At 37.6% G+C, this 288358-nt stretch overlaps 1 protein-coding gene and 2 long non-coding RNA genes across 4 annotated transcripts in view; 1 reads left to right on the plus strand and 2 right to left on the minus strand.

The window, feature by feature from the left end:
- LOC133096248 (uncharacterized) overlaps positions 1-7762 on the minus strand; it is a 13814-nt gene extending 6052 nt beyond the window's left edge. Inside the window, exon 1 of the long non-coding RNA XR_009701759.1 lies at positions 7718-7762. This is a non-coding gene — a long non-coding RNA (uncharacterized LOC133096248). The remainder of the gene's footprint in view (positions 1-7717) is intronic.
- A 3671-nt stretch (positions 7763-11433) lies between these two features.
- LOC133096317 (uncharacterized) lies at positions 11434-210453 on the minus strand. Its single transcript, XR_009701765.1, has 3 exons — positions 210378-210453; positions 140877-140968; positions 11434-11489 (listed from the first exon to the last, which is right to left on the minus strand). It is a non-coding gene; the product is annotated as an uncharacterized LOC133096317 (long non-coding RNA).
- A 5214-nt stretch (positions 210454-215667) lies between these two features.
- On the plus strand, positions 215668-238952 carry SEM1 (SEM1 26S proteasome subunit). 2 transcript variants are annotated; one of them, XM_061197765.1, is made up of 3 exons: positions 215668-215865; positions 232876-232969; positions 237550-237634. In XM_061197765.1, the coding sequence occupies exons 1-3, from the start codon at positions 215790-215792 to the stop codon at positions 237587-237589; spliced, it is 210 nt and encodes a 69-aa protein (XP_061053748.1). In that variant the 5' UTR covers positions 215668-215789; the 3' UTR covers positions 237590-237634. The 2 variants fall into 2 exon arrangements, with proteins under 2 accessions (XP_061053748.1, XP_061053747.1); XM_061197764.1 differs by lacking the exon at positions 237550-237634 and adding an exon at positions 238758-238952 and having other exon boundaries at positions 215669-215865.
- The last annotated feature ends 49406 nt before the right edge of the window (positions 238953-288358 follow it).

Consider the following 288358-nt stretch of genomic DNA (forward strand, 5'->3'; position numbering starts at 1 on the left):
AGCTCTCTAGAGGGCTTTATGGGGGAAGGACCACTCTGGGGGAAAGGACTGTTCTCCCCAGAGCTAACATTTCTGTTACATAGGCTTCAAGACAAGTGAATCTAGATCTATGCCAGTGGTGGGGGGGGGGGTTTGGGAAAAAAGAAGAGTAGAAAATCTGATCCTTAATTCCAATAGCATATAAATGAGGTAAGATGACATGACCGATGTACCATCAAGACCCTATAATGAAGTACTGCACGATGTGGATGCATTTCAAGATCTTTACTTCCCAGCAAAGGGAAAGACCACTGTGGACTGAAATGGAAAAGGTGAGACTTCAGCTAAGTCTTTTCATTCCTTCAGTAAATATTTATTGAATATTTTCTACATGCCAGTCACTGAGTTGAGTGGAGGATGGCGATAAAGAAGAAATGGGCCCTCGTATAAAAGTGCTTATGTTCAAAGGGGGAGAGAGGCATTAAACATCTAAAAAAGAATTTCAGGTTAGAAAAAGGGCAATGAGGGAAATAAACAAGGTATTTACAGAATAAAAAAGTAATTTTTAGACAGTGTGGTCAGGGAGGTTCTCTCTTAGAAGGTGACATTTTAGCTCCTATTGGATGATAGGAAAGATCCAGCCATAAGAACATTCAGGGGGAGAGCACCGCTGAATTGGAAACCACCAATGTGAAGGGAAAAGGTGATGAAGCTGGGGTTGACTGAGCCTGACAGAGTTGTGGGAGAGGACCCAGAATTACTGATGCTGGGTGTGGGGAGAGGGAGTAATTTTAAGGAAGAAAATTGACTAACTTAGAATTGTACTTCATCCTTCCACCTTGGCCCTTTGCTGATATACCTTCCCTGCAGAGGTATGCTAAGTAACATGCTCAGAGCTCCTTGAAGCACAACAAATACAGTGAAACCAAAAGCTGATTGTGTCCATCAACCAGTCATTCACAGAGCACCTTCAGACCTGGGAGTTCAGGTCTCTACCTCCTTTGTTCCTTTTAAAGAGCTTACATCTTTTCCATCTCTATGAGAAGAGGAGACAATTTACTGTTATGATATTTGCTTATCAGTAAAATGTGAACTGTGCCTTCCTAAAGACAGTTAATGGTGTGTGTGTGTGTGTGTGTGTGTGTGTGTGTATATATATGTAATGGCCTTGCATCGCTGAAGTCTGACTTGGGGTAGGCCCCAGTTTCCTTCCCTTGCCTCCTGCCATTCACTCATGTGTCAGTTGAGATCTGCCAGAGCCCCTCTCTAATGGTTCCCAGGGCTGTGCTTAGTTAGGGCCATGGAGCCAGGGCAGCCTTTTTCCATGGAGGCTCATTGCTAGTACTCCCTTCTCTTATAGCTCTGTGAAAGTATGACTTTAGTGTTTCTGGTTCCCATTCTTTGGAAACCATTGTGAAGGGCTTTCATCATAGTACTCAGTACTGGGCCACACAACTTGGCATTGCATTCTGTCCCTGAATCAAGTGTATGTGTGGTGGTGCATTTTTTCAAATAGGTCATTAACCAAAAGACTCTGTAGCTCCCATCATAGTGCTATCTTGGGCAGAATATCACCTTGGTCTGTGTTTATTTGTAAACAGCCTCAGGCCCTGAAGTAAAAGAAAGATTTGTACCCATTAGATGTGCAGGATAAGACCCACATATCTCCCTAATTTATCCTGGAAAGAGATCTTGGTACAATTTTCTGTACAGACGACAATCTCTGCTCTTGAACAAATTGCTTCTTAGACTGCCTTCCTACAAATCAATGTGTATCTCTGAAAATAATCCATTGCTGTTTTCCTAATGAAAGGGGAGCAAAAAAAAAAAAAAAAAAGAAAGAAAGAAAGAAAAAAAAGATGCCAAATCTTTATAAAAGGTAACTCCTTTACGATAAAATCTTTAGAAAAGCCCTAAAGGTGGGAAGAGGTGAATCAGCTGGTCTCTAATTCATACAAGGTGGGGCAGGGGGAGACAGGCTAATGTTATTAGGATACTAGACAGAAATATAAACGATCTCATTAATACTCAAAGGGACAAATATAAACATCAAATTCCAGTTGTGGATAACCTAAAATTATAACTAAATTGTACATAGCCAATATTTTCAGGAAGGGGATCTTTCCTGTCTCTGTGATTAGAAACAAAAGAAAAAATTTTTGATGAAAATAAAATTGATCATATTATGACTACATTGTTAAGGATGCAGTAGATCTACAAATATTTACTTCTCCCAGTGCCTTTTTAAATTCTGAATTTGAGACTCACAATATTAACTTTGACTCTACACACGTCCTTCCTATGAGGAGCTTCACACATTTGGGGGGTATTAGCCCATCGTGGGAGTGAAAAATAGAGAGGGAATTCTGTGTAAATTTTCAGGTGAGATGCAGTGGGGTGTTTATAACTCACCTCAGCAATCATCTGGGTTAGGAACAGAATTACACTTAGGAACGTCCAGTCCAGGGCATTAGTCACTGGTCAAAGAAGAGGTGAGCAGTAAATCAGTGCAGCAAGTTCCATGAGGAAGACGGACAAGAAAGGTGACCAGCCTGTGACCATGCTGCCCCACTCAGATCTGTATTGTCAATTATGGCTTCCTGCTGGGCACGTGAGGCTGAGGCAGCGGCGTCTAATTGCACCCAGTATTAATGGAGTGTACATGCTCTGCTCATTACTGGGAGATTACCGGATTACCCGGGATTAAAAAAAGGGAAGGTTGTCGGATCAGCTGACACCAGGTCCAATTTAGGCTTTAAAACTGTAACAACTTCTCGGATTTTAAACAAGCCTATCAGCAACTTCTCTTTTTCAAGGCTAAAGCCACCTTTCAAGGGCTTCTCAGAATTGGAAGGCAATGAATTTACAAGTGTTCCTGAGTCCATAATGGGTAGGTATCCAAGTTTCAGTTTCCTCATCTAAAAATCAGGATAATAAAATCTATTACTTCTTAAGGCTGCTGAAAGATTAAATCAGACAAACTAAGTAAAACTCATAGTACTGCCAAGAATATAGTGAACCCTCAATAAAAATAATTATCATACACCAACAATCTTTGGTGCTTTTTACACATTATTTCCTTTTTCTGGAAATATAAGTGTTTTCTAAGAAATAGAACTTGGTCTCATTTAACTTGTTTCAGACCATGCTATAAACAGATAAATGTATTCATCTATCCATCCACCCATGCATGCAGCAAATATTTATTGAGTCTCACTTACTTTTATTTGTGCCAGGCAAAGAAGAGAGACAAGGTCCCTGCTCCCATAGAATGTAAACTCTTGTGGAAGAGATAAGACTAAACAACAACCAAAGATATATACTGTGTAAAATATTAGGTAATAATAAATAGTAGGAGGAAAAAAGGTGAGAGGATGGAGAATGATCAGCAGAGATGGAAGCTGTCTTTGACGCAGTGGTCAGTGAAAGCCTCTGTGGAGGTGACATCTAAGTTAAGGCAGGAATAAATGGAGAGAAATGAGGTATTTGACGATCTGGGAAACAGTATTCAAGTCCAAGGGTACAGGAAGAGCAAAGGGGTAGGAAGGAGATTGGCGTTTTCAAGGCAAAACAAGAGAGCCTCAAGGTCTTACTTCACTTCTTCTGCTATAGCAGCCTCCTGGCTGGTGTCCCTGCTTTGGCTCCTACTGCAGTCAATTCCCCAAGCAGCAACCAGAGAGCTTTTTAAAAGAAACTTAAATCGAATCACGTTATTTCCCAGATCACAACTCCACAGTTTCCAGTTTTCTGAGTGGTTTCCCATGTCACTCAGAAAAAAATCCAAACTCCTCATGTGGCTTTCAAGGGCCATCCAAAACCAGCTGGTCCTGCCAATCTTCTCTAGCACCATGCTCATCTAGTTTCCTCCTCTCCAGGAGGGAGGGAATGAGGTCAGCATGGTAAGATACCACTTAGGAGCTGTTGTAGTCAAGGTGAGGATTGAAGGACTGAGTGGCAGTGTTGCGGGGGGTGGGGGCAAAGCATTTAGATTGGATATATTTGAGAGAAATGCTGATGGGACTTGCTGAAGGATTGACTGTGGGCTCTGGCTTTATAGCTCCTTGGTTTCTTCAAGTTGTCAAGTGTTTTTAACGGCTGCTCCTAGTTTGGGCTTCCTGTTTCTCTGGAGGGATTATTCTTCTGTAGCAAACTAAAAGGCTACACATGGAAAACTTGATTTTTTAAATGATCAAACTTTCCCCCCATGAAATTTCATCTCTGCATGACCCCAGAATTGAAGCCAATTCTTCAGAATTGTAGTGAAACCTCAGCAGTGTGGGTGGATGTTCTATGGGTGGATTATTCAGGGCCTTGAAGAAGGGGTGGAAAGGGAAAAGAGATGAAAATCTAATCATACCTATCAGCATTATTTATATGCTGATACAATTTTCATGGAAACATATATTGACAGTGTTGGCTAAAAATGAGTTTTGAATTATCTGTAAGTCTCTATTATTTTTACTATGGAACTTATTTTACAAGGTTGAAAATATTAAATGTATGAGAATGTATTTTGTAAAAAACAATATCCTAGGCCTGTCAATGGCCTCCAAGACCCTGTGTAATCTGGTTGCCATTGCCTCTTTCACTTTGTTCCATTCATATTCTTCTCTCACCTGGTTCCAGTCTTGCTCAACTGTCACTCCCTCAGTGAGCTGTACCCTGACCATTCTATTTAAATTGCGCCCAGCTCCCCAGCCCCATCCTATTCTCTCGCTCCTGATCCCCCTTACCCAGTTCTATGAATTCTACAGTGTGCATTCTTACCTACTATATAATTTACTTTTGCATTTTGTTTGTTTATTGTTTGTCTCACTAGGATGAAGCTCCTAGAGGGCAAAGTTTTTTAACCTATTTTGCTCACTGAATAGATCAAGCACCTAGAACAGTGCCTGGCACATACGAGCTTCTCAGTGAATGTTTGTTGAATGGATGAATGAATGAATGAATGTTTAGTTTTGTATTAACACGTTGGGGTAAGGAGCAGAATGAAAGAAATTGTAGGATGAGGACCTAAGCTATACATGCCTACCACAAATTCAGACATAACCTCCCATGAGTAGTATTCCTAACATCCAAAAAAAAAAAAAAAAAAAGCCTAGTGAGGAGTGAGGAGGAGAAATGACTGGACAGAGCTACCCAGCTGATCCTCAGCTTCCTGGCCTTAAAGCCCTAGGGGCTAAGTATCACCCTCAAGCCCTGCTCCAGTAGGAAGCAGTTACTAAATGAGGAAATAACTCATCTTGAGGAGGAATTTCTAAAATAAGGGCATCAAAAGAAGTTGGCACCCTCATTGCATCTGATCCTTCCCCCTTTGGACCAGGGCCAGAGTTCTCAGGAGATGGGGCTGGAAAAATAGCGGGGCTAATAAAAAGGTAAGTCACAAGGCAGCACTGTTTTATGGCCTAGTAGCAGGGTGTGATGGCTGTGGGGGGAGCATATTTCCCTACACACCCACTTCAGTTTGGAAACTATTGGCATGTCATGGGAAAATGGCCTCATAGGACAGGAGTAGAGAAGTTGCTCCAAGAATTTCATGCATGGTCTACTGGTAGCTGGGTCTTGATTGCAGGAGATTTGTGAAATTGCACAATGATTTCCCCCTGGGACCACAGATCACAGTGTGGGGTCAGGAGGATTGCTAGGAGTGGAGGGATTTAGAAGAAAGCATTCTCCAGCCACCTAACTAGGGTGGGGGAAGGCCCAAGAACGGGTATATAATTTCTGTTGCTGGGGTCTTGCTATACCAAGACTGGTGTGCTTGAGGAATTTCCCATTTGGTCATGCTTATTGCTGGTGTCACTGTCAGAATGGGGCAATAGAGGGATTTTCAAGTCAAGGAGAGTCTTTCTAGCATCTACACCATGTAGTCCTGGTTTGGTATTAATATGCAGCAGTGGAGGAAATGAGCCCCTGCACTGAGAGGTATGACTAGTATTCCTGGTCACTCTGCCAGAAAAATCATCCAAAATCCCCATGGACTTGGGAATTTTGGGAAGGAGGCAAGGACAGGATCCAGGATCCTGTCAGTCCTGGTCAGTGTCATAGGCTCTGGGCTCAGGGTGGCATGGTGAAGACCTTCCTACTGGATTGTGGAAATCACATTTGCAAAATGAAGTTGGCAGCATCAAAGTGAAGAAGTAAGAACTAAGAAGCCCATTTCTCTGCCATAGACATACGAACTGACAGCACAAGAAACTGCTGAGTTTCCTTGGAGGCATCATGGTCCCAGAGTTGTACAACTTCGTGAAGAATGATGTCAGGAAAGAAAGATGTGATATTGCAGAAGGATCTTGTTCAAAGTCACAGGAAGCAAATTCTTTACATTAGAAAGTACTGGCCATTTGATGGATATAAACTTTGTGAGGTTCCATAATTTCCTATTTTTTTTATTGTCCCAGGGCACCCTAAATTGTTTTGGAACAACACAAGGTATAAATAAGCACATGAGTAAAAATACACATTTCCTTTTTGTTTCCTCTCTTGGCAGCAGCAGGCATGCCTGACTTACTGCCAAGTGGCACCAGGGGAAGGAGACACACACTGAGTGGGGTTTCCTTTTAGAGTTTGAAACCATTAGTTTGACCTGTGGGCAGTAGTTCCTAACTTTGGCAGATCTTCTGGATTACTCTGGGGAGAGCTTTGAAAATTATAATCACTGTGATCCACCCCAGACTTGCCTGGAGGGTGGGGCACAGGCGTCTGTATTTTCACAAGCTTCCCAAGTGACTCTTGGGGAATTCCAAGGGTCCAGTGTCTAGAGGTTCCATGGAAGGGAAAGTCAGTTTAAGGGACCTCTCTGAGATGCTAAGAGATGCCTCTGTGGGATGTGGTGTGTGTGTGTGTGTGTGTGTGTGTGTGTGTGTGTGTGTTTAGAGAGATGGGAAGGAGAGGGGTGAAAAGTAGATAGTTATGTCTTGAGATGAATAAAAGGAGGACAAAACTTCACAGTAGTTCCTGCAGAACAGTCACCATTTCAGAAATCCTTTGATTCTGGACCTTATTCGAGAAAAAGGAAAGGAAAGCAGACCCACTGAATGCTTGCTATGCATTTGACCCTGTGCTAAGTGTATGAGTTCATTCATTTATTCATTCACAACCACAAAGTGCATCTCACATGCCAAGCACTGTGCTAGGTGTCGGGATTACAAAGACAAAAAAGACTCCCCAGAGAAATATGTGCTATAATTGAGGGGAGCATGGGGTGCTTTGGGAGACTTTGGGAAGGGCTTTCAACCCATACTGGATGGGGTAGGGGATGAGTCAGGGAAGGTTTTCAAGAAGAAGTGGCACTTAAACAAAATCTTAGATAATTCTAATTCTAATATTAACTACTGTAAATAGTCCAGTATGGTTGGAGCAGAGAGAGTTATGGGAGGGATAAGAAGGGAGAGGGATAGGGGATGATAGAGCCAGAGGTGAGACTGGAGAGGTAGATGTACTGGAGCCAGGTGATGAGTTGCTTGACTTTATCCTGAGTACAGTGGGCGATACTGAAGGAGTCAGTGTGGGCGACAACAGGATCACATTTGTGGTTGAGAAAGAACAATATGGTGGCAGCACAGAGAATGCATTAGGAAGGGGGTGAGACTTGAGATGGGAGCCTAATGGCCTGGGATGAAGCAATGGGAGTGACAGTGGAGAGGAAGGGATTGACAGGACTGGAGAGAGAGGGACGAGTCAAGGATGGTGCCCAAGTTTCTTTTTTAGCAACTGATTGGCTCATGGTGCCACTTACCATTCACTATTTGCTTTAACATAGTTCTTCGGTTTGCCTTCATAATTATCTTATGTCATTTTTAACAGATCAAGATAGAAAAGCTCTGAAAAAACAAACAGAAAAACGGAGGAAAGGTCAAGGTCTCCAGCGTGTAAGCTGGGAGCTGGGATCCAATTTCAGGTCGGCCTCGGTTCTGAGACCATGCTTCCAATGCCCCAGGCACGTGAAAAACTTAATAAGGCTAAAAAAAGAATATGGCGGGCTTCCCTGGTGGCGCAGTGGTTGAGAATCTGCCTGCTAATGCAGGGGACATGGGTTCGAGCCCTGGTCTGGGAAGATCCCACATGCCGCGGAGCAACTAGGCCCGTGAGCCACAACTACTGAGCCTGCGCGTCTGGAGCCTGTGTTCCATAACAAGAGAGGCCGCGATAGTGAGAGGCCCGCGCACCACGATGAAGAGTGGCCCCCGCTTGCCACAACTAGAGAAAGCCCTCCCACAGAAACGAAGACCCAACACAGCCAAAAATAAATAAATTAATTAATTTAAAAAAAAAAGAGTATTTTCTCATAAAAAAAAAAAAAGAATATGGCTTTGAGTAGGCTACATTCACAATAGAGACAACATGGGCTAAGATCTGAAAAGCAGAATCCCAGCACCTGAAATTTATTCTTTACTGCAGTTAGCATGGTGAGATATGACCTCCTTTTTGACAAGGTCGTCAATGTTCTCTCTCCAATGCTATGCAGCCTCTTTATACCTCACTGATGGCAAATAGGACTGAATCAAGATTTTAAAGAGGGAAAAAAATTGCTGTTAAAAATGTCCTTACAAAAAAAAAGTGACATGGCACATCTCAACCTTTGTCTCACAGATTTGCTTACACCACCTCTGAAAGTAATTTGTTTAAAAACAGTTATCTTGCTGGAGGAGTTTAATAAAAATTTAAAAGTTTTTGGGTGGAAAATACATCTTTACCCAGAATCTTGTATGGTGGTAATGTGACACAATGCTTTAAAGAGAGTACATTTTGGGGACTTCCCTGGTGGTGCAGTGGTTAAGAATCCGCCTGCCAATGCAGGGCACATGGGTTCGAGCCCTGGTCCGGGAAGATCCCACATGCCGCGGAGCAACTAAGCCCATGCGCCACAACTACTGAGCCTGTGCTCTAGAGCCCACGAGCCACAACTACTGAAGCCTGCGTGCCTAGAGCCCGGGCTCCGCAACAAGAGAAGCCACCACAATGAGAAGCCTGTGCACCCCAACGAAGAGTAGCACCCGCCAGCGGCAACTAGAGAAAACCCGTGCGCAGCAACGAAGACCCCATGCAGCCAAAAATAAATAAGTAAATAAATAAATAAATAAATTTTTAAAAAAAAGAGAGAGAGTACATTTTGTATTTAGGCTCTCTGGGCCAAAGGGTTATACAGAAGTCCTCTGATATCAGGCCACTAACAGAAATGCAACATTCAAACCCACCTGGGCAATATATGGGTCATCCCTGCAGCCATTAGGTACATATCAGTCTGACTTTGAACTTCTGCTGTTTCTTTGGCTGGAACTGAATTTAGCCTGCATGTCTAATATCTTTGGAATTATCTTTTCCTCTCAGTTTGGATGGAAGCAGCTTCCTCATTAGTGGAATAGGAAACTATTTATAGGAACAGAAAATATATAGGAATATTTGTAATATTTCTAGAATTAGCTTTTTCATGCTTTGAGTTGGCTGCATATTAAAGATAGGTTTGATTTAGAGTTGCCTCCTATATCTTTCCCTCAATGCTTATTTTTATCCAACTTGTCTCCCTAAATATACTTTTCCTCTCTCACTCAAAAACAAATACACCCCAGTCAGGAGTTACATTTGTTGGTTTGAACAGTTTGTTGGTTTCTCACTCCCTTTCTTGGGCTTCTACCTGTTGGGGCTTGTGCTGGGGCTCCCAACACTTTAGTTTCCTCATCTGTTGGATTGCCTTCACTCACCTTGAGAGATCACTGTGAGGCAATATAGCTCATAAATGTCATCCATAAACTGCTCTGCAAAAATATGTCTCAACGTCTGTGATGCCAGATTCAAAAGAGCTCGATTGTGTGTGTCTGGTTAAAAAAAAAAAAAAAAACAAGGTGGCCTTCTGATGCTGAACAGCAAGGTGAGGGGCTGGCAATCTTCATGTTTCTTATGGGCCTGGACTGCATTTTCTTCAGCTGTCCTTGCTAGCAGTGAAGTGCTCTAGCATTCTTTCCCATTAATAGCAGCCAGCAGGCTTACAGGTCAATTATTTTTCTTTTACTTAGAAGGGCCTTCTTTCCCTAGTTTTTAAGAGCAGGGATTTTGAGACAGTAACCCCACCCTTCCACAGCAGGTCACATAAATGTCTAGGCACCACCCTCCCCCGATGGGCAGTCGGCCCATTTATGCAAGAGAACAATAAGGTGATGGTTCCTTGGCTTCTGTTTCTTTGGCAATGGAGGAGAAGGAGGTGGCTGAAGCTAGACACGTTGTACGTGCCCAAGCCTTTTACAAAGTCTCACCCTATTGAGCAACAAGAAGGCGACTGTCTCCATGTTAATACCACCAATGACAATGTTAAAACTGGATTGGCTAGGTTTTTTCATTGAAATCCTGGCTTAAAGGGTGTGTCCATGTGCCTGCAAAACATAAATGGAAAGAACCAAAAGGGAAGAGAAGCAAAGTGAAATGACTCCTTTCTTGGCAAGGAAAAAAAGATTCCATTTTAGAATAAAGGCAATTACCACTATAGCTGAACAAACAGCTAGTGTAAAGACAATAACCAATCACTTAAATAGAGAGGTCTTTACGTCTGTGAAACTCAGTCACCTATATAAACTGAACTATCTAGGTAACTGTTAATTTATCATTCAGGCCAAATGTGTTTTCTGCCATCATTTTCAAATTCTTGTGCTGAGCTAGGACCGTGCCACACCTATTATTGCAGGTACTCTTCTGCCTCTTTGCCTTTGTGCCTGCTGTTCTCTCTGCCTGAAATGCCCTTCCAGTCTTTTTACACTTGGGGAATGCATATTCACTTTCTAAATTCTGTCTCAAAGATCTTCTCCACCTTTTCTGTGCCCCAGACAGAACTGGTTGCTCCTGAGGGGCTCTGTTCAAATTATACCACAGGACTATGGTTTTCTTGAATTTGAAGGTTGTTTCTTGTTCATTTCTGTATTCTTAGTGCTCTGTACAATTCTACACACTATGCATAATTAACTTTGTCTGCTCTAACCATAGGGAAGAAGCCTGTTAGTTATCCAGACTTCAGTTAATGATGATATTTGTTAAGATGGGATCTGATTTCTGACACATGTTCTGGAATTTTGGCTTCATACAGTTTTTCCTATTTTCATACAATCTGAGGGTGAATGTGGAGGATCTATATTGCTTTAAGAAAACTTGTACTCCAAGTCAGTAAAATCTTCGTTTTGAGTAGAATCTAGGACTTTGGCATTTTGCCATGTAGGTGAAGGGAGAGAGGTTCAAACATGACTGAGAAAGCCAGTGTAGGTTGAAAAAAAAGGAGGAATGATATCAAAAGGCAAACTTTGTCTTTAGTACAAAATGATGTTTCTTAAAATTGGGTGTGTCAAACCAAAGCTACCTTCAGGCAGGTTTTACTTGCATAACCTGCATATATTCAGAATCTAGAGTTTTGACTGACCTTAGTTTCAAAGGCAGGATTTTTATGTGAATAAATTCTTTCATCCATTTATTAGATCAATCATCAGTTTTCTTAAGACTCCAGGCACATTTATCTCTCTGCATTCTTTCACCTATAATAGAAGAAAGCCAGAGCTCTGAATTCATTTAGTTCCTCTCAGTGCTTTACATTTAAAAAAACATTTTCTTAAAATTAAATAAAATGAATCCACTTAATTTTTAGGAAAATTTGAAATGTAAATCAGCAGAACACACACAATTACCCATAATACTGATACCTGGAGATAACCACTGCTAACATATTTATTAGCTCATTCATTCAACAAACATTTCTTGGTATATAAACTTATTTCCAGAGGTATTTGTTGCATCTATATACCCATAACCACACTTTTTATTTACAGAAATGGGATCATAATATCCTTATTGTACTATTAGTATTTAATGTACTATTTGCACACTTCTCTCCCAGGCGTTCTGTTTTATGGATTACCATGATTCATTTAACCAGTTTATTATTATTAGGTATTAAGGCTGTTTCTAAAGTCTTGGTATTATAAACAGGGCCGTAAGGAACATTCTGTAGATACTTCTTTGTCTTCTTGTCCAATTGTTTCCTTAGGAAAATTTTTAAATAAAAAATTCTGGGAAAAAAGGAATGCAATTTTTAAAGATTTTGATGTATTAGGCTAATTTTGCTGAGAAACATGGTATCACTCTTTTTTTTTATTGAATTATAATTGCCCTACAATATTATATTAGTTTCAGGTGTATGACACTGATTCAATATTTTTTTTTATTTTTTATTTTTTAAATTTATCTATTTATTTATTTATTTTTGGCTGCGTTGGGTCTTCGTTTCTGTGCGAAGGCTTTCTCTAGTTGCGGCAAGTGGGGGTCACTCTTCATCGGGGTGCGCGGGCCTTTCACTGTCGCGGCCTCTCTTGTTGCGGGGCACAGGCTCCAGATGCACAGGCTCAGTAGTTGTGGCTCACGGGCCTAGTTGCTCCGCGGCATGTGGGATCTTCCCAGACCAGGGCTCGAATCCGTGTCCCCTGCACTGGCAGGCAGACTCTCAACCACTGCGCCACCCGGGAAGCCCTGATTCAATATTTTTATACATTATGAAATGATCAACATGATAAGTCTAGTTACCATCTGTCACCATACAGAGTTATTACAATACTATTGACTGTATTCGCTATACTGTACATGACATCCCCGTGACTTACTTACCTTACAGCTAGAAGTTTGTACCTCTTAATCCACTTCACCGGTTTTGCCCAACTCCCCATCCACCTCTTCTCTGGCAACCACCAGGTTGTTCTCTGTTATCTATGAATCTGTTTTGTTTCATTTGTTTTGTCTTTTAGATTCCACATGTAAGTTAAATCATATGGTATTTGTCTTTCTCTGACTTATTTCACTAAGCATAATACCCTCTAGGTCCACCCATGTTGTAGCAAATGGCAAGATTTAATTCATTTTTATGGCTGAGTAATATATATATTTATATTATTTATATAATATATATATTTATATATAATAATATATAGTATATATTATACTCTATAAATAGTATAGTATGTATAGTATATAGAATACTATATATATAGTAATATATATATATATATATATATATATATATATATATATATATATAAACATCTTCCTTATCCATTCATCTATCGATGGGCACTTAGGCTGCTTCCATATCTTGGCTATTGTAAATAGTGCTTCAATGAACATAGGAGTACATATATCTTTTTGAATTAGTATTTCCGTTTTCTTCAGATAAATACCCAGAAGTGGAATCGCTGGACCATATGGTAGTTCTATTTTTTTAATTTTTGAGAAAGCTCCGTACTGTTTTCCATTGTGGCTATACCAATTTACATTCCCACCAATAATATATAAGGGTTCCCTTTTCTCCATATCCTCACCAACACTTATTTTTTTGTCTTTTTGATAATAGCTATTCTAACAGGTGTAAGGTGGTATCTCACCATGATTTTGATTTATATTTCCCTGATGATCAGTGATGTTGAGCATCTTTTTATGTGTCCGCTGGTTATCTGTATGTCTTCTTTAAAAATGTCTATTCAGATACTCTGCCCATTTTTAATTGGGTTGCTTGGGGTTTTTTTGATATTGAGTTGTATAAGTTCTTCATATATTTTGGATATCCACCCCTTTTTGGATATATAGTTTGCAAATATTTTCTCCCATTCAGTAGGTTGCTTTTTCATTTTGTTGCTGGTTTCCTTCACTGTGCAAAAAGCTTTTTAGTGTGATGTAGCCCCACTTGTTTACTTTTGCTTTCATTGCCCCCCCAAAAATTGCTAAGATCAATCAATGGATAGATCATCCGGAAAGAAGCAAAAAGGAAACACTGGCCTTCAATGACACATTATACTAATGAGCTCAACAGATACATACAGAACATTTCATCAAACTACAACAGAATACACATTCTTTTCAAGTGCACATGGAACATTTTCCAGGATAGATCACATGTTAGGCCACAGAACGAGTCTCAACAAATTTAAGAAGACTGAAATAATATCAAGTATCTTTTCTGACTACAATGGTATAGAACTAGAAATAAATTACAGGGACAAAATTGGAAAAAATACAAATACGTGGAGGCTAAACAACATGCAACTAAACAATCAATGCGTAAATGAAGAAATGAAAAAGGAAATTTTAAAAATCCTTGTATTATGTGTTAGAGTGCCTGTTTTTCCCATACCTTTACCAATATGGAGTATTATCATATTTAAAACTTTACTAATCTGATATGTTAAAAAATAGTATATTGTTTTAGCTTTTATTAACTCCTTAGTTGTGTTGAACATGTCTTTGTTGTACATTTGTGTTTCTTCCTTCGCAAACTGCCTGTATATTTTTTGCCTTCTCTTTAAAGTTATTGCTTTTTCTTATTGATTTGTAAAAACTCATTATATATTAAAGATATTAACCTCATTACATAGTAAAGCTATTCCTGAAATATTAATCTGTTCTTTTGTTTATTGTTTTTTAGTCTTTTATTACTCATTAGAGAACTTTCATGAAAAATAAAGGGAATTCATAATCTTGCTCTTAATGTGGATTGTTTTTTTTCTGAAGGCCTCTGCTCTGTTATTCTTCTCAAGATTTGTAAAATTGTGAGCCAGAAGAGTGATTGGTCAAACTGAATATCTAGATATGGAATCTAAAAAGCAATATACCTAAGCTTCTTTTCTAACTAAATGGTTTATTTTCATTTCTGTACCCTACTTTTGGCACCATGTGGCATCATGTGAAGATAATTTTATAAAATATAAATGTTTATATGCCAAGGGAATATTCTTATAGTTCCACAGTTTGTTGGATTAGATTGTAATCTTTGGGATTCAGGAATGAAAGGTCAAAATTCCCAGGAACTGTCAGGAATTCCTGAAAGCATAAGTTGTTTTTCTCTTTAAAATACTTCCCACATTTTTTGTATTCTTTACTCACAATATTATGGATATCTAAAAAATTTATTTTACAGGCATAACTCGGAGATACGGTGGGTTCAGTTCCAGACCACCACAATGAAGGGAATAGCACAATAAAGTGAGCCACATGAATTTTTTGGTTTCCCGGTACATATAAAAGTTATGTTTACACTATACTGTAGTCTATTAAGTGTGCAAAAGCTTATGTCTAAAAAACAATATACATACCTTAATTCAAAAATACTCTATTAATAAAAAATGCTAACCATCATCTAAATCTTCAGTGAGTCATAATATTTTTGCAATAGTAACATCAAAGATCACTCGTCACAGATCACCATAACAAATATAATAATAATGTAAAGTCTGAAATATTGTGAGATTAGCAAAATATGACACAGAGGCAGGAAGTGAGCAAATGCTGTTGGAAAAATGACGCTGGTAGACTTGCTCCACGCAGGGTTGCCAGAAACCTTCAATTTGTAAAACGTGCAGTATCTGAGAAGCTCAATAAAGCAAAGCACAATAAAACAAGTTATGCGCGTAATGAGTAAGAAATATCAAGTTTGGAAGTATTTACAAAGAACTTATTTGGCCTATAGCAAATATTCAAATGCTGTAAAATGCCAGCAAACACTATTGGGTAGTATTCAAACAACATAACACTCAAATCTCTCAACACTATGCAGAACCATGTCTCTAAATTGCCAATTTAAAAACTCATATTGCTTCCCAAACTTGTTATTTCTTGGGATACCACTCATAGGATTTGTTTAAAGTATTCTGTGTATATAAATGTACTAACATTTATTTTATTTGCAAGCATGACTCACTGTTAGCACCAGCCAGCACTGTAAATGTTCACTTATAACACAGCAACAGCTACAAGCCAAACTGACCGATTAGATTGTGAACTCTTCTTCCCTCTGTGCTCCTGTTCCCGTTCCCTGAGATTCTGGTCAACCTTAACCTTCAACTGTTTGTATTCACATTCCCTGCTCCTGCTTTTGACCTGATGTCAGTGGAGCTCTTCAAATCAGTAACATCTTTATATTGACAGCTACATTTTAGTTCTTGCAGGAGAATCAGAATAATTTTTCCAGTTTTCCTAATTTCTTAACAGATTTTCCTGGAGATTTAGAAAAACACATCAATAGCCCAAGAACTACTAGGAAGGAATTCCCACATGGATGTGCTACCCAAGCCTGACCCCTCCAGGACCGACCAGGGCTGCTCCTTGTGGACCCAGGCTGGGTGGAAGGCAGTGACATGACGGGGCTGCACAGGATTGGGCTTCAGGAACCCTGGGTTTTAATCCTGGTTGATCCATTAACTATAGCTTTGGAACCTGGAGTCAGTTTCCTAACTTCTCAGGGCCTCAACCTGCATCTTTAAAATAAAGCCCTCTTGTTAGTTTAAGAGAAGCTGAAAGTGTATAGGAGAAGAAAAAACGTTTCACGTCTGCGAGGCCTTGAGGCCACTGTGAGGGCAGAAGAACAAAGGTGTGTCGGGAAAGTCTCCTAGATGGGAGAGGGGTTCTCCAAGCCCCTGGAGGAGAGGCTGGTGGCTGGTGTTGGCTCTGCCGTACCTCGCTGGGTGTGCTCCAGCCAACTGTGCAATTGGGAGTGCAGGCTGCAGCCAGCAGCAGACTCCAGCTCACCCAACTGGTTAACTTCCAGCTTTCCTTTTCCTTTTCAGACATTTTAGGATTCTCTGTGCTAAATCCAGACCACAAAGAACCTTATCTGTTAGTATATGAAATAATGATAAAATAATAATAAAAATGTCTATCATTAAGACTAAGTTCCGAAGTTAAAACCAGCAACAAGTGTGATTACCTCAAATGTTTCTGTGGATTTGACAAGGTGGGGTGGTATGGGGAGCAGTGTGTTTTTCTTCCTAAAGGTAAGGGGTTGGTGCTAAGTATAATTCAGTGAAAATTAATAATAAACATGTCAATTTGTTTCTGGGAGCAACAAGTGTTGTTTAACGTAATTAGGTACTGTTTGCTAATTCTAGGTTTGTCAACTTAACTTGTTTTGAGTAGGAGGAGTCCTGAGCAGTGCAGGAGGAGCTAGATTAGAAAAATATCTTGGGAAAGAGCTATCTAGTTATGCCACATTTATTTTTTTATTTTTTATTTTTTTTTTAAACATCTTTATTGAAGTATAATTGCTTTACAGTGGTGTGTTAGTTTCTGCTTTATAACAAAGTGAATCAGTTATACATATACATATGTTCCCATATCTCTTCCCTCTTGCATCTCCCTCCCTCCCACCCTCCTTATCCCACCCCTCTAGGTGGTCACAAAGCACCGAGCTGATCTCCCTGCGCTATGCGGCTGCTTCCCACTAGCTATCTATTTTACATTTGGTAGTGTATATATGTCCATGACACTCTCTCACCCTGTCACATCTCACCCCTCCCCCTCCCCATATCCTCAAGTCCATTCTCTAGTAGGTCTGTGTCTTTATTCCCGTCTTGCCACTAGGTTCTTCATGACCTTTTTTTTTTTTCCCCTTAGATTCCATATATATGTGTTAGCATACTGTATTTGTTTTTCTCTTTCTGACTTACTTCACTCTGTATGACAGACTCTAACTCCATCCACCTCATTACAAATACCTCCATTTCATTTCTTTTTATGGCTGAGTAATATTCCATTGTATATATGTGCCACATCTTCTTTATCCATTCATCCGATGATGGACACTTAGGTTGCTTCCACGTCCTGGCTATTGTAAATAGAGCTGCAATGAACATTTTGGTACATAACTCTTTTTGAATTATGGTTTTCTCAGGGTATATGCCCAGTAGTGGGATTGCTGGGTCGTATGGTAGTTCTATTTTTAGTTTTTTAAGGAACCTCCATACTGTTCTCCATAGTGGCTGTATCAATTTACATTCCCACCAACAGTGCAAGAGTGTTCCCTTTTCTCCACACCCTCTCCAGCATTTATTGTTTCTAGATTTTTTGATGATGGCCATTCTGACCAGTGTGAGATGATGCCTCATTGTAGTTTTGATTTGCATTTCTCTAATGATTAATGATGTTGAGCATTCTTTCATGTGTCTGTTGGCAATCTGTATATCTTCTTTGGAGAAATGTCTATTTAGGTCTTCTGCCCATTTTTGGATTGGGTTGTTTGTTTTTTTGTTATTGAGCTGCATGAGCTGCTTGTAAATCTTGGAGATTAATCCGTTGTCAGTTGCTTCATTGGCAAATATTTTCTCCCATTCTGAGGGTTGTCTTTTGGTCTTGTTTATGGTTTCCTTTGCTGTGCAAAAGCTTTTAAGTTTCATTAGGTCCCATTTGTTTATTTGTGTTTTTATTTCCATTTCTCTAGGAGCTGGGTCAAAAAGGATCTTGCTGTGATTTATGTCATAGAGTGTTCTGCCTATGTTTTCCTCTAAGAGTTTGATAGTGTCTGGCCTTACACTTAGGTCTTTAATCCCTTTTGAGTTTATTTTTGTGTATGGTGTCAGGGAGTGTTCTAATTTCATACTTTTACATGTACCTGTCCAATTTTCCCAGCACCACTTATTGAAGAGGCTGTCTTTTCTCCACTGTATATGCTTGCCTCCTTTATCAAAGATAAGGTGACCATATGTGCGTGGGTTTATCTCTGGGCTTTCTATCCTGTTCCACTGATCTATATTTCTGTTTTTGTGCCAGTACCAAACTGTCTTGATTACTGTAGCTTTGTAATATAGTCTGAAGTCAGGGACCCTGATTCCTCCAGCTCCATTTTTCGTTCTCAAGATTGCTTTGGCTATTCGGGGTCTTTTGTGTTTCCATACAAATTGTGAAATTTTTTGTTCTAGTTCTGTGAAAAACGCCAGTGGTAGTTTGATAGGGATTGCATTGAATCTGTAGATTGCTTTGGGTAGTAGAGTCATTTTCACAATGTTGATTCTTCCAATCCAAGAACATGGTATATCTCTCCATCTATTTGTATCATCTTTAATTTCTTTCATCAGTGTCCTATAATTTTCTGCATACAGGTCTTTTGTCTCCTTTGGTAGGTTTATTCCTAGATATTTTATTCTTTTTGTTGCAACGGTAAACGGGAGTGTTTTCTTAATTTCACTTTCAGATTTTTCATCATTAGTATATAGGAATGCAAGAGATTTCTGTGCATTAATTTTGTATCCTGCTACTTTACCAAATTCATTGATTAGCTCTAGTAGTTTTCTGGTAGCATCTTTAGGATTCTCTATGTATAGTATCATGTCATCTTATGCCACATTTAAATGTTTAAATTGCTATAAAACATTTACCATCCACAGAGGAATTAAAACTTCCTGGTGAACAGCCTCAATTTCACATACATATTACTAAAGTGGATTACACAAAATACACACACACACACACGCACACCCTACATTCCCCATCTAGCCTACTCTTTCTCATCCTTCCAGTCTCTGAAGCCTGCCTAGAGCCCCCAGGTTCACATCAGGCACCTCCTGGGTACTCCCTCAACACCTTGTCCTTTGTCCAACAGAGCGTGAATCCCAAAAGGCTGCGTGTTCTCTGAGAGCACAGACCCCACGCTGTCTATTTCACAGCTGTATTCTTACCATTACACACAGAGACTGACATAGAGAGTGAACTCAATACATATTTACTGTGGGCCAGACATATCACATACAAAATGTTATCCAATCCTCTCAACAACTTTACAGGATAGAGATTATCATTACAATTTATCAATGAAGAAACTGAGGTCTAGAGAGACTAAGTAATTCATTGATGATAACAGGGCTAGTAAGTCCCAGAGAACTGATTTTTGAATATGGTTCATTGGCCATATGACTGTATTTGCTGCACTGATTCAAAGACATGAAGGACATATTCACTGGCCTTGAAGAGCTTACTCCTGAGTAAGAGTTCTGTGTACATATTCTGCCATAGTTAATAATTCTTGAGACTAAAATAAAACATCTGATGTGTTCTTGAGAGATTTTTAAAGAGGCACTCATTAGGAACATTTTGCATAATAAATTTTTTTCCATAGGTTTCCTAGAGGTGGGGTAACTATTGCCTTTGTAATTTTGTTACAAATTTTTCAAGAGGATACCACATATTTGGGCTTGGACATATATTGACTGATTCTTCATAGCTCATTGACATTTACTATTCTTTCTTAAAATCCGATTTTGATTTTATCAAAATCTGCTCCAACCAACTTAAATGAAAAAGCACAGGATAATCAAGTTATCTAGTTACACAAAAGAGCACATGTTAATCATCACATTCATAGTTGGATATTTCATGATTACGTTTGCTCGTAGGTGCTGAAAGTAGTTTTTTAAGGTGATATGATAAATTTCAGAAGGACGAAATCGATAGCATTTTGCAAAAGAGGTATTTTTTCAAGAGCTAGTTTAGTAAGTGAGGAGGTTTAGGGGCTCAGGAATCAAGACTGAATGGAAGAGGATTTAGAGATAACCCTGTTTCTTGGGGAGAGAACCAAGACAAGGAAAAGAGTTAAGAGGCCATTCTGGGATGATAATTGGAGATTTTTTTAAAAGGGCAGAAGTGCATGCCTTTCAAAGGACCTGTCTTTTGAACCTGGGGCAGAGCTTCTGACCTTCATAAGCCTTCCTTCATGATGAGTGCTATATACAGCAATTCACTCAGCTGGCTTTGGTCCTAGTTACTGTGCCTTGCTTCTTGTAAATCCATGTGGCTTTGGATTAGATTTCCCACTCATGAATTTGCTCTAGGACTCTCAGATTCTAGGCTGTTTGGAGTTGAAATGTCCTAATGATGTGGCCTGGCACAGTCCATGTTCAAGGCTATTTATTTCATTGGATGGTCCATGTTTTATTACCTCATGTTTGACCTCAAGCAGCTGATCCAGGCCTTCCCCTGGGTCAGGTTTTTCCTCTGCTATTTTGTAGCAGATAGCTCTTAGGGATTTCATTCTACCTTGCTGACCATGATGGAACAGTGCGGGTCTGAAGAGGGGTGTCACCATCTAGAATGGAAAGGTTGGAATTCAGAAGTATTTCAAATGAAAAGTTAACAGGATATTGTAACTAATTAGATGTGGGTGGTAAGGAGAAGAATCTTTGTAAAAAAAAGTTTTGAGCTTAAGAGACTGTGAGGAAATGGTGCCACCTATGAGAGAAGTAAGAAGAAGGACTTAGTTTGGGGTAAAAGATATTGACCTTGAGACTTCTTATCAGGTATGTATAGCAGGAATTTGAGGCTTTACATGGAAGCCTGAAATAATCTTTTCTGGAGATAGAGACTGGTGATTGCTGATATTCTACGGCTGGAAGGGATTTCAACTAAAAGAAAGGGGGAGGTGGCTTATGGTGGAACCTTGAGGCGTGCTCACACAATGAGATGCAAAGAAGACAGGAGTCTTCGAAGGAGATTAAGCCAATCTTGTGAGAAAGAAAAGAGGAGAACAAGGTGAGGACTTCGTAAGAGAATCTGAAGGAAAAGGCCGTGTCAAAAAGTAAATGGCCAAATGTCAAGGACTGCAGAAAGCTCGAGCAGGAATCTAATGATGGGGAAAGCGCTGATCAGCTCAGAAGAGCAGTTCCAGGAGAGGGCCACCTTAGTTTATCTTGGTGCCCTGGAGGAATCAGCTCTTCCAGGAGGAGAGGGAGGACAAGAGCTTGGAATGCTATCCCAGGATGAATCTGAAACCAGCATGGGTGGCCATGGAGAGTGAGGTATCATGTGGGTCGAGGAAAATGAAAGCAATACATAGCTAGCCTTGAGACAGAAAGCCCCTAATTCTATAAAGTTAGTATTCTTTAACCACTAAGCCAAATAAAGAGCAAAAAGGTTGGAAGCCAAAAGAGACATTGCAATGGCCTTGTAATATCAAGTTAGCCACACACAGTTATTGTTATAATTTAATCTGTTTATTTTAATCCAACGAATCGACACATTTCCAAGAATAAGCAAATGCAGTTATACAAATTTGCATAAACTTAAGATCCAGGGCCAGAAAGGCTAGGCCCAAAGATTTCAGTTGGAAAGGATAGGGAATATAAATGTTAATGATGAGTGAAAACTATGTGATCTTAGCCTGAGATGCATTCTTTGGCTTTTTCTGAACTAAGAGTATTGCAGAGATCATGCAACTGCCATGGATACTGCAGCAGGCACACACAGTAGCATTTGATTAGAAGTCGATATCACATACATGGCTGGTGACAGGCAACAAAGTCAGCTGTGTTCATGTTATGACTCGAGTAAGCGTGGGCAGGGATTTGATGGCTATAGAAAAAACACCAGCTCTTTTTCACCATTGGGCAAGTGGAGGTCACACTGTCACTTAACCTCTCCAGGTTAAATATTCCTTGAAAGAAAAATGAGGAGGTTGGACAGATTATCTCTAGTTCCATTCCAGAAGTAAAATTCTGTAATTTTCGGACTCTAAGATTCATCTTCTTATACCCATTAAAAAATTAAAAATTCAACATAAGATGTTTGCTGAGCTCTTGATTAATTTAAGTCTGAGAATAGGATGGACTACAGCAGCTTTTGTAGACAGACAGACATTTACGCAGAACGCTAGTCCTCAAAATTCTTCATTTTGCACCTCTATTGTTAAAAATACTGTTTGAGCACAAACTTCAAATGTATGCATATTTATTTATAGTTACATATATATACTGTTGGACTTATACATACATTACAAAAGAGACACAAAAATTGAGAAAAGTATGACATAAGAATAAAAATAAATCTAAAGCGAACATCTAAGGATCCTTCCCTACCCTACATCTTAAGGTATTATTTTGTGCACTCCATTGGGCAAGCATGGTCTTTGGAGACCATTTAGAGATAGGTATTTGCCACCTTACACTAAAGACTTAGTAGTGTGGGAAATAACTTTTCCAAGTCAGCAAGTATGCTATTTGATAAGAAAGTCTTCCTAAAACCTAAATATATTAAATTAGGAAATAAAAGGAAATTAATAAAACATGGTAATCCCTTGCTTTTCAAAAAGACAAACTCTTCTAGGGCTTCCCTGGTGGCGCAGTGGTTGAGAATCTGCCTGCCAATGCAGGGGATGCGGGTTCGAGCCCTGGTCTGGGAAGATCCCACATGCCGCGGAGCAACTGGGCCCGTGAGCCACAACTACTGAGCCTGCGCGTCTGGAGCCTGTGCTCCACAACAAGAGAGGCCGCGACAGTGAGAGGCCCGCGCACCGCGATGAAGAGTGGCCCCCCACTTGCCACAACTAGAGAAAGCCCTCGCACAGAAACAAAAGACCCAACACAGCCAAAAAAATAATAATAAAATAAATTAATAAAAAAAAAAAAAAAAAAAAGACAAACTCTTCTAAACAGCATATCTGAAAGTAACATGGTGAATCTGATTTTTACCAAGCAAAGTTAGCGAGAGAATCTGCATTCAAATGAGGAAAAGCCATATTAATAACGAAAAATCTCCCCAAATCCCATCTACTACACTTGATTGAAAATTATCGAGTAAAGAGGTTTAGTATTATCACATCTGTTGTATAATAATTATTATTAATCACCAGAGGGGTCATTTCTGTTGGTAGGTCGATCTGCTTCCTAGACATTTCATTTTCCTTGCTAACTTTTGTCAACACTGAGCTTGTTCCGGTGCTGTCAGCCATATCTCTGATATGAATGTTTACATTTGAGATTTCAGATTATGTAGAATAGAGTCACATTCTACTCTATTATAGATGGGGGCACTTACGGAGTCTAAGCTATCTAAACTGTTAATGACCTTCAAATCCTGTTTCTAATTCTCCTGTCAGAACCAGAGGAGGCAAGAATGATTTTCTCACAAATCAAATACAAAATGTAAATGGTAGAAAGAAGGTTAAGTTTACACGTCATTTCTTTAAACAAATCTAAATAACCTGACTCAGACAAGAAGAGCTGATTTATATCTACCACAACAAACATAAGACACGTATCTGTACCATCTCTTGAAGGGCTTTAAGAAGCCATTAGACCTGTTGGCCCTTTACTCTAAAAAACAGTAGTTTAAGATAAGCTCTGTTAAAAATAAATTGCTGTCGTTAGCAAATATTATTCATTAAACAAATAACATTCATTAAAGTAATTGATTCTCTATATTAGGATTCATCCTCAAAGCATGTAACTCACTTGCTGCAAAACAGTATTGACAAGAATGGCTGGGTCTGTTCGGGGACCCAGCATCCTGGGCCAAGGAGAGGCAAGGTCAGTTCAAGAACCACATAGGCTCCCAACGGTCAACACTGATGCATTCTGACCTACTCTGACCCATCTTTACCCACTGTGGTCCATCTTTCTTATGGAGAAAATAACATCTTCCATGTTCTATGGCACAGAACTTGAAGGTCTCAGTTGAAGACATGTGCAAGGATGTGGGAAGAATAAAATCTCTTTGGGGGAATGTACTATATGCTGTCTTTGGGCATTTGGCATCCATTTATATCTCACTCTCTGTCTCCCTCCCCTATACTGAAGGGCTGAGGATAAAATTTGCATTTTTCAGATTCCTCAGCAGCTAGGATTCTGGATGTATTATGATATGCGCTTGGAAGAGATTTGGAAAGTAGATGGAAGTTGAAGGCTGTCTTTTTGCAAGAGTGGCAGCTGACCTCTAAGCTCTGGACTCTACATTTCTCTTAGTCAGCCGCTTCATGAGTGGGAAGCAGCCATGTTCACTGCAACAGATGTATGAGTAGTAGCAGTAATTTCCTAAAAGCTGGTTCACAGCTGACCATGAAACCAAAAGACCTGGGGCAATCCCCTGACTTATGCTTTTCTAGCCCTTCCAATTATTGTATGATCATCTGGTTTCCTGTACTAAATCCCTTTCTGCTGGAAATACCTAGAGTGGTTTCTGTTTCCTGCATTCAATACAGAGAGTCAGAAAGACTTTTGACCCTATGCATAGATAACCTCTGAAGGCCACTCTGTGGCTTGGAGTGACTCTCTCTTTGGGCAAAGATACAAGCCCATTGGTTTTCAGAGCAAAATGTCAGTTTTGCTACATCAGATCTTTGTTGGGATATTAAAACCTTGAATGCATGTTCTCCAGTACCTACCAAAAGCAAATTTACAAAACATATATCTGAGAAAGATATGTTAACTCTTCTTTCCTCTGATCTTTTAAGCTTTATTCCTGTAATATAATTTTAATTGAAGTTACTGAAAGTTAAGTAAGAGTTTTTCAAATAACCCTTATGTAAGAACCTGAGTGACCAATTTCTACTAGCATTTATTGCCAGAAAAGCATTTGTTTCTTTTGGTGATCTTCGTAATAAGAATGATGTAACCCTCATTTTCTTTCCCTTATTTTGCTCTCTCAAAAGCTCAAAGTCAAACTAGGAATTAATTGTAAGCACTCTTCCTGGCAAAATTACTTTTATCCTCTGTCCTCTTGGTTTCCAATCATTTACCTCTATTTTAACTATTGTACCCATTAGGAAATGTGTACATGGAATTTACTTAGAAATAAGGAATAGGGGATATCTGTACTATATATAAATAAAAATAGAACCGTTTCCTCCCTACTCTGTATTAGTAACTGCTATTAGCCTTAGTGCTGTTTTCTATGTAAAGTCTAACAACATCATTTTATATTTCTTAGACATTGATGCAAAAACCTCTTGGATGGTGTGTCTTACACATGAAATAAAGAGTGCCAAGGAGCTCTTCTGAAAAACAATTATTTTCTCAATGCTTTACAATTCTTTAGTCCTAAAGCTGATTCAGAAAAACATGAGTCAAAGCAAAGCAAACAAGAGTATTGTAAACAGCAAAGAGTTAACTTGAAAAGTATGAGTAACAGTGAAACACAAAAATCCCCCTCAGCTTTTTTCTTTCTAATATTCTCCACACACAATTTCCTGTTAGTCTCTCTGGCTTTTCTGAGAGATATTATTTTCCTTTCCAGTACCAATTTCAGCAGTGATGGCCTAAAAGGTTCTGGTGCCCCAAGTGAGACTAGATTATAGGACTCCATATGGGGTCAAAGATAGGAGGGTTCTTAAGGATTTTTACCAACAAAACAAACGCGGTGGGGTTTCACGTCACTTTAAGTAAAGATGCCAATACAAGCAAATTCTCCTCCTGTCATATTGATAAAGAAGCCAAAGACTCCTCCCGTCACACTGGTGGGAGCACTGATAAACTGAGTGGGGAACTGAACTATGAGCTGGGGTGTTTTGTGAAATTCTCCACTCTGATGTATATACACCAAGTGGAGAATGTACACACACACATACAGATATTTGAGATCAAGAAAGAGATTTTAATTTTTTAAACAATACGTGACCTTTAGTAGGTGTCCAGGAAGTCTAGCATAAGCACAAGAAGTTTCTGGGAAGAGTTCACCATCAATGACGAATTTATTTCCCGCCGTGACATAAGGGATTAAACGATCATAAAGGGGAGGTGGGAAGCAATGAGAAACACACTATCTCTTGCCTATTTTTTCTTCTTGAAGGACTCATGCTTTCTGTGAGTTCCAGTGTCTTGCTGTCTGAGGACCAGTATGCAAAGGGGCTCATAGACTTCTTGTACCTTTGTCTTAGTACTTATTGTCTCGATACAGGCAAGCTGCTTCTAACAATTGTTAGTAATCTCACTCCTTGGACTGTTGTAATCTTGAAGGAGGGAGGAAGTAATTAGTGCTTTTCAGGATGTTGGAGAAGTGCCAACAGAATATTTGTATTCATTTTTCCACTCCAATGTCCTGAAAGCCAAATATGAGTTCCATGAACTATGAATTGTTCCCCTTCACGTAACAGTTGTCTTCTCAATTCCATAATAGGTAGAATCAACACTAATTCAGAGAAGCCTTGCTTGCTCTACAAAACACTGCTTTACTTCTTCAGGATCAGGAGGAAATGGTGCCTACGGTTGTGACCAGAGGCTCTGTCTGGCTGTATTCCTAGCCGGCAACAGCACAGGCTTTGCAATCAAGCAAACTGGGTTGGCGTTCTGGCCACTTCACATCTCTCTGTAAACCTCAGTATCTTCATATGAGAAATAGGGACAGCAATTGACTCTCATATGGCTGTGAGGATTAAATAAAATGATGCAGGTAAAGTATTTAACCAAAGCCCAGCACCCACTAAGACCTCATTAAATACGAGCTTCTGAGGTAGCTTCAGGGACTAACTCCTGCTGCCTCCAATCTCCTGCTCATGGTGTCTTGGGTTCTGTCTGTACATCTGTGCCTTGCACTTTGCATTGCTGACTGGCTGGTTCTTCCCATATGTTTTATTTAAAATTAAGGATTTAATTGTGATTAGTCGACAAAGCTAATTACCATCTTTTTACTGAGTGAAGCCCTTTCAGATCATCTGTCAGTTAAAGGTAATTTTATTACAAGATACTTTATTCTGGGACCATTAGAAAATGCCAGTCAGTTATTATTAATTCTTTTATAACCTCTTCTATTAATTAGTCTTGCTTATTCAGGACTAAGATTAGGATTATGATCTGGATAGTATTTGTATTATTTTAAAGACTTGTTTCCACCCGCTTGTGTCTAATTTCAGGGCCAGTTAGAATGCTCTTTGTTGAGGATCAAACAAGGGGCACCAACTCTTTCGTAAACTGCAACATAGACTCTCTTTAGAACTGGTTCTAGCCTAACCCTTGAACAGAAACCAGGTCAAACTCTGCTTCCTCATCGTGTTACATTTCTAATTAGCTGCAGAATTCTTTCTACTCCAAATGGCCCCAAGCACCCAAAGGCAACAGCAATCTAAACTAGCTTTTAATTTTTTTGTAAGTCATATTAGTGAAGTTCTTGTTATGTCATGTGAAATGCTGCCCAGCTGTTTGCCAGAGATGTTTAGAGGCAGCCTGTTACTTTATGGGTGGCTAATACCTGAGGTAAAGTCAAGGAAACACGAAAGTTCTTATATTACTGGAGGTTAATTATCAGTGTGGTAAGGCTTAAATATTCAGTTTAACATTTCTGATTTGTTCATCTCTCCATCTAGATGGGCGTTAACTCGAAAACTGAAGGCATGTTACTGTCAGTGGAGTTTTGGGTACTGATTTTTATGAGTGCTATGGATGAGTGCACTTTTATTTTTTTTACTGTGTTTTTTGTACAACAGAGCAGCCAAGAAATAAAGCAGGAGTCCATGAAATTTCACATATATGAGAAAATCCAAAGCATCTTCATATTAGGGTTAGGATAATTTCCATTTCTCTGAAAGTAAAAAACCTAAATCTCAATTTTCTTAATGTACCTAATGTCTTTATGTATTTAAGGGAATTATAGGAACAAATCAGTCATTTTAATTGCCATTAACTGTTCTTATTTTTCACACGAGATATGCATTGATTTCCTTGTGGCATTATTAGTTTTAAAGTTGAAACAGCTAGGTTTTAGCTTTAGTATCTGGCCAGGAGTTAACACACAGCTGGGTAACTATGCAATCATTCTAAGAGAATTTATCAGGTTGCAGGAAAACTGTGAAACCAATGGATATTTTCATAAAACAGATTATAGACTCCTGTGGAACTTATAGATAAATATTATCAGGAAGGTTCTGAGTCACCTAAAGAGAAAGTGCTAACCAAATCAGCACAGAAATGTCTAGTTGTTTTTCTCTTCTTGGTATATAGAACTAAACCAAGGATGAGGGCTATGTGGGCACGGACTGTCTCTACTTCCCCCTACCCCACAGATAACAATTTGTGGACAATATGAAATTTAAATGAAAACTAATATGAGTGATAGTGATTCTTTATTTCTTATACCTTTGCTGAAAGTCAGCTTGGAGTAAAATGGCTCAAACGTTGACTTTGTGAAGAAACAGTGGTCACAGAACTGATGGCAATTAGGATCATGACAAGTGTTGAGAAATTTTAAGGATTCTGCCATGAGTTTGTCACTTTCACAGCAGGGCATGTCATGCCATTTGAGTTGGATTTTAAATGTACAGTTTGAAATATTCAGAATCTTTTTTGTCTGAATATGGGTCCTAAGAATGTCTCTGATGTGAATGAGAGATGGGTGAATGCCATGGCTTAGAATGCGTACTTTGGAACTGTTCTATTTTTTCACGTTTACTGCACGTGAACATAATAACTCCCCATCTAAGTAGGTGGAGAGCTGAACATAATTTAGGTGAAATCTCACTGCTCATTTTTGTGGACACTGGTACCACCAAAACATCAGTGCTCAGATGAAGCAACTGGGGAAAATAACCAGTGCCAAATAGGTCTTGGTTGGGAGAGACTGCAGAGCATAATTGAATTTGTTCCTGTGGCCTCCAGAAATCTCAGTCACCTGAGGTCTTCAGTGTTAACTTTTCCATTTTCTCTTTCAAGAAATCAAACCCGAGAAGAACCAATTTAAAGATGTTTCTGTTAGTGATGCTTTCTTTGCCGAGATGTATGCGGTTTTCCCATCTAAGAGAGGCTGCCCAGCATGGAGTTGGGTGGAAAGGTAAGGGAGGGCAGGGAAGTTATTAGGTATGTCCTTCTGCTCCTTTCTGAGTGTTATGTAATAGTCGTATGGACAGTTAATAGTGACAGGCGAGCCTAGCAGAAAAAACCCAAATAATATACAGAAACACACAGTACCCAGAATCTATTATTTTTCTGGTGTGTGTGAAAAAGATATGCAAGAAGAAGTCACACAGCCTGCTCGTGTTAAAAACAAACAAACAAACAAAAAAAACAAAATAAAAAAACTCCACAAACCCTACTTCCTAAAGAACAAGCTAAAAATCAAATATATGGAAAACCTACAGAAGTTAGTACAGATTTTCCTATTTATCTTTTCTATGTCTATCTCAGTTTCCAGGAGCATGAGAAGTATCTAGTCTGAGAATACTGCAGCCAAGCTTAAACGATGGTCCATCACACGAAAGTCCCTCTAGTCTGGCCACATATTTTAATACCTGAGCAGAGGAGGCACAAAGGAGGGCCAGCTGCTTGACACTGTGAGCCATTCCCACCTGATGTTTTTTCAACACCCTCTGTGTGTGTAGCTCTACTAGGACTTTGGCAAAGGTCAGCTTTCTAAAGATCTTTTGTAGGCAGGAGACTTAGAGAATTTACATTCTAGAAAGTGCACACTGACTAGGAATGTAAGATCAGCTCGACTTCCCTGCTCCTTCATCTTGCTTTTGCTCCTCTAGCATCTCCCCCATCAGCACACAGCTGTCTCCAAACTGCTCCAGTTCCCAAACCAACCCTCACCAAGGCAAGGATGAGAGCAGCAGCTCTCAGTGGTGGAAGGAGGCTTTGCAAGAGTCAACTGCACTTCTAGAGTTAGGGTCTAGGGGTCCAGACACAGCCTTAGTTGTTACCATCAAAGCTCCTTGGAATCACCTCTCCCCCAAACACACTCATACCGTGGTCACTGAGCCTCCTTCCTGACAATTAGACCCAGCTGCTGTTTCTTAGGCCTGGGGCCTCACCTGAACTCCATCCGTCTCAGCTTGCAGGGATACTGCTCAATAACACATTTCCTGTTGAAAACTGCTTGCCCTCCTAACTCCTGCACAGAGCATGGGCAGCCTCCCCTTCCTCTAAATGACCAGGGTGCTTGATCTTTTCTTTTCTGGTGGAATTTATCACACTGTACCTTATAATACAACTATTCAAATTTTAGAATGTCAGTTTGTCAATGACAATACCATTTCATCTTTGATTCCCACACAGTGCTACTAAGGAAGGAGCTAAAATTCTCCATGTCTTCTCTGGGCCTAATCTGTGCCTTACACGAGGAGAGGTACAAAAAAATTTTCTAAATAAATGATTTTTACGTCCAAGTGTTCCTTCAGCCTCTGGTTCTCAAGCCTTGCTAGTGGCTATGAGAAGGTAGTTGATCCTACATGCAGAGTTTTAAGGAAATAATTAGGTGTTCGAATGCATACTGTAGAAATGAAATTTTGGATTTTCAAACTCTCCAGCCAGGGACCATCCTGGAGGAGTCAAGAGTGAGTAGATGACTGACAGCAGGAAAATGAACATTCATCCTGATGCTTTATCGCACTTTTGCAAGAAAAAATGAAGACACTATAAAATTCACTGTGGTATTTAGGCACTCATTCATTCACTCATCCATTTACAGGTTACTCATGAAAAATGATTACTTATCAGCTGGTATTATACAATGTATTAGTCACAAGTTTAGTTCAGCATGTTAAGAATTCCAAGGGTTATTAAATGATTCAACGTGTGCTCCGTGTAAAACAGTTATTTTTCCTAGAAGGGTGCATCTCAAACTTTAACACGCATACAAATCACCTGGGTGGTCTGGTGAAAAGGCAAATTTTGATTCCACTGGATGAGATGGAACCTGAGATTCTAAATTTCTGACAAACTCCCAGGTGATACTGATCCTGTTGGTTCATGGATCATACTACTAAGAGGGAAGGCTTTAGAGGAATTTGTTCTGCTCTGAGTAACTTTCTTTAAGAGTCTAACAGAAGGAAGACCTGTGCATGATCTAGGTTTTTCCTTCCCAGTATAACGCCGTGGGCAAAAGAGCATCAACTCTTTGAGCATCTATAAAATGAGATAAAATCAACTCTGCCTATCTTAAATGAGTTGTTACGATTGTATGAGATGTACGTGAGTGCACTCTACAAATAAAAAGCACCATGATTAATGTTGATAATGACAATTAAGTACTAATTTCACACTTCAGTTGAAATGTGGAGTCCTGAATAATGAAAACTTCAAATGCGAAAAAGACAAAAGGTTTCATAACACAGATATCTCACTGGTCTGATTTCTTGACTGACAGTAGAGTTGGGTGGCTTCTGACACAGGGTGGTGCTTGGGTAAGAGACACATTAAAGACTTTTCAGAAAGCTTTGCTGTGTGCCAAGTGGGGGTGATTTTTCCTTTGTTGACACGTAAATAGGACATCAGTAAAGAAACAAATTCCATACAAAGGCTTTGGTGTTAAATTTTGAATTTACATTTTTATCTCATTTGACTTGCACATTAACCCTAGGCATTGATATTATTTATTCCTATTTTAAAGATAAGGACCCAAGAACTCCATGAAGGCAAGGGCTATATTGTTTTGCCCATCAGTATATGCACAGCAGTAGCACAAAGCTGAAACATAGTAGGCATCCTAAACTATCTGTTTAATGAATGAATCAGACTCAGAGAGATGAGGTGCCTTGCTTATGGTGACCTGCAATTAAGTGGTAGAGCAAGGCATTGTCCCAGATCCATTTGGCTTGATCCCTGGAGTTTCTCATTCAGCAGGTCTAAGCTGAGCCCAATTATTTGTGTTTTTATGAGTCATCCCATTGGATCCCTTTGACTCAATCATTTTTGAACATGTATTTATTAAACACGTAATATATATCAGTCACATTCTAGGTGCTAGGGCTCCATCAGCAAACAAAACAGGCAAGAACCTCTGCCCTCATGGAACTTAAGTGCCAGTGGGACATCAGGCCAGTTTGAGAAACTCTGCATTACACTGTGATGATAATAGGTTCTGTTTATTCAGTTAAAATTAGCATCCAAGGGAGATTTCATTCATCCCTTCACCAAATTTGTTGTGAGAGCTAAGAGCATTCTGGGCAGATGAAAGCAAATACAAAAGGTCTTCTTTTGATAAGGAGTCAGAGCTTTTGGGGTGGAGCAATCTTTTTTTCGTGGGCCTGTTTGGCATCCCTGACCCCTGGCACTAAATGCCGTGAGCACCCCCTCATTTTCAGTTGGGACAACTGAAAATGCCCAGTCCCTCTTTCCTGTTGAGAACCACTGGAGGCACTGAAGGAGAAGTGTACTGGTGGGAGGAAGCTCCGGCTGAGCCTCAGAAGGCCTTTGAAGTCTTTGAAGGACTTTCAGCCCCTAGAGGATTTTTTGGTTCCCCCTTCTGGGGATCAGGCTCTATTTAATTATGTGGATGTACTTTATTAAGACAATGTTGTATTTTAATTATCTGTAAAGCTCCCACAGATCATCATTTTAGATTTTTGAATTGTTGCATGAAGGGTCTTGATTGCTACCATTTAACATGCATTGCCTCCCTCCCCCACTCTCTTATTCAAAATGATGAATAGAAATTTCAGGCAGGTGAAAGAAGGGGGCAAATGACTCCCTGAGTTTTAAGTGTCTGCTACTTAAAAAACCTGTAGTTACTTATTCGTTTAAATGAGTAACCTGCATAATTGCCATATTTTTAGTCCTTAAAAATCTGTTTTTGCAATGGAAATCTTCATGCAATCAGTATAATCAATTGCAAAATTAATAAACCTGGGCGATCCTCAACACAGCTTTTTTTGCTTTGAGAAATGAGGGGAAAAATATCTCCATGTGTGGTTTAGACCTGGAAGATTTTTAGTAACAAATTCTGAATTTTATGGCCTTACTTTGAAGTTGCTGATGACGCTCATTTTTCTGTCATTTACTTAAATGTTTTCGGTGCCAAACTCAGCTTTTAAAATGGACAGAAGGCAGCAACTCAGGGAACCTTCTGCGGTGGGGCGGGGGGTGAACCAATTTCTGAAAGAACTTTGCATAAAATTTCTGTATTAACTATTCCTTATTTTAGAAAAATAGCAAAGCTAGTTACATATTCAAGGAAACGTGGAGGTAAATGGGAAATCAACTGTTCATCTCAAGATTTTCATCTTGTTAAGTAAGAGGTGTGCTTCATTCATTGTCATAATATCAGGAACAAAGTTGTTAATGTAGGTGTTATACAACAACACAGAAAGTTCAGATGGTTGAGGACTGTGACTTCCTATTTGGAATCTAAGAAAGCATTTAGTGGGGTTTGTGCTGGGTGGGTGGCAACTCATATTGCTCTAAGAAATGCAATTAGTTGCTGAAAAATGGCTCTGTTTAAACAGTCCCAGTGTAACCATTGCCAAAATGTCTTTGTCTGGAAGGCACTATCCAAGTAATGTTATCGGAAATGTCATAAAAGAGGCAAGGGAGGTGTTTTTAGTCCTCCCCGGGCATTGCTTGTTTTGTGAATATTAATTTATTGTTTATTGCATGATGTAAAGCGAGTCAAGTGTCCCTCACTGAATGCTCCATAGTCTCGTTCTCCTGAATTTTGCTAGCTCTCACGTGGTACTGGAGTGCCTACTCCTGAATAGGTATAGCCTGCTTGAAGTCACCATAGGGAAGCTAAGTTCCATAATTTCTTATAGTCCGCGTGTAGTCTGAAATCAAAGTCTGCAGAAAATTTTAGACATCTATATCTATAGTTATAGTATATATAAACCTGGTCAAATGATATAACATATTTTTAAAGGTCTTTTTTCATCCAAGTCAATAACAAAGCATGCTGTCCAAATGAAGAACACTTTAATTGTCGATTTTTTGAAGTTTTTCTTTACTTTTAGTCACTCTCTAAGTGAAAGTAATAAAACGAAAAGGGAGGGGTACATTTTCTGTTCATAATGGGCCTCATTTTGTTTGGCATAGCACATAACTACCTCCAGTTTAAGTTCTGTTAATGAAAAGTTCAGTGGTGTAAAAAGACAAACTCAGGAGTAGTTTGCTATGGAAAACCTAAGTCAAAATTGGTTACATCCACAAAAGAGTTGGTTTTCATTTTGCTTGGTTGGGGAAAGAAAGAAAGTAAATTAATAATCCAAGCCCTAAGCTCAATTGTTAATACTGATATTCTAAAAGTGTTAACTAAGTAGAAATTTGCAATAAATATATATGTAATCATGATATATTTTATAGAGTTGAAATTTAATTTTGAATTATTTTTCTATTTAATGCCAAATAAGAAACACAGTAAATTAATGGACAGCACCTTTTTAAAATACAGCCTAGTGGATTTTAAAAAAATCTGTTCATACTATTGGAAATGTGAAAGTAAAAATAAGGTTTTTTACTTTACAGTTTTTTTCCTTATTTCTTTCATGTCTTTGAAAGCAGAACTGTTTTTTTCATGAACAGTTAAGACACAGGACACAATGAAATACAAGTGCTATGTAAAGACATATCCTCATTTAACAACTAGCTGCTATAAAAATAAATTATACCGTATGACTCAGGGAAGTTGTTAATAATTCTACTTTGTTTACATTATGCTTAGAAAGCAACATAGCTTAATGAGATCAGATATTAAGCTAACGGTGTATCTTGGAGTCATAACGTTTTCAAGCTCTGCCAAAACCATAGGCAGATTGAATGTGGGTAGTTTTTACTGATAGTGTTTTCAAAAGAGGAAATGAATAAGGCCCTACTTGGTATAGAGGTTATGCATTCATTACCTAGGAAAGAGTATGAAGTACACACAAATTACTAAGCTGCTTTGAAAGGACACAAATAACATAAATGGGGAAAATTCAAGAACCATGGAGGTATTTTTATTTAAGAACTATGAATAATAATCATCATAAAAACCTATAGAAAGCCCATAATAATAAGTGACCAAGTAACCAAAAAAATTATGTGGTCATGTTCTAAAGCAGGTGACCAGTGTTTAGAATTCCCATTTTCTACAAAATAAAATTTCTTCCTACTCCCAGAGCTCTTTGGATGAATTAGTTAAAATGAAGTGGGCCATAGTCAGTTTTTCATTTTTATGATTCAGAGAAACATTACACTTCTTAACCTTGGAGTTGCCTACTTGATGTTTAAAATAAATGTGATATTCAAGTAGATAACACTCACTCTCATCCACCTTTTATTAAGGGCATGACTGATTGTTCATGTGCTAGAGCAATTTCTCATTGTTTTCATGAAAAATGCAAAAGTAACAGTTACTGGCTGTAATTTTAGTTGCCATAAACCTGGATGTCTCTAACTTATAACACTTAATTAGAGCACAACCACCCAGCACAGCAGAATATCTAACAGCAGATTCTTTGCAGGTTTGTTTTTTGCTTTTTCAAAATCAACTTGGTATTATTTCCTCCCTCTCCTTACACTCAAGCTTTGCAAAGTGCCAAAAAATAAAAATAAATAAATAAAATAAATAAAAAGAAGCAATCCCAAACACCCACTTTGCCAAATTAGTGAGAAGGCAGGATCTGTGAAATGTAGAAATTATCCGTTTGCACCAGTAGAACACGTCAGCTGTATGCGCGCAGCTGCCATGTCAAGCAAATGCACTTTTTCTAAAGGAAAGGTACGGCATGTGTCAATACTTTCAGCTTTACATAAAAATAAATACATTTCAAAATAAGTAAGACAAGGGCAACAAGAAAAATATTTTGAAAAGCTTATTGCTAACTACTGAGAGATGACGTGATGCTACTTTGTTCTTGCATCCAGAGAGTGACAGAATTTCTAGGGATGGAGGGAATGTACATAGTATAATTTAAATTAGTTCTAGATCCAGAAAGGCATTGCCTGTCTTGAAGACAATGCTGTCAGATGAGTATAAGCTGGCAAAATCTGGTGCTGTAAGATGTGTGTGCAGGTTATTAAGCCATATTACCTACCAATTTTTCTATGAAACGAATTCTAGTTAAAGGAGCAAAAGGAAGTGAGTGTTATGGATGGTGGTTGGTCCATCATCCCTTCAATTCCTATCTTGTTGGTGATTACAGAAGTCTCAGAGAAATAAATTCATTGATAGTCTCTTCTTCTTTATAGAACGGTATCTGTTTTGGTTATTATTGCTGCATAACAAATCACCCCAGGAAGTTAGTGGCTTAAAACAACAACAATCATAACATAATCTCATAGTTTCTGTGGGTCACAAATTTGGGATAGGCTCAGCTAGGTGGATCTAGCTTGCAGTCTTTTACACGGTTATAGATAACTAGTAGTTGGTGCTGAAATAATGGTCTGGAGCAGTTGCTGGCTGGCCTGGCATATCTCTTCCTATCTATCTCTCTCTCTTTCCATCTCTCCATCTATCTATTGTCTTCACATAGCGTCAGGGCTCCTCCATGTGGCCTCTCCTGGTGGGCTAAGTTGGGCTTCCTCACAGTATGGTGGCCTAATGGCAGTCTGACTGCGTACATGGTTGCTTAGGACTCAGTATGAGTGTTCCGTCAAACAAGGTGGAAGATATAACAGTTTTTTTTTTCTGACCTAGGTTCAGAGTCACACAGACTTCTACCACATTTTATTGGTTACAAGGAAAGAGGATAATTAAATTCCACTTCTTGATATGGGAGTGGTAAGGTTTAGAAGATCTTGTGGGAACAGAGATATTGGGATGGCCATCTTTGGAAAATACTGCCAGTGTTTTTTACTCTGAAAAGGTTATTTTTGCAAAGTTGGGGATGGTGATATTTTGAGTAAAAGTAAATGTACTCTTTGTTAGTAGGTAACTGATGATGAATTATTATAGTAAAAAATTAAAATAATAAAAGGAATCTAGTAGTCTCTTGACTCCTTGAGGCAAGATATGTTATTTGTTAGTGATACCTCTATTCCATGGAAATTCTAGTAATTTCCCTCATCATTAGTAGGTCTTTGTTATTTCTTCTGCCTCAGGCCTGCCAGTAGGTCTGGAATTACACCCTTAGTTGAAACAGATTCACTTTTATTACAAAGATCCAGCAACAGTGGGAATAACAGAGCAGTAAAGGCCATTTGGCTCAGTTAGGTTAGGAAAGAGGAGAAAACTCATGTCGACATTGAACTGACAGAGGGGATAAACTATCTTATGCCAGTCTGGTAATCTCTCTTGGTGCAACTTTCCCCTTCTGTGAAATAGAAAGGAGCACTCCTGACAAAACAATCGTGAAGCAAAGTTAAGAAAAATATTTGGGAAACAGTTTGCAAATACATGGTTCTATCTGAATGCCAACTGGAAGATGCAATTATAGCTCTTGGATTGGCTTGCCTACATGTCTATGGCATGCTCTTTGTCTTTGGACCATGGACCCATCACCAGGACACTTCCTTTGAATTTTTTTTTCCTCTAGTCGGGTTGGATTTCTGCTAAGACACCCACATTCCTACCTGGTCTTCCTCTCCAGCAGTGGAATGTCCTCACTTGGTAGCTGGCAGGGTGAGCTAAACCCCTACTAAGAGGAATAAAATACTCTGAATTTTCTGACACTTTGGTCTATTAACAGCAAATTTTCACTAAGTGAGAAAAAGAAGTCTGATCACAAAGGTCTGCAAAACCTCCGAGGCAAATGCCTACTGAAATCTGATATAAACTTGAGAGTGAGCAGTACATAGGCACTTGCATACTTGAAAGCAGAAGCAAGAATGCGGTAGTGTAAGAGGAATGTTTAGTCCACAGGCATCAGAAGCCTACCTTAAAAGGGTAACCCAAAAGGACAAAGATTGTTTCACTACTTGGAAGTCAGTGAAAGCTCATACTCTGCAAAAGGATTTGGTGGTGCCCAATGAAGGGCTACCTGACTGATTATAGTACTACAGAATATATGAGTTGGAACTCATCTCTTCAAGATCATCAGGGCTGGCAAACTGAAGCTCTTCTGAACGTGATGTTCTGAGATGAACATTGCTCCAAAATTCCAAATCTATGGGATATTTAAAACACATTTACTGCAAGGCCTCAGAGGCAGGTTGCAGTCAGCTTCATGCTACAGGATAGGAAAGGTAATACTTCTTGGTGTTTAGATAAAGATGACCACTTATCTTTGACACTCTCAGCTACCTTTCCATTCCCATTAAATAATTCCTGATTTTAAGATATTTGGAAGGAATCAAACCCCAACCGATCTTAAAAAAGCATATTAGAGATATAGCAATTATTGCCCAGATAAGGAGATAAGAAAAGTTTCCTACAATCCTTTAAGTCAAATTATTTACCTGCAAGAGGCTCACCTGTATGGCAAGCACAGCTTGGTGCTTTTGTGAAGTCCTCGAACTCTCTTCTAAAAGAAGCTGTGTTTAAGTAATCATCCATTTATACCATTTATACTGGCAGATAACTGCACACCAAGCAACACTTTGTACTTTTCAGAGAAAATCTGAAAGAAACAGATTTTCCTAAAATGGGATTTCAGTGATATTTTGAGTTAAACACAGTGTTTCTATTGTTTCTGTACTTCAGAGTCTTTACTACCGGTGAGCAAAGAAAAGCAGTGATTCCAGAGACTTTCATAAGGCAGATAATGTAGATGGTATTCACTCTTTTGCATTGTTCCTAGAGAAAAACTTCCACTGGGCTAATTCGTCTTGGAAAAAATTTCAACTGTGTACTGTACTGTTGAAAACTGGGCATAAGAACAAGTAAGGTCCTCCTTGAAAACATAATATTTCATGGATTCAAGATGCATCAAGGAGGCATAATCCCAGATTGAAAGACTGAGTTGCTCTGGATAGAAAATTGATACAAAATGTAGAACTTTGAAACCAAAAACCTGCCTACTTTTGCTTAGCAATTGCATACTGTGGTTTCTCAATGTGAGCTTTGTATAAACAGATTAACTTTGTTTTCTAAGTGTTTCCAAAGAGCCTGGAAACTAAGGATCAAGTACTGCTTCTGCCCAGCCCTCAAAAACCAACGAACTCTTCCCCAAGCTCAACACCTGTTGTTGAAAATCTACCACACAGTGGCCTTCATCTTCTATGCCAACAGATGTGAAGATGCCCAGAGGTACCTCAGATGTTTGTGCTTCTAAGTCTCCTGGGGGCACCAGGAAGGGGAGGGAAAATGATTCCGGAATTCCAAAGGTCACTGCTGGATCGAAATAATGAAAATTGCCCACATGTTGGAAAAAACTCAGATGTGATTACTGGAAAGTCTGGCAATCAGACCAAGAAGAACTAACTGGGTTAGAGTTTCATTTATACTTAAAAAAAAGGGAGAGAGAGAAAGAAAGAAAAGAAAGGTGTGCCAGGGTGAGAGAGAAATAATTATCAGCCTTCAGGCTACCATAATTAACAAATTCAAACAGAAAACGGAAGAACTCTTAAGGGATCAAGTGTGAACTGTCACACCTAAACAATCACTCATTTCTGAAAATAAATTTAAGAATTTAAGTGATTGAAGAGAGTGAAAATTAGAGTATTTTTTTTTTTTTGCAATAAAGGAAGACTACAATATATATTTGAATTTTCTTTCAAAGCACTTATAGTGTCTGATAATCATTTCCTTACAACTATTTTATTCTAAGGACAGCTTTTCTTTCTAATTTCTCACTACTCTTTACTTGGCAGTACTGGAGCTCTGCATGGTGATGCTAACATGATTATATATGTAAAAATATGCACTTTCTGCATAAAATAAACTTGATGATTATATGTCACAATCTCTGCTTTGAAATCCTTTTACTCTGGTTATTTAGGAGGTTACCTAGAGGCACCGTGGGGTAGTACCCACGGGGTTTGGAGGCTTAGTCAGAACTTGGCTCTAATCCCAGCTATATGGTCTTGGGTACAGGTTTTCCTGTATGTATTATTCCTTCACCTAGCAAGTAAAATAGGCACCTGAGAAGCGACAGGGTAGGTGTATGTGCTGTAGTTACACAGAGATTGCCACCTTACCCTCACAGAGCTTTTAGGCAATTTCACTTCAGTGTGCCCCATTCTAGAATAGAAGCATGACCTGGAGGTTCCCAGGAAGGGCCGCTGAGTGCTGAGGGTGGGATGGGGTGGGGTGGGGTGAGGAGGGGAGGTCAGGGAATACTCCTCAGAAGATAAGACTGGGACCAGAGGCTCTAGTAGGAGTTAGCCAGCAGAAGAGCAAGGAGGGGTTGTGGAAAGAGAGCTTTAGACAAAGACAACAACATGTGAAGACCCAAAGGCACTTGATCTGCAAATACTTTCTGAGTGGGCTTTCAGCCTAATATATGTGTTTTGAGACAAGAAAAGACAAGAGTTTTGTGGAGAACTAGAATCTTTTGGAGACAAACTGAAAAGATGATAAACTTTTGAATAGTATCTGCAGTAGTTATCAATGGTTTTCATTCAGTTTTCATTTTTTTTTAGTCCAAAGGTTTCATGGAAAAGCACACAGGTGAAGGCCCAAGGCTTTGCTTAAAGTGACAAGTGGAAATTTCTTATATGACACCAGCACCCCTGAAGCTAGTGAGGATGCAACCCAGGCTTCCCCAATGTCTGATGCATTTTCCAAAATAAACACATATTTTAGGGTGAGGCTTCTAAGCTTTTAGTTTCTATAAAAATCACCTGGGGGTTTTGTTAGAATGCAGATTCTGATTCAGTCTGGGTGGGCCTAAGACTGGGTGCAGAATTCTGATACTGAGACTCTGGGTAGGCCTCAGAGTCGCTATTTAAAGTTCCCAGGTGATGCTAATCCCTGTGATTGAGGACCTCACTTCAAATAGCGAGGTCTTAAAGCACTTAAGGAAGGCCCAATTCAGGGAGATCAATGTACTGAAAGTTTCAGTATTTTGAAATAATTTACCTAAAATACATTCTGTCATTCTTTCTCTCTTTCTCTCTGACACACACACACAGGTGTACATACTTAAGTTCATCCTGAGGACTATACACAAATGTATAACAACTAACCAACTAATAGAGAATGTAGCAACTTTTCTGGTTATTATTATCAGTCTACAAATGGGTTAAACACATATCCTGTCAACCATCACCCTTTTTAATGTTTATGCACTTATACTTTTCTTTCTGTTTTGTTCTAGTGTTATTAGTATCAGAGTAACACAAATACATGTTGCCTCCAAAGTCCAAGAAGGTCCACCAGGTGTTGTTTGTACCTTTATCTTTGTAGGGGAAGGCTCAAGGTGCATCAGTATGTCTCTTCTTTAGAAAAAATATCCCAATATGCTCCAGAACACTGAACTCACAGAAACTTCCCCATGGGGCAGACCTGTGAACTTTCTGTACGTCCCCCTCTCTGGCACACATATCTTATTAAGGCTTTCAGATCCTTGCCTTTTCCCACTCATCAGATCCAATTAGTATACTGTCCCCAGAAAATGGACTGGGGTGATGTTTTGTGGGATACCAATTCAATCAAGGTCCCTGTGAGAATGATTCAGAGATAAGTGGGTATTTAAAGCTATCAGCCTTGCCTGTGTTTGTCCAAATATCCCACCCCAATCATGAGAGCCCTACTCCTTCCCAACTAGTCTCCCATGTTAGCAAAAGAGACCTGGTGGCCTGGTATATTTAAATGAAATAGCAATTCCAACTCTTACAGTCAAGCCCTGGCCTGATTCTCAGCCAAGTCTGCCTTTCAGCTACATGAGATGAGGAAATTATACGGCACCATAGAGGCTTTCTGGTTCTCTACAACTGCCTTGGGTTGGAAATTGAAGACTTTATGTTTATCTTTTTCTTTACATACACTCTCCAGAGCAGCTGTAAGTAGTCATTCCCCCACCCCCCAACATCTTGGTAATCACTAATATTACCACAGCCACCACCTGCCAGCGCCTTGGTCTCCATCTTCACTCGAGGCCACAATTGGTGATAATCTGAGTGACTGTGATGCTATGCTGTGGATTACCAGTGTTTTCTATTCCTCTGGCACTCTGTGCACTCTTCAAATAGGAGCAACTCAATCCCAGAATCCCATTTTGAGGATCTATTTGTCACGCCCCCATACCTGGTACCAATTACTGCCTCGGTCAGAGTCCCAGCAGCAAGCATGGCACACACACGAGGTTTAATGGTAGTTTAAAACAGAACTAACCCAGTTGTCTCCAGAAATGCCCATCAATCTGTGCTGGCTGCAAAGAGCCAACATTTTATTCTATTAACTATATAGTATTACCTTTCACAGGTAAGTTTTATAAACCATCTAGAATTCACTTCTCTATATCATACAGATTCATTTTTTCTCCATAGAATAAGCCAGTTTACCATGAACCTTCCTAAAAATCATCACTGATTTGTGATGCCACCTTTATCATATATCAACTTCCCATTTATGCAAATGTCTGTTTCTAGGCTCTGCATTTTATTCCATTGGTCTATTTGTGTGTTGCTTTTATTATTCTGGCTGTGTAGTGTGCCTGAATATCTGGTAGACAGTTCATGTGCCTTATAGTCATATACATATATGTCAGATTCAGTATATTATGATCTTCGCACAATCCTTCATGCTCAATTACCAACAGATGATTTTAAACTACCATGTAGAGAGGGTGAGGGGTGATCTTTAGTACTTCTGTTTTGCTGAGCAAGGTGTACAACAAAAAGGTAAGCTGAATTACTCATTGGTCATCTGTGATTTTCCTTCTCCACCCTTTCCTACACAGTGCTCCATCTTTCCTTTCAATAATACTGACTATGGGCTGAATTATGTCCTCCCCCCAATCCCCCACCCCTGCCAAAAAATGCATATGTTGAAGTCCTAATCCTAGTACCTCAGAATGTGATATACTTGGAGATAGGATCTTTAAAGAGGCAATTAAGTTAAAATGATGTCATTAAGGTGAGTCCTAATCCAATATTACTGCTGCCCTTATTAAGAAGAATAAATTTGGACACAGAAATGTACAGAGGAAAGACAATATTCAGACACAGGGGGAAGCTGGCCATCTACAAACCAAGGGGAGAAGCCTCAGAAGGCATCAAAACAGTTGACACCTTGATCTTGGACTTCTAGTCTCCAGAACTGTGAGAAAATAAATTTCTATTTTTTTAAGGCACCCAGTCTGTAGTACTTTGTCATGGCAGCTCCAGCAAACTAATACAACCAGGTATTGAAAGAATATCAATTTAAAGGGGTGCACCAGAAAAGTTAACTATGTGAAGTGATGGATGTGTTAACTAATCATATAGTGGTAATTATTTCACAGTCTGTCTGTATATCAAATTGTCATGCTGTATACCTTAAATTTACACAATGCCACATGTCAATTGTATCTCAATAAACCTGGAAGAAAATAGTCATGTTAAAAAAAATAAAGAGGTGCACCAAACTTTAGTCTAGTTATCATGCCCATATACCTTAATCTTGCCCTGTCCAAACCTATGGCTCTATTTTGGTCTTTTTTCTGAGGAGTAGACCCTCTCATCAACTGTATTTTTGCCATTCCTCCATGGATATCTATCTAGTACCTGGAACTCAAGTGCTCCAAATCTAAGTCGTGATGTTTGCCTCCAATTCTGCTAATCTCTGGTTGTCTCTATCTTACATAATGGCCATGGAGAGGCCTAAGAGTCATTCTAGACTTCTGCCCCTGCCCTCCTATACATCCCTTTGAATACACATCAAAAGAGTCAGTTTATCCTACTTTGGATCTTTTCTCAGGGTGTGCTGTTATTCCCTTGATAGGGAGGGTCTAGAGCCTCAGCAGGGTGTGAGATGGGACTTGCTCTCTGCTCCTTGGCTGTTGCTGCCCTGTCAGGGGCAGGGTCTGCTCCCCAGTTGTTGGAACGAAGCCCTAAGGGTTGGCTTGATCAGGCTCTGTTGCCCTTGAGTGCATGCTCTGCCCCAAAGGAGGCGATTGCTGTAGCAAGTGAGGCCCTTGCGCTCACAGAGAACCTATGCACTGCTTGTGTAGGCGTCTGTGGCTCTGTTCAGAAGCAGCCCAAGGTTGCATCCCTTCCTCTGTTGTGCCTGTCCCAGATCTGGTGCAAAGCTGTGGTGTGGAGTAGGCTGGGGCTGGGGGTTGAGGCACTGTGGCTGTAGAAATTGAGGTGGCTGTGGCTGTAGAAATTGAAGTGGCTGTACTTCTGCCAGCTGCCTCTGTGGCAGTCTTGTCCCAGCACCTATTTTCCCCAGATCCAGCACTAAGCTGCAGTGTGGAGTGGGTGGGCAGAGCCGGGGTACTGTTGCTGGGAGAGGAACCGCTGTGTGCTCCTGTGGGCACTGACACTGGCCACTGCCGCCCCACCCAGGTCACAGTCCAGAACCCCTGGTCTGTCTCTGCATGACTAGACTGCGTCTTTTCCCAGGGCTCTCAGTTGGCCCAGATCTTACAGCAGGCTGTGGTGTGGAGTGAGTGGGCCTCAGGTGTTCACCCTGTTCAGACTGGGAAGTGCAGTGAGTCGGCTGCTGCCTGTGCAAGGCTCTCTCTGCCTTGATTGTTGGCAAGCCAGCACGCACACACTCCTCACGAGTGGAGTCTAGGCTTCACCAGCCCTTCTGTCTGTCCCAGTGATTCTCCCAGCAGCCACGGGGGCTTGTCTCCTCCACACAGGATCCCAGGACTGTGATGTCCAGATTGTGGCTTGACCTGTTGGCTCCCCAGGGTGAGGGTCCACCCATGTGAACCTTCTCTTCCTTACAGACCCTTCCCTGGGGTGCAGCTCCCGACCCGATGCCTCTTTTCTGTCCTACCCAGTTACATGAAGATCTTTCTTGCAGCTTTGATTGTTTAGGAGTTCTTCTGCCGGTTTCCGGTTAGTTTTCTGTGAGAATTATTCCACACATAGATGTATTTTTGATGTGTTTGTGGTGGGAGGGAGCTCCATGTCCTCCTACTCCACCATCTTGATCTATGATTCTATTATTTAAATTAAAAAGTTCAAATTCCTCAGCAAGGCATTCAAGGTCTTTTATAATCTGGTCCAAACTACCACTTCATCATTTTTATTACCACATCTTCCTCTTGGCTAAGTACCCTTCACTCCTGCCACACCAATAGATTTTTTTACATCCTCCAGTACAAAATATATTCTCACACTTTGTTTTTGGTCATGTTAGTCACTGCCTGAGATGCCTTTCATTCCCTATTTTACTGTTAAAACTCCACACATCCTTTGAGGCCCAAATAGATTGGTATTTTCTCCAAAAAACCGTCCTTGTAAATTGGCACTCCCAATTGTGATTGGCAGTTTCATACTTTGCACCGCCTATTGTACTTTTTGAATCCCATTTCCTTCATATTTATTACATTTTGTTTTAGTTTGGTTTCACTGGCCTTCCCCAGGAGGTAGGAAGCTTTGTGAAAGCAAAGGCAATTTTTTTGTTCATTTTTCTATACCAACCCACTATATAGTGTAGGGCTTTGTACACTATAGGTGATCTTTAAATGAGCTGAATGAGTATAACAGTTTGCCAAGTATCAATTCTATAAGAGTTTTGAGTTTGAAAACATGTTACAATTTAATTAACTTTAGTTCACTTATTTTGTGGAAAATATGGTTTACTTGTTCACAGACCCAAAGGCTGATTTCTCTTTTTGGCTATAAAGTAGATCTTAGAAAATATTATGAAAAATGAAGTGCAAGTTAATCAGAGAAGTGAAAATTAAATTTTCCTTGAAATGTCCTCAGAATTAAAATTCAGAGAAACCATTCAGAAGGCAAAAATGTGGTTACATTTACCAAATCTAAAATATTTTTAGTAATATTTTATGGTGATTGTCAATCTTCTCAGGGCTCAGACACAGACTATGGAAGAAGCAGGTTTATTTTTCTGAATCTAGAGGAAATGCTATTTGGAATTGAAAGTGGCCTTGCAATTTGAGAGACTATATAGCAAAACATACAGCACTTGAGATGTAGCCAACACTAAGTAGATTCAAACCTTTCATTATCTTTACCCTTTCCCCCAATTATTTCTGAAAGCAAGTCTGGTATAAGTACCATTTACTCCTAGGACAGGATCCTGTGGAGTCACTGCCTAACCCATTACACACTCTCAAGTTATGGTATCCTTTTGCCTTAGATTTAGTTGTTGTGTTTTTGTTTCTTGCTTTAAGGAAGAAACGTCTTAAAGTTTCTTACTGTAGAGTTGTGTTGGAGAAACAGAGGCTGTTCTAATTTAAATGTCTAATATTACTGTGTGTGCTTTTTAAGGACTCCCCAGTGATGCCTTTTAGAGCCCTGGGTCTTCAGAGTCCACGATTTGAAAATTGCTGACTTAATAATTCAATTTAGCTTTATGGAGGAAACATAATAGTTATTTTGCTCTGACAGCATGAGTTCTGAACGTTTCCACTCCCTAGAAGTTGATAAGGCAACTCTTCACTAGATTTCTTAAAACTCAGCAAGGAGGATCTCTCTTAGTGGTGGTTAAATGAAATGCAGTTAGAAAATTTGACAGGAGAAGGTAAAATATTTGACATCCTCTACATACTCATATATAATGCTCTCCACACATGTGGATTCCATTTCTCCACCCAATTCCATATTAACTGTATAGAGTACTGAGTAGAGTTCTCTTTGCTATACAGTAGGTCCTTAGTAAAAATACTTAATGTTTTAAGTTGCCAAGGCTGTGAGTGGCTGGAAGGCTCTCACACTGCCTTTGGTTTATCTCTTATGTTTTCCCCCTTAGAATGTAAATTGCTCAAGTACAGCTACAAGTTCTGGACTTGTGCAGTGAATAACAGGAAGCGGTGCAACATACCTTGGGCTAATCCCTCTGAAGTCCCACCGCCCCCCTCCATTAATTTCCTTGTGCTATTTCTAGTTGGCAGCCACTGCTCAGCATCTCAAAGAGATGGTAACTGGATTTAGTGGGACTTCTCTAAATCCCAGAGTCATGGTGTCATTAAACTCTCATGATTCTATTTCCACTTATATTTATCCTTTATTCTCATGAATAATATCAAGACACTCTGTTGAATCAGCTATGGAGGATATTAAAAAAAATAAACACAAAGCTCTCACTGGATGCATGACGCCCTTCCTTAGGTTGGCTTTTACATTCTGAAACATACATGGAAGAGTGCATATAATGTAAGTGTACAGTACAAAATAATAAAATGAACAGCAATGTACCCTCCACCCAGTTTGAGAAATAGAACATAACAATACCTCTGAATTTCCCTATGTCGTGGGTCCCTTCCTAATCCTATCACCTCTTGCCTTTCAGAGGTAACCACTATCCTGAATACTGTTTTATTAATTCCCTTGCTTTTCTTTATGGTTATACCACATATGTATGTATCCTTAAATAACAAATCACTTAATTTCATGAGCTTCTGAACTTCATATAAACTGCATCAGATCTACGTGTATGCTTCTGTGACCTGCCCTTTTTTGCTCAACATTATGGCTTTGAGATTAACCTGTGTTGTTGTCTAAAGCTGTGTTTTGTTTATTTTTATTGTTGTATTTAATCTATTGTTTGATCTCAATTTTTATATCTATTCTCTTATTGATGGATATGTGGGTTGTTAAACTGTATACACTAAGATTATACATTATACCTTACATTAAGATATTAAATAGAAAATTTCTAAACAAAATATTTTCAAATTGTTTAATCAGATTTCCTTTTTGCCTGAAATGGCTATATGCAATTCAACTGAACTTTTCTCTAATTCGTAAACTGCTCAGGCATTATCATAGCAGTCACTTTGAAAAGATACTAGTGATATGCCGCTAAAAGGGCGCATCAGCCACACACAGACAGAAATATATTCTGTAGTGGGCTGAATAAGCGTTCCCCCTGAAAGTCCATGCCCACCAGGAACATCATTATGTGAACTTATTTGGAACTAGGGTCTTTGCAGATGCAACTAATTAAGATGAGGTCATACTGGATTAGGGTGGGCAGTAAATCCAGTGACTGGTGTCCTGACAAGAAGAGAGGACATAGAGAGACACAGATGCATGGAGAAGAAGGCCATATGACCATGGAGGCAGAGATTAGAATAATGTAGTTACAAGCCAAAGTATGCTAAGGATTGCTGGGAGCCACCAGAAACTAGGAAGAGGCAAGGAAGGAGTCTTTCCTAGAGGCTTCAGGGGGAACATGGCCCTGCCAATTGATTTCAGACTTCTAGCCTCCAGGACTGTGAGAGAATAAGTTTCTGTTGTTTTCAGCCACTCAGTTTATGATCATGTGTCATGGGTGCCCTGGGAAACTAAAACACCCTCTATGAGTAAAGATGGATGAGATGCACCTCATGGAGCTTTGTATTCTAGAAGACCCTGCCTAGTTTCCCAGCTTCAAAACTCTCAAGTAGCTGCGTCTTGGTTTGCATGTGGGGCTCCTTGGGCACCAGGATCATGACCTCCTACAACAGTTCCATAGGCTGAACTGCTGTCCACAATGGTCCATCTGCAGTTGGCTGACGGAGTTGATGTCAGGTTGTAGAGCTCCTGTTGGGCTGTACTCAGTGAGTTCAGGCAGTGGTGAGGGGCAGCTGACATTATAGGGCTTGTCCTCTGCAAGGACTGTGGGCCCACCCACTCACTGTGCCTGAGCAGTCCTCCTCAGTCCTGGAAGAGGCCGTATCTGGATGGAGGTGATTAGCCTAGTGGAAGCTCTGGCTGCCCCAAGTCCAGCAGATCACCCCAAGGGTTGACAGGATTTTCACACTGGCTGGGAAGCTCAGCTCTCAGCCAGAAAGCCTCAGCAAGTATCTGTAGGGCAAAACTTGCCTCCAGTGTTTAAACAAGCACTGTTGGCTCTGTTGGCTCTTATTTTCTTATTTCTGGCCTCTCAAGGAATCCTTTACTTCTCAACAGCTTTGCTATAGATTTTAAACATTTTAAATGTTTTATTTAGCATATTAACTTGTGCTGTACTAGAAGGTTTTCTTTGGACATTTAGTCTATCATTTGAGCCTAGCCACCGAGGGCTAGAATTTAGCTGTCCCTTGCAAAACGGCATTAGTGGTTAACCAAGAATCACATTCTACTGAAGAAATATAGGTATTGTAATCTGTTAGCTGTCCATGTTCATTCTTTAATTCAATAGTCATCTATATAGGTAAGCCAGTGTACTAGATATCGTTAGGAATCCAAAGACAATAGAATCGACCTAAGCCTAGCAGACTATCTATAAATCAGATAAGTATCTGGTAATTTTTTTTTTTTAATTTATTTATTTTTGGCTGAGTTGGGTCTTCGTTGCTATGCATGTGGGATCTTCCTGGACCAGGGCTTGAACCCATGTCCCCTGCATTAGCAGGCAGACTCCCAACCACTGTGCCACCAGGGAAGTCCCAGTATCTGGTAATTTTGTTTATAGTTTACCCATGACATAATTCTGTGTATTAATTTATTTAATTACAAATTTCAAAATAATAAAAAGAATTTCCTTCCATTGTTGTTAAAGGAGAAACATCTAGATATGGCTATAGATTTGATTGATCGTAATGTCTAAATTTGGGATTACTTATGAATTAATCTGCCAGTTACAAAGATATCTGTAACAGGGAATGCCCCTACTTTAATTTTATTTTTTATTGTTTTGAAAAGTTAAAAATTCCTTAATTTTTTATTCCTGGTACCACTACCACAATTTACAGGAAAATATACCTGATATAATGAAAAGAAAAAGAACGAGACAAAGCTACAACAGATAAAAGACCTCAGGAATGTACATCTAATTGACACTACATTGCATTAATCAATAGCTGCACTTTTTGCAAACTGTGGCTATGACAGTCCTGAACAAGAAGGGTTTCCTGTTAAGCTGTAGTACCTTTTATAACTATGGATCATCGTTCCTTCTGTGGCAGATTTTTACAGTTGCTCTAATGCTTTTGGGACGACTGTCTCAAAGTAACCTGCAGCTTTCTTGACAACTCCTTGCTCTCTCTCCTGCTAAGAACCGTAGCCCTTTTCTTCTGAGTTTTTAGAATCTTCTGCTACCATCCACCACTTCCACCACCAGATCTATAACCACCACCATAGGGACTGCCCAAGCTTCTTCCACCAAAACTGTCCCCCTTTATGGGTCCATAATTTGATTGCTGTTGTCCACTATAATTTCCAAAATCATTATAGTTCCCAACACCACCATAGTTACCTCCAAAATTTCCTCCTTCATTGTAACCATCATAGCCTCCACCACTGCCTCCGTATCCACCACCTTGGTTTCCATATCCAGGTCTACCACCACCAGCCTCCTCTTCCACCAAAGTTTCCACTACGGCCAAAGTTACCTCCACCACCTCCAAAGTTTCCTCCACTACCCATAAAGTTGCCAGATCCACCTCCACGACCTCTTTGTGATCCAGCAGACTGCATTTCTTGTTTAGAAAGGGGCCTTTTTCACTTTACAATTATCCCCATTAATAGCGCGGTATTTCTGAACAATTTTATCAACTGTATCATGATCATCAAAAGTTACAAAAGCAAATCCTCTCTTTTTTCCACTCTGCCTGTCTTCCATAACTTCTATGGTTTCAATCTTGCCATACTTTCCAAAGTAGTCTCTCAAATTATATTCTTCTGTACCTTTTTTTTTTTTTAACATCTTTATTGGAGTATAATTGCTTTACAATGTTGTGTTAGTTTCTGAGGTATAACAAAGTGAATCAGCTATACGTATACATATATCCCCATATCTCCTCCCTCTTGCGTCTCCCTCCCACCCTCCCTATCCCACCCCTCTAGGTGGTCACAAAGCACCGAGCTGATCTCCCTGTGCTATGCAGCTGCTTCCCTGTGTCTTCTTTAATACCACCAACAAAAATTTTCTTCACTGTTAGATGGGCATCAACCTTGTGTGGCTGAGCACACATTGCTGCATCCACCTCTTCAACACAAGAGTTAGTCACAAAACCAAGGCCCCTGGAACGTTTTGTTTGGGGGTCTCTCATCACCACATAATCTGTAAGTGTGCCCCATTTCTCAAAATGTTCTCTTAAGCTATCATCTGTAGTTTCAAAGCTCCGACCACCAATAAACAGTTTTCTCAACTATTCTGGTTCCTTTGGATCATGGCCCTGCATTTTGAGACTGGACTCACCTCTTCCAAATTGAGTTCAATATCGCCTCTACTTTAAGTGTAGTCAAGTAACTTAATTTCATGTAGGCAGCTTCCTTTTTGCTTGTAGGGAAAGTAGGTATTGGCTCTTGTATTCTTTTTGAATGTTATTTCAAAAGCTATTTCTGTGTACCATCTGGTACACCATTATTCAGTTTCTTTAACAATAAATAGCAAAGTTGTCACTAACCTACAGAAATGAGGGCTGTTGCAACTCCGCTTTCCTGAACTTGAGGCACCAACTTGATTAGAGAAGGGAAACTAAAGACTCCACTTCTCTCCCCTCCTATCCCTCATCACAGCTGATCAAAGTCCTTTCTCCTGTACAATCTACCAATGGGGGAGGGGTACTGGTTTGCATGAAATTGTACAGTGAGTGATTGAGAGATCAGTCTCTGAAATTCAAGTCCTGGCTTTGAAACATCCTAGTTGTGTTACTGTGGTAGGCTCTAACTTCAAGCCTGGGTTTTCCTCATGTATAAAACTGGGTGCAATAGCATGTTTTGCAGGATTAGAGTAAATATTAAATAGGATAATGTATGAAAAGTGATTACATATATTATCTGGCATTAGTTCAGTGTTAAATAAATGTTGATATGAAGCTATGACACATGTGGTCCAGTCTTACAGCAGTATAGCAGTCAAAGCCTGGAAGTTGAAAAAAATCTAATATGCTCAGTCTCCTTACTTATACTTAACCAACCCTCTGAAGAGGACACATAGCCTTTAGCAACACTTCTTAAACCCTCTTTGCTTTCACACCTACTCAGTCAGTTATTTGACTCACCTTAAACTCCTGCCCCATAGACAAAGAGCCTCTCCTCCTTTCAGTCCTCCCTCTTCTCCCAATTTTGAATCACCTAATAGCAAGGAAAGACACTTCTCTAGGGAGATCTGAAGAAGAAAATGAGTGGGCAAAATCAAAATTCTCTCAGTGGTTGTTAACCACTGTTTGTTTGATGGTGATAAAATGGCCAACATACTAATATACAAAAACTGCTTTCTCCCATCACGTTTTATCAATTCTGATGTCCTTTTAAAAAGTATCATTCACTCACACATTATTGTAAGATTCTGCAGCCAGAAAACTGAATCACTGACCAATCAGATTCAAAGGACTCGTAGCTTTGATGGTCAGGGGAGCAGGTAATTTTGGAGCAAGATGCTCCAAACATTGAGTGATAATAAGAAAACTATAATACCATTTAAAGTATGATGTACATTTGTATTACACTTTACAATTTTATGAGTGTTTTCACATAAGTTATTTAATCTGATTCCCCACAAAAATCTTGTGAGGTTGGCAGACTGAGGATAATTGTCTCCTTTTTAATAAATGCAGAGACTGTAACATAGGAGACTGACATGGGAGGTGCTGCAGTGAGTGGCTTCACACAGTCAGAGAGTCAGATGAGAGCCCTGGTCACCCAGGAGGGAGGCCGATGAAGGGCACAGGAAGGGAGGGCCCCTCTTAGCCCTGCCATGGACCCTGAGGAGCAGAGCATCCCATTTGGTACTGATGCCTTAGCTTGTTGATTCTTGCCGTATATCCTTCCAGGCATTTTGTGGCTATCTTATGATGTTGGCACCATAATGGAATTTTATCTGCAAAACACGTTAGCCTAAGAGAAAATTCTATTAACACTTGCCTTTCCTTTCTTCTATGTGGATATAAAAAAAAAAAAAAATGAGTTAAAGAAAAATTATGTGTTTTTTTTTAAGAAACAGGAAAGATTTTCTTAGGTTGATTTTTAATAACTAAGGATTATTAAACATGTCTGTTGTGGTTTTTAGAGCACAAGGTACCACAGTCAAGTAAGACCTTTTATCCCCCAGTAGAGAGCAATGGTACATTTTATTCAATACATTAAATTATGTAGACATTAGCCACAACATGTTGATTCAGCTTCACAGGAAATGAAAATCAATACCATCTGTGTGGATAGCGGCTCTACATTACCACAGCACACACTGTAATGTGTTCATTGCGTCTCAGCTCCGAAACCTCACTTCATTTAGAATGACATTATTGTAAGATTTTTTAAAGTCACTTTAATATGCATATAAAAATCCAAATCAAGAAGTCAACAGATTTTGAATCCAGATTTAAGAAGCAATATTCTCCAGCTGCTTTGAATTTGCCTAGAATTTGATAAATTTTGAAACTGTCATGAGATACAGATCTTCAAAGGCTGTGAGATACGGCCCAAGTGCCTAGCATTGAGCCCGGTACACAGCAGGTGCTCAAAAAATGTTTGTTGAATTAATGAATCAGAACAAGATGTACTATCAATTTCATAACATATTCTTGGGGGACTTCCCTGATGGGGAAGAATCTGCAGTGGTTAAGAATCTGCCTGCCAATACAGGGGACACAGGTTTGATCCCTGGTCCAGGAAGATCCCACGTGCCGCGGAGCAACCCAGACCGTGCGCCACAACTACTGAAGCCCGTGTGCCTAGAGCCTGTGCTCTGCAACAAGAGAAGCCAGCACAATGAGGAGCCCGTGCACTGCAATGAAGAGTAGCCCTAGCTCGCTGCAATTAGAGAAAGCCCATGTGTAGCAACGAAGACCCAATGCAGCCAAAAAAATAAATAAATAACATATTCTTGGGAAAAAAGAAACCTTAAAGTAAATGTACCCATTGACTGCAAGATGCACAATGATTTAATTTTAAAAATATTTACTTATTTATTTGGTTGCCCCGGGTCTTAGTTGTGGCAGGCGGGCTCCTTACTTGCGGTTCCAGGGCTCTTTAGTTGTGGCTCGCCAGCTCCTTAGTTGTGGCATGTGAACTCTTAGTTGCGGCATGCGTGTGGGATCTAGTTCCCTGACCAGGGATCGAACCCGGGCCCCCTGCATTAGGAGCATGGAGTCTTATCCACTGCATCACCAGGGATGTCCCACAATGACTTTTAAAATGTGAAAAAAACTGTGATTAAGAATCTAGGGAGGGACTTCTCTGGTGGTCCAGTGATAAAGAATCCGCCTTCCAATGCAGGGGACACGGGTTCGCTCCCTGGTCGGGGAACTAAGATCCCACATGCCGCGGGGCAACTAAGCCCACGCGACACAACTACTGAGCCTGCACGCCTCAACTAGAGAGACTGCATGATGCAAACTACAGAGCCCACGCACTCTGGAGCCCACATGCCACAACTAAAGAGGGAAAACCCGCATGCCACAAGTAGAGAGAGAAGCCCGTGAGCTGCAACGAAATACCCAGCATGCTGCAGCAAATATCCTGCGTGCCACAACTAAGACCCAACGCAGCCAAAAATAGTAAAATAAATAAATAATAAAATAAATAAATATTAAATTATGTTTAAAAAACAAGAATCTAGGGAAAGCAGTAGTTGTTCTAGGAGAGGCAAGTATAAATGCATTGGAAGTCTGAAGGACAAAGAGTTTAATTTCAGACAGAGGGACCAGATAATTTTTTTACTATAATTATCTGGAGGCACTGTTAGGATGGGCCCTTTTTTGAGAGCTCCAGAATTCCTGAGTAGGAGTGGCTTGGAGGAAACAATCTGGTTGGGAAGAGGATGACTGAGCAGCTAAGGGACTTGTTCTAAAAATGCATATGTTTAGCGAGCACGCTGATTTCTTTAGATTGTATGTTTATTATCTGGAGGGCCTGGATTGGACTGGAGGTGAGGAGGGGTTGATGGTGAGTATGTAGAATTTAAAAATTTTCCATTTTGGGCATATAGGAATTTATGTCTAGATCTGTATCTTTATCTGTCTACTCTCTATCTGTCTACTTGTCTCTCTCTCTTTTGCTTTTTTAGTGAAAGCAATAGACTCAAGTTATCTGTCTTTATTGAAAATAATCAATGTTTATATTTATTCTATACTATTATACTTCATCATCCTCTTCCATATTCAGGGAATTTCCTGACTGAGCATCTTTGTCTTCTCCATCTCCATACCCACAGCATTAGTTAGCACAGAGCCTGGCTTTCAGTAGGTGTGAAATAAAGTTATTTATTGAAAGGAATGCCCTTGAAAAGCATAGATGGTATGGTTAATTCTTTTCAGCAGGATCACATATCAGGTCATCCTTCATTTTGTAGACAGAATGATGAAGCAAGATTAGAGGCCCAACTTAGAGTCATAAATAAAAGTCAGAAGAAAACCTGAGCTAGAATCCAGAGGATTCAAGTCCCAGTAACGTATTTTGCATCATATTCTCCGAGTTCCAGCAAAAATCACATGGATGTTCCTTGCATATGAATATGTCCTTTGTGGGAATTGGGACCGTTTTATTATTATGTCAAACCTTTAAAAGTCAGACATGCACTTTAAATTGATTTTTGGGGGGTAGGTTTTGACCTCTCTTGTTACTACTGTCACATGCATGTGCAAGACAGCTGATGGGAGAGGATGTGTACTTGCCTCCATGTAATTACATGCTATGGAGCCTCATCATTTCTGGTTCTTTAATCCAAATTTCTTAAACAACTCCTTTCAAATTGGATCTTTAGTACAGCCATTCCAAATCTATAGCTTCAAAACAAAGTCATTTTTAAGCTATTTGAACTTAAAATATTTGGGAAAAAAATCTGAACGATTTCTGAAAGCACAAAGCAGGTATTTTCTTCAAACTTAAGTAACTGAAATAACTGAAGAGATTTAGTTCAAATTGCAAATAAATTCACCTTTGGATTGAGATGAGACAAGAGAAATATCAGACCCAAAGGTCAAAAGGAACATTTTGGTGTAAGTTATAAACAGAAAACAGGGATTTAGAATGGAAAAGATGAACTCAACAATAAGATGGGGTCATGGCACCTTGGTAAGTATTTTTTATTATTTTTTAAAACTCACTGTGCTAACCCAGGACTTTACTTTCACTGACTCTAATTGAGAATATTTTAGTGATTGTGTGTGTGTGTGTATGTTTAAAGGACCAGGGAATGATACTCTGTACTTTGTTATGTCTTGGTTCAGAGAAATTTAAAGCATATAGAAATCTTGGGCTAGATCTCTTCTCCATTCCCTGACTCTCCCTAGAACACTTATGCCAAAAATTACCATTCTCTGTGGCTAGTGTGGTATCAGATTCTCAGGGAGAAGTAACTGTTTAGAGGAATTCATTTTCCAAATGCCCAAATTTCACCAGATTCAAATACTGCTGATGTAAATAAATAAAAATTGTAAACTTGAAAAGTGGATACGATGATTAGATGTGCCTGTCGATAGGTAATTAGCACAAGCACATTTGTGATTTATTGGAAAGTGCAAGGGCAACTGGAATGACTTCTGTTATTCTGCAGTTGCATGTTGGAGTTAAATCCTGTGTTTTCTGGAGCTGCAAAAGTCTGTAGTATGATATTCATCATCATTTTAAATGTGTTTATTGAGTGGGAGGTCTCTAATTAGGAATCTGCTCTCATTACAGTTGATGCTGGGTTAAAATTTACTTTTTCACCAGCTACTTAAAAAGAGTTCCTAATCCAGCAACTCCACTCCTGGCTATTTATCCAAAAAACAAAAACAAAAGCACTAATTCAAAAAGATATATGCACTCCTGTGCAGCATTATTTACAATAGCCAAGATATGGAAGAAACCTAAGTGCCCATCAATAGATGAACGGGTAAAGACGATGTGGTATATATAGATATACACACACACACACACACAAAATGGAATATTACTCAGCCATAGAAAGAGAAGAGATCTTGCCATTTGTGACAAAGTGGATGGACCTAGAGGGAATTATGTGAAGTGAGATAAGTCAGACAGAGAAAGAAAAATACTGTATGATTTCACTTATATGTTGAATCTAAAAGACAAAACAAATGAACAAATATAACCAAACAGAAACAGAGTCACAGATACAGAGAACAAACAGGTAGTTGCCAGAGGGGAGGGGAGTAGGAAGAGGAAAGAAATAGGTGAGGGAGATTAAGAGGTACAAACTTCCAGTTACAAAATAAATGAGTCATAGGTATGAAGTGTACATTGTGGGAAATACAGTTAACAGTTACGTAGTATATTTGTATAGTGACAGATGGTAACTAGACTTATAATGGTGATCATTTTGAAATGTATAGAAATATTCAATCACTATGTTGTGTACCAGGAACTAACAATGTGTTGTAGGTCAAGTATGCCTCAAAAACAAACAAACAAACTCACAGAAAAAGAGATCAGATTTGTGGTTACCAGAGGGGGGTTGGGGGGAGAGGTAACTGGATGAACATAGTCAAAAGGTACAAACTTCCAGTTATAAGATAAATAAGTACTAGGGATATAATGTACAACATGATAAATATAATTAATACTGCTGCGTATTATTTATGAAAGTTGTAAAGAGAGTAAATCGTAAGAGTTCTCATCACAAGGAAAATTTTTTTCTATTTCTGTAATTTTGTATCTATATGAAGTGATGGATTTCACTAAACTAATTGTGGTAATCATTTCATGATGTATGTAAGTCAAATCATTATGCTGTACATCTTAAACTTGTATAGTGTTGTATATTATATCTCAATAAGACTGGAAGAAAAAGAAAAAGTTCCTAAAGCCAATCATCAGTGTAAAAAAAGATTTAGGAGAATATCAAATAGTATTTGTTGACTGAACGGAGAGGGTTGGGTCGGAACATATAATAAGTTTACCATTCTTCCAACTCAAAAAGTCTACACCCTATCAGGTTTATACTTTATCTATCCTCAGTGGGAGTGGGGTGGCTCTTCTCAATTTGCAGTGATTTGTCACTCTGCCTAACTAACTGGCCAGTCTCTTGTGATTTTCCCACAATTGCACTGTAGCTTCTAGCGATACCAGGTGTCTCGCTTTTCTGCAACCTGTCTCCATGCCTGTACCCTTGCTGTTCTTTCTCTGTCTGAAGTGTCCTACTCATTAATCTCAGCTTTGAGTCAGGACTCAAATGTTATTGCCTGGATAACGGGACATTCTCCTCTCACTCCCAGCATACGCAGGTAAGGTAATCTTCTGATTGTATTTGCTGGCTGGTTTGCATGTCTGATTCCTCAGTAGACTGAAACATCCTTGGGGGCAGGTGCCTTGTGTGTCTGCATTTTTGTAACCCTGAAACCTGGCATAGTGCTTTCACACATGGTATGTGCCCTTGAAATATTTACTGAGTGAATGAGTATATTCCTTGGTATAAATCATAAACATAACTTTATACTGCCCATATATCTTGTAAGATTTCTCGTGTCTATCTCTTTCAGGTATAATTTTCTTTATATAAGTGATGTATGCCTAAAAACATATTTTTAATTTTGTGAATTTAATAAAATTCTAGATCCATGCTGCATTGTCCTATAAAGGAGTTGCTAGCCACATGTGGCTATTTAAATTTAAATCAGTGAAAATTAAATAAATTTTAAAAATTCAGTTCCTCAGTAGCACCAGCCACATTTTAAGTGTTCAATAGCCACATGTGGCTTGTAGCCATTGTATTAAACAACACAGACAGAGAACATTTCCATCACTGCAAAAAACTGTATTGAACAGTGCTACCTTAGAGAAACTGGTTATCTTTGGTAATGTTTCAAATTCTTCTGTAAAGTAAACAATCATATTCAAACTAATTACCTTTGAACATCTGAATGCTAATATAGCCAGGTTTTAAAATACTAGTCTTAGATATGTTACATTCTCTGGTACAGACAAACCTTTTACAAATATTTCAAACAGTCTATATTTAAATGCAAAAAGTGTTCAGAAAAATAAAATATTGAGACTAGTGAGTCACATGATGACCTAGGTGCACCATTTTCTTACTTCTCCCTCCTGAGACACCAATAAAACTACAGCAAAAAAATGTTTTAAGTGCTCTCACTCCACAACATGAAGAGAGTAAGACAAGGATCATCAGTGGACAAGGGGATTCAAGAGGTTTATGAAATATAGAAAGTTGATGAAGCATATTGGAGAAAGTGGCAGCCTATACTCTACCTGGAGGGGTATAAGTCACCACACTTGGAAACATTTGATGCAGAGGAGGTCAGGAATGAGTTGTGCAGCAAAACAGGAAGATTTGTTAAAAGTCTGTCAGTTGGAGAGAACCTACAGCCTGGCACAATAAAGGAAAAATTACCTATATCTGTCTCATTGAGGCATTTTAAAACATCAGGGGTAAAGAGAGTATGGAGAGAAGACAGAAAGAGGCACCTACAAAATAACTGCCTGGCAAGAAGCTTCTCATCAGCAGCCCTGGGTACTGGAAGATAACGGAGCAAGGCTCTCAAGGTTTTTTAACCATTAGGTAGGAGGATAGAATACATTTTCAGACATGTTCCATACATCTTTTCTTAGGAAGTTACTAGAGGGTATTCTCCACCAAAACAAAAGAGTAATGAGTAAGGCATATGCTCCTTTGGTGGACTGGACTATTGCTTCCTATTGTTCACATCTCCCCTGTCACTGACTTATACATTCATGTCTACATTTGCCTACTCCTTTGATGTTGGGGTTGCCCATATGATTTGCTTTGGCTAGTGGGACACTGGTGGATGCCGCATGAGCAGAGGCTTTCAGTATGCTTATTTGGTGTGTCTTGGTCTTTCTCTTTCTTCTTCCATCTTCCATGAGAAGAGCGTGCCCCAAATAGCTGCTGGTACCACATGAAAGACACATGGAGCAGTCTTGAATTTAATCCACATTCTGAAGCGGAGTGAGAACAGTAAATGTTTGTTGTTGCCACTGAGATGTCAGGGCTGCTTGTCAGGCAGCATTATGGTTACACAGCATTTTTGTAGTAATAATTATTAAGAAGCTTTCAGGAACAATTAATCCAATTTGAGAGTACTGACATTCCTCCTCTATAATGGTAACTGTGCAGCAGACCTGAGAGCAACTGGTCCAGTTGGGAATATGAGGATTAGTGGCTCTGGGAGGGAGATCTTCAAGAAATAAGAAGAATCAATAGAACAGAAGGCATGATTGAGACCTTGGGAATATAATTAAGGCAAATGGAAGAGCACAAAAACGGGAAATCCATTCCAACTGAATTGTAGGAGCACAGCAGTCATGATATTGGACTCCTTAGAAAAGGGGTCTTGATCCTATCAGATTATTAGCTCTGTAGTGAACACTATTTATATAGATGTAATTAAGTAAGCTCCATTTATAGTTTCCACCCCCACCATGGGTATACACTTATATCGAAACTCATCAGGTTGTGAACATTAAATGTGTACAGCTTTTTGTATGTCAATCATACCTCAATAAAGTGGTTTAAACAAAAAAAAAAAAAAAAAAAAAGAAAAAATGAGAAAAAGAAAAAACAAAGCAGAAGAAAAAAAGGAAACAAAACAGACAAAAAGCCAAAGAGGGAAAAAGCTAACTATGGTGAAAGTCCCTCAGATCATCAAAAACCAACTTCCTGAGCTAGAAGGACCAAAAACCTAGGCCCAGCCAGGGATTTGTATAGGTGCTTGGGATTCCATAAAAATGGCTCTTTATGAGGTAATAACAAGAAATGAATATCAAAGCTAGGGATAAAACACAGTGGTTTTCTCACTTTTTGGTCTCAAGACTCTTACTCTTTTTTTAAAAAAAGGGACACCTGAAGCGCTTTCTTTATATGTGGGTTATAGCAATTGGTATTTACCTTACAAGAAATTAAAACCTATAGGATGCTTCAGTGGTCTTTTCATTTCTAGTTTGAAAACCTATTATAATTTTTGGTTTTTAAAGAGCTCATTAAAGTCTACACTTAAAACATTAATTCTTTTGTCCTTAAACTCTGAATGATTGGTCTCAAAGGACGACTTAGCTGGCATCATGATACTATATGAAACTGTTCCATTGTGTAAGACACAATAAGGTATATCATTAACATCTGTAAAGTTAAGAGGAAGATAGCTTTCAGCATAATTTTATTTCTTATTTACAGTTTTGTCCAGTTTCTTGCAGTAGATTCCTTTTCCATGAGCCCAGATGGCCTGCTATGCCCATTCCTGTATCTTTATTTATTTATATATATTTTCAATAGGTTTGTGGGTTTTTTTTTTTAACATCTTTATTGGAGTATAACTGCTTTACAATGATGTGTTAGTTTCTGCTTTATAACAAAGTGAATCAGCTATATGTATACATATATCCCCATATCTCCTCCCTCTTGCGTCTCCCTCCCACCCTCCCTATCCCACCCCTCTAGGTGGTCACAAAGCACTGAGCTGATCTCCCTGTGCTATGCGGCTGCTTCCCACTAGCTATCTATTTTACATTTGGTGGTATATATAAGTCCATGCCACTCTCTCACTTCGTCCCAGCTTACCCTTCCCCCTCCCGTGTCCTCAAGTCCATTCTCTACGTCTGTGCCTTTATTCCTGTCCTGCCCCTAGGTTCTTCATAACCATTTTTTTTCTTTTAGATTCCATATATATGTGTTAGCATATGGTATTTGTTTTTCTCTTTCTGACTTACTTCACATTTCTGTATCTTTAAAGGCAGAGGTTGCAGCTGTGGGGCAAGAAAGCAGCAAGTTGTCTCCTCTTTCTTTTTAAGCCCAACAATTCATCGTGCTCGTGTCTGATTTATTCAGCATGGGTAGGGGAATCCGGGTGCTGGGCATGGCTCCAGTACCTCAGAGAAGGGAACTGAGAAGTCCCTTTATTTATTCCTTCACTAATGCTCTTCCTTTCTTCATGTAGATCTGAGTTTCTGACCTAATCATTTTCCTTCTCTCTGAAGAATATTTTTTAACATTTCATGCCAGGCAGATCTATGGATGACAAATTCCTTCAATTTTTGCCGGTGAAAGTCTTTATTTTTTCTTTACTTTTGAAGGATAATTTCACTGGATACAGAATTCTAGGTTGGTGGTTTTGTTCTTTTCTGCATGCATGGTTTCTGAAGGAAGGTCTGACGTCATTCTTATCCTTGTTCCTTTATAGATAAGGTTCCTGCCCCCACCTCTCTGGCTTCCTTCAAGATTTTCTCTTTGTCTTTGATTTTATAGAGTTTTAGGTATTTTCCTAAATAGTGTTCTCTGAGCTTCCTGGATCTATGGTTTTCTTTCTGTCATTATACTGCTCTTTATTATGAAACTTTATATCAGATTTAAGTTTTTAAAACATAACATGTAAAACTAATTTATTTTTAAAATAACTACAGCATTTTCCAACCGAATAATGCTCTATAACATCTTTTCATATTTAACTTTCTTTTTCAATCTTTTTAATGATTCCCTTCACATAAATATCTATAAAAACACCTAATTCACTTTATTGTTTCTTAAGAGTCCAAACCCTCACAGTAGTTAAATCTGAGTCAGTCACTTTCCATTATTTTGCAATAGCCAAAAAAAAAAAAAAAACAACAAGAAAACAAAAACCCTCTAGGCTGAAACTTGACTTAAATTTATTTTAGCTGCAAAAGAGCAAAATAAAAATTTCCTTTTTTGTATTGGCAAAATTTTAAAATATCATACAATCAAGTTATCCTTATAGTTTTAAAAACATGATTGTTTTTAATGTTGCAGTAGTTGGATGTTGGGTAGCCCATGGGAACAGGTATCAGGGTAGTGGGGGAGGTGGGCTCTTATTCAGGTCTGTTCGAAGGGGAGTATCCTCTTGAGCCTTGGTTTTCCATCTGTAAAATATGCATAGTGCCTACTCTGACTCTTCACAAAGAAAGAAAAGAAAAATTCCTGATTTTTGGAGCTGTAATAGCCCTGAGAGATCATTTTGTCAATTTTGATGAGAAGACAGAGGCAAAAGTGGGTTGAAAACTTGCTCAAGGGCAAATATCAAGGGAACACATAGAATCACTGTATTTACATTTGGCATTGACAGTGCGAAGCTAATGTTTTTATTTTTATAACCCCAGTGCATCCTGTGTAAACTCATTATAACAGTATGAGCCTTATGGGCCACTTACATTACAATAACATATTTCTCAGACAGAAATCTGCCGGTACGGAAAATGTCTGCTTTTTAAATGGGATCAATCTCCAACTCCATAAGCTGTCCAATAACTGCATTATCAGTTCCTACATCTTGTCTTTTCTGATAGTTACCAAAAATCTTTGGGTATATTTTTCATAATATTTATAAGCTGAGTCAGGGCCTGTGAGTTGAAAGCTGAGGTAGGAGTTAGCAAGATGGATGAGACGGGTACTCTGGACATAACAACCCTGATGGTTGAAGGCACTGAGATGGGAAAGAGTAGTGTGTTCACTACATTACAAGTAATTTGCTTCCGAACTCATCCTCTTTTGTTAAAGCCATTCATCTGTGCTCTCCTTCCTAGAGGCACAAGGAAGAATTTGGTGGGTGGGTGGGTGTGGGCATCCTCGATTTCTTACCCTTCTCACACTTAACAGACGTCCTACTGATTCTGTTAAAGATTCTGGAATGTGCCCCCTTGTGTTGTTGATTTTACCACAGTCTTAGTTCAGGTCAACACTTTTGCTTAAATAACTAGTTACTAGATTACAATTAGCCTCTTAACTAGCTCACTGCCCTCACCCAATTGACTCTCCACAAACATCATTATGTTTCTCAGTCACTTAAATGCTTTCAACCTAAAGATAAAGACCGAATTCTTTATTGTGACATTTAAGGCTGATTCCCAGTGCCCGCTCTGGCCTTGCCCTGTGCTCCTGCCCTGCGAGCACTCACACTGCTCTAGTTTACTGGCCTTTGCTGAGTCACCGGCTCTTCTGGTGATGCCCTCCTTGTCCTCCTCCTTTTCTCACATGGCTAATAACAAATTAACCTTTTCTCTCCCTCCTTCTCTCTCTCTCTCCCTCCTTCACTTCTTCATTCCACAAATATTTATTGACACTCTTCTATGTGCCAGTCATTGAAGGTGCATTAGTGAGCAAAACAGGAAAAGCTCTGCCCTCAAAGACCTTACACCCGTGTGTTTGTGTTGGGGGTGACAGAAATTAAGTGTATTACCTAATAAATAATGCTGTATGTTAGAAGATGATAAGTGCTGTGGAGAAATAGTAAGCTGTAAATAGAAGGGGAGGATGCAGGGAGAGATGTCATTTTAAATAGAGTGGTCAGAGTAGGTCACACACACAGAAGATGGCATTTCAGCAAAGAATAGGATGAAGTAAGGAAGGGAGCCATTAGGTTATTTGGAGGAAGGATGTTTCAGGCAGAGGAAGCAGCCAGTGCAAAGGCCTGGCATGTTCAAGGAGCAGCAAGAGAGCTAGTGCATCTGGAGCACAGTGAGTGAGGAGGACTCACAGAAGAAGAGGTCAGAGAGGTTCCTGGGGGACCTGACAGCCATCTAGGTAGTGGTAAAGACTTCAGTTTTTATGCTGAGAGAAACTGGGACCCAGTGAAGGCTCTGGAGCTGAAGAGAGACATTATTCGACACATGTTTGAAAGAGAAGAAGTAGGGAGACCGGTAAGAAGGCTACTACAGGGGCTTCCCTGGTGGCGCAGTGGTTAAGAATCCGCCTGCCAATGCAGGGGACACGAGTTCGAGCCCTGGTCCAGGAAGATCCCACATGTCGCAGAGCAACTAAGCCCATGTGCCACGACTACCGAGCCTGCGCTCTGGAGCCCGCGAGCCACAACTACTGAGCCCATGTGCCACAACTACTGAAGCTGGCATGCCTAGAGCCCGTCCTCTGCAACAAGAGAAGCCACTGCAATGAGAAGCCCGCGTGCAGCAACGAAGACCCAACGCAGCCAAAAATAAATAAATAAAATAAATAAATTTATATAAAAAAAATAATGCAATAGATAGATGGTGGTAGCCGGGACCAGGTGGCAATAGAGGCTGATGAGGATTGGTCAGATACTGGAGTGTATATATTTTTTTTGCATTTTAAACAATTTTAAACAAAATATCATTGAATAAACTTGACTCTTTTTGGTGTACAGGTCAGTGAATATTAATACCCATACAGATTTAAAGTTACCACCACATTCAGAATATAGAACAGTTCCTCAAACTCCCAAAACTCTCTCAACCTAACCCTTGTCAAACACTGTTCTCTATCACTATAGTATGGTATTTTCAAGAATGTCATATAAATAGAATCACATAGTAGGTAACATTTTGAGACTGGCTTCTTTCACTTGGTACAATGTCTTTGAGATTCATTCAAGTTGTTGCTTGTGTTCATAGTTTGTTCTTTTTCATTAATTAGTAGTATTCCATTATATGGCTGTACCACAATTTGTTTATCCATTCACCTGGTAAAGGACAGTGGGTTGTTTCCAGTTTGGGGTGATCATGAACACTGCTACTATAAAGTTAGTGTATAGGTGTTTGAATGAACATACATTTTTATTCCTCTGGGATAAATGCTCAATAGTACAAATTCTAGGTCTTATGGTAATTGCATATTTAACTTCATAAGAAACTGCCAGACTATCTTCCAGAGGGGTGTACCATGTTACAGTACCACTAGCAAAGTAGGAAAGTTCTAGTTGATTTATATTCTTGTCAGCACCTGGTGCTGTCAGTATTTTTTATTTTAGCCATTCTAATAAGTGCATTAATAGTATTTCATCATGGTTTATATTTGCACCTCCCTAATTCCCTAATTTGGGAATTAGATGGCTTCACAGGCGAATTCTATCAAACATTTAGAGAAGAGTTAATACCTATCTCTCTGAAACTATTCCAAAAAATTGCAGAAAGAAGGAACACTCCCAGCCTCATTCTATGAGGCCACCATCACCTTGATACCAAAACCAGACAAAGATATCACAAAAAAAGAAAATTACAGGCCAATGACACTGATGAAAATAGAAGCAAAAATACTCAACAAAATACTAGCAAACCAAATCCAACAATACATTAAAAGGATCGTCCACCATGATCAAGTGGGATTTATCCCAGGGATGCAAGGATTCTTTAATATTTGCAAATCAATCAGTGTGACAGATCACATTAACAAACTGAAGCATAAAAACCATATGATCATCTCAATAGATTCAGAAAAAACTTTTGACAAAATTCAAAACCCATTTACGATAAAAGCTCTCCAGAAAGTGGGAATAGAGGGAACTTACCTCAACATAATAAAGGTCAAATATGACAAACCCACAGATAACATCATTCTTAATGGTGAAAAGCTGAAAGCACTCCCTCTAAGATCAGGAACCAGGCAAGGATGTCCATTGTCACCACTTTTATTCAACATAGTTTTGGAAGTCCTAGCCATGGCAATCAGAGAACAAAAAGAAATATAAGGAATCCAAATTGGAAAAGAAGAAGTAAAATTGTCACTGTTTGCAGATGACATGATACTATACATAGAAAACCCTAAAGAGGCTACCAGAAAACTACTAGAGCTCATTAATGAATTGGATAAAGTTGCAGGATACAAAATTAATATACAGAAATCTCTTGCATTCCTATACACTAAAAACAAAAGATCAGAAAGAGAAATCAAGGAAACAATTCCATTTACCATCTCATCAAAAAGAATAAAATACCTAGGAATAAACCTACTTAAGGAGACAGAAGACCTCTACTCTGAAAACTGTAAGATGCTTATGAAAGAAATAGAAGATGACACAAACAGATGGAGAGATATACCATGTTCTTGGATTGGAAAAATCAATATTGTCAAAATCAGTATACTACCCAAGGCAGTCTACAGATTCAATGCAATTCCTATCAAACTACCAATGGTGTTTTTCCCAGAACTAGAACAAAAAATTCTAAAATTTATATGGAAACACAAAAGACCCCGAATAACCAAAGCAATCCTGAGAAAGAAAAACGGAGCTGCAGGAATCAGACGCCCTGACTTCAGACTATACTACAAAGCTACAGTCATCAAAATAGTATGGTACTGGCACAAAACCAGAAATACAGATCAATGGAACAGGATAGACAGTCCAGAGATAAACTCACACACCTATGGTCAACTAATCTATGACAAAGGAGGCAAGAATATACAATGGAGAAAAGATAGTCTCTTCAATAAGTGGTGCTGGGAAAACTGGACAGCTACATGTAAAAAAATGAAATTAGAACACTCCCGAACACCATACACAAAAATAAACTCGAAATGCATCTAAGACCTAAATGTAAGGCCGGACACTATAAAACTCTTAGAGGAAAACACAGGCAGAACACACTTTGACATAAATTGCAGCAATATCTTTTTTGATCCACCTCCTAAAGTAATGAAAATAAAAACAAATATAAACAAATGGGACCTAATTAAACTTAAAGGCTTCTGCACAGCAAAGGAAACCATAAACAAAACAAAAAGACAACCCACAGAATGGGAGAACATATCTGCAAAGGAAGCAACCAACAAGGGATTAATCTCCAAAATATACAAACAGCTCATGTGGCTCATATCAAAAAACAAACAACACAATCAAAAAAATGGGCAGAAGATCTAAATAGACACTTCTCCAAAGAAGACATACAGATGGCCAAAAAGCACATGAAAAGATGCTCAACATCACTAATTATTAGAGGAATGCAAATCAAATCTACAATGAGGTATCACCTCATACCGGTCAGAATGGACATCATCAAAACGCCTACAAACAATAAATGCTGTAGAGGTTGTGAAGAAAAGGGAACCCTCTTACACTGTTGATAGAAATGTAAGTTGGTACAGCCATTATGGAGAACAGTACGGAGGTTCCTTAAAAAAACTAAATATAGAACTACCCTATGATCCAGCAATCCCACTCCTGGGCATATATCCAGAGAAAACTCTAATTCGAAAAGATATATGCACCTCAAAGTTCACAGCAGCACTATTTACAAGAGCCAAGATATGGAAGCAACCTAAATGTCCATCGACAGATGAATGGATAAAGAAGATGTGGTACTTATATACAATGGAATATTACTCAGCCATAAAAAAAACAATGAAATAATGCCATTTGCAGCAACATGGACGGACCTACAGATTATCATAATAAGTGAAGTAAGTCAGACAGAGAAAGATAAATATCATATGATATTGCTTATATGCAGAACCTATTAAAAATGATACAAATGAACTTATTTACAAAACAGAAACAGAGTCACAGATGTAGAAAACAAACTTATGGTTACTGGGGGGAAGGAGTGGGAGGGATAAATTGGAAGGTTGGGATTGACATGTATACACTACTGTATATAAAACAGAAAACTAATAAGGACTTACTGTATAGCACAGGGAACTCTACTCAATACTCTGTAATGACCTATATGGGAAAAGAATCTAAAAAAGAGTGGATATATGTATATGTATAACTGATTCACTTTGCTGTACAGCAGAAACTAATACAACATTGTAAATCAAGTATACTCCAATAAAAATTTTAAAAAAGAAACTGCCAGACTCTTTTCCAGAGGGGCTGTACCATGTTACAGTCCCACTAGCAAAGTATGAAAGTTCTAGTTGCTTTACATTCTTGTCAGCACCTCGCGCTGTCAGTATTTTTTATTTTGGCCATTCTAATAAGTGCATAACAGTATTTCATCATGGCTTAACATTTGCGCTTCCCAAATTCCCTAATTTGCATTTCCCTGTGCACCTATTAGAATGGCTAATGATGTTGAACATCTTTTCATGTGATTATATGTTATTTATATATCCTCTTTGGTGAAGTTTATAGTCAAGTCTTTTGCTCACTTGAAAAAAAATTGAGTTGCTTGTTGTACTACCATTGAGCTTTGAGAATTCATTACATACTCTGGATACAAGTTGCTGTTTGATATAGTTTTGTAAATATTTTCTCCCAGTCTCCAGCTTGTCTGTTCATTTGTCAACTTCCACAGAGCAAGCATTTTTTTAAATTAAATTTAAAATTTTGAGATAATTGTAGATTTATACACAGTTTCAAGAAATAATGCAGAGGAACCCCATATGCCCTTTACTTAGTGTCAGTCAATGGTAACAGCTTGCAAAACTGTTGTACAATATACAGCCAGAATGTTGGTATTGAAATAATCAAAACACAGCCATTCCATCACCACAGGTGCTCTCATGTGGCCCTTCTGTAGCCTTACCCACTTCCCTCCCAGTCCTACCTCCTCCTTAACCCTGATGACCGCTAATCTCTTCTCTATTTCCATACATTTTGTTACTTCAAGAATGTTACATAATACAGAATCATACAATATGTAATTGTTAAGATTTACTTTTTTTTCACTCAACATAATTCCCTGGAGATTCATCCAAGTTGTTGTGTGTATCAATAATTTGTTCCTTTTATTGCTGAGTGGTATATTCCATGATATGCATGTACTATAAATTTGTTTAACCATTCACCCACTGAAGGACATCTAAGTTGTTTTCAGTTTTATTATATTATATTATGAACAAAGTTGCTATGAATATTTGTATACAGTTTTTATGTGATAAGTTTTCATTCCTCTGAGATAAATACCCCCAAGAGTGTAACTGATTGATGACATAGTGGTTGCATATTTACTTTTTTAAGAAACTACCAAACTGCTTTCCAGGATGGCTGTACACTTTATATTTTCACCAGAAATATATGCGTGATCTAGTCTCTCTGCATCATTGTCAACAGAGAGTGCTCACTATTTTTCATTTTAGTCATTCTGATAAGCATGTAGTGATATCTCTTGTGGTTTTAATTTGCATTTACCTAATCACTACTGATGCTGTGCTTTTGTTTGCCATCTGTATATCTTTTTTGGTGAAATGTCTATACATGTCTTTTTCCCATTTTCTAATTGGATTGCTTTATTTTTTCTGTTGAGTTTTGAGAGTTCGTTATCTATTCTCAATAGTAGTCTTTTGTCAGATATGTGGTTTGTACATTTGTTGTTTGCATTCTCTTTAATAGGGTCTTTCATAGAACAACATTTAAAAACTTTCCCCCTCCAGCTTTATTGAGATATAACTGACATATAACATTGATAAATTTAAGGTGTACAATGTGATAATTTGATGCATGTACATATTGCAAACATTTTAAACCTTGATGAAGTTTGATTTATCTAATTTTTTTCCCTTATGGATCACGCTTTTGGTGTCAGGTCCAAGAGCTCATTGCTTAAACTCTGATCATGAAAAGTATCTTCTAAAATTTTTATAGTTTTACATTTTACATTTATATCTCTGGTGCAGTTTGAGTTAATTTTTGCATATACTATGAAGTTCAGGTTGAGGTTCATTTTTGGGCATATGGATATCCAACTGACCCAACACCATTCGTTGAACACACTATCCTTTCTCCATTGAACTGCCCTGGCAACCTTATCAAGAATCAGTTGGCCATTTATTGGTGTGGGATCTAGTTCTGCATTCTCTGCTTGGTTGCACTGATCTATGTGTCTGTGATTTATCTCTTCATCAACATTACACTGTCGTAATTACTGTAGCTATACAGTAAGTTGTAAAATTGGTTAATATGGTTCCCTCAGTTTATTCTTCTTTTTCAAAATTGATTTTGCTGTTCTAGGTCCTTTGCCTTCCCAAAAAACTTTTAGAATAAGCTTTTCTATATCTAAAAAAAATCTTGCTGCAATTTTGACTAGAATTTTATTAAATCCCTAGATTAGTTTGGTAGAGAACTGACATTGTTAGGATATTTATTCTTCCAATCCATGACCACTGTAGGCCTTCTTTGATTTCTTTCATTGGCTTTTTGTAATTGTCATCATACAGGCTCTGTCATATGTTATACTTAGGTATAAATCTAACAAAACATTTTAAATCTAACATTTTTCTTGAAGCTATAATAAACATATATGTATTTAATTTGTCAATACATATATAAATTATATAAATTAAAGTTTTAGTTTCCAATTGTCATTGCTACTAGATAAAATATATTGATTTTTGCCTGTTGACCTCATATCCTGCAACCTTGTTAAAGTCACTTATTAGTTTTAGGAGATGTTTTGTTTTATTTTTAGAATCTTTGGAATTTTCTTATAATCTTATAATCTTCATATAATCATGTCATCTCAGGATAGAAACAGTTTTATTTCCTCTTCTGTAATGTGTATGCCTTTTATTTATTTTTTTTCTTGCCTTATTACAAGTGGCAGTATGAGTGGTGCTCACTGACATCCTTGCTTTGTTCCTGATCTTGGGGGAAAGTATTCAGTCTTTTACCATTAAATATGATATTAGCTGTAGGTTTTTGTAGATGTCCTTTATCAGGTTGAGGAAATTCCCTTCTAGTCCCTATTTGTTGAAAAATTTTGATCAGAAATTGATGTTGAATTTTGTCAAATGCCTTTTCTGCATCAATTGATATGATTATGTGGGTTTTCTTCTTCGTACTATTGATATGGTAGATCACATTGATTGATTTTAAATATTAAAACTTCAGCCTTGCATTCCCAGTTTAAAATCCACTTGTTCATGCTGCAGTATTCTGTTTACATATCGATAGATTTGATTTGTTAATATTTTTGTGAGGATTTCTGTGTCTGTGTTTATGAGAAGCTAACTTTGGCAAGCTGTTTAATATTTCTGAGTTTCAGTTTCTTCAGTTCTAAAAATTAATTTTGTTGCCCCTACTTATGTCACAGGGTATCTGTAGACGCAAAATAGAGATCAGCTAAATGATAGCATTTTTTAATATGCAAAGTGCTAAAAAAACACAAGGAATGAGGATTGCTACTTTAACCTTTGATTTCCCTCCTCAACTAAATAGCAAGCCACTTTTTGTAGTCTCCTTAGGAGTGGCATTCTTTTTTTTTTGTTGAAAGATCCCTATGGGAGTGATAATCTGTATAAACTTCTCAGCAAATCTGAGATAATTAGGGCAAGTCACCAGGATCTTGGGAAATTGGTATAGAAAGCTTTGGAACTCCTAGGAGACCAGGAATAACATTTCCAAGTAAGGAAAGGACATAGTGGTCCAGGACGCCTTTGGAATGTGGTGTCCCTAGTAATGCAGGAAATTTACCTGGAGGTTGTACTGTAGAAAGGCAAAGATGGATGCCTTACTGTGCTACTCTGGCTGACTCTCAGCAGGGAAGAATACAGTCAAATGCATCACTGGGTGGTGTCTCTCAAACACCTCCAGCCCAGCCTCTGTGACCTTGCTTCAAGGCCTTAATCAGGAGGGATTGTAAAAGCTAAAAAGGGCCAGCATTTGATCTGGGCCCATGAAAGAGTTTAATCACTGTGGAAGCATGTACAGGATTTGGGACAGTGATGGGAACTGCTCACACCAAAAAACCTCTACCTTCCTCCATTCACCAAAACCAAAGCTTTCATGAAAATCAGTACAGACAAATCAACTCCTCTAGGACTTGTACCACCACAGCTAACAGGAGCCTAGTAGCTGCAGCAGCAACCTCAGCTAATGCCCCTCTACAAGCGTTTTTTAAAGTGGCAAAATATCTGTTATATTGACCAGTTTGTCAGTTATTATGGTTCTTTCCCCATCTAAAATGATACTAAATTTATACTCAGAGATCCATGCCAATTCCTTTGTTAATCAGGATGGGAGGACAGGTGTACAATCTTTGCAACATCATTATCCACAGCATCACTGGGAATTTAAAATCCAATGTCACTATAAATAAAAATAACCAATAAAATGATGCAGGAAATAAATTCTTAATCTTGTAGAATAAGGTAAGAGAAGGCACAAACATGTGAAGCTAATTTCTCCACAGGTTTACATGGAGAATGCCCCTCTCTGGATGAAAATCAAAGACTAGTGTTTGCTTCCTAAAGCATACTGGGAAATGGAATTTAATATTATAATTGCTATTGTTTTGGGAAAAATTGTTGTAACTTCTTTTAGCAGCGCTCTCTTGCTAGAAAAAAAAATTTTTATCTTCTTGGTTTCATAAAAAATCCAAAGGTTTTATTAGAGGAGGGAGTTTTGAAAAGAGGATGTGCATTTTACCTAACTTCTCTATTGTTAGCTGGAATCTATATCTATACCTATATTTAGCTATTTTTCTTTTAAAATCTTCCTTGTCCTCTTATGTTTCCCACTTTTTCATTCAATTTTATCTGTTTCTCTTGTACATTGGCAAAACAAACACAACTTTAACAAAATTATCCAAACCATCTCTCTGAGAACCCAGGACCTAATAGTAGAGGCAGTGTGACTGAATTGACTGAGCAGGATTTGATAGAAGAGGGGATGTTTCCAGATTCATTTCTTATGAGAATATCAACCTACGTGGCCATCCAACTGACTTAGAAATATTTTGCTAAAGACTCTTATTTTAAGGTCCCATCTTAATACATAAGCAACTTTGTCATTTTCTGGTTGTTAAGGGCAGTGTGGCTTCTTTAGTACCAAAGGGCTATGGAGGGCTGCATACTCTGATATCCACTCCCTTGCAAAGCAGAGCCATGTTGGAGGAGATCATTGTTTAAGGGAACCAGGTGTGCCAGAGGGAGCCCTTGGGATGTCAGACCTACCACTGAGCTCTTATGAGATGTGAGGGGGTCCAGTTGGCTCCTGACAACTCACAAAGTGCAGATTAAGTAATAGAGGCAGAGTGAGCACTAAATTCCTTCTGTACTTTTCTTTGGAACTATTGGAAATGTGGTAGAATGTGTAAACAAAGTTTTTAAAATACAAGTAAATAGGACAGAGTTCAGAGGAGAACAAAAAAATTGATAAAGGGTTTGTATAAGTCAGCCTCCAGAAAAGGAGGTGCAGCGTATTAAGCATACTCACTTGAGAGGGAAAAAAAAAAACCGAAATGAGACATAATAACAGTCTATAAACACATTCAAGGATGTTAAGAGAGATTCCAATTACCCTCATTAGTCAATAATGGGCTTAAACTTTAGAAAAGTCACAAAATGTAAGATATTTGGAAACAATGATCTTTTAGAGACTCAAAGACAGAAAAAAAATCCTGCAGTTCTCCAGCTGAATTAGTTAAATTAGGAGCTACACATTTAGGTTTGTATGTTTTTAACACATGCAAGATGAAGAATATTTAGGTTTATGGCTCAGCGTTAAATTACCTATTTGCATAAATAGACATTGTGTTGATGAAAACTACAGTTTGGAGGAAGGAGAAATACAAACTCATCATCCACGGAGATGACTTAAAATCTTAGAGCCATAGAGAGCAGGAGAGTTAAAACAGGACCTAAGCATATTGAATATTAGTACAAACTAATCAAAAAGAAGGTTAAGAAACTAAGCAGCATGGAAACCACTATGATACTGAGAGTTCCCGTAAAGGACAAGAGAAGTTTATTCACTGTAGAGAAGAAAAACCCTTGTAAATTCATTAAGGCAGTTAAAAGTTACAGATGCAAGAATCTTAGACCTTTGCAAGAGTTCTTAAGCCCTATAATGGCTGTGAAAACCACGCTGAGAAAGTGACACTAATCGTCTACAGTAGTCTAGATTGTAGGGAAAGTCAAGAAAGATGAATAAACCACAGTGTACTGCTGAAATGAATCCTAGAAGCTGAGCAGAAAGTGGGTCAAAAAATTGAACTTGACAGATGTTTCAATCAGATTGGAAGTATCTAAACAAGTGCAAAATGGAACCATAAAGAAAATCACAAAAGAAAAGCTAAAAATCAAAAGGTTTTGAAAACCTACAGGATGCTATAGAAAGGAAAGGATATTAATACAGACTATTACAAAGGACGAGTCTGCAGAGCTGACCAAGATTACAAAGAAAATCTCTCTGGAGTGATAATGGTGAAAAGGGACACAAAGATTCAAGGATATGGGCTCAGGGTATATAGTCAGGGGACTTTGAGTAAGCTCACCACATGCAGGGAATTAAAGAGAGTGTGGTTGACAGAAAAGAATAAAACGTTATTAGGGAATGTGTCTCTTTGTGCCAAGTGCTATCTTCTGAATCCAAACAAGTGGATGAGTGAAGGGAAGATTTGCAGTTGGATGAAGAGCCTGTAAAAGGCACATGCCTGAATCACAGAAATCAGACCCTGGCAAATGCCTGTTGGGTGACGGAGTTCACCTGCTATCTCATTGCACTGTCACTCCCAGCATGTGGTTGGCAAATGCTGTGTCCAGTCAGGTTCCAGGCTAGCAGAACAGTCTTGTGCACAGCAGGCAACCTTTCAATTACTATATAAAAAAAGGGACGTTAATACTCATGTATTAACCATTTTTGACAGACAGAATAGAAGTTTAGGCCCTTTGGAATATCAGTAGAGAGTCTCTAAGGAAAGTGCTCGGGGAGACAGTGTACACTCACTATAACTGGAAGTGAAAACAAATAAAAGGCCAGGAACAGAGGAGGATACCTGAGGGAGTGGTCAGAACTAAAGGACTGGTGACTTCATAGGTGTCTCAGTGAAACTATAAGTGGGCAGATATTTAGTATAGTGGAAACGACTCCATCAACACTGACAACTAACTTGAATGAAAGACTCACCCTAAAGCAAAATAAAATCTAATCTGGAATTAGATGAGTCCTCCAGTCCATGCATATTTAATGTTGTTAAAGAGGAGGTAACATGATATAGTGTTTATTTAAAATGACAGTGGGGTGAGATCATGATGTGTACTTGTGGAATTTTAGTTCTGTTCTAGAAACTACTCCCCCTTCCCCCTCCCCCCAAGGTACAAAATAGATCCTCTTCTATTTTGCACAGGGAGAACACAGAGGGAAGTGGTTACAGCAGTGCTCTGAGCAAAGTTAAGGCAAAAAATAAGAGAGCAGGCATTCCTAGCCTCTTATGTAACCACAACAAAATTTTCCTGAGGAAGTTGGGAAGAAGCAAACATCCTTAAAATACTATTAATAGATAATATAATCCCTGTTTCAAGGGAACTTGGAGCAACTGCAGCTTCAATGACTGAGCAAACCCACCAATAGTTACAAGAGCCCTGATATAAGAAAGAAAGCAGCAGAACCAGAGGAAAAGAGAACCCAGATCCCAGGGTCTCCCATTAACCACTCCTAGCTAAGAGTTTTACAACTTCCTCGGTGGATAGGAGCACTGGAATCATCAGAATCTCATTTGAAGTAAAGCGTCTGAAAATAATTATTCATAAATACATGTGTATATACATATATTGTATACATATATATTATAGCATATGCATAGTTATTATTCCTTAGGATAGGCACTTTTGTTGTCTTCATAGCAAAGTCATCTATTGCTGAAAATAAATATCTGAACTGAGCAAACTCTGATTATAGCAGCTAAAATTCTATGTAGAGGTGGAAAAGCTTAGGACTCTATTGGAACTACAGGTTGTACTGTGACAAACTGTGACTAAATTCACGATCTTGTCAGTGGGAGGATTTTTTTAGCAAATGACAGCATTGGTTTCTTGGGATATTAGTTTTACTTTTATCTGTATTAAAAATCATCTGAAGTTAATTTAGAGATGTGAAATTTCTCCAGTCAGAATAGAGCTTGGAGTAGAACTCTTCTGTTGGTCATATCCCTACATATTTATGTTGCTAGATCTAATTGACCATTATTGGCCACATCTCTCATGGAGACATGAGCTGGTGGTGCAGCCAATCATCTTAAGTCATGTGATCACAGACTTTATTCTTAGCTATACTCCATACTTGCTATGTAATAGGTGAAAAAGTATCTAAATGTGTGCCTTGGTTTACGTATTTGTTAACTAGACGTAAGAAACTAGATATTCCCCAGCCTTGGAAAGCTTAAGTGAAGGCTAATGGGCAAATATAAAGCACTTTAAAACATAACAACTATATTGATAACAGAAACAACAACGTGCCAAAGATAAAAACAAAACCAAGGAGTACTGTAGCACTCTATTTTTCACAACTACAATAGAGAGGAAAACTTCATTTTTGTTCCTTTAAGTCGGGAGGAGAATTTCATCCTTAAAACTATGGATGTTTTCCCTGAGATAATGTCCCATGACTTGCAGGTTTAAACATTTTCTAAATTATTATATTAGCAATAGTAACTAAAACTGATCAAAGTCTGATCTTGGCAAGTTAGGTGATTCTACATGTATCTGTTGAATATTTTTCAGAACTGGCAATTCAGCAGCACTTAAAAAATTGTGCCATCGAAAATTTGTCATATCACCAGTTGATTTATGATTTCATAATAAATGATTATAATTTACCTGGTCTCTTTAACACTTTTGCTAATGTTATAGCAAATATTGTTGATATAGGAGTCATAAAAACATAATGAAAACATCATGATTTAATTTTCTTTGATTTTCTTCACTTGTATATAGTATTTCATCAACCTTAGGTTTCTAGATGTAGTCATACCAATTATACATAAATATTATAAGTATCAGGTAACAGAATCTAACTGGTTTCCTTGACTGATAAACCCATCCTCAGTTGGGAAATAGATTTCTAACATGAATAATAATATAAGCCTCATATGATCTGATTAGTTGACAATTCTGATCTTAAATATTCTGTCATATTAAGCCATAGTACTATTTATGTCCATTCAACAAACTTTGCATTTTATTAGTTTTCCCATTTATAAAGTCTTCTAGAATTTGTAAAAGGTGATAGGGAAAAACATTTTCTCACAAGGAATCAAAACATTAATTAATTAACAGTCTTATTTTGTTCCCAGAAAACTTGAGGATCACAAAGATAGATACAGCAAGATAACACAATTTAGTGAGAAATCCACAATGAAAAGAAAAGACAGGACCAGCTAATGAGCCCAGGAATGAACTAGAAACTGAAACATGCACTGTTGAGCCCTATTTTATTGTGAAAGATGGGTTTCAAATTAGGTTCCATGCTTTTTAATGGCCAATGCAAAGAAGGAATGCCCTCAGTTATGTGCACCTCAGGGTCTTTATGATAAATGTAAATACACTGTCTCAGAGAAGCACAACTATTTCACATACTAAGACTAGAAAGAAGTTTCTAAAAGAGTCTGCGTAGAAATTGTCCTGACCAACATGCTTACATCAATCTCAGGAATAAGTTTCCTAGAACTGTTCCTTAAAGCACCCAATGGAATCAATTTAGCAAATATACAGGAGATGAGGAATGGGGGTTAGTTTACTGGGATCTGCTTCCTCGGTGCTCTGAAGGTTCACAAAAATAACTGCTACATCAACATGAGGATATGAACTCTTACTAATGAAAGCCTCATAAAATAACAGTATCAACTTCCTATGCATATGAGTTCTATTTAATATTCATTTTAAAATGGGAAGTGTTATCATTGTGCCTCTTCTTGAAAAGCTCAAATATGAGTTTTTGGCTTTTCCATATGTTATCTGCTTTTAAAGAATTGTTTATAACCAAAGGGAAGAGTTTAACAGGAGCATATTCTTTTTTTTTTTTTTTAACATCTTTATTGGAGTATACCTGCTTTACAATGGTGTGTTACTTTCTGCTTTATAACAAAGTGAATCAGTTATACATATACATATATCCCCATATCTCTTCCCTCTTGCGTCTCCCTCCCTCCCACCCTCCCTATCCCACCCCTCTAGGTGGTCACAAAGCACCGAGCTGATCTCCCTGTGCTATGTGGCTGCTTCCCACTAGCTATCTATTTTACATTTGGTAGTGTATATATGTCCATGCCACTCTCTCACTTTGTCCCATCTTACCCTTCCCCCTCCCCGTATCCTCAAGTCCATTCTCTAGTAGGTCTGTGTCTTTATTCCCGTCTTGCCCCTAGGTTCTTCATGACCATTTCTTCGGTTGTTTTTTAGATTCCATATACATGTGTTAGCATACGGTATTTGTTTTTCTCTATCTGGCTTACTTCACTCTGTATGACAGACTCTAGGTCCATCCACCTCAGTACAAATAACTCAATTTCGTTTCTTTTTATGGCTGAGTAATATTCCATGTATATATGTGCCACATCTTCTTTATCCATTCATCTGCTGATGGACACTTAGGTTGCTTCCATGTCCTGGCTATTGTAAATGGAGCTGCAATGAACATTGTGGTACATGACTCTTTTTGAATTATGGTTTTCTCAGGGTATATGGCCGGTAGTGGGATTGCTGGGTTGTATGGTAGTTCTATTTTTAGTTTTTTAAGGAACCTCCATACTGTTCTCCATAGACGCTGTATCAATTTACATTCCCACCAACAGTGCAAGAGGGTTCCCTTTTCTCCACACCCTCTCCAGCATTTATTGTTTGTAGATTATTTGCTGATGGCCATTCTGACCGATGTGAGATGATATCGCATTGTAGTTTTGATTTGCATCTCTCTAATGATTAATGATGTTGAGCATTCTTTCATGTGTTTTTTGGCAATCTGTATATCTTCTTTGGAGAAATGTCTATTTAGGTCTTCTGCCCATATTTGGATTGGGTTGTTTGTTTTATGACAAAAAATATGAGCTGCTTGTAAATTTTGGAGATTAATCCTTTGTCAGTTGCTTTGTTTGCAAATATTTTCTCCCATTCTGAGGGCTGTCTTTTCGTCTTGTGTATGGTTTCCTTTGCTGTGCAAAAGCTTTTAAGTTTCATTAGGTCCCATTTATTTATTTTTGTTTTTATTTTCATTTCTCTAGGAGATGGGTCAAAAAGGATCTTGCTGTGATGTATGTCATAGAGTGTTCTGCCTATGTTTTCCTCTAAGAGTTTGATAGTGTCTGGCCTTACATTTTGGTCTTTAATCCTTTTTGAGTTTATTTTTGTGTATGGTGTTAGGGAGTGTTCTAATTTCACTCTTTTACATGTAGCTGTCCAGTTTCCCCAGCACCACTTATTGAAGAGGCAGCCTTTACTCCACTGTACATTCTTGCCTCCTTTATCAAAGATAAGGTGATCATATGTGTGTGGGTTTATCTCTGGGCTTTCTATCCTGTTCCATTGATCTATATTTCTGTTTTTGTGCCAGTACCATACTATCTTGATTACTGTAGCTTTGTAGTATAGTCTGAAGTCCCCGCCACCCCCAGGAGCATATTCTTTATTATTGTCCCAGAAGAGATAATTATGGAAGTTTAGATGTGTGACTGCATATGGATTTTAAATAAATTATTATGACATTAACAAAAAAAAAGAATTGTTTATAAATGCCTTAAAAAATAAACAGCACAAAGTTCTTATGACTCTCCTTGATTTAAAAACATCCCATTTTCCTGAGCACTGGAGCCTACGGGCTTGTTGGTATGGCTAATAGCAGACTCTGGGAGGGCTTACACCAAGGAATACTTCCCAGAACTTCTGCTGCCAGTGTCCTCGTCCCCACAGTGAGGCAGAGCCACCCCTCACCTCTGCAGGAGACCCTCCAACACTAGAAGGAACTTAGGATAAGAAAATTAAAGATTCAATGTGAAAAAGGCAGACAGCAGAAGCAAGAAGAACTACAATCCTGCAGTCTGTGGAATGAAAACCACATTCACAGAAAGACAGACAAAATGAAAAGACAGAGGACTATGTACCAGATGACGGAACAAGATAAAACCCCAGAAAAACAACTAAATGAAGTGGAGATAGGCAACCTTCCAGAAAAAGAATTCAGAATAATGATAGTGAAGATGATCCAGGACCTCGGAAAAAGAATGGAGGCAAACATCAAGAAGATGCAAGAAATGTTTAACAAAGACCTAGAAAAATTAAAGAACAAACACCTAGAAGAATTAAAGAACAAACAACAGAGATGAACAATACAATAACTGAAATGAAAAATACACTAGAAGGAATCAATAGCAGAATAACTGAGGGAGAAGAACGGATAAGTGGCCTGGAAGACAGAATGGTGGAATTCACTGCCACAGAAGAGAATAAAGAAAAAAGAATGAAAAGAAATGAAGACAGCCTAAGAGACCTGTGGGACAACATTAAACGCAACAACATTCACATTATAGGGGTCCCAGAAGGAGAAGAGAGAGAGAAAGGACCCGAGAAAATATTTGAAGAGATTATAGTCAAAAACTTCGCTAACATGGGAAAGGAAATAGCCACCCAAGTCCAGGAAGCACAGAGAGTCCCAGGCAGGATAAACCCAAGGAGAAACACGCCTAGACACACAGTAATCAAACTGACAAAAATTAAAGACAAAGAAAAATTATTAAAAGCAACAAGGGAAAAACGACAAGTAACATACAAGGGAACTCCCATAAGGTTAACAGCTGATTTCTCAGCAGAAACTCCACAAGCTAGAAGGGAGTGGCATGATATATTTAAAGTGATGAAAGGGAAGAACCTACAACCAAGATTACTCTACCCAGCAAGGATCTCATTCAGATTCTATGGAGACATCAAAAGCTTTACAGACAAGCAAAAGCTAAGAGAATTCAGCACCACCAAAGCAGCTCTACAACAAATGCAAAAGGAACTTCTCTAAGTGGGAAACACAAGAGAAGAAAAGGATCTACAAAAACAAACCCAAAACAATTAAGAAAATGGCAATAGGAACATACATATGGATAATTACCTTAAATGTGAATGGATTAAATGCTCCAACTAAAAGACACAGGCTTGCTGAATGGATACAGAAACAAGACCCATATATATGCTGTCTACAAGAGACCCACTTCAGACCTAGGTACACATACAGACTGAAAGTGAGGGGATGGAAAAAGATAATCCATGCAAATGGAAATCAAAAGAAAGCTGGAGTAGCAATACTCATATCAGATAAAATAGACTTTAAAATAAACAATGTTACAAGAGACAAGGAAGGACACTACATAATGATCAAGGGATCAATACAAGAAGAAGATATAACAATTATAAATATATATGCACCCAACATAGGAGCACCTCAATACAGAAGGTGAATGGTAACAGCTATAGAAGAGGAAACTGACAGTAACACAATTAATAGTGGGGGACTTTAACACCTCACATACACCAATGGACAGATCATCCAGACAGAAAATTAATAAGGAAACACAAGCTATAAATGACACAATAGATCAGATAGATTTAATTGATATTTAATTGACATTTAACTGACATTCCATCCAAAAACAGCAGATTACACTTTCTTCTCAAGTGCACATGGAACATTCTCCAGGAAAGATCACATCTTGGGTCACAAATCAAGCCTCGGTAAATTTAAGAAAACTGAAATCATATCAAGCACCTTTTCCAACCACAACGCTATGAGATTAGAAATAAATTACAGGGAAAAAAACGTAAAAAACACATACACATGGAGGCTAAACAATATGTTACTAAATAACCAAGAGATCACAGGAGAAATCAAAGAGGAAATCAAAAAATACCTAGAGACAAATGGCAATGAAAATATGATGATCCAAAACCTATGGGATGCAGCAAAAGCAGTTCCAAGAGGGAAGTTTATAGCAATAAAATCCTACCTTAAGAAACAAGAAAAATCTCAAATAAACAACCTAAACTTACACCTAAAGGAACTAGAGAAAGAAGAACAAACAAAACCCAAAGTTAGTAGAAGGAAAGAAATAATAAAGATCAGAGCAGAAATAAGTGAAATAGAAACAAAGAAAACAGTAGCAAAGATCAATAAAACTAAAAGCTGGTTCTTTGAGAAGATAAACAAAATTGATAAACCTTTAGCCAGACTCATCAAAAAAAGAGGGAGAGGACTCAAATCAATAAAATTAGAAATGAAAAAGAAGTTACAACGGACACTACAGAAATACGAAGCATCATAAGAGACGACTACAAGCAACTCTATGCCAATAAAATGGACAACCTGGAAGAAATGGACAAATTCTTAGAAAGGTATAACCTTCCAAGACTGAACCAGGAAGAAATAGAAAATATGAACAGACCAATCACAAGTAATGAAATTGAAACTGTGATTAACAATCTTCCAACAAACAAAAGTCCAGGACCAGATGGCTTCACAGGTGAATTCTATCAAACATTTAGAGAAGAGCTAACACCCATCCTTCTCAAATTCTTCCAAAAAATTGTAGAGGAAGGAACATTCCCTAACTCATTCTATGAGGCCACCATCACCCTGATACCAAAACCAGACAAACATACTGCAAAAAAAAAAAAGTTACAGACCAATATCACTGATGAATATAGATGCAAAAATCCTCAACAAAATACTAGGAAACAGAATCCAACAACACGTTAAAAGGATCATACACCATGATCAAATGGGATTTATCCCAGGAATGCAAGGATTCTTCAATATATGCAAATCAATCAATGTGATACACCACATTAACAAATTGAAGAATAAAAACCATATGATCATCTCAACAGATGCAGAAAAAGCTTCTGACAAAATTCAACACCCATTTATGATAAAAACTCTCCAGAAAGTGGGCATAGAGGGAACCTACCTCAACATAATAAAGGCCATATACAACAAACCCACAGCAAACATCATTCTCAATGGTGAAGAACTGAAAGCATTTCCTCTAAGATCAGTAACAAGAGAAGGATGTCCACTCTCGCCACTATTATTCAGCATAGTTTTGGAAGTCCTAGCCATGGCAATCAGAGAAGAAGAAGAAATAAAAGGAATACAAATTGGAAAAGAAGAAGTAAGACTGTCACTGTTTGCGGATGACATGATACTATAAATAGATAATCCTAAAGATGCCACCAGGAAACTATTAGAGCTAATCAATGTATTTGGTAAAGTTGCAGGATACAAAATTAATGCACAGAAATCTCCTGTATTCCTATACACTAATGATGAAATATCTGAAAGAGAAATTAAGGGAACACTCCCATTTACCATTGCAACAAAAAGAATAAAATACCTAAGAATAAACCTACCTAAGGAGGTGAAAGACCTGTACTCAGAAAACTATAAGACACTGATGAAAGAAATCAAAGATGACACAAACAGATGGAGAGATATACCATGTTCTTGGATTGGAAGAATCAATATTGTGAAAATGACTATTCTAACCAAAGCAATCTACAGATTCAATGCAATCCCTATCAAATTACCAATGGCATTTTTTACAGAACTAGAACAAAAAATCTTAAAATTTATATGGAGACACAGAAGACCCTGAATAGCCAAAGCAATCTTGGGGGAAAAAAACGGAGCTGGAGGAATCAGACCCCCTGACTTCAGACTATACTAAAAAGCTACAGTAATGAAGACAATATGCTACTGGCACAAAAAGAGAAATATAGATCAATGGAACAGGATAGAAAGCCCAGAGATAAACCCATGCACCTATGGTCACCTAATCTATGACAAAGGAGGCAAGGATATACAATGGAGAAAAGACACTCTCTTCAACAAGTGGTGCTGGGAAAACTGGACAGCCACATATAAAAGAATGAAATTAGAACACTCCTGAACACCATACACAAAAATAAACTCAAAATGGATTAAAGACATAATATAAGACCGGACACTATAAAACTCTTAGAGGAAAACATAGGAATAACACTCTTTGACATAAATCACAGCAAGATCTTTTTTGACCCACCTCCTAGAGTAATGGAAATAAAAACAAAAATAAACAAATGGGACCTAATTAAACTTAAAAGCTTTTGCACAGCAAAGGAAACTATAAACAAGATGAAAAGAAAACTATAAACAAGATGAAAAGAAAACAACCCAGTCAAAAAATGGGCAGAAGACCTAAATAGAGATGTGTCCAAAGAAGACATACAGATGGCAAAGAGGCACATGAAAAGCTGCTCAACGTCACTAATTATTAGAGAAAATCAAATCAAAACTACAATTAGGTATCACCTCACACCAGTTAGAATGGGCATCATCAGAAAATCTACAAACAACAAATGCTGGAGAGGGTGTGGAGAAAAGGGAACCCTCTTGCACTGTTGGTGGGAGTGTAAATTGATACAGCCACTATGGAGAACAGTATGGAGTTTCCTTAAAAAACTAAAAACAGAATTACCATATGATCCAGCAATCCCACTACTGGGCATATACCCAGAGAAAACCATAATTCAAAAAGACACATGCACCCCAATGTTCATTGCAGCACTCTTTACAAGAGCCAGGTCATGGAAGCAACCTAAATGCCCACTGACAGACGAATGGATAAAGAAGATGTGGTACATATATACAATGGAATATTACTCAGACATAAAGAGGAATGAAACTGGGTCATTTGTAGAGACGTGGATGGACCTAGAGACTGTCATGTAGAGTGAACTAAGTCAGAAATAGAAAAACAAATATCATGTATTAATGCATATGTGTGGAATCTAAAAAAATGGTACAGATGAACCGGTTTGCAAGGCAGAAATAGAGACACAGATGTAGAGAACAAACATGTGGACACCAAGGGGGGAAAGCAGGGGGAGGGTTGTGGTGGTGGTGGGATGAATTGGGAGATTGGGATTGACATGTATACACTGATATGTATAAAACAGATAGCTAATAAGAACCTGCTGTATAAAAAATTAATTAAATTAAATTAAATTAAAATAAAAACATCCCATTTTCCTAAATGTAAGGAGAGTAGGATTAAGTTAAATAATCTTTAAGGTTTTTTACTTTAAATATTTAATGACTTCAATATATGTCATGGTGTCACTTTCTTTTCCTTTTCTTTCTTTCTTTCTTTTAAAGCAAAGAATTGTTCTTATTTTCTCAGAAGCCTCAAAAGGCAAAGGAAAAATCAGTGTATTAATCCCTACAATGGATTCCAATGTCATCCTAGTTTCAGAAGGTGTCCAGTTACAGAGAAATATTTTAGTAATCATAAGGTTCAGACAGACCTTACGTGACCCTACTCATTCCTGACCAGCAAATAGTTTTTGTTTAATTTCGAAAGAAACCAGACAAACTCTGCAAGGTTACTTGTAATCATGACACCATTCTTAGAATTGCCATGTGCTGGGAACATGCCTTCTCACTTCCTCCTTCTATCTACAGTATAAATCTGAAGGACTTTGTTATGGCTCTTATACTTGGCACATCTTAGGCCTATTTAGAACATCAACACCATCAATCACAAAATATGGGTCCGACCAGCTGGATGAACCCTGGTTATCATGCAGGGTTATTTGTCATCTGGGCATGTCTGTTTGGTATATAACACTCCTTCAGTCCCAGAACAATTTTCCCCCTCCAAAAATATTCTCTTTCATTCAGGAAACACGTGATTAATAAAGGACAAGGGTTTAAAGCTGGAGGTCAAGGCTAAAAGTCTTAACCAAACAAGTGCATTGCTTACTAACATTTGCATCAGCAGTCAAAAATTCCCTTGAAGAGCCCCCGCACTGAAGAAACACAGTCTTAAATGCCATAAATTTCAAGGGACTCCAGCAACTATATTCATCTTGAGGGATTTATTGTAAAATAATGTTGCACATCTGAAAAATGTTTTGCTGCAGAATAATAACACTGCATCAAGCATTTAAAAGGCCCAAACATTTACAATTTAATATAAAAAATTAAGGTTGAAAAGACATAGTTTAACCAATACGATATGCAAAGGAAGTTTGTACCATAACAGTAGAACAATTTGCATTAAAAATAAATTGTTTTCTAAGATGTCTATTTATACTAAAATGGATTTAAAAGCAACACTCCTTCCTTCATATTTTTTGTCTTATTTATATGTCAATCTACAATACTTTATGGTACTTTTCCATTAGACAGTTTTTCTTTTATCCTTGTTTTCCCTTCTTCCACCAAAAGAACCTTGCTACTTGTTTATAGAATATTGGGTTTTCTTCTTTCTAGGCAATTGTTACAGTTCCACTCTGTCTTAATATTTATTTGATATTTATGAATTGTTTCTGTGCGTGTGATGACATTAAAAAAGCAAATTTTAATATCAAAAATGAAAAAATTGTTGGTTAAGCCTTAAAATTCTCCTAATATTGACTTAACTGGAATCAACTCCATTTCTCAATATGGAAAAATGGATTAAACAATGTTTATTTCCCCGCTATTCTAAAGGGAGTCACACACTCCCACTGGACATCTAAACAGAATTTCTCAGAAGGAAAGTGATAAGTAGACTGTATTATAGGGCTGATGATGTTGCAAGGCCTAAGGAGCACATATCAGTCATCACGTGATTCATCTTGTACAGACTTCTGAGTTCCTGCACATGTGCCTCCTGAGGTAACCAGACTTGCTGGAATTCAGTTTCTTTATCTCTCTGCCAAATGCCAAAGTAATAAAAATAGAAACTCAGTACAAAACATACTGTATTAAAACTATGTTTCCATTGAAATTCATAATGGCAATGCATTTATCCTGTACACTGCCTTAGAATCATAGCCTTGGGGGCATAAAGAGGCTTTCAAAGTCATCTGGTCTGACTTCTCATCCTATTGCTGTGTAAACTGAGCCTTCAGAGAAGTGGCAGAGGCAAGACTAGCACCCTTGTCTCCCATTTCCCTGTCCAGTGCCCCTGTGCCATGGTATAAATCCTTCTTATGGCTCAACTGTTGGTGCAGAATCTTTGGATAAATCTGACTTGCTCACAGCTGGGCAATCTGTCGCTCCACTACTTATGCTAAAATGATAACACTGTATATTTGACTGTTGATGGGGTCTTCTTGGCACTGTACATGCATAATGCTCTCAGTTAACTCAGCTGACCCTGTTAAACAGTGACAATGTGTGTGAGGCCTGAGTTTGTTAGCATTCATTGTTACAAAAACAGGGTTACTGACCTTGTCATATTGATCAGCACAGGGCAATGTGGATCCTGAAGGCAAATAAAGAATTTCTGGTGGTGATGTAAGAACTATGCTAATTAGTTTCTCCCTCCATTCTGCTCCTAGGCACTGAATAACTGTACTGTTCAGCTAGAAGACTCACTGAGCCCTGGACTAATAAAACCTAAGAATTTTTATAAATAATAATAAAAAAATGTTTCAACATGCCATTTCCTTTCAGAACAAGAGTGGCTTTTGCAGAGCAGTGTGCCTGGGGGGAGGGACCACTTTATTTTTTGCTGTTGCATCCCTGCCCCCAGCAGAACTGAAACAACAATGTATATGGACTTCTCCCCCCAAAATCCCATTAAAATAATCATCTACCTATATTCCCTTAAAATTATTTTCTTGAGAATGAGTTTTCAAAATGCTACCACACTATGACTAAGACAAGAACTGTATGTGAGACCTAATTTACATATCTAAGCATTTGGATGTGGGTAGTTTTGCCTCAGTAGAAAAACAAGCTAAGTTCATTTTTTAACAATACAATATTACCTTGGTACATCTTGTTCTCCCTTTCCCTCAGGGTCTTACACGAATGAATCAGAAAATTGCTCCCTTATGTTAAGCCTGAGTCTGCACCTGTGTTACATTCACATGGAATTGAAATTGGGGGTGTGGGGGTGGGGATAAATGTCAGAGAAACTAATAGGATGATATATCTAAGTCTGAATTCTCAAATGGACTAGCATCCAGTGCAGAGACCATCGATGGGAACATCTGTGTAGGCATATTGCTTCACATCTAGAATTGAAATTAAGGATATATAATATATAATCATGTTGATTAGCTGTCCTCAAGTTCTCAAGTTTAGTATTAGAAGCATCTGCCTCCAGATTTTAGGAAATTCAGATTACCGGGTATTCTGGAAATTTGGGCATGCCAAAATTTCTACTTTACTTTCTTTGGGTATCCTAGGTCACTTTCCAAGTTTTAAAACAATCTCCATGTTTTAGACATCTTAAGAGAGATCATGAAAAATCAGCAAGTCACTGAAACAAAATATAGACAGCAGTGAAGAGCTGAAAGAAGGGGAGAGATGAATGACCTTTAGATTTGCAAAAACAAGGGGACTTTTGGATGTTGTGGACAGATGGGTGAGTGGGAGGTGGAGAGAGCATGGGTCAGTATAAAAGTGAGAGGAATTAAGCGAGGAAAACAGAGATGTGGAGAGAGGTGTGTTCATATTCTAAGTCTGCTCTTATGGAGATGGTTGGAAGGAGTCCGTTTGCCTCACAGTGAGGTAACCTTGTTAATGAAATTTCACTTCTGCTTGTTTTATGTTGTGCAGTACAGCACTGACGTTTTTAGGCAATATTGGCCAGCATTTGAGATGCATTCTGGATGAAGACATCTGTCTGTTTGAAAGGTTTTGCCATCAGAGGAAGGAAGGAAATGAGAAAGAAGTTTGGGGCTCTGAGAATAAGACACCTCAGTTTTATCAGCCATGAAGTACATACCACGGAGGACGATTATTTGCATACTGCAATGGAGGCTGGTTAAAGTCCAATCAATTGAATCCAGATGTGAATTTCTTTTGAGATTTTTTTTTTAAGTGAGGGTTGCCAAAACTTCATGGGAGCAGAGACCACAAGCTATTATAAGCCAAAGGACTCTCAAAGTACAAGGAACGGTTTTTGGCTTATTAGAAGTCCTACTTCTTTAAGGTTGGTATTTGAAATAGAACAAGTTTGTCTGCGATAAATTAGTTAGAGGATATTACAAATAGCTGGCCCTTGCCTAAATAAAATCTTCCAAAACAAGTCTACAAAAAGTGTTCCTGATAATCATCACATATTTAGGGAACACCACAACTGATAGTTTATGCTCTTTTGGCAGGAGGCAAGTTCTAGGAAAACCAATCCATGAGACTCCATCGCCTGGCACATACCGGTAATGAATGGAGTTTGAATAAAATGCCAAAGGTATGCTTTTAAAAAGGTATAAATGTTCATAGGAATCTTAGACCTCTTAAGAAACTAACAGGAAAGTCCACTAATCTTAGAAATTGATTAGTTAAGAATATTAGGAAATCATCTGGTAGGGGAATTCTGTTGTTCTTGTGTTTTCTTTTCAAATGTGACTAATTTTGATTAGTCAAAACCTTACCCTTCCCTTGCGACTAGTATTCGTGAAGGAATAGTATACTCGAGGACTAAAGTAAGTAGCAGTATGAATAGAAACATTTTGTTTTAGCTTATTTCCTAAATGTACTGAACACAAGAGTAAGAAATAATTTTTCTATAACCCCATAATCCTGACAAATCAATGTCTTTTCATAGCTCTACATTCTCTTCAAGTCCATATCATGCATTTTTTAAAGAATATTACATGTGTGCTAGGATAGACACTTTTTTCCTAAATAATAACTTAATGGAAGCCTTGTCATTTGACCATTTAAATATCATTCAATGTCTTGAATGTATGGAGTTTCATGTATGTACTTATCAATCTGGCTAATTATCATTTGGTAAGAACATTTTGTTTGTGTTGGACTAGAACTTTTTTCCTGAAATCGCAAATAAAACCCAGAATTCATTTAAACTCATTTTAGAGCTTTGGCTTTTTCCTGTATTTGTTTTAGGTCACTTAGTGTTACTTTAAAAATGTATAACCAAATTTGGGAATGAGAAACTCAGAAATTAGAAAAGTGCTTCCTTAGAATAGATAGAATCCATTTCAATTCCACTGAATTTAATTCAACCCCAAACTTATTTTCATGTGCTAGGTATTATAAGGACACAATCAGATGAGGCTAGCTTGTCTCCCAGGGCCTTCTGATGTCTATAGTCCAACATGCCTGGGTTGGACTAAGGCAGAGTTTAAATACAGGAACAAGCAAAGTTCTTGGAGAATTTCCACCCGAGGAAATAGAGAGGTTAATTCAAAAGCAAGGGCTTATTGAAGTAGATGGAAATTAAGCTGGGTCTTGAAGGATGAGAGGGCATGGTTTATTTTTGTTTGGATCCTTTGATAAACTCATTTTGATAAGTGACAGAAGTCCTATGAAGGCAGTGAATTATGCAAGAGTAATTTTAAGCTTCCTTTAATGAATGGGAATGGAGAGAGACACTCTTGTTCTGAACTCATACTGTGTATCAGGCTGTGTTAAGTAAGCCTTTCTTAGGCTATTTAGCCGTGAGCAGAGTGGCTTCATGAGCATGAGATCAGCGCGTTCGCACAGGACACTGTGCTCAGAAGGGCCCTGTACTTGGGGCTTAATGCTCTGCAGTTAGTGTTTTGAAATTCTTAATAATTTTATCTTTGTATTTGTGGTTTGTAGGTGAAATCTGATAGAACATTGAAGTATGCGCTGGGGACCTGAAGCCTGAACTCACATGCTGTCCCATGTCTCACCACCTCCACACCTCTCTGGACAGGTTCTCAGCCCCCAACTCCCCACTACCTGGAGCTGCATGCAGCACTTGACCTCCCCCTTCCCCCATCCCCGCACATAGGAAATAAGCCACCCTTCTTCTGGGGTGGCAACCAGGTTGCATCGACAAGGAGAGGCTGTGATCCATCATTGCCGTCTGTTCCTGCTGGAGACCTGGACATGACCATGGGGGAGGATCATGGTCAGGTGTGTGTCCCCTGGGGCATCTCAGTGCAGCAAGGAGGTAGCTGGCAACTGGAATGACTGGCTGGAGGCCTTTCGCCCAGCCCTGATCCAGGTACTACCTATGTTCTAGTACAGAGGTAACAATCCCTTGGGTGTTATCCATTTGCCAGTGGGTTGGGAAGACTGACATCCCCACCCCAACCAAGGCCCCACATTTTCATTTTGCTCTGAGGTCAAAAATGTATGTAGTTGGCCCTGACCCTGAGGCAGGTATTACTGTCCTACTTCAGATGGAAAACTAGAGTCTAAAGAGAGCTGGTAAGTGGCAGAGAAGGTGGTCTCACTCTAAAGCCCATCCTCTCTTCACCATGGTGTGCCATACCACCTCCCTTGAGGTGAATGAGAGGGGTCTCAAAGTGCTGACTTTCTGTGCATGCCCATTCCCTTGGAGTGGCCTGGAGGTGACAAGGAGCCCTCATTTAAGAACACAGATCTGCACTTAAAGGACTCAAGGTCTTTATGGTTTCTTCTGGTGGACAAGTGTGAACATTTAAAGAAAATTTTGAGCTCCAGGCTCATTCTTATGACTGAATTTTGTCCCTCTAAAATGTATATGTTGAAGCCCTAATCCCCTAATTCCTCAGAATGTTACCATATTTGGAAACAGGGCCGTCAAAGACATGATTAAGTTAAACTGAGGCTGTTAGTGTGGTCCCTAGTCCAATTTTACTCATGTCTTTATAAGAAGAGGAAATTGAAACACAAATTGCTGAGTGTGCACATGAGAAATACCATGTAAGGACAAAGCAAGAAGATGGTTATCTGTAAGCCAAGGAGAGAGGCCTCACAAGAAACAAGAAACAAGAAGAGGCCTCACAAGAAACAAGAAACAAGAAGAGGCCTCACAAGAAACAAAAAACAAGGAGAGAGGCCTCATAAGAAACCAAACCTTGATTTTGGACGTCTAGCCTCCAGAACTGTGAGAAAATAAATTTATGTTGTTTAAATCACCCAATCGGTAGTATTTTGTTATGGTAGCCCTAGCAAATTAATATAACCACTGAGACCCTGATGTATTAATCCATCAATATTTGCTGGCCTAAAAAAGCATAGGAACACGATTCTATCAAGTGTTATAAAAATGAAGAGGTATCTATAAAAATCCCTAGGAGAATGAGAGAGAGAAAACGGGATAAGGTGAAAAGAAAAAAATTAAGATACTAATAAGGTAAGGAACCATTAAGTGTTGCTCTTCACCTTTATTTATTTTTTATATAAATAAGTGATATGTGAATAATATATGTTCATTGTAAAAACCTTTTTTAAAAGTCTAAATCAGTGCAGTAAAAAAATCTAGGTCTTTCTTTTCCCCTTCATTCCCCAACTCACTTTCTACTTCGGAAGTAACCACTGATAGGAATATTCTCTCAGACCATTTAAAAAATGCATTTAAGAATATATGTATAATATTTCTGTATATGCGTAATGTTGATTATGAAATAAATGTGATTATACAATATGTGTTGCTTTGCAATTCGTTTCTCCATTTAACAATATGTATTAGGGATTTTTCTCTATCTACCACACTCCTTTATCTTATATAATCTCCCTGTCTACCACACACCATGGTATGGTGGTTGTATAATTAACCTAACCATCATCTTACTGATAGATATTCAAGCTGTTTCCAATTTCTTATGATCACAAAAAATACTGCAATGAACATTTTTGTAAATATATATTTGTGACATTTAGATTTCTAATCGCCGTATTTCTCAGTCACTCCCCTGATTCCACTTTTACTTCTGGATTCCTTTTTGGAATTTATGGCTAAGACTGTCTTTTCCTATCTGAACTAGGTATGTGAAAATAGGCTGAGATGCTTTTTCTTTAATGCCAATACAACCAGAATTATGTATGATTTCCTGTTTCCTTGGTAGAGCATAAAGAAAATACTTTAACTGTTAAAGCCACACTGCACACTGCACCAAGGGCCAGGAGTATGCAGTAGGCCACAGAGGAAAGTTTAAGCTGTTGAGCTTAATACATAAATTCTCTGTGGTTTGAGGTGGAAAGACAATAAAGCTTTGAGCTGGGGCATGACTCAGCCTCCTCCATGTACCCAAGGGGACCATGCCAATTTAGGATGACACTAGGGATTTTCTCTGGGATGGACATGCATGTATGGTCTTTATTACTGGGAAGGTGTAGGAATACCCTGATAAAGCCTGGGCTGGGCAGTTCTTCCCAATTTCAATGTTCCAGTTCAAGAAGCCCCTGCCCAATGAATAATGGCGCCTTACTTTATGGCTGTATGAAGCAACTAGTGGGACTTTCCCAAGAAGAGCCAAGTTAGTGTCACTGTGAATTGGTAAATATAGTCTTTTGGCAAAAAAAATAAATACCTGGAATGACTTATTCTAATAGCCTAACGGATGAAGAAGCATACATATTAAAGAACAATATTTAAAAATTGTAAGCATTTAAAGATGGGTTAAATATATTCTATCACTAGATTTTGGCCCTTCCTTCTTAAGTCTACAAAGCAATAATTCTGAATCCCTTCTGTGTCTGAAACCTTCCAGTCTCTGTTCTCTTTGGCAGAACTTCATGCCTCTTGGCTTCAGGCAGCAATTTTTCAAGAAAGCTTGCCATTTTGGCTTACTTCACCTTTATTTCTCGTTTCCTCCATCCACTCAGGCTTCAAAAGCCTCTAATTAGCTGTTTACCTTAATTATTCCAACTAGGACTTCATCTGGTCTCAGGTTCTCCCACTTCTAAGGATCCAAAGTGCCAGTGCCTCCCTTTCTAGGAGAATCTTTCCCCTTTTCTGAAAAATGCATTTCCTCACCTCCACTGTGTCTTGTGGCTTCCATAGCAGGGAAGGGGGGAACAGAAAGAAAACTGGCAGTAGTCTTGGGTGCCTGATTCTGAGCCACATCTATTCCATTTACAGAAAACCGAAATCTCTTACATAGACCCTAGCAGAAGAAAGGGCTTCTACTCAGGCCAGAACTCACAGACTAGCTACTGTGGCAAATATAAGACCTCAGCACTGCATGGGATTAGCTCACCTCTAGGATCCCCAAGACATTGGAGGTACGGTGGGTTGGTGCCCTTTTTCTTTACCAGACATCCTTTTCTATCATGTCTTTTAGCTCTTGAGCATATACAGGTAAATTAAGCTGCCATATAACTTGAGGACAATGTCTAGTAGTTGTGAAGCTGGTTTAGGTCAAGGCACTACCATGAATAGACAGAGATTCCCTGGGGTGACCTGTGTTGCTACTTACCAAATAATTAAACATGTGATTCTGGGTTTTCCTAGGCTGTCCAGAAACAAACCAGACTCATTATTTTACATAGATGTATTTGCTTACTAATGAACTAACTGTTAGCATCTTGATAAATAACACTTTGTATTTAAACTTTTACATATGGAAATGTTTTGGCAAAAAATATTGTCACTAGCTTGTGCCCTGATTAACCTAAGAACTATCTTTCTCAGTAGGTGCCATCGTGAGCTGACACAGTCTGGCCAGTTACACGTTTAAATCTGATAGAAACAAAAGTCTCTGCCACAAAGCTTTGAGCATCTTGGTATTAAATTTGAATTTGGAATTGACTAAGCCCAAGATAGAGTATGAAATGCAACACTTAAACCTCCTCAGGCGACATGGAGCATGAATTCTATTTACTATCTTCAAAAAGAACCAACTTCTTGGTCTACTGTGAGACTGTCCACCTAAGCTTTCCGAAGGGTGGTCTGCCAATCACACCAAAAGGAAAGACTCTGAAGATTATTTTAAGCATGATGGGTTACTTTACTTGGAAGTGTTCTACCACTAAGTTCTTTAAAAATGTTCATATATTTTAAAATTTATTTAAAATTCAGATTCTCTATTTCTCATTTTATCACCATTTTAATTAGGCATAGCAGATTAAAATTAGGTATCATAGAATAACTTTGCATGTTGAGACTAACAATACTGCAGTTTATTCCACGTGATGATTTTTTTCTCCCCCGTACCTGTCTGAGTCACCAGGCATAAATGAATATGCAAAGAACAGGCCTTCATACTTTTGGATTCTCAGATTCCAAAATAAGAAAATTAGTCACCTAGTTCCAAGACTTGTGAACCAACACCAAGTGTAGAAGTCTTTATTTTGTGCCTAATGACTGAAAAGCAAGTTTTGATGTGCTGCTGGAGAAGCACTCCACAAAATAACTGGTGTGGATAAAAAATAAATAAATAAAAAAGGGTAAATATGCCACAAGCTATTTGCATATGATAATTTTATAAAACATTCCCTGTGAGAAATACCTGAGTGGAATTAATTCATAATCAGTAGGAACCCAGTGGGAATGTGTTCGTCGAAATAAGTAATCCAAAATTATTCTTGGGCTGTGAAGTTTGTTTACTGCCTTAACTAAAGTGTGTATCAAACATAAGTGCATCAGCACTGGCTGAGGGTTGGGGGAGTCACGCACAGCCTTCACCTCCAGTGTTTTTCATCCATTCTGTTTATATTTCTTGGCAAGAGGTCCAAGTCACAAAAAGGTTTGTCCCAATATTATGTGTGTGTGTTTTGCATAGTGATGGACACTGCTCCTTTTCAGAAGGAGCCTCAAAAGTACAGGTGAATTCTTGAAAACTAAATAAGAGTTGCCAATTTTAAAAATTATTTTAAAACTCAACACTTCTATAGGCAAAGACCAATGAGTATTCTTCGTCACAGAAATAAAGAACATTTCTTCCCACTTAGAAATTCCCAGGCTCCTTTCCACCCTTCAGATTATCCATACCTGTATGTACCTATATGTATGAATGTCTTGTTTATTAAGCACCTTGTGCCTGGTGTTGGGCTACAAAGAACTTAGCAGACATTGCTTCATTTAATTCTCACAACAATGTTGAAAGGTATGTATAGTTATTCAGATTTGAGAGCTGAGAAGACAGGCTCAGAAAAGTACCTTGCCTATGGTCTCACAGCTATGGAGTGGCAGAAGCAGAATTTAAGCTCAGATCTGTCTGGATTCCAGAGCCAATGTTCTTAACCACAATACACTCCTTCATTCCTTGTACTCTTCTCAGGCTGCATAACTCTCTTTGCAGAAATCTTTCCCTGTTTTTTTTTTTTTTTGGATTTTATTTATTTTCATTATTATTTTTTTTATTGGAGTAGAATTGCTTTACAATGCTATGTTAGTTTCTGCTAAACAGTGAAGTGAATCAGCTATATGTATACATATATCCCCTCCCTCTTGGACCTCCTGCCTTCCCCCATCCCACCCATCTAGGTCTTCATAGAGCACTGAGCTGAGCTCCCTGTGCTATACAGCAGGTTCCCACTAGCTATCTATTTTACACTTGGTAGTGTATATATATGTCAATCCTAATCTCCCAGTTCGCCCCACCCTCCCCTTCTCCCTCATGTCCACATGTCCGTTCTCTCTGTCTGCCTTTCTATTCCTGCCCTGCAAATAGGTTCATCTGTACCATTTTTCTAGACTCCACATAAATGTGTTAATGTACGATATTTGTTTTTCTCTTTCTGACTTACTTCACTCTGTATGACAGTCTCTATGTACATCCACGTCTAAGAGGATGATTTTGAAGCCAGAATGCCTGGGTTTAAATCCTTACACTAATGTGCGATCTTGGACAAGTTATTTATCTCCTCTGTGCCTCCACTTCCTAATCTATAAAATGGGCATAATAATTGTACCTGGTTCATAGGACTGTTGTCAAAAAATATGAGTATATATACTAAGTACCTGGCACATAGTATGCACTCTTTAAGTATTTGCTAGTAGTAGTAGTATAATGCTTTGTATTTGATCATTCCTCTCTCCTAATATCTGACTATGGTCCTAAGTAACCTGGTATTCATTGACATATAACTCTTGGTACCTCCTTAGTAGTTTTGGGTTACTTTGCACTCAATGCCCCTGCTATCAGCCTACAACCTAATCATTCCAATCACAGACTGAATGTGTAGCTGAGCTTTAAATATCTAGTAGTGAATCCCTTCTCCATGCCCAAACTGGGAATAAACGCCTGGCTTCAAACTATCTTCAAGGGCTGGAATATTTCTCCTTTGTGAAAAATAAAGCAAACAACAACAACAACAACAACAATAATAGCAAGGAAGGAAGGAAAGAAGCAATTTTAAACAAGAAAGTGAGAGTGAGAAAGGGAGGGAGGGAGGGAGGGAAAGAGGAAGGAAGGAAGGAAAGGGGAAGGGAGGGAAGCAGAAAGGAAGGGAGGGAGGAACAAAAGAAGGAAGGAAGGATATGTTAGAGAGCAACATAGCAGGGAGCTTGCAAGGGGAAAGAAGAGTCTAATGCATGGTCAAGTTTCTGTAACAGTCTTTAACAGGCTCAGAAACACATACTATTTGTGACTACCTGGGTACTTCCATGATGATGCCCTTCTAGTTATCAGAAGAGTTTGAAAGGGAAACGAACACCTTCTGATGCAAAACATTAGTTTTTCCTCCTTATTATTCCTAGAATGTTTTCCCCCAAATCATAAACTTCCATTCAATCTAATAAAAGAACTGGAGATTTTTTTTTTTAATTTTGAAAAGTTTTATTTTCATTTTCCTTCACCCCAAAATATTTCCTAATTTCCCTTGTGATACATTCTTTGACTCATGAGTCATTCAAAAGTGTCTTATTTAATTCTCAAATACTTGGGAATTTTCTAGGTGTCTTCTTTTTATTATTTTCTAATTTAATTTTCTCTGTGGTCAGAGAAAACTGTGTATGATTTTAATCCTTTAAATTTATTGGTTTCGAGTTTTGTTTGCTTGCCCAGAATATGGTTTCTTTTGCTGAAAATCCATATCTGTTTAAAAAAACAAGCGCACTTTGCAGTTGTTTGTTATTCTTTAAATGTTAATTGAATATTTGGTTGATAGTGTGTTCAGTGTTTGGAGATTTTATTGAAAGATCTGACTTCACAAATTTAAGGAGCTATCTAAATTTCAGTTTGGAAATCTTGGAGGCATCAGAGAATACACTCTGGGTGCTTTACTCTTACTGACATTCAGTTAAATTCAACACTGTGAAAAAGCTCTCTAAGGAAATCCCATTAATATATTTTTGCAAATATGATTGTCCACAAATCAATGGAAAACTACATTTAAAACAACCTCACTAAATGATTCTCTTTTCTGCTAGTTTTTATTATAAATCTAAGCAGCAAAAAATGAAGAAAAATGATGATGAAGGAATAGTTTAAGACAACTGCATGACTAGGATTTATACTTAATTTCTATCAGACTTCACAAAGAAGCTTTCTCAGTTAATTCATGCCTCTGTATTTTAGCTTTACTCAATCATGTAAAAAAGCAACATCATTAATTACACAAGTGAAAGGAGGCATTGAAAAAATTCTGCATCCTTTCATTAACTTACAAAAATACAATTAGTAATTATGAGTGATTTCCTGGAGAAAGTCCAGAGCTGAATTAAAAATATCACTAACCACAGAGATCTTTATTGGTCCCTTAGAGGAAAAAATGCACTGCTATGAAGCTTATCTGCTGTACTTGCTTTTAAAACATTAAAGGACTAATTCATAAGGCAGCCACACAACTTTTGCAATGTTTTAAATTTTCTTTTGTGATCTCTGGGAAATGTGAAGAATGTTCCTTTCTCTAAGTAAAATGCATTTAGTCTAGAATGAGAATAGTTATTTCTTCATTCAGAAGTCATGGATATTCTGCCCCCAGAATGAGATTTTTGTTTTATTTTATTTTTTATTTATGATTCTTTAAAACTTTAATAAAAAAATTTATTTATTTTTCATCGAAGTATAGTTGACTTACAATATCGTATTAGTTTTAGGTGTACAACACAATGATTTGATATTTTTATAGATTATATTTCATGTAAAGTTATTATAAAATATTGACTATATTCCCTGTGCTATATATTACATCCTTGTAACTTATTTATTTTATAGCTAGTAATTTGTACCTTTTAATCCCCTTCACCTTTCTTGCCCCTCCCCCACCCTTCTCCCCCTCTGGTAACCACTGGTTTGTTTTCTGTATCTCTGAGGCTGTTTCTCTTTTGATATATTTGTTTATTTGTTTTATTTTAATGAGATAGTTTTTTTAAGGTATGTTCTTTTTTTTCAGTTTTGGCATATCAGTTTTTAATGGGCAACTTGTTTATGCTGATTTGAGAAAGATAGAAACAAATTTCCTAAAATATCTAAAATCACTAGGGCCAATTGTACTACTTGTGTCAAATGTTATTCAGGATCTTGTCATCTAAATCTGTTAAAATTATTAAAATGGGTTGTTAATTTCAACTTGGTGCAGTTGTGGAGACAGGCTCCTGGGTATCCAATCAATTCTTCCATGTTGATGCTTTGGGACTGTCCCTCTTTGCATCCCTGTTTGAAGAGACATACAGTACAGACTTTCCTCAGGGTATGGCAAGAGATGAACTCTTCCTGTCAAATGTATGGCTCATTGAAGGCAGCTGTGTTTTGACTGGGATGAAGCAGGGTCAGCAGAGCTCTCTACCGGCATCAGGCAGAAGGGGAAGTTTGGGGAGCATTTGGAGCAGGACTCCAGAGAATTCTCTTACTCATATTCATCTGCTTGCTATTTATGTAAAATTTCAACCTGTTTGATGATCTCGCTCCTTTTTCTCTATTGCCTTTTGTAAAAACAATAAACTCAGTGTTGGGAGACTGCTAAACAAACTATAAAGTTCAGTCAATTCCTGATTTTTTAGAATGCAGATGACATGCTTTGCTGTTTCTCTGGCATCAGGTTTTAAGCTCAGTTTATATTCTGTCTGTTGTCAGCCTGATTCCCTGCTCCATTTCTTCAGTTGGGGGGTTGAAAATTTAAGGTTAGATGAGGAAATGTCAGGAAGTTAGTCTTCTACCCACCTCGAGGAGGAGGAGGAGGAGAGGAAGAAGAATGTGACAGAAGTCCTCCTTACACCCTTCACCCTTCACCCATTCCAAACTAAATATAGAACTATCCTATGATCCAGCAATCCCACTCCTGGGCATATATCCAGAGAAAACTCTAATTCGAAAAGATACATGCACCTCAAAGTTCACAGCAGCACTATTTACAAGAGCCAAGACATGGAAGCAACCTAAATGTCCATCGACAGATGAATGGATAAAGGAGATGTGGTACTTATGTACAATGGAATATTACTCAGCCATAAAAAAACAACGAAATAATGCCATTTGCCGCAACATGGATGGACCTAGAGATTATCATAATAAGTGAAGTAAGTCAGACAGAGAAAGATAAATATATGATATTGCTTATATGCAGAATCTATTAAAGATGATACAAATGAACTTATTTACAAAACAGAAACAGAGTCACAGATGTAGAAAACGAACTTATGGTTACCAGGGGGAAAAGGGGGGAAAGCATAAACTGGGAGATTGGGATTGACATATACACACTACTACATATAAAATAGATAGCTAATAAGGACCGACTGTATAGCACAGGGGACTCTACTCAGTACTCTGTAATGACCAATATGGGAAAAGACTCTTAAAAAGAGTGAATATATGTATATGTATAACTGCATCACTTTACTGTACACCTGAAACTAATACAACATTGTAAATCAACTATACTCCAATAAAAATTAAAACAAAAGAAAACAAAAACAAAAGATTTGGAATTATCTGTTTTTCACTTGCCTCTGCTAGCTGGAATTTAATAATTAAAAGTTAAATCTTTGCTAAGATACACCAATATCTATCCCAAACAAAATACAAAGCAACACTGCGTGGTTGGGGTGGGATTCTATAGTGAGGGCTGAAAAGCGAGGTATCACCAACTGCACAGGGACGCCTACCTCACGGGTCTAGACACAGTTGCTGGCAGGAGAGGAGAGGAGAGGAGAGGTACAGAGTGTGTTCAGAACAAAGGCCTTTTTGAAACCACAGGGTTATTTTAAAAAAAAATTTAATTCTAGGGACTAAAATTAAGGCTTCCTTAGTGTAGTTTTACAATTCTGAAAAGAACTGATTGTTCTAAAGCCACACCTTGGTTACTTCCTCAGCAATTATTACAATGAAAGATCATTGTCAGATGCATGTTCAGGAGGAGGAAAGATACCCACATTGTAATAGGCCTGGATTCGACAGGGGCTGGTGCCCTGAGGCAGCGTATCTCACACAGACCTGACAGTCCTTTGGGCATGCATCACAGCACTGCTGCATGCCCTGCAGCCGGTAGACCCTTAGAGATGTGAGCAAGAGCTTTTCAGTCTCAGAAGTAGAAAGGGAAGTCAAGAGGAGTTTGCTGTCACACACACACAAACACACACACACACACACACACACACACACACACACACTTCCAATTGCTTTTAGTGGAGAAAACATTTTATTTTTATCATGTAGACATGGACAAAATTACAAATCTTGCAAGAAGATGTAGCTTCTGCTCAAGAAGCATTTGTTCTTTTATTCTCCGATGGAGATAAGTGTATACAAGGGTCCTTAAGATGCTATGACTTGAATGCAAGTTCCTGCTTGGAATAACTACTGGTTTTGAGGAAATGGAAGAAATATTACAAAAGGGAAGCAACTCCAGGCTTTTTTTGTGGGTCATTATAAAAAAAAGTGCTCGAAGAGGACACACCTACTCTAGACAATGAAACTTCAGTTTAAGTTCCAGTTCTACAATGAACTGGCTGTGAATGATTTTTTTTAATTAAAAAATTTTTTTTTTTTACCTTTTTGACCCCTGCACCCTTTCCCCCCCACCTCCACAGCCCCTGCCTCTGGCGACCACCAATCTATTCTTTGTACATATGATTTTGGTTGTATTTTTTGTTTGTGCTTTTTTTTTTTTTTTTTTTTAGGATTCCACTTATAGGAGAGATTACACAGTATTTGTCTTTCTCAGTCTGACTTATTTCACTTAGCATAATGCCCTCGAGGTCCATCTGTGTTGTCATAAATGGCAAGAGTTCATTCTTTTTATGACTGAATAGTATTCCATTGTATGTATATATGCCACAATTTCTTTATCCATTCACCTACTGATGGACACTTAGGTTGTATCCATATCTTGGCTATTGTAAATAATGCTGCAATGAACATGCGAGTGCATATATCTTTTCAAGTTAGTGTTTCTGCTTTCTTCAGATAAATACCAAAAGTGGAATTCCTGGATCATATGGTAGTTCTATTTTTAATTTTTTGAGGAACCATCATACTGTTTTCCATAGTAGCCACTAATTTATATTCCCATCAACAGTGCACAAGGGTTCCCTTTTCCCCTCAACCTCACCAACATTTGTCTTTTTGATAGTAGCCATTCTAACAGGTGTGAGATGATATCTTATGGTTTTGATTTGCATTTCTCTGATGATTAAAGACATTCAGCATCTTTTCATGTACCTGTTGGCCATCTATATGTCTTCTTTGGAAAAATGTCTTCAGATCTTCTGCTTTTTTTTTAATTGAATTGTTTTTTTGCTATTGAGTTGTATGAGTTCTTTATTTATCTTGGATATTAGCCCTTATCAGATATACGATTTGCAAATACTTTCTCTCATTCAGTTGGTTGCCTTTTTATTTTGTTGATGGTTCCTTTGCTGTGCATAAGCTTTTTAATTTGATGTAGTCCCACTTATTTATCTTTGCCTTTGCTGCTCTTACTTTTGGTGTCAGATTTAAAAAATCATTGCCAAGACTTATGTCAAAGCTTACAACTTCTGTTTTCTTCTAAGAGTTTTATGGTTTCAGGTTTTACATTCAAGTATTTAATCCTTTTTGAGTTAATTTTTGTGTATGGTGCAATCCAGTTTTCCTGCTTCATTCTTTTGCATATGGCTGTCCAGTTTTCCCAACACCATTTATTGAAGAGACTGTCCTTTCCCCTTTGTATATTCTTGGCTCCTTTGTCATAAGTTAACTGACAATATATGGGTGGGTTTATTTCTGGGCTCTCTATTGTGTTCCATTGATCCCTGTGTCTGTTTTTATGCCAATACCACACTGTTTTAATTACTATAGCTTTGTAATATAGTTTGAAATCAGGGAATGTGATGCCTCTTCTTTCTCAAGCTTTGTTCTTCTTTCTCAAGATTGCTTTGGCTATTTAGGGCCTTTTGTGGCTCCATACAAATTTTAGGATTGTTTTATTGTGAAGAATACCACTAGAATTTTGATAGGGATTGCATTGAATATGTAAATTGCTTTGGGTAATATGGATATTTTAACAATATTAATTTTTCCAATGCATGAGCACAGAGTATCTTTCCATTTATTTATGTCTTCAATTTCTTTCTTTAATGTCCTGTAGTTTTCAGTATACAGGTCTTCTGCCTCCTTGGTTAAATTTATTCCTAGGTATTTTATTCTTTTTGATGCATTTGTAAATGGGATTGTATTCTTAATTTCTTTTTCTGGTAATTTGTTTGTAGTGTATAGAAACAGAACAGATTTTTGAATATTGATTTTGTATTCTACAACATTACTGAATTCATTAGTTCTAACAGTTTTTTTGATGGAGTTTTCAAGGTTTTCTATATATAATATTATGTCATCTGCAAGCAGTTACAGTTTCACTTCTTTCTTTCCAATTTGGATTACTTTTATTTCCTTTTCTTGCCTAATTGCTCTGGCTGGGACTTCCAATACTATGTTTAATAAAAGTGGTGAGAGTGGGCATCCTTGTTCTTGTTCCTGATCTTAGAGGAAAAGCTTTCAGCTTTTCACTACTGAGCGTATGTTAGCTGTGGGCTTATCATATATGACCCTTTTTTATGCTGAGATACGTTTGCTCTACACCTGCTTTGTTGAGAGTTTTTATCGTAAATGGATGTTGAATTCTGTCAAACATTTTCTGTATCTATTGAGATGATCATATGATTTTTACCCTTCATTTTGTAATGTGGTGTATCACTTGACTGATTTGCAGATGTTGAACCAGGCTTGCATCCCTGGAATAAATCCCACTTGATTATGTGTATGAGTCTCTTATTATATTGTTGAATTTGGCTTGCTAATATTTTGTTAAGGATTTTTGTATCTATGTTCATCTGGGATATTGGCCTATAATTTTCTTTTCTTGTGGCATCCTTGTCTGTTTTTTAAAAAATTTTCCTTAGACTGTTTCATTATATGTAAAATAGGCACATCAATAACCTTATAGGTACCTCCCAAAGTTGTCATGAAGGTCAAGTGCAGACCACAGTGTTAAGAGTTCGCCAGAGAAACAGAACCAACAGGATATCTATATATCTATGTCCCTATCTATCTATCTATCTACCTATATACCTATAGATAGATATAGATAGAGAGACAGATATAAAGATTTATTATGAGGAATTGGCTCATGTGACTATGGAGGCTGAGAAGTCCCATGATCTGCCATCTGTGAGCTGAAGAACCACAAAAGCCAGTGTTGTAATTTTAGCCCTATTCCAAAGGCCTGAGAACCAGGGGAGCTAATGGTATAAATCCTAGTCCAAAGGCAGGAGAAGACCAATGTCCCAGCTCAAGCAAGCAGGCAGGAAACAAAAAGACAAATTCCTCCTTCCTCTGCCTTTTGTTCTATTAAGGGCCTCAAGGGATTGGATGATGCCAACCCACATTGGGGAAGGCAATCTATTTTCCTGAGTCCACCTGTTCAAATGTTAATCTCATCTGGAAACACCTGGGCATACCTGGACATAATGTTTAATTTGGGCATCCCATGGTGCAGTCAAGTTGATATAAAATTAACCATGGCAACCATCCAGGCTGAAGTATAAACTAGTTGTCTATGCCCAATCGTACCTGAGTAGTAGATGAAAATTGTTGAAGAAGTGAAACTGGCAATTTGCTCTGTAATTAGATGAAACCCTGAACATACATAATGCAGTTTCAAGGAAGACAACTTTGTGCCTTGAGATCAACAAACAAATACATAAACAAATGGAGTTCCTCATCTAATACTAGTCTCCAAATAGGTAAAACCTGGAGCTCTTTTTCTATGACTTATTGACTCACTAATAAAACAACCTTTTGTCATTCTGATATGTAATGACTCTTGCAGATACTCTTGGGAGAAGTCATGTATTTTTATTCATGGAGCCAGTCCCCAATTGACATTAGGAGGCTAGCCTTTATACCCTCTGAGTTCACCAGTCAGTACAGGTGGGCTGCCCCTAGGGAGGAGACACAGCCTAGGGTAAGACAGCTTCCTTCTGTGGAGGAAAAACTCCTGAAAAGGGACACAGCTGCGAGCCATCAGCAGGCAACACTGCTGGCAGCTGGGTGAAGGAATGCTTCAGTCAGCATCCCTCTCTTCCCTGGAGGGAAATCCAGGGGGGTAATCACAGCATCCACTGCAAACAGTTTCCCAAAAGTCAGATTGCTAATTAGAGAGTGTAACTATATTTTAATACATGTTTGCAGATTACTGTCCTTAAAAGTTATTGTAATTTGCACTTCCATCAACAACGTATGAGAATGTCTATTTCCCTGAACACTCACTAGCACTTGGTATTGCTTTTCAAAATATTTGACAATGATACATTATTGTTATTTTAAGTTGCATTTCCCTGACAATTACTGAGATTGAAAGTCTATTTATTGGTGATTTGCATTTCTGCTTTGATAATATTTTTGTGTCTGTAAGTGTATGGCCTTTACTCATTTTTCTGTTGTGTTTCTACTCAATTTATAGAAGCTCTTGCATATAAATGACATCCATTGTAATGTGTTGGGTAGTCTTTCAGCTGCCTCTTAAAATCTAATTCTCCACTTCTTTGCCTTGGCACACGGCTAGAGTACATTCCCTAGTCTCCTTTGCTGTAACGTGTGTGTGTGTGTGTGTGTGTGTGAGTAACTGTATTTATGTTCTGGACAGGGGATTATGAGCCGAAATGTCTGTCATGCCTCCAATTTGTGTTTTTATCCTCTTCTACTGGGTGCATGCAGATGACAATGGGTAGGGTGGAGCCCCAAGATAAAAGGAGCCTGGGTCCCTGAATTACCATGTTAAGTAGCTGCCTGCCAGCCATGAACCCCCAGTCTAGACTGTTAGGTGAGCAGGAAATAAACCTCTGCTATATTTGAGCTACAATACATTTTGGGGATGCAGTATTTGTTTTGCAGGTTAGCCAACAGTAATGCAGGCCTATTGTCTATTTTCTTCCCAGTCTATCATTTGTAGTTGACCATACATCCATGGTGTCTTTTTAAAGACTGCTTAGGGAAAGATGCACATGCAAAGGAGTCTCAGAAGAAAGGCCAGAGAAATGGAAGGAAAACTAGGATAGTTTGCAGAAAACTCAGCATCAAGGAAACCGAGGGAAAAGAGGGCTTCATGAAACCAGCCATGATCAGTCATATTTCATACTGGGAGAAAGGTCTAGTCTGAGGAGGCCTGAAACCTAGCAGATGCTTCGATGATTGGTGCCAAGATGCCTCTGGAGGCAGGATCCCACCAGAAAAGCACAACTGTCCCTCAGTATTCAAGGGGGATTGGTTCTAGGACACCCCGTAGATTTTAAAATCGGCAGATACTTCAAGTCCCTTATATTAAATGGCTTAGTATATTAGAAAGTTTTCCTGTATTGAAGATACCTTATTTAGAAAGTGAATGCTGCCCTAAATGTCCATCTTCTGGTAATGAATGTGTCAAATCTGTAAAAAGTCTGAAAGGTGACCACCCATGCCCTTGAACAGCAGTAAACGCACAGTTCAATGCTGAAGTGTTGATTCACACATGTCCTTAGGCCTGGACATCTGGGTGATTCCAGCTCAGCTCACTAGAATTCATCAGCAGACAGGTCCTTTGAACTGTTGTTAATAAGTCTAGAGAGCCTAGCTGGCCATTTACACCTGAACTAGCTGGGCCCTTCCTAAAAAGCACAACATTCACAAGCCTACTATTCCCTGCTGTCTGAACATGACATATCAACTTTCCATTTTTCACCTACACCTTATTCAACTCTCTTGTTTTCTCAGGTGAGCCTCTAAAAATTACTTCTAGGGACAGAACATTCTGGGTTACTGAATCTCAGGACAGAAATAAATTTTTTTGCTTGCAAGATAAAACACAGTAAAATTCTATTGCACAATCCCAGCTAAGGGATTAAAATAAGAGGAGGTATATTTTGGTTAATCCTTTAAATTAAGTGGCCATGGAGATAATTTACCCACTATAAAAGTGAGAGATGGAAGAAAATTCAGACACATTGAAAGACATCAATACATGTACTTATTAAAAGTATATGGTGCCGTACTTTAAATATCTAGAACTGATGACTTTTCTAATTACCTATGACATGTGAAGTCAATTGTCCTTACTACATTCAGAATGACACATTACAAATGAATAGATATTAGACCTTTCTGCTCTGCTGCTCATAGAAACATCTGATGAAGGACAAGCACGTGGATATGTCACCTTATGTCTTAGAAAAACAGAAGAATGCAAAGATTACAATAGGAAAAGATAGAGTCATTCTATGCTACATGCCTTTAGTAATTCTGAGCATAAAATTATTCTTTGAAGAAAAGTTTTATGTTTCTTAATTTAAAGTATGTAACAAGGTTAAGCTACAGAGTTAAGAACCTTCAGTCTTACTTAATTCAAAATGCTTATTAGTTCCTGGCAATTAAACAGCATACACACCATCCATTTTAAGGTAATTTATCTCTAGTTTCTTCTTATGAACATATTTAGAAAACCACATAAAATCTAGCGGGAGAAATAAAAATAGGGTCTATTCACTTACTTATGCCTGCCCATTATATGCTATTAAGGCTTGAAGACATGTTTTCTTCCATAGTCATTCTATAGTTTATTCCTATTAGTTATTAGCAAACAAACTAAGTGAAAATTCACATTTCAAACAATGGAGATTATCCAGGATTCCAAGACACTCACTTATTCCATGTAATTTTGAATAGATTGCCCATAAAATTGTTTTGTTTTTGTATCTACAGAGTATCTGTATAATGTGAAAACATAGGTAAATAATCAAAATGTCATCAAAATATCTTCAGTCTGTAAAAAAATTATATCAATGTTTCTAGACTATATGTATATCCTGCACATTTGGTCATATCTTTTGTGTGGAGCAGAATATCATGGAAGGCAAAAGCATGACAGTCTGTTGAGTCTAGACCTGACACATGGTTTGTAAATAAATACCATCTTCTGAATTCCACTGCACTTCATCTCTTCTTCTCTTGCATGTGATAGCCACTTTCCACGTTGTATTCTTGTATTGTCAAATATTCTCTCTTCCTCTCTGGAATGTGAGCACTTCTAGACAGACCATATTTTCACTCTTTTCACCCCACGTGCTGTGCATGTAGTTGGCTCTCAGCACACTTTTGTTGAATAAATGACTTCCAAGTGATCTAAAGCATATTCTTTTTTGCTTTTTTAAAAAAAAAATAACACATATAGTTTTATATATGAACAATTTCCAGTGCTTTCCCTAGAAGAGGTATTAAAGCACTATTTCTAACCCCAATTAATTGGATTAGGAACAAGGAGGAAAATCCCAGTAAATAATTAGGCATTATCAGCTTTGACACCAGAGTAGACAACAGTTTACATAGGATTATAGGGGAACCTAACTATGGAGCCGATTTTGTCAATACTTTTTTTACATTTCCACATTGGTCTTTAGAAAAATCGTAAACAGGTTTTCACAGTGTGCAGAGTTGTTCTTTATGGTTTGTGGTGCTTTTTTTCCAAATTATCCACTAAAATATTACGGCCATTATACACACACATTATAAAAGTGTAATGTGTTTTTATTTAATACAGTTCCTTCATTCCTTCATGTTTTCCTATTCTCTCCCGTGTCAGAACATCTGTATCTCTACATATATAACTTTCTAAGCACTCCTCCCAACCCAAATCCAAAATAGTTCCCTGCACTTTTTGGTTTTCTATAAATATTACAACTAATTGCTTAACATACAAAAAGGTTTCCAGATGTTACTAGTCTGAAATTTTACTCACACCCCCCATGCCTTAATATTGATACATTCATTGTAATACCACTTTTTGTATACCAGAACCATGAATGATGTTGTTTTGGGGGACACACACTATAATAAGGTCCTTTCTAGCACTTCTTATAAATAAAGGTCACTGGATAGGTTCCAATAAAGATGTTACTGGTGTTATGTCAAGTTTCATTCTATGACAAATTATGGTACAGTAAAGCTTTGGTTTTTCCAACATCAAACCACTGGGGTTCTTTTTGTATGACTGAAACATTGTTGTGTTGATGGCCTTGAAACTACTTATCCTTAGCTACATTTATAAGTTGTATGAATACCTTATGGAATTGCAATGGTTAATTTTACAGGTCAGCTTGACTGGGCCAAGGGATACTTGGAGAGCCGGTAAAACATTATTTCTCGGTGTCCCTGTGAGAGTGCTTCTGGAAGAGATTAATATTTGAATTAGACTGAGTAAAGAAGATCCACCCTCACCAATGTGGGTGGGCAGCATCCAATCCACTGCAGACCCAAACAGAACAAAAAGGCAGAGGAAGAGTAAATTCTCTTTCTTCCTGAGTTGAGATGTCCATCTTTCCTTGCCTTTGGACATCAGAGCTTCATTCCCCCTCTTCTCAGTCCTTTGGTCTTGGAATGGGAGTTTCACTATCAGCTCCCCTGGTTCTCAGGCCTTTGGACTCAGTCTGAATTATACCACTGACTTTTCTGAGTCTCCAGCTTGTAGATGGCATATTGTGGCATATCTTAGCCTCCATAATCACGTGAGCAAATTCTCGTAATAAATATCCTTTAATATATTTTTATATATCCTCTGGGTTCTTATTCTCTGGAAAACCCTGACAGAAATTCCAAGCTATATGATTCTAGAGTTGAGCGTCCAGAAAGATAATTGATCACCAGAGGCTGTGAACTACACCATTCTTTTGTGCATCTTTAACAGCCCCAAAACTCATAGAATTCCAGGCCTGAATGGAGTCTTGAAGGTCATAAATTCATCCCACCTAATGCTTGAGTAATCCAATTTTCACTCGACAGTCCCATCTTTCAAATATCCGAAGAGACTTCTCCAACTCAGATTAGCAGTTAAAATTGTCAATTTTTCCTCATGTGATGTAGATTCAAATCTCCTCACCTATCCAAGTTACTGTCCCTGGGAAGTTCTCTAGTTCACATTGAAAAGGCATAGTCTGGACAAGTGTAGTACTTTCACATTCATTCTTTCGTCCAATAGCTGTTGAGGGTCTCCTGTGTGCCTGGCACTGTACCGAGTACTGGAGAGACACAGATAAACACAATACACACAGCTTCTGCCCTCATGAAGCCTGCTACCTAGATATAATCAATCTGTCAATACAGGGCAAGAGGTAAGTCAAATTTTTGCCACACCAAAAACTTAGTTTGGGGATTAAATAGTAAATGTAAAGGAGTAGAAAGAACACAGGTCTTAAAGTCGAGACAGACCTGGATTAGAATGCTAGCTTACAGTTTATTATACATTACACATTTATTTATTGTAAATTATATATGTAAAACTGGATGTGAGAACCTCTAAGTATTTTTAACCTGTAAAATGGGTATAATACTTATCTCACAGGGTTAAGAGGATTAATTCAAATATTCAATGCACACAGCTGGTGTTTAGTAAGTATTCAATTCCTTTCCACCTTTTTCAGTGATTTGTAGAATGCTAGTGTTACATGAAGCAAGGTGTTGTGGTCAAATTAGTTGGAAAAATAAAAACAGTTAAGCAAAGTTACTTAGGGTTTCTTTTTAATTAAAACTCTTTTCAGAGCTTTTAACATGCTAAAATGTTTTGTGAATTTCTAAAAGAACATGGTTTGCAGCATTTCCCAAATTTATTTGACCACAGAACACTTTCTGGATAGTATACAGAATAACATCTTGTGTTTTTTTCTGAACATGGTGTGAGAAATGTTGTCCTAGTGGGATCTTTGGATATGTTGCTCTGCCCCCTGGGCATGTCTGGAAGTATGATTGTCCCTCTGGGTCCTGGGAGAGGCCCATGCAGGAAAATTTATTCCGAGCAAACACAAAGTGGGCAAATATTTTCCCTCTGCTTCAAGTAACAAAATGGAGTCAGCAATGAAGTAAAGGCTTAAGTCATTTTTTTCACCTATGATGTTTAGGTATAGTCCTCAGGTTTCGGAAACCCTGAGGAATTACTGTAGTGAAAATACCATGAGAAATAAATTACCAGGAACGAGGAAAAACTGAAGATATTATGTAGTAGGCTGGGCAGAGTCAAGCATGCTGTCCCTTTTCGTGAAATTAAATATTTCTGTTTATATGATGGAAAATCTGTGCTGATTCATTCTCATTAAGGCTCTAGCAAGTTCATCAGAAAAATTTTATAGAGACCTTGGGGAAAACTCAACAGGGGGGAATTTCCTGTTGGGGGCTGGAGGTGGGGACACAGTATTTTCCCTTTATTGGGGTTTGCTTTGTTAATTGGTGTTTGAAGAAACCCCATTTCTTTCATAGTTGAAGCTAAGCAGAATTAACGTTAATTAAAAAATCATGTTGGTGTTCCCAGAGCACATTCAAGCTGTTAGTTGGGAAAAGGCTTTTCTCATAGCTTTGTTTGCATGGGGAACTGTAGGGTGAGCAGTTTCAACAGGGCGAGAGAGGGAGCTGCCAGTTTATTTCTGGAACACAGCAGGATGTGTTTCAAAAGGCACTCAAAATAAAGAGCACACTAAAAAGTACCAAAAATGATCTACTTTATTTTTTTTTAACCAGGAATAGAGCCATCTTTGGGACTTGCAAAACAGGATGCTGTATGAGAGTGTGTTGCTGTGTGGCAATGCGGGTGGGGGAAGGTGGGCTTGTATTCATGATTATCAGTATTCTAAAGAATGTACAGTTTTAAAGCCTTATGATTTGAAGTAGACTGCATTTTTGTTTTCTTGTATAAATCTGTACTAGGGTCTTTCCAGCGATTATTCTTTAAGGACTAGTTTACTTCACCCAAAGAGAACTTCACTAAATAGATACATTGCCATCAAATCCCTGAGGTCTATGGACTCCCTTGGGGTATAATTAACTTGGATGGCTCACTAGATCTAAACAACTACCTCAGACAGTACAAGGGAAAAAAAGCAAAATACTGTATATATATTTTGTGCAAGTTCTGGAACGCTCTGATTATTTTTTTAAGGTGTGAGTTACATGCTGCAGAATAAGAATGTCTAAAACTGAGTTACATTTGAGTACAAGTAAACCATCACTAACAAATTCTGAAACATGAAATGACTTTCAAATTCAATGAAAATAATTATTAGGTTATTTGTTTATTTATGTATTCCTCATTTCTTTCTTAAAACATATGAAGTAGCTTATAACCAAGATCACATATAAAATAAGTCTGATAAAATAAACCCAGGAATTGGAAATGGGATCCGTGAAAAGAGGCAATAGAAAGTATGCTAACTTCACAGGCTAGTACAGCTGTTCTGTGTGAGCATCAATTTTGATTCTGAGTTTCCTGAAAGGCAGAATTCAAAGGGAAGCATCATGAATTATTATCATTAGAAATGAAGACGCATATAAACAAATTCCTTTTTGAAGGCAACGTTTCTCTGGCACCAAATTCTAAAGGAAAGAAATTTCTTTGCATATCCTTTTCTTTCAGCACATAACTTCTCTTTTGAAAATTATTTTTACATGCACAAATGATTCATGAGTACATTTTAAAACTACAGAAGTACACAGATTTAAAAGTTCAAGTTTTCCTTCACCTTTTCAATCTCACTCTCCCACTTGGAGGCTACTACCTCTATTAAGAGTCTGGTGTATATCATTCCTGACCTTGCTCTAAGACCTTGTTTCTCCCTCCCCACTCCATGTATGAGTCACATATATGGATTATTTTTTAGCTTGCTTTTGTCTATCTTTATATCTTAAAGATCATTCATAACAATATAAATATTTATATTTTGTTTTGTAAAACTACTGCATGGATGTTCTAAAATTTATCAAAACCTTCTCCAATATTGACTCGTATCTGATTTTTTTAATATTATAAACAATGCTATAAGCACTATATGCACATGTTTAAATATTTTTGTGCAGTGGATATGATCAATACTTAGAAATGGAGAAACACGGTCAGAGGACACACGCATAACAAAATCCATAATTCTCAAACTTTTGGTGTGGGAGTGTTCCCGTAGGTGCCGGTGCTCTTTGGGGAACCCTATCCCATACTGCTGAAGATAATTCCATCATATGAACACTTTTCCTATCACATATGACATTTTCCTATCACATGATATGACAACATTTTATGTAGGTGATAGGATAACACACCACAATCTCACATGTCAAAGAAGCTAAGCTGGCACACAAGGATCAACTCTTTCAGAGGATCTTTGTTTCTAATGTTTTGCAACTTGTTCATTTCTCTTTTTTTCCACCTTTATTGAGATATAATTGACATACAGCATTGTGTAAATTTCAGGTGTTCAACATGATGATTTGATACATGTATATACTGTGAAACGATTACCACAATAAGGTTAGTTAACATTGCCATCATCTCACATAACTGCCTTTATGTGTGTGTGTGTGTACTGAGGACATTTAAGATCTACTTTCTTAGCAACTTTCAAATATACAGTATAGTATTATTAACTATAGTCACCATGCTGCACATTACATCCCCAGAACTTATTCATCTTATAACTGGAAGTTTGTACTCTTTGACCAACACCTCTCCATTTCTCCCATCATCCAGCCTCTGGCAACCACTATTCTATCTCTTTTTTTCTATGAGTTTGTTTGTTTTGTTTTGTTTTGTTTTAGATTCCACATATAAGTGATATCATACAGTATTTGACTTTCTCTGTCTGACTTATTTCACTTAGCATAATGCCCTCAAGGTCCATCAATGTTGTCACAAATGGTAGGATTTCTTTTTTTCTAAGGCTGAATAATATTACATTGTATACATATATATTTTATAAATATATATATATGTATATACCACACTTCCTTTATCCATTCATTTGTTGATGTGTTCATTTATTTCTTGACTATTAACATTCAAGAGCAGATAAACACATTAGTAAATAAATAATAAGGAAAAATTTAAGTAATTTTTCCATTCAGAGTGAAAAATCTTACTAGAAAAACATAAGTTCGGCAAGTTCCAAGAGAAAATAGTTTGAGAATCAGTGCTCTAGATTGTCAATCACAAAAATAAGAAATGATTTGTTATATATAATACCACCACTGAAAGAGCACTTTTACATTTTTAGCCAGTTACCCTTCAAAAAGATGTGATGTCTAAAAGGACCTTATAATGAATTACTGATAAATCTCAGACCGAACTTATTCTTTTCTTGTTTATATGGTTCTGAAATTTACTTCCTGCTTCTACATCAGTCCATTCGAACATACACAAACAGGTTTTGATTCTGCATAGACACACTCATGTTTTTAGCTGATTTTTCTGATTTTTAAAAAATAATGCCTGAGAAGCAGAATGACTCCTTCCAGCCAGGGATCTAACAATTTTTAAGAAATACTGAATAAAGAGAGAACCACTGAAGCAAATTATAGTCTGCTTAAAAACCCTGAAGTTATCAGGAACAAGACAAGGTTGTCCACTCTCACCACTATTATTCAACATAGTTTTGGAAGTTTTAGCCACGGCAATCAGAGAAGAAAAAGAAATAAAAGGAATCCAAATCGGAAAAGAAGAAGTAAAGCTGTCACCGTCTGCAGATGACATGATACTATACACAGAGAATCCTAAAGATGCTACCAGAAAACTACTAGAGATAATCAATGAACTTGATAAAGTAGCAGGATACAACAATAGTGCACAGAAATCTCTTGCATTCCTATACACTAATGATGAAAAATCTGAAAGAGAAATTAAGGAAACACTCCCATCTACCACTGCAACAAAAAGAATAAAATACCTAGAACTAAACCTACCTAAGGAGACAAAAGACCTGTATGCAGAAAACTATAAGACACTGAGGAAAGAAATTAAAGATGATACAAACAGATGGAGAGATATGTTCTTGGATTCGAAGAATCAACATTGTGAAAATGACTATACTACCCAAAGCAATCTACAGATTCAATGCAATCCCTATCAAACCACCAATGGCATTTTTCACAGAACTAGAACAGAAAATTTCACAATTTGTATGGAAACACAAAAGACCCCAAATAGCCAAAGCAATCTTGAGAAAGAAAATGGAGCTGGAGGAATCAGGCTCCCTGACTTCAGACTATACTACAAAGCTACAGTAATCAAGACAGTATGGTACTGGCACAAAAACACAAATATAGATCAATGGAACAGGATAGAAAGCCCAGAGATAAACCCACGCATATATGGTCACCTTATTTTTGATAAAGGAGGCAAGAATATACAATGGAGAAAAGACAGCCTCTTCAATAAGTGGTGCTGGGAAAACTGGACAGCTACATGTAAAAGAATGAAGTTAGAACACTCCCTAACACTATACACAAAAATAAACTCAAAATGGATTAAAGACCTAAATGTAAGGCCAGACACTATCAAACTCTTAGAGGAAAACATAGGCAGAACACTCTATGACATACATCACAGCAAGATCCTTTTTGACCCACCTCCTAGAGAAATGGGAATAAAAACAAAAATAAACAAATGGGACCTAATGAAACTTAAAAGCTTTTGCACAGCAAAGGAAACCATAAACAAGATGAAACGACAACCCTCAGAATGGGAGAAAAGATTTGCAAATGAAGCAACTGACAAAGGATTAATCTCCAAAATTTACAAGCAGCTCATGCAGCTCAATATCAAAAAAAAAAAAAAAACCAATCCAAAAATGGGAAGATGATCTAAACAGACATTTCTCCAAAGAAGATATGCAGATTGCCAACAAACACATGAAAGGATGCTCAACATCACTAGTCATAGAGAAATGCAAATCAAAACTACAATGAGGTATCACCTCACACCAGTCAGAATGACCACCATAAAAAATCTACAAACAATAAATGCTGGAGAGGGTATGCAGAAAAGGGAACCCTCTTGCACTGTTGGTGGGAATGTAACTTGATACAGCCACTATGGAGAAGAGTATGGAGGATCCTTAAAAAACTAAAAATAGAACTACCATACGACCCAGTAATCCCACTACTGGGCACATACCCTGAGAAAACCATAATTCAAAAAGAGTCATGTACCACAGTGTTCATTGCAGCTTTACTTACAATAGCCAGGACATGGAAGCAACCTAAGTGTCCATCGACAGATGAGTGCATAAAGAAGATGTGGCACATATATACAATGGTATATTACTCAGCCATAAAAAGAAACGAAACTGAGTTATTTGTAGTGAGGTGGATGGACCTAGAGTCTGTCATACAGAGTGAAGTAAGTCAGAAAGAGAAAAACAAATACCGTATGCTAACACATATATATGCCATCTAAAAAAAAAAAAAAGTTCTGAAGAACCTAGGGGCACGACAGGAATAAAGACGCAGACGTAGAAAATGGACTTGAGGACACGGGGAGGGGGAAGTGTAAGCTGGGACGAAGTGAGAGAGTGGCATGGACATATATACACTACCAAATGTAAAATAGATAGCTAGTGGGAAGCAGCCACATAGCACAGGGAGATCAGCTCGGTGCTTTGTGACCACCTGGAGGGTTGGGATAGGGAGGGTGGGAGGGAGATGCAAGAGGGAGGAGATATGGGGATATATGTATATGTATAGCTGATTCACTTTGTTATAAAGCAGAAACTAACACAACATTGTAAAGCAATTATACCCCAATAAAGATGTTAAAAAAAAAAATCCTGAAGTTGTTCCTGGTACAACTTGAGCATAAAAGAAATAGATCTTCAATCTTAAGGTAAACCCTAGAATCTTCCAAATGCATGCTTCTTACTGTCTGAATTTGCTATCTTCTAAAACTCACATTCAAAGTGAGTTGTAACCCGCAGAAATCTTTGAGATTCAGAAATTCAGAAATTTCAGAAAAATTTGAGATTCAATTGTTCAAACGAACAATTCCACTGATCCAGTTCTCCTCTTCCAGCCAACTCACACAAGCTTCCTATGTCAGCCTCATTCATCAATTATTCAGTTCAAACTTTGAGTAAAGGAGGAGAAAATTCAATGGCAGTCAATCACTTCAGAACTACCGGCTTTACAAAGTAGACAAATGATGGGTATCCCACAAGCACATTTATTCACAACACCCGTAACTATAAAATAGCTTCAAAAATTTGCCCTTGGCCTTTTTATTTTCCTAAATTGGGATGTATTTGATTGGATTTTTAAAGGATTTTGCATGTTAATATGAATGAAAACATCTTGTCTTTTATCCTATCCACATTTCCACAAGATATTCTCAGAGATTTTGACTTGGGAGATATGAGGTGGGAAATTCTGATGCAGGGTCCAAAGACTGTACTTTGACTACATTGATCCCACTGCGACTTAATTCCTAGATTTCTGATTTCTTATAGAAATCATTCTCCTCATCTGAAAGGGAACCGTTGTACACTGTTGATGGGAATGTAAACTGGTGCAGCCATGGTGGAAAACAGTATGGAAGTTTCTCAAAAAACTAAAAATAGAACCACCATATGACCCAACAATTCTACTCCCGGGTATATATCCAAAAAAAATCAAAACCACTAATTTGAAAAGATACATGCACCCCAATGTTTATAGCAGCATTATTTACAATTGCCAAGATATGTAAGCAACCTAAGTGTCCATTAATAGATGAATGAATAAATATATGAATGGATAAAGAAGATGTGCAGCAACATGGATGGACTTGGACGGCATCATACTAAGTGAAATAAGTCAGACAGAGAAATGCAAATACTGTATGATATCACTTATATGTAGAATCTAAAAAATACAACAAACTAGTGAATATAACAAAAAAGAAGCAGACTCACAGATATAGAGAACAAAATAGTGGTTACCAGCGGGGAGGGGGAAGGGGCAATGCAGGAGTATGGGAGGTGGGAGGCACAAATTATTGGGTGTAGGATAGGCTCAAGGATGTATTGTACAACAAGGGGAATATAGCCAATATTTTGTAATAACTATAAATGGAAAGCAACCTTTGAAAATTGTATAAAAAATTAAAAAAATTTTAGAAATCATTCCCCTCATCTGGTTAGCCTTTTAAGAGCAGAATCCAACAATGATTATAAGGAACCAACAAGAGGGAACTGTATCACTTATTCCTTTTCTTCCCACATTTCCTTAGATTTGAACCCTAACTTGGTCATTTGAATCCTAGGGCATGGCATTCCTGAGAACTGACTTTCATGTCTGCATGCTTTTACTAATACTACCCATGTTCCCCCTGGGCTACTACTGACCCACCTAAACAGGTGAAACCTGATTTGGACTTAATTCTAGATGTACCACAAATTCTACATCATGTGTTCCACCACAACCATGGCACTGAGATTGATATGGATCCTAGCAGATCTTAAATATCCTTTTACGGAACTGAATCTACAACTGACTAGCAAATTCCAAAGTTTCTGTGATGGAGCCACTAGCAATGCATTCCTCAGAGATGTGTTGTAAATATTAAATGAGGTAATGTATAGAAGGAGCTTAGCACAGTGCCTTAAAACAGGGTAAACGTCCAACAATAGTTAGCCAGAAGAAAAAAAAAGCCAGATACAAGGCAACTCCAGAAGTTCATTGAGGCAGATTTGCAGTGAAGGCTCATTTCCCCTCCTCTCTCCTGTTCTTAGGTTTAGATTCTTCTTGTGTAATATAAAAGTGAGCAAATGAGGTTATATAAGACAACTGATTCTCAACACCATCACCATCTAATACTCCCCAATTTGTAAGACTGATAATGTACATTAATTGTTTACACAAAATAACCTCTGGGGGGCACACAAACTAGTTTGAATCCAGAGAGAGTGAAAGCAAAGTTACCCTTTGACTCAGTACAGTCATTATGAGTATAATGCCGTTAGGAATGATGCGATAGACTGGTCTCCAACAGTTTATAAAGAATCTCTTTTATATTATCTTGATTTACTCATAGGACCTGGCCCAGCATATTGTGCATATCTACATGGTCTGGGCCAGCCTCCAGCAGTACAAGTTACAAGGTAGGCTAGGGAAGTGTTTATTTGTCCAGGCAGAAGTCCAGTTTCTGAGACACAACATCAATCTCCTGGGCATCCAGTTAGATCCCACAAGATCCTTACCCTCCTCCAACTTAAGGTCTAAGGCGCTCCAGCAAGTTCTGGATTTTACCAGCTAATGCAAACAGTTCCTGTCCCACATCTTCACCATGACTACCTTGCTCAGCATAAGAAGAATTATGCCTTTTCTTGGCAGTCTAAAGCCAGCTGCATCTGAAGACCTAAAGAAACTATTGAGGTGACTGATTGGGGACAGGGGACGGAGGAGGAGGAGTCTGACACAAAGCTTGGTGTTAGATCTAAAACACAAAAAGTAGTTTTGAGAGAACTCTGACTCTCAGGAACTAGGTATAATTATCCATCTAATAAACTAATAACTTTCTACGTGACCTGGTAAGAAGCTGGGTGCATCCATCATAGACCCATTATACATTTCTTATCACCCATGTCTCACCTTGTACAAGTTTTCAGTGCTGAATATTGGAGCGCTTTTAAAAAGTACCAATACCTGGGCTTTATCCCACTCTAATCTCTGCAGGCAGGACCTACACATTGATGTTTATTAAAATCTTGGTGACTCTAAAGTGCAGCCACTGATCCAGTGGTTTCCCCAAACTCAAAAGGTTTACTACTTATTTCATTGCTTATTGTTCTGCTTGGCCAAACACCATACCTGCCTCTTATACTAGTAAAATAAGAAAGAATTTGAGGTACAGGTATTTGTGTGCTCTTGGTTCTGAAGCAGAAAAACCTTAGCCCTCAGAACCCAGAAAAGGTGTGGTCCAGAAGGCCAAGCCTGAACTCTCCAGTCATACTAGAGGTCTTCCATGACCAGTACTCTCACCAAGCCTTGTTCCATTAGGGGAATCCTGGCCTGGCAGGGTAAAGGGGTAGGATTTGAGGGGAGTTTAATGGCAGGGTCTCAAGTGAGGACATGTAGTGTGAAGACCAGCACCAGCTTTCTCAGTTGACTCATAAAACTGGGAAACACACAGTTGAAAGTCATCTTCAGAGAGCAAGGTGCATTAGTTTCCTATGGCTGCTGTAATAGAGTACCACAAACTGGGTGGCTTATAACAAGAGAAATTTATTCCCTCACAGTTACGGAGTGACAGTTATAGAAGTCCAAAATCAAGCTGTTGGAAGTGCCATGTTTCCTCTGAAGGTTCTAGGGAAGAATCTTCGCCTCTTCCTAGCTTCTGGTGGTTGCTGGCATTCCTTGGTGTTCCTTGGCTCGTAGCTGCATAATTTCAATCTCTGACTTGATCTTCATGTAGCCTTCTCCCCTGCGTATAGCTGAGTGTCCAGGTTTCCCCCTTCTTCTAAAGACATCAGTCATTGGATTAATGCCCACACTAATCCATTATGACCTCATCTTAACTCGTCTATATCTGCAAAGACTCTATTTCCAAATAAGGTCACATTTACAGGTACTGGGGGTTAGGATTTAGACATGTCATTTTGGGGGACACAACTCACCTCACAACACAAGGATTAGCTGTGTAATCTGCTTCCTTGGAGAAATCCCTCCTGCTGCCTTTAACTAACCTCTTGACTTTTCAGGTTTTGACCTCTGCTTACTGACTATATAATTGCCTTTTCTGCCATCCCTCAACACCAACTGTCGCCTCCATATCTCAGAGAAACAGATTTTTTTAAAGTAGGAATAATTTTTACAGAGGATGTCCTCTGTATGTATGCATTAATAACACATGCATTTTACAAATGAGGACACAATAGCTCAGAGAAGAACAGAACCTACCCTTCCCTGTCTACCTACTCCAGAAAGGAGTCTCTAACTTTATTCTTGTTTTAACTTCTGACCTGAGCATACCACAGATATCTCTGTTTCAAAATCTGCCCCATTTGGCCACCACTTTTTTTTTACTTGGTTATCTTCCCACACCTCCCTAATATCCCAATTAGCCAGTTTGACACCGTGCTTTTTTTTTTTAACTAATCCACCAACCTCATTTCTGAGTACTTATTGGCAAACTTTATTAATCCCTAAATCTTAGCCCACCTTAGACTCTGGTTTAAACTCTCCTTTTTCACAATCTAAGAAAGTCCCAAAGATAAAATTAAACCAGATCCCCATCCTGTATGGTGACCCTTTATGCTATCAGTTTATTTTTCAGCACAGTCATAAAAAAGGACCTCAAAGATATGGACCTATTCCATAATCTGTATAATCCATTCCCTTGAACCCAGACAGACTTCCTCTGAGCCAAACCTACTTCCTTGTTGACCCAAGGCTCTTTATCCTGGTTGCTGCTTAGAATATGATTAGAGAACTTGGGACTTACTACATGAAAGGCAGTCTTCTATTTTTATGTTTGTTCTTCTGCATTAGAAATCCTAAGGGATGGTCTGTTCACGCCTCGCTGGGCCCATAACTGAAATACCACTGGGAGCTTTCCCCGTACTTACTGACAGATTAACTGCTGTCTATTTCTGGCTCTGAAATGACTTTTCCTTTCTGTGAACTTGAACAAATAATTGTTTTAACTGTTTCTCTTTCCTTATAAAATGATATGCTTATTGCCTGTGGATGTTGTTAGGCTTAACAAGGTTGTTACCAAGTGATTATATATCAACCTAAATTATAAAACATTTTATGCTTATTTTATTGGTTATGCTGCAGTACACATCAATTCAGGAGGCATTTATTTATTAATTGGGCACCTACTATGTACCAGCATTGTACTACATACTTGTTAGGCAAATAGTAAATGCCCAATATAGGCTTGATTGATCAAAGTATAAGATATGATCCCCACGTTAAAGGAATCCAGAGCTTCTGTGGTTAGGAGTACTTTGCTTATTTTGAGTCAAAAGCAATGTACTTAAATAAATTAAATGTTCTGAGGCAAATCTACGCATGAATTAGCAAGAATAAGAGCAAAGAAAAGGACAAGGAACTAATATTTATTAAGCACTTAATGTATACTAAATACCAACATTATACTATAATTTTTTAAAATTTTATTACGGTAAGAACACTTAAGATGAGATACAGCCTTTTAAATTTAGAAGCAATTTTTAAGTCGGCCGTACTGCTTTTTTTTTTTTTTTTAACATCTTTACTGGAGTATAATTGCTTTACAATGGTGCGTAAGTTTCTGTTTTATAACAAAGTGAATCAGCTATACATAAACATATATCCCCATATCTCCTCCCTCTTGCATCTCCCTCCCACCCTCCCCATCCCACCCCTCTAGGTGGTCACAAAGCACCCAGCCGATCTCCCTGTGCTATGTGACTGCTTCCCACTAGCTATCTATTTTACATTTGGTACTGTGTATATGTCCATGCCACTCAGTCACTTTGTACCAGCTTACCCTTCCCCCTCCCCGTGTCCTCAAGTCCATTCTCTAAGTCTGCGTCTATATTCCTGTCCTGTCCGTAGGTTCTTCAGAACCACTTTTTTTTTTTAGATTCCACATATATGTGGTAGCATACGGTATTTGCTTTTCTCTGACTTACTTCACTCTGTATGACAGACTCTAGGTCCATCCACCTCCCTACAAATAACTCAATTTCATTTCTTTTAATGGCTGAGGAATAATCCATTGTATATATGTGCCACATCTTCTTTATCCATTCATCTGTCGATGGACACTTAGATTGCTTCCATGTCCTGGCTACTGTAAACAGAGCTGCAATGAACATTGTGGTACACGTCTCTCTTTGAATTATGGTTTTCTCAGGGTATATGCCCAGTAGTGGGATTGCTGGGTGGTACGGTAGTTCTATTTTTAGTTTTTTAAGGAACCTCCATACTGTTCTCCATAGTGGCTGTATCAATTTACATTCCCACTAACAGTGCAAGAGGGTTCCCTTTTCTCCACACCCTCTCCAGCATTTATGGTTTGTAGATTTTTTGATGATGGCCATTCTGACTGGTGTGACGTGATACCTCATTGTAGTTTTGATTTGCATTTCTCTATGACTAGTGATGTTGAGCATCCTTTCATGTGCTTGTTGGCAATCTGTATATCTTCTTTGGAGAAATGTCTATTTAGGTCTTCTGCCCATTTTTGGGTTGGGTTGTTTGTTTTTCTTGATATTGAGCTGCATGAGCTGCTTGTAAATTTTGGAGATTAATCTTTTGTCAGTTGCTTCATTTGCAAATATTTTCTCCCATTCTGAGGGTTGTCTTTTCATCTTGTTTATGGTTTATGCTACTTTACCAAATTCATTGATTATCTCTAGTAGTTTTCTGGTAGCATCTTTGGGATTCTCTATGTATAGTATCATGTCATCTGCAAACAGTGACAGTTTTACTTCTTCTTTTCCGATATGGATTCCTTTCATTTCTTTTTCTTCTCTGATTGCTGTGGCTAAAACTTCCAAAACTATGTTGAATAGTACTGATGAGCGTGGGCAACCTTGTCTTGTTCCTGATCTTAGTGGAAATGGTTTCCGTTTTTCACCACTGAGAATGATGCTGGCTGTGGGTTTGTCATATATGGCCTTTATTATGTTGAGGTAAGTTCCCTCTATGTTACTTTCTGGAGAGTTTTTATCACAAACGGGTATTGAATTTTGTTGAAAGCTTTTTCTGCATTTATTCAGATGATCATATGGTTTTTCTCCTTCAATTTGTTAATATGGTTTATCAAATTCATTGATTTGCGTATATGAAGAATCCTTGCATCCCTGGGATAAGCCCCACTTGACCATGGTGTATGATCCTTTTAATGTGCTGTTGGATTCTGTATGCTAGCATTTTGTTGAGGATTTTTGCATCTATGTTCATCAGTGATATTGGTCTGTAGTTTTATTTTTTTGTGACATCTTGGCTGGTTTTGGTATCAGGGTGATGGTGGCCTCGTAGAATGAGTTTGGGAGTGTTCCTCCCTCTGCTATATTTTGGAAGAGTTTGAGGAGGATAGGTGTTAGCTCTTCTCTAAATGTTTGATAGAATTCGCCTGTGAAGCCATCTGGTCCTGGGCCTTTGTTTGTTGGAAGATTTTTAATCACAGTTTCAACTTCAGTGCTTGTGATTGGTCTGTTTATATTTTCTATTTCTTCCTGGTCAGTCTCGGGAGGTTGTGCTTTTCTAAGAATGTGTCCATTTCTTCCAGGTTGTCCATTTTATTGGCATATAGTTGCTTGTAGTAATCTCTCATGATCCTTTGTATTTCTGCACTGTCAGTTGTTACTTCTCTTTTTTCATTTCTAATTCTATTGATTTGAGTCTTCTCCTTTTTTTTCTTGATGAGTCTGGCTAGTGGTTTATCAATTTTGTTTATCTTCTCAAAGAACCAGCTTTTAGTTTTATTGATCTTAGCTATTGTTTCCTTCATTTCTTTTTCATTTATTTCTGATCTGATCTTTATGATTTCTTTCCTTCTGCTAGCTTTGGTTTTTTTTTTTTTTTGTTCTTCTTTCTCTAATTGCTTTAGCTGTAAGGTTAGGTTGTTTATTTGAGATGTTTCTTGTTTCTTAAGGTAGGATTGTATTGCTATAAACTTCCCTCTTAGAACTGCTTTTGCTGCATCCCATAGGTTTTGGGTTGTTGTGTTTTCATTGTCATTTGTTTCTAGGTATTTTTTGATTTCCTCTTTGATTTCTTCAATGATCTCTTGGTTATTTAGTAGTGTATGGTTTAGCCTCCATGTGTTTGTATTTTTTACAGATTTTTTCCTGTAATTGATATCTAGTCTCATAGTGTTGTGGTTGGAAAAGATACTTGATATGATTTCAATTTTCTTAAATTTATCAAGGCTTGATCTGTGACCCAAGATATGATCTATCCTGGAGAATGTTCCATAAGCACTTGAGAAGAAAGTGTATTCTGTTGTTTTGGATGGACTGTCCTATAAATATCAATTAAGTCCATCGTGCTTAATGTATCATTTAAAGGTTGTGTTTCCTTATTTATTTTCATTTTGGATTATCAGTCCATTGGTGAAAGTGGGGTGTTAAAGTCCCCTACTATGATTGTGTTACTGTCGATTTCCCCTTTTATGGCTGTTAGCATTTGCCTTATGTATTGAGGTGATCTTATGTTGGGTGCGTAAGTATTTACAATTGTTATATCTTCTTCTTGGATTGATCCCTTGATCATTATGTAGTGTCCTTCTTTGTCTCTTGTAATAGTCTTTATTTAAAAGTGTATTTTGTCTGATATGAGAATTGCTACTCCAGCTTTCTTCTGATTTCCATTTCCATGGAATATCTTTTTACATCCCCTCACTTTCAGTCTGTATGTGTCCCTAGGTCTGAAGTGGGTCTCTTGTAGACAGCATATAGACAGGTCTTGTTTGTGTATCCATTCAGCCAGTCTATGTCTTTTGGTTGGAGCATTTAATCCATTTACATTTAAGGTATTTATCAATATGTGTGTTCCTATTACCATTTTCTTAATTGTTTTGGGTTTGTTATTGCAGGTCTTTTCCTTCTCTTGTGTTTCCTGCCTAGAGAAGTTCCTTTAGCATTTGTTGTAAAGCTGGTTTGGTGGTGCTGAATTCTCTTAGCTTTTGCTTGTCTGTAAAGGTTTTAATTTCTCCATCGAATCTGAATGAGATCTTTGTAGGGTAGAGTAATCTTGGTTGTAGGTTTTTCTCTTTCATCACTTTAAATATGTCCTGCCACTCCCTTCTGGTTTGCAGACTTTCTGCTGAAAGATCACCTGTTAACCTTATGGGGATTCCCTTTTATGTTATTTATTGCTTTTCCCTTGTTGCTTTTAATATTTTTTCTTTGAATTTAATTTTCAATAGTTTGATTAATATGTGTCTTGGCGTGTTTTTCCTTGAATTTATCCTGTATAGGACTCTCTGTGCTTCCTGGACTTGACTGACCATTTCCTTTCCCATGTTAGGGAAGTTTTCAACTATAATCTCTTCAAATATTTTCTCATTCCCTTTCTTTTTCTCTTTTTCTTCTGGGACCCCTATAATTCGAATGTTGGTGCGTTTAATGTTGTCCCAGAGGTCTCTGAGACTGTCCTCAGTTCTTTTCATTCTTTTTTCTTTATTCTGCTCTGCAGTAGTTATTTCCACTACTGTATCTTCCAGGTCACTTCTCCGTTCTTCTGCCTCAGTTATTCTGCTATTGATTCCTTCTAGAGAATTTTCAGTTTCATTTATTGTGTTGTTCATCATTGTTTCTTTGCTCTTTAGTTCTTCTAAGTCCTTGTTAAACGTTTCTTGTATTTTCTCCATTCTATTTCCAAGATTTTGGATCATCTTTACTATCATTACTCTGAATTATTTTCAGGTAGACTGCCTATTTCCTCTTCATTTGTTTGGTCTGGTGGGTTTTTACCTTGCTCCTTCATCTGCTGTGCATTTCACCGTCATCTCATTTTGCTTAACTTACTGTGTTTGGGGTCTTCTTTCTGCAGGCTACAGGTACGTAGTTCCCATTGTTTTTCGTGTCTGCCCCCAGTGGGTAAGTTTGTTTCAGTGGGTTGTGCAGGCTTGCTGGTGGAGGGACTGGTGACTGTGTTCTAGTGGATGTGGCTGGATCTTGTCTTTCTTGTGGGTAGGACCACGTCCGGTGGTGTGTTTTGGGGTGTGTGTGAAATTATTTTAGGCAGCCTCTCTGCTAATGGGTGGGGTTGTGTTCCTGTCTTGCTAATTGTTTGGCATAGGGTGTCCAGCACTGTAGTTTGCTGGTCTGTGAGTGGAGCTGGGTCTTAGCATTGAGATGGAGATCTCTGAGAGAGCTTTTGCCATTAGATAATACGTGGGGCCAGGAGGTCTCTGGTGGACCAATGTCCTGAACTCGGCTCTGCTACCTCAGAGACTCTGGCCTGACACCCAGCTGGAGCACGAAGACTCTGTCAGCCACATGGCTCAGAAGAAAAGGGAGAAAAATAAATAAATAAAAGATAATAAAATTAAATTAAAAAATAAAAATATTATTAAATAAAAAATTCAAAAGTAATAAAAAAAAAAGACAGAGCAACAAAACCAAAAAAGCAAATCCACCAATGATAACAAGTGCTATAAACTATACTAAAAAAAAAAATAATAATAATGGACAGACAGAAGCCTAGGACAAACGGTAAATGCAAAGCTGTACAGACAAATCATACAAAGAAGCATATGCATACACACTCACAGAAGGAGAAAAAGAAAAATATATATATATATATAATAAAGGAAGAGAGCAACCAAATCAATAAACAAATCTACCAATGATAGTAAGCTCTAAATACTAAACTAAGATAAACGTAAAAGCAGAAACAAATTAGATACAGAAAGCAAACCTCAAGTCTACAGTTGCTCCCAAAGTCCACCGCCTGAATTTTGGGATGATTCGTTGTCTATTCAGGTATTCCACAGATGCAGGGTACATCAATTTGATTGTGAAGATTTAATCTGCTGCTCCTGAGGCTGCATGGAGAGATTTCCCTTTCTATTCCTTGTTTGCACAGCTCCTGGGATTCAGCTTTGGATTTGGCCCCACCTCTGCTTGTAGGTTGCCTGAGGGCATCTGCTCCCCGCCCAGACAGGACGGGGTTAAAGTAGCAGATAATTAGGGGGCTCTGGCTCACTCAGGCCAGTGGGAGGGAGGGGTACAGAATGCGGGGCGAGCTTGCGGTGGCAGAGGCCGGCATGACGTTGCAACAGCCCGAGGCACAGTGTGTGTTCTCCTGGGGAAGTTGTCCCTGGATCATGGGACCCTGGCAGTGGGGGGCTGCACAGGCTCCCAGGAGGGGAGGTGTGGACAGTCACCTGTGCTTGCACACAGGCTTATTGGTGGCTGCAGCAGCAGACTTAGCGTCTCATGTCCATCTCTGGGGTCTGCGCTGATAGCTGCGGCTCATGCCCATCTCTGGAGCTCGTTTAGGCAGTGCTCTGAATCCCCTCTCCTTGCACACCCCCAAACAATGGTCCCTTGCTTCTTAGGCAGTTCCAGACTTTTTCCCAGACTCCCTCCCGGCTAGCTGTGGCACACTAGCCCCCTTCAGGCTGTGTTCACGCAGCCAACCCCAGTCCTCTCCCTGATGATTAGTGATGTTGAGCATTTTTTCATATACCTGCTGGCCATTTGCATGTCTTCTTTGGAGGAATGTCTGTTCAAGTCCTCAGCCCATTTTTAAATTGGGTTATTAGATTTTTAGAATTGAGTTATAAGAATTCCTTACATATTCTGAAGATTAATCTTTTATCAGATATATGGTTTTCAAATAATTTCTTCCATTCTATAGGTTTGCTTTTTGCACTGTTGATTGTTTTGTTGTTGTTGTTTTGCTGTGTAGAGCTTTTTAGTTTAATGTAGTCCCACTTGTTTATTTTTGTTTTGTTGCCTGTGATTTGGGTATCATATCTGTGAAATTATTACCAAGACTAAGGTCATAAAGATTTTCCCCTATGTTTTCTTCAAGGAATATTACACTTTTAGGTCTTACATTTAAGTCTTTAACCCATTTTGAGCTAATTTTTATGTATGGTTTAAGATAAGGGTCCAATTTTATTCTTTTGTGCGTGGTTATCCAGTTTTCCCAACATCATTTATTAAAAAGACCACCTTTTCATCATTGTGTATTCTTGGCTCCCTTGTCAAAGATCAGTTGACCATATATGTGTTGATTTATTTCTGAACTCTCTATTCTGTTCCATTGTTCTATATGTATGTTTTTATGCCAATACCATACTGTTTTGATTACTGTAGATTTGTAATATATTTTGAAATCATGTAGAGTGATGCCTCCAGCTTTTTTCTTCCTTCTTAAGATTGCTTTGGCTATTTGGGGTCTTTTGTAGTTCCCTATGAATCTTAGAATTGTTCTTTCTATCTGTAAAAACTGCCATTGGGATTTTGATAGGGACTGTATTGAATCTGCAGATTGCTTCGGTTGTATGGACACTTTAACAATATTGTCTTCCAATTGATAAAAAAGCTCTCTTTCCACTTGTTTGTTTCTTCTTTAATTTCTTTCATCAATCTGTTGTAGTTTTCAGGATATAATTCTTTCGCCTCCTTAGTTAAGTTACACCTAACTATTTTCGTTTTGGTACTATTTTAAATAGCACTGTTTTCCTAATTTCCTTTTCAGATAGTTTGTTGTTAGTGTATAGTAATGCAATGGATTTTTGTATGCTGACTTTGTATCCTGCAACTTTATGCAATTCATTTATTAGTCCTAGAAGTTTTTTAAAACAGAGTCTTTAGTATTTTCTATGTATAAGATCATGTCATCTTCAAAAAGGTAACACTTTTACTTCTTCCTTTTCATTTTGGACGACTTTTATTTCCTTTTCTTGTCTAACTTCTCTGGCTAGGATTTCCAGAACTATGTCAAAGAGAAGTGGTGAAACTAAGCCCAAAGTTAACAGAAGGAAGGAAATAACAAAAATAGAGCAGAAACAAACAAAATAGAAAATAAGAAAACAACAACAAAAATGAAACTAAGAGTTGATAAACCCTTAGGTAGACTAAGAAAAAAAGAGAGAAGACTCAAATAAAATAAAAAATTGAAGAGCAGACATTACAGTTGATGCCACAGAAATAAAAAGGATTATAAAAGACTGCTATGAACAATTATACACCAAGACACTGGGTAACCTAGAAGAAATGGATAAATCCGTAGAAACATACAACTTACCAAGAGTAAATCAGGAAAAAATAGAAAGTGTGAACAGACCTGTAACTAATATGGAGAGAGTCAGTAATCAAAAACTTCCCCCCCAAAAGAAAAGCCCAGGACCAAATGGTTTCACTGGTGAAATCTACCAAACATTTAAAGAAAAATTACTGCCAATTCTCAAATTCTTTCAAAAAACTGAAAAGGAAGGAATACTTCTAAACCCATTTTATGAGACCAGCATTATCTGATATCAAAGCCAAAGACACCACAAGAAAAGAAAACTGCAGGCCAATATCCCTGATGAATATAGATGCCAAAATCCTCAAGAAATACTAGCAAATAGGACCCAACAGCATATTAAAAGGATCATACACCACGACCAAGTGGGATTTATTTCTGGGATGTAAGCATGGTTCCACAAAAAACAATTAATGTGCTGCACCACACTAAAAAAAAAAAAAAAAAAGATAAAAATCACATGATCATGTCAATAGATGCAGGAAAAGTGTTTGACAAATTGAACGTCCTTTCATAATTAAAAACTCTCAACAAACTAGGAATAGAAGGAAAGCATCTTCACATACTAAAGGCTATTATATATAAAGCCCACAGCTAACATCAAGTATACTCAATGGTGAAAAACTGAAAGCTTTTCATGTAAGATTAGGAACAAGGCAGGGATACCCAATATATATATTATATTTACATATATGTACAATTTTAATATCTTCCTGGCAGACTGACCCTTTTATAATTGTATAGTGTCCTTCTTTGTCTCCTATGACAGTTTCTGACTTAAAGTCTATTGTGTCTGACATAACTATAGCCACCCCTGCTCTCTTTTGGTTACCATTTTCCATCCCTTCACTTTCAGTGTATGTGTGTTCTTAAACCTAAAGTGAGTTTCTTTTGGTGATCATCTTGAAATATACAGAAATATCAAATCACTATGCTGTACACCAGGAACTAACATAATGTTGTAGGTCAATTATACTTCAAAAACAAACAGGCTTATACAAAAAGAGACTAGATTTGTGGTTATCCAAGGCGGGGGTGGGGGCGGGGTGAAGTTGAGGAATGAGAATTGGATGAAGGTGGTCAAAAGGTACAAACTTCCAGTTATAAGATAAATAAGTACTAGGGATGTGATGTACAACATGATAAATATAATTAACACTGCTGTACTTTATATATGAAAGTTGTTAAGACAGTAAATCCTAAGAGTTCTAATCACAAGGAAAAAATTCTTTTCTACTTCTTTAACTTTGTATCTATATGAGATGATGGATGTTTACTAAACTTATTGTGGTAATCATTTCATGATGTATATAAGCCAAATCATTATGCTGTACATCTTGCACTTATACATTGCTGTATGTCAATTCTATCTCAATAAAACTGGAAGAAAAAAATAAAGTGAGTTTCTTGTAGACAGCATATAGTTGGGTGTTTTTAAAAATCCAGCCAGCCACTCTATGTCTTTCCTTGGGGAGTTTAATCCATTTATATTTAAGGTAATTATTGATAGGGAAGGATTTACTATTGCCATTTTGTTAGTTATTTTTTAGTCTTATAGTTCTTTTGTCTATCTTTCCCACTCTTGCTGTGTTCCTTTGTGTTTTGTTGATTTTTTGGTATTGATTTCCTTTGATTCCTTTCTCATTTCCTTTTGTATAACTTCTATAGGCTTTTGTGTGTGGGGGGGGGATTACCTTGGTGCTTCCATAAAATATCTCACAGTTATAATAGTCTATTTTAAGGTGATAATAAGTTAGATTGCATGTAAAAACTCTACACTTTAACTTCTCCTCCAACACACAGTTTTTTGCTATTTCACAATTTACATCTATTTATATCATGGATCTTTTAACATATTTTTACTTATAGCTATTTTTAATACTTTTGTCTTTTAACTTTAATACTAGAATTAAAAATGATTTACCCATCCCATTACAATAATATAGTATTCTGTATTTGTCTATGTATTTATCTTTACCAAACAACATTATTATACTTTATCCTCACCACAATCCTCTGGGGCAGGTATTATCATTCCCATTTCCAGATGAGGAACGGAGGCTCAGAGATATTTTGTGGACTTACTCAAATTTTCACCAAGTAAGTAGGGAATGAAAATTTAAATGCACTGGACGCATTGAATATAGGTCTGTTTAACTATAAAAGTTGGTGCCTTCATTACTACACTAGTTTCCTAAGGCTAGATGCCACAGCCTGGTGCATGATCCCATTGTTTAGTCCTCTTTGTTGTTGTTGAATTAGAGGTCTTCAGGTTCTCCTGCCAATACAAGACCATTCTCTGGGAGGAAGAGCTTAGCCTACACCTAAAGTGTGACGATCCAACTTCTTAGCTTTATGGTGCAATCTTCTTTTCTCACTTTACAGGATGTCTCTTGCCTGTGTCATCCATTCCAGGTATTCTCATTATCCTCTTACCTCTCCTTCTCACTCCCAAGGTTAGGGAAACCTTGCTTCTTCTCCTTTTCTTTCTTCTTCAAGGTCAAGGTCACCATCAGCCAAGGTTGTCCAACACGGGAATTTCATTTTTTGGTTCTTTGCTCTATTTCATTCCTTCACTCATTCAACGAGTCACCAAGTCCTATAGATTCACCCACAACATCCCCCCAACCATCCTCTTCCATGTCTTCATTGCTATTACCAGAGTTCAGGCTGTCACCACCTTTCACTTGGACACTTACAAGAGCTTCCTTATGGGTCTCCCTGGTTCAAGTCTCTCCTTGTTCCATTCTACCACTCCCCAACTCCACGCCCCTACACATACTGCTGCCCTGGCTTGGATCATAGAGCCAGACCTGAGCCAGTCCCAAGCAGTTTTAGCAGCCTTACCAGTCCACCTCTACCCTGACAGTTCTAGGCTCCAGTGAGGCCAAATTTCCTTGCTATTCTTTGAAGGCACCAAACTCTTTTCCACCTTGATCTTTGTACAAACTGTCTTCTCAGCCTCTAATAAACATCCGTTTTTATATTTCTCCCAAATAAACATCTATATGCCCTCAGAGAATAAACCCAAATGCAATCACCTAGTGAGATATTCCTTGACTCCTTGAGACTGTTTTTTCTACCCTCTTCTGTGTTCGTCTTCCTATCTCATACATGCCCCTATTACTACTTTTGACACACTATGAAAATTTTTTGTTTGTACTTATGATGCCCCTTTAATCTGAGAGCTTCTTAACAGAAGGGCCACTTCTTAGCATCTGTTTTATTATGAAATATTTTAAGTATTAGCAAAAAGTATGGCTAATAATATAATGAACACCATGAACTCATCTTCTGGCTTTGTCATATTTGTTTCAGATCTTTTTTAATAAATAGAATATTACATATAGATTGAAGACCTCTGTGTATCTTCTTCCATCCCATTCCCTCTCTTGCCAGAAGTACCCACCACCCTGAATGTGCTCTCTCTCATGCCCACACATATTTTTACATTTACTTCATGTGTATGCATGTATGTATCCATAAACAATAACCTTGCAAGTTTTTAAAAAAAGGTTTTTAAAAATATTATCCTGTGTGTATCCTTCTACAATTGTATTTTTTTCTACTATTGTGTTTTGGTGGTTTAGCCACTCCTTCATTAGTTTTAACTACATAGCATAGTATTGTTTTATAAACACAGCCTTATTTATCTGTTTTTCATTGATCTTTAGGCCTTTTATGATTTTTAAAGTCCATGTCTCCTTGAGCACATATGAGAGTTTCTCTAGGATGCAGAAGCACTGGGTTGCAGGTTATGAACGTTTCTAACCTCAGGAAATATGGTCACATTATTTGTCACAGTGGTTACATGTATTTATGCTCCTCCCAGCAATGTAGAGTTTCTTCTAACTCCCTTTTATTCCTATTGCTTAGCAAGAGTCTGGCACACAGGAGATGTACTATATCTGCTGACAGTGACTGAATGAATAAGTGAATGATGCTTGAATGTATAGAACGTGAGCTAGAAGAAGCAGAAATACAAGCACTTTAAGTGAAATCACCAATAGAAGGTCTAGACCTGTGCTGTTTAAATGTAAATTAATCAAAAATCAAATTAAATAAAAGATTCAGTTCCTCAGTTACACATTTTGAGAGCTCAAATGTGGCTAGTGACTACTGACTACTACAACAGACAACACAGATAAAGAATCCTTCTCCAAGACAGAAAGTTCTATTGGACAGTGCTGGTCTAGAAAACAGATCTTTCTCTTTTCCTCTCTTTCCCCCTCTTCCACTTTCAACGCTCCTCAAGCACCTAGTACTTTCTTAGTCCTTTCTGTATTCTCGGAATTCCCACTGCACTTGCCTTCTTGGGCTGGAATTCATAATTCATGATTTTTCATCTGATTTTTTTCAAACTGTGATAAAATACACATAACATAGAATCTACCATTTTAACTATTTTCCAGTGTACAACTTAGTGGCATTAAGAACATTTACATTGTTAGCAACCATTAACACCGTCCACCTCCAGAACTTTTTCATTTTCCAAACTGAAACTCTGTGATCGTTAAACAATAACTGCCCGTTTCGCCCTTCCCGCAGCCCCTGGCAACAACCATTCTACTTTCTGTCTCTATGAATTTGACTACCCTAGGTACCTCATATGTGTGGAATCATACAATATTGTCCTTTTGTATCTGGTTAATTCCACTTGGCATAATATCTTCAAGGTTCATCCATGTTGTATCATGTATCAGAATTTCATTCTTTTTAAAGGCTGAATAATATTCTATTGTATGTAAATGGCACTCTTTATCTGATTTTACCTTTGTCTGTCCCTAGCAAACAAATGCAAACCACAGCATTAACAACTGATACAGGTTTAATACAGGGGCCCTAGATGCAACACTGGAAAAAACAATGCACCAGGAATGAGGAGTATTGGGTTTTGGGTTCTGGTACCCACTTGCTACATGATAGCTGGGTGGCCTTGGAAAGTTACTTTAACTCTCCAAGCATCATTTTCCTCATCTAATCTAAAAAAGTAAGATCTTTCTGTCATTCTAAAATCTTGTGGGTTTAAGAGTGTTCTTCAATGCATTGATTCAAAGTCAACAAAGAAAGTGGATTTGAAGGCTTTGTAGTAAGGTGAGTAAAGGACATATTTTGGAAAAGAGTGGCTTCTAAAACTTTCCAATTCCACAAAAAAAGAAAAGAAAAAAGAGAGAGGGGGGAGAGAGGCAGCTTATACTATGAGAAAGGCCATAATGCATTAGATACGTCTGTGTATGATGTCTCCCAATCTAGAGCTGAGCATGAGTCTTGGAGAATTTTTACCTATTTCATTTAATTTTCAACTAGGTCTCTGAGACCTTCTATATCTTGTTATTTATTAAAACTTAGTCCCATATAATGTTTCAAAAGAGGAATTAAAGTTCAATATTTTGTATATTATCAATTTTCTTCTATATTGTTATTATTCTCTAGTTTATTTCCTTTTACTTTTTCCATTTGTAAATGATTATGATCCTCTAATCTTTACCCTTTAGAGATACGTTTGTTCCTAAGTGCAATTAAGGACTACCCCAGAAAGAAGACAGTAGCAGTGTGGCCAAAAAAAGTAGCAGGGATTGATTACATTCCTCTTACTGTACTCTGGCTGGGGAATGACGTGAAAAGGAAGGACAGAACTCTGAAGGCCTCATCTTCCCATGCTTCCTAAATTTCATCCCTAGCCTTAGTACTTACTTATGTTATCACTGTTGTTGTCTCTGAATATTCTTCCATGGACTCTAGGCAAATAAACCGATGTACACTTTTTTATGCCCATTTTCTTTATATATGTGTTTTGAGGATTTAGCCATGTGGACACATATGACACTAATTCACTAATTTTAACTGCTGCATAGTATTATGTTTTATGATCACAGCACAGTTTACTTATCTGCTCTTCCATTGATGCTTAGGCTATTTTCAATTTGTCATTGTACATTTCTCCATGAATACACCTGAGGATGCTTTCAAAATCCTCCTGCTTGAGCCAGGTTTAAGAAATTTGCTTTCCTTATTTTCTGATATAAAATTCTATGAACCCCAAAGAGTTTATTCATTCAACAGAAATAAACTGAGTTCCTGCTGAGTGCAGAGACACCAGGTGAAGCAGAAACTAAGTCCCTGTTCTTGAGGAGGGGCCATTGGAATGGGATAATTATCAAGTAATAGTGCAAATAAATAGAACATTACAAGTGTAATAAATAACTTGAAGGAAAAGTCTGTCATCCTATAACCATACAACAGGAGAATGAGTTCTTGGTTCAGGGCATCTGTGTTGGTTTTACTGAAGTAGTGATGCTTGGCCTAAAAGGGAAAGAGAAATGAGAGAGAACTAGCCTGGTAAGGGATATGCAGTTTGGGCCAGGTGGGGGTAAGCAGAATCACAAGCAGAGGGAACAGCAGATGTACAGGCCTTGGACTGGAAGAGAAACTGGCCATTTTAGAGAGAAGGCCTATGTGACTGGGACAAAGAGTGAAGGGAAAGAAGGTGTGAGAAAAACTCGAGAACTATTTGGGCCAGAGCACACAGAACCTTTTGGCTTTTAGCTAAGATAAAGGAATACCATGGACTGGTTTTAAGCTAGGAAGTGATACTATCGGATTTGGATTTTGAAACAACAAATTCGCTGGCTCCAGTATGGTGGAGCCTTTGTTTGGATTCCTGCTTCAGTTTCTGCTGGATCCATGTGATTGAAGCTAAACATCTTATATCACTGGCAGGACTCAGTCATTCTCCTGAAGAGTGACTGAAATGAGGAAATGCTCTTAAGTAGGAGGATCTGCTCTTAGGGCAGGATGCACAGCAGAGCGAGGAAAAGGGTTGATATTTTCATGAAGTGGTGAGAATCTTTAGAGAATCAGGAAATGTAAAAGAGGAGTCAAGGTAGGGGAGAATCTGTCTAAGGAAGAGAAAAGGAGGGGGAGAGGAAAGAGAGGCTGAGAGCCTGGCTTCATAAGAAACCTCTTGGTCAAGCCAGTGGGTACAGAGATCAATTCGAACCAGGCAAAACCCAGGGGTAAGGCATTAGCAGAGACTTCAGTTGAAATGTGGAAGGAAAACATAGCTCTCTAGGCAGTCCAAAGTGGACCAAATAGCCCACAAATTGCACAACACAGCAACTAAAATCCTCTAGCCTCTGGGAGACCTGAGTGCGCCTAGACTCAGCCCATGATCAATCTCTCCTTCTTCTTAGAAAATCAGAGCCATGATCTGTGACTTGTGGTACCAACATCATAATGGCTCTTGCTGGGTAATTCTCACACGCCACTCCATGCTCCCCGGGATCTGGCCCCGGTCTCAGCTCAGAAAACATACTTGACAACACTATCATGACTCTTAAAGAACCAACTTTCACTTCACCTATTATCTAGCAGTATGTTTTTCCTTCTCATGCTTTGAATAGATGTTTACTTTCTAAGACAAGGGGGAAAGAAAATGAATTCCGAGACTCAGTTTGCAGTGGTGAAATGCTTTGCAATCAGAGGGGGAAAGAACTTTTCTGGAAAACAATGATTTTATTTGGCTTTTTCAAAAAGTATGTATTACCATAAGAATGACTCAGCCGCTAACACAAACACAGTTGCAGAGACGAACCTGATTGAAGCATAATTGATTATGTTGGACAATTACAAATGTCCTTATTAAATAATCGCATTTAAACCACATGATAGTTTTACAACTGATTTACAAAAACAAAATTGTGAAAGTTTAGGTGACATAATTGTTCTCAGTATCACTACAATTTTCAAACGAAGCAATTTAGCTTTAGAAGCAATTTCACTTCTCATTGCGATGTTATTTTGGTGTCAGGCTGCAAGCTTTTGTTCCACTCCAGAGTTCTAGGAATGATGGTTAACACGTCCCTCTCCTTGGTTAAGGCAATGATGCATTTTTCTAATATACCAGTCCTTCACATTCTGCTGCAGATCCAGCAGGTTATAAAAAGAATGATTTGTAGGCCTCCAACTATTTACATGGTTTCCATTTAATGAGACTATTAGCTTCTGCATGGATGTGGGAAATGTAAATCTTTCTGAGACTGGGGGTATTGGTGAACTCAGAATAAAAATGGCAAAAACAAAGTATCTTGTGTTTGAAGGTATCAACCAATAACGTTAAGACTTTGCATAGTTTTCTCTCAGAACTATATCCCTACCGGAAACCGTAAGGGAAATGGCCCGCTATCTCTGGCACATCTCCTGGAATGTTAATCAAAAGTCTGTATTTTCAGGTGCATGAATAAAGACCTTGAAACATTCAACAGATAAAAGCCAATGCCATTAACATTCCTTTATTTAGTTTCTGTGAATTAAATGGTTTTATATAACTACTGTCTCAGTATCACACTCACAACTCCCAAGGCATGTTCTATACTGGTAATAAGAGCTAAACCTTCTGTATTTCATTTCAGTCTTGCTGATAGCATTTATCAGCAAAATCTGGCTAAAAACAGAATATGCAATTTAAGCCTGATCATAACTGGGCTGTAGAGGAGGAAAGTGGGGGATTATCTGGAGACTGGGAGCACAAATATAAGATTGTATTGTCATTGTGTGCTATAGGTCTTTTACAAACTATAGTGTAAGCCCCAGCTGACAGGCCTTTTCACAACTGACAGAGGAAAATATGAAACTTAAATTCTTCATGACAGATAAATCTGCTGAATGAAAGGAAGACCAATAGGATAATGGTGGGACAAAAAACATATTGCTTTTGGGTAACTCCCTTAAATCTACCTCTTTTGTAAATATACAAAATAGGCATTCAATGAATATTTTCTAAACTCCTACCTATCAGCTTTGCTAAGCAAGCTGTTAAGTTGGAATGATAAAAATAAGCATCTTTTCTTCAACAGATGAATACAGAGTCTTATAAAACAGGGGTGGCAGATTAAATTTAATATGTGGGCATGAAAGATGCTTCCTGGATGACTATCAACTGGAGCGGATTTCTTGAACCAAAGTTGACATATTACTATTGTAGAAGGCTGATTAATTGAGATATTAAATATACCTAATCCACCATGATTGGGATCTTTGTCAAAGTTTTTAAAAATATGACTATAAGTAATTGCTCTTTTCTGTCAGTGGGTCCCAAGTCCATGAAATGTAACCAGAGACCATCTTTTAGGATTAATATCATTGGCCTTTCCAGTGGTGATACATACTTTTTACCCTTGTCAAGGGCCCTTAGGGTTCTTTGCCTTTCCCATGCTAGTTTAGTATTGGCATTTTTCCCTAGGAAAATTCACCCTGGTTGACTATACTAGTTCTGCCCAATTCCAGTGGTGGCCAATGGTAAACTACCTCAAACCATGAGAGGCCAGATTAAACTGAAAAGTACAGTTTCTTGTATAGGTTTTTAATCCTTGTGGCTATTTAGCTATTTATTGTGTCACCTCACTGCTCCTGGAGGAAGCTTTCTGAGCAGCAGCACTTCTAGGGGGAGAGGAGGGATTAATGCAGGTTCCTCAGTAGAGGCTGCCTCTCCTGTTAATGGATGGCTGAAGTACCTTGGCAAATCCCAGGTTGAGTTCATAGACAGGTCTTGCTGAGATATCCTGAAGCAAGTTACAGTACCCAAGAGCAGATCTGCCTTAAACTGTCACTTTCCATGGTTGCCAAGTAATTCATGGCTAATCTTCAGCACTGAAATCAAGGTGAGAACTAGAGAGGGAGGGAGGGAGAAAGAGAGAGGGGGGGGGTGGGGGGAGAGAGAGGAAGAGAAACAGAGGGAGAATGAATGAGTGAAAGAAAAGATGAAACAGGTTAAGAGTGCTGTGGGTCATTTTTCTGACCAGTATGGGTTCTTCCATTAGCCAGACAGTCCTGGAATGTCTGGCAGCAGGACTAGGACATAGTCTCAAGCCATGGGAGTCTCCCACTGAATCACAGGGAAGAGGAAGAAAGACAGTGAGAGTTAGATTATGAAAAGGAAGAGGGCGTGGAGGAGGAGGAGGAGGAGGGGAGCCAGCCTGGAGTCTGAGAGAAGAATCCAGGCGCCATGGTGTAACAGCTGCCTCAGGTATGCTAGCCAGTCTCAGCTCGTTCCCAGCTCTTTCTGGCAAGCCCCAGGCTCAGGCACACACACAACATACTTGTGTGTGCACACACCCACACGCGTGCGCATGCACACACTCACACACACTCTCAGAGCCGTGTCTGTTGTAAAGAAGCTTCTGGCCTGTCCGCAATAGTGTCTTTCAGATACTCACCGAGAGAACTGGGCTTGCTGGGCACTTTTTCCATAACTGTGGTAAAATTGCCTAAGACCTTGGTAAATAACAAAATCTACTCAAATACAAAGGGATTTAACTTACTCTAAAGGTTATTATGTTTTGTCTGCTGGATTAAAATTGCTTCCAAAGTTATTAGAGAAACTTAACATTAGCACTTACTTTTCTATAAAGAAACAAACCACACACACACAAAGGTGCAGCATTATACAGTAATTATCCAAAATGCTACCGCTTGGAATAATAAGGATGCTGTGTGTTTACATAGCATCTTTCTTTTCCAAAGAATTCAAATAGCTACACCACTCATATCCCATTATTCCTATCAACAGTCTTCTATGAGCTATGCGGGTGGCAAGGATAATTATCTACATTAGATAGGAGGAATGACCGAGGCACAGAGAAACATTCAGGATCACACAGTAAGGAAACAGCAATTGTGGATTTACTACATAAAACATTTTACCTGTCTAGAGTTTTGCTGTTTAAGTAAAATATATATTTCTCTTTTCCATCTTGATTCTCTAAAGACAATTTGCAGCATCTTTCCTTTTTGGGGACTCATCTCTGACCCCTTCTTTGTGTGTAATCTCTACCTTAGCACTTATCAGAGTTGTAATACTTCATTTATTTGCCTACCTCTTTCCTGATATTATATTCTTCTTGAGGGCCAGCACTTGCTCATCTCTGTATCTCCAATGCTTGAAAAATAGCTGATGCTTCTTAAATGTCTGTTGGTTGAATGAATGAAAGAAAAAAGAATGAATGAATTAATGGACAATCTTCTAAGAAGAATTTCTGACACGGTAACAATAAATGCAAATTTGGGCTTAAACTAAATATGTCTCATCTGATTTTACCTTTGCTGTGACAAATATGTCCACCTCACAAGTCTTTTAAAAATCCAGTGAATACATTTAGAGCTGATTCCTTCCCTGCCTGGGCTGTTGAATTTACTGTTTGGAACAATAAACTGAGACTTGCGAATATAGTAGGGCTCCAGATGGTTTATTGTAATTATTTTCCCCATAGCCTTCTTTTTTTGATATGTAAGAGAAAGCATTTAGATATGGAGGTTTTGGGGAGTGTTAATATATAGTTATTACGCTGTCCCCAAAACCCTTTCCTCTGTGTATTGAATCTTAAAGCCAGATTGTCACTTGGGGGAGGGGGTATAAACCCCAAAATAACAATAGGAACAATGATTGCTCTTCAAGGAGACTACAAATTTAACTCTCTTTTATACATTTTTCAGTGATCAATACAAAAAAGGCAAGGTAATATATGTTCATCTTTACCAGATGTACTTTATGTATCCCCTTACGCTGGAAGCCTAGCAGGAGTAGAATGTCACAACAGACATTTACTGAAATACCTGGGGAAATGTAACAAAAAGTGTTAGAGGAAAATGGTCTTTCAGCTAAATTACCTAATATATTTGCTAATGGTATCTGATTTAAAAGCCATAAAAATACCAAGTTAAAAGCACATTAGAAGATGTGTTATATTTATAAGTGTTTGTCACCTTGGCAACAAAAGCTATATTCCAAATCTAACACTAGCTATGATGGGCCAAGACCTTTTAAAATTGGTAAATACTCTTTATGGCAATGATCTGCTTTCAGCTACTGAATGTTAGAACTAGAAAAGGCAAGTTCTTCATTGCATAGCAAGTTTTTTGTTGTTGTTTGTTTGTTTGTTTTGCTAGCTTTCTACTATGGGTAAGCTTTTTCTTTCTATTAGTAACTATGGTTTATCATTAACAAGAAAAACATTGCATTTTCGAATAAAGCATCAGTCTTAATTTTTTCCTTCTTGTACTCAGAAATGCAGATATAATAACTTGAAGGTTCCTAAAGATAGAGTTTATCTATCAACTTTACACTTCAGTTCATCAACCACATCACGGACCTTGGTCCATGGATGAAATACCACAGGTGTATACTATAAAATCGACCTTATGCTACAAAAATCATCCTCCTAAACAGCTGGGTGGAATATGTTTAGTTTAATAGGGGATCTTACACATGTAAGTTTTCATACACCTTTACCTTCCTAGTGAGCTGCATGAGGACTGAAACATTACCTTTCACTGTGTCTCACTAAAATTCTGCTTCCTACATAAAACTAGTAAAAATGGATGATTTGGTAATGGAAACCCATGTTTTAAAAGGTGGATTTCAGATGGACCTGAAGGAGGTTTAGATATGGACTCTTACCATTCTTTGCTCATTTCCTAAGCTCCAATCTGATTTCCAAATCCTATTTTAAAATGTTTGGGCTATGTGCCAGTCAAAGATTATAATTCCAAGAGTCTAACTAGATTCCCATGTGGTTGAACCAATTTTCAGAAGTAAACCATGGAAAAGGTCTGGGTAAACACACATTCTCTGTGGGCTGTGGCTATTCACTGAGAGCCTAGACAAGTTGTCTCTGCAGCCAGCTTGGAAAAACCCAAGCCCAACTCGTGATTTGTAATCATGCTCAGCAGGTTCTCAACTAGACGGGCAACTCAAAGGGCTGAAGACTATCCCTCCTAAGTAACCTTCTCTAACACAAGGAGAGTGTGTCCTTCTGCCCAGAAGAATCAGTAAAAATGCCCTACCATAAAAGCAGAGGCTAAATAGTGCCAGGAAGTATATCATTGCTTTCTTTTTATTTTCTAAAGAATAAGGTCTTCTCAGTGAACATAGAAAATAAGGTTTAGTTTATGAGACAGGGACATTAATAGTGCAGAAAGAGAATGTTCTAAAAGAGAACATAAGCCTCCAGCTTGGAACTAACAAATTAAGGTTGCAGCTTTGAGTTCAAATATAAACCTATAAACCATGTGAACAAAGCTGACAAAATATACTCAAACTTAGTTAACCAGATTTACCTTCCATTGACTGAAGCCGAGGAATCACATGGATTGACATGTATTCTAGCAGTTAAACACATTTTTCATTTGATTGATAAATGTAACTCACCTCTGGAGAATGTGTTCTGGTTATATCACATTACCACTAAGCCCTTTGTTTAACTCCTAACAAATCATTTACCAAGTCATAATCTGTTGGCAAAAAAATTTGTCCATTTTTGCCTCAATATGATTTTTAAACAGCTTTGATGGAAAATTACAGCACCTTGTTTTAAAATCATCATATATCATATTATTTAAAGTGCTGACTACATAATCTCATTTTACACTCCAGAAGATACAAGCAAAAGGCTACTGATGGCCTGAATTTCACCAAATGTAAAGACACAAGATACTTCAAAATAACTGCCTTAGCTGAGAGAAAAATACAACATGTAGCATCATTCAAATTTCTTCCTAAGGGTATAATGAGCCCACGAGGGAATAGACTGATTTTTTTTTTTGCTCAAATGTATACCCTCTACATAGTAGGCAAGCAATAAATATTTGTAGAATTGAAAATGAATATTACAAAGATGAACTTCAGTAAGTCTATTTTATGCATTCCACATGCTATCCACAAATTAAGGAATGGTTGTCTACACAAATATGTAGCCAAGAAAAGATGTCAGAAGTAGGAGTAAAATAAAATAACATGATCCTTTTCCATTTTGTTGATGTTTTTGTGTGGACACGTTTGCCTTTTAGACCTGAAAGATGAGTAAAAATTAGGTAAAGAGGATGGGGCCATAGTAGTGTAACCCAAGGTGGAAAGTGAGAATTAGAATGGCAGGAACATTAAGGAGACTTGCCTTTCTAGAGTGAAAGTTGTAGGTTTAAGTGAGGAGGAAATGTATTTAAGTAGGTAGGGTGGGGCCAGTTGTAGACCAAGAACAGAAACTATTTGTGAAGAGCCAGGCCTTGCACAGTTTCCCTCAGGTGATTCCTCATGACAACTTTGCAGTGGGTATGATTTTCCTTACTTACAGATTGGAGAGAGTCTCAGAAAGTTTAAATGCCTAACCTGGTGGTTCTCTGCAAGTAAAGATGAGACATAATCCAACATTCTTTCCACTACACTGTATTGTATTGAAAACCTGGCAGACAGACATAGAGATTAACATGCATAGAAAGCGACAGCATTTAAACCAAGTCCAGAAAAATCAAATCTAAATAAACAATTAAAAAATACAAATGGCTCAAGAGGGCCCCTAACTGCCCTGGGATTTTTCCATGTGTGAAATGAGCAACATCAGCGCATAATCATGTTCTTAACCTCAACAGGGTGACCTGATGAACTTTCAGTTACACATTTCAAAGTAGTACTGATTAAGACTTTGCTGCTTAGAGTGTTACTGTTCATCATTCCAGAAAACCCCAGGTCTGATTTGGAAAACACAAAATATTCTAAAGGCGGATCTGGTTACAGAAATTTAGACATTGTCTTTTACTGGCAACCTGACAAATCTGCTGCCTACTCTCCTCCCTTTGTGGTTTGCATGCTGCTTCCATATACAACACTGGCATCCCATTCGGAAGTTGTTTGTTGTGCTTTGGTTTATGTTTCATACAACAACTTCCCTGAGCCACTTCTGAGAGAGGATAATAATGACAAATTTGAAATTTTCTCCCCAGAAAAGGAGGCTGTGGTGAAAATGTGAGACGACATTTAAGCAACTACCATTAAAGGCATTTTAATTTTCTGTTGACAAACACGATTTTCCAAATGCTTTACAGTGCAGTTTCTGGGCTGACAGCCATACAGCCTGTCTAGGACTACGTTTTCTGGTTCTACCAAAGTGCTAATGAAATCTTCATTCTTCTGCTGGTTACTTTCAGTGGGGGACCTAATAATGTCTTGAAAATCACAGTGCTATTTGGGTTCCTGGTTCCGCAGCTTGTGCTCTCACCTTCCTGGAGTGCCTCGCCCCCATCTCTTAGACCAGGCTCTCCTAATCCCAAACGCTAATGTCAGACCTGAGAGAGGAGTGCTTTAAGGTGCACTGGCCCCACGCTCAGCAGTACGCATATCCTCTCAGCAAAAGCGGCCTAGTTCTCAGGCCCCAGTTCTGCAACCTGGAGTTTTATCTTGTTTCAGATTCAGTCTCCACTAACTTTAATGTTTTCCTATGTTGGGGCAGGACAGGAATAAAGACGCAGACGTAGAAAATGGACTTGAGGACACGGGGAGGGGGAAGGGTAAGCTGGGACGAAGTGAGAGAGTGGCATGGACATATATACACTACCAAATGTAAAACAGTTAGCTAGTGGGAAGCAGCCGCATAGCACAGGGAGATCAGCTCGGTGCTTTGTGACCACCTAGAGGGGTGGGATAGGGAGGGTGGGAGGGAGATGCAGGAGGGAGGAGATATGGGGATATATGTATATGTATAGCTGATTCACTTTGGTATAAAGCAGAAACTAACACACCATTGTAAAGCAATTATACTCTAATAAAGGTGTTAAAAAAATGTTTTCCTATGTTGAATGCCATCTGTCTTTTTAGCTTGATAGATACCCAGTCTCTCTTGAAGAGTGAAGCTCTGTAGAGCTCTTGTTACTTTTTCCTCTCTGGCCTCCTGTTATACACAGGTTCTGCAACTTCCCTGGTGCTTAATGACTGCCCTTCTACTTGTCTAGATTTTTAGTTTTGTTTTCAGTATTATTTTGTACGATACCCTCATTTTACAGACAAGAAAATCGAAACATAAGAAAGTTGGAAGGTTTGCCTAAGGTCTCAACACTGATGACTGGAACTTAGGTCTATGAATTTTGAGGCATATATGCTTTTATATATTGTTGGGTTAAGGCTATTAGATGTTTCCTTTTAAGATATTATTCACTTTTACTTGCATTGTATCTAATATGTCAAGAAATCTTTGGGAAAGTAAGTTGTCCCCAAACTTAAAAAAATGTTAAAAATAAAAAGCAAAATACCTACCCTTGTTCAAGGATATTAGTCCATAGGAGGTTTAGTTTATATAGTTTTAAGAAGCACATTTTTAAAAAAAGCATGAGCTTGTTTTATCAGTCATCCTGTTTCTAAACTGTTATTATGATAGACCTCCATTTTATTAAAACGTTCTCTTTCCCTTTAGAAGAATTTTTGCTATAATATAAAAAGTGAGGAATTGTTTTCCATTTCAAAAGTTGGTTTTTACTATTCTGGTGTGTGAATTCTAGCTGAGAGCATGCCCATTTTTATTTCCCCACATCTATGTCTCACCCTATTACTTCCCTCTTCGTCCCACCTAGAACAGTACTATCACTCCAATGGAAGAATTTTTTCACCAGTTTCCTCCCTAGGCCATTAATATGTCTATAGACCTCTGCTAAGTCTATTACAGTTTAAGACACCTTACGTTATATTAAAATACAATTAGATACCCAGTTATTTTAAAAAATCAATAACTATGTTAATGTTTTAAATGTTTCACATATATGGGAACTAGAGATGCCATATGTTCTTCAAGGGTTTTCATTGAACAGAATTTATAATAAATAAAGCCATAAAACCTTATCACTATGGATCATTTAATAGGAAATGAAAATAATAAGACATTACAATGAGACCTGAGATGATGAGAATCTTTGTTGAATTTTATCCCTCCCACATGTCCTGCCTTTTTCTGGAATGGTAGCAGGTGACACACAACTGGCTGCTCACATTTACAAACTGGGTCTACACAAAACCTTTTCTTAGTCCTTAACTCTGTGTTCCTGTTATGTCCCAGTCATTTGGATGTGACCTGCTGCCACTTATGGAGAAACAATCTCTGAGGCATCTAACTTTTAACTGACTAGATATCTATGTTTTTCAGAAAATAACTGCAGTCAAAGACAAAGCCAGTCTTTTTTTTTTTATGGTTTTTGATTTTTGTATCTTGTTTAAGAATGTCTTCCCTACTCAACCCTGCTCAGAAGTCTTAAAGCTATTCTACTGTATTTTCTTCTCAAAGTTTTAAAATTTTGAAGTTTTGCCATTCATGGATATATCACCAAACCATTTTGAAGTGTGTGTGTGTGTGTGTGTGTGTGTGTGTGTGTGTGAATAGAGTGAAGTAGGGCTTTTAAAAAATTCCTGTAACTAGTTTTCTCAACATATTGGAGTGACTAGTTCATGCTTTCCCAATTGAGCCTCATTGCCAGCCCTGTCATATATGAAGTTTCCATACTGTGTGAGTCTCTTCCTAGCCATTCCATTCTGTTCTGTCAGTTTCCCCAAAGTAATAATATCACTTTACCTTATTTGTGATTGCTTTCAAATACATGTATATCTGGTAAGGCAAGTCCCCTCACCTTGTTCTTCTACTTCTTCAGGAGTATCTTGGCTATTCTTTGTTCTTCCAAATGAATTTTAGAATCAAGTTTTCAATTAAAAACTATCTGCTGTAACCATATTAATATCAGACAAAAATTATCATGAGGAAGTCTCCTTAATTACTTTGTAAAATTTGAATTTTTATAATGCAGCACTTATCTCATCTACAAAATTTTATAGCTCCTGTATTCTTGATGACATAAGTACATATTTGTTGATGAGTATATAGAGGAAATACAAGTACAAAATTAATTTGATCATCCTTGTTCTATATTAGATTTGCATATTCCTACCTAATTGGCTCATGTGATCCTCTTCTAGATCATTTATATATTTGTATAAGTTAGGGTTCTATGTTAGTCAAGGTTCAATGCAGGAAAGAGAGACCACTTTAGGTATTTATAAGCAGGAAGAATTTATATAGAAAATGAGTTCTTATGAAATCATCAGAAATATGGAAGGATCAGGCAGTACTCTGGGTCTTTAGAAGGGACTGCAGAATAATACAAAACTGATTCACAAGCTACTACCACTGAGGCACTATTGGAGCCATGCCTGAGTCAAGAACCTGCTACCACTCTGCTGCCACTGCTGCTCTGGCTTCTGGGTACCCAAGAAGCTACAATGCAGGGATTAGATCAGAGCAAGCAGCCACTGCTGCTGTTGCTGCCATCACCACCAGTTCTTCTCACCAAGGAAGCTGCAGATGGACAGTAGGACACTGTTGCAGAGAAATCTGATTTTCACAACCATGTTTATCAGGAGAGCATCAAAAAGGGACAGAAAAATGGCCTCTGCCTCACTTCAGTCTAAATCCTATACTGAGGTCTCAAAGTTTTTGTAAAACCTTGAAAGTGGAACACATTTAGTTTGTCAGAATGATAGATTTGAATATTTTAGTATAGATCTTTCAGTTATATAGGTAAGTTTTGCTTCATGTTTTAAATATCTCATTTTACAGGTATAGAAAATAAGGTACTTCAAGGAATATAAAGGGTTTCCTTTGCATAATGTCACATAAATGGATATAGAACCAGTTATGGAAGTCAGTCTTTTGTCAGTGTTCCTATACATGCCTTAATAATTAAAGAGCTCTGTCTTTAACTGGCTTTCTTATATAGGAAGTATATTTTGGATCCTCATCCATATATAGCACTTATGCACAGTACATTTCAGAGAGCAACCTAACTTAACATCTACCTGACTTATCTGATGCTTGCATCCGTAAGGCCCCTAAGCTGTCATGATGACAGCATGATTCAAAATTAATGACAAATGGAAATTCACAGGCCCCCAGAAAAGAAAGTTTCTCCCACACTGTTCAGAAAAAACTTCATGCCAGTATATGGGAAAGAAAGTTGCTGCCAAAATGCAATTATGACCCAAAACAGAATGTGTTCCCCAAAGTCACCACCATGCTATTAGCAAGAATTCTTCAAAATAAATTCTAATGAAGCTCCCAAAACCTTGTAAGGCCGAACATTACCAATATGAGTTCCTCATTTGCTTGGCTATGGGTCAGGCAAAATCTAAAGGAAATTATTTGTTTCCAAGTCTCTCTTATTCTCACTCCCCCTTCCACTTCACCTCCTGTGATGATGGAGCTACTGTTACAGTTCTTACTCTCTCTCTCTAGGGTCTACTATTTCCCCATTCTACTAATGCCCAGGATATGGGACTTCCTTTGATCAATGAGTGTTTATAGATGTCATGGGCACTTAAGCTTGAAGCTGTTATATGGTGGAGCTTGCTCTCTCTTGGGCCTCTGCCTTTGCCATGAGAAGAACATGCCTCGGCTAGCCAGCTATTCACAGAAAGATGGGGAACAGAGCCTCTTGGCTGACCCATAGACCTGCATTTTGAACCTGAGAAGCCCAGCAGATCCGAGCCAGCCTAGGGCAACTGATCTCTCCCTGATTTGCGTATGCATGAGCAAGCCTAGTAGAGATCAGCAGTTGATCTACAGATGTGTGGTAAATATATGATTATTGTTGTATGTCACTGAGATTTTGTGATTGTTTATTATTCTGTGTTATTGCAGCAGTGGCTAACAGATTCACTCCTAATTCTCTCCTCTCTCTCCCTCTCTCTTTTTCTCTCCTTGTCTTTCTTTATCTTCTTCACCCTTGAGAAGTGTCCCTCCTCAGCTGGTGCTGGTCCCTTAGTTATGTCAGCTGTCTGCTAGATAATAAATCCCAGGTAATCTACTTTTGAAGTTTATTACAACAAAGGAAAGGAGTCCACATAAAAGGATTTGAGCAGGCAATTCTCATTAGCAATGCCTTTTTTCTAACAGGCATTTTTGAAATGTTTTTATTATTCACGTGTACATATCACTATCATTGTGATTAATTTTCACTATAACACCATATAGGATGTATCAAGGTATATAATAAAAATGATATTGAGGGTAACTCTGACTTGTAAGCCATTCGTTATCCCATATTATGGTATTTTCTAGGATATAATCAATTGTGAGAGGAGTCTCAAAAAATCCAAGCCCCCACATGCAATATATAACATCTTTTTTTCCCCTGATCTCGTTTGTTCTTTTTTTTCTTTCTTTCTTTCTTTTTTTTCCAGCCTGTCTATTATGGAGCAGTTTGCCAGGCACAGAGTTACCATTCCCTTTTCTCCTTTACCATGTAAATGTCAGTTGAAAATGTGCCAAGTTCCAGATACAATAGAATCATAATACTACCACTGTGCTTCTGGATTAATTAATCATAATGAATGAAATTTTTTGTGATTTTGTATGCCAAGCCTGGAAGCATAATTTAATTTCATCTTTGACTTCTGTAGCCTGAAGCAACCACTTAAACTCAGCTGTCATAAAGCTTTTGGAGGGAAATCAAAAAACACTAAATAATAATAAAAGAAGATTGCAAAAAGGCATAAGAGGAAGTAGAAAAGAAATTCTTTAAATATATCAAAAGAAGGGCATATATGTATGTATAAAAGAAGGGCACAATACAATATTGTTTGTTTCCAAATATGAGAATAAAATGTGATGACATTACCTTAAAAAAATCTTTGTTTTTTTCCTCCCAAACCATCTGGAAATAGTGTTAGACATAAACAAAACCCACACTGGAACACTGAATGGGAACACTGAGAGCCTCAATGAAGACTAAACTAATTTGAAATCTATCAGAACTTATTTTCACCTTCAGAACCAGTAAATCATCATGAAAGCTCTGTTACCCCTGTAACATGGACTTTTAGTTCTGTTTTTGTTTTGTTCTCTTTGTTTCTAATGTAAGTCCCATCCCCTTGAGGGCTCTCTGTATATGAAGTCAAACTGCTTGTGGTTTAATTTATAATATATAATATTCACTGTTTTCATTTATTGTGAAAATTAAAATGACCATAAAGAAAAATATAAAAATCCTCTGTAATCCCACCACTTTGAGATATCCCCAGCTAATGTTTGGGTGTAAATAATTTCATTCTTTGTTACCCAGGGTATGTGTGTGTATGCCTAGTGTGTGTATAACAAAATCAGATCATGGAATACACATTGTTTTTACTTTTAATAAGATAGCAGGAATATCCTTACTTGTCATAGTGTTCAACGCCCTCCTTTTAATGGCTACCTATTTCAGTGATGTTTCATAGAACCCCAAACTGCTCAGAAATAAATAAATAACATTGATGAACATCTAGCAAGAGAGGAGAGTACTAGAATAAGCTCAGTTTGTGCTTGCAAAGACTTTGATTGAGAATACATCTTGGATCTCCAATATTATTTGAATGACAACCACAGAATTTTAAACTTCAAGCTCATTCACCATGATTATAAGTCCCTGAAAACTAGAAATTAATAAGCCTGGTATTTCTGAGAAAATAGTTCCACTTTGAGGATGTTTTTTCTGTATCCTCTGAAAATGATATCTCTGCATTCTTTGCCGCTTTGCTGCTGACACCAGTTAGACACGGTTTTCAGTAATACTCTAAGCATCCACCCGATCCCAGGCATCCATCCCATTGTGACATGACGGAAGCCTAGCAATTTAAATGAACATCTCCATGCTTCTTAGCGGCAAAGAACTGGAGAGAAGCAGTAATAAAGCAGCTGACAATACACAGAAAACATATTGAATAGTCAACACCTTCTATTCACCCGTAGGATGATTTCTGGGCAGGATTAGTAGGGAGGAGACAAGAGGAAGTACGTGTAAGTTTAAATCTGCAACAAAAGAGACGAGGCAAAGAAGCATGAGCAAGATGGGATGGGAATAATTATTTGATCAGAATGATGAAAATATAACACAAAAGCCACAGAATCTATTAGGGTTGAAGGGAGAAAATGTGAAAGAACCAAATGACTTTCATTATAGGAATAGGCCTCAATCCAGAGATTACAGGTGCTTTGATGGTAACTGGGGACCCCCGGCAAAGCAAATCCATTTAATCTTTGATTACCACCTCTAGCCACAGTGGAATAACTGTGGGTTTAATTTTAGGTTGAATCTACGACTTCAGGAAAAGCATTTGTTTGAATTTTCATCCCATTTAGACTTTTAATAATCATTTTATAAAATGGTGTCAACCCTGCCCAAACCCATCCTCCACTGATGTTAGCACACAAAGCACTGTATATGGTAGACATTTACTCATACTTTTTTTAAAATGGAAAACCAAACATCAGACTAGTTATAGTTACATACGTGTTCAATTTTCCAAGAAAAAAATTCCTACTGGTTTGTAAATTGGGAAACAATCATTGTGATGACATTTCCCACCCATCAACCCCAAAGTAGCTGTGAAACAATTCATTGTTCATTTGATGTAGCAATTTTCACAATACAGAACCAGTGGAAATCTGGAACTGTTTCCCAATGATACCTATCTTATGACTCTAAAAAACTTAAAATAAGTCCCAAAGGACACTCTTAAGGTTTAGAAAAGTCTTCCTCTGCCCCAGGATGAGATTATTTACTTATACTGAGGCTTCAATCTGTTTCCAACAGAAAATAGCAGCCAATAGTGCTGTTGACTGACTAGCTAATTGTCCTAATGCAAGGTCTTTGTGCTACAGCACTTGTGTAGACATTTCTCAGAGATGACACCCGTAATCGAATAGAAAGCCCATGACAATACTTTTCCCCATGGCAAATACTTGGTAGCAACTCTGGCTCTGTAATACCATAAGACTTGGCAACAAAGTCTACCGATAGAAATCTACTCTGGTCTCATGCATGGTTTGAGGGGCCACTTCTTCCCCATTAATCAACCTACAGAGGCCTCTCTTTTTGGAGTTTCCAGAGAATTGGGCTTTTTATTCTATTTCACTTGAAATGGAATTTTACCTGTCTAAGTTCTCCAAGGACAGGTGCCATAGTATAGGTTTTCCAGCCACAATGGTGGGCGTGGGCTGACTTGCTTACCATGTACTCACTGTGATTACTCAATGATGCTAAGACTTACATGTGATGCCTCCCTTCAGCATCCCTTTCTCTGCCCATCCTGGGAAAAGCATTGCTTATTAGATGCTAGATAAGTTGCTCTTTACCATTTCTGTCAGATATCATTCAATGAGGGACAGTAATGTGCCTTATGGAAATACAGTGAACTGCCTGTTTCATGGCACTAATCTGAAAGCATCCTTGAATTCAATTCAACAGCCTGACTGCCAGACGGCTCTTGAAACCATGTAAGAAAAATGAAAATGGGATTCTTATCTGGGAAGTGCCATACTATAAATGATGAGCATGATATGCTGACTGACCGACTGACTGGTAGGTGGATTATGTTAACACCTGAAAAGCAGAAAGAGATTTGCTGGGAGGAAAAAGAACATCATTTTACTTATTAAATTTGCCTACTTGTAAGTTTCCTAGTTTTTTTAAATAGAACTTTTTCCATTTTGTTAAAAAGATAAATGGTCTTAATTCAAACAAAACTGCAAAGTAGTTAAATTTATCTCTGTCACTCATCCCCTTTCTACCCGCTCAGAGAAGCCACTTGTCCAGATCATGTTTATGGTTCTCCCACTTTATCTATGCCCCTCCTCATTAAATGTCATTTGAGGGAAGAATTTGATACTTTCATTCACATGGGATTGAAAAGAATTCCACTAGAATGTGAGCTTTACAAGGGCAAAGACATTTTTTGTCTATTTTGTTCATTGGCACATTCCAAGCACCGAGACAGGACCTGGCACATAATACTCAGTAAATACTTGCTGTTGAATGATAAGTCTCAATGCTTTTCCTGACCCAGAGGTAACTGCAGTTTTTATTTTATATTCTTGTGTGTGTGTAAGAAAGAGGGAGAGGTCAACTGGGCTACCAGAAGCCGAAGACTTGAGATATTTTGAATCTCATACCTTTACAGGTAAAAGTAATGTGTACAAGACAAAATTGTGAGAATTCTCTCTTCCATAGCCTGTTCTCCTGCTCCTCTTGAGAGGGAGGAACAGGCTGCCTCAAAGGTACCCCAGGGAGGAGGTGAGGCCATGTTGTGGGAAGCTGCATGGCAACCATGCTGTGTGCCTGTTCACACCCAAGAAAGAAGACGGTGTCTGAGATTGTGGCAAAGGCTGAACACCTTTAGTATACCATGACCTAGTAGAGCTAGAAGCTCAATGCAAATCACTTAGAGGATAAATGCAAGTTTCCTGGAAAAATTCTTTAGTACCACCTAGAACGTTAATTTCTGACATTGCCTAACCTTTCTTGGTTTCTGACTCAGTTTCACTCTCTCAGTTTCACTCTGAAGTCTGAATTCTAGAACAACATCAGACAGAGCTCCCAATATATCTACTGTGACTCCCTTTTCCCCTCGTCTCTGCTTCCCAGATTATAAATATAACCTGACTCTGGTCATGCAGGTGTGACGCTGTGCAACATATTCCAGGGTCTTGGCTCTGCTCTACCTCAGTGCAGGGGGCAGCGGGTAGGTTTAGGAATGTGGGGCTTTTATCTCTTAATTCCTAAGGAAAGAATACTCAAAATATTTAAAATTTTAATTTTCTTATAATTATTTGTAAGATTATCAATGATTTCAAATGTAAAAGGAAAAACTTTTTTTTAAATTAATTAATTAATTAATTTTTGGCTGCGTTGGGTCTTCATTGCTGCGAGCGGGCTTTCTCTAGTTGCGGCAAGCAGGGGCTACTCTTCGTTGCGGTGCATGGGCTTCTCATTGCAGTGGCTTCTCCTGTTGTGGAGCACGGGCTCTAGGCACGCGGGCTCAGTAGTTACGGCGCACGGGCTTAGTTGCTCCGCTGCATGTGGGATCTTCCTGGACCGAGGCTCAAACCCGTGTCCCCTGCACTGTTAGGCAGATTCTTAACCACGGTTATGTAAACAAAAACTACTATAATAAAAATTAATGCAACAGAAAAATTTAGGAAATACAGAAATAATTTATAGTATATCATCTCTTTTGCAAAATCTTCCCCAACGCCCAAAGTGGACTGTGGATTTGGTCTGCCCAGCATCACTCCTCTTGGTCACAGAACAATCCTTGCCTTTTGGGGGAGCTTCCCCTCCCCTACAAAGACTCATGAATAATGCACATGGGTCTGGTCCCTCATATGACCCTAGCAGACCTCAACACAGCACTTCCCAGAGGGATTCTGTTGTCTCCCTCCATACAGTTTCTCTATGAGCTGAGAATTTGTTTTATCTTTGTTTCCCTAGTGCTTAGTACAGTGCTTGGTACATAGTAGGTATTCAAAAAGCATTTGTTAAATGAATGAATGAATTCAGAGACAGTCCCAACTACTTAGTCAAGATAGTGTGATGATGTTGTTAAGTTATAGGAAGAAAGCAGAATTATTTCATTCTTAATTTTCCCTTCATCTTTTTTGGCAAGAAAAATGATTTCCAAACAAAGTGGTAGATATAGACTCTAGAGCAGTGATTCTCAAAAACATGGTCCCTGGACCAGCAGTATCAACATCACCTGGGAACTTGTTAGAAATAAAAATTCTCAGGGCCCATCTCAGATGCCCTAAATCAGAAACACTGGGAGTAGGGCCCAGGAATCCGTGTTTTAAAAAGCTCTACAGATGATTCTGATAATGCTAAAGTTTGAGGACCACTGGTCTAGAGAGGTAAGAGAAGTAGTAAGATAAAAGAATATAGTATCTGTCTATTTTAATGAGTGAATATGTCTGCTCCCAGATACCCTACGCTCCCAGGATGCCGAAAGAACTGGCAAGTGTGGTCTCCAAGTCAACATTAATTCTTTTGGGGACACTGTAGAAAATAAGTGAGGACTCTAAAGGGTCTTGATTTTAAAAGAAGGGTGAAGACGATCATTTTTGGAAATTATTTACAATGTGAAGTTGATTTCTGGCAAAATATTAATTGTTTGCTAAACAGACAGTGTGTGAGCACTTGGGAAGTGATGCAGGAGTCTAGAACTCAGTGTGGATTAACTAAGAAAACTGATGCCTCAGTCATTATTTATCTTTTTTTTTTTTTGGATAGTTAGTTTATAGACTAACACATTGTTAGTCTATAAACCCACTTATTTTAGAAGTAAACATGCCAAAGACTCTGATGATTATTGTTCCTCTGATCACACTTTATTTTAATCTTTTTTTGTACATCTCTCTTCTCTACTAGATTACAGGCTTCTTTGTGACCCCAATGCTAGCACAATTTCTGGCACATAATTTCACATTCCAAATGCTTATGTAAATTGAATCAAAAATATCCTTGGGTAGAAGATAAAAAATATAGGCTGGATAATAATAAATTTAACTGGAAATATAGCCAGGAGTATTAATGAATGCAATTTTATGTTTGGTACCTACTAAGTGTTTGATAAACAATTGTTGAATGAAATTATGTCAACCTGAAGCTAGTTGAATGTCACAACAATTTTTGGTCTGGTATTACTCAATATTTATACAGTAACCTGGATATAAAAGACCAATTTCTTCAATAGCTTAATGTGAAAGATGACAGAATATTCAAATTTATCTCAACAGGGAGAGACAAAGGTGGGAAAGAGAAAAAGCAGTACCATCTGCCTGATAAACTCTTATCTCCTTTCATTCTTAATCTAATTCCCTAAGAATATTACCCTCTTCTCTCAAAATTCCAAAACCCAAATCTTAGTCCTCCTTCCATCAAAATCCTATCCAACTGGACTTTTTAGGACTCTATTTTAATAAATGAAGAAAGCAAACTTCTGAGACTACTCTTCCTAATTTTGGGTTAAGGAAGCCCAAAGATGTTCATCTTAGCAGCTTGCCCACCGTCTAGTGCCATATCCATAATAAAGACTCAATAAATGTGTGACAGATGAAGGAAAACACTTTCCATTTGACTACACAACCTCTTGAACCACCAAATGATTTCTTAAAACATTTTAACAATCATCACCATTTTTTCTTATCTTTACAGCCTTAATACATTTATTTCATCAAAAAGCCAGCTAACTTTGAGGAATCTAGGCCCCAATACATTAGAGAACAGGAATGATCTATCTCTGCCAGATATAGAAGGGACTCAGAATCAGGGGTTTGCAGTTACAAATGAATACAACCCTCTTGGTGTTGAAATGCATTTACAGTTGGCAAATCATTGCTCCTTGTTTTTAGAATAAAAGTTTCTTTAAAAGGCTCAAAAAGCTTCTTTGACATCAACTAGCTTGTAAAAAACACCATTTTGATTATTTAAGTTTAAACGAATCAAAAACACATGGGTTAAATTTCCCTTAAAATACATATGGTTTTCAAAATGAGAGGAAAAGGTGCTTGGCAAAAAGCAGCTTGGGTTTTATTGAACCCAAAACTTTTCAAAAATAGTTTAAGCTGCTTGATGGGACCAAACCATGCTTATTTAAAATATGGTTTAAAAAAAAGAAAGAAAGCCAAAAAGATATTTAATAAAAATACTCAAATTATAACTTTTTATAAAATATTTGTAATAAACAGTTTGACTTTAAGAGGGTTCAAATAATTCACTTAATGGATTCCACAGACCTATAAAATTCTTTGAAATTGTGACCCAGGAAAATTACATTTGGCATAATACCTTCACACCTGTTTTCTTTTCCTGAGCTATAGATCATCCTTGGCCTCTTTAAAGAATGGCAACATGCATTAACACTGGAAACATTCTCAGGCAATCCTGACACTTTGTGAAACTGTTTGTAAGGAGCTGTTATGGTTTATCGCCATTTTTTCAAAGCTTTTTTTTTTTTTCAAAGAAGACATTTAATTAATCCAAATTGCTTGGCTGATACCATCCCATTCTCCTGTTCTCCTTATCCTTCTCCACTGTTCCCTTTCCCATCCTGTTCTTCCCCCTAACCAGAGAGTCTCTAAGAATATTTTCTCTAGGAAAATATGAATGGTGTTAATTTCATAGATTCATCAGAACTCGGGGAGAAAAAAATGCCTCTGTTTTCTACGGTCAGTACCATTATCAGTCATTCATTTGTCTAAGCATAATTTATTAAGTATATACTATTTTCAGTGTTGGGCTAGACCTACTGGCGGTACAAAACTAGGTACAGTCATTTAATTTCTTACAGGGGTTACTAGATGAACCATATATTCTCAAAAATGGCAAAAAGTTAACCTGAAAGTAGACTCAGAGTTCTGGTCTTTTCCACCTATCAACATCATCCTCTCTCTCACCTTCTCCTGCCTCTCATCCTCCCAGTTGAGGTTACTGTTGAGGAGAGATGTCTTTTTAGAAATTTGAGACATGTACCCCTAGGGCTAGCCAACACAAGTCCCATATTGCAGAGAGCATCACTGCACATATGTGTGGGTGGCTGGGTATATAATGTATTTATGTTTGTGTGGGGGCATATATAATGTACACGTGTGTATGTATCAGCTTAGCTTAAGTTATGCTGCAATAACAAGCAACCTTAAAATCTCAGTGACCTAGACAAAAAAAGTTTTTTTCTTGCTTATACTATTTATTTGTCACTAGCCACCTGAGACTCTGTACCCTACTGTCTTCATTGTGGGATCCCAACCCAACTGAAGGAACAGTTCCTCACCTGGGACATTCCCTGTGGCAGAGTGAAAAGAAAGAAGGAAAAGCCACCAGATGGCTCTTAAAAGCTTTTGCTCAGATATGGCACGTTATCATTTTCACCCATGTTTAATTGCCCAAAGTAACTCACCTGATCAGGTTTGACATCAATCCGCATAGGAAAGGGATATTTTGAAGGATGATATACCTAACATACCACATGTAGACCCAGTTATGGTGTCAGAGGTAAAATCTGACCAAAGGTATATCTTAGGTCTATTCTTCAAAGGGTTTGCTAATTTATATTTTGAAACTATATCACAATCTCCTTTCAGGGTTAAGTGAATGAAGTACTATTGAGCTGGTTACCGGACACTTTTGTAAAGGGAAGGAGTTCTTCTTGGACAGCTGCTTTCCCCCTAGTATCTTCATTGTTCCCTAGCATAACGTTGTTGAATGAGAAGATTTTCTACTTGTCATCTACAGTATCCTATTAATCTTTCCCTTAAGAAGCTTAAATTTGAGTCAACAATACCCTAGACTAAAAAAATCTATTTTTGCAATGTTGCTAATTTAAATTTTCTCCTTGAGAATCATTATTATGCTCAGACTGAACTTATTTTATGTTTACATTAATTTTTAGATACTTCTATGAGGTTCTTTTTCTAAATCAATGAAAAGTATCCTTTTTTTTTTCCTTTTCCCATAACTCAACAAGTCTTAACTGATTTTATTCATTTGCCTTGGAAAAAAAATTCATCTTTTGGATTAAATCAAGCATGGAAAATCTTAGCCTCAAAGGAATATTTGGGAAGATGGCTATATAAACAAAAGAAAAAAGAGCTTGGGATTAGAAAGACTTTTAACATTTAACAACAACAATGCCAGCTTCAGGGCCACAGAATAAATAAAGAGAACATTGGTTTGTGCTTAGTGATGATAATAATAAAAATAGCTAACAATATATGCAACAGTAATAATAATAAGAAAATAGCTAACTTTTATTGCACACTTACCATGTGCCAATACTGGGTATATTATCTCATTTAATCCTCACATCAGTCATATGACGTAGGTACTATTATTATCTGTATTTTACAAAAAACGAAACCAAAGCTTTAAGAGGTCAAGAAATGTAACCAAGATCTCCAAGTTAATACTATATGGCTGAGTAGATCTAACTAACTCTAGAATTTGAAACTAATCACTGGGATAGCCCAGTGGTTCTCAAGAGTATTTCCTAGAGCAGGAGCAGCAGCAGCACCTGGGAACTTGCTAGAAATTCACATTCTCAGGCTCCACAGCTGACCTAGCAATCAGGAATTCTAGGGGTTGGTCCAGGAATCTGGCTTTTAACAATACAAGCTTAAGTTTGATACACACTGCGTTATCCTATGCTTCCTCCAACAATATTTTTTTTTTTACCAAAAACTTTGTCTTTCTTCTTTTCACTTTTTTATTGAGATACAGAATACATATAGTAAAGAGTATGAAGTACACTATTTCCTGATTTTGGAATGTCTAAGAATTTTTGTTTGTTTGCCACTTATTATGGATGTTATGTTGTTTAGTGTTGGATTTTGTTACCTTTCTTTAAAGAGTGCTGGATTATTTTTGATAGACTGTTGTTACTTGCATTTTAGTTTGATCGTTATGAGACTTGTTTGTAAGAATTTTTGGAGTGGGTCTAGAGTAGCTGTTTACTGTAGGGATAGTTTTGCCCCTACTACCAAAAATGTGACCCTTTTGGGATCTCTATTGAATGCTCCAATTAACCAATGAGGAATCTCCAGTTTGGCTGACAGGAACAATTTCAAGCCCTGTGTGAATTTTGAGCAGTTTAGCTTATGGCTCTGTTGCTCTTTTCCTGAGCTCAGAGAGTTTTATCCTATGTGTGCAGGTCTTAGTGTTCAGCAAAAACCCAAGAGAAATTCTATGTCGATTTCTGAAGCTCTTTTTCTGTTTAGTTGCCTTCCTGCTGGCATTCTCTGCAACTTCTAGCCACCTCAGAATCCCTGAACTCTGCTGTGTTCTCTTTGACATCCTTCTTCCTGTTCCACAATTCAGAATGTGCCTCCAAGCAGTAAGCTGGGGTGATCATATGGCTTAGTTTATTTATTTCCCTTTTCTTGGGGACCGCAGTCCTGTACTTTGTTGTCCAGTGTCTAAAAAAAATGTTTACGTATTTTGTAGAGTATTCCATGTGCTTTACATGAAAAGGTAAATCTAGTACCTGTTACTCCATCATGGCCACTAGTGGGATTTCACCACATCTTTTGAGAAAGGAATTGTCAAGTTGATTCCAAATTTTTTTGTAAAATCAAAGGATCTAGAATAGCCAATATAATTTTAAAAAACAACAAAGTTGGACTTAACACTACCTCATTTCAATATGGTCTATTAAGCTATAATGTGGTATTAGAATAGACTATGTATTCTCAGTGCGAGTGATATCACCCCTAAGAGGGTGGAAATGAGCTCCTGGAGGGAAATATTCTTATTCTTTTCATGTAAAAAGCATATATATATATATATATATATATATAGAGAGAGAGAGAGAGAGAGAGAGAGAGAGAGAGAGAGAGAGTACATAAATATATTTCAGATATTAAAAATCCATGAGGGAGAGGGGCAATTAGGAATAAAAAAGTCTAGAAAGACTCCTTAGGAGGGTGATAATAAAAAGAGGTTGAGAGACACTGAAAAAGACAATTAGATAAATGGAACAGAGGAGGAAGTCCGGAATAGACTCACACATAGTGGTCAATTGAGTTTTAGTCAAGCCACCAAGAGGAAAGTCTTGTTAAAAAATAGTGATATAACAACCAGATACTCAAAAGCATGCTTAAGGAAGAAAATGAACTTCAACCTCTATCTTAATCCACTCACAAAAATATACTCACAATGGCTCATAGTTCAAAATTTAAAACCTAGAAACCCAAAGCTTCTCTAAGAAAATACTGAAGAATATTTCCACAAACTTGGGAAAATAAAAACAAAGATTTTTTTTAAGGACACAAAAGTACTAACCATAAAAGAAAATACTGATAAACACTTCATGTCTTCAAAAGACACACCATTTAATAAAGTGGATAAACAAGCCACAGACTGGGAAAAATGTCTGCAACATACATATCTAATCAAGGGGTCATATGCAGAATATATAGAGAGGACTTACAAAAATAACAATTAAAATAACAATAGTGATTTTTAAATGAGCAAAAGACTTAGACAACCACTTAATAAAAAGGCAAATATATTTCAATAAAAACAAGAAAAGATGTTCAATAGCATCAGTAATCATGGAAATCTAACAAAACACTCTTTTACCCTCACTAGAATTGTTAAAATGAAAACGATTAATGATTAACAGTAGCAAATGTAGGCAAATGTGTGGAGCAACTAGGACTCTTCTGCGTTGCTGGTGGAAGTGTAAAATGGAATGACCTCTTTGTAAAACTGGTTTTCATTTCCATATAAAGTTAAACATACATTCATAATATGATCCAGCAATTCCACTCAGGTATTTACCCAAAAACAATGAATACAAACGTTTATAGCAGAGGTTCTCAACTGAGGATGAATCTCACCACTCCAAAGCAAGAAACATTTGGAAATGTATGGAGACATTTTTGATTGCTACAACTGGGGACTATTACCATCTAGTAGGTAGAAGCCAGGGATGCTGCTTAAAAACTTATAGTACACAAGACAACCTCCACAGAAAGGATTTTCCACTCTAAAAGTCAAAAGTACTGAGGCTGAGAAATCATGGTCTATGCAAAAACTTGTAAATGAATGTTCAAAGTAGCTTTATTCATACTAGCCCCTAACTGGAAAATCCCAAATATCCATCAACAGGTGATTGTATAAACAAATTGTGATGTAGTCATACAGTGGAACAGTAATTGGCAATATGAAGAAGCAAGCTACTGAAATATGCAACAATATGGAAGCATTTCAAAAATATTTTGTGGTGAAAAAAGCAAGATATAGAAGAGTAAGATTCCATATATACGAATGTCTAGGAAAGACAAAACGGAGAGCAGATCAGTGGTTTCCAGGAACTGGAGGTGGAGAGTGGCAATTGATTACAAAGAGGCCCGAGGGAACTTTCTGGAACGATGGAAATGTTTTATATCTTGATTGCGGTGGTGAACACACTGGAATATACTTTTTTCAGAATTGTTGAAATGCACGCTTAAAATGAGTGCATCATATTGCATGTTTATTTTGCCTCAATAAAGTTGGTTTAAAATAAAAGTCTGCAGGGATAGTATAGTATCTGTAGATCAATTTGGGAAGAATGGATATCTCAAAAATATTGAGTCTTCTAATCCATGGGCATGGTTTATCTCTCCATTTATTTAGTTCTTCTTTAATTTCTCTCAGCAAGGTTTTGTAATTTTTTGAGTAGAAGTTTTACACATCTTTGTTAGATTTATTATTAGACAGTTGATATTTTATGATGCTATCATAAATGGTATTTAAAAAATTTTCATTTTCCAACTGTTCACTGCTATGTCTGGTTGCTCTTAACTTAGAAAGCCCTGTAGAACTACTGATATGAAGGGGAAAAGCTTTAAATAGGTATAGCAGCACCATTCCAAAAGCATGAATGAAGAGATCTGGTTTTATTTATAGAAAGTAGTTCCAGCAAGTATTATGCATTGTATTTTCTATAATGTCTGCTAGGTTTCCAGCACATTTACTACCAGAGCGTATAGGCCAAAGTGTATCACTTATATAGTGAGGCGGCCTCATTTAGATCATGACATTTTGTGTGGCAGCCATGGAGGTTCCCTGCTTATATCTCCCTTCAAGAAATGGCTTCCTGTTCATCTGCGAGGAATGCAGTTAGTAAACAGAGTATCTGTATCTCGAACCAGGTATCTGTGCTCTGGAGCTCCCTGCTGGGTTGGCCAAGACTTTGTTGGATTTCTATCACGGTCTGAGGCTCTTCCTGCTGACTTTGGCTTCCCCGGGCCCTTTTCCTTGCAGAGGTATCAGAATGGTATCTCAGTCTGAAGGCTTTCCCTGCCCAAGTCAGATTCCTCCTCCTTTAACTTTCACATGTGTTCCTCCTCCACTCCCTTGGCCCCATAAGCCACTTGAACTCCACACCATCTCAGCATCTGCTTCTCGGAGGATGTAACTGACAACTTCACAATACGTTTGAAGAAACTGGAATCTTTGTTTCAGTTACCCTTGCTATCAAGCCCACCAAATTTTAACATTCCTCTGACACTCAAGAAGTGGCCTTTCTCTTCCTTCAAAAGTAAGAGCTCCTCTCTTTCTTAAGCATTCGTATCTAACCATGGCACATCCTCCCTTCAGTTCTGGAGGTTGGTTCCTCTGTGAGATTCTGCCTCTTTTTCCAGAAGGGAGCTCTGAAGGGTCCTTATGCATGGATTACAAATCTCATCCGACAGATTTGTCTTGCACATGGATCCTTAGCTCTCTTCCCAAAGACTACATTTTATTTTACCGTGAGTCAGTTTACAGCTGCATAGCCCCCAAATTAACATCTCTGCCCATCATGCTAAAAAACCACTCTCTCATTGGCTGGGAACACTGTTGAGTTTTCAAGCTCTCATTGTAAGAAGGCTTTTTTTTTCAAAAAAAAAAAAGTACTGCCAATTCTTTATGCTTGGTTTGAGTTGTAAGGCTGAGATTAAGAAAGGAAGAAAAAAACATAGTATTTTTCTTTTCAAAAGTTCTTTCTTTAATGGAATATGTTGTTTGAAGGCTTTTGTCCAAGTCTCTGGGGTCTACAGAGGTAGAAGATTTCTGGATTTCTCATCTCTCATTGGTTTTCTGAAAATGCCTGAGATGTATAGTGGTTCTTATTTAGACTCTAACAACATTGCCATGCTTTCCTTCTATTCCTGTGTGGTCTTTTCAGGAAAGAGTAATTACCCTGTGGCTTCTCTACTACCATTCATTCATTCAACAAATATTTATTCAACACCTACCAGTTTAATGCATATTTAATGCCAGGCATTTTAATGCATATTTCATTCTATTAGACAAAATAAAACTAAAGAGAAAAATTAAAGCAAAGCACAATCATTGTGTGAATTTTAAAACCTGGAATGAAAGGGATTTTTTGTTTTGTTTTATAGCAATAGGTCAAGGGAAGGTTGTATAAAGTGGGTGGTAGGGAAAGGGAGTAGAGTTAGACAATCTGTTGTTCTTTTAATGCTTTGTAGTATAGTAGAAGCATCTACTTTGCCAAGCTGCATCTCAAACTTCACCTATCCAAAATGGTGCTCCTGATATGCACACCCCAAGTCTCTCTCTCCAAAAATACTCCATTTTAGTAAATGACAAATCCATTCTTTCAGTTGCTCAGGTAAAAATCCTTAGAGTCATTCTCCACTCTTCTCTTTTATATCTCATATCCAGTCCATCAGGAAATCCTATGGACTAAACTCTGCCTTCAAAAAATGCTCAGAAGCTAACCACTTATCATATTTCCCACAATACTCTAGTCCAAGCCACCATCATTTCTCTATTGGTTATTGCAGTATTCTTCTAACTGATATTTTTTAAATTTAATTTTATTTATTTACTTATTTATTTTGCCTGTGTTGGGTCTTCGTTGCTGTACATGGGCTTTCTCTAGTTGTGGCGAGTGGGGGCTACTCTTCGTTGTGGTGCGTGGGCTTCTCATTTCAGTGACTTCTCTTGTTGCGGAGCACAGGCTCTAGGTGCATGGGCTTCAGTAGTTGCGGCACGTGGGCTCAGCAGTTGCAGTGTGTGAGCTCAGTAGCTGTGGTGCGTGAGCTCAGTAGTTGTGGCTTGCGGGCTCTAGAGCCAGGCTCAGTAGTTGTGGCATACGGGCTTAGTTGCTCCACAGCATGCGGGATCTTCCCGGACCAGGGATGGAACCCGTGTCCCCTGCATTGGCAGGCAGATTCTTAAACACTGTGCCACCAGGGAAGTCCCCTAACTGATATTCTTGTTTCTGTTCCTGGCAACTAAAGCTTACTCTCAGGAGTACCCAGAGGGCTCCAGGGCTACTCCTCTGCTGAAAATTCATTGCCTCTTCATCTCTGAATAAAAACTGGAACCAAAGCCCTTCCATTGACTTTCATGGCCCTACATGATCTGCCCTCATTTTCTCTCTGACATCTCCTATTCTATTCTTCACTCTCTTCTACCCCACTGATCTCCTCAGTCACGGAGCATGTACCTGCCTCAGGGCCTTTGCACTTGCTAATCCCTCTGCTTGGGCTGCTCTTCTTCCAAAGATCCACCTGGTTTTCTCCTTAACTTTCAGGTTTTACTCAAATTTTGCCTTATCAGTGAGGCCTTCTCTAGTCACTCTGTCTAAACTTGCACACACCCTCAACCCCTCTCCCCCCAAAGATACATCCTATCCTCGTTTCTCTTTCAGTTTTTTTCTTAGCACTGATATCTATCTAAAATTCTGTATATTTTTACTAATTTATCTCATTTACTTATAAATAAGATTGTAAGCTCCATGTAGCATGAATTTTTATCTGTTTTGTTCAGTCTTGTATCCCCAGCATCTAGAACAGCTTTTAGTACATAGTTGGCACTCAAAAATTTTGTTGAGTGAATGAATCTTAAGATAAGCAAAATTCCAGAATGGAATGTATTTTGCTTTTTTGTTGTTTCTGTACTGCAAGTTCAAAGTCATCTTTTTGTTTTTATTTTTAAACAAAATGAGAATCAGTGCTTTATAAAGCTTGTATGCCTAGCACCTTTATTTACATATGTATTTTTAAAGGGTCTCACTTGAACCATATACTATACTTAGAAGTCCTACTTTTTTTTTTTTTTAATAGAAAGTCTTTTTTTTTTTTTTAATTTATTTATTTATGGCTGTGTTGGGTCTTCGTTTCTGTGCGAGGGCTTTCTCTAGCTGCGGCAAGTGGGGGCCACTCTTCATCGCGGTGCGCGGGCCCCTCACCGTCCCGGCCTCTCCCGTTGCGAAGCACAGGCTCCAGACGCGCAGGCTCAGTAGTTGTGGCTCACAGGCCCAGTTGCTCCGCGACATGTGGGATCTTCCCAGACCAGGGCTCGAATCCGTGTCCCCTGCATTAGCAGGCAGATTCTCAACCACTGCGCCACCAGGGAAGCCCAGAAGTCCTACTTTTAAAGGTCTCTATAGAAGGAGATTCCACAAGTCTCTCAGTAATTCTACTATTTAATTCTCATCATCAGAATCTTCTTTTTATTCCAGCCCATCTGCTGTGGTCTAAATGTTTGTGTCCCCTCGACATTCATTTGTTGAAATCCTAATGCCCAATGTGTTAGTATTAGGAGGTGGGGCCTTTGGAGATACTTAGGTCATGAGAGTGGAGCCCTCATGAATGAGATTAGTGCTCTTATTAAAAAAAAAAAAAAGATCCCACAGAACTCCCTTGTCTCCTTCTGCCATGTGAGGAATCAAGGAGAAATCTGTAACCTGGAAGAGCGCCCTCACCCACCCATGCTGGCACCTTGATCTCAGACTTTCAGCCTCCAGAACTGTGAAAAATAAATTTATGTTTTAATAAGCTACCCAATCTGTGTTATTTTATTATAGCAAATGGAATGGACTAAGACACTATTCTAAGAATTTTAGGCCTCTGTTTTGGCCTATTCCTTTTGTCTGTTTTCAGTGAAAATGGGAAGAATTGGCACCTTTGTAAGTTAATCTCTTCTCCAAATTGAATCATTCCAGTTCTCCTAACTCTTCCTCCAAGTTTGGATTCACCAGCTCCTTAGTCAGCAACTTTGTGGCTCTTCTGTCAATTGTGCTCAAGGTTGGTATGCTTTTTAGTGAGAAATTCTCTCTTGGGCACAAGCTTTGATAACTCAAAGACCACTTCAGTGAGACAAATGGAGAAAAACACACACACCCCTTCTTATCTGCCACCACAAACTGGCCTCATAATTAACACAATGCGTGGAGTTTGCTTTCTATCAATTTAGGATAAATATCACAAAACAGCTCCATCTACACCAACACTGTCCTTGCTCAGGCCCCCAGCTTCTCCTGATCTGACTTCCGCAGTAGCCACCCTAATAGTTTCCTTTTCTCATCACAACCCCTTCAAGTGCTCCTCCACACTGACCACCATTACCTCAGAAAAAATCTAGAGTCTCAGGATGCCACAGAAAGCCTTTCTTGATCTGGCCTCCATCTCCCTGTCCAGCTTGACTCATCACCTAATCCTCCCAGGCCTTGTACTTTCGATTCTGCTTACTGAACTAACTAGAGTTTCCTGAGTACACCACAACCTCACAATTGCTTATTTCTGTTTATGATGTTTCCTTTGCCTAACTGTCCTCTCCCAACTTATCTGCCTGCCTACAACTCTTAGGGGGTGGGGAAGGGGGATCTTGGAAGGGACTCAATATAGAATATCCCTCTTCCCTATCTCAGTTCTGAATAAATTGAAAAATAAAGTAAAAAGATGAAGGAGTTGGGAGATAAAAATAGCACACAGATTACCGTTGGAGCTCAGACTGGAGGTTGCGGCTTTTAGGTGTATGAACCCAGTGATGATGCTCATAAAGAACACCAGAGTAGGGCAGCTCACCAGCCCACTGCAGCAGCACTGGGTAGGACTTAGCCTTGCCTGGTGGCCAAGGGAGAGCCTTCCAGATGCATTGTTACATGTGTGCCCTCCAGGCAGTGGATCCCAGCAGGAAGAAGAGAGAAACTGAGCCTGGTAAGCCCAGTGATCTTTTGTAAACTTTCCAATTAGGCCAGTCATTTCCTTCTCACTAAGACAGGGTAAGTAAAGAGGCAGAGAGAGGCCAGGAATGTGCTTTGAAACATCCTTCCACATGGACACCAGAAGTGGGAGAAAGGCAGTCCTGTATAACAGTCGTCAGGCCTCACCTCAGTGCTTACTCCCATGGGTATCCTTCTCTAGCCTTTACTTAGAGATTTAGAGGCTCTTTTCCCTTGTCAGTGGTTCTCAACCAGGGGTAATTTTTTGCCCCAGCAGACATTTGGCAATGTCTAGAGACATTTTTTGGTGTCTCTACTAGGAGTGGGTATGCTACGGGCATTTAGTCAGTAGTGGCTAGGGATGCTGCTGCTGCTAAACATTCAACAATGCACAGAATAGTTGCCCCAATAAATAATTATCTGACTCAAACACTCAATAGTGCCAAGGCTGAGAAATCTTGCCCTAGGCATACCCTGCCCCTAGTTTGTGCTCTCCCACCCTTATCTCCTTAGAGTCCCCCAAAGCAGGTATTATGTGTTTCAATTTTGGATTTCCAGTACCTAGAGGTGATCAATAAACATTTGTTGAAAGACTTAATGAATAAATGAGTCAGGCCATAAAAATTAAAACTACAAGGAAATAGTCAACCAAATCTCTAAATGATATAGAGGCCAGTTATATATACCCTAGGGCTTTGAATCTGAAGGTGGAATGCATGGTGCCTGTGATTTTCTAAAATTCCGTGTAAAATGATGTATGTTCATATTTGCATTTTTCTGAGTAGATAACCTAGATTTTATCAGATTCCCAAAGAAGGTTATTGCTCCAATAATGTTAACAATCACATTTAACACACCAGTTAAAAATTATACCTTGATAATTAGTGTATCAGCCCCTCTTTCTAGGAAATGTCTGGCTGTACCTGTCTGCCATGAAAGGATTACCTTGTGGTTCTGACTCATTATACTGAAACTTAAGAACCACAAGTGCTTGTTTTTATGCCCAGAGCCTCCTGCCTTTGACTTTCTCATTGTTCTGTTATTGTTCATGACCCTTAGGTCACATCTGCTGTACCTAAGGGTACAGCAAGTATTGTATCCTGAGCATTTCCTTAATCAATCTCACTTTATTTTTTCTGTATTTCTAATTATGCATTGAATTTACGAGGACCACGTTAGAATTTAATAGGGAGACTAGAAATTATCTGTCCAAAGCAGTCATTTTACAGATGACAAAATGAAGGCCCAAAAGAGATAGGTCAGTTGTTCAATATCAGGGAAACCGCAAGGATCAAAAACAGATCTGTTTCCTCGTTTAACCTGTTTTTTAGCACATAACCTGATGTTTTAACTATCATGACATCCTACTCATTGCCCATCTTGATTCTTAAGAAATTTTAACTCTTGTATGTAACAGAAACTGCCTGCCATTTCCTGAGATTTGATCATAGCAAAAGAGAGAGAGAGAGAGAAAATAAAAGAGGACTGACAGACAATACAGTGACTGAGTAACAGTTACCTTTGAAGAGATTCCTTGTACATTATGTTTTAACATAGAGTTCTTGGAAAATAAGGGTTGCTGAGGATGTTTTTTTTCTTAGGTGAAAACAGAACTTAGCACCAGACCACTGTAGGTCTCCAGGGCTGACTGTGCATTGAGGTCTGGCTTGGACAGGTCTAATGAGCTGGGGTCTTATATCATGAGTTCCAGAGGACAGGAAAGGCGTGCATCTTCATGACGCCAAAATGATCACCAGGTAAGGAAACTGGCATCAGGGGAACAGAACCTCGTCTCTAACAGGAAAGGGCATGTATCCACACATCACCTTCTTTCAACCTGGTATTAACCCTGCAATTCAGAAACTGTTGCTCTGCCCCATTACAGACATATACGAAGGATTTCCAGTGAGAAGGAGGAAACATCTTTAAACCTGGTTGCTTTTCATCATTTTGGCCACCTAGTAGCTGTGTAATCTTCAGCTAAACGCCTTCCATTTCTAAGCCTTGGTTTCCTCATTTGTAAAAAAGATGATAATGATGGCAACTGCCTTATAAGGTGCATACAGGATGCTTAGCTATTGCAGAGAACCCAGTAAGCTCTTACTAAATGTTAACTATTAACATTTGAATATTTTTAATGGTATTGTTTTGGAGAGTAGAAATACTCTAGCTAACCATTATATTTTTTCAGTTTCTAAGGGAGTTAAATTCTGCTTGGAAACTGAGCTTTCTCTTTCAATAATTTAGATGAAACATCTCCTTGACATTTCAGATGAGAACTTTACCACTGAGCAAGAGGAGAAGTTTGGGGTTTAATTTCATATTGGCAATTTACTAATCAAAATTGCTGTACCCGATTTTCCAATTGACCTGTATAAAGATTCAATACCTGGAACAGATACACTTGACTAAATTAATTTGAATTTATCTTTAGTTTTACAAGCTACCTTCAGCATTTAATATTATTGATTCACTAAAGTTGTGCAGAGTAACTGATGTGGGGGTATGGTGCTAACTGCAGAAAAATCTACGTAAGAAGAGGAAAATAAAAGCACAAACCAGCTCAACTGCCCTTATTGATTTGACTAGTTGTTAGACACAAAAATAAACCCTTCCAGTTAAGGCTTTTAAAATAATTTTTTCTGGCTTGGTTCTTTCAGGGTGTGTGTGTGTGTGTGTGTGTGTGTGTGTGTGTGTGTATGTTAACATCCTATATTTTGAGATTATGGGAGAGCCTGTATGAACAATTAGAGAATAAGGCATTGGGATTTTTTTTTTTCTTTTGGACTCTGGAAGCATGGATGTGTTTATTATTATACTCTTGGGTTCCTGGCTCTATGCATATATTCTTTCTTGTTTTATATCTTATCTTTCCCCTTTCGACCCCAATACCCACTCCATTCACCAACAGACATTCTAATTCAATATGTCCTTTGATATGCACATATCTTTGAAAACTGCATTAATATGTGCATTGCTTTTGTCACTTACCAGTACGTTTTTGATATCTATCCATGTTGCTGTATGTACATCTAGGGTATGATTCTAACTGCTGTATGGTATTCCAAATACGCATTTGCTATATTTCATTTATATATTCTAGTAGTTGCACCTGGGTTGCCTCCCACTCTTATCACATACCACCTCATATGTAACTATTTACGGATCTGTGAGAATATTTTGTGAGGTATAAACTCAGGAACAGGACTTACAGGAAACTGAATAGACTATATCTATATCTATATACTTTTTAAACATAAGGAGTGACAGACTACTCTCCAGTATGGCTCTTCCTGTTTCCATCCCTACTTCTAGTTTTCCTCTTTCCTGTTTCCACCTAGACCTTACTTGATATTATGTTACTTCTAATTTTTGCCTCTCAGATCAGTGAAATATGATATTAAATAGTTATTTTAATTTTCTATTTTTCCCTGATTATTAGTGAGGTTGGGCATCTCTTCATACATCTATTAGTTATTTGGATTTTTCATTTTGTGAATCACTTCTATAGCCATGGTTCTTTTTTCCCCCTGCATTTTTGTGTTTGTAGTTACCAGAGAAGCTCCCGGTTTATTCTCATTTTAGAGCTAGCAAATATTTTCTTCCAGTGATCTGTTAGCCTTGTTTATGGTGCCCTTCACTAAACAGAAAATCTTAAATTTCATATAGTTACAGCCATCAATTTGGGGCATCCAAGAAGCCATTCCTTAGGATGGAGTTAGAAAATATTCTTTTACATTCTATATATTAGCTTTATAGTTTAACCTTGCACTTTTTGGTTTTTCATTCATTTGGAGTTCATCTTTGTGTATGGTATAAAGTAGAGAGCTACTTTATTCTTCTTCATGTGGTAAACCAGCACAGCCAGAATAATACGTTAAAAACTTATTTTTCTCTACTGCTTTATAATGCTTCCTCAATCATAAACTAGGTTTTATATATCTATGGGTCTGTTTATAAGCTCTCTGTTCAATTACACTGGTATCTTTGTCTGTTCTTGTACCAATACCACATTGTTTTTATTGCTAAGGTCGGGAGTGTATCTTAAAGCCTAAGGTGAGTCATCCAGCTTTGCTATTCTATTTAAAAATTGTCCTAGTAATTTAGGGACTTTTATTCTTCCATATAAATCTTATAATCTAAAAACATACTGCTGGAATTTCACTAACATTTTCAGGTCATTATTAAGAGAAAAAATGTTGTCATTTTATCTGTTTACTCAGATTTTCTTTTACATTCTTAATAGAGCTTTAAAATTTTCCATGAGGTCTTGTGTATTATACAGTTAAGTTAGTTCTAAATACAGTTTTGATTGTTACCACAAATGGTATTGCCTTTCTATTAATATTTTTAGCTTATTATTGCTGGTTGAAAATTTTAAGCTGATTTTGTTTGGCAAACTTGCTGAACTCTCTCAATACTTCTAATACTTCAATACTTTGTCTGCTAACTCCTTAGAGTTTTTTTAATGTAGACATAAAAAATGGCAGTTGTTTGTTCCATTCTAATCCTATACCTATTATTTTGTTTTCTAGCACTATTGTATGGCCAGAACTTCTGGTATCATATCAAATAATGGTGACCACTGCAGCTAACCTTCAAAGTTTCTCTATAAAGTATAATGTAGGTTATAAATTCTAGTAGATAGGCTTTATCTAGGGAAAACTTTCCCTTCTAATAACAGTTTTTAAAATAGTCCTTATCAAATTCTTTTCCCACCACTATTTGAAAAACAAACTTTTTTTCTAGTCCCTTAATATATAGATTCTATGTTAAACCACCTTTGTATTCTCAAGAGAAAAACTTCTTGATCATGATATTATTGTGTTTTTTTAAATACACTGCTTGATTCTATTAGCAAATAATTGTATTTAGAATTTTCTCACCTATGTTCGTAAGTAATACTGTTTCTTATACCGTTCTCATCTGGGTTTGAAATCAAGGTTTTACTAGCTTTGTAAAATGATTTAGGCTGCTTTCCCTCTTCTTCTATTTTCTGGAATAACTCATAAAATTTAACAGTTCTTTAAAAATTTAGTAAAACTCTACTGTAGAATTGTAAAAATGCTTTTATTAGCATAAAATTTTAATTGTGTTAGTCTATTAAACTTTTCTATTTCTTCTTGGGCCAATTATACATTTCGTGTTTTTTCTCAAAATTTATACATTTTACCTAGGTTTTGTTGTTGTTATTCTCTATTTCATTGCTTTTTCAACATTATCTCTAATATCCTCACTTCTCTTTTTTTCTTTGAGTTTACTCTGTTGCCCCTTTTCTAGCTTCCTTGGTTGAATTTTTAGCTCATTTGTTTCAGACTTCCTTGTTTGCTGATAAATATATTTAAATCTTTTGAGTTTCCTGTATAGTCCACATTAGCTATGTTTTGATTGCCTTCTAGTTACCCCCATTGGTAAGGGAGGGACTCTCCCACCCTAAATAGTATGAGATGGCCAAACACTAAGACACCTGACACTGGACATATGAGATTGACAGCAGTGCTATCAGTCACATAAACTCACGACCCAGGAGAAGAGGGTACTGCATACCATGGAAGGTTACAGGGGTTGTACTCGGGAACACAGTGAACAAGCAGGGGCTGGGGGAGTCAGGCTTTGTAGTATCAAGAGGGAGTGGTGACCCTTGGTTCCCATAGGAGGATATGATTGGCTTGCTTAAATAATTTATGGGCTGACAAGGGAGTGAAACCCATTTGGTTGAGGACCAGGTGAGATGCAGCCAGTCCAGCTGATAGGGGAACTAGCCAGGTGGGGAGCCTTTCCCAGTGCATCATATTTAATGAGAGTAGGGGAACTCATGAGTAGGCCTTTTGAAGTCCTCTCAGTTTCAGATGTCAAGGCAGCACATAATATTGAATCTTAATTTTGGGCCTCACACCACAAGCTATGTCCCAGAAATTTTGATATGTAGTGCTTCCTATGTGTTTATAAATTTTCTTATGATTGTTCAACCTAAGAGTTATTTAGTTATATATATATATATATAGTTAGTTAGTTAGCTTGTTAGTTTATTTGGTAAATATGTACATATACATATATACAGACACATAACATTTTTAAAGGTATTATTTTACCTTTTTCTTAACAACCAAATTTATTTCATTATGGTCAGAAAATGTAGTCTGTGTAATGTTACATTTTTGGAATTTTTTCGAGGAATTTTCTTTCTTTATGACATAGTCACTTTTTCAGACTGTTCCATTTGTGCTTTAAAAGAATATGCAGTTTGTGGCAGGATCAAGATGGCAGAGTAGGAAGACCCTGAGCTCACCTCCTCCCACAAACACATCAAAACTACAACTACATATAGAGCAACTCTTGCTGAGAATGACCTGAGATGAGCAGAACAGCTCTTCTACAGTCAAAGCTATAAAGAAAAAACCAAATGGAGTCTGGTAGGAGGGAAGTGAACTAGTCAGGACCCACAACCCTAGGGGGTGACCCAGAAGAGGAGGGGGATATCACAGGCTAGGGGATTCTCCATAAGGACTGAGGGGTTTAAGCCCCACATTAGGTACCCCAGCCCTGGGGTCTGACACCAGAAAGACAAGCCCCTCCACTTTAGTTGGTTTGAAAACCAGTGGGGCTTACTGAAGGGCTGTAAGAAACCAAGACTCTGCTCTCGAAGAGCATGCACACAGACTTCTTTGTACCCAGTCCCAGTGCAGGAGCAGCAGATTTAAAACTGCCTGGTGCTCTGGCTGGCCTGCCAGGACTGTCCCAGCACATATCAGCCTGCACCAGGCTCCTGCTCCAGCCCCTCCTGCTCCAGCAGTACTCTTCACTAAGGCAGAGACCACCACTGCCAATGCACATGCTGGGGAAGGAATTAAGCCAGCTCGGGCCCTGGCCCTGCCTCTAGCCAGGGCAGAGACCTGGAGCCAGCTCACAAATGCAGCTCCAATCCCTTGGGCCCCAATCCAGCCTCTGAACAAGGCAGAGACCCAGAGCCAGCTCAGAAGTGTGGCTTCAGCCCCTTGGGCCTGGCCATGCCCCCAATCAAGGCAGAGACTGCCATTAGACACAGGAGAAGCCCAATAACCTCAGGGTTCCTACTCTAGCACCTTGGGCCCTGGTCCTGCCCCCTAATAAGGCAGTGACTGCCGCTGAGCCTAAGAGAAGGCCCAGCTCACACCTGGCTCTGGCTCTAGTCCCTCCATCTCTAGCCCTGCCTCCCACCAAGGCAGCAACTGTCAGAACATCCCTGGAGGAGAGGTGACTTGTGCTCACTTCAGATCCAGCTCTCCCACCAAAGCTACTGGGCACATGCAGACCAAACACGCATGTTCCCACACAAAGACATGCCTTCAAGACCAGGACAGGTAACAATTTTGCCTAATTTCATAGAGAAAAACAAGAAAGTCAAACAAAATAAGAAGACAGAAGAATATGTTTCAAATAAAAGAACAAGATAAAACCCCAGAAAAAAACCCTAATGAAACAGAGATAAATAATTTACCCAATAAAGAGTTCAAAGCAACAGTAATAAAAATGGTAACTGAATTTGGGAAAAGACTAGAAGAACACAGTGAGAACTTCAACAAGGAACTAGAAAATATAAGAAAGAACCAATCAGAGCTGAAGAATATAATAACTGAAGTGAAGAATACACTAGATGGAACTAACAGCAGATTAGATGATACAGAAGAACACATAAGTGATCTGGAAGATAGAGTAATGAAAATCACCCAATCAAAAAAGCAAAAGGGAAAAAATTTTTAAATGAAGATACTTTAAGGGACCTCTGAGACAACATCAAGTGTACTAACGTTTACATTATAGGGGTCCCAGAAGAAGAAGAGAGATAGAAAGAGGGTAGAAAATGTATTTGATTAAATTATGGCTGAAAACTTCCTAAACTTAATGAAGGAAACAGATATCCAGCTCCAGGAAGCACAGAGAGTCCCAAATAAGATGAACCCAAAGAAACACACACCAAGACATATAATTAAAATGGTGAAACTTAATTTTAAAGGCAGCAAAAGAAAAACAAAGAGTCACATACAAGGGAACCCCTATAAGGCTATCAGCTGATTTTTCAGCAGAAACTTCACAGGCCAGATGGGAGTGGCATGATATATTTAAAGTACAGAAAGAAAAAAATGTACAACAGAGGATACTCTACCCAGCAAGGTTATCATTCAGAATTGAAGGAGAGATAAAAAGTTTCCCAGACAAGCAGAAATTAAGATTTCATCACCACTAAACTGACCTTATAAAAAATGTTAAAAAGTCTTCTTTAAGTGAAAAAGCAAAAGGCTAAAACAAGAAATTTTTTAAAAATAGGAATGGAAAATCTCACTGGTAAAGGAAGATATATAGTAAAGGCAAAGGATCAACCACTTAAATAAGCTAGTACAAAGGTTAAAAGACAAAAATTGTAAAAGCAACTACAGCTACAATAAACAGTTAAGGGGTAGACATGAAGATGTAAAACATGACATCAAAAACACAAAACATGGGGGAAGTGGGAGTGAAAAACATAGATCTTTCAGAATGTGTTTGAACTTAAATGACTATCAATTTAAAACAAGTAGATATAATTATAGGTCGACATATAAGAACTTCATGATAACCACAAATCAAAAACCTACAATAGGTACACAAAATTAAAGAGAAAGGAACCCAAACATAACACTAAAGAAAATCACCAAACCACAGGGAAGAGACTAAAAGAAGAAGGAAAGAAGAGAAAAAGAGAAGAACTACAAAAACAACGAGAAAACAAGTACAAAATGGCAACAAGTACTGTGCATACCTATCAATAATCACTTTAAATGTCAATGCACTAAATGCTCCATCAAAAGACACAGGGTGGCTGACTGAATAAAAAACAAAACCCATTGATTTGCTGCCTACAGGAGACTCACTTCAGATCTAAAGACTCACACAGACTGAAGTGAGTGGATGGGAACAGATATTACATGCAAATGGAAAAGAAAAGAAAGCTGGGGTAGCAATACTCATATCAGACGAAGTAAACTTTGAAACAAAGCCTGTAATAAAAGACAAAAAAGGGCATTATAATATGACAAAAGAGTCAATCCAACAAGAGGATATAACGTTTGTAAACATATAGGCACCTGGTATAGGAGCACCTAAATATATAAAGCAAATACTAACAGATATAAAGGGAGAAATTGATAATAATACAATAACAGTAGGAAACTTTAACACCCCATTTACATCAATGGATTGATCATCCAGACAGAAAATCAATAAGGAAACCATGGCCTTGAATGATACATTATATCAGATAGACTTAATAGATATCTACAGGACATTCCATCCCAAAACAGCAGAATGCACATTCTTTTCAAGTGCACATGGAACTTTCTCCATGATAGATCACTTGCTAGATCACAAAACAAGTCTCAATAAATTTAAGAAGGTTGAAATTATATTAAGCATCTTTTCTGATCACAGTGGTATGAAACTAAAAATCAATTACAGGAAATAAAATGGAAAAAACACAAACATGTGGAGAGTAAACAACATGCTACTAAAATACCCATGGGTCAATGAAGAAACCAAAGAGGAAATCAGAAAATGTCTCAAGACAAATGAAAATAAAAACACAACTTTCCAAGTCTATGGGACATAGAAAAAGCAGTTCTAAGAGGGAAGTTTATAGTGATACAGGCCTACCTCAAAAAACAAGAAAAATCTCAAATAAACAATCTAACCTACCATATAAAAATATTAGAAAAAGAAAAATAAACAAAGCCCAAATCAGCAGAAGGAAGGAAATAATAAAGGTCAGAGTGGAAGTAAATTTAAAAAGACCAAAAAAAGAATAGAAGAGATCAATGAAACCAAGAGCTGTTTTTTTGCAAAGATAAACAAAATTGATAAACCTGTAGATAGGCTAAGGAAAAAGAGAGAGAACCCAAATAAAATTAGAAATGAAAGAGAAGTTACAATTGATATCACAAAAATAGAAACAATCATAAGAAAATAGTAGGAAGAGTTGCATGTCAACAAATCGGACAACCTAGAAGAAATGTATAAATTCCTAGAAGCATACAATCTTTCAAGACTGAATCAGGAAGAAATAGATAAACTGAACAGATCAATCACTAGTAGTGAAACTGAATCAGTAATAAAAGAAAAAACAACTTCCAACAAACTAAAGTCCAGGACCAATGGCTTCAAAGGGGAATTCTACCAAACATATAAAAGTGAGTCAATACCTATTGTTCTCAAACTATTCCAAAAAACTGAAGAGGAGGGAACACTCTTAAATGCATTCTACAAGGCCATCATTACCCTGATACCAAAACCAGACAAAGGCACAACAAATAAAGAAAATTACAAGCCAGTATCCCTGATGAATGTAGATGCAAAAATCTTCAACAAAATATTAGCAAACTGAATTCAACAATATATAAAAAGGATCATACACCATGATCAAGTGGGATTTATTCCAGGGATGCAAGGATGGTTCAATATCCACAAATAAATCAATGTGATACACCACATTGCAAAAACAAAGGATAAAAATCACATGATCATATCAATAAATGCATAAAAAACTTCTGACACAAAATTCAACATCCATTCATGATAAAAATTCTCAACAGAGTTGGTAAAGAGCAAACATAATGCAACATAATAAAGACCATTTATGACAAACCCACAGCTAACATCATACTGAATGGTGAAAAGCTTTGATTTTCCTCTAAGATTAGGAAGAAGACAAGGATGACCACTCTCATTTCTATTTAACATAGTATTGGAAGTCCTAGCCACAGAAATCAGACAAGAAAAAGTAACAAAAGGCATTGAAATTGGAAGAGAAAAAGTAAAATTGTTATAATTTGCAGATGACATGATACTATACATAGAAACCCCTAAAGACTCCACTAAAAAAACTGTTAGAATAAATGAATCCAGTAAAGTAGCAGGATATAAGATTAATATACAGAAATCTGTTGCATTTCTATACACTAATAATGAACTATCAGAAAGAGAAATCAAGAAAATAATCCTATTTACAATCACCTTAAAAAGAATAAAATGCCTAGGAATAAATTTAACCAAGGAGGTGAAAGACCTATACTCTGAAAACTGTAAGAGATTGATGAAGGAAACTGAAGATGATATAAATAAATGAAAAGACATCCCATGGTCATGGATTGGAAGAATTAATATTGTTAAAATGGCCATACTACCCAAAGCAATCTACAGATTTAATGCAATATCTATCAAAATACTCATGACATTTTTCTCAGCGTTAGAACAAATCATCCTAAAATTTGTATAGAACCTCAAAAGACCACAAATAGCAAAGAAATCTTGAGGAAAAAAGAACAAAGCTGTAGGTATCACACTCCCTGACTTCAGACTATACTACACAGCTACAGGAATCAAAACAGTATGGTACTGGCACAAAAACAGAAACACGGATCAATGGATCAAAATAGAGAGCCCAGAAATAAACCCATGCACCTATGGTCAATTAATTTATAACAAAGGAGGCAAGAATATACAATGAGGCAAAGACAGACTCTTCAATAAGCAGTGTTGGGAAAACTGTACAGCTACATGTAAAAGGATGAGATTAGAACACTTTTTCACACCATATACAAAAATAAACTCAAAATGGATTAAAGACCTAACTGTAAGAACTGAAACCATAAAACTTCTAGATGAAAACATAGGTAGTAAACTCTCTGAAATAGGTCTTACCAACATTTTTGCAGATTGGTCTCCTCAGTTAAGAGAAACAAGATTAAAAAATAAACAAATGGGACCTAATCAAACGTAAAAGCTTTTTCACAGTGAAGGAAACCGTCAACAAAACAAAAGGGCCACCTACCAAATGGGAGAAGATATTTGCAAATGATATGTCCAATAAGGGGTTAACATGCAAAATATATGAAGAATTTATGCAACTCAATATTCAAAAAACAAACAACCTAATTACAAAATGAGCAGAGGATCTGAATAGACATTCTTCCAAAGACATACTGATGGCCAACAGGCACATAAAAAGATGCTCAACATCACTAATCATCAGGGAAATTCAAATCAAAAGTACAATGAGATATTACCTCAAATCCATCAGAATGGCTATCATCAAAAATGCAAGAAATAACCAGTGTTGGTGAGGGTGTGGAGAAACTGGAACGCTAGTACACTGTTGGTAAACTGGTACAGCCACTCTGGAAAACAGTACAGAGTTTCCTTAAAAAATTAAAAATAGAACTACCATGTGACCCAATAATTCCACTCCTGGGTATTTACCCAAAGAAAACAACACTAATTTGAAAAGATATATGCACCCCAATGTTCACAGCAGCATTATTTACAATTGCTGAGACACAGAAGCAACACAAGCACCAACTGATAGACAAATGGATAAAGAAGATGTGATTGTATATATAATGGAATATTAGCCATAAAAAAGAATGAAATTTTTCCATTGGCAACAACATGGATGGACCTGGAGGGTATTATGCTAAATGAAATAAGTCAGACAAAGACAAATACTGTATGTTTCCGCTTATATGTAGAATATGAAAAATGAAACAAATAAAGAATACTGTATAACAAAACAGAAGCAGACTCACAGATACAAAGAACAAACTAGTGGTTACCAGTGGGGAGAGGGTTGAGGGGAGGGGCAAGATAGGTGAAGGGGATTAAATGATACAAACTACAAGGTATAAAATAAGTAAAAGGATATAATATAAAGCACAGGGAATGTAGCCAATATTTTATAATAACTTTATATGGATAATAATCTATAAAAGTACCAAATCACTATGTGTATACCTGAAACTAATATAATATTTTGTCAACTATGTTCAACAAAAATAATAATAAATAAAAATAAAGAATATGCATTTTTTGTTTGATGGGCATAAATTTCTGTACATATCCATTAGCTCAAATGTATTGGCTGTTTAAATATTTTGTTGTTGCTTATTTTTGACACTTGGAGGATCAATTACTGAGAGTTATGTCTTGAAACTCTAGCTTGCTAACTCTACTTTCAACCATTTGAAATTTGCCTAATAGGTATTGTTCTAACCTTTCATTTTCAACTTTTTTTGAATCTTTTCATTTTGAATTTCTCTCTTCTTATGAACATGCTGCTCAGTTTTGTTCTCTTTTCGAACCTGAACATTTATGTCTTTTGATTGGTGAGTTTACTCAAATTTATTGTAATTATTATTCTACTAGGACTTATTTCTATAATACAATTTTGTGTTTTCTTTATTATTATTTTTGTGTTTTATTTCTTTATTCCCCACTGTATCAGGTAGCTCTTGTGCCCTGCTTTACATACTCTCACTCTACCTTTTACTCCAGTCTTTCTTGCAGTGATCAACTTTACAGGGGTATGACCTAATAGTACCCTGACTCACCTGCAAGTTGTATCTCTTGTTTCTTGCTTTCTGCCCCAAGGCTTATCTGATGCAGCAGCATGGCATGAGCTGTTTATTCACGGGCAGACTGAAAGTGTGAGTTTGCAGCTCACGGGCAATACACTTCCTTCTTTCAATCCTTGGGAAGGCAGACAATTGCAAGGAACATTTTCCATAGCTCCTTAGAGGGTCCCACGAGGACCACTCTTTATCTGTCCACAGCTCCATAATGCATCCTTACGTTGGTTTTTCCTCCTTTCCTTCTGTTTTGCTCCTCCAGTCCCCTACTCCTGCTCACTGCAATCACTTTCCCAAATAAACTATCTATACGTAAGCCCCTGTGTCAGATTCCACTTTCTCAGGAGTATCTAGGCTAAGACTCCTAACTTGCTTCGAAATATGGAATTTTCTTCAACTAGTTTGAAAGTTATATACTGTATAGTTTTATTTTTCATTGATATTTATTAAAATGGATGCTTTCCTCATCAATTTCATAAGCTAATAACATCTATAACTGCCACTCTCTCCCAAGAAACAGATGTAATTTAGCTTATGTTCACTTTTCTCTGGTCGCTCTGCTCCTGGCCATTTTGGTATCACACAAAATTTTGTCTGGAATTATTATAGACATATCTTGTTCCTCTTCCTGATTCTTGCATTTTAATATGAAATCAAACTTTACTCCCTATACAGCTATAGAATCCTGCAATATCTATTTCTCTTCCTCTGTAAATATTTGTCCAAGAGTATATTTAATGAGAATCTTATGTTATATATTTTCTCAGCCTTACCTCACTGAGAATATAAAACCCAAAGTTCAAAGATCTTCTTCTTTAACACTTTGTGTTAACCAGTAACACAAATATTACTCTATTATCTTATTCCATCTAGGGTTGCTTTTGAGAAGTTAGATAATAATAATAGCTAACATTTATAGAATGCTTACTATATGCAAGGGAATGTTCTAAGAAATTTATATATATTAACTCATTTAATGTCAATGACAGCAATCTCATTCTTGTTCCTTTGTAGGTATAATTCCCTGTCCCCATCCCCTACCCCCATTTTGAAAGCTTGTAGAATTTTTCTTTTTTGGTTGATGGTCTTAAGTGTTAGTATATTGCTGTTAGGTTTGATTTCTTTTTTCACCTACTCTATTTATCAGTCCATGGGTCTTTTTTTATCTAAGGTATTATATATTTCCTGAGTTCTGAAAAATTCTAGTTTATCATTTCCTCAAATATTTCCTTTCCTCCATTTATTTGGTTTTGGTTTTGCTTTTTTTCCAGCTTACTGATCTATAATTGACATATAACATTGTGTGAGCTTAAGGTATACAATGTGATGATTTGGTACACTCATATATTGTGAAATGATTTACCACAGTTAGTTAACACATCCATCACCTCACATAATCACCATTTAAAAATTTTTTTGTGGTGAGAACATTTAAGATCTACTCTCAACAACTTGCAAATATATAATGCAGTATTGTAAACTATAGTCACCATGCTATACATTAGATGATCAGAACTTATTCATCTTATAACTGGAAGTTTGTACCCTTTGACCAACATCTCCCCATTTCCCTCACTCCTCCAGCCCTGCAACTACCACTCTACTCTCTGTTTCTGTGGGTTCAGCTTTTTTAGATTCCATGTATAAGTGAAGTCATACATTATCTTTCTCTGACTGACTTATTTTACTTAGCATCCATGTTGTCAAATGGCAAGATTTCCTTCCTCCATTTATTTGTTCCCTCTTCCCAAGACTCCTGTTATATAGATCTCAACTTTTTAAACAAATTTCTATCTTCTGTATCTCTTGCTTTCCCAGGAAGCCTGATGCTTCCTGGGAGAGTTCTCCATCTGATCTTCCAGTTCACTAATTCATCTTCAGGTATATTGAGTTCTTTATTTTAACTCTCATGTTTTGATGCCCGAATTTCTTTCACTGATTCATTCTTACAATGATTTGTGCCTGTTTTGTGTTCCTAATAATCTCCCTTATTTCTTTGAGGATTTTTATTATGCTTAAAATTTTTTCTCCCCTCTGGTGCATTAATTGTGCTTCATCTAGTGCAGGTTGTTCAGTTTATCTTCTTTTAAAATGCTTGCACCTCAAAAAATTACTACTTTAGCTGGTAATGTTTCCAAGCAGCAAAAGCCTAGGCTCTGTCTAATACCCATCAGAGTGCATTTGGCATGAGGGATGAGATATTCCTCAAGGAAGAAGGTCTATGGTGTTATGTCACCATAGACATAACATGGTGTATGTCACCCTCCTATCACTCACTCTGCTTGCTCTGCCATCAGCTAGGCAAGCTGCTTTGAAATCTTCCTATGCCTTGGCCTATGGCACTACTCTTTGTCAAGAGCTGCCTCTCTGAATTGCAATCACCTATCCCATGGGAAATAAGAAGGGGAGAGGGAGGGAAGAATACTTAAGGGATGGCCTCTTGCACGTGATATTTATCAGTGTCCACCAAAGATAGAAAGCTCTTCCTCAGCTGGCTCTGATCCAGAGCAGAGAATGGTCCTCTGCTCTGGGCTACCATGCCCCTCACACCTGGGCCTAACTTTCTTCTGTCCTCCCAGGAGTTTCTCACAGTTTGAATGTCAGGTTCTAGGATTCCTCAATCTTTTTCTTCTCTCTTGGTATCCCCAGGAGTGGGTCAGGGGACTAGAGCTAGCTCACTTTCTTAACAGAACCAGCCAAGCACTTTCTGGGTTCTCCCAACTGTATCCCACTCCTCACTTATAAAATGTATCTAAGAAAACATTTCTGCTCAGAAATGTGTTAAGGCTGAGTCTTTCATCCAGAAAGTTTTACTTCTACAATGATAGAAGAGGGTGTCTCACAGACTTGAGGTGGCAGTTTTGTGTGAACGTGTTGAGCTTTTAGAAAGAATATAGGCAGGGCAAGATGGTTTGATAGGCCTTGACAAGTACATATACCTCAGCCATATGTACTGGCTTCCAATAACTCTGCAGAGAATTTTTCATTCATTTCCCCCTTTCTTTCCTTCTTTTCTTCTTCTTCTTTTCCCTCTCTCTCCCTCCCTTCCTCCTTCTCTCTCCTTCCTTTCCACTCTCCCTCTCTCTCTGCATGTAAAATAATCAGAAGCTGCTTGCCCACAGCAATGTGAATCCATACAGTGGGACTCACGTAAAAGCAGATCTGTAGCAGGAAGTTTGGTGGAAAGGCAAAGAGAAACACTTTGGTCAGAGGATTATGTCTAGACAAGGGTGACTGATTTGACTCCAAAATTAAAGTGTTGCAATGTAATTTCCCCCCAAACAATAGATGATTCTTATAAGCAAAGCATTATATCGTTCTTCTTTGCTCTTCTAATTTTAATGTCCCCTCAGATTTCTACCACTAATGCGCTTCTTGCCAGAAGCAAGCCAGAAGAGTAAAGACAGCTGGATTAGTCACTCCAAATAACTTAATAGTTTACAAAAGAAAAAAATTACCAGAAACCTATAGTCAATTTTTGTTTTCTCCCAAAGTGAAAAGGTGCAAGGGACTATTCAGAAAATGTTATTTTATTTGTATTATACATTTATGTAAATTCACAAGAATAAATGTTTTCTAATGACATCATCCTCCCTCCTTTTTAAGTAGATAATTAATTGACGGGTACACTTTCCAAAAGAAGGATTTCACCAAATAAGGGCCTTTGCAAATGCAAATGCACAAAGCATACACTCACTGAATAAAAAAAAAAAAATCTGCCCTCAAAGAGAAAGAATATACCTAAGTAACTGCTTCTTAGAAATAATAATGTTATTCATTTACTTCAGATTTTCTTCTTCAGATATTCTCAATTCATTTGATAAAGGAAAATGGCTTTTAAAGCTATTCTTTTGCATTTTTGACATCTAAACTTATTTCATTATGGCCAGAACCTATTTCAACCTGTTAATTTGTCCTTCTAAGTATGTCATAATCATTCCCTCCCTGCTTTCTATACCACTTTCACATCCTTATCCCCTGTATCAGTTACTATTGCTGCATAACAAAACACTCCAAAACTTAATGGCTTAAAACAAGTATTTATCATGTAAAGTTTGCAGGCTGCCTGGGGTTAACGGAGGCTCAACTTTGCCCCAGCTCTCTCTCTCTAGGCTAGCCAAGACATGTTCTTCTCTTGGTGATGGCAAAAGCAAGTTCAATCACACAAGTGCTTCTTAAGTCCACTAACATTCTATCAGCCAAAGCAAGTCACATGGTCAAGTCCAGAGCCAAGGGGTGGGAGATACAGGGTGGGAGAGAGAGGGAGCAAATGTTTAAAATAGTAATATAACCTACCACATCCCTTTATGTTATGGAATAGCAACCTTTTAGCTGCTTTTGATGAATGCAGAATTATCCTGTCCAATGTTTCCTGTATGTATTTCCCATATTCATCTTTCTTAAACACTACTTTTATCATGTCACTCATCTGCTCTGAAATCATGAATGGGTCACAATTTCCAACTACACTGTGTTTAAAGTCTTCTTCCTGTCTTTCAAAACCCCTTATAATTTGGCCATTCTTCATTTCCTCAACATATATCCTCCATTCTAATGAAACCAGACACTCCAGTATTTCATGAACAGCCCTTTCCTAGTCTCATTTAGATACCTTTATTCACAACAGTTCCTCTCACCCCAAATGCCACCTTCTCTCCCCGGTCCTAATTACATCTCCTTCACAAAGTTCCCTAGGTAATTTTCCCTAACTTGTCTCCCTTTTTTGCTATTGAATCAATGTGTTATTTCTCCCAGGGGAAGATTTGTTGTTCATTTATTGATTCAACAAAGTTTTACTTAGTATTTACTAGATGCCAACATTATAGTAAGTGTTGGAGATAACAGGGAAAAAGACCCAGTCCCTGTCCAACATGACAATCTCTTAGGGAATATTAGAGTGTGATAGAGCTGTAGAGAGGTGAACATAGGCAGTGCAGGAGTAGGCAGGACAGGCATTTAATCCTGTCTTGGGGGACTATGGAAAGATATTTGGAGAACAAGTTGTCCATGGTTAAATCGTGATGTGATGAATGAGAGTTATTAAGGTGAAAAAGGACTGGGAGAAAGCATTAAGGGTAGAAGGAACTAAGATGAGGAAGAAAGGGCCAGAATAGCTGGAGGGCTGCCCACAATTCAGTGTGGCTGAGGCACTGAATGTGAGACAGAGAGAGGAGGGAGATAAGGCTGGAGAGGAAAGCTGTGTATAATATGAGCTGAAACTCATCTTGAAGGCAGCAGGGAAGTAGGAAGTGTCTTAAGCAGGGGCATGACATAATCGGATTATTGTTTGGGGTTTTGTTTTGTTTTTAAAATTGAGATAGAATTGAAATATAACATTATATTAGTTTCAGGTATACAACATAATGATTCAATATTTGTATTTATTGTGGAATAATCACTACAAGTCTTGTTAACATCCATCACCACACATAGTTACAGTCTTTTTTTTTTTTTTAGGATGAGAACTTTTAAGATCTACTCTCTTGTTAACTTTCAAATATACAATGTGGTATTATTAACTATAGTCACCATGCTGTACATTACATCCCCAGAAATTGTTTATCTCATACCACGCTGTACATTACATCCCCAGAAATTGTTTACGTCATAACTGGAAGTTTGTACTTTCTGACTCCCCTCACACATTTTGTACCCCCTCTGGCAACCACCAATCTATTCTCTGTATCTATGAGTTTGGGGTTTTTTTAAAATTCAGATTCTATATATCAGAAAGATCATATGGTATTTGTTTTTCTCTGTCTGACTTATTTCACTTAGCAAAATGCCGTCAGGGCTCATTCATGGTGTCGCAAATGGTAGGATTTCCTTTTTTATGGTTGAATAATATTACACTATGTATATATATAATGTTACATAAGTATATACTATATATAATTATATAATATAATATTATATATATATATATGTATTTTTTTTTATTTATCCATTCATCCATTGATGGATACTTAAATTGCTTCCCTGTGTTGGCTATTGTAAATAATGTCACAAGGAACATGGAGGTGCAGATATATTTTTGAGTTAGTGTTTTCATTTTCTTCAGATAAATACCCAGAAGCAGAATGTTGAATCATATGGTAGTTCTATTTTTCATTTTTTAAGGAACCTCCATACTGTTTCCCATAGTGGCTGTATCAATTTACATTCCCACCAACAGTGCACAAGTGTTCCCTTTTCTCCACATTCTCTCCTGTTTTAAATCTTTTAAAACAGACTAATTTTTTAAAAGATCACCTTGGCTGCTCTGTGGACCATGGATTAAAGGGAGACAAGAAGAGAAGCAAGAAGACCAGTCAGGAGGCTGTTGTAATAATCCAGGAGAGAGACGAGTGTGGATCAAACTAAGGTAGTGGAGAAAAGTAGATGATTTCAGAGATATGTGGAAGTGAATTTAACAGGACTTGGCTATTAAATGAAATAAGGGTACAAAGCAAATAGTGGTGCCCCTAGCTTGGGGAACCTGAGAGGAAGAACAGGAGAGATGGAGAAGTGGAGAGCAGGGCAGAAGTAGGATGAAGACGTGGATGATGAAGGGCGGTCGGGAGAGGGTGCCACACCTTGATGCTAATTAAAGAATGATGCTTGCAGATATCACCAAGAAGGCATGTAAGGAGGACCTTGCCAGTACTCCTGAGATCACTCCACATAGGTGCCATCTAGCCTGCTCATGTGGTGTGGTGGGGGTGGGGGGTAAATTCAAGCTGGAGTGGGCCTAGGAGGCGTGCTTCGCCCATTGTTGCCTGAGACACAGATCAGCCTGGTTGTGGTTACTACTGGCAGGGCACAAAGTTGCTGAAGGTAAGACTATGGGCCTTTGTGCATTTCTCTCCTTATTGGACTTAGAATAGTGATAGTTGTTAACAATTCCTCATTCCTTCAATACATACCCACTGGTGGGGTTCCTGAGAGATGCAGGTCATCCCTACTCATTTGATATTGTCAAACTAGTAAGACTCCATTAAACAAGAAATGAAAGAATTAAGTCTGAGAAAGTTAAAGTCAGGTTTGCATTAAAAAATTACCTTCCTTGTGAGGAAACTGAAATTAATATTTAACCTGTATATCTTGAGAAATAAAATTTCCTTTGCTGGAAGAACAATGAAAATATATGCATTGGATCTTAAAAACAAAGGCAGGTTTATAGAGTTTTATGTTAATATCAGTGATACTGGAAGGTTGCCCCAAAAGAAAATAGTGCCCATAGGAATGACAGCTATACAACTCAAGGGAGGCAACTGTGTACTTGATGGCTTGCAGTGTATTCAGTTACTGGGTAGATCAGCAACTCAAAGTCCTCAGCAGTGCAAAGGGGTATTAGATCACCCACCACCTCTCCCCTCCCCCAACCAGGGCAGGATTCTTCCCTCTGGTATGTTCATAAGGAGTCTGCTCAGTCTCGTTTTAAAGGTCTTAAGCTTGGGGGTTTTAATCACCTCCTTTAGAAGAATCTTCCCTCCTATCATAGGAAATATGTCCTTAAGGGAAATTCACTGATACTTAACCCATATTTTACTTGTTATAATTTCCTATTACCCTAATTAATACCTTCCTCTGAGCCTTTCCTTGTGACTCATTCACCAGGTATCACCTCTTCCTCTGTGGTGCTTTTGCCATTCAGATCCCTTGCATGTGGACAGTTATCCTGAGTCTGTAGTCAGCCTTAATAGTTAGGAAATGTTTAAGCCTGTAGTACTAATAAATCAGCTCAAGGTATAATTAGAGGCTTAACTCTGTGTGGAGAAGATGTAACCCATTTGTTAATAACATCACTTAGGTCTTTTGAAAACATTCTTGCCTAAAATAACTGAGTAAAATTAAGAATGAGCCTTAAACAAAATCTCAAAATAATGGCCTTCTAGGACAGTATGAGCCCAATTCCTTCACTGAAAATGCAGGTAAGAATGTTCTGTAGCTTTCTGCTAGCTATTCTAGAGGCAAGTTGACTCAGCTTCTCCAAAGTTGATTAAAATTCAGATGTAATTAATATTCACTGATGTGCTAGATGCTTTTATTTAATCCCCACATTACACTCATTTTATAGACAACTACAACAAGGCTAAGAGATGTTAAGTAATGTGCCCAACGCCACACAGTTGGAAGTGACAGACTCAGGGTATAGACTCGGGTCTTTTGACTTTAAATCCTGAGCTCTTGTAGTGTCATTCACCTAATTGTGAGATGATAAGATGATTACTTAGTGGGCTTGAGTTTCTCCACCACACCAGAGGCCTTATCAAAATACCTGCTTTGTATTTTCTGTTGTGCCATAAAGCATATGGGCATTAAGAACAAACATGTTTATGGATGTATAAGAGCCATGGAATTCATATTTTCCACCTTGTAGTAATCCATGCCTCCTTGCCCAACCTACTTCACAATACTCATTTTGTATTCTTGTATATAGCCACTGCCCCTTTTTATAGATCAGGTGCTCCAAAAACTTTTCCCAAAGATCACAAAGTAGAAAGTGTCTAAGTTCAAAATCAAACACAAGTCTCTCTGACTCCAAAGCTCTTCCTTTATTTATTTGTTGAAAGTGAACTGAATGAAGGAAGCCCTACTTTGCTTTCTTATTAGGGATGTTGTGGGGAAAATAACCAAAGAATGATTGCAACATGTTTTGCAAAGTAAAATATGCTAGTGAAGAACTGAGAGTATCGACCTGCTCCACAGGAATTGTGCACATGATGAACTTTAAGATTCACTAAACCAGTTTCTCTGTTGTGTAATTCCTCCTCCTGTCACTGTGCTAAATATGCAATGTCATCTCTTATGTATTGTAACCTGCGCAGCTAGTTCTAATTCTACCGTTACTCAGATAAATTATGTTTAAAATTGAAGTCAATAATTTTTTTTTTTTTGGGCTGCGTTGGGGCTTCGTTGCTGTGTGCGGGCTTTCTCCAGTTGTGGCGAGTGGGGACTATTCTTCGTTGCGGTGTCTTCTCTTGTTGCAGAGCACAGGCTCTAGGTGCACGCACTTCAGTAGTTGCAGCACGCGGGCTTAGTAGTTGTGGCTCACAGGCTCTAAAGTGCAGGCTCAGTAGTTGTGGCGCATGGGCTTAGATCCACCGCATGTGGGATCTTCCCGGACCAGGGATCGAACCCGTGTTCCCTGCATTGGCTGGCGGATTCTTAACCACTGTGCCACCAGGGAAGTCCCTGAATTCAATAATTTTTAATGAAGAGATCATTCTGTATAATTAAATAATATTTCAAAAGAGCATGTAACCTGACGAACACTACCTGAGCCAGGTGATCAAGGTCAACATCAACAGTGGTAAGTTATGTTGATAGCACCTTTGATGTCATGGGATGAAAACTGCACTTTATCTCTGTGGTCTTGCTCCCAAAGATGGTAAATCCCAGTCTAATCATAAGAAAAACATCAGAAAAATAGGGACATTCTATAAAATACTAACATAGATATAGATACAGTAAGTCCCCTACATACAAACCTTCAAGTGGTGAACTTTCAAAGATGCGAACGTGTGTTCGCATGTCCAACCACGTAAGGCGTGAGTGAAATTGCAGCTTGCCCTCCATCTCCTATTGCTGATGATCCTTCAGCTTTACCAACTCCCACCTCCTTTCCCTCCTCCAGTCAGTAACTCTTCTTGCCTGTTCACTCGATGCCAGCCCCGTATGCCAGCTGCTGTACTGTAAGTACTACTGTACTTTTCAAGGTACTGTACTGTAAGATTAAAAATGTTTTCTTTATTTTTTGTGTTTGCTTTTTATGTATTATGTGTGTGAAAAGTATTATAAACCTATTACAGTACAGTACTACATAGCCGATTGTGTTAGTTGGGTACCTAAGCTAATTTTGTTGGACTTATGAACAAATCAGACTTACCAACACACTCTCATAATGGAACCCATTTGTATGTAGGGGACTTACTGTATAGCTAAAACCAAAATGCCTAAGTACTCCTCAAAACTGTCAAAGTCATCAAAACCTTAGAAAGTCTAAGTAATTGTCACTGTCAAAAAGGAGCCTAAGGAGACATGATGACTAAATGTAATGTGATATCCTGGATGGGATGCTGGAACAGAAGAAGGATATTAGGTAGGAACTAAGGAAATATGAATAAAGTATGGACTTTAATTAGCAATAATGTATTGATAATGGTTCATCAATTGTGACAAATATACCATACTAAGGTAAGATGCTAACGATAGGGGAAACTAGCTGTGGGGTACATGGGACTCTCCATACTATCATAATTTTTCTAAAAATTTAAAACTGTTCTAAAAAATAAAGTTTACTTAAAATATAACTAAAACAAAAAAGCATGGAAGTAGGGTCTTGCTTTGAACAAATTCATTAAAATGTGTATTCTCCCTCCCTTGTTCTCATGTTTCTTCAAAAATTCTAAGGACACAGAAAGAACAGCATTTTTTTTTTAATTCACAGGAAATAAGTTTATCATGGAAGTGTAATAAACTAGCCTTTTCCCACCCTGCCATCATAAATAGAGATTAAGAAATTCAGGGCTGTTTTTCTTTAGCTTTATTATTGATTAATTATGATCTTAAAAAAGTCATTTTTCCATTTGTAAAATAGATAAAATTCTATCATGTGGGAGGCTTATAAAGTTTAATGAAATGAAATAAACAGATAGTCCATAGAAAGAATTACTTTAGGGTGAACATTCTAATATCAGAGCTTTTAAAAATAATCAATTTTCATCCATTTCAACAGCTGACCAGAAGACTTGACTTTCCTGTCAACGAAGAGGCCTATAATGATTTTACTCCTTTGTTGGATTTTCTTCACAAAAATAAGCGCACACTTACACTTTGCTTAAATACCAGGACATGCTGACACAAGCCGGGGGCAGAATTGCATAGACAATCCACACCCCGGCTCCTGCTCAGTTTTTAAAATCCAGGACACTGTGTAACCCAGCAAGTCGCTGTTTCATGAATCAGCCCCTTGATGTGAGGGAAAAGTCCTTGGCAACCTGGCTGTGCTGTTCTAAGGTTAAGAGAAGTGATTGCCTAGAGAGAAGACATCAAGGCCACCACACGCACAGACTTGCTCTGCCCAGGACATGGGGAATTTTGCTTTCCTTGGAATCAGCCCCAGAATTCAGAATTAAGCTAATTACAGCTTGCTTTTCTAATATCCTAAAAATGCATATTTTTCATAAGACCCTAGGTACTAGCTTTCATATTTGTGCTTGCTTTGCCTCTGCTCGCCATCCCTGAGCCCTTGGAGTTAACACACCATTGCTTGATCTCATCAGGTAATATTAGGAAGAGTGAGGCAATCTGCTGTTCAATTCAGTCACAGGTGTGAGTGTGGAAACAACCCCATGTGTAATCAGAAGTCACAAGACAGTAAGGGCAACTACAGGTTCTGAAAGGAGACCTGATTAGGTCTATGCCAGAAACTAGGAAGCCGGGGTAGGAATGGTCATCAATTCTGTGGTGTCTGTTTTTCTTAGGGTTTCTGCTATCAGTGCCTGATTCAAGAGAATCTCACCAGGTGTGACCAACCAACCAATTACCTCCAGTCTCTGGCCCAAGGAAATTTACAAGTGCTCCTTTTTGTCCCTCATGTAGGCCTGTGGAACTCATGCTGATAAAGACTTATGACTTATGGTAGCCACTGACAAGAATTTTACAGAAAATAAATTCACCAAGCTCTGTGGCTTGAGTTTTAATATTACATGACTTGAAAGTTATAAGACTGAACTCTATAGCCTGTATTTCTTTTCTCTTTAATACTGTTCCTACCTCATCTTTCCCTAGAAACTCCTCTCTCTTCTCATCTCCAAGACTGTTTGTGAGTGAATCACGTACTCTCTTCCACGTTTTTGTGAACTGTACATACATGGACACCATTTCTGCTTTAAAAGTTTAGACTAAGTACTACAGGAATGATGACAACAGAAAAGAATATAGTAAGCATGGAGAAAGTTGTAAAAGCTAATAAATTATATAAAATTCTCCCAGTCATAGTCCCTTTGGCTACGATGACACCCTTTGGCTTTCAGTCCTTATTTGTAACAGTGAAGTTCAGAAGCAATAATAAGGAAAAGTGTTGACTGAGTTCCTATTTGTGGATAATATTTATTTTTCAGGAACTCTCATATGTGTGTTAAACAAATTCAGTGGGCATTTTCACAACACAGGAATCAACCCCCATGAACGTATTATTGGGATACTTACATCCCTTTCCAGAATTCTCTGAATGCTAAGGAGTTATTCAATCAATATGCTAAAAAGGAGAATTTGACTTCAAATTTTATTTTTACCATGTGACTCACAAGAGTAAATAACCAGAATTTTATTAAATATGAATGTGATTGTGAAACAAATGCACAAGGCTCTGTGGCTTGGTTTCTAATTTCATTGTCACCTCTCTACTCAGCAATGTTGCATGGACTCATAGTTACTCTAGGATCTTCTTCCTCACTTAGTCCTTAGATCCAGAACTCCATCTAACAGTGGCTTATGTTCCATAAAGTCACCAGAATAGTTTATTAATTTATAATGCAAAATATTTACACTAAGAAAGTTAATTTTTTCTCTAGATATAGAACTCATGAACTAAGGACAACCATGGGTTTAATGACTGTGGAGCCAGGGAACAAAGCAAACAGAATGTTTTGAAGCTGAGATAGCTAGCTGAAACTTCCTCTTACAGTTGAGACATGACAGAGTTATATCTGCCCAGGAGCCTAAACAATCCTGTCAGTGGTCCAGGAGTACTTAGTTTAAGGACATACCAAAAAATTCTTACTTCACAATTTTCATTTTTCCAGATGCCTTATGAACCCACACCTTCTGAATTCTACATTTTCACCCCCCATTGCAACCCTCTTAATAACATTTGGATAATGTGTTTTACATTCCATTTAACTGACTTCCTATAGAAAGGAAGTATCTATGTATCATTATATTCATTGCTGTCAGTCTACAGTAGAACTCACCTTTTTTTCTTTTTCATTTATTTTCTAGCATTCATCTTATTTTGGCCTGTTTTGTGTATCCAATTACTTTAATAGCATATGAGAGTAACTTACCACATTTCAAATTTGTATTTATATCATCAGTTGAATGGGTACCATAAGCACAAATGAGCAAAATGGTGTTATAAAAATCACAAAGAAGCATCATCTAGGACAAACACTGCTCTGTTCCTCATCCTATAAGTGTGAATGGGAGAATTAATATAGGATGACATAATGGTGAGGATCTTAGTACTTTAATATGTAACAATAAGTAAGGGAGTACAGTTGAACAAACCTATCTTGTAGTCAGTCATTACTGACGTGAAGTTTTAGTTCAGAGGATGTTTGTTTTGTTCTAAATACAATGCTTACAAAGCTTTGATAGACTAGTAGAAAAGCACCCAGAGAGGAAAAAACAGTATTGTAATTAATATTAATAAATATATTATAATTAATATAGCCTATGAAGTATTTTTACCTAAATTTTAAGAAGATCCTAGAATCAACAAATGGTGCTGGGATAACTGTATATCCACATTTTTTAAAGAGAATGAAGTTGGACTCTTATTATACTCCATATACAAAAATTAACTCAAAATGGATCACAGACGTAAATCTTCACAACCTTGGATTAAGCAATGGTTTTTAGAGGTGACTAAAAAGCACAAGTGATAAAAGGAAAAATAGCTAAATTGGATTTCATTAATATTAAAAACTTTTTAATGGTAACTATGTGAGATGATATGTTAATTAGTTTAACTGTGGTAATCATGCCACAATGTGTATATATATCAAATCATCACGTTGTGCACCTTAAATATACACAGATTTTATGTTAAAATATACAAATAAAAAAGATTTAAAACTTTTTGCTTCAATGGACATCATCAAGAAAGTGAAAAGACAATCCACAGAATGGGAGAAATTGCAGATCATATATATCTGATAAGGGGCTTTTTCTCAGAATATATAAAGAACATATCACAATAAAAATGACAACTTGAAAAAGCTTTTAGCAAAATTCAACACTTATTTATGATAAAAACTTGCCAGAAACTGGGCACAGAGGAAACATACCTCAACATAATAAAGGCCATATATGACAAATCTGCAGGTAACATCATAATCAATGGTGAAAAGCTATAACGCTTCCTCTGAGATCAGGAACAAGACAAGGATGTCCACTCTCGCCACTATTATTCAACACAGTTTTGGAAGTCCTAGGCATGGCAATCAGAGAAGAAAAAGAAATAAAAGGAATACAAATTGGAAAAAGAAGAAGTAAAACTGTCACTGTTTGCAGGTGACATGATACTACACATAGACAATCCTAAAGAGGCTACCAGAAAACTACTAGAGCTAATCAATGAATTTGGTAAAGTGGCAGGATACAAAATTAACACACAGAAATCTGTTGCACGTTTATACACTAATAGTGAAAGATCAGAAAGAGAAATTAAAGAAACAATTCCACATACCATCACATCAAAAAGAATAAAATACCTAGCAATAAAACTACCTAAGGAAATAAAAGACCTGTACTCCAAATACTACAAGACACTGATGAAAAAAATCGAAGATGACACAAACAGATGAAAAGATATACCACGTTCTTCGACTGGCAGAATCAATATTGTCAAAATGACTATACAACCCAAGGCAATCTACAGATTCAATGTAATTCCTATCAAATTACCAATGGCATTTTTCAGTGCTAGAAAAAAAAAATCTAAAAATCTGTATGGAGACACAAAAGAACCCGAATAGCCAAAGCAATCTGAAAAAGAAAAATGGAGCTGGAGGAATCAGGCTCCCTGCCTTCAGATTATATTACAAAGCTACAGTCATCAAAACAGTATGGTACTGGTACAAAAAGAGAAATATAGATCAATGGAACAGGACAGAAAGCCTAGAGATAAACCCACGCACCTATGGTCACCTAATCTACGACAAAGTAGGCAAGAATATACAATGGAGAAAAGACAGTCTCTTCAATAAGTGGTTCTGGGGAAACTGGATAGCTACATGTAAAAGAATGAAATTAGAACACTCCCTGACACCATACACAAAAATAAACTCAAAATGGATTAAAGACCCAAATGTAAGACCACACACTATAAAACTCTTAGAGGAAAACATAGGCAGAACACTCTGTGACATAAATCACAGCAAGATCCTTTTTGACCCACCACCTAGAAAAAGGGAAATAAAGACAAAAATAAACAAATGGGACCTAGTTAAACTCAAAAGCTCTTGCACAGCAAACGAAACCATAGACAAAATGAAAAGACAACCCACAGAATGGAAGAAAATATTTGCAAATGACGTTTGCAAGCTTTACAAACAGTTCATGTGGCTAAATATAAAAAGAAAATCCAATCAAAAAAGTGGGCAGAAGACCTAAACAGACATTTCTCCAGTGAAACATACAGATAGCCAAGAGGCACAATGCTCAATATCACTAATCATTAGAGAAATGCAAATCAAAACTATGATGAGATGTCATCTCACACCAGTCAGAATGGCCATCATCAAAAAAATCTACAAACAATAAATGCTGGAGAGGGTGTGGAAAAAAGGGAACCCTCCTACACTGTTGGTGGGAAGGTAAATTAGTACAGCCACTATGGAGACTACGGAGGTTCCTTACAGAACTAAAAATAGAGCTACCATATGATTCAGCAATCCCACTCCTGGGCATATATGCAAAGAAAAACATGGTTTGAAAGAATACATGCACCCCCTTGACTGCGTGAACACAGCCTGAAGGGAGGGAGTACTCCACAACTAGCCGGGAGGGAGTCCGGGAAAAAGCCTGGAACTGCCTAAGAGTCAAGAGACCACTGCTTCGGGGTGTGCGAGGAGAGGGGATTCAGAGCAAGGCCTAAACGAGCTCCAGAGACGGGCGCAAGCCGTGGCTACCAGCAGGACACCAGAGACGGGCATGAAACTCTAAGGCTGCTGCTGCAGCCACCAAGAAGCCTATATGCAAGCACAGGTCACTATCCACACCTCCCCACCCGGGAGGCTGTGCAGCCCACCACTGCCAGGGTCCCGTGATCCAGGGACAATTTCCCCAGGAGAACACATGGCACGCCTCAGGCTGCTGCAAAGTCTTGACAGCCTCTGCCGCCGCAGGCTCGCCCCACATTCCATACCCTCCCTCCTCCCAGTATGAGTGAGCCACAGCCCTTTAATCAGCTGCTATTTTAACCCCATCCTGTCTGGGCAGGGAACAGATGCCCTAAAGCGACCTACATGCAGAGGTGGGGCCAAATGCAAAGCTGAACCCCAGGAGCTGTGCGAACAAAGAAGAGAAAGGGAAATCTCTCCCAGAAGCCTCAGGAGCAGTGGATTAAATCTCCACAGTCAACGTGATGTACCTTCATCTGTGGAATACCTGAATAGACAACGAATCACCCCAAAATTGAGGTGATGGACTTTGGGAGCAACTGTAGACATGGGGTTTGCTTTCTGCATCTAATTTGTTTCTGGCTTTATGTTTATATTAGTTTAGTATTTAGAGTTATTATCATTGATAGATTTCTTTATTGATTTGGTTGCTCTCTTCCATTTTTTTTATATATATATAATTTTTTTTTCTCTTTTTGTGAGTGTGTATGTATATGCTTCTTTGTGTGATTTTATCTATATAGTTTTGCTTTTACCAATTGTCCTAGGGTTCTGTCTGTCCATATTTTTTTTTTTTAGTCTAGCTTTTACTGCTTGTTATCATTGGTGGAATTGTTTTTAGGTTTGGTTGCTCCCTTCTTTCTATTTTTTTATTACATTTTTATTTTTTTAATTTAAATAATTTTTTTATTTTAATAACTTTATTTTATTTTTGTCTTTCTTTCTTTTTTTATTCTCCCTTTTCTTCTGAGCCGTGTGGCTGACAGGGTCTTGGTGCTCTGGCTGGGTGTCAGGCCTGAACCTCTGAGGCGGGAGAGCCGAGTTCAGGACATTGGTCCACCAGAGACCGCTCAGCTCCATGTAATATCAAACAGTGAAAGCTCTCCCAGAGATCTCCATCTCAATGCTAAGACCCAGCTCCACTCAACAACCAGCAAGCTCCAGTGCTGGACACCCTATGCCAAACAACTAGCAAGACAGAAACTCAACCGCACCCATTAGCAGACAGGCTGCCTAAAATCATACTAAGTTCACAGACACCCCAAAACACACCACCGGACGTGGTCCTGCCCACCAGAAAGACAAGATCCAGGCTCATCCACCAGAACACAGGCACCAGTCTCTCCACCAGGAATCTGACACAATCCACTGAACCAACCTTAGCCAATGGGGGCAGACACCACAAACAACGGGAACTACGAACCTGCAGCCTGTGAAAAGGAGACCCAAAACACAGTAAGTTAAGCAAAATGAGAAGACAGAGAAATACACAGCAGATGAAGGAGCAAGGTAAAAACCCACCAGAACAAACAAATGAAGAGGAAAGAGGCAGTCTACCTGAAAAAGAATTCAGAGTAATGATAGTAAAGATGATCCAAAATCTTGGAAATAGAATGGAGAAAATACAAGAAATGTTTAACAACGACTTAGAAGAACTAAAGAGCAGACTAACAATGATAAACAACACAATAAATGAAATTAAAAACTTCTCTAGAAGGAATCAATAGCAGAATAACTGAGGCAGAAGAATGGATAAGTGACCTGGAAGATAAAATAGTCGAAATAACTACCATAGAGCAGAATAAAGAAAAAAGAATGAGAAGAATTGAGGACAGTCTCAGAGACCTCTGGGACAACGTCAAACACACCAACATTCGAATTACAGGGGTCCCAGAAGAAGAAGAGAAAAACAAAGGGACTGAGAAAATATTTGAAGAGATTATAGTTGAAAACTTCCCTAATAAGGGAAAGGAAATAGTCAATCAAGTCCAGGAAGCGCAGAGAATCCCATACAGGATAAATCTAAGGAGAAACACGGCAAGACACATATTAATCAAACTATCAAAAATTGAATACAGAGAAAAAATATGAAAAGCAGCAAGGGAAAAGCAACAAATAACATACAAGGGAATCTGCATAAGGTTAACAGCTGATCTTTCAGCAGAAACTCTGCAACCCAGAAGGGAGTAGCAGAACATATTTAAAGTGATGAAAGGGAAAAACCTACAACCAAGATTACTCTACCCTACAAGGATCTCATTCAGATTCAACGGAGAATTAAAAACTTTACAGACAAGCAAAAGCTAAGAGAATTCAGCACCACCAAACCAGGTTTACAAAAAATGCTAAAGGAACTTCTCTAGGAAGGAAACACAAGAGAAGGAAAAGACCTACAATAACAAACCTAAAACAATTAAGAAAATGGTAATGGGAGCATACATATCGATAATTACCTTAAATGTAAATGGATTAAATGCTCCAACCAAAAGGCACAGACTAGCTGAATGGATACAAAAACAAGACCTGAATATATGCTGTCTACAAGAGACCCACTTCAGACCTAGGGACACATACAGACTGAAAGTGAGGGGATGCAAAAAGATATTCCATGGAAATCGAAATCAAAAGAAAGCTGGAGTAGCAATTCTCGTATCAGACAAAATAGACTTTAAACTAAAGACTATTCCAAGAGACAAAGAAGGATACTACATAATGATCAAGGGATCAATCCAAGAAGAAGATATAACAATTATAAATATTTACGCACCCAACATAGGAGCACCTCAGTACAAAAGGCAAATGCTAACAGCCATAAAAGGGGAAATCAACAGTAACACAATGATAGTAGGGGAATTTAACACCCCACTTTCACCAAAGGACAGATCATCCAAAATGAAAATAAATAAGGAAACACAAGCTTTAAATGATACATTAAACAAGATGGACTTAATTGATATTTTAGGACATTCCGTCCAAAAACAACAGAATACACTTTCTTCTCAAGTGCTCATGGATCATTCTCCAGGATAGATCATATCTTGGGTCACAAATCAAGCCTTGGTAAATTTAAGAAAATTGAAATCGTATCAAGTACCTTTTCCGACCACAACGCCATGAGATTAGATATCAATTACAGGAAAAAAACTGTAAAAAATACAAACACATGGAGGCTAAACAATACACTAATAAATAACGAAGAGATCACTAAAGAAATCAAAGAGGAAAGAAAAAAATACCTAGAAACAAATGACGATGAAAATACAATGACCCAAAACCTATGGGATGCAGCAAAAGCATTTCTAAGAGGGAAGTTTATAGCAATACAATCCTACCCCAAGAAACAAGAAACATCTCAAATGAACAACCTAACCTTACACCTAAAGCAATTAGAGAAAGAAGAACAAAAATAACCCAAAGTTAGCAGAATGAAAGAAACCATAAAGATCAGATCAGAAATAAATGAAAAGAAATGAAGTAAATGACAGCAAAGATCAATAAAACTAAAAGCTGGTTCTTTGAGAAGATAGACAAAACTGATAAACCTTTAGCCAGACTCATCAAGAAAAAAAGGGAGAAGACTCAAATCAATAGAATTAGAAATGAAAAAGTAGAAGTAACAACTGACATTGCAGAAATACAAAGGATCATGAGAGATTACTACAAGCAACTATGTGCCAATAAAATGGACAACCTGGAAGAAATGGATAAATTCTTAGAAAAGCACCACCTTCCAAGACTGAACGAGGAAGAAATAGAAAATATAACCAGACCAATCACAACCACTGAAACTGAAAGTGTGATTAAAATTCTTCCAATAAAAAAAAAAAAAAAAATCTTCCAACGAACAAAAGCCCGGGACCAGATGGCTTCACAGGCGAATTCTATCAAACATTTAGAGAAGAGCTAACACCTATCCTTCTCAAACTCTTCCAAAATATAGCAGAGAGAGGAACACTCCCAAACTCATTCTATGAAGCCACCATCACCCTGAGACCAAAATCAGAGAAAGATGTCACAAAAAAAGAAAACTAGAGACCAATATCACTGCTGAACTTAGATGCAAAAATCCTCAACAAAATACTAGCAAACAGAATCCAACAGCACATTAAAAGGATCATACACCATGATCAGGTGGGGTTTATCCCAGGAATGCAAGGATTCTTCAATATACGCAAATCAATCAGTGTGATAAACCATATTAACAAATTGAAGGAGAAAAACCATATGATCATATCAATAGATGCAGAAAAAGCTTTTGACAAAATTCAGCACCCATTTACCATAAAGACCCTCCAGAAAGTAGGCACAGAGGGAATTTAACTCAACATAATAAAGGCCATATATGACAAACTCACAGCCAACATCATTCTCAATGGGGAAAAACTGAAACCTTTTCCACTAAGATCAGGAACAAGACAAGGTTGCCCACTCTCACCACTATTATTCAACATAGTTTTGGAAGTTTTAGCCACAGCAATCAGAGATGAAAAAAAATAAAGGGAATCCAAATTGAAAAAGAAGAAGTAAAACTGCCACTGTTTGCAGATGACATGATACTATACATAGAGCATCCCAAAATGTTACCAGAAAACTACCAGAGCTAATCAATGAATTTGGTAAAGTAGCAGGATACAAAATTAATGCACAGAAATCTCTTGCATTTCTATTCACTAATGATGAAAAATCTGAAAGAGAAATTAATGAAACACTCCCATTTACCACTGCAACAAAAAGAATAAAATAACTAGGAATAAACCTACCTAAGGAGACAAAACACCTGTATGCAGAAAACTATAAGACACTGATGAAAGAAATTAAAGATGATACAAACAGATGGAGAGATATACCATGTTCTTGGATTGGAAGAATCAACATTGTGAAAATGACTATACTACCCAAAGCAATCTACAGATTCAGTGCAATCCCTATCAAACTACCAATGGCATTTTCACAGAACTAGAACAAAAAATTTCAATTTGTATGGAAATATGAAAGACCCTGAATAGCCAAAGCAATCTTGAGAAAGAAAAACGGAGCTGGACGAATCATGCTCCCGGACTTCAGACTATACTACACAGCTACAGTAATCAAGACACTATGGTACTGGCACAAAAACAGAAATATAGATCAATGGAATACAACAGAAAGTCCAGAGATAAACCCACGCACATATGGTCACCTTAGTTTTGATAAAGGAGGCAACAATATACAGTAGAGAAAAGACACCCTCTTCAGTAAGTGGTGCTGGGAAAACTGGACAGCTACATGTAAAAGAATAAAATTAGAACACTCCCTAACACCGTACACAAAAATAAACTCAAAATGGATTCAAGACCTAAATGTAAGGCCAGACACTATCAAACTCTTAGAGGAAAACATAGGCACAACACTCTATGACATAAATCACAGCAAGATCCTTTTTGACCCACCTTCTAGAGAAATGGAAATACAAACAAAAATAAACATATGGGACCTAATGAAGCTTAAAAGCTTTTGCACAGCAAAGGAAACCATACACAAGACGAAAAGAGAACCCTCAGAGTGGGAGAAAATATTTGCAAACGAAGCAACTGACAAAGGATTAATCTCCAAAATTTACAAGCAGCTCATGCAGCTCAATATCAAAAAAACAAACAACCCAATCCAAAAATGGGCAGAAGACCTATACAGACATTTTCCCAAAGATATACAGATTGGCAACAAATACATGAAAGGATGCTCAACATCACTAATCATTAGAGAAATGCAAATTAAACTACAGTGAGGTATCACCTCACTCCGGTCAGAATGGCCATCATCAAAGAATCTAAAAACAATAAATGCTGGAGAGGGTGTGGAGAAAAGGGAACCCTCTGGCACTGTTGGTGGGAATGTAAACTGATACAGCCACTATGGAGAACAGCGTGGAGGTTCCTAAAAAAACTAAAAATAGAACTAGCATAGGACCCAGCAATCCCACTACTGGGCATATACCGTGAGAAAACAATAATTCAAAAAGAGTCATGTAACCCAATGTTCAGTGCAGCTCTATTTACAATAGCCAGGATATGGAAGCAACCTAAGTGTCCATTGACAGACGAATGGATAAAGAAGATGTGGCACATATATGCAATGGAATATTACTCAGCCATAAAAAGAAACGAAACTGAGTTATCTGTAGTGAGGTGGATGGACCTAGAGACTGTCATACAGAGTGAAGTAAGTCAGAAAGAGAAAAACATATGCTAACACATGTATATGGAATCTAAAAAAAAAAATGGTTCTGAAGAACCTAGGTGCAGGACAGGAATAAAGACGCAGACGTAGAGAATGGACTTGAGGACACGGGAAGGGGAAGGGTAAGCTGGGATGAAGTGAGAGAGTGGCATGGACATATATACACCACAAATAGATAGTTAGGGGAAAGCAGATGCATAGCACAGGGAGATCAGCTCAGTGCTTTGTGTCCACCTAGAGGGTTGGGAGAGGGAGGATGGGAGGGTGACGCAAGAGGGAGGAGATATGGGAATATATGTATATGTATAGCTGATTCATAATAATTCCTTTAATATTGCCTTTATTTCTTATAAGCAGATCCATTTTTGTCTTCCAAATTGATTTTTAAGCTCCTCCTTACCTTTAAATATTTATCAAGCCCCTAGTAAAGATCAAGTTTCATAGAGCATGAGCCCATAACAGAATTGCTGATATTAGGGGTTTATTTTCTGTGACAGAATACATATTTCATATATGTACAAACATCATATAAAAGTCACAGATAAAATTTTGTTTGGATTTTTCTATTGCTGGTCTAAGAATAAATGGAAGCAAATATCTAGAGTTCCAATATGGATGAGCATTCCTCATTCTTAGTAAAACTCTAGGACATATTTATACATTAAGGGCCCACAATGCTGCATAATGCTGACATTATTAAAACTTATAGACTGAAGGAGCATGCAGAAACAGGGTTGATGTGTGGGTGGAGTGGTTTCCCAGGGAGGCTGACACCTGGTATGAATTAGTTTCTTCACTGAGTTCCTAGGATTCTTGAAGCAAGATAGCGTGTGTAGTTTACTCAGAGTAAGAGATGAGGTCCTAATAACAACCTACAAGGCCTCCCAGACCTCACTGTAGTAGTCTTCCTTAAGCTCACTCCCCTGCAGCCACACTGGCCTCCTTCCTGCTACTCAGACACACAAAGTTTGCTCCAACCTTCCAGGTCTGCTTTAGGTTCTCTTGGACTAGAACGCTCTTCCCCCCAATATCCACTTGGCTACCTCCTTTTACTTCCTTCAAGTCTTGCTCCGATGTGTTTCCTCCCTTAGTTCTACCCCGATTGCACATTAAATACAGTAAGCTTCCTGGATTCCACCCCTGCCCCTCATTTTCCTTACCCTGCTTTTTATCCTCCTTAGCACCTACCACAGTTTAATTTATATCATCCTATGTTGTTTATCGTTCCTCACACTAGAATGTAAAAGCCACAAGAGCAGAGATCTTGTCTGTTTTGTTCACTGATGTAGCCTATCCTAGAGCATTGGTTGGCCTATAGTAGGCACTCATATCCTTGTACGATGAATAAATGAATTAGTTCACTCATAGACCAGGCACTTTTATAGATTTCTTTCCTTTTTCAAATTTTTTTTAATAAATTTATTTATTTATTTTTGGCTGTGTTGGGTCCTCGCTGCTGTGCACGGGCTTTCTCTAGTTGTGGGAAGCAGGGGCTACTCTTCATTGTGTTACGCAGGCTTCTCATTGCAGTGGCTTCTCTTGTTGCGGAGCTTAGGCTCTAGGCACGCGGGCTTCAGTAGTTGTGGCACGCAGGCTTCAGTAGTTGTGGCTCATGGGCTCTAGAGCGCAGGCTCAGTAGTTGTGGTGCACGGGCTTTGTTGCTCCGTGGCATGTGGGATCTTCCCGGCCCAGGGCTCGAACCCAGGTCCCCTGCACTGGCAGGTGGAGTCTTAACCACTGCACCACCAGGGAAGCCCTCCCTTTTCAATTTTTGAGCCTGATCTAGTATTAAGATCAGCTGGGAGGTTTTGCAAGTCTGTCTGAGAAGTTGAACTCTCCCAACCTGTTGGTTTGTCTTGCTCACTGAAGGGTCCTGTCTCTGGAACTTATTACGCTGGGCAAGTTGCCAAAGCCTGAGTTTGTCCACCTTGGGGTATGATGCAAGATTTAGGTTCTTTTTTTTTTTTGTCTCTTTGGAAGGGCGTGTTTCAATTTTGGCTGACTTCACTGTTTTGTCTGGGGCTTTATTCTTATGTTGAGTTTTATTTTTTCCTGGGTTAATCAAGCAATTTAGCAACTATTCTTCCCAGAGCTATGGAATAGTAGAAATTAGAGCTGGAAAAGACCTCACAGTTGATCCAGTCCATCCCCCTTGCCATTGAACTCTTGCTCTACACAATACAATGCCCACGGCTTTGTTCAATGAGGTTTTAAATGTCCTCAGAGATTCCTTTGGGCACCCACTCAACTAACCTAATACTCTTAACAATTAACAAAAATTCTCAGTGTTTGTCTAAACTTTCCCTTTCATATTTTCATTTTATTTTCCCTATTGGTAGTCCAAGGTAGCAAGCCCTTTCTCTTTGGGGATCTTATACCTTTCAGAGAAGTGTGGACTTACATTTCTGCTCTGTCTGTTCCTTAGCCAAACTATACATGTGTTCCTCCCTTAATCTTTCTACATTCTCTTTGTTTAATTTTATTTTTGCTTATTGAATTCCTTCAAACTCTTCATCTTGATTATTAGTATGTGTACTTTCACTAACCATCCATTGAACCACTGTAACATAATGCTTTTCCTTCTGAAACCTGAAGACAAAGCACTGCCATCTACCATGTGACATTGCAAATATATCTGATTCACTGTCATAATCAACTAGGGTATTTTTATTCACCAGAATATTAAATAAGTTCTGTGCAATCCTCTTCACTTGAGTTTAAAATTTTGATGATAATTGTGTAATGTCAGATATCTTATTTAAGTCCTTTGCCCTTTTCATTTTATATCTGCAAAAGGAAAGAATATCCACTTCAGCCTCCTTTACTGTAATCTTAATGAAAGTAAATATATGGTTATAGGGCTAGAAAGAAATCTTTCAGAGATAAAAACCTTTCATTTCCCAGCTGTTTTTCAGACAGAATCACACAGGTTAAATTGTTTTCAATACTATGAAGTTCAAATGGCATTCTTTTTGTTTGTTTGTTTATAGTAATTTATGCTAGATCAATGCATCTCAAACTAATTGTAGTAAAGGGAAAATTTTTTAAATCGCCAAATGCCATGGACTGAGTTTTGTAAAATACAAAATCACAGGGTTGGGTGAAGTAGTAATGTCAACTGCTCTAGATTTTCAAATTTACACTCATTTTCTGTATTTATCTTGTCTCAGATGGGCACTGGTCCTTGGACCTCATTTTGAGTAGCCTTGATGGACAATCATATTCCTTACCTTCAGATTCAGATACTTTTCAAGATAAATATTTCTCTTCTGATGATTAACATAATACTTGCTTTTACTTTTCAGCTTGTTTTCTGCTTCCCTTCAAAGTCAACTTTTAAAAAATATTGATAGGGCTTCCCTGGTGGTGCAGTGGTTAAGAACCGGCCTGCCAATGCAGGGGACACGGGTTCAAGCCCTGGTCCGGGAAGATCCCACATGCCGCGGAGCAACTAAGCCCATGCGCCACAACTACTGAGCCTGCACTCTAGAGCCTGCGAGCCACAACTACTGAGCCTGCATGGCACACCTACCGAAGCCCGTGTGCATAGAGCCTGTGCTCCGCAATGAGAAGCCACCACAATAAGAAGCCCACGCACTGCAATGAAGAGTAGCCCCTGCTCGCCGCAACTAGAGAAAGCCCGCGTGCAGCAACGAAGACCCAACGAAGCCAAAGATAAATAAAATAAATAAATTAATTTAAAAAAAAAAGATCTACTCTCAAAAAAAGAAAAAAAATATTGATAGAAGAGCCAATCAATTAATCATTTCCCCAAAACATCTAGTTATATGTTTCCCATTTATTTGTCTTCACTTTTTCAACATGTAGTAATCCTTAATTTACTTCATAAAATTAAATCTGAATGAAAAATACTTTTAAGAAAGAAAAAAACAACTTCTTGGAGTTTATACCAGGTCAGTGAGTTATATGATGGTTTCTTGGTCACACATGCTGGTAGCTTCACTTCTGGAACTCTCACTAGTCTCTAGCAATCCTGACCAAGGCCACACTGATAGAGGGCAGAAATCCACCAATCCAGGAAAGATTAAAAAACACTCTCACTTATTTCACCCTGTCTGGCGCTCTGCCATCAACTTGTACTTTTTGGATTTAAGACACAGATTATATGTCAGCAATAACCAGAGTAGCTATTACATAAGCTGGTTATGGGATGCCATGTGCTTTCAACCGGCATCTTTTACAGTTTGTGTATAACAAAAATTTAGTTTTAGCACTCTCTTCTGAAATAAGCTTCTCTTATTTTTAGTGGCTTTTAATTACTTTGAGAGGGATTTAAATAAAAATATACTGAACTATCATTTCTCCAGGGAATTAAAAAAATAAAGTTTATGGGAAAACATGAAATGTGGGGAAATATTAAACACAGTAAACTGCACAAATGTAATATATAAGTTAGACATCGAGCTTTTTATGATCTAAGAATCTATTCCAAGAAAAAGAAAAATTGAAATTCGAAGACTTATGAGCTTGTTTCAGAAAATAGTAAAAATAAGTTCCAGCTGGTATAAGAGCATAGTAAAGGTACAACACAGTACTCGGGTAAATAACAGCAGAGGATGGGTGAGGCACTGGTAATGGGAAACTTTAAACATAGAACATTTTACACTGCTTTTTAAAGGGATGTTTACAAAGATAAGGAAAAAATATATACACACACATAATACATATCAATAACAGAGAAAATGTATTACAACAATATATCAGATGAAGTTTTCTTTACACAATTTTCCAAGAGCAAGCATATGGCTAATGTGGATTAATCACTATCACTAATGAATTTAATAACGTGAACAGATTATTAGCTCCTAAAGCTAGTTATTTTGTTTTCAAATGTTTCAATGTGCCAGATGTTTCATAAAAAGTTTTTATTATTTAAAATGATTTATGAAGCTAGATGCCCAACTTTTATTTCTGTGTTAAAATTTAAGAGTTAAAAACCATTGAACAGACAAACAGAATTTGCAGTTCAGTTAGCAGTCACTGAATGTGAAAAGAGTTCTTAAAATGCTCCTCTTTAGAGCCATTCTCGTTCCCATAGAAACCAATGTGAGATCCAGGAAAACAAGGTAAGTTCTAAAATAATCACCATTATAAATACCCATTATATAAATGTAAATACAGGCAATTGAAATGATTTAGATGATTTTGAAATTGCATATCATTTCCCAAACCATAATGATTCCTTCAGAGTGGTTCTTGTCTGTCACATAAATACAGCATTTACTAAATTTTAAAAATTCTTATGATTTACTTGTGAGACCATAATTGCCTTCTCAAACAAGTCTTGGGCATGCAAATATTGATTTTTGAACATGTATTCTGGTGCAAGATGGGTCTTTTTTTTGGCTGGGCTTTTACTTTATGGTAGATTAAGTACTTATCATTATTAGCATTTGAATTTTACGTAACCATTTCTCTATTCATTATTAATTGCTTTACAATGAGATCTAGAGATTTTAGTTATTTTACAATTACAATTTTTCACATTTTTATTTGTCCAAGCATTTTGTCATGATAAAAGATTCAAGAAATCTTTTATTGGGATTGTAATTCCTCTCAAAGTCCAGAACCAATCATTGAGTATACAGTACTCATAATATTAATGAAGATGTGAATGTGAGTTGTTATACATCCCTCTAAGAAGAGCTAAGCCTCCTAATGATTAAGGAGCAGGAACATTTCAAAGGAAAAGTTCCAACACTGAGAAGCAAACATTTGAATTTAGTATGGCTGTTGAAGGAGTTCTGGACATGCCACCCCAAAATATGCCGCTTTGTTATATTATTGTGAGCTGAACACATGAAAAATGGCAAGAGCTTTCTCTGAACTTCCCTTCACCTGCCTAAAGACAGATCCTCCAAAAGGAATTCAATTGTCATAAATCCCCTCCCGAGGATTGACTCTTATCACCTGGGAAGACACTAGATGTCAACTCCAAACCCAGATAAACTTTGTCACAAACCATCATCATATCTCCCATCTATTCTTCTAAGAGCCCATTTATCATTCTTAAAAATCATTTACTCTCCCCTAGGTTGCCTATGTCTCCCACCTTCCCCTATTAAGACAGTATATAAGCTCTCAGATCTCACTGCTTTTTGGGGTGTTCACTTTTTTTTTTTCTGTGATGCCCCGGTGTGTTATAATAAAAATTATTAAATGTGTTTACCTTTAATGCTGTTAATCTGCCTGTCATGAATTTATTTTATAGACCCAGCTATTGAACCTAGGAGAGCAGAGGGAAAGTTTTTTCTCTCCTACAATGTTAAGAGAACCACAACAAGTTATGGACTAGTCACACAGTTTTGTTAGCTGGATGAATTTTCAGAAACTCAGATATTTTCCCTTACATTTCACTGAAACCCTCGATTCTTAAAATGTGGTCTCCAGACCAGCAACATTGATATCACCCGGGAGCTTGTTAAAAAAGTAGAATCTCAGATCCTAGGCAGGCCAAATGAATAAGAATCTGCATTTTAACAAGATTAACATAGATTTGAATGCACATTAAAGTTTGGAAACATAGTCAGTCCCAAATATTTGCTCCAGAAAAATTTAGAAGTTTTATTCTGGTGGACTGATGGAAGCTAAAGAAGCTACTACCTAGGATGTAAATTCTAAATGGGGAAAGACCATGTCTGCAAGTAATTTTCTAGGACCCCTCAATTGGTAAGTAGCAGAGCCTGAGTTTGAACTCAGGTAGAGCCAAAGCTTTTTACATACCTTGAAAAGACATCATAGAGACTTGAGGTGTAGGTCTGCTTCCTCAGTTCTTCATGGCCGGCCAATTAGCTGTTCCTTCCTAAAGTCAAAAGGAAAGTGCCTTTGAAATCGGTCCTTCAGATATCAGCCATTTAACAATCCCTCACCTGGACAAAGATAGATATAGGAAGGTCAGTCTTATTGATCCATTCTGCCTAGTTACTGAATGGTCAACTCCACAGCAAACTTAAGGATTCAGGTATTTGTGATTTAACTTATACCATGTGGATCCCGAATGGAACTTTTAGGTTTCATTTGCTTGAGACAAATGGAATCACCTACTATAAAATCTGCTCCTAACTTGATTTCCTGTGAAGCCAAATGTAATCAACTAATTATAGATATGACCTGATATGTAGGTAAAGGCATAGTTTTAACTACAATGCTTCTCACTAGAGTTGTAGAGGTTTTCCCCTCCAGAGAGCTGAGTCAATCCTAAGGTTGTTTTCTTCTTCATTCTACGGCTTTGCCCTCTGCATGTCTATCTACATTTATGTGTTTTTGCCATTTTCCTGCATGTGTGTATGTTTAGTAGGGTTAGAAGGAAATGATTCCAGGCATTCTGTGTCAACTGTCTGCCTCTTCACACATTGATATGGTTTGTTTCTTATCCTTTAAGAGAGCCCTTAGGATCTAATAGCTCCACCACTTCTTAGCACTGTGACTCTGGCCACATCACAACTTCTCTGTGCCTCAGTACCCTTAAGTATAAAATGGATTTTTTGGTTCTCACTTAATAGGGCTGTTGTGAGGAAGATTCAATAAGTAAATACACAGAAAGGGCTTGGCACAGTACCTCATACAAAGTAAACACTAAATACATGTTACCTATTATTACTTTATTATTATTATCATTGTTGTTATTATTATCATTATTATTAACTTGTGGAGGGCCTGACTTCCTTGCAAAGTATCACCAAGATACCATCTAAGAAACAAAACCCACGTTCAGAGACTTTTAGGAGGGCTGGTATGCAGGATCTGAGATATTTAAAATGTACTTCAGAGAAATTAAGTGATTTGCCTAAACCCCTGTTTAGTAGGGGTTTGGATTGAGTTTGGATTTATATGCTGGTCCATCAAATACATATTCTTATGTACTTAATTTAACTAAGTAATAATGCTGCTTACACTTTAATAGCTACCATTTTCCAAAGTTTTTCCATGTGCCATGACCATTAAAATGAGTTGTTCATTGTGCCATGTGACATGATGATTAAAATGAGAAGTTATTTCAGTGGTTCCAGCATTCTGGATTTAATGAATCAGTAAATTTTTTTTAATTGGGGATTTAACATAAGGTTGTTTTTTAACAATTTATTGACCAAAGACGTATTAATACGTCTTTTGTTACCCGAATGTTACTGACCAGAGACGTATCAATACGTTTTTAGAGAGTGATACAATTAACATCACCCTGTGAAGTTGTTAAAGCTTAAAATTGATCATGGGTTCATTATACAACTTATGTTATTATCATTCATATTTTGCTCCATTAGGTTTTTGTTCCAACCTTGTGTATATTATAAACACAAGTTCATTACCGTAAAATTTTCAAAAATGATGCATCATGAAATTTTGAGTGAAGAAGAATTTTTCAGTGTACTTTATGCAGATACTTTCTCTGATTGTCTGAGCGACATATATACTAGTGTCTCAGAAGATGACAGTTTTTCAGAATATAGTTCTGATTCAGATGATGTGAATATTAGACCCACAAAAAGACAAAAAACCTTAGTGATTGATTTTGATATGGCGAGTGAAAATGAAACTCACAGTGCTGGAGAATGCTCCTTTGCTTCTACAGAAGAGTGGATTGAAGACAACATTTCATGAAAATTAGAAGATCTTACAGGTGTGTCAGGTGTAACTACTGAATGTAATAACCCGCAAAGTGTTAGTGAAATAACAGAATTAATTTTTAGTAATGACTTTTTCGAGTTGGTCACTTCTCAAACAAACTTGTATCACCAACAGAATAAAAAAATCATATAAAAAGTATGATAAGGCTTTAAAATGGACTGATGTAACCAACAGTGACATGAAGAAGTTTCTTGGATTAATAATTTTGATGGGACAAATAAGAAAGTCACACTGGAAAGAATATTGGTCGACTGATCCCTTACTTTAAACACTTATCTTTCCAAAGATTATGATGAGGCGAAGGTTCAAATAAATAATGACATTGCTTCACTTTAACTATAACTCAGAAACTCCACTTCCTACAGACAGAATTTCAAATGTTAAACCTCTTCTGGATTATTTTCTACCAAAATTTCAATCGATCTATATACCCAAACAAGAGCTATCACTTGAGGAGGCAATGATAAAGTGGAGAAGACGACTCAGATTCAAAACCTATAATCCTGGAAAACTTGAGAAATATGGAATTTTGGTCAGGATGGTTAGCGAAACTGCAAATATATATGCAACCTTGAGATTTACATGGGTGAAGGAAAGAAACTGCAAGAAACAGTATTATCGGTCCTACAACCTTGTCTTGGTTCATGGCACCATATTTACCAATCATTACAACAGTGTGTCCACATCTGAAATATTGTTGAAAAATAAAACCAGAGTTTGTGGGACTATAAGAGAGAATTGTGGTCTACCAAACCAATTAAAGGAGGAATCTAAAAATCTACAGAGGGGAGAAATGACATTCTTACGGAAGGGAGAAGTGATTCTTCTCATAAGGAAAGACAACAGGCTAGTCCGCATGGTGACAACTATTCATGATGCCTCCATAGCATCTACAGGAAAGGAAGACAGGAGGACTGGCCGTCAGATAACTAAGCCCACTTGCATATTAGAGTATAATAAATATATGAAAGGAGTTAATTGATCCGATCAATATCTGGCAAACTTCAATATCCCCTGGAAAACTCGAAAATGGTATAAAAAAGTGGTTTTCTATTTGAGTAATTGCAGTTTATTCAATGCATTTAAAATTTATTGTAGCCTTAGTGCACAGAATAAAATGACTTACAAGCAATTTTTGTTAGCAATAGCTAGAGAATGGGTAACTGACCATTCTGGTGAATGTAGTGGTAGTCCCGCACCTGGTCCTTCTTGTGGCATTTCTAAAAGAGTCCCCTGCAAAGATCCACCTTGTCGACTATCAAATAAAATAAAAGAACATATTCTAGAGGAAATAACACCCACAGGACTAAAAAAAAAAAAAAATGCCGCCAGGAAGTGTAGAGTCTGCTCTTCCAGTGGAAAGTGCAGTGAAACACAGTATATTTGTAATAGATGTTCTGTTCCCCTGCACAGAGGTGCCTGCTATACTGCCTATCACGCTCTAACGAAATATTAGAATGCTTTAGTAAGACATGTTCAAAGTTTCAAATAAATATATTAAGTGCAAAAAACGTTGTTGATATTTACTCAAACACGGGTGTTTCAATATTCACTTACATAACAAATTGCTGGCCACAGGTGTTAGTCTCTACAAAAATCCCCGGGTCAATAATATGTTAAAATTATTCCTTTAAATTGAATATATTCAGTTTTAGGGGAAAATCATTATACTGCCACTGATTTTGTTCTTTTGCTAAGAATTAATACAAATGTCATCATATATCAGATTATATAATAGGCCCAGGAACTAGAATTTGAAATTCTTGACGTCTTGGTCAAAAATTTTATAGCACTTCAAAAATTGAGACATACATACTTCATGTAACATAAAATTAACCATTTTGAAGTGTACACTTCAGTGGCTTTTAGTATATTCACTATGTTTTGCAACCATCATCACCATCCAGTTCCAGAGGATTTTTATCACTCCACAAAGAAACCTTCCACCTATCAGCAGTTAGTCCCAAATCACCCCTTATCCATCTCCTAGTAGTCATTAATGTTTCTGTCTCTTCAGATATGTCCTTGGGAAAATCTTTTATCTCTGCACAAAATGGCTGTCTCAGATCTGTGATTTGTTTTTTATTCTTTGCTGCCTAATCAAACTGCCCAAAACTTTACCTTAGTGTGTGGGTTGCCAGCGGCATATGTAATATGTACAATAGAGGGCATAATAGAGAGTATGAAACTCTAAGAGATCTCACTGTCTACATTTACTTCCAATTTTAGATCTTGCTCATCTTTTCTTTCATTAATTTGGTATTTACTTATATAACATGCCAAATTACACATACTTTGAACTTAATTTGAAGACAGCTAATGTTTTCAGTAATCAATACAAGTCAAAATAGTATTAGAAGAACCATCTTATTTTAAAAAATTTACATCTAATTATAGGTTCCCAAATTCTGGTCCAAATTTGTGCTCTTATTTAGTTGCTCCATTCTCTGTATGCCCATACACTCTGTTCATTTCTCAGATAATTTTAAAATAGAGATTCAAATGTATTACTATGTTTCATTGTGATTTATCTGTTTACATGTCTCTGAGTGGAATATGAACTCCTTGAAGGAAGGCCTTTGTCTATACATGTTTGATTTTCAGCACAGTGCCTAGTACATGATATAAGTTAATGTTGTTGAATGAAGGAATGGGATTTAAATATACAAACATAGGTATCAAAATTTACAATACCCAATTATGTATCTATATATTATACACTACTCCTCTATTATACTACATATACATATACCATATCAAGTTTTATGTAGTTCACAACTATATTCAAAATGACTTATTATGAACACCATAAAATGTCACATATATCGAGTTTTACACAGTATTATAATAACCTGTAAACTAGTTATTACACACACACACGCAGCACAATGTTTAACAGGTTATTTACCACAGCTTAACCGCAAGACAGAAGAACACTGAACAACGGAAAAGCTTGGAGATTAAAGTCAGGCAAACAAATCTGCTTTCGGGCTGTGTAGCACTACCTCAGTGACGTAGGCTATTTCTTTCTGAACCTGAATTTCCTGTGATGTGGAGACATTTAACACCATGTTTAGGGAATTGGTTTAAGGGTGGAGCTCATCTAATTTAAGGGCCTGGCATTTCGCAGGCTTTTAACGAACTTTAGCTGATACTTCATCCCTCAGCCTAAACCACGTAAAGGTGTTTTTGTTCCCCACACATTATGAGTCTTTTCCAGTCACGGAAACCTACCCTGTTCTCAGTTTGTCAAGTCAGAGAGTCCGGGTAAGACGGTATACGCACAAAGTAATCCACCTTGCTAACTCTGAAGGGCTGCTAAACCCGCAGGAAGCGCTGGGCGGACCTCCAGTATCCCAGCATCCCTCGCGCTATCCGGTTGCTCTTCTCCCGCGTCTCTATGATAGAGCCGGCCTTGGAGGCGGTAACTGCTGTGGCGGCTGTGGTGAAGCCGAGTGAGGGGTCCAACTTTCTTACTGGACTGAGAGGTTTTGGCCGCGGAGGGTCGCGATGTCAGAGAAAAAACAGCCGGTAGACTTGGGTCTGCTGGAGGAGGACGACGAGTTCGAGGAGTTCCCTGCAGAAGGTAACCGGCTGGCCCGCGGCCTCTGGGCCGCGCGGACAGTGACTAAGGCCTCCGAGTGGAGGCGGCGCGGGTGGAAGGGCTCTCGGCCGGGAGGCACCCGCGGGAAGTCTGGACCCCAGCTGCTGGCTCTCAAGGCTCTGCACGCGCGACCCTCCACGACCGACTTCGGGTCGAGGTGTCACGGTGGGACTCACCTCAGCGGTGAGGCTAAATGCCTTCTGCTTCCTCACTGGGAGGAGCCACGGGGACCCTGGTTCCCTAGCCCGGTGTCCGGGATGGTGGGGCCTTTTCCTCTTCAGCCCGGTTACCGCCACCTCGTTCATGTCTACATAATCTCTTTTCCCTTTATTTATTGTTATCGGTATTATTATTATTATTTGTTTTAGCAGTCTTCCTTTGCCTTGAACCCTTCCAGAATTAAATTGTTGTTCCTAGTTAGGCCAATGCTGCTTACATTTAGGACTTAACATATGAAGCCTGTTAAGTAGAATGAGAGGATCAGGTGTTAGTGCTTAATACCCGTTATTGCCTTCCTCTTGTTCCTCATTAATTTTTGATCACTTAACTTCGAACTAACATAAGTTTAAGGATTTATAAGACCCTAAAACGTCTACATTTTTATTAGCTTCATGGTTACCAAGAGGAACTTTAGTTTTCTCATTGTAGGTAACAGCAAATAGCTAACATTGGGTGGTTGCTTGTCTGAGTATTTTGCTTCTATTAACTTAATTCATTTTCACAAGCCTAGTAAGTAGGAACTGGTACTTACATTTTTCAGATAAAGAAACTGAAGCTTGAACAGTTAAGAAACTTGCCCAGTGTCACGTAACTGGCTAGAAATGATGGACACCTGGCCCAGTTGACACTAGCGCTCTTAAACTCTGTAGCTGTACTGCTTCTGTTTGTTAGATCGTTGTTGCCAATCAGGGTTTCAAAATTGTTGGTTTTATCAACTAATTGCTATGCATAAGGTAAATATGTTCTAAGAAAAGGAGGTTACTAGTGGGTGACCTTTCTGAAGGTGTAGGAAGAGAATTGTGGTTAATGGTTACAAATCTGTTACATTAAATAGTTACTGCTTCACCAAAATGGTCCTAAGTTGTACTCCCTCATTATCCTACTGTGCATAAAAGTACAAAGCTGTAACATTTGTTATTTTTATTTATAGTGTACTGGGTTGTTTAGTGGAAGAAGACCTTGGAGCACATACTATACAAACTCGTAAACTAACCCAAAGCACATTTATTTTCAGTTCTGGGATTCATTATGTATTGTGGGGATTGTTTTTTGTTTTGGTAGTGGATTTATCTGTGCAGACATGTTTTCTTGATCTCACTTGCAAGTTGGTTCATAATCCTCCAACAGTGAGCTATGTAGTAAAAAACTGGCTTATTGAGATCAGGATCTGCTTCTAACACAAACTTCATATTTGATATAGTTAGCATTTATCGTTTATCATATACAAGATACCATGTTAGGCACTTTATCTACATTAGTCTAATTATCACATCTCTGATGAAACTGAGGCTCAGAGATTTTAAAAGCTTGCCATTAAGTGGTCATCAGGATCTGATAGGTCTTTCTGAGTCCCCAACCCAAGCAAACTTTAACCTGAATCCGTAACGTTTAGCAAAGTGCCTGGCACATGGTAGATGGTCAGTAAATGCTTGTCGAATGAGTGAACCTGTGTTTAAAATAAGTAGTCGAGAATTGACTGCTTAAAAAGGATCTAAAGATAACTGGGCCTGATGATACACACGATGTTTCAGCAACTTTCATTTCATCAGCTTTTGCAGAATATGTAATTCTTGTACTAAGTTTATGTTGGGAGCATCAATTTGTTCAAAATGTTGGCAGTTACATAGTAAAAAAAAAAAAATCTCATTAAAGTTAAAAGGAAAAACAAAGAATATTTTTTCTGAAGACAGGCCTCCCACAGCAAACTGGTTTATTAGCATAAGTAACTCACCATTTATTGGTCACCTTACAGAAAATCTGTCATCTTCAGGTTTGAATATGTAGAATCTCATTCATTCAGGAAGTTTTCTGTTTAGAATGAGCAGTAATATTTGAAATGCCTTTGCTTGTTCAGGTTTTTGTGTGTTTCTTCTCTGGTTTTTAATTCAGACAGGTAAAGTTGGAGAAGCAGTACTTTGAAACTGGCCTGTTTTGAATCTTTAAGTATTTGAGTTTTCAGATCAGTTATTAGTGCCCTGAATTACCAAGTCCTTTGCCTTCTTTGGAGATTCTTTTTCTTGTGGTTGTCTTTATGGTAAATATGCCGTTGACAAACTCACCAGTAGATACAACTTAAAATTGCCTGTAATCATCTGTTCAATCTAGAGGAGGTCTTACTTTCAGTGGCCCATTGGGTCTCTGTGCTCCAGAAAGTGGATGATGTCCATTGTCTAGGGTAGCTTGCAGTTAAGAGCCTGTTACATGAAAGCATTACTGAAATTATGTATCCCTGGTTTGACTAAAGAATTGTATATTTTTTGAGGGTGTTGTTGCTACATCTCATTCCTGATAAGAACTTGTTTGGTAAGATGTCAATTCAGTCATTATAAGGAAGGGGAATTTCTCTTTTGAAAAGGAAACTAAGATAATGTGTTTTCATGGAGACTTCATTGTTTCTTCTGAATAGCTCTTCTTCAGTGTGAGGTGTAACATGTGGGGTGATTTTCTGAAGGTGCAAAGAAACAAATGCTCCTTTTTTATCATTTGGACTGTGGATCTGTGTTACATTGGCAGTTCCTCACGATTCTAATTGGTGGGTGTGTGATCTGGTCATTAAGTAGGAACTGTTGAAAATCATGTTTAGGATCTTTGTGAATTCCGCAACTTCTTGACTATTTAAACTGATTGAGTATCAGATTTATTGGAAGACATTCAACGTTTTGGGAATGATTTAATATAATTTTGGAGGCTTGGCATGGTTAAAATTTTAGAACTGGAAAGCAACTTAAAAGTCTTGAGAAGCTAGAACTTGTCAAGATCATACAGCTAGGTTAATAGTAGTAGGGTGGGGCCTAAAACTGAAATACTCTATAATTTATTTGAAACTTCAAACAATTTTTCAAATCAGACATATTGAAAAGGTATTAAAATATTTTCATTAATCTCATTTCTCTTACAATTAGAAGTGGATGAGAGTGAAAATGGGAAGAACAAGTGGGCCTTTAATTTCTTTTATTCTGTTCTTCTTATGCCAGAATTGAGAGATTTCTTTCCTTTTTTTGAGGGAAAGAATATTTAAAATGAACCTGAGTTTGCCTTCAGAAGCAATGGTGTTTACAAGAGAATACTATTATACTAAGTAGTTTATAATTTTTCTATAATCACTGGAACTGCTGTGTTATCTGAAGCAGGCTGGTGGTTCCCTAATGCTGCTAGCATTCTGGAATAACTGAGGTACTCTCGCCTGTGCCTAACAAAGTAGGACATCTTATAGTGGTTCTTAACCAAGGGAGTATTTTTGGATATCACATTCACTTGTCAAGTGAGAAAGTAGAATAACTGCCAGCATATAGTGGGTAAAGGTCAAGGATTTTAAATACTTGCTATGCATAGACCAGTCCTGCACAAGGAAGAATTGTCCTGTGAAAAATGCCACTGAGAAATATTTGTGTGAACATTGGATACCAACTGGACTAAATCCTCAACAAAAGAGTTCCTTGGAATCTTAAATGTAGAAGGTAGATACAATTAATACTGACTATGTCAGATACTGTACTAGTCAGTTTACCTAGAACCAAAAGGGCTTTGGTATTTTCAGTTATTTAATGTAATATAGTGGACGCATAAATAAATAATAATGTCACATATTTAAATTAGTTGCATGGTGGTAGCAAGAAATGAAGAATTCATGTTACTAAAATCTTTTAAGAAAAAAGATAAATATAATGAATGATAAAGTGCCTATTCGATGTCCATTCATGGTAATCATATGCAAGAAGAAAATTTTTGAGCTCCAGGATGGAATAAGCATGATGAATCTAGGATCAGACCTAGGTTCAAAATCCACCATCCATCAACTTTTTTTTTTTCCCTCAAAATTCACAATTTTATATGTTGTAGAATATGAATACAACAGAGAAGTCATTACCACCAAAAAGGTAACAAACATATCCATCACCCCCAAAAGTTCACTGGTGTCCCTTTATAATAATCTCTCCCTGTCAGTCCTCTCCACATCCCTTCCCATCCCTAGAAAATCACTGATCTCCTTTTGACATGATAGATTAATTTGCGTTTTCCAGAATTTTATATAAATGGAATCAGACAGTATCTTTTTTTTTTCCTCAGGCATCTTGCACCCAGCATCATTATTTGGAGATTCATCCATGTTGTTGCATTTATCAATAGCTTGTTCCTTTCTCTCGCTGAGAAGAATTCCACTACATGGATATGCGACAATTTGTTTATTCTTTCACTTTCTGATGAACATTTAGGTCATTTCCTGTTTTCTTCCAATTACCCGGTTTTTTTTTTCCCTTACAAATAAAACTGCTATGAATATTCATGTAGAAGTCTTTGTGTGAACATATGCTTTCATTTCTCTTGGTTTAGCACCTTGTAGTGAAATGACTGAGTGGTACAGTAGGTTTATATTCAACTTTAAGAAACTGCCAAGCTGTTTCCAGTGTAGTTATACATTTTACATTCCCACCAGCAGTGTATGAGGGTTCTAGTTACTCTACGTCTTTGTCAACACATGGTCATTTTAATTTTAGACATTCTGATAGGTGTAATGATATCTCATTGTGCATCAGTTTTTAACTTGTCGACTTGTACTAGTTACTTAAATCCTTTAAAATATTTTTGCAGCAAAATAGATAGGATAATTTTACAAGTAACTGCTTATTTAAAATTTAAACGTATAAAAAGGTATAAATTAAAAAGTGAAAGCACCGTTTCTTGCCAACTTTCCCCCAAAACATTTCTTATGCTCCAGTATAATCACTGTTAAACAGTTCTTTCAGTGTCCTTCCTGAATTTATATATATGTACACATATATATATTTATTTGTATGTGTTTGTATATATCCTCACAAAGGACCATGTTACATATACAGTTTTTCTACTTTTTACATTATATATCTTAGACGTGTGTTCACATTAATATAAACATCTACCTCATGCTTTTTAATAGTTGTGTTCTACTAGTCCATTGTATGCACAATAGATAATCTATAAATATCTATTGATATCTAGGTGGTTTTAGGTTTTTTGTTTGCTTGTTTTTATGTTTTGTTTTTTTCTGTTACAGAATATGGTGCAGCGAATATTCTTACATCTTACATCTTTGTTTTTCTTATTTATAAGATAAATTCTTAGGAAATTGCCAGATCAAATTGGCAGGTTCATTTTAATTTTTTAATATAATTTTTATTTTGAAATAATTACAGACTTACAGAATAATTGAAAGTACAATACAAACAACCTTTTTTTCTATGAGCCAGCCTGATGTTCATCACCCCTAGATATTTTAATGTGTATTTACTACAAAGACATAACCTCAGTACAACCATCGAAATTGGAAATTAACACACGGATATATTACTATCATTTAATCCATAGGTCCTTTTCAGGTTTCTCCAGTTGTCTTAATGTCTTGATTAAGAATCATGGATTACATTCAGTTGTCATATCTCTAGTCTTCTTCAGTCTAGAGCAGGTCTCTGTTTGTCTTTGACTTTTGTGATTTTGACACTTTTGAAGGTTACAGGCTAGTTATAGAATGTTTCTCAACTTGGATTTGGCTCACGTTTATATATGATTCGATTTAGGTTCTGCACCTTGGCGGGAATATCATAGTAGTGATGCTGTGTTCCCATTGCATCCTGTCAGGTGAAACATGATTCTCATTTATTCCATTGCTGATGATGGTAACTTTATTAAGGTAGTGTCTTTGAGACTTTTCCATTGTTAGATTACTGATTTTCCCTTTGTAATTAATAGATATTTTACTAGGAGGGACTTTGAAACTGTGTAACTACAGTTTTCCATTCATTATCAAACTTTCAATTTATTCATTTATGTATTTATATCAATATAGACTCATGAATTCTCATTTGATGGGTTATAATTTGTTGCTGTTATTTATTTTGATATTCAGATTGTCCCAATTTGTACATGGGGAGTCCCATCAAGCTGTCTTCTGTGACCTTTTGACATGTCACCATCATTCTTTGTGCGTTTCCTAGCATTCTGACACAAGAAGGTATTCCAAGCTAATCTTATACTTTTCCTGTTCCAGTCCTGGAATCAGCCATTCCTTTAAGGTGCATAGCTTTCAGTGGAGAATGATATTTGGAAGGTAAGATCTTACCTCCAGTTGTGCTAATGGCTTTTGGGATGCTCTCAATGGAAGGAACTAGGAAATAGACAAATGTATGTACATGTATACACTTTTACATCTATTTATGTATGTGTTTGTATAAAACCATGAGTTCACATAGATATCTCTAATTTACAGTTCAGCACCACAGGGCTCATTCTAGTTTTTTCCCTTTCCACATTTGTAACTTTCTTCCCCAGCAGTGAGAAACCTGGCTCCCATTATTGTAAATATTGGGTCATTGTCTATTAGGTCATCCTCCTCCCTAACCAATGTTTGTTGTCCCCTACACCCACAGATCCCCTCCTTATCTCACTTGGGCTTCAACATTTTATGCTTACATTTTACGTCACTTCTCCTTACTCCAGCATTGGGTGGTTTCTTCACTCTGTCCCGGCTATGACACACCAACCACACAACACTGCCCCTCCACAGGAATGCCTTCCTGGCTCTGCTTGGGCTCTGACACCTCATTCAGGACTGGGTGCATTTTGAATTTTGGCATATTCTCAAATTACCTTTTACAAGGGTTACACAAATTTCCATCTACAGTTCACCTTTTACCTGCACTCCATATTAAACATTTTAGTCATTACAAACCTGAGGGATGAAAATGGAATTGCATCATTTTGATTTGGATTGATTTCTTTGAGCAGGATTGACCATTGCGTTTTTCCTTTAATTGTTACCTTCTTAATCCTCAGTTCCTTCATGTAATTTGTGGATAATAATTAGAGTCATGTAAGGATTGTATGATTGTATTAGTCTGTTTGAGCTGCCATAACAAAATACCATAGACTGAGTGGCTTAAACAATAGAAATTTATTTTCTCACAATTTGTAGTTTGGGAAGTCCAAGATGAAGGTGTTAGCCTGTTCAGTACCTGGTGAGGGTTCTCTTCCTGGTTTGCAGACTATTGCCTCTCACCATGTCCTCACAAGGTGGAGAAAGAGAGCTCTCTGGATTCTCTTCCTATAACAACACTAATCTCATTATGAGGACTCTACCCTCATGGCTTCATGCAACACTAATTACCTTCCAAAGGCCCCATCTCCAAATACCATAACATTGAGGGTGGTTAGGACTTCCTCATATGAATTTCAGGATTGGGGGACACAGACATTCAGTCCATAAGAATGATATATGTGTAAAGTGTGTAGCGTAGAGTTTGGCACAAAGTTGGTATTCTGTGAACACTAGTCCCCTTTTTTTCTCCCTCCTTATCTACTTAGGGATTTGGATTTTGCATGATGTTTGGTATTTATTTAATTCGAACCATTTTCAACAAATATTTTGTAATTTTTAGATGTATCCAAAATTAAGCTTGTTGAGCTTGTGGGTTATTTGTTTATTTTTTTAATATTAAAAACTTGTAAATTAAAAAACATTGCCAAAGTTTTTCCAAAAGTACTTTAAAAAATAGTTTGACTATTCATATAAAATATAAAGATACATAACACAATAGTATGTATTGTTTAAGGATGCATACAAATGTACAAGAGGTATAGAGATACAGTGGAATGAACCTCCCCCCCCACCCAAATCAAGATACTAGTGCTTGCCAGGGGGTTGTGAGAGGTGTGACTCAGGATATTAAACAGTAAAAACTACTTTGAAAAACTATTTGATTAGTTAATTTAACTGGTTCAATGGAATGAAGAAGCATTAAGCAATTGTGACTTAAATGGTGTTCATTGTTATGTAGTAGTGTTGTTTTTAAGCATAACTCATTGAAAGATATGAACAGTGAAAACAATGAGGGGAAAATAAAAGTTTCAAAAACTATACTTACACTCTTCTGAGGTATTAAAAATTTACCAGATATCTTTTTTCCAGTTTTGTGCTCTGTTATTGGTGTAATGCTTGGTAGAAATGGTATCTTTATTCTGCAACCTGTTTCTCTTTTTACCTCCATCACCCCTTAAGTTTCCTTGGAGTGATTAGCCCATCATAAATGATTTATTCATTCGATATATGTTTGTAGAGTGCTTCCTATACATCTGGCACTGAAAGGTGCAGAGCGAGAATGATTCTAGCTGCCGTTTATCGGTACGAAGTGCTTTAGGTACATTGTCCTATGTAATCCTCATAGCAGCCTTATGACAGCTTTATACTTGGGGCTCAGCAAAATAACTTACCAAGGACAAAGTTAACTAGAGGCTGCACAGAGGCAAATTTGACTCTTTAGGTAGATATTTGTCTTTGGACTTAGTGATATAAACGTCAATGGAGATCAGTAAGTTTTCATGCCAGACTTGAGCTTTTTAGTATTTTGCAAGTGCTTATCCTAGGAGGGGGCACTCTAAGCCTTTCTCTCCCCACCCCCAAGTAAACCAGAACACCTTTGCTTTTGACTGTCTTTCTGTTGGGTTTCTGGGTAAGATTTCACTTGGTTTCCTTCCAGTGGAAGGGGGTTGCGGGTGGTGGTCGTGGTGGTGTGGGGATTAAACCACTGATAGTAAAGTGCAACAGCAGCTGAAAAGAAGGGGAAATTATTTCCAGTTGTGTACCGCATGAGGCAGCAACATTTGAACAGAGCTTTCAAAAGGTAGAAGTGTAGGAAAGGGGTTTCCAGAAAAAGGGAAGAGGAGTAGATGCTTGGAGGTGGAAGATCAATGTGTATGTGTATTTTATTTGGCTGTGAAATAGTAGTTGTAATTACACAGGTAGTTTGGGGCCTATTCATGGAAAGCTTTAAGCCAAATGACCACTTTGGACTTGATCCTTAGGTAGATGAGAAGTGGGGGGTTTTTTGTTTGTTTGTTTGATATGTGTATGTTTCCTTTAGGCAATAGGCAGTTTAGGAAAAATTAACCCAGCAGAATTTGAAAGGATAGAAAGTCAGGGAAGCTAATTAGCAAATTGTTGAAATAGCTTAGGTGAGGACTAAGGGCCTGAAATAGGTTGTTATTAGGGAAGAGTGATGCAAGAATAACAAGGGAGCTTTGGCAGCTATTTTGATAGTAAGGAATCAGGGATTGTGATTTTGCACTTGCATAATTAATGGAAGACCGATGGTTGAGTTCACATTGGATACTCTTTTTTTTTTCCTTTTTTAAAAATTAATTTATTTATTTTTGGCTGCGTTGGGTCTTGGTTGCTGTGCGCGGCCTTTCTCTAGTTGCAGCAATCGTGGGCTACATTTCATTGCAGTGCGCGGGCTTCTCATTGCAGTGGCTTCTGTTGTTGCGGAGCACGGGCTCTAGGCGCACTGGCTTCAGTAGTTGGGGCACGTGGGCTCAATAGTTGTGGCTCGTGGGCTCTAGAGCGCAGGCTCAGTAGTTGTGGCTCATGGGCTTAGTTGCTCCGCGGAATGTGAGATCTTCCCAGACCAGGGGTCGAACCTGTGTCCCCTGCATTGGCAGGCGGATTCTTAACCACTGCGCCACCAGGGAAGTGTCCTACATTGGATACTCTTACCTCAGTAATGTGGAGGATCAGAATGAGAGAATCAGTATGAGTGTAGGGCATGAGTGCTTGGAAAAGATTAGAATAACTAATGGCTTTGAGGAATTTTATAGAATTAGAAATAAAAGCACTAATCAACCAAGAGAACCAAAGTCAGCATGTTTGTAGTGGAATCATTCTGATATATATAAATAATATATGCACACACACATGTGTGTGTGTATACATATGTTTAATTATTGATGAAAAGAATTGTGTTTGAACTTCCTTTTTTTAAAATGTAAGAAAAATTATAAATGGTTATGTAAGTCGTTTTGGATCTCTGTTTCAGACTCAGAACCACAAACAACTGAAAGTTCACCAATAGTTTGGTAGCAACATCGTTTAACACTTGCTTTTGGTTGTTTGCTCTGAAGTACCCCACTGACATTTTTGGTCCTTGTTGGAGAAAATATAAGTATAGTACAATGGTGCTATGCTAGTAGTGATTTCTTAGCCACTGAATAGACATTAGATTTCTAGGGTATATAGATGTTTTTGTATCATGAAAACCTACAGAAATGAAATTTTATAAAAAATTTTAATCTGTTTTATACAGCTTAAGCAGGAACATGTGTAAATTTATCTCAGAATGACTAGATTTAGTGTGGCTTTATTATCATATTTATCAGTGTAATGATGCTATTTGCAGCTGTTGCTGTTTCACCTATAGCGGTGCATGTACAATTTAGAACTTTTTTGAACTTTCCTTTGTTTCTTTTATATTTTTCTTCATGTAATGTTCTGTATATACATGCACATTTTTTATTTGAAGCAACTTTGTTGGAGATTAGTTTATTTATATTCAGAGTAGCTTTACTGTTAAGGAATGAATGAGAGTTTGATGCTCCTGAAAATCGCTTTAAAATAGAACATTTGCAACCCTATTTGGTATAAATAGAATTTCCTCTTTACCTTTCTCCAAAGTGGTATACTTCATACTTTGAAAAAATTTCAGAAGGTATGTTGGAGGGTGGGGGAGAGTAAGTACTTTTAAAAACATTGAGAGAGAACAATTTTTCACACTTAAATGTCAAGGTGATACTTAGATGAAGTATGTGGGATCTTTGGTAACTCAGATTTGTGAAATTTAAAGCTAGTCAAAGATGTAATTCTCACTGGCAGATGTGAACAAAGTCAAATTTGGGGGCAAAGTCTCAGATAATTTAGAATTGCTAGACACTTATGTATTAGGCATCTGTTATTGGTTATTTCCAATTCTGACTTCTTAAAATATGGTAATTTTTTTTTACCAGTACACATCTGGAGGCCTGCACACTGAAGTAAACACAGCTGTGGTTATTTAAATGATTAATCACAATCCTGGCAATGCATTTAGTGTTGAAGATAAAGGGGGTACTTTATAGTCATCTATGTATTGAAGGAAGACATTAGACATAAATCAGGTATCCTTGTTTGATTTTATTATTTTGCCCTTTTAAAAAAAGCTGTTTCTGGGTTTAATGCTTTAAAAGTAAGTGATTAAATAAAATTGCATGGTTAACAGTGCAGTGTTATAATTGAAAAGTAAAACACAGTTCAGAGATGTTTTACAAGAGAAGTCTGCCAAATCCAGAGATTACAACAGTCACATGTTTTTTATGTTCCCCTTCATTTAGTTGAGTTTACATATATTGTAGTTTATATATATTGTAGCATGTATAATATGGAGGACTTATAAGTGTTGGAAATAAATTTGGGGATGTTATACCCTATCACTTAAACTTTTACATAATATAGTTCAGTACATTCGTAGTTAATAAAGAAAATCTTTAAAGTTTCCACCTAAAATAGATTATAGATTCTGGTTTGTCTTTGTATGCTCAGTAGTGTCATAATTGTGAAGTACTGTATAATAATACGAAAGAAATACAGAGCTACTGTCATGAATCTTTTTGTGTGTGTGTTCTACCTAAAATTGTTTTTTTTAATAAATTTATAAATTTATTTATTTATTTATTTATTTTTGGCTGTGTTGGGTCTTCGTTGCTGCTTGCGGGATTTCTCTAGTTGCGGCACGCATGGGCTACTTTTTGTTGCGGCGCGCGGGTTTCTCATTGCGGTGGCTTCTCTTGTTGCAGAGCACGGGCTCTAGGCGCACTGGCTTCAGTAGTTGTGGCACGTGGGCTCAATAGTTGTGGCTCGTGGGCCCTAGAGCACAGGCTCAGTAGTTGCAGCGCACAGGCTTAGTTGCTCCGCGGCATGTGGGATCTTCCCAGACTAGGGCTCGAACCCGTGTCCCAGGGAAGTCCTCTACCTAAAATCTTGCTCATAATACTGTTTTCCCTCCATTCATGAGCCACTTTCTTTTTCTTGGGACTTTATTTCTACCTTCTTCCTTCTCCTTTCCTTGCCATTAAAGTAACATGAGATGGTTGTTACCAGAGGGAGAGATACTTGATCCTTATGCTAAATGATCATCAGAATTCAACTTGATAAACTAAAAATTGTACCAGTTTTAAAATTTTAAAGAAGATACTGTTCAGGGACTTACTTCCCTGGCAGTCCAGTGGTTAAGACGCCACGCTTCCACTGCAGGGGGCACCAGTTCAATCCCTGGTTGGGGAACTAAAATTCCCCGCATGCTGCTGCGAGGCCAAAACCAAAAAAACAGAAACAAAAAAAGACCATGTTCAAACTCGTATTTCCCATATTACGTAAAGAATTTGATTGTTTTTTTTTCCCCTAGCCTTTATGGAGTTAAGGATTGGACCTCCTACAAAATAAGTTATTAAAGCTGTTACGTTTTTTGTTCTAGATTCTCTGAGACAGTAGGGTACAAATTAACAAGTATTTTTTTTAGTCTCTTAAAAGAATTAAAGTCAACTTGAAGATATTTGAATGACATCAGTAATAACAATATTGAAATCAACTTTTTTTTTTTTTTGGCCATACCATGTGGCTTGTGGGATCCTAGTTCCCCAGCCAGGGTTTGAACCTGGGACCTCAGCAGTGAAAGCACAGGGTCCTAACCACTGGACTACCAGGGAATTCCCTGAAATCAACATTTTGAATCAAGTCACAATTAGATTAAAAGTTCCTGTGGGCCCTGTATTTTTATTGTTCTGGAAAGTGTAGGCTTACAAGATTAGCAGAGAAATGTGAAATAAATATTCTTGTTTTTTATATTTCTAACTTGAATCTTTTGACATTTTATCATTTCCTTAAAAATTTAGGAAACTGGTTAGTTAGAAGTGGTTCAGGGTGATGTGAGGCTTGGTGTCTTAGAACTTTAAAGTTCAGTTGTGACTTGAGTTATGTCACCTTCTTTACTCAAGAGCATATTATCCAGTCGTAACGTATTCAAATTATTTTGTGGAACATTAAGCTCTATTAGGTATTTTTATAAAGATTCCTTAAAATATCAGTGAAACAAATATTTCGTTTGACAATTCTTATTTCTAGGCTCAACCCAAGTATATTTAAAGTCTAGGATTTGAGGTTGTGAAATAACGGTAGGAAAAAGTTAATAAATATTTTCTTGTAAGATAGTCTTCACTTTCTGTTTTTTTGGTAGTGGTAATGGTGGTGGTTTCAAAACAAAGAGGGGTATGCTATACAGTGATCTCTAAGGCTTTCTCTGTTTCCAAAATTCTGTAATTTTAAATAATCTTCGGTCTTAGCCATTTTATAAAAACTTGAAGTATAAAGACAAACTTTGCTGCATTGTTTTAATGAAATAGTTTTATGTGAATTTTTTATACTGGAATGCTTAGTGTCATTAAAACAAATCAAGAAGCAAAAACTCCTAAGCTGTCCATTAATATTATTAGATAGCTCAGAACTGTAGGTTATAGGAAGACTGGGGGAATGGGGAGGAATAGCATGATTCACTTGCTATAAAAGGGATAATGGATTGCATTTTTCCATTATAATAAGTTCAGGGTACAAGAAGCTGAATTTCTATGATTTGAGGTGTTTTATTTAATTTTAATTTAAAAAATTAAAATCATGTAGTTGATTTTTGATGATTTAGTATTAGGGAAATATATCTACTGTTTGAGCCCCTTTTTAATTTAAAATCTGATCTTAGCCTGCAACTTGTATCTTTACATAATGTTCCTCTCTTGTATACTTAATGCTGCAATTTCTGCCCCCTTTATTTTTGCCTTAAAGTAGTTCCCTTCTTTCTGAGATTTCTCTGCTCTTAGAAAAACAAAAAGAAAATTTGTATACAACGATGTACATACTAAACAGTTTATTATTGATAGCAATGGCAATATGAGAATAACAGTACTGTTTTATCCCTATACCTAATGATTAACTCTTGACTTAACTAAGTCACTTTGCTCGTTTATAAAAGTTCAGAAATGTTGTTTTTTATCTTTAGCTTTGGAAATAGATATACTATATTTCTTTTTTATTTGGCCACACCGGATGGCATGCGGGACCTTAGTTCCCCGACCAGGGATCGAACCCGTGCCCCCTGCACTGGGAATGTGGAGTCTTACTCACTGGACCACCAGGGAAGTCCCCAGATATACTATTTTTAAAAATTTGGTTGCATTAGCTTTCTCATTGCTCTTCTGTAGACTGAAGGAAATCCTAAATGTGATTTCCTTTACTTTAACTTCTTAATCTACTCTCATTATAAACTATAGGTGGATTCATAAATAAAATAAAAATTTTCAGTTTGAAAGGTACTTCTATAAGAAAGGAGAACATGTAAGGATATCTGTAGCCCAGTCAACTTAATTTTGAGATGTAATTAATACTTAGTATTGTTAAGTATTACTACTGTTGAGGACCTCAGAGAATAGTATAGGATTTGAATTTAGATCATTACAATATTTCCTTTTTGAGAATAATAATATTACTGGGAGATATAAGAACATTTAGACCAATAAAAATCAGTATTTTTGATTATTGAAAGTTTTTATTAATGAATATACATTCACTACCCTATACCAATGATTAAAGTTGAGTATACATTTGACTGAGCTTCCTAGCAACCTGAAATAAATTGCCTAAGAGAAACTTTCATCTTTTCAGGCACTAATATCTTAAAGAAATTTCCCACATGATCTCTCTTCAGGGAGCATTCAAACAGATGATCGCAAGTCTCAAAAGTATTCTTAGAGTAAATACAGTTGAGAATTCTACATGACTCATTCATAATACAAGATATTGTTATTCTCTTCTATCTTGAAATATATACTCTTGGCTTCACTGAAACCACACACTGCCCTCTGTTTTCTTGGGATTGACCACTCAGAGGAAGGGAACTTGAGAAACGTAGTTCCATTTACCCAACATTTTTTTGAGTGTCTACTATGTGCCCAGTACTCAGCTATAGACATTAGAGTTGCAAATTTAATAAAATGTGCTTCCTACCTGAATGTTTTGCATAGTTACTTACAGGAATGGTGGTCATTTTGGGCATCAGTGGAAGAGGGTACAGACTGTAAGATTAGAGAGGAGGGGACAGAAAAAAGACCACAATAATAGTCCATGAAGGGAGTAATGTCTCCTAAATTAACATAGTGTCAGCAAGAATAGGGAGGGGGAGACTATAACTGTAGATTCTTGAGCTGAAATCAAAAGGACATAATGAATGGTTATGAGAGTTGAAGGAGAAAGGATAGCTAAACTGCCTCCCAAATTTCTGGTTTGGGGGGACCAGGTAAATGGAGGTACTTTATTATATTCTTAAATCATGATGTTGACATATGGCATTTAAAATTTTTTGTAACGAATATAATACCCATATGAACCATTGTTGAATACCTTTAAATCTATATGTGCTTTATAAGAAAAGCCTAGATCATACCTTTTTTTATTAACTTCTTTTTTTTTTAAAGATCGAAATGTTCTTAGCCATGTTTCTAATAAGTAATTACTAAGATGAAGCTACTAGGACACATTTAAGAGCATGTATAACTCATGCTTACTGTTTTTGGAGGGGAGGGGATCAAGCAAAATACACAAGGTCTGATTTAGAGTTCTGTTGCATCTTTCACAACCAGCTGTCGTGCATATGCACAACAGGTATTGTTGTGGCTTAAGAATACAAAGGTAAATAAAAGAGTTTTACTCTTAAGGAGCTCAGATACTAGTAATGGGCATAGGCATATAAACTGATAAATATGATTGTACAGTATGTAGGTGCTGTGATAGAGATATACACAAAAGAGGGGACCTAATCTCTGAAGGAAAGGAAGAGAGGGAATCAGGAAAGCTTCCAGAGGTGATTTCCAGACTGGTTTTTTTAAAACTATTTTTCTCAGATTTTAATTTTGAAACTCAACCCTATAGAAGTTTTAAATAAAAGACAAATGGGGGGAGTGTAATGGGTGAAGGGATCAAAAGGTACAGACTTGCAGTTACAAAAATAAGTCATGGAAATGTAACGTATAGCATGATGACTATAGTTATTCATCCTCTATTGCATGTTTGAAAGTGGCTGAGAGAGTAGATCTTAAAAGTCCTGATCCAAAAAAAAAATTTGTAACTGTTGGTGACAGATATTAACTAGACTCATTGTGGAGATCATTTCTCAGTATATACAAGTATCAAATTATGTTGTATACTTGGAACTAATATAATGTTATATGTCAATTATACCTCAAAAAACAAGAAGGCACCAAACACCCATGTTTCATCAGTTGTTAACATTTTGTCATATTTACTTTATTTCTATCATATGTATGATAGACATGTATAATATAAAATATATTTCAGAAGCATTTACAAGTAAACTGTCAACAAAATGACACTTGATTCTTAAATATTTCAGCATGTGTCTTAAAGAATAAGGACATTCTCTAACACAATTTTACAACCATGTTTAAGAAAATATTTGGTTTGCTTTTTGTTATCTGTGTATGAGTTATCTTTTTTTATGTTTAGCAGTTTTGAATTCCAGGCCAGTATCGTCCTGCTACTCAGCTTACTTTTCTGTTACTGGTGCTGTGTTTTGAAAGATTGTGTAATAGACCTTATAAAAATTATCAGCAAAGTAAATATCCTCCTGAAGTTACAATAAATTTTCATAGCAAATAGAATTTTTTGTATTAACTACTGTTTTAGATGATCTGCAAATTCAAGAATTGAGAAAATAAGATAGCATCAATTGAGATTTAAAGAGGAAGATTACCATTTCTCATAGATATGGTTTTAGATGTTTTGAATTGAGAGAGTTCAGTAGCAAGCTTTCTGAAGTTTTTGTATTTATGGAAATAATGTATGAGAAATATTTAGACGGCATCTGTTTCTGTTTTTAGACTGGGCTGGTTTAGATGAAGATGAAGATGCACATGTCTGGGAGGATAATTGGGATGATGACAATGTAGAGGATGACTTCTCCAATCAGTTACGGTAAGTTTTAAGCCAAATTTTTATATAGCTTAGTATTAATTGTAAGCATGGAATATGTAACTTTATATGACAATTGCCTTTGAAATAGATTTTCGAATTATGAAAAGTAAGATATATTGCCTCATCTCCTGTGTTTCTAAACATGAATACTTTGTGTAATTGCATAGAACTTTTGTTCTTTCTAGTCTCTTTATAAAAGTAGTTAAATAGAAGCATATTTGCTATTTTTTTAAATCCTTGTAGGTTTAATTCTGTCACTGTTAATTTTCTATCAATATTGAACAACTCAGCAGAAATTAGAATCATAGAGTGCTCAGACCCAGTGTATTGGTGATTCCCAAACCGGAATGGAGATTGAGGTGTTGGGAGTGTATTTTTTCATATTCACGTACAAATTTACCTAAAATGATTGATTGATTGATTATCGATTGATTGAAGTAAAATTTATGTAATGTAAAATTAATCATTTTAAAGTGTACAATTTAGTGGCATTTTGTGTATTCATAATGTCATACAACCATCATCTCTATTTAATTCCAAAACATTTTCAGCACCCTAAAGGAAACACCATATCTATTAAGCAGTCACTCTGCATTCCTCTCCTTCTCCAGTCCCTGGCAACCACTGATCTGCTTTCTGTCTCTGGATTTTCCTGTTCTGGATATTTCATATAAATGGTATCACACAAATGATCTGTATGTCTAGTTTCTTTAACTTAGTATAGTGTTTTTAAATTTCATCCATGTTGTAACATGTATCTGTATTTGGTTCTTTTTTATGGCTAAATAATGTTTCCTTGTGTACGTAGGCCACGGTTTGTTTATCCATTCATCGGATGATGGACATTTGGGTTGTTTCCAGCTTTCGGCTGTTGTGAACAGTGTTACAGTGAACATTCATTTACACGTTTTTGTTTGAATATCTGTTCAGTTTTGGTGGGATTTAGTGGAATTGCTGGGCCATATTGTAATTCTGTTTGACTTTTTGAGGACTTGCCAAACTGTTTTCCACAGCAGCTGAATAATTTTACATTACTACCAGCAATATAGGAAGTTTCTAACCTCTCCACATCCTCACCAAAACCTTTTTTTTTTTTTTTTTTTTCATTTTAACCATCCTAGTGGGTGAACTGGTATCTCATTGTGGTTTTGATTTGCATTTCTTTAATGACACTGATGAGCTTCTTTTCATGTGTTTGTTGTACATTTGTATATCTTTTTTGGAGAACTCTCTGTTCAAGTCCTTTGCCCATTTTCAAAGTTTGTCTTTTTGTTGTTGAGTTGTAAGAGTTCTTATTTATTCTGGCCCTTATGGGACATATTATCTAGATATTTTGTCCCATTCTGTTAGGTTGTCTTTTCACTTTCTTCATAGTGTTCTTTGCACAAAAGTCCAATTTATCTACTTTTTAAGAACTCATTGCCAAATTCATGGTAATGAAAATTTATCCCTATGTTTTCTTCTAACAGTTCCAGAATTTTAGCTATTACATTTAGGTCTTTGATCCATTTTGCATGAATTTTTATATATGGTGTGAAACAGGAGTCCAACTTCATCCTTTTGCATGTGGATATCCAGTTATACCAGCACCATTTGTAGACAATTCTTTCCTCCCTCATTTTGTTTTGATTCAACCCATACATTATATGTCTTGGCCACAAAGATATCTGTGTAAACTATCACTTGCTTTGCTCAAACCATGATATAGAAGTTCTATTGCAATCTTTTAATTTCCTAGTCTCTAGTACATTTTTCTAAAAAGTAGTGAGATAATTTATACTAAATTTTTTTAATTTATTTTTAGTAGTGATACAGTAGCTTTTGTTCTAAACTGCATTTTTTTATGGGCTCAAAAACCCTACATTCTAAAGACTTTTTAGTATTTTGCTGGAAACTAATAACATTTTTACCCATCTCATTTCTCCCCTTTTTGGACATAGTACAGTTTGCCTTTCACGGTTATTCTGGCTCTTTTACAATTCTCCATGATTTCTCAAAACTGCTGACTCTCATTTTTTTCCTTCTTTCAGTACTCTGAGATGTAATTATTCAGGCCTTGAAACTTTAAACTACTTTAATGTAGTTTGGAATTGTCTCATCTGTCTTAATTTTCAATTTTGTCTTAATGATGTTGTTTTCCTTTTTGCAGTTTTATGGACAAGATAGAGCAGTAGCTGTTGAACAGTAATCTTGCCTTTTCTTTAAAATCTATTCTGAGCATTGGATCTCTCTCTTCTCATTCTTCTTTAGCCATATTTGGCTTTCAAAAGCCCTTTTTGTTCTTTTTACAGATCTCATTCCATTCTGGGATTAAATTAATTCTATGTGTACAAGTTTTTGCCACTTTCTTTTTGTATTTATTTTAGGTTTATTTATTTTGCCACATCAGAGAAAACCTTGCTGCCTTTTTTTTTTTTAATGCATCCCCTCTTTTCTTTCTCATTATAAACATATGCTGTTAGAATACTTATTTTCAGACCTTACAACTCTGTTGATCCCTATTTTGTGTTTGATTTTAATCATGTATCAGTTTTTTCTTTTTGTTATCTTCTTGAAATTTTTAAAGTTGAGGCCAAATGAGTTTTCTTCTTTCACTATTCAGAAGAGTCAGATTCCTCCCAAGTGGCTTTTGGGGTGAGGGTGTTTTTCATTAGTCAGAAAATAGCACTTTTCTCTTAACAATTAAATCAAGACATTACTGAATATTTTGGTTTTATTAGGGGACTTTTAGTAGTAAATGTATTGATAATTGGATTTCTTGTCACTACTGCATCTTGCCTTTTTATTGGTTTTGGAAATAGAACATTATCCTTATATTCTTTGTGGCTTGTTGGTTTTATAATATACCTCCATAGTGCTCTTATGTTCTGTGTTGTGTTTCTGCCTTTAGGTTTGTGGATTTTTGTAAGTGTATAAATCTTGATACCTCCATTAGTGAATGAGATTTTTCTTTTTATTTCCCTATTTGTGTTGTGAGTTTTTCTTTTTTAAACAAAGTTTTTGATGTATCATTAGTGCTGTCAAGTAGAACTTACTGTAGTTATGGAAATGTTCTATAAGCTGCACTATCCAGTACAGAAGCCACTAGTCACATGTGGCTATTAAGCACATGAAATGTGGCCAGCACAGCTGATAAACTGAATTTTTAATTTCATTTAATTTTAATAAATAGCCACATCTGATTACCATATTGGACAAGGCAGCCTCAGATAACATTTATATTCTTGCTTCTAAAAACTGTCTTAACAAGTCTCCTGCAAAGATGTTCTTTTCAGTCTTTGTAAAATGCATCGAGGCCCTTAATGTGGTATTATAAACCATGGTAAAGAACATGTCTTGTTTCATTTTTTTGGCCATGCCGCGCTCGGCTTTCGGGATCTTAGTTCCCCTACCAGGGATTGAACCCGGGCCCAGGCAGTGAAAGTGCTGAGTCCTAACCACTGGACCGCCAGGGAATTCCCAAAACATGTTTTATTGTTTTCTCATATGATTGAGTCCTAATTCCATCTAAATTTAGAGAGGCAGTTTATACTCTAGAGTCAGTCAGATTCCCTGAGTTCCAGCCCCTATCTGCCTCTTACTTAGCTGTATGGCCTTGGCAAGGACTTAGCCTTAAACTTTCCATGTTTCTCTTTCAGTGTAATTTACCTTCAACAAGTAGAAGTACAAAGAAGGCCAGCAATGTTTCCATGTAACTAAAGATCATTCTGTTTTTACTGCTTTTGAAACATTTGTTTATGTACGTATCAGTAGAAATAGGTAGGATTATGAGAGTTTTTTGACCTGTATCACATTTTACATAAAAATTCCCAAAGGCCAATAATTCCTGATTTACCATGTCAGATATAGCCAGTGTCACATAGCAGAGTAGTTTCTTGGATAATAAGAGTTCTGAAACCTACTAGTGGCTGTTAGTCTTCTTCTTGTTTTGGTGTAAAAGGAATGCTGCTGTTTTTGTTTCAAATAGTGTATATTCACTATGTGTGCCCTATGATATCTTTCCAATTGTACTGGATTTCTTTACTTTTTCATCTCTGTTGGATTTTTCCATTCAACAGGCTCATGATATTAGTGTTTTTGTATTGTTTTGTACTTAGTGGTGTTCATTTATTTTCCTTTTGGTTTCTTACAAGTCCTAAATTCTACCAAAGAACTTTTCATCTTTTCTAAGAATTTAGCTAATTGAGAAATATCTCATACTCTCCTTTGTGTTTGTAAACAATTTGTAAATGTAATTGGTCACCACCTCCTGTCATGAAGGCAAACAGAGACACAAACTCGGATGGATTTGGTGACTTATTACCTAAATCTTAGGTTGAATTTTGGGGTTTTTTGTTGTAAAATAAGAGAAAGTGAATAATCTACAATGATTTTGTTAAAGGCAGCAGAAGTATTGTTTAAGAAAGTTTAAAATTACCTCCATTTTAAATAGGAAACATATGAAGGACAGGTATTATAATCTTTAATTTCCTGGGGAGGAGAGGACAAAGGAAGCATTTTAGTTAAATTTAGCAAAGGAGGCGGTAGAGTCAGAAACTTGTGCTGATCTCTTGACTCCTAATCCAGTGTTTTACCACCAGCGCATACTGTCCTCTACACCTGAGCAGAAGACAAAGATGATTCATATGAATAAGCTCTGGCCTTAATATTATTCATGGACTTTAGGTCAGTATTTGTATTATAAATATCTAAAAATTTTAAGGAAGTGAAGGAGTTTGGGGAAATGAGTAATAAATATTATACATTGTTCTTACCATGTATTTTTTGCATTGCATTTACATTGGATAGTGTGATAGTGTCTAAGCGAAATTATGCTTGAGAACAAATGTCTTTTTATCTTAGATGTAATGATGTAATCATGCTTAACATTTGTACGATTTTATCATAGGTTGGTCCTCACATAATTTTATTGTGAACTTTTATAAAATCAGAATTGTGGCAGAAAAGTTGCTGGTGATATTTGGAATGGTAGTTTAAATAACTGATATTGATTACAAGGCTAAACCTTTTTGTGCAAATGTTTATACAAGGCAGATCAACAATTGCAGTTGACATTCTCAAAGTATGACTGAAATTTCAGTTTGAAAAAATTACTTAAAATTATAAAAAATATCTTTTTAAAGTGTTTATATTTATACCAGTATACATTTTTGAGATTTTTATCCACATTTAAAGTTAGGAAAGTAAAGTCTTGTTTAATATTTTATAACTTATTTATTATATTTAGTCTACATATATTTAATACAGAATAATTCTCACACACCCTTAAATTTGATTAATAATTTTTGTTTTGTTTAGGGCAGTATATATGTCAATATGAAAAGCGATCTGTTTGTTGTTTATGTGTAAATAACAGTATTGTAGTTATAAAATCTCTAAAAGTTTGATAGCAGTGTCTAGTGTTCTTAGCCATATGGTTAATGATTCTTAAAATTTATGTTTAAATATTTATTACGAACAGAATAATTGTACAGTATTTGGAAAATATCAATAATTCCCTCACATTTCTTCCATAAATAGATTTATCAGAAAAATAAGGAATATAAAACATAAGTTTACTAATGGGAAAACAAAATTTTATTAGCATTATGTTGATGCACATCCAGTTTCCTTCTCATATAGATTTCTTTTTAGGAACTAAAGTAAAGCTATTTTGTAGTATTTTAAATTGATGTTTAGGCTTATTAGCTCAATTATTTATTAATTGTGTTATTTCTAAAAATCATCTGTTTCTTTAAATTATCATGAAGAATGTCTAGTGATGTTGTTCTTTTGTGTTTCTTTATAGAGCTGAACTAGAGAAACATGGTTATAAGATGGAGACATCATAGCATCCAGAAGTGCTGAAGCAACCTAAACTTGAACTGTTTACTAAATTCTAGAGCAGAGAACCCAGGATGGGACACTTAAAAAATGTTTATTTCGTTACCTCCTTGGATTTATTTTTGTTTTTGTAACAAAAAATAAATGTTTTGATCTAATATTGGTTTGGTTCAGAAGTCTTGATCTTTTGACTCTCATCATTAATTTTCTCATACTATTTGTGATTTTTCCAGAGCTTTATTATAGACAGCAAAATTTCCTATTAATGAATTTTTTTTTTTTAATGTTAACTGAGGCTCCGAGAGGTTAAATGATTTGAGGTCAGAATTCATCTGATTCCAAATTCAGTACTTTTCTTAAACCACATAGACTAAATGTTGGTCTTATTTATAAGGTATTCCTTTTAAGTTACATTTAACCTTAAGTTCATCTGTATTTTGAAAGCTTAGACATTTACTGACATTTCTAAGGTGACCCTTCAAAACCTGTGTTTTTAAAATATTAATCATTTTAAATTGCTGTAATTAGTTCCTAAGCCATTAATAATATTAATAGTTGATAAAGTATTATTAGTTCTTAAAATCCAGAGTGGTTTGATCACACTTCTAAGAATGATGTCTCTGTCAAAACTGGGTAAGTGGGCTCAAGATGCTTTGTTAACATGTGCATATTCTCAGATACTACAGAACAGATTCATTTAGTACAATTAAGTTTCTGCACAGTGATTACTGTTTCCACATCTACTTTTGTGAAGGGGGAGATTTAATTTGATTGGTAAAGGATTCTTATAAGACTTAGAATGGAGCTAATATATACAGTTTTAATTTGGAATATTTTCAAACTTTAATGTGTTACTTATTTAGAAGTAGAATCATTGGTACTGTGGAGTAATTTAAAATCTAAAAGTTATGTAACATGATGTAGTATTGACACCAAAATAGGAGTTGGGCACCTGAAATATAATTTAAGGTATGCCTCGAAATGATTTTGAACATAAATAAGTTTTCTCCTACTAAGACAAGCATGAATCTGCCTTGCTTACTAGATGGAACTACTGGATGATCAGATGGAATAAAGAATAAGAAAGAACTTTGAAAGTTATAAAAAAAAAACTTATTTTTTAAATCATATAATGAAGCACAGGCAGCCATCCTAATGTAGCATTTGAAGAAATATTCTGATGTATATTTTCTCACTATTCTGGTAAGCGGTTTACAAGGGCATTGTTAGACCCCATACCACCTTGACAATGTCAGATTAGTACCCAGAGGGATGGCCACTTCATATACCTTGAATTTAAATTGGTGAGGTACCATTCTGAAACCTCACAGGAATTGGGCAGAGGTTTTAATGGGTTACCTCTAATTTTTCAGTGTTTTGTCAATAAGTTTTCAAAATTTAGTTTAGGTGGCTTTCTCTGTTAAGGATTGAATACCTGAAAATTGATAGTTGGCATCAGGATGATGAAGCACATCATTGGTAGGAAGTTAGACTAGCCAGGCAGCTGAAGAAAATTATTTTTATGGGATTTTACAGTTAGTAGATATTCTTCAACTTTTGATCTTCACAGTGAACCTGTGAAGCAGGCAGGAAGGGCCTGTCTATTGTAAACATCTCATGAAGTAGAAAACTGGGTCTCACAGAAAATAAGTTAAGAAATGAAAGGGTCCAAGGTTGCATAGCCAACAGTTGTCAGATATGGATTAGAACCCAGGTTTTTTCCTTTGTAATTTTCCGTAATGACTTAATTCAATTTGAATCATTTTGAATTCAAATTGTAGATGTAATAATGGTCAGTATTTTTCATCAGGCCTTAGATTAAAATTGTTGCCATTGGATGCCATGTCCCTTCATACTGTTCCCACTGAATATTAATTTAGATGACTATGATAATGAGCCAACTCTCTTTTGAAAGATTGTATAGTGTATTAATAATGCTTTTTTTGTGGCATGTCAAGATCTGCCCTGTATTTTTTAAAGATATCCATATCTTTTTTCTCCCACACTTAACCTTAAGTTGAAAGAAGGAACATCTGCCACCCTTTGGCAGTGAGCTAATAATTTGCACTACTCTCAATCCACCACATATATGACATTGAAGAGTTGGACTAGAGTTTTCTAGCTACCTTAATGGCTCCTGTTTTACTCCACTTTTAAATCTTGGTATGGGTCCAGACTCTGCCCTAGGTCCACTTCTTGCTCTATCCATATACTCTCTTTAGTAATCTCGTCTGGACTCAGTTGCTTAAAACAAACAAACTCTGATTTGATTCTCTATTCTCAGTCTTGGCCTCTCCCTGAAACCCCAAACTCATAATCAGCTAACAACTCCATCACCTCTCCAGTGTCTAATGAGTATCTTAAAGACAACTTGGTGAAAACAGAAACCTTCATAATCTTTCTCAAACCTGATCTTTTCTCTAGTCTTTTGCATCGCAGTGGGTGCCCCCTTTTTCCCAATGCTAAAGCCAGCACTGTTAGAACTGTTCTTGAATCCTCTCTTCTCCCAGTATTCAATCCCTTGACAAGCCCTGTCAACTCCATCCCCAAAGAATATCCCATGTATTTGATATCGTTGCCTGCCTACTCAACGTCTATTTCCCCCTTCCTCTTTTCTAACAAATACTGATATTTCCCCCTCGGGTATCCATCCTTCATTCACATAGGCCATGTGACTCAAGGCAAGCCAACCCCATTCCCAGTTCATCTCCTGTACAAATGAATGAATGAGGGATGGACAGGCTTAATAAGTGTGGGCCAATGAAACAATGGGCTAGAGTCAAATGGCAAAGAGGAATTCTGGCTCTTGAAATAGCACATAAAGTGAGGCTCTCCCTCTGGATATGAATAAGGGAGCACCTAGTCTCAATTGCTAGTGGCAGTCGTCTAACAACCATTCCAGTTTGAGGGTTAAAATGATTAGAAAATCTGGAAGAACATGGTTCTATGATGTCATCATTGAACCTGCTCTAGCACTAGGTTTCCTGAAAATAAGCCTATGAATTTCGTTATTTAAGACATCTTAGGTTGGGTATTTGGTTTCTTAGCATATCCAGAATCTTACTAATGTCTTAGTCTAAACCACCACCATCGTTGACTAGGATTTTCTGCAATGATCACCTAACTGATCTCTGCTGCTACTTTCTCTGCCCTATAGTCTTGTGGGAAAAGCAGAGGAATCTTGTTAAAATTTAGATCCTGTCACCCCTTAAATGCCATCAAGGGCTTCTTAAAGCAGCATAAAATCTGAAGAATAAGTAAAAAATCACCTAAGCAGAAAATGATTACACGTAGTTGCTTGAACATGCCAGGGACCTTTGTACCAGTTGTTCCCTGCAATGCTTGCCTTCTTCATCCTCACAAGTCAGGCCTTCCCTAGTCACTCAGTCTAAGGTATCCACCTAGTCGATCCGTAAGAGGTTACCAGGAAAAAAATGCTCTTCAATAATACTTGATTTTTCCATTAATGTTGCAATGCTAATGATCAGAAAAGTATGTTTTCAGAAAGTAATGGTGAATGATGACCAGAATACTGACTTGGTTTTACTCTCTCTGTAGTTGTCTTGGGAGGCTGATGGACTGCCAAAAAGGTTAATGCAGGATAAATTTCATTTTATGGTAGATATGGTTTGAATCCACTTGTCAGGTTGAATCACTATATTGTTATTCCTTTTGTTCCACAGATGTCATGGAATTAAATGAAGTTTATACTTCTGCCCTTTTTGTTACCCTTTGGCTACCGTTTATTATTCAGCAATTATTAGAACAATATCAGTAATGGCAATAAGGTAGGATGACATTTTAGAGTAAGGTGACTATTAGATACTCTTATAGTTTTTTCCCAATGAAGATAATATTTAGAGTTATAGGAAGGACCATTACTAACATTGTAGTTGTACACAGAAAATTTAAAACTATCTAGATTGTTATCTGCACCTGAGCCAGCATACCTTTATTTACAATGTAATACTGTATATTTTTCCTCTTGGTTATTGTTTTTATTCTTTGGTTAGTTTGTTTTGTTTATTATTGGTCTCCTGTTTTAGGTTGTGAATTCTTTAAAGGTAGAACCCCTTTTGTATTCATCTTAATACCTCCTTGTCTTAGTTTGGTTTCTCTCCGAGGCAGACCTAGAGATAAGGATTTGAATGTGAGTAGTTTATTACAGAGGTCACAGGGGAATTGGGAGAGTGAGGCAAGAAATGGAGGGAAGCTAATAAAGAGTGTATATCAAGCAAGTTACAACCTTAATTCTACCTGGGAATTCTGGGAGGCCGTTTACAACATACCACAGTTACTTGAACCAAGGGGCTAGTGGGCCAGGGTATTTACCAACTCCAGTCAGTCATTGGTTGAGGGTGAGTCTGAGAGAGGGAAATTGTTAATTCTCCAGTAACTTATGGTTTGGCCCGTGTGCATGGAGAGTTCATTTCTGGCTGCCAGGGAAAGACTTCAGGCAGAACCACAGCTGCTGACAGTTGGAAGTGAGGCTGTCCTCCCTGGAAATGGTAAGTGATGAATGAATAAGGGCAGGGCACTGACAACATCTGCACATCCCTAGGCTATACTTGATGTGTCTTAAATATTTACTATAAAGTAAATCTTGAAACCATTGATTAGGAGATCAGAAGAAGCATTGGCAGAATCAGCATAGACCGGGAAGTAGAGTAGAGATATCTTTTAATAATGAGAGATGACTTTTGCCTTCCTTCTTGGTTATAAGACACAAATCCATATAATAAGTCATGTCATCTAATTGGTTGTACCAATTCAAAAATTGTATCCTGCTACAAGAGGTCATTAGGATCACCAATGACAATGAAATATACTTTTAATTGTTACCTGCAGGGAAAATGTCCTGCAAAAAAATTTTCATAACTTTTTGCTTTGACCAAAATAATGACATCATTGAAGTTCAGTAACTACTCAATAAATTGATCACATGAATCTTGTTTATATTTTCAAGATTAATCTCTTAGGGTAAAATAATATGCTTTTATCTACATTAGTGTTCATAAGTAAATAAAGATGACTTTAATAAGGATGTTTGAATTTTGCAAACCTCATACTCAAAGACTCATGGTTGGCATTTTATGTGTAGAAACCTATGGTCCAAGTTAATAGGAAGTATCTTAATGATGTTGATTATGATATTTCTAAGTAGAGGAATGGACAAAACACTGATTTTATGAGAAGAGAAATTGCTTTTCTTTGTTAAGGCTAAGAAGGTCACTATCATTAACCACAAAGTTGACAATTTATGTTTGTATCATTTAATATTTGTCAATAGTTTCCCCTTTGGTGATTAAAAAAAGGGCAGATGCTAAATTATGTTGGCTTCGGAGACATATGTATCTTTCCTCTGAAGCAGGACTGTAGGAAAAAATTATACAGGAGAAAGATGTCTTGCTGAAATTTATCAAAATTATAAGCAAAATTTTAAATGCTATTTATATATTGGAGAATTTTCATATTTTACAATTTAGCTTGTTAAATAAGTATAGTAAAATGTTTTGGAAGCTGAATTTTCACTCTGACACAATAGTCTTCGTCTATATATTACTAGTTGTCAGTAGTGTAGGGGATTAATTGCTGTTTGATTTTATTGTTTTTCAAATTAAAATTACTTGTTGATAGACTAACAAATTGTCTAAGTCTTTTTAAAGCCACTGGAAGAGAGCGTATATACTTTTCCTTTTCCATGGGAAATTTTTCTTAATTTTTCCTGTCTGAATGAAATTGGTTATTGTTTTTAGAACTATCATAAGGTACAGAAAAATATAGGGATATTCAGTCAGGAATTAGATGAGTGATGTCAAATGGTGTTCCCAGGAGCCTGTGGGAGTAGGTATGAGGATGGGGATCCACACATCCCTCTTTGTTTCAGTTGTAGTTTTTTGACCTTTATTTGTTTTAGACATTGGGATTCAGCATAAGATTTTACTTGAAAAATTGATTCCACTGCCTTTCTTTTAACGTTTGATAACAGAGATCTAGATTTTCTACAATATTGGTAATTTCTCCTAAATACTACCAAGTAAGTTAGGTTTTACTTTCTGTCCAGATTCAGGGTGGAGCCACTTCATACTGTGAAAATTATAAGCATTTTTTTCTAAGTTTGCTGAGTTTCTGTCATCTATATTTGTGATATGATGTTAGGCTTATGAAACTGGACAGATTCTTAAAGAGCATGTACCTCTATCACTTCATTTTACAGATGAAGATATAAACCCAAAGTGGTTGTGACAAGTCCCCAAGGTCACATTGGGCAGAAGCAAGAAAAGATTATATTCCATTATTCTTTCTACTGCATTGAACTTTCTCTTTTAGAGGTTCTGTTTCATCAAATCTTGAATAAGAAGTATTTGTTAAAATTGGGAAATATTAATGGCATACAGGAAAGGATGAGAACAAATAACATTGCAGAAGAAGTTAATCCATTAAAAAAATATTTATTGAGGAGCTACCATGCCTCAGGTACTGTTACTTACTGAAACAAGGCTGTTAACTTACATATGAAAAATCTACATGTGTTCTATGCAGTATGTGGTGTTAATATAAGTTAAGCAGATGACTCCTGGCCTTGAGGGCTAAAATAATTTCCATTTTTAATACCATATTGGACATTGGTTTCATCTTGGCCACCTAGGATACCTTGCCCTTTGTGTTAATAACAACACCCAGATTTCCTTATGGGTAATTAACACCACCACCTCCCTACTGCAACCATCCCCTCCCCCGACCCCGCCTTCGGAGGGCCAAAAATCAAGTTCATCCATCCAGCCCTAACCAAAGGGGTGGAAAGCATATGGCCAGTTCTAGGCCAATTAAACTCTTTTTCCTGGGACCTTCTATCTCCGAGAGATACAAACATGGGGAAATTGTCAGAATTCATTCAGTCTTGACCACTGAATAGTTCCCATTTCGGAGATCCTCTCCTTGCCAGAGCATCTTAGATTCTATCTTTCTCAAGGCTAGCATTTCAGCCTCATCTTTGATTCTCATAACTCTCGTGTTCTTTCGCTGAATTCCCTTAAGCTTACGTTAATTAAAGTTGGTTTCTCTCACTTACACTGATACCTTTCTGCAATTCTTTATTGGACATGAAACACAAACTGCTAGAGAAGAACAGGAACTATGAATAGTTGGGTTCTTTGTCTCAAGTCCAAAACCTGAGTCATTGTACCAAGAAATGACAACCCTAATCCCCCCCCCACCCCCTGCAATAAACCTTGTAGCTCTTTGTTATATTAACAAGCTTGGTATCAGGAGACCTGTTGCACAATAAAGATAATTCCCTTCTCTGACTTATCTTCTCCCATTTAAAGGCTGATTCCTAAGGAGTGGTACTGGGCCTCTTAGGGCTGTGAAGCACTGTCATCCTTTTCCCAGTCTTCATTTTCATCTGTTAAAGTACCATCGCACCAGCCCTCTGCTGAGTGCTGTTGACCTTGTTGGCTGATTGCTTTTAGTGATTCCCTTCAATGATTGATGAGATGACTGGACAGTAATGAAAACAGAGCTGATTCACTTTATTTTAGCAGGATTAAAGCCTGAAAACAAATCTAATTTTCTTTTATGGGGAGGGGAAATAGGAACAAAAGATTTTCATCAATGTCTTAAAGTAACATGAAAGGAAGGCTGGAGGACTTAATATGGTAAAAGGAAACTTTGTAAAAGAAAGGAAGCGTAACTGTTAGATTCCTAACAGAAGGAGTGGTGGTTCTCTAATTTCCTTTTTAACAGTAAATGCCATTCACATGCTAGGCATGTATATATACTAGTTCACAGACCCTCCAGATAAATTTGTGATCTAAACTGGGAGAAAAAGACATGTGGGAGACATAAAACAGTCATGGAAAAATTGAAGAGATTATAATGGAGCTTTGGTCAGCATAATTTGAGATCTTTCCCTTTCCATGATCTCTCTATGAAATCGGGAAAATCTAGCTTGTAGGAAATTAAGATATGTAGAAAGTTCTTGAGTTCTTTGAGTTGTTTTTCTGCCAGTGGTGATGAATATAAAGGGTTAACTATTAAAAACTATATTGTAGCACAGAATGTTAGATATTTGTACATATTTTTAAAGTTAAAATTCTAATCCTTTTAATACTTGTATGCAAGTTACAGGTACCTGTGACTATGGTAGGCCCTATCACAGAAGGATGGACTACTGCAAGAACACTCCTTCTCATTTCAAATTTTCCTTGCAGGAATAAATAGGTGGTTCAATCTGTAGGTAGAGAAAAAAGCAGCAGAATAGCCCAATGCGATATCATTGCATTACTGTAATCACAGTTTACTAGTATGACTTAATCGCTAGGCCTCTTTTATAACTGAAAAAGGTAGATGTATCAGTCAGGGGCAGGGCCACTGCCTGTCTATACCGTGCCTCTGTGGAAATTGGAAAATGCCACTCTTTCCTCCAGTAGAATGTAGCCCCTTGGCAAGTGGAGCACAGGCTGGATTTCAGCTCTCCTGGTTTCTTTTGCTGGGTTCTCTTATACAAAGTACTACCTACATAGCTATACATAATAGCCCTGGTTTGACTTTTTGGTTGTGTGCAACAGAGACTAACCCCAAATATTTTAAGCCAAAGGAGAATTTACTGGCAGGATATTGGGGGCTGCAGAAATCTGAGAAAGTGACAAGAGCTAGGGCATCTCTGGCACCAGGAGTTAACCAAGGTTTCAAGTCAGGAGCTTCCTGGTCCTTGGGTCCTGAGGGCTGCAATGGATTTGACCTCTGCCTGTACCCTCTTCCTTCGTTTCACTCACTCAGGATTTACCATCCCTGGAGTGGTGTTTGATTGCCTGGCCCCTGGGTATAGCAGGGAGCTCGTGAAGGAGCAGGCTTGCCACTTCTGAAGTGGGAAATGGCAGTGAGAGGTGGCACTTAGTGACCTCCCACTGAGACTACACACCATTTGAATTATCCCCAAGGGGAGGCTGGTGTGCTATTAGGAAGGTGGGTATATGTGGAGAGAGTTGAGTGCTGGATAACTACAAAATGATAAATGTATGGTATAGGACTTAGGTAATAATATCTGCTATTTTTACCTGGATAAGGTATTATCTAGTCCAAGTTCTGGTACAAAACCGCTGTAAAGACAGTGACATAAAAAGTGTAATAACTAAAGGCACTTAATGTAACTAATTTTCCTGACCCAGTGTTGTAGTGCATGTCCTTTTCTCTGTGTATGGAAGTGATGGCAGAAATGGATAACCCAGGAAAGAAGAATCTCAGGTGAAAATGTGTAGTGAAATACTCAAAAAGTAATGTTGTGAATTCATGATTCCTCTTGGTTCTTTGTAGTCTGCCCCATAGGGCAGAAGACAGTTTTCTTTGAGAAAGAAGAAAGGTCCCAAATTTCTATTATCTCCTTTCTTACAGATAGAAATGCATTTATTTTTTACCTTTTCTTTTCTTTCTCTTTCTCTTTTTTTCCTTCCTTTCTCCATCCCTTTCTCCCTCCCTCCTTTCTTTCTTTCTCCCTTTCTTCATGTTCTTTCTTTTTTTTCTACCCTTTCTACCCTTTCTTCCCTTTCTTTCTGCCATACTCAGAGATAGCAAAGAAGTGCTTGTTATAATCAACAATGTGATCTGCTGGGAGTGGGGTGAGGTGCTGTGTCACTAGGCTCTTATAAGATCCAGAGCCTTCCACGTGACCCTTCCCGGCTCCTCCCTCCTGGTGCTTTTGGACAGGGTTACTAGAATGGGAGAGAGCATAACAGCGATTCTGGTTTTCGGTTCTTACCCATGACACTCTGCTGATTTTCCTCTTAGCTGTGAATGTTTTCATGCCCTTGAGTTTCTTCTGTGTACAAAACTTTTTTGTAGTCAAGTCTTGTACAAATTTCTGGCCCAGCACGTAGTCCAGTGGAATTTGTCTTTCTTCCAATGCCATTGTCCATATTATGAAACAACAAACTTCCTGCTACTTTATATATACTTCTTTTGATGGATAGATGTTCACTTATTTAAAAAAAAAAATACAATAAATAAATAAATAAAAATTTTAAAAATACAAACACTGTTCTAAGACCTAATGATGTTCTAAGCCTTAGTTTATTTTTCTGTTTTATTGGAAAGTACAACCTAGATGTTCTTATAGATTTCTTGTGTATCTTATAGTCTAGTTGTGGAGACAAGGAAAAAACAAGTGGACAAATGTGTAATTATTAATTACAAATTATGAGGGAAATAATATTAAAGAAAAACAGGGCTCAATATTAAGAATAGTAAGGGTGGTACCTACTTAAGAAAGGATGACTATTAGGCTTCTCTGAGGAACAGATAAGTCATGATCTGAAGATTGACAAGGAACCTATTAGACAGGTGGATGGGGAAGTGGGAGTCAAGGGTGGGGGACGTAAGGTTGGTGTGGGGGTGGGATGTAAGTGGTGTGTATTATTCAGGATGGGCCAGGCTTAAGCTAAGGTAGCAAATCATCATAGCTTAACACTTAAAAGTTTATTTCTTGCTCACATGAAGTATGTTCTGTGAGACAGCTATACACTTGGTGAGTCAGGTCCATCACATGGACTCCAATCTTGACACACGGGTGCCACGTCCTCACCAAAAGGGGGGAGGTTATGCAGTGCTTTTCTCCACTGTTAACAGACCATTGACCCAATCTGAGTTCACAGCCCTACGTAAGTGCAAAGAGCTGGTATGCTCAGGAAGGAGTAGAGAGCTGTGCATTGTTGAGCACGAGTCACATCCACCTCAGAGTCTGTGGGAGTGAGTCAGGAGCTAGAACATTCCAGGCAGAGAGAGCAACCTGGAGGAAAGTTTTGAGGTAAGATTATGGTTAGTATACTGCAGTACTATTGAGTCGTAAGAGATCATGCCACCTACTGTAGTTATGTAGAAGATGCACAGTTGAAGAGCGACACCATTTATTGTTTCAGTTACCAGAGTTCAGTGGAACATCATGTCTTTTATATAATAATATGGCTTCCAAATTTTAGAGTCCTAGATGGTAAAGAGATAACTACTAATAATTATTAATCTTATGCTATGTGTGACAAATGTAGCATATGCATTTTCTCATTTAATTCTAAGTACTGTTATTCCATTCTACAGATGAGGAAACAGACAAAAAGAGGCTAAGTAATTTACTTAAGGTCATACAGCTGGTAAGTGATGGAGCTGGTGTTCAAACCCAGGCAGTCTGACTCAGGGCCTATTTAACTACTAACTCTAATGCAGACTGAAAATGTTTTCTTGGTCTTGGCCAGAAAGGGCCTTGGTGACCAGGTGTCTGACCCTGTAGAAGAGAAAGTGTTATTGCATCTCTCAGGCACAGGACGGAGGACAGGAGAAAGGAATGAGTGTAAGGTGCTAATGAAGTTGTATTATCTTTTGGAGTTAGTGTTTATCCTAAGAAATGAATTTTGGATAGTGAGAAGCCATTACTTTTTTAGCTTAACTAGATATTGTCCTTCTACTGTTGTTGTTGTTGTATTATCTTTTGAAGTTGTATTATCTTTTGGAGTTAGTGTTTATCCTAAGAAATGAATTTTGGATAGTGAGAAGCCATTACTTTTTTAGCTTAACTAGATATTGTCCTTCTACTGTTGTTGTTGTTCTTTCATACTGAGTGTTTTCGGAAACTTCATCCTGTTGTAGTTGGAGAACCAAAGGTACCCTGTACTGCTCTAGTGCCCAAGTCATAGAGGCACCACCCAGGGGGTGGTAGTACCCATCATCAAAGCATAGAAATGAGGGGGACAAAAATTCAATGGGAGGAAGCTGGAGGTTCTTGAACAACTGCCTTTTCCCACCTAGAGTGTCTCCCCTCAAGGCTAAAACCTAGGTGGGTCTGAGGTTCTCTTAATAATGGAGGTTTTCCCCTCCAAACCTTTGAGTAATTGCCTGACAAATTCCATAACTTGGCACCCAACTGTGACCTTGAGGCAGAGAGGGTACCATTCTTGGTTTCCTGTCCACCATTTTTCTTTCCTTATAGCAAGTGACTCTGGGATAGAAGTGCAAAGTACTGCCTAGAAGCCCTGGGAAGAAACGCTGGTGTGCAGGATATTCAGTAAATAATTTTCAGGGAATTATACTTGAGAAGCCATTGGGTTTCTATTTGTCTTACCTGGAGTCACAGCAAGCTTTCACTCAATGAGGGCACTGACCTGAGAACCAGTGTGAGCTGTGTAACCAACCAGGAGACAAACGGAGTATTTTGGTTTTCTAAAAGTAAATCCATTTTTATAGAAGATAGCTCTAGGACCAAATTCTCCCTCCTGATATGGGCATCATATAGTAACAATAAGTTTCCCAGTTACAGTGCACACTGTGAATTTAAAGCTTTTAACAATATTGTCCAACTAGTTAATTTTTTCCATTTAGGAAGGCATGAATTACAATTTTCAGGTTAATTCTGCTCTGTATCCCCATAGCATGTTTTCCCAGCATATTCTATGATGTTTCCTGCCTCTTGGCTTTACTCATGCAGCTTCCCAAGCTGGGATGCCCTTCCTCCTTTCTTCAGTTGGCTAAATCCTCATTACCATTTAGGATTCATTTTAGGACACTATCCCCTCTTGGAAGCCTTTTTTGGACTCCCATGTTGGGCTCAGTGCCCCTCCTCCAGCTTCCCATTGCACTCAATTCCTTTATCTTATTTTTTAGCTTCATTTAATTGAAATTATCTGCTTTGAGGGTTTTTTCCCCTCCCTTCATTAGAATCTCAAGTCCTCATGGGTGGGGTCTGTCTGTATTCAGCCTTTTCACCTTTAGATCTAGTAAAGTCCTTAATAATGTCAGTTGAGCCAAATTAAATGGGCAAAAGCTGGTCATAAGATGTAGTGAGAGTTCCATAATTCATTCATTTCAGCTTTGGAAGTGAGAACTGATTCTATATAGCCACCATTGAAACAAGGGAACCAAAATTAAGCTCCAGCCATCCCAGAGAAGGTAAATAGAAGACACTGAAGCTAGACTTGAATCGTATTGCTGACTTCTAATTCTAACTTGTTTTGGAGCAAGTTGTTTATTCCATGTGTCTTAATTTGCACAACTGCAAAATGACTATATTATATTCACTGAAATCTGTGAGGCCTGCTATTCTTATTGAACCATTGGATATCAACCATTATGAATGCAGCTCATTTTGCCAAAAACATAGCACGTGCAGTTTAATCAATGCAGAAGTGAAGACCAAGAGTCTTGGAACAGTTGTACTGATTTGACATTTTCCTGGAATCGACAAGGAGATATACTTCCATGTGGCAAGCTACTGGATCCCCCCCAACCTCCTCCTTTTTCAAGTTATAAACACTTTCCTCATTGACATTTATTAGAAAGTAACACAAAGCAGATTGCTGGGTTTGCATTCTGTGGACATTTCATATTGGGCATATTGTAAGCTCTCTGTGTGCCAGGCATGATGGCATTCTTGGAGGTTAAGCTTTTAAATCCTGTTTTACCACTTAATAATTTCATTGACTTAACCTTTATATAGATGAAGTGTATAATTTCCTCAAAGAATACTTCGGTGCCCCATGCTTGCCAAAAGAACACTTCAGGTTGGAAATTCGGTCTGTGATCTGTCAGGTGATGAAACAAAAGGTTTTAACTTAAACACAAACGCTAGGTCGCAAAGGGACCTAGGTCACAAAGGACCAGATGATTTTGTATTTAGTTACAACATCCTCCATCTCCCTGGCATCTCTATCCTTTCGTCTCTTTTCTGCCATCTGTCAATATACTTGAATGAGGAACTTAATCACATATGCTATCAACAGGTTGGTTTGGTTTTTTTTCCACCTTCTCTTTGATGAGGTGGTAATAAAAGAGTATATCATAAAACAGTATCCAGTTTTACATTGTTTTCAATTTTTTCTCCAGAGCTAAATAGTTTAAGACTAAGGCTGGACCCATTAGTAATTCCAGTATTTGAGTCAAAGAAATCAAATGTTATATTTGATCTAACTTAAAGAGGAAAATAAAATATAATTTTGTTCCATTTTTTTGTTCTTTCTGTTCTATCCATTCTATGGTGAATTGTATATTTGATTATTAATTGATTTATTATTTAAAAAATTGTAGGTTTTGTTATTAATTATAATAATAATACAATTAATTATAGTAAATTACCACATTTGTTTGGAAATTGAACATTTGAAATTAAACAGTATAAGAAATTAACAACAGTATATAAAGTGGCTTTATTTATGAACCTTGGAGTCAGAATCACCTGATTTATTCTGGGCTCAGTTAAGTACTAGCTGTGTGGCCTCAGGTGCATTGCTTAATCTTTCTAAGCCTCATCTGTAAAGGGGATATAGGACTATGTAACTTGTGGGGTTATTGTATGATTAATGAGATAATTGTATACAGCATTTAGCAGAGAGCTTGACACTCTGTAAGTGCTCAATAAATGATAATAGTTTTCATTTTTAATATTTATTCTATTTAACTTTGACCACTAAAGTAAAGAGATAAAGTAATGAAATGCAGTTTTTAAAAAACCTACTACTCTATTTTTAAATGTGATTCTCAGGTGGTTTTATAAAAACTATTTTTATTATACATAGAGAGATATAGCTCCATGAATACAATTATTATTATCTGCAGAAAGTCATCCACTGCTTAGCTTATGTGTCTTGGGTAAAGGCTGCATATTGCTTTTCTATCACGCTTTCTACCAAGTCCATTGTACTAATGTCAACAACTTGGAACGGGATTCAGCAAACTGCAGCCTGCAGACCAAATCCAGTCCCCTGTCTGTTTTTGTGTGGTCTGAGAGCTAAGAATGGTTTGTACATTTTTAAATGGTAGGGAAAAATTTTTTTTAAAGAATAATATTTTGTGACTTAGGAAAATTATATGAAATTCAAATTTCAGTGACTATAAATAAAGTTTTATTGGAACACAGCCACTCGCATTTATTTACATATTGTCTACGACAGCTTTCCATCAGCAGAGTTGAGTGCTTGTTATAGAGACTGCATGACCTGCAAGGCCTAAAATATTTATTATCTGGCCCTTCACAGAAAAAAGTATGTTGACCTCTGACTTCAAATAATAAAAATATATTTATGGATAAGTCTTTCAGAATCCAGTCTTCTCAATTTAAAGATTGTATTTTCGTTTGCTAAGGCTGCCATAACAAAGTACCACAAACTGGGTGGCTCAAACAATAGAAATTTATTGTCTCACAGTTCTGGAGACTAGAAGTCTCAAATCAAGGTGTGGGCAGGCCGTGCTCTCTCTGAAACCTGCAGGGGAATACTTCCTTTCCTCTTTCTAGCTTCTAATGGTTTGCTCACAGTTTGGTGTTCCTTGGCTTGCAACTACATAAATCCAGTCTCTGCCTTTGTTGTTGCATGACGTTCTCCCTGTGTGTCTGTCTTCAATGACTGTCTTCTAATAAGGACACCAGTCATATTGGATCATACCCTACTCCAGTATGACTTCTGGAGTTATACTTCTTAACTAATCTCATTTGCAAGGGCCCTATTTCCAAATAAGTTCACATTCTGAGGTACTGCGGGTTAGGATTTCAAAATATCTTTTTATGTTTGTAGGGTGGGTTGGTTGGGGAGACACAATTCAACCCGTAACTGTCAGGAAACTAGATTCCAAAAATATAAAGGGATTCCCTCTAAGTCACAAGGAGAGTTAGTGGCAGAACAAAGAAGAGACTTTGAAGTCATACAGACTTGAACCAGAACCTGGAAAGCTGAAATTCTAATTAATGAATAATCTTTCCACTACACTATATGGGTTCAAAGTGAATTAATCTCCCATACCTAATGTATATGCAATATAGAACTTTTTTGAGCCCTTTTTAAGACATATACATGTCTTAAATATATATATATAAACATTGATAATGAAACATACTATTTAAATTTCTGGACTATTATTGGCTCAAATTCCCAGTACTGTAATTAATTTTTATTTATTAACACCAAGAGAGAATGAGTGTGATGAGTTTTTTCTTTCTATTTCATATGTCAGCTAACCATTCCAGAAAACAGAATAAACTGTATTCATAATCTACATTATGTAGTGACACTTCAATATTCTGCTAAACTGTCAAAGTTTACATTTTTATTCAGAAGTGACATGCATACAAGACAATATTAAAGAGAAAAATCAGTAATGTAAATAATAATTTAAGTTCTTTTAAAAATAACATAATTTTTTTCCTTTCCCAATGGCTATCACTTTTATCAACCATAAAAACTCAAGCTTAAAGTTATTTCTCTCTCAAAGACACTCTAAAAGTAGTATCTGTAGATAGGTTCTCACCTCCAGAGGTCTGTTAATGGTTGTATGCAAGGGGATAATAGAATTTCTCAGTGTTAAAATATCATTAAAATATGGATTATGGGAAAAAGGATCCCTTTAGAACTAAAAGTAATAGAAACATGGCAAATAAAGAAGTATGTTGGTGTCACACAAGGGCAGGAAGCAGAGTTGGGAAACTTTTCACCAGACCTTGTTTGCCTGTGAATACCAACTATTCTACAGAGTGTTTTTCAAACAGTATCAGATGCTTATGTTATGGGGAAGCCAGGGCACTTGAGGTTAAAAAAAGCCACCTGTGTGATTTAGCAATACTGTCCCCTTGAGCTAAATCCAGGCTTTTTGGTTTAATGTTTTAGAACATGATTCTGCCTCCATCAGCCAGTATTAGGGCAATGGGGTACATGGCTCAGTAACCCTAGATATAAATGCCTCCAAATGAACCTCGAGGTGTAACACTTGGACACTCAAAACATACAGTATTTTAGGATTAAATTACTAGACTTCGAAGGAAAAAGCTGACAGTAGCTTCGTTACTGCACGGAAAGTTCCAGGTTTAGTGGGCCATAGGGTAATTAATTGTCATAACCTTTGCCTTTGAAGTAGTTGGAAGAAAGAAAAAGTTACCCCATTTAACTGACAGAAAAACTGAGACAAGGGCAGCTAACTTGCTTGTGGTTACCCAGGGAATAGTTGGCTGAGACTCCAAGATTCCTGACTCCACATTCATTGCTGTAACCACCAGACTAAAACCATCTGCCAAAAGCTGTAATTTGGTCTTGAGGCCGTGGCCATAGTTTAGAACCACAGTAGTGAGGGAAACACACTTAAAGGAGGACCTTGAAAATCTTTCAAGGGAATTATGCCTCTTTATCTATGTTGCTTATGCAATGATTGGAATAAATGCGGGTTTGGGCCCCACCACATTTGTGGTTTAGGGTTAGGCTAGGGTCCCTTTCAGGAAACTGGGAAGGTTTGCCTCACCCTCGGGCCCAAGTTTTTAAACCAACTGTGTTGAGTTTATGATGCACAAATCAATGTGTTAACATTATGCTTTTTATTTGGCAGAAGTCATAACATGGGTTGCCATGGATGTAACAAGATGGGCCAGAGAGGAGAGGATTGGAGACGTGGAAACTGAGAGAGCACACTTCTTGGGACCACACGGCGATCTGGACCGGCCCTGAGGTGGGTGATTTACAGGGAACTGAATGGGCATACACTTTGCATTGAGAAAATCTTCAGCGTCTCCAGGAGAAGCAGCAGAAGTAGGTTCTGACCATGGGTACCAGGCTGAAGTTCTAGAAGGCAAGCCTCAAGCATCAGGGAGGTTGGGCTGTTCATCTTTGGGGTTGAGGCTCAAAGAGTGGGTTTCAATGTCAACATTCAAGTTATTTTTGAAAGAATAAAGCAATATACTCCGCTGGAATGGTATACCAGGTAATAATAATCATCACAGTAATATTAATAATAACTATATGACATCTACTCTTTATTGAGCTTCTATGGGATGGGTGTTATGCTAGCTTTTTATATTTGTTATCTTGTTCATTCCTAACTATGGCCCTGCAATATAGGTTTTAATTTTTATATTCTGTAAATGTGGAATTGAGACTCGGCAGGGTTAACTGACTTGTCCAAAGTCACAAGGATACAGTAAGACAGAGAAGGGATTTGAACCCAAGACTCCAATACCACTGTGCATGCTTTATGCTCATCCTTACTGCAGTAGGGAACATGTCAGTACTTCAGTCCTTAGGCATAAGGTGAGAGCCTAGTTATCAGATCTAGGAGGCAAGGCTGATGGATACAGTGGGCAAACTCTTAATGTGTCTTTTAAGAACAAGACTGATTCTAGAGATTAGGTCTTGGCTGTGTTTTCAAGTAGGAATGAAATGGCTCTAGAGTAGGAAATTGAAGTTGCTAAGCAGGTCCTTATCCATATGTAAGTGCCTTTCCCCATAATGACAGCTTTTCCTCACTTATTAATGGTTATGTGCATGGACTTTGAAGTCATACAGATTTAATTTCAAATCTTGTTTCAGACACTTACTGGCTGTGTGGTCATGAGTAATTTACTTAACCTCTCTGAGCCCTAGTTTCCTCAGCTGCAGGGCTGGCAGCTTACAGGATTGTTGTGAAGAGTCAGTAAAGTCTTGTATACACGTTTAGCCTTTGACAGGTTGTCAGCAGTCCTCAACATTACATTACATTTATTACATTAATTACTTTAGAATCACCCATAGGGCTGTGAAACCCCTGATGGCTGGGCACATTCCAGATCACTTTTTTTTTTTTTCATGCTTTCATTTTATTTATTTTTTTATACAGCAGCTTCTTATTAGTCATCAATTTTATGCACATCAAATTGTGTGTATGTGTGTACATACACATGTGTATACATGTCAATCCCAATCGCCCAAATTCATCACACCACCACTCCCACCCCCCCTGCTGCTTTCCCCCCTGGTGTCCATACGTTTGTTCTCTACATCTGTGTCTCAATTTCTGCCCTGAAAACCGGTTCATCTGTACCATTTTTCTAGGTTCCACATATATGCATTAATATACGATATTTGTTTTTCTCTTTCTGACTTACTTCACTCTGTATGACAGTCTCTAGATCCATCCACGTCTCAACAAATGACCCAATTTCGTTCCTTATTATGGCTGAGTAATATTCCATTGTATATATGTACCACAACTTCTTTATCCATTCATCTGTCGATGGGCATTTAGGTTGCTTCCATGACCTGGCTATTGTAAATAGTGCTGCAATGAACATTGGGATGCATGTGTCTTTTTGAATTATGGTTTTCTCTGGGTATATGCCCAGTTGTGGGATTGCTGGATCTTATAGTAATTCTATTTTTAGTTTTTTAAGGAACCTCCATACTGTTCTCCATAGTGGCTGTATCAATTTACATTCCCACCAACAGTGCAAGAAGGTTCCCTTTTCTCCACACCCTCTCCAGCATTTGTTGTTTGTAGATTTTCTGATGATGCCCATTCTAACTGGTGTGAGGTGATACCTCATTGTAGTTTTGATTTGCATTTCTCTAATAATTAGTGATGTTGAGCATCTTTTCATGTGCTTCTCTGCCATCTGTATGTCTTCTTTGGAGAAATGTCTATTTAGGTCTTCTGTCCATTTATGGATTGGGTTGTTTGTTTTTTTTAATATTGAGCTACATGAGCTGTTTATATATTTTGGAGATTAATCCTTTGTCTGCTGATTTGTTTGCAAATATTTTCTCCCATTCTGAAGGTTGTCTTTTTGTCTTGTTTATGGTTTCCTTTGCTGTGCAAAAGCTTTGAAGTTTCATTAGGTCCTATTTGTTTATTTTTGTTTTTATTTCCATTACTCTAGGAGCGGGATCAAAAAAGATCTTGCTGTGATTTATGTCAAAGACTGTTCTTCCTATGTTTTCCTATAAGAGTTTTATAGTGTCCGGTCTTACATTTAGGTCTCTAATCCACTTTCAGGTTATTTTTGTGTATGGTGTTAGGGAGTCTTCTACTTTCATTCTTTTACATGTAGCTGTCCAGTTTTCCCAGCACCACTTATTGAAGAGACTGTCTTTTCTCCATTGTATATCCTTGCCTCCTTTGTCATAGATTAGTTGACCATAGGTGCGTGGGTTTATCTCTGGGCTTTCTATCTTGTTCCATTGATCTATGGTTCTGTTTTTGTGCCAGTACCATATTGTCTTGATTACTGTAGCTTTGTAGTATAGTCTGAAGTCAGGGAGTCTGATTCCTCCAGCTCCGTTTTTTTCCCTCAAGACTGCTTTGGCTATTCGGGGTCTTTTGTGTCTCCACAAATTTTAAGATTTTTTGCTCTAGTTCTGTAAAAAATGCCATTGGTAATTTGATAGGGATTGCATTGACTCTGTAGATTACTTTGGGTAGTATAGTCATTTTCACAATATTGATTCTTCCAATCCAAGAACATGGTATATCTCTCCATCTGTTGGTATCATCTTTAATTTCTTTCATCAGTGTCTTATAGTTTTCTGCATACAGCTCTTTTGTCTCCCTACGTAGGTTTATTCCTAGGTATTTTATTCTTTTTGTTGCAATGGTAAATGGGAGTGTTTCCATAATTTCTCTTTCAGATTTTTCATCATTAGTGTATAGGAATGCAAGAGATTTCTGTGCATTAATTTTGTATCCTGCAACTTTACCAAATTCATTGATTAGCTCTAGTAGTTTTCTGGTGGCATCTTTAGGATTCTCTATGTTTAGTATCATGTCATCTGCAAACAGTGACAGTTTTATTTCTTCTTTTCCAATTTGTATTCCTTTTATTTCTTTTTCTTCTCTGATTGCCATGGCTAGGGCTTCCAAAACTATGTTGAATAATAGTGGTGAGAGTGGACATCCTTGTCTTGTTCCTGATCTTAGAGGAAATGCTTTCAGTTTTTCACCATTGAGAACGATGTTTGCTGTGGGTTTGTCGTATATGGCCTTTATTATGTTGAGGTAGGTTCCCTCTATGCCCACTTTCTGGAGAGTTTTTATCATAAATAGGTGTTGAATTTTGTCAAAATCTTTTTCTGCATCTACTGAGATGATCATATGGTTTTTATTCTTCAATTTGTTAATATGGTATAACACATTGATTGGTTTCCATATATTGAAGAATCCTTGCATCCCTGGGATAAATCCCACTTGATCATGGTGTATGACCCTTTTAATGTGTTGTGGGATTCTGTTTGCTAGTATTTTGTTGAGGATTTTTGCATCTATATTCATCAGTGATATTGGTCTGTAATTTTCTTTTTTTTGTAGTATCTTTGTCTGGCTTTGGTATCAGGGTGATGGTGGCCTCATAGAATGAGTTTGGGAGTGTTGCTCCCTCTGCAATTTTTTAGAAGAGTTTGAGAAGGATGGGTGTTAGCTCTTCTCTAAATGTTTGATAGAATTCACCTGTGAAGCCATCTGGTCCTGGACTTCTGTTTGTTGGAAGATTTTTAATCACAGTTTCAATTTCATTACTTGTGATTGGTCTGTTCATATTTTCTATTTCTTCCTTGTTCAGTCTTGGAAGGTTATACCTTTCTAAGAATTTGTCCATTTCTTCCAGGTTGTCCATTTTATTGGCATAGCATTGCTTGTAGTAGTCTCTTAGGATGCTTTGTATTTCTCGGTGTCTGTTGTAACTTCTCCTTTTTCATTTCTAATTTTATTGATTTGAGTCCTCTCCCTCTTTTTCTTGATGAGTGTGGCTAATGGTTTATCAATTTTGTTTATCTTCTCAAAGAACCAGCTTTTGGTTTTATTGATCTTTGCTATTGTTTTCTTTGTTTCTATTTCATTTATTTCTGCTCTGATCTTTATGATTTCTTTCCTTCTACAACTTTGGGTTTTGTTTGTTCTTCTTTCTCTAGTTCCTTCAGGTGTAAGGTTAGATTGTTTATTTGAGATTTTTCTTGTTTCTTGAGGAAGGCTTGTATAGCTATAAACTTCCCTCTTAGAACTGCTTTTGCTGCATCCCATAGGTTTTGGATCGTCGTGTTTTCATTGTCATTTGTCTTTAGGTATTTTTTGATTTCCTCTTTGATTTCTTCAGTGATCTCTTGGTTATTTAGTAACGTATTGTTTAGCCTCCACGTGTTTGTGTTTTTTACGTTTTTTTCCCTGTAATTGATTTCTAATCTCATAGCATTGTGGTCAGAAAAGATTCTTGATATGATTTCAGTTTTCTTAAATATACTGAGGCTTGATTTGTGACCCAAGATATGATCTATCCTGGAGAATGTTCCCTGCGCACTTGAGAAGAAAGTGTAATCTGCTGTTTTTGGATGGAATGTCCTATAAATATCAATTAAATCTGTCTGGTGTATTGAGTCATTTAAAGCTTCTGTTTCCTTATTTATTGTCATTTTGGATGATCTGTCCATTGGTGTAAGTGAGGTGTTAAATTCCCCACTATTATTGTGTTACTGTCGATTTCCTCTTTTATAGCTGTTAGTACTAGCCTTATGTATTGAGGTGCTCCTATGTTGGGTGCATATATATTTATAATTGTTATATCTTCTTCTTGGATTGATCCCTTGATCATTATGTAGTGTCCTTCCTTGTCTCTTGTAACGTTCTTTATTTTAAAGTCTATTTTATCTGATATGAGTATAGCTACTCCAGCTTTCTTTTGATTTCCATTTGCATGGAATATCTTTTTCCATCCCCTCACTTTCAGTCTGTATGTGTCCCTAGGTCTGAAGTGGGTCCCTTGTAGACAGCATATATATGGGTCTTGTTTTTGTATCCATTCAGCAATCCTGTGTCTTTTGGTTGGAGCATTTAATCCATTCACGTTTAAGATAATTATCGATATGTATGTTCCTATGACCATTTCCTTAATTGTTTTGGGTTTGTTTTTGTAGGTCCTTTTCTTCTCTTGTGTTTCCCACTTAGAGAAGTTCCTTTAGCATTTGGTGTAGAGCTGGTTTGGTGGTGCTGAATTCTCTTAGCTTTTGCTTGTCTGTAAAGCTTTTGATTTCTCCATCGAATCTGAATGAGATCCTTGCGGGGTAGAGTAATCTTGGTTGTAGGTTCTTCCCTTTCATCACTTTAAGTATATCATGCCACTCCCTTCTGGCTTGTAGAGTTTCTGCTGAGAAATCAGCTGTTATCCTTATGGGAGTTCCCTTGTATGTTATTTGTCGTTTTTCCCTTGCTGCTTTCAATAATTTTTCTTTGTCTTTAATTTTTGCCAATTTGATTACTATGTGTTTTGGCATGTTTCTCCTTGGGTTTATCCTGTATGGGACTCTCTGCACTTCCTGGACTTGTGTGGCTATTTCCTTTCCCGTTTTAGGGAAGTTTTCGACTATAATCTCTTCAAATATTTTCTCTGGTCCTTTCTCTCTCTCTTCTCCTTCTGGGACCCCTATAATGCCAATGTTGTGTTTAATGTTGTCCCAGAGGTCTCTTAGGCTGTCTTCATTTCTTTTCATTCTTTTTTCTTTATTCTCTTTTGTGGCAGTGAATTCCACCATTCTGTCTTCCAGGTCACTTATCCAGTCTTCTGCCTCAGTTATTCTGCTATTGATTCCTTCTAGTGTAGTTTTCATTTCAGTTATTGTATTGTTCATCTCTGTTTGTTTGTTCTTTAATTGTTCTAGGTCTTTGCTGAACATTTCTTGCATCTTCTCGATCTTTGCCTCCATTCTTATTCCGAGGTCCTGGATCATCTTCACTATCATTATTCTGAATTCTTTTTCTGGAAGGTTGCCTATCTCCACTTCATTTAGTTGTTTTTCTGGGGTTTTGTCTTGTTCCTTCATCTGGTACATAGCCCTCTGCCTTTTCATCTTGTCTGTCTTTCTGTGAATGTGGTTTTTGTTCCACAGGCTGCAGGATTGTAGTTCTTCTTGCTTCTGCTCTCTGCCCTCTGACATTCCAGATCACTTGAATCAGAATCTCTAGGCATGGGATCCAGACATCAGTTTTTTTTGTTTTTTGTTTTCCAAAACTCCCTATGTGATTGCATTGTACAGCCAAGGTTGGGCACCAACATGGAAATGCTGAATAATATTTTTCTCTTGTTTAGGTGAAAAGTACTTCTCTTCCTTAGTCTAGTAAAAAGCATTGGAGAAATTCTTTAGTAAAAATACCTATGGCTAAGCTAAATATTAAACATAAAAAGAGTGTTTTCCTATTTATAAATAGGGAAGTAACTTTTCATATTTACTCTCTCAGGAGTTCAAAGTTTCTACATTTCCTTTATTTTATTAGGTTTCCAGTTTAGCTATTAATTTGAACAGTGAACAAGAATGAGAAACCAGAGACATGTTTTTAAGGATGCGTATATACCTCTAAAACAGATCATCAAGCATTGCTCCCCTGCCCAGAAACCCCACCAACATACATATGTTTTTCCCCCTTTGGGAGTTCCTTGTGTTGCGGATTGGCAGTGTCTGTGACCAAGTTGTGTCTGAAACCCATCCCTGGGTTCTGGTAGGCCAGGGGGCAGTCCAATGAGAGGCCTGGGTCTGGGACTGGCTCCCAGCGATGGGTGGGTGGGGAATAGTGTAGAGCTGCCTTTCTGGGGTAGAGGATTGTGGGGACAGCCAGTGGGAAGTTTGGAGGCCAATGCCTACAGGGGCACTGAAAGTTTCAGAATTGAGAGCCCACATGCAAATGCTGAGTCCACTGAGCAGGTGTAGGACTGTAAATGAGGGAAAAGTGAATGGAAACTGGGTTGAATCAGGAGCAGACTGGAAACCAGTAAAGAGGTTGCTGAATGATTGTCTCAAACATCACTGTGTATCCTATCCACTGCTCAAACTGTGAGTGTCAAGCTGGTTTATTGGTCAAGGTGGGCTTGTTGTAAAAAGATATATGTCATGATACTTAAGTCACTCTATGACCAATAATTTTTTAAAAGTATCGGTTGGCTTAGAAATAGTTGGCGTAACTGATAGAACAAACTAGTTGTTAAAAGAGCAAAGAATAGAGTGAAAGTAGGGTGTCTATCCTGGTTTGACAGGTATAACTTAATTATAAATAGGGCTCCCTCTCGTTCTCAAAGGTGTCCTGATTTGGCCAAAAAAAATTGTATGGCCCCCTCTGTAAAAGAGTCTTGGTGTTCCATATTCTTCTAAATTGGAACTGACACACTAATTATATCAATAGACTTAATTAGAATTGCAAAATTAGTGTCTATGATCACCTGTGAGGATAAAAGTAAAAATGATTTACCAAATTCATTCCTTAATTTGAGGGAGCAATTGTTCCACAGGTTGAAAGCTCTTTATAGCCAGGTGGTAGAAACAAGGTTTAGCAGAAATTAAGTTCACTTTGGTCAAATTTATCTATTTCTATGCCAGCCCCATACCACCCTAATTAATAAAGTATACAGAAAGTCTTTATATCTGGTGGGGCAAGTCATCTCATCTTACTCTTCTTCTCTAGGAATGTCTTAGCATTATTGACTCTTGGTTCTTTTCACATGAATTTTAGCATCACTTTTTTGAATTCCTAGAAACAACTTGTTGAGATTTTGATTGAAATTGCATTGAATTTAGGGAACAATTTTGAGGACGAATTGATATCTTAATGATTTGGGGGTCTTTCTAATCAGAAATGTGGCATATACTTTGACTTATTAGGTCTGAATATCTTTCAATAAAACTTTATGGATTTACCCAGAAAGATCTTGCATGTCTTTTGAGAAGCAGTAAAGAATAGAGCCGTAGAGTTTAGAATCTGGCACCAGACTGCCTGGATTTGAATCCTGTCATTTGCCAGCTGTGTAATGCAAACTTATGTAACCTCAGTGTGCCTTAGTTTCTTCATCTTTAAAATGGGGATATAATTATGCTCACTTCAAAGGGCTATTATAAATAGTAAATGAATTAATATGCAAAACATATAGGAACAGGTCTGGGAAATAATAAAAACATATAAGTATTTGCTGCTAGTATTCCTAGGTTCCTTTTTTTTGTAATTACATTTTCCTACATAAACATGTAATTGACTTTTATATAATATTATTTTAAACTTAATTATGTTGTGGTCAGATACCATTTGTTAGATATTTCCTGAGAATTGCTCTATGGCCTACTCTTGGTCAATTTTCATAAATATTCCATGAGTTCTTCAGAAGAATGTGTAATCTTAAATTGTTGGGTACAGATTTGTCTATATGTTAATTAAATTGAATTTATGAATTATGTTGTTCAAATCTTCTATGTTAATACATTGAAAGTGTGTGGGTTTCACTAGATTAGTGGATGAAATTGAGTTAGTAATGTAGAAGATCTCTAAACAATTTAAAATTTTCACAATGCCTACTGGAAATTATACATAAAACAATCATGAGGCTTCTCAGCTTAAATAAAGCATAAGGCTCCTTTGCTTTTTTACTGGGATTAGATTGAGTCCTTATCTTCAGAGTAGCAGTTATTTATATTTCTGGTTTATAAAAATAAAATTATTGCACAATAAAATGCCACTATATTTCTACTAGTGTTTTGTTTTCTTAATCTCTTTGACCTATTCATAATTGAAGGAGGTGTGTTGAAATCTCCCACTATGAGAAAGGACTTGTCCATTTCTCTCTATGCTTCTATCAACTTTTGATTTATATCATTTGAAACTATTTTTTCGTTATATGCAATTTTAGAATTGTTATATCTTCCTGGGGAGTTGAAACTTTTGTTGTTATATTGGGACATTCTCTATCCATAGGAATGGTTTTTTGTCTCAAAGTCTATCTCATTTGTGTTATTATAGCTAACCCAACTCTATTTTGATTAGTATTTGCATGGCTAGTTTTTCCTGCCCTTTTATTTTCCACTATTTCATGTCCTTAGGTATGTTTTTGGTATACTACTTGTAAACAATATATAGTTGGATTTTACCTTTCATCCAGCCTGATACTTTTATTTTTAACTGGCAAGTGTAATACAATTATGCTTACTGTGATTACTGATATATTTGGGCTTTTTTTTTTTTTTTTCTAACCATCATACTTTGTTCCTTCTATTTGATTCACATTTTCTTTGCTTCCTCCAATTATCTTCCTGCCTTTTGGGGGTTGATGGAATATTTTGTTTTTTCATTCCATTTTCTTTCCTCTATTTATTTGAAAGTTTTTCATTGTAATTCTGTTGTTTTAGTGATCACCCTTGAAATTTGGAAATAAGCTTAAAGAAGTCAGTAATCAGTGCCTTAGTCTCTCTCTTGAAGAATACATCTATCCTTAATATATTTTAATTCTAATCACTCTCTCACTCATCTTTAGTGTTTCTGTCTTCTTTTAAGCCATCAAATTTGAATTATTACTATTTTATACGAATAATTTTACTTTTCTTCTTGTGTCTTTCATATTTTCTTTCTTGGGATCATTTTCCATCTTCCTGATAATCACCTTTGGAAATTCCTTTAGTAAAGATCTTTTACTGATGACTTCAATTTTTTTTGGGTCAAGTTTCAGGATATAAGTAGGTTTATTTTTATTATTTTTTAAAATATTTTAGTTTTATAGGGATATAGTTGATTTAAAATGTTGTGTTAGTTTCAGGGAATATAGTTGATTTAAAATGTTGATTTCAACTTTTGTTTGCCAAAAATGTCTTTGTTTTGCCTTTATGCTTGAAAGACAATTGTTCTGAGGATATAGTTGGCAGTTATTTTCTGTCAGCACTTTGAAAATATTATTTCACTGTTTTCTGGCTTTCCTCATTGTGCTGGAGAATCTACCTGTAATTTGTGGATCATTTTTTCCTGTTGCTTTTAAGGTTTTCCCTTTGTCTTTGGTGTTCTGTAGTTTCACTAAAATGTATTCAGATAGGAATTTCTTTTTATTTATTTATTTTTTGGCACATGTCATGCTTCCTGTGTCTGTGAATGCATATTTCCTCAATTCTGGAAAATTCTGAGACTTTATTTTAGATATTGACTTTCTCTAAGTCTCTTTTATCTCTTTCTGGGGTTTGGTGCAATACAGCTCTGCAGGTACAGACATCTACCAAGACTTTCACAAGACTTTCAATGAAGTTGCTGTATTGTTAGAAGTAGTTTAGAGACAACCACAACAATGCAACTAAGCATGCCTGCAGGACCTCGGCTGGGTGGGTTAGTGCCTTTGTGCAAATTAGAAAAAAGTGCCCCCTTTAGGCAGGTGTAGGGCATTTGATTTAGTGAGCAGAGAGCATGGCCTGAGGAGCAAGGCTCAGGGTAGGTTTTGGTCACTTGTTGCATCCTTAGCTGGGTGTGTTTAAACCAGGGGTCCCCAACCCCTGGGCCATGGACTGATAGTGATCCCTGGCCTGTTAGGAACTGAGCCGCACAGCAGGAGGTGAGCAGCGGGCGAGCGAGAGAAGTTTCATTTGTATTTACAGCCACTCCCCATCGCTCGCATTACCACCTGAGCTCTGCCTCCTGTCAGTATTATGGTGAGTTGTATAATTATATATTACAACGTAATAATAATAGAAATAAAGTACACAATAAATGTAATGTGCTTGAACCATCCCAAAACCATCCCCCCACCAAGATCCGTGGAAAAATTGTCTTCCACGAAACCTGTCCCTGGTGCCAAAAAGGTTGGGGACCACTGCTTTAACCAATCGCAGCACCCCTGAAATGGTAAGACCTGTGGTGGCTAGGTGCAGGGTTAGGGTCAGAGGCACAGGGAAGGAGCCCAAAAGGGCTACAGAACAACAGGGAAATCTTCATGTTGTGCATAGAGAAAGATGGCTTGATGACAGGCCGGTCTCTTCAACAACACTTGCACACAGAGACTCTGCCACCTTTTGTGGCTCACCTTCTAACATGGGGACAAGTTATGGGCCCTGTCTCCTAGGAATTGCATAGTTCCTGTGTATGGATTTAACCTTCGTTTCTTTTTACCTACATACTTTCTTAAGGGGGGCATGTGTTCATATAAAAACAAATTATTTGGACATTTTTACTAATGAATTTTTACCATGTGATTTAAGCATTTAATCAGTAAAGAAATGAAAACACTGTACATTAGAGATGTTCAGCATACTTTCATTATATAAAATATATACACCAAGCATTCCTGATCACCAGAATGGGTGCTTAGATACTGACCAAATCCAGAGAAAAGAGAGGCAGGAAGATTTACACTCAGCCATTTTTTGTTGGGCACTAATACTGTGCCCAGGACTGGGCTGGCACCAAGCTTTGCACTACAAGGGTACAAAGGGAATATTAGCAAAATACTAACATGGTAACCCTTGGGCCCTGAAGCCAGGAGAGATGCAGGCCATTGAATCACACATCCCATCCTCTGATTTCACTTGGGATTCATCAGCCTAAATAACCTAATTGAGTGTCATAATTGATTTGGGAGACTAATTTCCTTCCCTGGAAATCATTAAAGGTGGCCACAGCTTGCTTGAAGCAACACTTTCTCTAATGGAATCCCCTGGACTCCTTCATGAGGAAGAAAGGCCCTGTCAGCAGGTGGCTGCTCAGCCCTGCTGGCCCAAGGCCTGCCCAGACCTGCCCTCTCCACAAAGGCTACCAGTAGCTCCTCAGGCCTCCCCACTGGGCGCCTTTCAGAGTGGACAAAAAGGGCATATTGCCAATGGAAGCAGCCACCCTGGGCAAAGGGCTGGCTACTAGCGTCCTCTTGGCCATCACCCCAATTAGCGAGACACACTCCTTACTACTAAAGAATTTTCAGCAGGAAACTCTTTTGTGAGTGGTTCGACTTCTCCCCTGTGTGAAATACTTAGAGATTGTGACTTCTTTTTCGAAGCCAATGTTAAATTCCTAATTAAATCCTTACCTTTGAGGTTTTCCAGCCAACTGAGAAAACCCACTAGAGGTGGCCCTAAAGAATTTGCAATTCCTTCTGTTTGATTTCACCAGTGAGAGGTGAAGCTGGGAGCAGCCACCCTGCTCAGAATACCTTTGGAGTCACAAGAGGTGGTTCTCCTTTTCCTAGATTTTAATCCTCTTCTATTTAGGGTGGAAATAGCCTAAACCAAAAATCTGAAAGAGTGGCATCAAGTCCTGATAAAGATGCTGAATTTTAGAGTCACAAATTGAAAGATGTCCGAGATTTAGTTTTATGACGTTCATTCATCTCTGTAGGTACTCTATTCTTAAGCATGCATCTCTGTCTGCAGTGGAAATTTCCATTTGAAATACTCCCCCTACAGGTGTAAGCCATCCCCAATTTAGAATCATCTCCATAGTGCTAAGATAGCCTCAAGTCTATAAATGGCATTTCTAAAATCATCTAAGAAAAAATGTCCATGTCATTGGTAAGATAGAAAGGCTGCCCTAACTTGCTCCTTGGTTTAACCATTCTCACTGTTCTTCCATGTTCTCCCACTCATCCAACTTAAATTTTCTTGCTGCTGTTTAAATTTCTTGTCTCTGTGGAGATGAATAACAGATGTTTCATAGTTTTCAGGGCTTAAAGACAATATTTCTGTTGTAATCACAATTTAATATTGTAGATTGCATATTTTTATAGTAACAGCTACTGCCCAATTTATAAATTGGCTCAAATTATAAATAAGCCCAACTTATATGTATTTTTAAAATTTCTTTTTATATTTTATATATTTTTAACATGTGCACTCTTCAGTTGAGCTACATCAGCCCCAGTAGTTGAAGAGCACACATGTTAAAAGTGCTAGAGTGTGGCATTCTTATTCAACCCTTTCTCACTTACAGATTTTATGGGACTCAGATGTTATTTTTCCCACTTGATCTTGCATTACTAACTAAATAAATATAGGTGATTTTTTGATATGCAAGGTAGATTTCTTAACACTGATCCTGCATTTAGATGAAAGAATCTTACTTTTATTTTACTAGGTCTACACTGACTCTTAAGGACTAAAGAAAAAAAAGTATAATTTATCATGGAAGCTGCTTAAATGCAAAATTAATTAGGCCAGGGGAGGATGGACATGGGGATTAAACTGTCATGCTGGGATTTGATGGTTGGTGACAGATCAGGTGGGCCAGGGAGGCCACGATGGGGTGGGGGTTGATGTGTTTAGTATATCAGAGGCTGCAGGACAGAATTCAGCGAAGCAGTGATGATCAGACAAGAGAGTCAAACTTGGGGAGATGAGCCAAGCTGCGAGGGAAGAATGCTAAGGAATGGGGGACTAAGAATGCTAAGGCTGTAGGAATGGGGGACTCTGGCTAAGAGATTGGGGACGAGTGGGTTTGGGCAACCTAAGGCCAGAACTGAGACCAGAGAAATTTGGCTGCATCTTGTATGTGTAGCAGATGCTAACACCAACAGCAAGAATGGAATTTGATTTTGAGCTCTGAATTTGGGTGGAGGGAGACTTTATATGCGTCTATCCAAGGGCCAGACCTTGTCTCTGAGAGAGGTCTAATCTGAGCCTAAGGAAGAAAGGAGACTTGAGATGGGGAGCAAAAGGACAGGGAGCTGGAAGTACCCTGCATAGCAAGTTTCCTTACTGAATGAGTCCATTAAAGGCTGTGTAGAATCAGTGTGAGAATCTGGCCCAAAGTTTCTGTCATCAAGATTAATGGCTAATTAATATATAGCCAGTTCCATTTTTACTTTCCACTAATATTATAATAATAATTGTATCTCTAGTCCTTTGTTTTATAATCACTATCCCTCAAAATATTCTGGTTTTGAAGGTAGCTTTATATTTATTAAGGAGATGATAAAATGGAAGCTGAATAACTTATTCAAAGCCACAGGCACCTAAGTAATAAAACAAAAAGGGGGAAAGGACCAAATCTGTTGAGATGAAGGATGGACTGGATTACCAAGCGTCTTGAGAACACTTCTGAGGGGGTTGAACTTGTTCATTATCCAGTATTAGTTTCATAGGTGTGGACATATGTCAAACCCTTTTAGATTATACAGTTTAAATATTGGCAGTTGATTATGTGTCAAATATAGTTCTATAAAGCTGTTCAAAACATGAAATAAAATAACAGATGGTACCAACAGTTGATGAATGTAAGTGAATATAAGCTGCAGTTTTTGTACAACCACATGACAATGAAAATGGGAGTCTATTGGTACTAGATACCTCTCTATTTTTTCTGTCAACAAGACTGAGGGAGAAATTTGAATAAAAGGTAAGGGCTAACTTGTCCAGGATTGACCCCCTGCTGGCTGGCCTCCCTGAAAAGGAGTTGGCCTCCTGAAAAGCTCCATGGAAAGAGACTAGGCTCTAGTGCTTAGAGCAATGAATCATTTCTGGTCAACTACGAGGCATGGAACCTAGCTTCTCCCTGTCCTGCCGGGGGAAGGCATGGTGCTTTATAAGCATAACACCGACACGGTGAATGCTCCACATAACTTGCCACTTGTATCGCTGTAACTCAAAGTGTATACCTCAACCTCTGATCATACCAGGGAAGAAGCCAGTGACCCTCAGTCATGAACCCTGACCTGACAGTACAGGCTTATGCCAAGATTCCATTATACTATGTAGGTTTTGTATCCTTGCCCTTCATTATGTCAAAGGAGGGATGATGCTTTCTAATGAAGTAGCTTAAAAGCTTCACAGCTGGAAGTTCAGATCCCTCTCCTCGAATCTGAAACCTGGCCTGGCTAGGTCTCTCTATGATGCTGTAGAATTAAATGTGAGATGGGGACCTATGTCTTCTGTCTCTGTGAATTTTCCTCAGTGAACACTGGTATGAGTACTTCTTGGCCAGTTGCCATTGTTTGCACAATACTGAGTGACGATACTGATGTGTTCAATTACAAATGCAGGGCTTTCTTCCTCAACTGCACTCTCATGGTTCTCTGTAAACCATTTACTCTTCTCTAGTCAGCTCCTAGCTAGATGTGAAGGTTTACAATTCTCTTCAAGTCTCCCACCCAATCATACTCCCTCATTTGGGGCAACTTTGTAGAGAAACAGACAACATTAAGTGTAATTTCTCCCCACAAACATATCCTCTGTCTTTTCCCACTACTCCTTCATTCTTTCCTGTTTCAGAAGAGAAAGAGGAGACTATATTGTATAACGGGTAGGAGGAAGGAGGAAGGTGGCCTGGGTTCCTGTCTTGTCTGGCATGTTGACCTCGGAAAGGTTATGTAACCTGTCTCAGTGTCCTCATCTGTAATGCAGAGCTAATAATGCTATTGATTTTATAAGTTATGGGGAGGAATAAATGAGAAAGTGAATGCTTAGCACAGTACCTGGCCCATAACACGTACTCAGTCCATATGGGCTGGTATCAACGCTATGATGACTCCTTTCTAAGGTGAACACTACACTCCCTCCTGACGCCATTCTTGTTCCCATTTCTAGATCCTGGTTACAAGAGTCACTGCTCTTCTACATCTCCTCCCATCTTTAACTGAAATGTCACCTCCTCTGTGAAGCTATCCTCCCTGGCAAAATAAATTACATTTATTTGTTTGTGTATCTGTCTCCTCTGTTACAATCTGAACTCAGGGGCCAGATAATCATTTCTATAGACCCTGATACTTAGGTGCTTACTTTGTTAAGTAAGTCAGATTTAGAAAGCAGTCAAAATTCCTCCTTTTTTTCTGTTAGGAATCTGCCTCCTGTGTTAAAAAGCCAAACATGATCATAATTCCCTTTATTGTTTTGTTCTGTGTTTTGAGAGGCAGTGTGTTTAAATGGTCAGCACATGGGTCTGGAGCCATTGAGCCCTGCATGGGAATCATGGCCCTGCCATTTACAAGCCACGTGACTTTGGTCCAATGGCTCTTTAAGCCTCTGGTGCCTTCATTTGTTCATGTGTAAAGTGGAGCTAATCACAATACCCACCACCAAAGAGTTGTTGTATTAAGTCAGATAAGGCACAGAAGGCATGCAGCCCAATGCTTGGCACAGTAGCCATTTCTATCATTATTGTTATTAGAATTGAGGTATCTCCAAAACCATGGTACTCTAGCTGCTAGAAAATCCGCCTGGATCGTGCTTGTAGGTCAACACTAATGGTGCTATCAAAACTACGGAAAGAGTGGAAATAAAAAGAGAAAAGGAGAAACATATTTGTTCTGTTCTTTTTTCAATGAATGCTTGAATGATCATCTGTATGAGTATGTGTGTATTCATACAGTTAGCTTTTTATTTCACCCTCAAACAATTGGAGTACAAAGAGGAAAAAAACTACACTTTCCTCTTTTGGGAAATACAACTGAAGATGAAAAAGAAAGTTTTTCTAAGGTAGTTTAAATTTCACTGGGAAAATCTTTATGCTTACAACGTGTTAAAAAAATGGTATTTGATTACCATGAAAATTGAAATAACCCAAATAATGGATTGGATTGTTTATGCAGCATATACCTTGAAATGGTAAATTAAATATAAAATCTTCCCTCTTCTTTTTGTGTTGTTGATTATTTTTTTGTGATTTTCCTCCATTTTTAGCAAAAAAGAAGGTATTTCATCATGTCTGCAACATGCCCAAACTAGTTTACCAAAATATATGCAACATATATAAATGCAAAGGATTTTTAACCTTAAAATAGAATTAGCTCATAAAAATTAACAAGAAATATACAAATGCTCTCATATAACAAATGGGCAACAGACATGAACAGGAAATTCACCCATAAGAAATACAAATAGCCAGTAAATAATACAGTAAGAAATATTATTTTAACATTAAAAGCTTATTTGACTTGAGTATGCATTTTACCACAAAGTTATTCATTATTCAATTGCATTGAAACCAAACCTGCAGATTAAGAGAGATATTCTGTCTTTTCAGACAAGTTTATTATGTCAATTTTATATGCTGTTCAAAACCGATGAAAAAAAAGAGATAGGAAGAGATATGAAATAAAATAAAAAGTAGAAATATGTTAAATATTCAAACATGAGGCCCCTCTGCTCTGCTCTGAAGTTTCCTAGATAAAGTAATTTTCAGCCTCTTCCCAGGCTTTGAGTTTGGTAAAACTTTTGACCTTATCTTTTTGCATCCTAAAACCCTTTTGTCATCTTGTTCTTGGTCATCCCTGTAGGTTGAAGCTTCTTTTTCAGTCTTGATGATCACAAGTGTCCTTGTCCATGAGCAGATACCTTGGCATCCACCATGACCTGGTTCTTGACAGTGTCTGTGGTTCTTTCTCTCATGTCCACCTAACATGAATTACATTTGATAGTATGTAATTAGTATGTAATTATGATATTTAATTAGTATGTAAATATCAAATTACATTTGATATTATACTTATTTTAAGTAATAATAGTTTATCTTTGAAAAATATCATCTGCTACTTTAATAAGATGGGAATTCATTTACATATGTAAATAATATTTTAAATAGGAATCTTAAAGGAAGAGCCTAACACCTTTTTCAGTATGGAATTTTAAGTTCTCTTAATCCCTAATTTATTAACACTCTGGTGGCTACAGAGGTGACATTTCCTACGAGGTTTGGGAAATTTATGGCAATACTAATAAAAACCAATCCTTGACTTGCCACCCACATGCTGTTTGAAGCTGTTCTTTTGGAAGACCTGGAGACTGTGGCATCTTAGATTCCTGACTTCATTGTTATTCATCCCACACACCCTTCATTTTTCTCCATGAGTAACTGGTTTCCTCTGAGTCCTAGTAAACCAGAGGCACAGAAGTCCAAAGACAACAGTCAAATGGAAACATAAATCCCAGACCCTCACACCTGAACACACCACAGGCAAACTGACTGCCAGACTAACTCTGGGAAGCGGCTGCTATCAAATTTCATGGATGAGACTAACCTTATACCAAAAAAGTCACTGCCTAAAAAACAGAGAAATTTATGTATTTTGAAATGGTTGTAGCTGTCATGCCAGTTTTTTACATGGTGAGAATATTGGATCTTATCTGTAGCTCTGAGTGTGTGAGTGGTGTAAGTTCTTCCATTTGCTTTTTTCATTTAGAAGTTACTGGTTCTCATTGGAATTCTAAGTAATGCCTTTCAGAGACAGAACAACCCTACAATATTGTTGTTATTATTATTCTTTCCTCAGATTTTTAAATCTTTCTGTTCTTTCATGTTAAAGCTACCAGAACTCAGTCTTCCCAAATGGCTTTGCCTCCTAGCATTGGCTTAGTAAGACTGAGTCAGAGGAAGGACCTGCTGGCAAGGTGTCTCCCCCACTGCCTGGAGAGCATTCCCGGGAGGCTGGGAACCATTGCCTGTCAGTGATGAAAACCTGTCTTCTCATCAACTTGGCAATAGTGTAACATGCCAGGCCAAAGAGGACTTTCTGACATCTGGTTAAAGGAGGATTGTGCAGCAGTTTCCCATCATTTGTGCTATGGACCCTTAGTTTTTTGCAAGATGCCCGTAGGAAAAAAGATTTTTGTGGTCAAGTCAGTTATGGAAACCTCTGCCTTTGAGCTGTTTATAGATTCACAACGCACATTAGCACAAACATGTTCTGAGACTTCCTGTGTTTAAAAAAAAAATACTCTGTTTAATTTTGTTTAGCTTAGTGATTTCCAAATTTGTTTGACCACAGAATCTTTTGGGGGGAAACATTATTAATATGTCATAGAACTGGTGAGCTATAGAAAGCACACAGGATGTACTGATGGACAGTTAGGAGGATGGATCTGATTAACAATGGGAAGGATAGATTTGGAGTCACAGATCTATGTTCACATTGAACAGCTGTTTACCAAAATATATATAATAATTTTAATTTTAGATCTCCAGACCTCTCTCATTCCCAGTTTGGAAAAAAAGTGGAAATAGTAATACTATTTACTACACAGAGTGCTGGTGGAATGAAAGGAGGCAGGGTGTGAGAGGCCATGGGACTAGTGCTTGGTACAATTTTGATCGAATCTTGACTCTTCTTGAGGAATGAACACTGGGGCCAAATGGCACACTGGAATACATGGCACAGAGTGATTGACAGAAGCCCTGCTGCTGTCTGACATGCACGTACATGCTCTGCGTATGATGGCTTCATGCAGGGTTGGGAGTAGCAGCTTATTGATGAGCCGGTGCAGTTGAAAGGGATACGGGCATTTCTATGCCACCAAGTTGGCCTTCTTCATAGTTGGTCAAGACTGGCCATCTGAAAGTGACAAAGGATCAGGCTAACTGGTCTCGCGACACTGGACCAACTGTATTTTTCACTAAAGGCCAGCAAGATCATTGATTGTGGAGATTTGGTGGACTCTTTCCTCAGAAGGAAAACACAGACCTTTCAATCCCAGCTTTGGCTTGTGATATTTTTGCTTATACAACCAAGCAGCTAACATTGAGTAGGAGATCTTTTGTTGATGATTTTGAGACTTTTTCATAGTTTGGAGGAATATTTTCATCTGAATATCTTGTCATAACTCAAAAAAATTATCTTAGTTTTCTAACCTCTAGCTTGAATAAAAACACATTAGTTTATGAGCTATCTCTATACTAACCTATCTGAAGGCATGTAGTAGTCAAGCTGTATATAGTTAACTCCATAGGAGTCCATTGCTAGCTCTTTCTGCTGAATTTCCATTTACCTCCATTAATAGATGCTTTAATTAGAAGTTCTCAAAGAGCCTTACAAATGAATTGTGGTAGATATGGAGCTGCTCCATCCAGAGCTTATTTCCAGCATGTGCTGCTTACTAACATCTAGGAGGGTCATCAGCAGAGACTTCAGTTCTCAGCTCCTGAAGGGTCCATCTCAGTTGTCCACCTCAGGTCACACCCTCCTCAGAATTGTCCACATCCAATGACTGATCCAGGCAAGGGTAAAAAGACTCCCCATTTTGGCCCAATGTGAGACAGCTTTGATGGCCAATATGTGTTCCAGCGCCCCCCGCTGGGTGGGCCACGGCTTTGTCAGGCCTGAATTGCAGTTCGACCTGCAGTGGTCTGCAAAAAAATTGACCTGCCAAAAAACTGCAATTTGACCTCTGCTCAGTCCTACTCCCTTAACTTCTTTTTACAAGTATAGATTCCAAAATCTCAGCATCTGCTTCTGGAGAAGCCAGTCTGTGCCAGAGGTTGGCACTTTTTATGCCTCCTAAACATCTATGCAGTGTTTCATGAACACGTTCTCTCTCTAACTTTATTTTAAGTTCTTTGTGAGCAAGAAATATATAGAGACTTCTACATATATGCCACAGTTTCTACTGTTGTGCTATGGACAAAGAATATAGCTGTTAAGTATATTATGAATGGAATGATATGTTTTTTATGCAGATGAACAGCATGCTTCTCTTTTTGAGAGACTTCTGTACTAAGCAAGTGGTCATAAATTAAGAGAACCATGTTAGAACTCTGGAAATTCTGTCAGTCTTGTTCAGCTTTTTTAGTGGGTCTCTCAGTGTCCACTTACTCTGTGGAAGTTTTCAGGATGTGGTTCTCGCTTCCTTCCCTTTTTCCTTCTTTCTGGGTCCAGAGCTAAAACTGATGTCCAATATTCTTCCACCTATATCCTTCCACATTCTTCTATGATAGCTAAAATGATATTTTTCTTTATGAATTGTTATGCGCAGCAGCATTCTTGAGTAATGCATTCAAAAATTGTGAATGTCATTTTCACCTTAAATAGGCCCCTTGAAACAAATAACTGCTAAGCATTCTTTCCTGTGAATATGTAAATAGGTTAAAAATAAAGATGCAGCCAGTGCTGTGTGAATATTATTCCAACATTACACTTAAGATCCTTTCAGCCCCATTTGCTAACATTTTGTACTCCCAACCAAAGTGCCAAAAATTGCTCTCTCCTCATGCAATTTTCTAAAATTTTGCTGGCACAAAATGAAGTAAAATCTCTATCTGCAGGAGAGAGCAAACTTCATTTTGTGTGTTTTACAAAGTGCTAAATAGGTTTTCTAATTCGGGAGTGGAGTGGCAGAATGTGTGCTTCCTGCTATCCTGATCAAACATTTGCAATTCCATTCCCTCACGGATCACACATTCTAGGTTGTCTTTGGATGTATTAACATAATACTTGTGATTTTATTCGAAAGAAAAGGAAAACAATTACAATGTGTTCAAGGGAATACTTGTACTGGAAGGTTATTTTTCCTTGTTTTTAATTTTTTTCTATTATTTAAAATAAAATAGTGGTTACAGTCCTTACAAGAGGCTTTTGTATTCAACTGATTTCAAAGTTAGAGCTCTTATTTCCAATTTTCTAGTGCATCCTCCAAAAGAAAAAAGTGTCATGGTCTCACTGCTGAGAAATTTAGGGTCCTGGATCACTAGCATTATTTCAAGTAGTCCATCAAACCTGTCTGGCAGAAATCATACATAACTAAATAGTCACTGAATATATTTTCTAGGAAAAAAAATACTTGTCTCATAACATAATAACAACAAAAATAATAATAAGTAATATTGATGGATTGTTTAGAGTGTTCCAGGCCTTAGTCTAAGAACCTGACGTGTATTATTTCATGGAAACTGACTTCCACCTTCTGAGATAGTACTGTTACTATCCCCATTTTTCAGATGAGAAACTAAGAGAAGTTAAGGAACCTGGGCAAGTTAGTGAGCAGATGATCTGGGATTTAGAACTTGGCTTGGCTCCACCCTGCATTCTTTACTAATACGCAAAACTGTCTCACAAATAAGGGGAGGGTGGAGTGATAGTACCTCACACTCCTAGCAGAGTTTGCCATTTAGTCCATAAGGAAACTTGACTGAGAGAGCATGGAAACAAATAATTAGGGGAGGAAGCTGGAGAGCACACAAGAAGTTGAAATATGTGACTTCTTTGTAAACGTCTCCATATGTACATCCTAAAACACATATGCTGAGAGGATTTGTACACTTTTCCAGCTTTTCCCAATGCTTAATATGTGGCTTTTGTCAACACCCAGCTACTACTTGAAAGGAAAGGAAGTTCCTTCAATGCCAATGAAGGTTGGAGAATTGACCTAGGCAATTAATTTTTGGAGAGTAATAACGCAGTGAGCACTAGCCTTTTCAGATATCTGCTAATTCACCTTTTCAGAAGCAGTTAACAAAAAGAAGAGGTAAATTGTGAGGTTCTTAGATGGCTCCAACTGCATCATTAATCCACAGAGCCATCTCCTAAGTGTGTCTGCCTTTGTTTGGAAGTATCCTAAAGTAGTGTTGCCCATATCATTTGGGGTAAGGCTGGCAGTAGGGGTTGGGGTAGGAGTGGACAGACAATGGCAGTGAGGAATCTAGAGGCATTCCCCACAGTACCTAGAATTGTGCCTTGAATATTGTAAACAGCCAGCAAGTACTTTGCATATATAGTCCCTCTTTTCAAAAAAGTTTACATTTGTAATTGGTGTAAAAAAAAAATCTATGCTTATAGGAAGAGAAGAAACACAAAGACGATATATTGTAAGAGAACTAAAATAACGTGTGCCTCAGACAGAAACAGTTACTAATTCAGAGGAAAGAGAAAGATCATTATGGTCTGAGGACTCAAGAGGAACTTTGAACTGAGCTTTTAGGGATGAGCAGGATTTGGATAAGTCTAGAGTAGATGAAAGGTAAGCAAGCTTTTTTTCTGTAAAGGCCAGATAGTAAATATTTTGTGCCTTGTAGGCCACTTATGGTCTCTGTTGCAGCTATTCAACTCTGCCATTGTAGTACAAAAGCAGCCAGAGACAAATAGGCAAATGAATGGGCTGGGCTGTGTTCTATCAAAACTACAAAAAAGAGACAGCAGGCCAGATTTTGCATGCAGGCTGCAGTTTACTGACCCCTGGTCTAGACCATGGAGAAGGACATACATTGTAAGGAAGAGGCATCATCAAATGTATAGGGAGGGATATATTCCTGGGACAGTGAAGAATGGACGAAAGATTATGAATCAGTAAAACATTCTAATGTGTGAAAGAAACCATACATGATTAAATATTCTCAGAATATATTTTCTTTTTGTGGAAGATAGGTGTATCATCATTTCTACCCATGAAAGATGGCATTCTACTAGCCTGAAAAGATGCTACCTCTACTCCCTGAGTCCAGACTTTCATCACGTTACACTTGAACTACTGAAGCAGCTCCCTAGTCCCCCTACTAGCCTCTCATTCCTACCTGCCTCTAATCCATCCAACCATCCAGAGTAGGCCATATGAAATGCACATCTGAGGTTACTCCTCTTAAGCTCATTCAATGTCTCCACGTGGCCTAAATATTGAAAACCAAACTTCTGTGTATGGCATATAAACTTAACCTCTCAAGTCATGTCAAATCATTTGCAGTTCCTTGTGCACACTGTGGTCTCTCTTTCATGCTTTGTACAAGCTGTTCTCTTCTCTTCGAATGTACTACCTTCCCACCCTGGCTCCAGCACCCAACTTGTCCACCTAAAGGGCACTTAATCATTCTTAAAAACACAGTACAAGTTTCCCCTCCTTGGGAATACTTCCCAGACCTGCTCTGTCTGGGGGTGCTCTTTACTGTTCTCAGTGTTCTCTGTGCCTGCCCCTAGAGTAGCACGGATATTCCACTGTACAGTATTTACTCATTGACCTGTCCATCTTCCCTGCCAGACCTTCAATGCACTCAGGGCAAAACCTCTCACATTTTCAGTCTCTGCATCCTCTCCATCTAACATGGTTCTGACAAAGTTTAAGAAATAATAAGAGAATAGAGATCAATCAATTTATTGATCATTGAATGAATGTCAAAATCCTGTTTCCTATTTTTGAACACAGGAACAATTCTCTTATATTACAACACTTATATGATAAAAGGATAAAGATAGCATTAAGAAAAACAGGAAGAATATGTAGCAGGAAGCCTTAATAGTAGTTATCTTTGGGTGGTAGGATCATATATGATTACATTTTTGTTTCAATCTAACTATATTTTCTATGGTAGAAACATACTTCTTTTATAATTGAAAAAAAGCAATAGAAGATAAAAATGTGTATAAAAATTGTTGGTATCCAGTTAAAAATGGAATTGAACAGGCTGCCTAGTGGTAGCCTCTTCCCACTTCCCCCTTGAATGCCTATGAAGACACAAAAAATATAAAAATAGCAAGACTGAAAACCAAGCCTTGCAGAAAATCTACTGAGAATCTGGGTGCAGTCTCTGTAATCTACCAGGCTGATAGAGCTTGGTCAAGACAATCTAACCCTCTGCTTGATTGGTAACATTGCCAAGCTTTCCCTCATGAGACAGGGACCATAACCCAGAGAAACAGAACTGGCTCCAGCCAGAAATCTCCATCACACAGTTGCTGTTTCTGGAGTCTTCCTGAGCATTGTCCAAGCTGCTTTCCAACCTTCAGTGTCATGTAGAGGAGCAAGCCCCAGGAAACCATGGGCCAGTAGGGGTTGTGGCCAGTGGTTTATTACATCCTAGGAGGTGGAGTCACCACAAAGTGTTGGGGGTAGGAACAGAGACTGTTAAAACTTGGGATTGAGCATGGGGCAGTGAACATCGTCACCCAAGCTTCCAGCTGGAGATTTAGATATATGCAGTTAACAAGGAAAAAGAGGTGAGCAAAAGGCAGTCCTTTATTGTCAAATACAAACTCTTTGTTGTTCTTACCTTACTTAAGAATAACTAAAGAAAAAACCAAACAAACAAATGAGAGCCCATGGAAAAACAGTACAAAATAAGGGAAAGAAAATGTCATGCTGAGGACTTGGAAAAACAGAAACAGCTTATCACTGAAAAAGACCAACTGTATGATCCTGGAAAAAAGTTCAGAAAATTGTTTGGAATTTCCAGTTAAAATCAAGAAAACATAGCCTCTATGAAACTGGAAGTAAAAGTAATAAAGAAAAAAACAGATTAAGAAAAAAAGACAGCAGGATAAGATGAAATAGACAGATCTGATAAGAAGGAATTATAAGAACTAAAAATATAATAGTGGGACTAAAATCCATATTACAGAAAAAAGCATAATTTGGCACATAGGAAATAAATTCAGTGATATGAAGGACTAACTTGAGAACCTTTCCTGGAAAGATAAAATAAGAGGCAAAGGTGAAAATTTTATGAGAAAAAAAGAGGACAGAAAACAGAAGCCCAAACCAAGGAAGAAGCTAGAATAGCTGGAGGAAAAATAGCAATTTTAAAAAACGTAACTGAAGAAAGTTTTCCTGAGATGAGACTACTTGGAATATGTAGATTGATATCCTAAACTGAAATCTACATAATTACAAACTGAAATTTTAAAATTCTATAAACTTCAGGTAGAAAAATTTTATCCTATAAAGGAATAAAAGACAGTGTCTTCAACCTTCTTCTCTGAACTCTAGAAGTTAGTAGATCAATATTTAGCTTAGTGCTGTACTATAGAACTTTCTGTGATGACAGAAATGTTCTATATATGTGCTATACAGTATGGTAGCCACTAGCCACATGTAGATATTTGAGCCTTTGAAATGTGACTGGTGATCTGAATTTTTCATTTTATTTAATTTTAATTAATTTAAATTGAAGTAGCTGTGTATGATTAGCACTTATATATTGGACAGTGCAAATTCAGAGTTTTGAAGTTAAGAGATTTTGACTTATATTCTTACTCCTATCAAGGCTGTCTTTCCCATATGAAGGAAACAGAAGGACTTTTTTGCATATTGAGGAACTTAGAAAATATACCATCCATGAACTTTGTAAAAACAACCTTCAAAGATATATTTAAACCATAAAAATAAAATAAAAACTGAGCTCAAGAATGGGGAAGTTTTGAGAGGGACCTTCAAGATGGTGGAGGAGTAAGACATGGAGATCACCTTCCTGCCCACAAATACATCAAAAATACATCTACATGTGGAACAACTGCTACAGAACACCTACTGAATGCTGGCAGAAGACCTGAGACTTCCAAAAGGCAAGAAAATCCCCACATACCTGGGTAGGTCAAAAGAAAAAAGAAAACACAGAGACGAAAGAATAGGGATGGGACCTGCACCTCTGGGAGGGAGCTGTGAAGGAGGAAAAGTTTCCACACACTAGGAAGCCTCTTCACTGGTGGAGGCAGGGGTGGGCAGAGGGGAAGCTTCAGAGCCATGGAGAAGAGTGCAGCAACAGGGGTGCAGAGGGCAAAGTGGAGCAATTCCCCCACAGAGGATCGGTGCTGACCAGCACTCACCAGCCTGAGAGAGTTGTCTGCTCACCCGCCGGGGCGGGTGGGGCTGGGAGCTGAAGCTCGGGCTTCAGAGGTCAGATCCCAGCGAGAGGACTGGGGTTGGCTGCGTGAAGACAGCCTGAGGGGGCTAGTGCACCACAGCTAGCTGGGAGGGAGTCTGGGAAAATGTCTCGGCTTGCATAAGAGGCAAGAGACCATTGTTTTGGGGTATGCGAGGAGAGGGGATTCCTTCCGCATGTGCCCACAGAAGGCAGAGCACTGCCTAAGCAAGCTCCAGAGGCGGGCATGAGCCATAGCTATCAGCTCGGACCCCAGAGATGGGCATGAAATGCTAACGCTGCTGCTGCTGCTGCCACCAAGAATCCTGTGTGCAAAAACAGGTCACTATCCACACACACACAACCCCCCCAACCAGAGCCTTTGCAGCCTACCACTGCCAGGATCCCGTGACCCAGGGACAACTTCCCTGGGAGAACACACGGTGCACCTGAGGCTGTTGCAACATCACGCCAGCCTCTTCCACCACAGGCTGGCCCCACATTCCAATTACGATGACTGTACCCCTCCCTCCCCCTGGCCTGAGTGAGCAAGAGCACCCTAATCAGCGGCTGCTTTAACCCCCTTCTGTCTGGGCGGGGAACAGACACCTGAGGGTGACCTACATGCAGAGGTGGGGCCAAAAAAAAGCTGAACCCAGGAGCTGTGCAAACAAAGAAGAGAAAGGAAAATCTCTCCATGCAGCCTCAGGAGCAGTGGATTAAACCCCCACAATCAACTTGATGTACCCTGCATCTGTGGAATACCTGAATAGAAAATGAATCATCCCAAAATTGAGGCGGTGGACTTTGGGAGCAACTGTAGACTTGGGGTTTGCTCTCTGCAACTGATTTGTTTCTGATTTTTATGTTTATCTTAGTTTAGTTTTTAGCACTTGTAATTGGTGGATTTGTTTATTGGTTTGGTTGCTCTCTTTTTTATTATTTTTTTGTATTTTAATAATTTTACTTTTTTATTTATTTTTCTTTCTTTTTTTTCTGCCTTTTCTTCTGAGCCCTGTGGCTGACAGGGTCTTGGTGCTCTGGCCTGGTGTCAGGCTTGAGCCTCCAAGGTGGGAGACCCAAATTCAGGACATTGGACCACCAGAGACCTCCCGGCCACATGTAACATCAATCAGCAAGAGCTCTCCCAGAGATCTCCATCTCAATGCTAAGACCCAGCTCCACCCAATGGCCAGCAAGCTCCAGTGCTTGACGCCCCATGCCAAACAACTAGCAAGACAGGAACACTAACTCCACCCATTAACAGAGAGGCTGCCTAAAATCATACTAAGTTCACAGATACCCCAAAACACACCACCAGACATGGCCTGGCCCACCAGAAAGACAAGATCCAGCCCCACCCACCAGAACACAGGCACAAGTCCCCTCCATCAAGAAGCCTACACAAGCCACTAAACCAACCTCACCCACTGGGGGCAGACACCAAAAACAACAGGAACGATGAACCTGCAGCCTAGGAGAAGGACACCCCAAACACAGTAAGTTAAACAAAATGAGAAGACAGAGAAATATGCAGCAGATGAAGGAGCAAGGTAAAAACCCACCAGACCAAACAAATGAAGAGGAAATAGGCAGTCTACCTGAAAAAGAATTCAGAGTAATGATAGTAAAGATGATCCAGAATCTTGAAAATAGAATGGAGAAAATACAAGAAACGTTTAACAAGGACCTGGAAGAACTAAAGAGTAAACAAACAATGATGAACGACACAATAAATGAAATTAAAAATTCTCTAGAAGGAATCAATAGCAGAATAACTGAGGTGGAAGAACGGATAAGTGACCTGGAAGATAAAATAGTGGAAATACCTACCGCACAGCAGAATAAAAAAAAAAGAATGAAAAGAATTGAGGACAGTCTCAGAGACCTCTGGGACAACATTAAACGCACCAACATTTGAATTATAGGGGTCCCAGAAGAAGAAGAGAAAAAGAAAGGGTCTGAGAAAATATTTGAAGAGATTATAGTTGAAAACTTCCCTAACATGGGAAGGGAAATAGTCAATCAAATCCAGGAAGCACAGAGAGTCCCATACAGGATAAATCCAAGGAGAAACACACCAAGACACATATTAATAAAACAATCAAAAATTAAATACAGAGAAAAAATATGAAAAGCAGCAAGGGAAAGCAACAAATAACATACAAGGGAATCCCCATAAGGTTAACGGCTGATCTTTCAGTAGAAACTCTGCAAGCCAGAAGGGAGTGGCAGGACATATTTAAAGTGATGAAAGGGAAAACCTACAACCATGATTACTCTGCCCAGCAAGGATCTCATTCAGATTCGATGGAGAAATTAAAACCTTTACAGACCAGCAAAAGTTAAGAGAATTCAGCACCACCAAACCAGCTTTACAACAAATGCTAAAGGAACTTCTCAAGGCAGGAAACACAACAGAAGGAAAAGACCTACAAAAACAAACCCAAAACACTTAAGAAAATGGTAATAGGAGTATACATATCGATAATTACTTTAAATGTAAGTGAATTAAATGCTCCAACCAAAAGACATAGAATGGCTGAATGGATACAAAAACAAGACCCATCTATATGCTGTCTACAAGATGCCCACTTCAGACCTAGGGACACATACAGACTGAAAGTGAGGGGATGGAAAAAGATATTCCATGCAAATGGAAATCAAAAGAAAGCTGGAGTAGCAATTCTCACATCAGACAAAATAGATTTTAAAATAAAGACTATTACAAGAGACAAAGAAGGACACTAAATAATGATCAAGGGATCAATCCAAGAAGAAGATATAACAATTGTAAATATTTATGCACCCAACATAGGAGCACCTCAATACATAAGGCAAATGCTAACAGCCATAAAAGGGGAAATCAATGGTAACACAGTAATAGTAGGGGACTTTAACAGGCTACTTTCACCAATGGACAGAGCATCCAAAATGAAAATAAACAAGGAAACACAAGCTTTAAAGGACATATTAGACAAGATGGACTTAATTGATATTTATAGGACATTCCATCCAAAAACAACTGAATACACTTTCTTCTCAAGTGCTCATGGAACATTCTCCAGGATAGATGATATCTTGGGTCACAAATCAAGCCTTGGTAAATTTAAGAAAATTGAAATAGTATCAAGTATCTTTTCTGACCACAACACTATGAGACTAGATATCAGTTACAGGAAAAAAGCTGTAAGAAATACAAACACTGGAGGCTAAACAATACGGTACTAAATAACGAAGAGATCACTGAAGAAATCAAAGAGGAAATCAAAAAATAAGTAGAAACAAATGACAATGAAAACACGATGACCCAAAACCTATGGGATGCAGCAATAGCAGTTCTAAGAGGGAAGTTTATAGCAATACAATCCTACCTGAGGAAACAAGAACCATCTCAAATAAACAACCTAAAGCAATTAGAGAAAGAAGAACAAAAAACCCCAAAGTTAGCAGAAGGAAAGAAATCATAAAGATCAGATCAGAAATAAATGAAAAAGAAATGAAGGAAACAATAGCAAAGATCAATAAAACTAAAAGCTGGTTCTTTGAGAAGATAAAGAAAATTGATAAACCTTTAGCCAGACTCATCAAGAAAAAAAGGGAGAAGACTCAAATCAACAGAATTAGAAATAGAAAAGGAGAAGTAACCACTGACACTGCAGAAATACAAAGGATCATGAGAGATTACTACAAGCAACTATATGCCAATAAAATGGACAACCTGGAATAAATGGACAAATTCTTAGAAAAGCACGACTTTGTGAGACTGAACCAGGAAGAAATAGAAAATATAAACAGACCAATCACAAGCACTGAAATTGAAACTGTGATTTAAAATCTTCCAACAAACAAAAGCCCAGGACCACAGGTGAATTATATCAGACATTTAGCAAAGAGCTAACACCTATCCTTGTCAAACTCTTCCAAACCATAACAGAGGGAGGAACACTCCCAAACTCATTCTACGAGGCTACCATCACCCTGATACCAAAACCACACAAAGATGTCACAAAATAGAAAACTACAGTCCAATATCACTGATGATCATAAATGCAAAAATCCTTAACAAAATACTAGCAAACAGAATCCAACAGCACATTAAAAGGATCATACACCATAATCAAGTGGGGTTTTTCCCAGGAACGCAAGGATTCTTCAGTATACCTAAATCAATGTGATACACCATATTAACAAACTGAAGGATAAAAACAGAATGATAATCTCAATAGATGCAGAAAAAGCTTTTGACAAAATTCAACACCCATTTATGATAAAAACTCTCCAGAATGTAGGCATAGAGGGAACTTACCTCAACATAATAAAGGCCATATATGACAAACCCACAGCCAACATCGTTCTCAGTGGTGAAAAACTGAAACCGTTTCTTCTAAGATCAGGAACAAGACACGGTTGCCCATTCTCACCACTATTATTCAACATAGTTTTAGAAGTTTTAGCCATGTCAATCAGAGAAGAAAAAGAAATAAAAAGAATTCAAATTGGAAAAGAAGAGGTAAAACTGTCACTGTTTGCAGATGACATGATACTAAACATAGAGAATCATAAAGATGCTACCAGAAAACTACTAGAGCTAATCAATGAATTTGGTAAAGTAGCAGGATACAAAATTAATGCACAGACATCTCTTTCATTCCTATACACTAACAATGAAAAATCTGAAAGAGAAATTAAGGAAACACTCCCATTTACCACTGCAACAAAAAGAATAAAATACTTAGGAATAAACCTACGTAAGGAGACAAAAGACCTGTATGCAGAAGACTGTAAGACACTGATGAAAGAAATTAAAGATCATACAGACAGATGGAGAGGTATACCATGTTCTTGGATTGGAAGAATCAACATTGTGAAAATGACTATACTACCCAAAGCAATCTACATATTCAATGCAATCCTTATCAAACTACCAATGGTATTTTTCACAGTACTAGAACAAAAAATTTCACAATTTGTATGGAAACACAAAAGACCCCGAATAGCCAACAATCTTGAGAAAGAAAAACAGAGCTGGAGGAATCAGGCTCCCAGACTTCAGGCTATACTACAAAGCTACAGTAATCAAGACAGTATGGTACTGGCACAAAAACAGAAACATAGATCAATGGGACAGGATAGAAAGCCCAGAGAAAAACCCACACACATATATACAATATACAATGGAGAACATACAATTCTCCAGAATATACAATGGAGAAAAGACAGCCTCTTCAACAAGTGGTGCTGGGAAAACTGGACAGCTACATGTAAAAGAATGAAATTAGAACACTCCCTAACACCATACACAAAAATAAACTCAAAGTGGTTTAAAGACCTAAATGTAAGGTCAGAGACTATAAAACTCTTATAGGAAAACATAGGCAGAACACTCTATGACATAAATCACAGCAAGATCCTTTTTGACCCACCTTCTAGCGAAATGGAAATAAAAACAAAAATAAACATATGGGACCTAATGAAATGTAAAAGCTTTTGTACAGCAAAGGAAACCATACACAAGATGAAAAGAGAACCCTCAGAATGGGAGAAAATATTTGCAAACGAAGCAACTGACAAAGGATTAATCTCCAAAATTTACAAGCAGCTCATGCAGCTCAATAACAAAAAAACAAACAACCCAATCCAAAAGTGGGCAGAAGACCTAAACAGACATTTCTCCAAAGAAGATATACAGATTGCCAATAAACACATGAAAGGATGCTCAACATCACTACTCACTGGAGAAATGCAAATCAAAAGTACAATGTGGTATCACCTCACACTGGTCAG

This window comes from Eubalaena glacialis, chromosome 8 (genome assembly GCF_028564815.1).
Source record: "Eubalaena glacialis isolate mEubGla1 chromosome 8, mEubGla1.1.hap2.+ XY, whole genome shotgun sequence".
Classification (NCBI taxonomy): Eukaryota; Metazoa; Chordata; class Mammalia; order Artiodactyla; family Balaenidae; genus Eubalaena; species Eubalaena glacialis.

Coding starts and splice junctions, on each gene's coding strand:
- SEM1 (XM_061197764.1), top strand. CDS start 215,790: ATGTCAGAGAAAAAACAGCCGGTAGACTTGGGTCTGCTGGAGGAGGAC. Junction 215,866..232,875: donor CGAGGAGTTCCCTGCAGAAG/GTAACCGGCTGG, acceptor TTCTGTTTTTAG/ACTGGGCTGGTTTAGATGAA. Junction 232,970..238,757: donor GACTTCTCCAATCAGTTACG/GTAAGTTTTAAG, acceptor GTTTCTTTATAG/AGCTGAACTAGAGAAACATG.